The sequence below is a fragment of the Scyliorhinus torazame genome, chromosome 1 (genome assembly GCF_047496885.1).
Source record: "Scyliorhinus torazame isolate Kashiwa2021f chromosome 1, sScyTor2.1, whole genome shotgun sequence".
Lineage (NCBI taxonomy): Eukaryota > Metazoa > Chordata > Chondrichthyes > Carcharhiniformes > Scyliorhinidae > Scyliorhinus > Scyliorhinus torazame.
In genome coordinates this window covers 331,465,158-331,753,515 of record NC_092707.1, presented here as the reverse complement: position 1 = coordinate 331,753,515, position 288,358 = coordinate 331,465,158, and positions in this window count along the sequence as shown.

Below are 288,358 nucleotides of genomic sequence, written 5' to 3'. Positions count from 1 at the left end.
AGGATCAATGCATTGGCTTGAGAAAAGGCCAAGTTAAATGTTGAGAGGAAAAAAAGAAATGAATGACAAGGTGGAAAAATGTTCCGAGTGCTTTTCCTGGGGAACTGCTGGTGGTTTCACATCTTACTGAGGAAACATTAGAGATCAATGTCATTAAAAGGAACTACGTAATGTGCTCAATTAAAATAAAAAGCCCTGCAGCTGATAACAGGGAATGTATCCAATCAGTGATTTATTTCTGGTGAGAGGGGTGACTATTCGTGTAGTCTATCCAAGTGTTTGGTGCCAGGGATTCGATGTATTGTACCACAATTGGCAGTGCGACACACAGAAATGCAAGCTCCAATACAAATATCATTCCCAGGAAGAGGGCCTGAAAATGCAAAAAATAGCAAAATTCTCAAATGTCAGGGGATGGATTTTCATTTACGAGGTGAGTAGAGGGAGTCAAGAAATTTCCCGGCTTGGCATGCCCACTCCAGTAGAAAGTACCTGCAAAGGCGGGACTTGCGTTCTGGGAAAGGTGGGTGGTAACTGAAGCAAGGCTCCCCATCCCGAGGAGCGTTCACAGGCAGCCGCAGGGACTGCCGAGTGCCAGGGCAAGCTATTTAAAAAGCCCCCCTCGGTGCTCTGAGACTTTTTACCACTTTTTCCCACTTACAATAAAAACAATAAAACAAACAACACCCTCACACCCCCTCAACCTCCGCACATTCCATCTGCCGCATTCATATCGCCTTGTGCTCCCACCTACCCACCCATAATTCCTCCATGCCAACCTATGCTCGCACCCATCCCGTATAACCCGCAAACCCCCATGCCCAACATATATCCCACACACAATGCCCACCATGGTCCCTAAAACCCTCCTTGTCAACCTATGCCCCCCCATATTCCATGGCCTCTTATTCCATATGCCAACGTATGGCATTTCCTGTGCCAATTTATGGCACTTCCATGCCCATTCACCCAGTATACACTCTGTACAGGACCTCTGGACAGTATATGTGAAAAAGCATGTGTGAAAAAGATTTTTTTAAAAGTATTTCATCCATGACAAATGTTTTTACTACTGTCCTATAAAGTGCCAATCATCCAATCCCTTTAAAGTATTAGTAGCAAAAACTTCCAGTACTTGAAACCCCTTTACCTTGAGTAAATTAACATTGTGCAATTGACAGAATTGATCAGACAGCAAGACCTGATAATCAAACAGTACTTCCCCTGTTGCTCAGCTTTTTCAACTGTGTAATGGATGTCTGGACTCTCTGCCAAGTCTCATTATGCTTTCTTGGCTTATTCATAATAAAGTTTTGTGGAGACCACCAACAACCATTAGATTTGCGAGGTAGGTTTTTTACACAGAAGCTGGTGGGTGCCTGGAAAGCGTTGCCAGGGGAGGTTTTGGAAGCAGATACATTAACGGCGTTCACAAGGCATCATGACAATTACATGAAGAGGATGGGTGGAGAGGGATACGGCACTAGGACGTGCTGAGGGTTTTGGCCAAGGATGGTATCATGACCGGTACAGGCTTGGAGGGTCGAAGGGCCTGTTCTTGTGCTGTATGTTCTTTGTTCTTGTTGAAACACCTGTGCTCCAGAGAAAACATTGCTTGATCGACAGCACAGGCTCTCTTATCTCTACTCCTAATTTCATAACATTCATTTGCACAAGGTTAAGTAGTCTCAAGGATTTGTGGTTTTTGTTATTGGTAGTTTAATGTATCTGGATGATTGAAACTTTTATTACCTTCTAGTGAAATTACTTTTTTCACATCGCAGAAAGTTACGAATGAATGACATTTTAAAGCTTTTTTTACACATCCTACTATCACTGCAGGGTTAATTTGTTCTATCCTCTGTAGAGTGGTTCAATAGGCAAGGAAGCTCCATAATTTTGCATTGAGGGTAGGAGGGATTATATGGGGGGTGGAAGGGCAGAGCTTGGCACAGAGTGCATGAGGGGCCATAGAGGTTGTTTGGAGGCCTAACTTGGGGGGGGCATGAGGCAGACCTTTTGGAATTGTCTTTTAGAAGGCCACCTCATGCAGACTATGGTTCATCACTCCTCTCAATGGCTGGAAACCACAACCCTTTAAAAACTTGGCCCATGAAATTGATGGAGGAGTAGAATATGCCGATCTACACAATGGAACCGGCCAGATTGGGGTGCCAGATACAGGCTTTTGACAGGACTCAGCTTCCGAATATCAAGCAGCCTGGGAAGCAGCTCAGGAATCCCGAAAATGGAACCTGCTGCCATTTATACAGGGCTTCCGAGTCATCCTGACGCAGTGAAAATTAAGCCCGTAGTGTCAATCCACAAAAAGGAGAATGGTAGCAGTTTAAATGCACATCGTAACAGTTATACTGTTCACCATGCAGAGAGGAGTCTGTCTCTCTTGATTACTTAAAAGATGACTCAAAATTGACTGCCTGATGACTAAACTAGAGAATATGCATATTCTTCTTGGAGAAATTTGAACGGGATCTTGGTGAATTGTAGTTGGCACCAAGTTAACTGGTTAGATTTAAATCTTAACCACGTGGAAGAATTGGGATGGGGAGGTATTTAAAGGTTCGCCTGGTGATGTCCTGCTGGATCCCAATGGCAGCACGGTAGCATAGTCGTTAGCACAGTTGCTTCACAGTTCCAGGGTCCCAGGCTCGATTTTCGGCTTGGGTCACTGTCTGCGGAGTCTGCACGTTCTCCCCGTGTTTGCGTGGGTTTCCTCCGGGTGCTCCAGTTTCCTCCCACACTCCAAAGATGTGCAGGTTAGGTGGATTGGCTATGCTAAATTGCCCTTAGTGTCCAAAAATGTTTAGGTGGGGTTACGGGGATAGGGTGGAGGTGTGAGGATAGGGTGGAGGTGTGGGGATAGGGTGGAGGTGTGGGCTTGGGTAGGGTGCTCTTTCCAAGGGCTGGTGCAGACTCGATGGGCCGAATGGCCTCCTTCTGCACTGTAAATTCTATAAATTCTGTGAAATCTATGGAATCACACCATTTCTAATTCAAACTGGACCTCCTGGATGGGCTATTCTGCCTGTCTAAAGCTGGTGGGATCCTTCTATGAATATGCAAATTGGGATTCGATGAGGTAATTGAACCATGACCTGTAGTTTTAATTTCAGCCTCAGCTGTGAAGCTGTTCCAAGAGGCTCAGACCTAACTTGGCCACGTTCCACCTTTTTCCACCCATGAGACTATATTTTGCCACACCAACCCCATGGGCGGTAGGGATAAAGAAGCCTTTATCGCTTCCAGCCTCGTGAACAACGACTAGCTTGCTGTCCAACAGCGTAGCCATCCCCACAGGACATTGTCATCCCTCTGTGAACAGGTAAAAAGGTGGTTGAGATATCACACATCAGGGTGCTGGGGCTGGTGAGTCCTTGCCTCTCATGCAGGAGGGTGATGCTGACTCGCAGTGAGGAATAGTCTTTGATGCTCCTCAGGTGCTGCTTATGTCTGACTCCTGCCTGTGTGCTGCCACCGTGCTGACTCCCTGACTCATGACTCCCTTTGCTCTCAAGGGGGTTTGGGGCACCAGGTTTTGCACTGAGATTGACACTTGCCCATTTTTTGGAAAACTTCCGCCTATTATCTCTGTTTCTGTCTGCACAGATGCTGCTAGACCCAACAAGTATTTCTAAAACTTTGGGCAGGATCTTTTCAAAGTGTCGATTCCAGAGAGAAAACGAGGGAGAATCAACACATCCAGCCATGTAAAGTTTCACGTAAGTTAATTTTCTCCCATAATTATGTCCCTGTCATACACTAATGTCTTCTCACTTCCCTTGCAGATCAATCAGCCAACTAGCCTGGACCATCCTCGTGTGCTCTGGAGACCACAGACCTGAGCAGGAGACATCTTGGAGACAAGCATCGAATAGGCGTCACCCGCACCCTCCACCAGTGCAGGATCACTCCCTGGTGAGCATCTCACAGCGGAGGAAGGAACGTCCCAGGGATCCGGCACTCGGAGAGTTGCTGGAGGCCAAGACACGGCTGAGCCCTTGGCTGATAACGTGCCCCTGGATTCGGAGGCCACAGAGCTTCTGGAGCAACAATGGCAGAGTCCCGAGCATCAGGAAGGGATGATAGCATCCCTCCTCGGACTGGGGGTGGCCAACCCATCTGACACCCCCTTCCCTGTGAGCAACAAAGCTCCAGCTCCGCACATGGAGGACGGCAGCACTACCATACCCATGGGGCCCAAATGTGGGCTCAGACCCTCAAGGCCCAGGCCCCCAAGGGATGCCCGCCAACGTCATTATTATATTACTATTTCTGATAGTAATGTTGTATTGCTTTGTGCAATATAAGTTACTCACTTGCTTCTTCCAAAATGATCCATAACTCGATGTTGATTAACACTTGTAGTCTTTCAATTATCTTGGCTATTTGACAGGTTGCTGTCATCCAATGTATCAACTATCTGCCATTGCATCATGGTATTGGATTCATCTACCATGAGTAGAGTTGCATTGAGCATTTCAACCGTGTTGCTGATGCTATGATCAACATATCTGAAAAACTCCGCTGTGTCTGAGTAGTATTCTTTAATAAACAAATCATCTTCTTTAGTTGCAGAATTGTGAATGAGCTCTTCATTTTTGTTTAACAAATCATCTTCTTTGGTTTCGGATTTGTTATTGTGCTCTTCACTTTTAATTCACAAATCATCTTCTTTAGTTTTGGATTTGTTAATGTGCTCTTCACTTTGGGTGCTGAAGACTGCTTGTTCTAGGATGCTGCGAAAGTTGTTTTGAGCTGCTGGTTGAAATTCAGGCAAGGTTGTGCCTTTTGAGGTAAACATTTTGGGTTTTGTGCCTTTAAGAGTCTTATTTGTCATTTTCGGGCAATTTCCCTTTAAGTGGGCGTGGCCTGAGTCTTCTGACCTCATGACGCTCGTGACGTCATGCGTGCTAATCGATTGCGCATGCGCAAATTGATATTCGGACAGTGTGCGATCTTTTTTCAACTGTGCATGCGCAGCTCCTTGGGCATGCGCAAATCGATCTTCAGCCAGTGCGGATTTTCTCAACTCTGCATGCGCATCTTCTTGCGCATGCGCAAATCGGAATTTTGTAGATTTGCGTCTTTTGTTGATATGCGCATGTGCGCAGTGGTTTGAATCGGAGCTGTCGCGATGAAGATTGTCTCTTGAATGGTGTCTCTTGAATGTTGAGACACCATTTTAACTGACTCGACCTCGTGGTGGACCTTTGTGCCGTTTTCATGGTCTTAAAACTCATTATATTGTTCTTTACATTTTTCGTGAGTTAAACACTTTTGAATCGCGATTTCCAGCATTAAATCTTCCTGTTTTAATAATGATTCACTTAAATGGTTATCACATAGTCCAGCAACTAACTGATCCCTTATCATAGAGTCTCTTAAAGCAGCAAAATTGCAGATTTTTGCTCGGAACTTAAGGGCCAGGATTCCCGGCGCCGGGTCGGCGAAGCCCCGGGGTGGGGGGGGCAAGAGAATTGTGCCCCGACACCGGCTTCCCCATTCTCAGGCACCGATTCTTGGGCACCCGCGGGATTCCCGCCGCGCCGGTTGGGGGATGTTGACAGCAGCCCCCCTGGCGATCTCTGGGCACCGATGGGCCGAGAGGTCGACGGGTTTGGCCGAGTCCGGCCGCGGTGGGTTACTCAGGTCCCACACGGCGGGACGTGGAAGGTGAGTGTGTGGGGGCCACCCTGGAGGGGGGGAGGGAACTGACCCGGGGGGTGGGCCCGGGGCCCACAATAGCCTGGCCCGCGATCGGGGCCTACTGATCGGTGGGCAGGCTGGTTCCGTGGGGGCCTATTTTACTCCATGCCTGACCCCTGTAGGGCTCCGCCATACAGCCCGGGGGCCGCGCGGAGAAGGGAACCCCCGCGCATGCGCAGAAATATGCCGGCCGTAGCGCACATGCACGGATATACGCCAGCCGTTCCGCGCATGTATGGATATACGCCAGCCGTTCCGCGCATGCGTGGAATCACGCCGGCCGTTCCGCACATCTGCGAACGCGCGTGGGCCGTTCCGCGCTGGCTGGAGCTGCGGGGACCACTTCGGTACCAACCTAGCCCCCTAGGACGGGGAGCATTCCCCATTATCAGGGACCGTTGACGCCGGAGTGGTTGGCGCCGCTTTTCATGCCAGCGTGCGGACATAGCCCCATTATTACAGAATCCCGCCCAAGGTCTGTGGCAAAGCTGATGAATGATTTTCCATGTTTTTGCAAACATCTTTTGAACCTGAATCTCTCAAAGATTTCATTTTTCTGAGTTTTGCAATGGTCTTCAAATTTTTTAATTATTGCATCAAGTTTGCTTTTGTCCTCACTTTCAGAGTAAGTGAAAGAGTTGTATATTTCTATAGCCTGCTGTCCTGCCATGGATAAAGGCAGAGCTATTTTTCTAGCTTCAGAAGCAGTGTTCAAAACATGTGTTTCCATAAAGATAGAATTGCTGTATAAAAAGTTTCCAATTAGATTTAAGATTATCATTAGTTTTGAGTAGACGTGGAGCTTGAACTTGGTCCATCGTGCCGATTGATCTTCGAGGGACCGAGCTGCAAAGTCTTTCAAAGTCGAATATCCGGAACAAATTTTCTTTTTTTTTTCTCTTTCTGGTTCTAATCTAATCTATCTAGTAAGCTTTCTTGAAGCCACGTCCTGGTACCATATTATATTACTATTTCTGATAGTAATGTATCGCTTTGTGCAATATAAGTTACTCACTTGCTTCTTCCAGAATGATCCTTAACTCAACGTTGATTAACACTCGTAGTCTTGAATGAAAATGAAAATGAAAATCGCTTATTGTCACAAGTAGGCTTCAAATGAAGTTACTGTGAAAAGCCCCTAGTTGCCACATTCCGGCGCCTGTTCGGGGAGGCTGGTACGGGAATTAGAGCAAATACTTCCAATTAGAGCAAATACTTTATTGAGTAATGTTAGTAAATTAACTGTGAGTTTGTTCTCTCTCCAATGCTTCAACTAGATGTTACATGAATATTATTAAATAAGAAATACCTATGTGTTATAACCTGCCTGCTTACCATTGGCTGGGGACTAATGACAATCCCATAATCCTGTGGGAGTATGAGCTTCCCCAATGAGGAGGGCGGAGAAATCATTAGCAGACTCCCTGTATAAATAAAGCTGGCCAGTTTGGAACCAGCAGGAAGCAGTGAGCAGCAAGCGGAGTTGCTGCTGCTGTTGTATATATATGTTATTGTAAATACATATTATTTCTTTGTATCCTTAAAACTCGTGCTGGATTCTTCGTGGCCCTCACAAAACTGGCGACGAGGGTTAAAGTGAATAGCTGTCTACACTGCTGAAGCCACCTCCCTGGATTTTTGTTGTATACAGGTTGGAAGTTGTTTTCTATTACACCATGCCTCTGTACGGATGTTTGGATGTTTTTGATGCTGCGCTGGAAAGCTGGACCCAGTATGCACAACGGATGCGTTACTATTTCCGGGCAAACAATATTACCGAAAACGAGCGCCAGGTGGTCATATTGCTCACCGCCTACGGCCCGCATATGTTTGAGGTGATTAGGAGCCTTACGTACCCAGCTGCGCCGGACACCAAATCGTTTGATGAACTTGTGAACTTAGTGGGGCAACATTTTAACCCAACCCCGTCCACGATAGTCCAACGTTACCGGTTTAATACCGCTGAGAGGACCTCAGGAGAATGCCTTGCTGACTTTCTATCCAGGCTACGCAGGATTGCGGAGTACTGTGACTATGGTGAGACCTTGTCAGTAATGTTAGGCAACCGTTTGGTTTGCGGTATTAACAATGCTGCCACCCAGAGAAAGTTGTTAGCTGAGCCAACATTGACTTTTCAACTGGCCATTCAAATACTATTGTCCCGAGAGAGCGCAGAACGAGGAGTGCAGGAGCTACAGGGAATGGAGGTGCATGCCTTGGGGCGCAACCCCTTCCGTCCGAAAACGTCCCCCCGCACACCTGCGGTACCTTGGGAGAGGCGACGTCCAGATCGAACCCAGTGGCCGTCGGACATTCCTCCCCGAAGGGAGCCTTCTCCAGAACCAATGGATGAGGAGCCATGTCCGTGTCAGACTTGTAGGCGCCGACCCCGTCGCGGACGGCGGTCCTGGGGGCGTCAGAGCCGCCGTCGTTCCGACTGAAACTGGGACCAGCCCAGGGGCCGTAACTGGGACCAGCCCAGAGGCCGTACCTTCCATGTGGATGAACCTGCGGCGACTACTCCTGAGGACGTGGAGACGGAGGACGACTGCCTGCAGCTGCATTGTGTGGCAGCTCCCCGTGTGGCCCCCATTAAGGTGACTGTACAGGTCAATGGTCACCCACTTGAGATGGAGTTGGACACTGGCGCAGCGGTCTCCGTGATCGCCCAGAGGACATTCGACCGCATCAAGCAGGGTATACAGACCCTTACATTAACCGACACACAGGCCAGGTTGGCCACCTACACAGGGGAACCATTGGACATAGCAGGAACTACGATGACCCCTGTTGTTTATGGACGCCAGGAGGGGCATTTCCCACCTATCGTGTGCGCGGCCAGTTTGGAACCAGCAGGAAGGAGTGAGCAGCAAGTGGAGTTGCTTCTGCTGTTGTATATATATGTTATTATAAATAAATGTTATTTCTTCGTATCCTTGAAACTCGTGCTGGATTCTTCGTGGCCCTCACAAAACTATGATTAGCTACACCTGTGCTGAGTTGTCTCTGTCTGTGTGTGTGGTCCCTAGTCCCTGTACTTATGAAGAGGCGGATCTTTCTTGAGTCTGGCTTTTATACATTTCTAGTGCTGCCCTCTAGTGATTACTTAGTTGTAGTGTCTTTGCATTAATCCCTTGTGCGCATACAGATATGCAGATCACTAGTCATCACAGGAAACAGGGTGTGGAAGGCAGCAGAACGCCTCAACTTCAGCTGTGAATGCTGGGGATAGACATAGATGTAGCGGGAGGGTGAGGAAGAGTAAGAAACTATAGGCACCTAGTCGGCATGGGTGAACCTAGGCACTAGTAGAGATAAGTCACCAGTGTTTTATTGCTCTTGTATTAAACATCAGTTTGTTCACATTACAGATCCTCCATGCTGTCATGGCACCATGTACTGCACACTCCCGCGTACAGTCGGTGCTTCATCCATGTGGAGTGTGAGACTGGCAGTGCCATGTCTCTCATCCCTCCCACACTGACGACGCAGTAAATCCATGTCGCTGCCAGCATGGGCCCCCCCCCCCCCCCACCCGTGGAAGGCTAAATCTCCCCCCATGAAAACGCCAATGCTCAGGCCTCTCAGCCAGCCTCCCAGATACTAATCCCTGACAAGCTGACCTCCATGGACCTTGAATTTTCATACGTCTCATGTCCACTGACTTCACAGTGCTTCCTGAGTGTGGGGGTTCATTCCCACTGCAGTCATCTTCCCCACTGTTTGATGGTCTTCTGGCCTCATGAGGCTGGAAAACACTGCATCCCAGTCCCCCAATCTGCCCGTGCAGCCTGGCCTCTCATGGGACCCCACCCAAGAACCTCACAGTCGTCCCCAGTATTGACCCTCTGTAATCACCTCCTCCCTACCATTTTCCAGCTGCCACTCTGGAAGGCAATCCCTCAGCGGTGATATCACCAGAAGCCCAGCAAGGGTATCATGGGAAGCGCTGCCTGCAAACCAGCCGCCTTTAAACCTCGAGGTTTACTGACATGAAGGGCCGCTATGGCCTGTGAGTGATCTCACTTCCGGAGATGCTGATGCTAAAACACCCCTCCCCGGGGTTGAACCTATCTGGGTCCCTCGTGTCCTCTCTGGTGCCCCTTATGTGACTGGCACCCTGGAGGGTGAGGGCCACCTGAGTGCTCACCTCCAATATCCCCTTCAGCGTGAGGTCAACAGGTTCTCATTTTCATTAAGCTGTTGTAAATTGTACATGTGATGTGACAATTGTGGTGTGACATCACGCTAATGAATATTCACTGAGTGGGGATGTCCTGGAGGGGGGGCTCGGTAATGATATTATAATGTATTAAAATTAGGTTTCTTGCCTTCCACGCTGGATTTCTCATCACGTCACCAGCGAGGGGCCTGGAAAATCGGGGAATCACGTTTTCCGATTCTCGCCAAATTTTCCACCCCCTGACACCGTTCCCACTGATGGCGAACACAGGCTCAAAATCTCTCCCATTGTTTTTATTCCAGATTTTAAGTATCTGCTAGTTTGCTTTTAATAAAGGAAAATGCCCGCTGGTGTGAATTTCTTTATGTCAGCTGTGGCTCAGCAGTTAGCACTATTACACTTGGGTCGGAATGGTATGGGTTCATGTCGCACTCGAGAAACCTGAGGTCAAAATCAAGGTTGATACATGTGTGCAGCAATAAAGGATTGCCGCACACAAGTGGTGTCTGGGGGTGCTGCCTTTCAGAGGCAGAACTGAGGCCCTGTCTGGCCTCTCAAGTAGATAGTGGGCAAGGCCTTTTGGCCCTTCTACTCCGGCGGGATCACCTGGTCCCGCCAAAGGCAAGTGAACAGGGCGAGCCACGCAAAACACTGGAATATCCCGCCAGCAGCCAATAGCGAACTGCCTCTGCCCCTGGAAAACATGCCGGCGAGGGGGGGAGAATTCCAAAAATTCAAGACCCTGAGAGAAACAAATTCATCCACACCTCTGCCTTAAATGGGTGTCCTTTTATTCTGAAACAATGTCCCCTCATTTGAGGATCCCCCACAAGGAATGTTCAACATCTACCTTGTCAAGCCTCATATTTCAATATAATTACCTCTCATTCTTCTGAACTTCAGTGAGTACGGACTCAATCTACTCAACCTTTCCTCATAAGGCAATCCTCCCATCCCTGAATACAACATAGTAAATCTTCTCCTGACTGCCTCCAATGTAAATATCTCCTTCCTTAAACAAAGAGATCCAAACATGTACATGGGCGGGATTCTCCGACCCCCCCCCCGCCGGGTCGGAGAATCGCTGGGGGCTGGCGTGAATCCCGCCCCCGCCAGTTGCCGAATTCTCCGGGACCGGATATTCGGCGGGGGCGGGAATCGTGCCGCGCCGGTCGGTGCCCCCCCCCCCCCAGCAATTCTACGGCCCACGATGGGCCGAAGTCCCGCTGCTGGATTACCTGTCCCGCCGGCAAGAATCAAACCACCTCTCTTACCGGCGGGACTAGGCGGCGTTGGCGGGCTCCGGGGTCCTGGAGGGGCGCGGGGCGATCTGGCCCCGGAGGGTGCCCCCACGGTGGCCTGGCCCGCGATCGGGGCCCATCGATCCGCGGGCGGGCCTGTGCCGTGGGGGCACTCTTTTCCCTCCGCCTTGGCCACAGCCTTCACCATGGCTGACGCGTAAGAGACCCCCTTCCCCGCGCATGCGCGGGAATGACGTCAGCAGCCGCTGACACTCCCTCGCATGCGGGGACTTCTGTCAGCCGGCGAAGTCCTTTCGGCCCCGGCTGGCGTGGCACCAAAGGCCAATCCCGCCTGCCGGCAGCGCGTCAACCACTCCGGCGCGGGCCTAACCCCTCAAGGTGAGGGCTTGGCCCCTAAAGGTGCGGAGAAATTTTGGGGTGGCCCGACGCCGGAGTGGTTCATGCCACTTCATCCCGCCGGACCCCCCGCCGCGCCGGGTAGGGAAGAATCCCGGCCCATAGTACTCTAGGTGTTGTCTCACCGATGCTCTGTACAGTTGAAACAAGATATTCTGACTTTTATACACTGCAATAAATAAAGGCCATCACTCTGCGTCTTCCCAATCACTTGCTGTACCGAAATGCTAATATCTTGGATTCATGTAGAAGAGATCCAGGGGCGACATTCTCCGACCCCCCGCCGGGTTGGAGAATCGCCGGGGGCTGGCGTGAATCCCGCCCCTGCCGGTTGCCGAAGTCTCTCGACACTCCCGCGCATGCGCCGCCCGGAGATGTAATTTCCGCGCCAGCTGGCGGGGCACCAAAGGCCGTTTCCGCCAGCTGGCGGGCGTAAATTCCTCCGGCGTCGGCCTAGCCCCTCAATGTTGGGGCTCGGCCCCCAAAGATGCGGAGCATTCCGCACCTTTGGGGTAGCGCGATGCCCGTCTGATTGGCGCCGTTTTGGGCGCCAGTCGGCGGACATCGCGCCGTTTCCGGAGAATTTCGCCCCTGATTCCTCTGTATCACAATATTGGGCGGAATTCTCCGATCCCCACCGGGTCGGAGAATCGGCACGGCGCCGCGCGAATCGTGCCATGCCGCACCGATGCCGGGACGTAATTCTCCGCATAGCGGAGAATCAGCACCATCGGCGCCGGCGTGGTTGGTGCAGTGCCGGTCGGGGTATGTGCTGACTCTCCGTCCCGGGCCGGCACGGGGCGGCGCGCCAATTCTCCGGGCCGGGTCAACAAAAAGCCAAGTCTCGCCGGCGCCATTCTAATATCCTCTGAGCCGGCGGGACCTCGGCGTTGAAGGGTCCGGGTGCGGCCTGTGGGGAGAGGGAGGGGGGGGGGCCGACCCCTCTGCCCCCCCGGCCTCCTTTCCTCCGTGCCGGCTCTTGTTGGCCTGCGCCATTTGGCGTCGAGGCCGGAGCGGGGAAGAAGGCCACTGCGCATGCGCTAGTTGGTGCCGACTCAACTGCGCATACGCGGACCCCCGCGGCGCCGGGTTAAGGCCGGGATCGGGTCCTAACCTCTGTGGGCCGCAGAATGGAGTCCCGGGACGGGCGGCGATGCCGGAGGAAAACACTCCCGTTTTTACTCCGGCGTCGGCACTTTGCCGCCCATTGGGAGAATCCCGCCCATTCTCTCTCCATTTAAATAATATTCTGTTTTTTCTATACTTCCTACCAAAGGATATTAGCTCACATTATTCTCCATTATTTATTTTTTTGCTTACTCATTTAACCTTCTACATCCCTTTGTAGGATCTTTAAAAGGGCTGAATCTCCCCTACTGGGGCAGCTGGGTGTCAGCCTGTTTCTGGATGCTGACCCCTGCCTCCGGGGGAAACAGTCACTCATTGAGATTTTGGCAGAAGCATCACCTCAATGGCGGGTTTCCTGTCCAATTAAGGGTATTGGAGGATCTACTTTGAAGCTGGAGGATCAAACAGCGGCCTTCCAGCTTGAGAGAAGTCCGAGGCTGTGAGGACAGGTAACAGAGAGGGAGCTTCAACATGGAGGTGTTCTCTCAATAACTTTTCAAAAAACTTTAATTGATAAATTTTTGCTACCAGCTAGGTCATCTCTGTCAGGGGTGGTCAATTAAAGGCGTCATCCTGATCACCCGCTATTTTACCAGTGGCAGGGGAAGGCCCATGTCAAAAACATAGCCTGGCAACCTTAGCTACATGGGCGGATATTGGGTAATGGGTGGGACTTTCTCTGCTCATTCCCTGTGACCATTGGAGGCACCTGTCCCAAGATCACACTTCCCACTTCATCTTCCCCTCCTACCAGCCTCTCAAATCGAGCCGCCCCTTCCACCTCACCTCACTTGCAGTGCCTGCCAGACTGATCCCAGTGAATCCACCCTCCCACCCTCATATAGGAGTGTCCAGCTCCAGCAATGTCCAACGCAGAGCATGAGACCCGCCTGGACGCCATGGAGGAGGCTCGGATGACCCTGTACTCCGGCCCAGGAAGGAGGCTGTCTGCCACTGCCATTTACCATGCCTGGGCGTAGGTGGTAGAGGCGGTAAGTGCTGTGGGCAACACCGTCCGGAACGGCTAGCCTTGCTGAAAAAAACTGCACAACCTCCTCAGGGCGGCCAGGGTGAGTAAGCAGCACTGTGCCCCTGGCACCAACCCTGTCCCACACACCCATACCCCAACATCACCAACCCAGAGGGCATCCCAACCCCCACCGTGCACCACACCGCACCTGGAAGGAGCCCTTGGTGTAATAGTTGAGGGCGACGTCACCTTGATGGATACTGGGAACGGGTGTCCTCCCTCACACTCTCAAGGTGCCAGGTGCGCCATCATCTGGCAGATATGTCACACTGTCTCCCTGCTCAGCCAGAGTCTTCAATGGCATGCCTGGTCCAGCAGATCCTTGAAAGAGCCGCACCCGGTACACACAAGGCCTCATGCTATTTGTACGCTCGTGCCCAACCAGGTCCAATGGACTACATGGTGGCGCCGGTTGGCACTGCAGGCTCTGCTCTCGCATGTTTCCCCCATCTCCACACCCCTGACCTTGTCATTGCCTGGCACCGTGGGGTCCTCTGGCCCTGGCGTCCGTGCCCGCTGCCAGGGGTACCGTCGGCTGGTCCTGCCCTTGCCAGCGGTATGCTCCACAGCCCCTTCCTGGTACCCCCGTGGGGGCTACAGTGGGCGTTGCCCTGGGTGGGCCGCCTGATGCCCCATTGGCGGGCGATGACCAGGTTGGGGGGGTAAGACGATGGGTGGGGAACCGGCCGTGGTGGCACCCATACATCCTGTGTCACTGTGCAGAACCAGAGGCCAAGGTGGGTGGTCAGTGGGATGTGCAGCAAGATGGCTGCCTTGCAGGCCACAAGACCATAAGACATAGGAGCGGAAGTAAGGCCATTCGGCCCATTGAGTCCACTCCACCATTCAATCATGGCTGATTTCAACTCCATTTACCCGCTCTCCCTCTATAGCCCTTAATTCCTCGAGAAATCAAGAATTTATCAACTTCTGTCTTAAAGACACTCAACGTCCCGGCCTCCACCGCCCTCTGTGGCAATGAATTCCACAGACCCACCACTCTCTGGCTGAAGAAATTTCTCCTCATCTCTGTTCTAAAGTGACTCCCTTTTATTCTAAGGCTGTGCCCCCGGGTCCTAGTCTCCCCAGTTAATGGAAACAACTTCCCTACGTCCACCCTGTCTAAGCCATTCATTATCTTGTAATAAGGCCAAGGTATTGGCGGTCCATGAGTGGACACTGCCCCAGTCCCATGGGGAGTCACCCTGACCACACGGCCCTTTCCTCTGGCCCCCTTGGTCCTGGCATAGCCCCCCCTCCCCCCCCCCCACCCCAGCTAAGCCAGCCCATCCAGTGTCAAGCCCGGCAGCCCACAGCCGCTTCTCTCTGTGTCCTAAATCCTTTCTCTCTCCCTCATCAGCCACGACGGCGGTTTCACGATTTTTGAAAGCACAAATGAACCACGCCATAGGGAACTCGGCCCATCGGAGGCGGCGGATCACGGCAGGTTAGGCCTGCTAATGACATGCAAATGGTGTTTAATTTACATGCGTTCCAGACCGCATTGACACCACTGTCGAAGTGAAGGAGAATTGCGATTTGGCATCAAATTGGCACCTGCCACGTTTTTGCTGTCGGAACCAATTCTCCATCCAACCGCGTTTTCTGATTTTTCCGTCAGCCAACAAAGAATCCCACCCGAAGTGTCCAGTCAAAGGGGTGCGACTGACTCCTGGAACAAAGTATTCAGGTAACTTCCCCTCTCCCTGATGCACTCAGTGTTTGAAGCTCAGGTTTTAGCTCGTCAACTCCAGCCAAAATTTCCCAAGTTGCTGACACTCACTGCAGGGATGGTTGTTGTGAATCACACAGGTGACCATCAGCTCCCACATACTACAGCTGCAATACATCACCTGTTCTGCAATCACTGTGGTATTTTATTTAACTAATTAGGGTTTCAGCTTTTGAAATATCACCCAATTGTACATTGTAGTTTGAAATCTAGTGTCAACCATGGTTCAGTTGGTAGCACTCGTGACTCTGAGTCACAAAGTGCGGGTTCAAGTCCCTTTCCAGGGCTTGAGCACAAACATCAAGGCTAACACTTCAGTGCAGTACTGAGGGTGTACTGAACTGCCAGAGGTGCCATCTTTCACATGAGATATTACACCACAACACCATTTACTTGCTTGGGTGGATGTAAAAAATCGCATTGCATTATTTTGGAATAAAAGCAGGTAAATGTTATGACGGGGAAAGGGAGTGAGTTGGCTGCCTTTCTATTCAGCCCCCTGGGTTCACCGTAACAAAGGTTTTTACACTTACTTTCCCAGAAATGTCTTTTCCAATGAAAATGTATTTATTTGTTAATAAGGAGCCAAACAAAATCAAGTTTTCTAGAGTTAAGTTTATTAGTTACTGGACCTGAGGAAAAATAATAAAGGCACACCGATACACACAAACAGATATCAGAAATAAGAACGTTAGAGTCCAATATAAAATCTTGAAAGGATATACAATTTAGTCCATTGCTTGTCTGTGAGGCATAGATCGTTGAACATTGCGCCGTTTGACGTTAGTTGGTTTCCTGCAGGATTCTAGCAAGAAGACATCATTCAGGTCTGCACTTTGTTGAATACACTTATTTAGCTTCATATTTAGAGAGAACTCATTAGTGCTCTCTTTTAGTCATGTTTTGGATGACTACGATGTTACTTTTTCCCATCCTTCTTCTGATTAGCAGAACCATCCTGTATATTCCCAGAAAGGAATTTGATTGGCATATCTTGCAGTCATTGTTGCTGATCGAATAATCCCAAATTTTAATCTTTTCAAGGTCAAACCTTTTGACACATTTAAAGGTGGAAAACAACAGGGGAAGGGGTTATTTCATCCTCCACATGGATTTGGAATGCCTGCTGAGTATCTTGCTCATTAGAAATTCCTATTGCCTTGATAGAAGTACAGCTGATCAGAGTGCAGCACTTTGTATTTAATACCTTACTTTCAAGAGAGTACCTGATTGAAATGGACGTTGATACACCGGGGTTGTGAAATGCCATCAACAGGTCTCCAGTGCAATTGATATAGAAATTTTCCAGACAAATGGTTAACTCACAGTATCAGATATCAGGAAACTCATAGTCGCCATTTTTGATCAATGTCTTTTCTTGTTTTATTTTTAAGAAACAGATCTTCTTTAAATTGTTCGATGTGCCTGTGGTTAGCTGGTGAGGCTGTAGGTAGATCTCACTCAGTCACAATTTCATGCTGTCGTGACACAGGGGAGTTATCCCTGGCTCTTTGGTCTAAACAAATATGCTAAATTGGAAAGGAAAGTAAAAGAAAGTTGCTCTTCAGTCAATTACTTATCTGCTTTCCTGTGACATCACACAATGATTCTTTTTCAAACGCTTGGTATATCGCAGTTCGTCTGCTCCCAACAGCACTTTTTGTATTCCGCTCCAGTCTCAATTATCTCCCTACCCTCCGAGCTTCAGATTTTCTCTGTTGCCCCTCTTTATATCCTCCTCCAGGCTCACTCCATGCCTGCTCCTCTCAGTCTTGGGCCTCCGCTGCCACTGCTCTTTACAACCCCATTCAAGTCCCACACATCTACTTCTCCTGAAGCGGGAGAGCTAACACCAGTGCTCTGGCCAACATTTATCCCCAAATTATCACTGCTAAAAAGTGGTACTCTAGTCACAGAGGTGGCAGCATAGCAGCACAGTGGTTAGCACAGTTGCTTCACAGCTCCAAAGTCCCAGGTTTGTGTCCAGGCTTGGGTCACTGTCTGCACGTTCTCCACGTGTCTGCCTGGGTTTGCTCCCACAGTCCAAAGATGTGGAGGTAAGGTGAATTGGCAATCCTAAATTGCCCTCAGTGCCTGAAAAGATTGAGTGGGGTTACTGGGTTACAGGGATAGGGTAGGGTAGAGGTGTGGCTCTTTCCAAGGGCCAGTACGGACTTGATGGGCCAAATGGCCTCCTTCTGTACTGCAAATTCTATGATCTATGATCTAGGTGCTTGTGGGAGCTTGCTATGTAACAATTAGCTGCTGCATTTCCTACCTAACGATAGTGTAATGGAATGAAACATCACCACAGACCCAGAGGATCAGAGCTGCTCTCTTCTTTGAGAGTTAGATCCGACTGGTGGTGATTTAACTCGAAGGTCATCGTTCCTCAGCAAGGAACAAGGTTGAGAAGGCATGAATAATGTCAGTTGGTACAGGAATTGAACCCATTCTGTTGGCATTGATCCGCATCGTGAACCAGCCATGCAGCCAACTGAGCAAACCGACCATGTCTCTAACAATAGTGATGAAACCTCAGACCTGTTTCTTTGGCTGGCAAGTGCTTTGGGATACCTTGAGGTTATGAAAGCTGATATATAAATGCAAGTCTTACATCTTTTCCTTTGGTTTGAAGAAATGGATGAGTTTTTGCATCTGTCAGATGCGCAGCAGTCTAGAAAGTAAATTGCTGTTTGATATGATTTCATGAGGCACTGGCATCAGTATTGGAACAGGAAGGATCTGTACCATTGAAACCGCCTTCACCTGAACCGATCTGGGACTAGCGGAAAGGATAAATAGGGTGGCCACAAGAACTTCAACCTCGCAAGTGGGGGGGAAGGGAATGGTAAAACTACGGGAAGTATAATGATTAATGGGAAGCAAAGCAGCAGGTTAGTACGTGAGGTGGTGGGTTCAACTACATGGAAAATTATGAAAAAAGTTAAAAGGAAGAAGAACTCAGGAGATGATGGAGGTGTTAGGATTCAAAAAGAAGCTTTAAAAACTAAGGGCATTTTGCCTGAATGCTCGTAGCATTCAAAACAAGGTAAACGAGTTAACGGCTCAAATCATTGCGAATGATTATGACTTAGTGGCCATTACAGAGACATGGTTGCAGGATGGTCACGACTGTGAGTTAAATATCCAGGGATATCAGACTATTCGGAAGGACAGACAAGAAGGTAAGGGAGGTGGTGCAGCTCTGATATTTAAGGATGACATCAGGGCGGTTGTGAGAGATGATATAGGTTCTATAGAGAAAAAAGTTGAATCCGTTTGGAATAATAACATCACAATGGGGCGGACAATAAACAAAGAAATAATTGATGCATGTAAAAATGGTACGGCAATTATCATGGGGGATTTTAATCGACATGTTGATTGGTCAAACCAGGTCAGTCAAGGCAGTCTTGAGGAGCAGTTCATAGAATGTATCCGCGATAGTTTCCTCGAAGAGTATGTAATGGAACTCATGAGGGAGCAACCTATCCTAGATCTGGTCCTGTGTAATGAGACAGGAATAATTAACAATCTCATAGTTAGGGATCCTCTCAGAAGCAACGATCACAGTATGGTTGAATTTAAAATACAAATTGAGTGTGAGAAGGTAAAATCCAGTACCAGTGACTTGTGCTTAAACAAAGGAGACTACAATGGGATGAGGGTGGATATCCATGGACATAATGGAGGGTATCAAATTGAAAGCAAATGGATACAAAGTGGCAAAGATTAGTGGGGAAACTAGAGAATTGGGAAATCTTTAAAAGTTAGCAGAAAGCTACAAAAAAAAGCTTTAAAAAAAGTACGATAGATTATGAGACTAAATGAAATGAAATGAAAATCGCTTATTGTCACAAGTAGGCTTCAAATGAAGTTACTGTGAAAAGCCCCTAGTCACCACATTCCAGCGCCTGTTCAGGGAGGCTGGTAGGGGAATTGAACCCACGCTGCTGGCCTTGGTCTGCTTTACAAGCCAGCAATTTAGCCCACTGTGCTAAACCAGCCCCATAAAACTAGCTCAGAATATAAATTGGATAGCAAACGTTTCTCCAAATATATAAGACGAAAAAGAGTGGCTAAGGTCAACATTAGTCCTTTCGAGGATGAGAAGGGGGATTTAATATTGAGAAATGAGGAAATGGGCGAGGCATTGAACAGGTATGTTGTGTCAGTTTTCACAGTGGAAGACACAAATAACATGCCCACGCAGATTGTTGGCAAGGAGGCTGTGGCAGGTGAGGACCTAGAAATAATCATTATCACTAAGGAGGTAGATAATGGGGCTAATGGTAGCCAAGTCTCCTCGCCCTGATGGAATGAATCCCAGGGTACGAAAAGAGGTGGCAGGGGAAATAGCAAATGCGCTCATCGTAATTTACCAAAATTCGCTGGAGTCTGGGATGGTTCAGGCAGATTGGAAAACAGCAAATATGACACCATTGTTTAAAAAAGGAGGTAGACAAAAGGTGCATAACTATAGGCCAGTTAGGTAAATTCTATAGTGGGGACAGTGCTTGTACCTATTATCATAGATACATAAGGGGCAGCATGTGGTGCAATGGTTAACACTGGGGCTGCGGTGCTGAGGGCCCAGGTTCGAATCCCAGCCTTGTGTCTCTGTCCGTGTGGAGTTTGCGCATTCTCCCCGTGTCTGCATGGGTTTCACTACCACAACCCAAAGATGTGCAGGTTAGGTGGATTGGCTAAATTGCCCCTTAAAAAAAAAAATTATAGATACATAGAAAATAGGAGCAGGAGGAGGCCCTTCGGTCCTTCGAGCCTGCTTGGCCATTCATCACGATCATGGCTGATCATCCAACTCAATAGCCTAATCCTGCTTTCTCCCCGTAGCCTTTCATCCTATTTTCCCCAAATGCTATATCTAGCCGCCTCTTGAATATATTCAATGTTTTAGCATCAACTACTTCCTGTGGTAATGAATTCCACAGGCTCATCACCCTGGGTGAAGAAATGTCTCCTCATCTCTGTCCGAAATGGTTTACCCTGAAACCTCAGACTGTGACCCCTGGTTCTGGACACACCCATCATTGGGATCATCTTCCCTGCGTCTAGTCCTGTTAGAATGTTATAGTCTCTATGAGATCCCCCCTCATTCTTCTAAACTCCAGGAAGAACAATCCTAACGTAGTCAATGTCTCCTCATATGATGGTCCCACCACGCCTGGAATGAGTCTGATAAACCTTTGCTGCACTCCCTCGAGAGCAAAAACATCCTTCCTCAGAAAAGGAGACCAAAACTGCACACAATATTCTAGATTTGGCCTCACCAAGGCCCTGCATAATTGCAGCAACACATCCCTGCTTCTGTACTCGAAACCTCTCACAATGAAGGCCAACATACCATTAGCCTTCTTTACCACCTACTGCACCTGCATGCTTACCTTAAGCGACTGGTGCACAACCCAGATCCCGTGGCACACTTCCCTCCCCCAATTTACAACCATTCAGGTAGTAATCTGCCTTCCTGGTTTTGCTTTCAAAGTGGGTAATCTCATACTTATCCACATTTTACTGATTTACCCACTCGCCCAACCTGTCCAGATCATGCTGTCGGATCCCTGCACCTCATCACAGTTCACCCTCCCACTCAACTTGGTATCATCTACAAACTTTGAGGTGTTACATTTTGTTCCCACATCCAAATCATTAATATATATTGTGAATAGCTGGGGTTCCAGCCCTGATCCCTATGACACCCCACTAGTTACTGCCTGCCAATTTGAAAAGGACCCATTATTTCCTACTCTTTGTTTCCTCTCTACCAACCAGTTTTCTATCCACCTCAATATACTTCCCCCAATCCCAAGCGCTTTAATTTTGCATAATAATCCCTTATGCAGGACTTCAAACGCCTTCTGAAAGTCCCAAGGGTGGGTTCTCTAAAAATGGCGCTATGTCCCTACGCCGGCGGGAAACCGGAGCCAACGACTCCGGCATCAACGGCCCCCGAAAGTAAGGTATTCTCACCTTTCTAGGGGGCTAGGCTGCTGCCGGAGTTGTTCCCGGAGCTCCAGCCGGCATCGAAGGGTCGGCATGAGTTCGCGCATGCGCGGACCGGCCAGCGTATTTCCGCGCATGCGCGGAGGTTTCCTTCTCTGCGCAGGTCCCCGGGCAATATGACGGAGCACTACAGGGGCCTGGCGCAGAGGAAAGAAGGCCCCCCACGGAACCAGCCCGCCCGCAGGTCGGTAGGCTCCGATGGCGGACCAGGACACCGTGGGCCGCCCCCGGGTCGGATCCCCCCCCGTCCCCCATCCCCCCAGGACCGCGTCCACACACTTACCTGCCAGGTCCTGCCGTGTGGAAGGTGAGTAATTCACGCCGGCGGGACTGGGCAAAACATTACGGCCACACGGCCCACCGGGGCCCGGAGAATCGCCGGGGGGCCGCTGTCAACGGTCCCCGACTGGCGTGGCGGGAATCCCACTGGCACCCGAACAACGGCACCGGAGAATAGGGCAGCCAGCGTCGTGTCGGCGGGGCGGGATTCGCGCCCCCCCCCCCCCCCCCCCCCCCCCAGGGATTCTCCGACCCGGCGCAGGGTCGGAGAATCCCGGGCCAAATATACCGCATCGACTGGCTCCTCCTTGTCAACTGTACTGGTTACATCGTTAAAGAATTCCAACAGATTTATAAAGCAAGATTTCCCCTTCATAAATCCATGCTGACTCTGACGGATCCTGCCACTGCTTTTTAAATGTTCCGCTATAATGGATTCAAGCATTTTCCCCACTACCGATGTTTTGTTTACTTGTCTATAATTCCCTGCTTTCTCTCTACCTTCTTTTTTGAATATCGGAGTGACGTGAGCTACCCTCCAAACTGCGGGGACAGTTCCAGAATCTATAGAATCCCAGAAGATGACCAACGATGCATCCACGATTTCCAGAGCCATCTCCTTAGGCACTCTGGGTGCAGATTATCAGGCCCTGGGGATTTATCTGCCTTCAATCCCATCAATTTTCCCAGCACCATTTCTCTACTAATGTAGATCTCCCAAAGTTCTTCCCTCTCACTAAACCTTTCGTTCTCTAACATTTCTGGTATCTGATTTGAGTCCACTTTTGTGAAGACAGTACCAAAGTATGTATTCAATTGAATACATAGCTTTGACAAAGGGTCATCTGGACTCGAAACATTAGCTCTTTTGTCTCCCTACAGATGCTGCCAGAGCTGCTGAGATTTTCCAGCATTTTCACTTTTGATTTCATATTCCAGCATCTGCAGTAATTTGGTTTTATAAAAGCAGGGAGATTGTTTGCACTGGCGGGTGAAACTAGAACGAGGGAGCATAGCCTCAAAATAAAGGGAAGCAGATTTAGGACTGAGGTGAGGAGGAACTTCTTCACCCAAAGGGTTGTGAATCTGTAGAATACCCTGCCCAGTGAAGCAGTTGAGGCTACCTCACTGAATGTTTTTAAGGCAAAGATAGAGCGATTTTTGAACAGTAAAGGAATTAAGGGTCATGGTGAGTGGGTGGGTAAGTGGAACAGAATCCATAAAACGATCAGCCATGATCTTATTTAATGGTGGAGCAGGCTCGAGGGGCCAGATGGCCTACTCATGCTCCTAGTTCTTACGTTCTTATGTAAACCACTGAACTTCATTCATCCAACCATTTTGCATGAGTTCACTACTTGGTTAAATTAGAAAGTGAAAATATTTATATAAGTACGTGAAACATTAACACATTGATAATGATCAATACAATTTCAGCCTGTTAGTATCCGAATCTCTTCCTCATTTATTGAAATAGGATATGAGTGAAAGAGGAATTGGCACTTTGTGTACAAGCTCAGATTGTGCCTAGTCCACCTCATTCTCTGTACTGAGAATCTAGTAGTTATAGGACAGTGAAAGTGCATTTTGTCACAATTAAAAGGATGCCAACCACACAAAGAAAGCTGGGGCTTCTGGGAGGTGATGCTATATTACTGATACCGGGATAATTCAGTTTAGCCTCATCAATGTTTTAATGTCGGAACGAACAAAAATGTCACAGGGCACTCCTTGCTGGTGTGCCTTTGAGATGAAGTAATTACAGCACTTGCTGGAGAAGCAGTGGGGAAATCCATCATATGGTAGAGGAATTGAGACAGTAAGGACGCCTTTCTGATTAATTATGCACCATACACCTGGGTAAAATAAACACAATAGACTCAGAAGACACATTGAGGTCCATTACGATGGGTTTAATATTGCCTGTATTTTAGAGCGAGCACATTTGCTGATTGTACATTAAGGAGTAATAAATCTGTGAGCTGTTCTTAGTAAAGCAGATGATAAAGCGCCCCTAAAATTGTTCCTCGCCGTAAAAATTGCAACAGACAAAAACTTACAAGTCCAATATTAACAATGTTTTTTTTCATATTAAATAATAATTAATATGAAATTTGCAGATTAACTCAGAATTGTCTTCACTTCCACATTAATTTATTCCATCTAAGACAGGGATTGAAGCACTAGGGAGACTTGGGAATTCCAATGATGTGTGCGGAACAGGGCAAGTCATCTTTCAAGGAATGAAGCAGCATGAATGTAACATCCAGTTTTGCAGTACTCCTTATTTAGCAGTACAACGAGAAGCAACTGCAGAGGCCATAGATTGGAAAGGTCAGTGTAGTGATCTGCATATCTATATGTATACAAGGGGTTAATGTATAGACATAACAGCTAAGTGATCACTAGATGGCAGCACTAGAAAGGGGTGTAAAAGACAGACTAAAGCCGAGTTCCCGCCTCTTCGTGCGTATACTGACTAGCGACCAGAGGTAGAGAGAGATAGCTCAGAGTGCAGGTGTAATTAATCATAGTTAATTCTTATTCAATCTAAGGAGTATTGTGCACAGTTTTGGTCCCCTTATTTGAGGAAAGATGTAATGGCATTGGAGGCAGTTCAGAGGAGGTTCATTAGATTGATTCTAGAGATGAGGGGTTTGTCATATGAGGAGAAATTGAACAGTTTAGGCCTATACGCTCTAGAGTTTAGAAGAATGAGGAGTGATCTATTTGAGGAATACCAAAGGCATGGATTAAGTAGACGTGGACCTGATGCTTCCTCTTATGGGGCATTCTAAAACAAGAGGTCATAATCATAGAATAAGAGGTAGCAAATTTGAAACAGATTTGAGGATAAACTACTTCTCCCAAAGGGTTGTGAATCTGTGGAATTCATTACCGCAGGGTACGGTGGATGCAGGGACAGTGAGTAAATTTAAGGAGTAGTTAGACAGATTTTTAATGATAATGGGGTGCAAGGTTATGGAGAACGGGCAGGACAGTGGAGTTGTGGCCAGGATGGGATCAGCCATGATCACATTGAAGGTGTTTAGGCTCGGGATGCTAAATTGCGACTCCCGCTCCTAGGTCATGTGTTCTCGGGTGGAGATGCTCTGGCTGATTTTGCAATCCAGCTCTTAGTCTGTAGCATTATAGGTAACAGATGAGGAACATATCAGCCATGATAGAATGGCAGAGCAGACTCGATGGGCCGAATGGCCTAATTCTGCTCCTATATCGTATCCTGCACCACCTGATCACCAGAGTCAACCAGAGCTTCTTTAAACTACTCACCATCCAAAGGGACCCAAACTTACTCATTAGTGGTGAATTTTAATGGTCCAGACACTATCCCTAAAAGCAGGAACATCTCGAACAGGGCATGCAGCCAAATGGGGGAGGAACTATGGTGAAAATGGGCCTCAAAGGCCTGCTTTCTTGGTATCTGATCTAGCAGTTGTTTCTTGTTACTCATTTCAGCTTCTATTGATCTTGACCCAATTAAAATAGCATTTGGAATTGGATTGTTTTTCCCAAACTCATCTCTCTTAGACTCTTCATCCACAACAGTTTCCATAGTAACTGGAAGATATCCATGATGCGTCATAAGTGCTTCTGTTTTCTCAAGACTACCATCACATTGAAACTACGCAGTGGACAATCACTTACATTTTCTATTCCTGCTTTCAAAATCAACTTCTGTAAAAATGCTCAAACAATTAATTACAATCCCTAATGGATGTTGGTTAGGCATGCTTTGATTTTCTTGGTTCTCTCAATAATTTTGAATCAAGTTGTAAATCATCACCAAATTTTACAAGTGGCACCATGATTGGTGGTTGGTCAATGTGGGCAGCAGGCCTGATTCCATTGACCTGTGACCCAATAGCCTTGAAATTATTTGATTAGTCATCACTATGTGTATATTTGTCTCACGGGTGACTAGATCATTAAAGGTGCATCGGGTGCATCCACTGCACCAACAGTCTTCTCATGCCGGTCCCAATGCACAACCAAGTTGTTGGAGAAAGCTGGTTACCGCAGGTTTCGTGGTTTCTCTGCTTTCGTTTTAACTCATGCTTGAATTATGGTGATAAAGCAACCACCGATGTCCGAGAAGCTTTTTCATTATGGTATTAAAATCTGCTTCCTTGCCCACAGTGTGTCAAACTGAAAGCATAAATGAGTGGCCAGCCTCAAGGGGCCTGGAATGAACATGACGTGGCAGCAGGCTAAGGTTTCATACTGCATCAGTTTTTTTTTTAATAAACATTTTATTGAGGTATTTTCGGTATAGTAACAACAACAAAATAAACAATATACATGAAACCATAAACATAGTGCAAAAACCATTTACCTCTCGTACAGGTCCCACCCTTATTGACCCCCTACTCTAATCTAAACTACTCCACCGCCCCCCCCCCCCCCATCTACTGATGATTACTTTCCCGCAAAGAAGTCGACAAACGGTTGCCACCTCCAGGTGAACCCTAACGGTGACCCTCTCAAGGCGAGTTCTCCAAACAGAGAAAGCTAGCCATGTCCGATAGCCAGGTCTCTGACTTCAGGGGCTTTGAGTCCCTCCATGCTAATAGTATCCGTCTCCGGACTACCAGGGAAGCAAAGGCCAGAACGTCTGCCTCTTTCTTCTCCTGGATTCCCGGTTCTTCTGACACCCCGAAAATCGCCACCTCTGGACTCAGCGCCACCCTTGTTTTTAACACCGTGGATATGACGTCCGCAAACCCCTGCCAAAATCCCCTAAGCTTCGGGCATGCCCAGAACATGTGAACATGGTTTGCTGGTCCTCCCGCACATTTTGCGCACCTGTCCTCCACCCCAAAGAATCTGCTCATCCGGGCCACTGTCATGTGAACCCGGTGAACAACCTTAAATTGTATCAGGCTGAGCCTGCCACATGTTGCAGACGTGTTGACTCTACTCAACGCGTCTGCCCATAGACCATCCTCTACCTCACGTCCCAGCTCCTCCTCCCACTTACGCTTCAGCTCCTCGGTCTGCGTATCCTCCGACCCCATAAACTCCTTATAAATGTCCGATACGCTCTCCTTCCCTCCCCACCCTCTGGAAATTACCCTGTCCTGAATCCCCCTTAGCGGCAGGAGCGGGAAGGTTGACACCTGTTTACGAAGGAAGTCCCGCGCCTGCAGATACTTGAATTTGTTTCCCCTCGCCAACCCAAACTTTTCCTCCAATGCCCTCATACTCGGAAAGCTCCGCTCTATGAACACATCCCCATCCTCTCAATCCCCGCTCTCCGCCATAACCGGGACCCCCCGTCCATACTCCCCGGGGCAAACCGGTGATTATCACAGATTGTGGCCCGGACCGATGCTCCCACATGCCGCCTCCACTGGCCCCAAACTCTCAGGGCCGCGACCACCACTGGACTGGTGGAGTACCGTGCCGGCGGGAACGGCAGAGGCGCAGTTACCAACGCCCCCAAACTGGTGCCCTTGCATGAAGCCGCCTCCATGCGCACCCATGCCAACCCCTCCCCCACCACCCACTTCCTGATCATGGCTACATTAGCCGCCCAGTAATAGTTGCTAAAATTTGGCAGCACCAGCCTCTCCCCGACTCCGCTCAAGCATTACCTTCCTTACTCGCGGGGTCTTGCCCGCCCAGACGAAGCCCGTGATCACTCTGTTGACCCACTTAAAAAAGCACCGCGGAGTAAAGATGGGAAAACACTGAAATACGAATAGGAATCTCGGGAGGACCGTCTTCTTCACCGTTTGCACCCTCCCAGCCAGAGACAACGGAAGCGCGTCCCTTCTCCGAAAATCGTCCTTCGTTTGGTCCACCAGCCGGGCCAGATTCAATTTATGCAGCCGGTCCCATTCCCGCGCCACTTGGATGCCGAGGTACCTAAAGCTTCCCTTTACTAATCTAAACGGCAGCTCTCCCAGTCGCCTCTCCTGTCCCCTCGCCTGGACCACAAACATCCCACTCTTTCCCATATAAGCTTATACCCCAAAAACCTGCCAAATTCCCCTAGAGCCCTCATGATTTCTTCCATCCCCTCTATTGGGTACGAAACGTGCAGAAGCAGGTCATCCGCATACAGCGAAATCCTGTGCTCCATCCCCCCGGACCAGTCCTCTCCAGCCCCTCGAGTCTCTCAGAGCAATTGCCAACGGCTCTATAGCCAGTGCAAACAGTGGGGAGAGGGGGCATCCCTGTCTCATCCCCCAGTGCAGTCTAAAATAGTCCGATGTTGTCCTATTCGTCCGTACACTTGCCACAGGAGCCTGACACAGTAACCTGACCCAATCAATAAAGCCCTGCCCGAATCCGAACCATCCCAGTATCTCCCACAGATAGTCCCATTCTACCCTATCAAAAGCCTTTTCTGCATCCATTGCGATCACTACCTCCACCTCCCTACCTTCCGAGAGCATCATGATCACATTTAACACCCTTCTTACATTGGCCACCAACTGCCTGTCCTTAACAAACCCCGTCTGGTCCTCCCCAATAACGGCCGGAACACAATCCTCAATCCTGGAGGACAAGATTTTGGCCAGCGACTTGGCATCCACATTTAACAGGGAGATCGGCCTGTAGGACCCATACAGCTCCGGGTTCTTGTCCCACTTAAGAATCAGCGAAATCATTGCCTGTGACATCGTCAGGGACAACACCCCTCTTTCCCTTGCCTCATTGAACATCCTCATCAACAACGGCCCCAATACCCCAGAGAACTTTTTATAGAACTTCACTAGGTACCGGGGCCTTACCCGGCTTCATGGTCTTCAGACCCTCCACTATCTCTTCCAACCCGATCGGGGCCCCCAGCCCTTCTACCCGCTCCCCGTCCACCTTTGGGAAATTCAGCCCCTCCAAGAAGTGCCTCATTCCCTCCGGCCCCGCAGGGGTTTCCGACCTGTACAGCCTGCTGTAGAAATCCCTAAACGCCTTATTCACCCCTACTGAATCACCAACCAGGTTCCCATCTCCGTCCTTTACTTTCCCTATCTCCCCAGCTGCCTCCCTCTTCCTAAGCTGCTGTACAAGCATTCTGCTGGCCTTCTCTCCATGTTCATAGATCGCCCCCCTCGCCTTTTTCAGCTGCCATACTGCATCAGTTAACCCACTTTACGATTATAGGACAGATTTTCATGCACTCACCCATCTTAATGCTGGACAGGAGCAGCAGGATTCCTGTACAGGGCCATTTACATGAGCTGCTGGGATCTGGGTTGGGTCCGGTTACACATAATTAATCTCCTCCCCTTTTCCCACCCTTTAGAATAGGTGGTTGAACTATAATGACATGGACTATGTTTCCCTAGATTTGCAACACTGTGCAAGGGATGCCTGTGTGGCCCGGGTATTTAATAATGCAAAGATTCTTCAGTGTAAGTTAACATTTTGATGGCTGATCTCCTGATTGCAGTATTTTGCTAACAGTTTGCAAATCTTCAGGTGAACTTTACTTGTGTCATGCAAGGCACTGCACTGAGTTTCCTCCCTGCCACCCACGGCAGGTGCCTCAATTGGGCGGCAAGGTGGCACAATGGTTAGCCCTGCTGCCTCACGGCGTCAGTTCCCGGGTTCAATTCTGGTCTTGGAGTTTGCACTTTCTCCCCGTGACTGCGTGGGTTTCCTCCGGGTGCTCCGGTTTCCTCCCACAGCCCAAAGATGTGCATGTTACGTGGATTGGCCATGTAAATTGTCCCTTGGTGTCCAAAGATGTGCAGGTTTGGTGGGGTTACAGGGATAGGTCAGGGGAGGGGCTTAGATAGACGGTGCTCCTTCAGAAGGTCAGTGCAGGCTCAATGGGCCAAATGGCCTCCTTCTGCACTGCAGGGATTCTATGCGTCTATGCACTGCTTCTTCATAATGTGGACGCATGTTTGAGATATTTAAATGCCTCAGAACAGGAAAGAAGTTAGGAGCATAGGTAGTGAGCATTTTGTTAGTCACAGCCTTCCATATGTCCAGCAGTAGCAGATAAAGGATTTTTGGGAGTCAGCAAGTGTGGGAAATGTGGAGTTAGATGGGATGTGAAATTTTAATTGAGGTGCCGAGATTACGTTTGCAGTATGTGAGGCCTTATATTCCTTTGTGGTGAGTTCCTACTTTTGATATATTTGCAGGTCATGAATACCCATTCGTGTAAAACTTTTTAAAATAAAGTCCTATGTTGAAGGTAAAGTCAGTGGTGCATGAGAATCACATGGCAGCTGGTTCAGGTTTGTTTAAAATTGGTGTCTGCCAATTGGTTTTGTTTTCCTTATTGAACTCTATGGCACTCGAGAGAAGAGCAGGAGAACGGCAGTTTGCATGAAGGCTTGGAACTGGCAAGGGTGAGTCAGTCTTGATGGGGTTGTACGCATCAATGAGTGGAAGAGGGAAGGGCCTGGCATCGTGAGTATGGTGGGGAATAGGGGAACAATCAATGAAGGTAAGAAAATGAGGAATCTAAAGGGTAGGGTCAGTACGGTCCAAATGTGGGTCCATCTCAGCGTGTTGACTGGCAGAACGCTTTGAGTTCACCTACAACTTTTGAATTATCCCCGTCGAGATCTCAGACAATCTTCTTTACAATGCATAGAAAAGAAAGCCAGCTGAGCCTGCAAATTCAGCCATGTCCCATAGAATAGCAAGTACAATACTGGCAGTGATACATACATTCAATACAGAGTGAACAAAAAAGCACAGCATTGTTTCTTCCGCTATAAAGAAATGCCCCTAACTCCCCTGTAACCATCATCACATGCCAACCATGAGGCATACCAAAACATTTAGCCCTCTGACTGAGCTAGTCCCAATGAATAACAACGATACCATCACAAATAAAATTAAACCAATATAATGTGAAATATTTACAAGTGAAGTTTAAACTTGAAAAATACCAGGGCCACCTTTGTGCTCCCAATACGTCTGACATTAATGGCAACGGAGTTGAGCAGGAAAGTACTGGCCGTGATGAAGAGCTTGCATGATTGGCCAGGAGGCTCTTTTATAGTCCACCTGTAGCTGCAGCATTGTCAACTGACAGCAGGTTCCACCCCTAAAAAACATCCGCACTGCGGGAGCACGTTTCCTAGCCACTCCGCCGGCGCTCCAAATTTTAATTGTGGTCGTGTGGAAACGGGAAAAGACAAGCCAACAGAAGTGGCACACACTTCTGGTTCTGTTGTCAGGAACAGTATGCCATGACAAAACTCCGCTCTTCCTGTCTATGAAAACAAATAGTTGTGTAGACTTTAACTTGAGCTGCAGGCTCAATATCCCTTCACTGGTGTTAGCCGGGGGGAAACAAACATAAAAGGCTGAAAAAAGAAATGCCAGCTTTAAAGATTGGTCGTGGATTTCCTATGGCTCAGCACAGATGATTCCCAAGCATCTTTTTTAAAAACTGCAGATCAAATTGTTGATTCATTCTCAACAACTCAGAGTGCACAGAAGCCAAAAGGACAGATGGATGACTTGTGAGAGATCAGGATTACTCTTTGTGAGGCCATCAAGAACCCCTTACAGAAGCAACATGCTTTTGTTACGAGGCCAAGTCATCGCCAGCGTTACGGTGCAGCACACCTTAGGCATACTTAATGTTTCCATTGTCTGGGCCACTCTGAAGAGATGGTGCGAGACATATGGAGAGCAGCCCTTCCTGCTGAGGCAAAAAAAAAGAGACACACAGAGAGGGAGTTGATGTACAGACCGAAGTGTGGAGTGAAACTGAATAACGATCTTTTCTAGATTGTGTAGTGAAAACCAACATGGTGACCATGAATATGACACACATTCTCAGCACATAGCGGCATTGCGCTCTTTCTGTCTTGTACTAGCACTTATAATGTTACCACGGCTGATGCCAATAACCCGAACAGCCAGACAAATATGAAATAAAAATATGTCATTAAATTTGTGCTGTGTACATTGTGTTAAGTGTTCTACTCTGTTTTGAATCTACGTGGTTGCTTGCCTTATTTGCAGCTTCCCATTGTGTTGAAGCACTCCCGAATGAGAATGGGGGCGATATAACTCTTTTGTGATGATCGTGGTCTAGATCTCTAGTTGTGGGAGGATGTAATGTCTCTGCAACAGCCAGAGCCACATCCAACAACACTGTGGCTGGAAATGCTACTCTGAGATCCTGGTGGGAATGGGAATACAGACCAACTCATTAAGAGGAGGTTGCTTACTCAGACTTTCCTGCTGCATGGCGAACCTCACAGCTATATATCCCCTGTTCTGCAGGAGAGCTGTGTCTCTGATGTGGATGAAGCATTCTTTCACTGCATTTTCCAAATAATTACATAATTTGAAGTCCAGCAGAGTCAGTCTCCTATAATTGCGAACTTGATGACATTAGCCACTTTGTTTCTGCTTTCTCCTAGGGGCTTCGGAGCTTTCCTGTAGAATGCCACAAAGCTGCCACTTGCTACATTGTATTCTGCATGTCAATAACTCCCTGTTGCAGCACTGCACGGAAGGCAGAGGTGCATTACTGCATATTCTCTGACAACTGCTGCGTTGCTCAAGGGAGACTCAAAGTCCATGCTTGTCCCCACATTCATTCACTAACAAAGGAAAACTCAGTAGGGTACCAACTGTTTCAACTTGCCTGGTCACCTTCAGAGAATTATGCACTTGAACCCCAAAGTCCCTCTGCACCTGTGTTCCCCTCAAAGTCGTATCATTGAACCTACATTGTCTCCCCATGTTTCTTCTCCCAAAATGCATTACGTCACATTTCTCTGCATTGAAGTTCATCTGCGAGGTGTTTGCCCATTTGTCCAACTTGTTAATGCCCTTCTGCCTTTGTTCAGCATCATCCTCACAATTCACTATTCTTCTTCGCTTAGTATCATCTGCAAATTTAACGATTTTGCCCTCAGCACCCATCTCTAAATTGTTTACATAAATCAGAAAAAGCAAGGGTCCCAACACTGAACCCTGGGGAACTACACTTTCAATTCGTCTCCAGTCTGAGACATGCCCGTCTATGTCTACCCTCTGTATCCTATCTCTTAGCCAACTTCAAATCCATGCTGTCAAGGACCCATCAATACCAAACATTTCTAATTTGCTAACCAACCTGCCATGTGGCACCATATCAAATGCTTTCTGAAAGTCCAAATATACAACATCCACATTGCTACCCTCATTTACTGCCTGTGTCACCTCATTAAAGAACGCCATTAAATTTGACAGACATGACCTGCCCTTGACAAAGCTATGTTGACTGTCTAGTATTAACTTATTTTTCTCGAAGTGCATATTTATCTCATCCTGTATTATGGCCTCCATCAGTTTTCCATTATTGATGTCAAGCTGACAGGTCTGTAGTTTCCTGCGTTATCCTTTATCCCTTTCTTAAACAATGGTGTCATATTTGCAATCCTCCAGTCTCCCGTGACTAATCCTGTGTTCAGAGAGGCCTGGAAACTTTCTATCAACGGCCCCGCAATTTGCTCCCTTACCTCTCTCAGTAATCTAGGATGCATCCCATCCGGGCCTGGCGACTTCTCTACCTGGAGTGCTGCCAGCCTTTTTAGTACCTCTTCTTTATCTATCACTATACTGCCCCACTCTGAATGTCACCATCTGGCCTGCCACATTTCCTAAGACCAGATCCAGCACAGCTTCCTCCCTGGTAGGACTGGTAGAAATGTATTGCTCCAGAAAGTTCTCCTGCACACTACAGGAATTTCTCCCCTTCAATGCTCAACACTTTACCCTTCTCCCAGTCCATCTTAGGATAATTGAAATCCTCAACTATCACAACCCTGCTTTTTCTGAAGGTTCCTCAATTTTTGTTCACTGTCAACACTCAAGCCTCTTCCTCCACTTCCCTTTCCCTATTTCCCGTCTTCTCTTTTTCCCTCACTGGTACTTCGAAAGTAGGCCCATTAGTCACCCACCTCCTGCCTTACAAGTTTGAATCCACTCCCACTACACTCTCTCAGCCAGGAGATTAGTACATTTTGGCTCTCATGAAGCCCACGTCTTCGAAACAGCTTTCTCCTTTCCCAAAAGTGATCCCAATGCACCAAAAATCTAAACCCCTCCCTTCGACACCATCCCTCAAGCCACACATTTACCTCCCTGATCTGCCTTTGCCTAAATGGTGAAGCTCATCGCACAGCGAGTATTTCTGAGATTACTACCCTGGAGGTCCTGTGCTTCAACCTACTCCCTAACTCCTGAAACTGCTGCTGCAAGATCTCCAAACTGTCCCTGCTTACGTTGTTGGTTCCCACATGAAACACGACCTCTGGTTGTTCACCCTCTCTTTCCAGATAGTTGTCCAGCCGATCCGTTATGTCCTGAACCTTTGCACCCGAGAGGCAACAGACCATACGGGATTCACGATCTCGGCTGCGAACTCGACTGTCCATCCCTTGAACTGTTGAGTCACCCACTACTACCACCTTTTCAATCTGCAGATGGTAGCATAGAGGGTAGCACAGTTGCTTCATAGCTCCAGGGTCCCAGGTTCAATTCCCGACTTGGGTCACTGTCTGTGTGGAGTCTGCACGTTCTCCCCGTGTGTGCGTGGGTTTCCTCCAGGTGCTCCGGTTTCCTCCCACAGTCCAAAGATGTGCAGGTTCGGTGGATTGGCCATGCTAAATTGCCCTTCGTGTCCAAAAGGTTAGGTGGGATTACTGGGTTACGGGGATAAAGGGGATAGGGTGGAGGCGTGGGGCCTAAGTAGAGTGTTCTTTTCAAGGGCCGGTGCAGACTCGATGGGCTGAATGGCCTCCTTCTGCACTGTAAATTCTATGAAATTCTATCCATCTATCTGTCTACCAGCTTCCCTCTCTTTTCCCAGAGTGGCCTCGGCACCATGGTATTGTGGTTTTACCTCGAGTCATCTACCTCTGATTCAGTCATGATGCTCATGTTATAGGCATCTAAAGTTTCATACCTGTTAGACAACTCCAAGGAGTCTTGGGTTTCCAGGACCTGCTGTCTCTTTTCCTTTTGACAAATGATCACCCACTCTCCTGCTATCCCTACACGCCCCCTTGCCTGCCAATCAGAACACAGAGTGACCACCCTCTGGTGCAACTGTTCCAGAAAACTCGCGCCCTCTTGTATGGTGTGCAGTGAAGAGAGTCGCTGCTCCAAACCAGCCACATGTTGTTCAAGAACTGCTGCCCTCTGAAAAGGGGATCGCTTGAGGACCCAGTGTCAAAGAATGGTAAAGCCCTAAACATTACATTGCAGTAGTGTTTCCCACCCACCCTCCTCCTCAAACAAAAAAAAAGAGAGCGAGAGAGAAAGAGGGGCTGTTAGATAACTGTTTGTAGCTTAGAAACAGCAGAGCTGTGTCACACTTATTCTGTATCCCAGTTAGTTCAAATGTACCATGCAGCTTCTGTGAAATTAAGGTATACTGCAAAAGGAGAACAATGCAAGTAATCCCCCTGATGATGCAATTAATGGACAGTTATAGTGTCTCATGCCGTGTCTGAATGTATGAAAAGCTGCCTACAATTAACTTGGCACTTCCTTTGATGGCATTGGACTTCTCCCTTCTTTGCTCTCTTGTGCCTCAGTTGGAAGAAGTAATCCAAAATATGACCACCTCCTTTACTGCATCATGTGCAAGAGAACCTCAAAGACATCGATAGCGAAAGTGGGATTTTCCTCATGTTTGCACTTGCACAAATTGAAATCTTCATCAAGCTGCAGACGCTTCCATTTCCTGAGAAGGAGGGTCGGCAGCCCTTTACGAGCAGCTGGCTCAACCAAATTTCTAATGCAGCCAATCAGCCTCAGGCGTCACCTCCTGTTTACCTTTTCCATCTCCATTAATTACTGAAAGGAAACTAAATCAGATCCTTGGACCCGGCTAGCCTCTCCCTCCCATGCAGCTGACACAGATGTACACAGGGCTGGCTTGCATTTTTCCAGAAATATCTACAAGAGAAAATCTTCACAAACCCATTTACAGCTTTGACACATATTGCGTGCAGAGAATTTCCCACATCGATTCCACTTTACTGATCAAATCTGGACAGCAAATAAGGGAGGGATAACCATTGTGCAGACCAGTGTTGTGAAGAAAATATTCAAATCACTGTCCAGTTGATAATGGATAGGAATTTATTCATTTTTTAACGTGCCACGTTTTATGTAACACCTGCCATATTTCTTACTTCCACCTGCCATATGCTTCTGCCAAGAGATGGAGAAGGTCGTCGCAGCAATTCTCCTTCACCAAGCAAAAAGTGAAATTCTCCTTGAACAATAACATTTATAATAATGTTAAAGTTTCACACTGTAATACATTAGGGAGCATATACCCAGTGGGTTAATGTTCTGGGAAAACTGCTTGGCACTTTGTTGTACATATTATATATACTCCAGTTCAGATCTTTCCGGTGATGTGACTTGATTTCAGCTGCGATATGTAACCCTAAATATGGTCATTGAATCGTATGATGGGAAATCTACTAATGCAGGGTGTGGGGTTCAGCTTCCCTTTTATTAAGGCGAATGTGAAAATACATTTTGGAGAACTTTGAGTTTTACAAACCCCAAGAGGAACAATGACATGCTAATCCATTGAAGTTACTTGCAATGTTCAATGTAATGAATCTGAATTACTGTTAATGCATGTAATAATACTACCACTATAGTTTAGTTATTCTCAGAGGGTACAAGGTAGGTATTTCCTAGAGGGTATTTCTACTTGGCTACACGGATTACAAAGGCTCTTTTCGGATCAGTAATTTTCTGTTTGGTTTGTGGTTTGGATGTTTGTGAGTGTATGATCTTGAGTGTGAGACAATGAATAGGACACAGTAGAGGGAGTTTCACTCTGTATCTCTTTGACCAAGTTTTTATGTAGCTCGCTGTCGGACTTTGTGTGATATTGCGCCTATGGGGTGGTATTTAATCTCAGTTGCAGGTTCTTGCACTCCTTTAATTGGTGAAGGCCTGTCATATTAAGCGCCAACCTGGCATCAAAGTGACCACTGATGAGCTTCCCTCTGGATTAAAGATCCAGTGGGTGAAAACCCTGCCCCCACCAACAGCTGTCGGCCAATCAGAAGCTGGCACCTGTCCATTGCAGCAACACGAGCAGGAGCGGTGGCAGGTGCTGGCAAGGCATCCATCAGAGGCCCAGGATGAATGAGGGACATTAGGCCACAGTTGAGTGAGGCAGTATGGGGGATGTAGGGTGAGGGTTGTGAGGAGTGTGATGATTGGAGGATTTTAGGAATATTCGCTTCTACATTTTGGGACAAGTTAAGAGTTAAAAGCCTGGGGTGCTAGCGTGTGACTGCAGTGATCTACTAAATAGAAGGTGAAATTGATAAGGAATGTGTTTTCAGCCTAGGTTTCTGGGGAGTTAATGTGATTTGCAGCCTGCAGAGATCATTTATTTTTTATCTTGGGGAAATGAGTTCATTGCTGGATGGAGCCCATAAAGGCAGAGAGGCAGTGAGTTTGGAAAAGGTTTGAAGGGAAAAGGAGTTGAGTTCTGATCTGCTTGACTCTGAGTCCATAATTCTTTCCAAGTAGGATAGTTAAAGTAAAGAGTAATAATATTTTAAAGCGGTGCAGTCTTATCTGAAGACAAGGAAGAGGCAGAAACAACCCAGTTGAAGCAGCTATTTGAAGATATTCAGCCAGAGTCTGAAGGGGTTCGGACATGAGCCAAATCTGTTTTATAAAACAAATATTATTCTATGCCCTGCTAATTTTAAGATGGATTAAGAGCTGTATGTTTCTTTTTTTTGTTGTTTAATGGGAAATTGTTTTGTTGTGTTAGGGGGAAATTGTAAGCTGTTCTTTTCGGGTGTGAAGTTAAAAGTTTAATATTATGTTCATAATAAAGTTTAGCTTTAGAAATACTAAAGCCCTATTTTTTCATGCAATCAATCCTAAAGTGAACCATTCTTTCCACGCGGTCTTTTAAATTAAACTAAAATATTGGGGTTTCAGTCCAGTATCCTAGCCATGGTTGGGGCCTGGTTTGGGATCCTAATAAGAGGGAGGGAGTCATGAAGGGGGAGGGATTCGACAGCAATGGCAAGGGTGGGCTTCCAGCAAGGCCCTCTTCCCGATGCTGGGTGTTTTAATCTGATTGCCTTTGAATGAGGTACACCCCTGACAATTAATTGCCCACTTAAGGGTCTCAAATGATGGTGGGGTGGAAAGGTCACTCATGAGCCTCCCTACCCTGGACTTATTGGGGGCAAAGGCAGGGAATGGTGAGATTCCCACCTGGCACCCCCGTGCCCGATTAAATGTCCAAACTTGCCTTGGGGCAAGAGCATTAAACTCGACCCATGGATGCCTTGGAATATTTTACTACTTTTAAGGCACTATATAAATGCAAATTCCCATACAACCAAAGGATATATCAGTTCACAGACCCCCAAGATGCAGCCACTATTGCAGCCTTGTGGAGTCCGTGGACCATGTCTATGCATGTTGAAATAGATTTCACCCTCTTTATTTGACAAAAAAGTCTGTTAAAGTTTTGTTTTCACTTCAGTCACTCACTCCTGAGCTTCGGGCACGGTGTGGAGAGGGGTGGGAATGAGGAGGACCTCCTCGTGAAGCTGCTTCTGGGTCTGGCCAAAGTTTCCATCAGTAGGCCCAGGCAGTGGGCAATCAAGGGGGTCATCCGGCCCAGCTGTCTTCCCCTCTACTGTGGCTATGACCACTGCTAGGTGCCCTGTGGAGGGAGCATGCAATGTCTGCTGGCACAGCTGAGGCCTTCCGTGCCCAGTGAGCGCCGCAGGGAATTTTTTTTTATCAACCTCAATGATCACATTTTGGTTTATGTTTAAATTTTCCTTTCTGATTTGTTTTTGTTTGATGCAGTGCCCCCTTAAGGAGTTGATCTCTTGATTTGCCCCTTAGTTTGTTAAATTTAGTTTAATTGGCTAGACTAAAATAATATAAATGCGAGTTGTTGCGGTGCCTCTCTGTGGTATAATAAAACACATTCTGAATGTCACCACCTTTCTCCTGTTCCATGAATGTGGCCATTTGACATTCCAAATCTGTTGCATATTTGTAGAATGTTATCAATGTGAGCAGTGGGATAAGCTGAAAAGAACAACAAAAGGAGCAACAATCTATTTAAGGCAGATTGACATTTTCATTAGTCAGTGCAGTCTAAAGAAACGAATCTCTGAACCACGTAAAAATAAGTTTCCTTCCATGGACCCAAGACGTCTCCAAATGATATTAGTAACTTAAAAAAATGCACAGAAAATAGTTTTTAGAAAATGACTCAATGAAATGCTATTGAAGAATAGCGTTTTTCCGTGAGGTCTGGCACTACACAGCCTATAATCCTTTTTTTTACCGTGCTCACACAGCTCTTGCTTAACTAATCCAGGAGTGAGAACTCCATATTTTGTCTCTGGAAGATTTTTGGATAATGTTGGAGTCAAAATGCTGAGAAAAATTCGGAAAGTTGTTGACAAAAAAGAGCAGTCAGAAGTGACTGGAGTGGAGCTGATTCCTCGACATGGTGACTTAGTGAGCGAACAGGCTCTCTATCCAATACTCTCAAAGGCATTACAACAGACTAATATTATTGAGGTCATTAACACAAAATATCACTGCTCAGACTATCCAGCTGCAGAATATGGGTAAAAGGTTTGACGTAGTGGAGGAAAGAATTAGTACTGTCAAAAACACAACTTCCTCCATGACGAGGCTCGCCTACAATCCTTGGAAAAGCATACATATGGTATGTCAGAGTTCCTTGATGACCTGGAGTACCGAGTCCAGAGGAAGAATGTCCAGATTGTCAATTTTCCAGAAGGAACTGAAGGTAAACTCTCAGTTAAATTCTTTGAGAGCTAGCTACTACATTTTTTAAATTTAGAAACGAAAGGTGGGCACATTAAATTAGAAAGGGCACGTTGTATCCTGTCTCTGAGGCCTAGGGACAGCCAATGATCCTGACCCGTAATTATCCATTTTCATAACTGGAAGGATCGCCAAAGAGTATTGGAGGCAGCTGGACGTAATGGGGCTTTGCTCTATGAGGCAGCGAAGCTCTCTTTTCTTTCAAGATTTCCCTGCAGTGGTACATCCGAGACGTGTGGGGTTTGGTGAATTAGAAGATGCCTGAAGGCCATTGGGATGCAATATGCCCGATTGTATCCTGCTACACTGCGATGACATCCGACAACTCTATAAAGATGTTCGACAATCCGGCTACAGCCTTGGCTTTTGTGAACTCCATGGAAGGTAATAATTTGGAGTAACAGATTGCAGTTCACTGTATAATCCAGACTCATTCCCTTGTCATTATAATTCCTTTCTGATTCTGTGTGGATATTTTTCATTCTGACAGGGATGATTTGGCAATTGAATACTACAGTGAGTTTTTATCCTTAAGAATGGCAGGGATCGCCATCTGCCTTCAATGAAAATTACTCCTCGGCGCGCTCCTTCTAGTTAAGGAATATGCTGTGCTGGTTGTATGACTCTAGAGCTGTGTGAAGAATATCCCTCTCCCTTTCTTTTCATCCGTACATGTATAATGGAGGTAATGTTTTATTGTCTCCTTTGTTCTGATCATGAATATGAGTAGTGACATTGTTGGGAGGTGTGTGTGCGAATTAAATCTCAACAGGAAGGGTTAGAATGCAGAAAGGGCATTCTGTGCTCTTCCTTTTTGTCTCGCCATATTTTGTCTCCTCTCTTTTGAGGAGGAAGACTCCTTGGTGTACTTGTGGGAGGTTTGTAGCTACAGCCCTACAGGGCCTTACTTTTGGTGAGGATAACCCTTTTCGATCGATTAACTTTGTCTGTTTTGTTTTTTATATTTTGGAGTTGAAGAATCGTTAATTGGTTCCTGTAGAACGTAGAACATACAGTACAGAAGGAGGCCATTCGACCCATCGAGTCTGCACCGACCAACTTAAGCCCTCACTTCCACCCCATCCCCGTAACCCAATAACCCCTCCTAACCTTTTTGGACACTAAGGGCAATTTAGCATGGCCAATCCACCTAACCTGCATATCTTTGGACTGTGGGAGGAAACCGGAGCACCTGGAGGAAACCCACACAGACACGGGGAGAACGTGCAGATTCCGCACAGACAGTGACCCAGCGGGGAATCGAGCCTGGGACCTTGGTGCTGTAAAGCCACTGTGCTAGCCACTTGTGCTACCGTGCTGCCCGTGTAGGGGTACAGACAAGTTTCATGTCACAGAAAAAGACTAGAAAGTACCACTGATGCTTCCGCTATGGTTGGAGATGGGGGAAGTATGTTTTTTTATATTTTGATGCCCCCCCAAGGGGGGGGGGGGGGTCTTAAATCCTTGGCTTTCTTTGTGACAATATCCTATACTCTCTTTGGTTGAATAAGCAATGGAAGTAATTACTTTGAAACTCTGCTCCTGGAATGTACGGGGGTACATCATCCTATTAAAAGAAAAAAGATTTTGGCTTTCTTTAAAAAGGAGAAAGGTGACATAGCTTTGTTGCAGGAAATACATTTAGGTGACAAGAAGCACCAGAAACTGAAATGGGGCTGGGTGGGGCAGGTGATTTTTTTTGCCTCATTCTCGACTAGTAGCCGGAGTGTTGTGATTTTAGTTAATAAGAATGTGTCTTTTAGACTGGAGAACTGTGTGAAGGACAAGGGAGGGAAGGCATGTAATCGTTAAGGGAATGCCGCATAATGACGTATTTTGATATTAAATGTCTACAGCCCTCCAAACTACTCTCTGGATTTTGTTACCAACGTCTTTAAGGATTTTGATGAATTAGCTTCTACAAATTCCTTCATCGGTGGGCACTTCAACTGTCATCTTAATCCTCTGGTGGACAAACATCCCATAACTAGGGATCCTCCTACCCAACAGTCAAAGGCATTCACATCGGTACGCAAGGATATGGAAACATGAATGTTTGGAGAACATTGCATCCCAGAGATAAAGAGTTCACCTTCTTCTCCACTCCCCACCAATATAATACTAGAATTGATTATTTGTTCATGCCTGGAATAATATTACATTCAGTGGCCTGTCACTCTAACGGTAATATTGTGGTCTCCAATCAAGCCCCTGGCTTCTTGGAATTTTTATTCAAGGAGATTTATCCTCAGTCTAGATTTGGGCGATTTAATGCATCTCTACTAAAGGATCATAACTTTATCTCATACTTTAAGGTTGAATTTGATCTCTTCTATTCAGTCAATTCTCTCTCTGAAATAAGCCCTTCAATCCTGTGGGAAACCAGTAAGGCATTTGCAAGGGGCTTAATCATTTCGTATATGGCCATCAAATAGTGTAAAATGCTGGAGTGACACCACCAGATTGAAGTAAATTTGCCAAAACAGAAGGAGTGTGGTACAAATCCTGGCCATTCAATGCTGAAAATAATGAATGCAATCCTAACGGCACTGGTCTTCTTGCTGACTCAACGTGCTGAGAGGAGTAGAAAGTTTGCCAAACAAAACCGATATGAGTTTTGAAATAAACTGAATAGGTATTTAGCTTTCCTTACGAAGAAGGTAGCCACCAGGGCTATTTACTCTGTGCTAACTTCCGATGGTAATAGGATGATTCAGACGAATGATATTAGTTGGGCACTTAAACACTTCTATGTCGATTTATATAAAACAAGTCAGTCAGGAGATGCACTAGTACAAATGGAGCGAATTTTCTCTTACTTTAAACTCCCAACAATTTCTGAGGACCAAAGGACCTAAATGTTCCTACTTCTAAGGGCGAAGTGGTATTTGCCTTGAGGAATCTTCAGTCTGGTAAGGCCTGATGGTTTTGAGAGTGAATTGTATAGGGAATTTAAAGACTTGCTAAACAGTCCTGTGACTGTATGTGTAATCATTGATTCAAAGCAGGTCAGCCTCAATCGCTTCAAATATCGAATATCTCCTTAACTAGGTTGAGTGCTCTTTCCAAGGGTCAATGCAGACTCGATTCTATGGCTGAGAGACACTTGAGGGCCGGCAACAGTTGTGGGATATCGTGGAACACTGCCTTCAGAAAAATAAGAAGTGAAGAAAGAAGACTGAGGACAGGAGCCATATGTGGATCTTGTAAATAAAACAGCCATAAATCTGAAGATAGTGATATTAAAATCTTGATATATCATTGCCTCACAGTTCAATGACATGATGCAAGTTTATTCAACTTCAAAGTACACTATTAGAAACAAGTTCATCAATATTGGTGAATGCTGACAAGACTTAAACTGACCCACAGGCAACTGACAAACTAACTGTTCTAGGTTGTCATTAATTAGACAGAATGAACGTTGAACAAAGTTTTCTCAGATATTAATTATCCTCTCAACATCTTACTATTTTGTATCATTGGGTATACTTCCAAATGTTCCGTCTGAAGGGTTTCTGAATTGCCCACTTCCTTCTCCTCTCCATACCACCTAATATTTGAAAGAGAGCTTGTACGCATGTGCAGCTGTGATATAAATGTTCTATCTCATCACTCTGGCTACATCAGTGTGGGAGTGCAGTCTGGCCTTCCGGTGATATACCGTTCAGTTCAATGGACTCTTGTGGCCATCGAGAATCAATTAATTGGTAATCCTATGGTTTTAAAATCTCCCTGATTGCTTTTACTAGCCACTGAGAAATTGAGGGCAATTCTGCTAGTCCCCCAGCCATTCAGGAAGGATTGGCAACCATAGTTCAAACTTTACATTGCGTTGCCAACAACTTGCTGATATTTTCTGCTTTACTTATTATGGCTAGATCAGCAAACGTGTGAAAAGCACAGTTCATGAGAATTTTTAAACTTTCTCCTTTTTAATGAATGAAAATAGGCTGTGAATACAAAGTCCCTTCCTGCACTCCCTTTAGGCCCATTTTCCAAGTCTCTTCTCCTTCTCTCAAAGGTGCTAATTCCTGCTGTAGTTCCAAAGATACTGATTGGCCTCCACTGTATCTCCAAGATAGCCACTTTTCATGCAAGATCATTGAGAACAAATATGGGTGGGGAATTCAATGGCAGGCGGCATCCTAGCCAAGACAGGCTCTACCTACAACAGATGTCCGCACAGGTGAGAGCTAAGAACATATCCTCACCAAATAAGCAATGAAAATAGCAAAGGGAATATTCACAGGGCAATGGACGTTGAAAACACACAAATGGAGGAATAGTACAAAAGCATGTGACAGGTGGGAATCTTAAAAAGACATTGAGGAAATGGCAAAGCAATGGAGCAAAGAGGTGGAATTCTTTGAAGCATGAAGGGAACTAAAAACCACTGAGTTGAGGAGATTTAGTTGTGGCAGTGATTAGCTGGGTTGTACAGACTCGGAAGGCTCTAGGTATGATCCTAGGTGTAGGGAATGACCCAATGAGCTCAGTTAACTCCTGTGGTGTTGTGGGATATGTTGACGTGTAGAAACTGTAAGAAAATGTGTTGGCCTTACCATTTCTAAATCTACTATTATGTTGTTTTCTCGTGTATTAATCATTTAAACCCCCAAACTTCTGGAAAACAATGCTTTTTAAGTGAAAAACATTACTGCCAGTAAGCATTTTATTTTGAGCCGTGTGGTATTTGAAACATTTGTTTTTAGCAGAGCTAGAAATTCATTATGCAATATTTTAATTATTTAATTCAATCCTGTTAAAAACATGATTGCAGAATTCTTTAATTAATTCAGACTGAGCAGTGGTATAGGCACAATTTTAAAAACTGAAGATGATGCAAAATATTAAAGCATTGTGAACTGTGAGGAGATTAGTGATAGACTTCAAGAGGATATATACAGGTTGGTGGAGTGGGTTGACACGCGGCGGATGTAGAGACGTGTGAAGTGATATATTTTGGTCAGAAGAACAAGGAGGTGACATAAAATAAAAGGTGCAATTCTAAAGGAAATGCAGGAGCAGAGGCACCTCAGTACTTATGAGCATAAATCATTGAAGATGGCGTGACAGGTTGAGAGCACAGTTAATAAATTATACTGTAGGGCAGCACGGTGGTGCAGTGGTTAGCACTGCGATCTCACGGCACTGAGGTCCCTGGTTCAATCCCGGCTCTGGATCACTGGCCGTGTGGAGTTTGCACATTCTCTCCGTGTTTGCATGGGTTTCGCCCCCACAACCCAAAAGATGTGCAGGGTAGGTGGATTGGCCACACTAAATTGCCCCCTAATTGGAAAAAATGAATTGGGTACTCTAAATTTATAAAAGAAAAATTATACTGTATCCTGTATTTTATACATGGAGCACCAAGTACAAAAGAAAGTAAGTAGTGGACTTTCATTAAACACTGGTTCAGGCTCAATGGGAAGGATGTGAGGTTTTAGAAAGGGCACAGAAAAAATTTACAAGAATGATTCTGAGGATGAGAGACATCTGCTATAGATTGGTGAAGCTGGGCTGTTCTCCTTGGAGAAGAGGAGGTTGGGAGATTTGTTAGATGCGTTAAAAATCCTGAGGGTCTGGAGAGTGTCAATAGGGAGAAAATGTTCCCATCGGCAGAAGGTCGGGAACTCTAAGGTGATTAACAAACAAACCAGAGGCAACATGAGTAAAACCTCTTTATGCAAAGTATGGTTTGGATCTGGAATGCACTGCCTAACCATGTGAGGGAATTGTGGTTTTCAAAAGGGAATTGGATAATTATCTGGAGAGAAAATATTTTTTGCTGGATTACAGGGAAAAGTTGGAGGAGTGATTCTATCTGAGTGGCTGTTGCAGAGAACGGGCACAGGGACAATGGGCTGAATTGCCTCCTGCTGTGTTGTACCCATTCTATGATTCTAGTATACATTGGAAACACGTAAAGAAGAAAGAAGGTGAAGGTACCCTGATGATAGTCAAGAACGGTGGGAGGAGGTTTGTGTGGAACATTAAACACAAGCATGGATGTGATGGGCCAAAAGGCCTGTTTCTGTGCTGTATAAACCATGTAAACCATATACAAACTGTATACCGCTTCTCACATCCTCACCCCATCTCAGCCAAGGAATTGATATGACTCACTCTCTCTCCCCACCCTCCCTCCCCATTACACTCACTGTACTCCACCCACAATCTCCCTCCACCCTACACATGCTTTCCTTCCACAATCTCCTCTAACCGCTCCCCCGCCACAGTCTCTCTCCCTCCCACAGTCTCTCCTCCACAAATTGTTTCTCCCCAGGGCACGTTCTCTCCAAACTCTCCCTCCCCTCCCTCAACCTTTCTCTCCTGCTCACGCACACTGTCTCCCCCACACTGTCTCTCCCCACAAAACACACTCTCTCCTCACACTCTGTCTCCCCCCCACACACTCGCTACTCCCCGCATACTTTCCCCTGCCAGACACTCTCTCTCCCCACCACATTCTCTCTCTCCCCCACACTCTCTCTCTCCCCCAGCCATACTCTTTCTCCCCGCACATTCTCTCTATCCAACATTCTTTCTGCCCCCAAACTCTCTCCCCCATGCGGTGATATGCCTGTGAATAGTTTTCTACATAGTTAGTAATGCAACCTCCAACCAGCAGATGGCGTCAGACATCGGTCGCATGACATGAGACACTCGCCAGTTGGTAGTAAGGCGTACTACAAGACAGTCACACATAGGGTAGTTCCAGGAGAGTTCACGGAACTCACATAGTAATTTTGTCTATTTAGTATTCGGTTTGTTATCTTTCCACGTGTTCATCAATAAATTATCATCCTAGTTACGTCACCAGATGTTCTGTGTGCATCATTGCAACGGCAAGACCACAGAATAGGACACCCCATACCCTCTCTCCTCATCCACGCTCTCACTCTCATCCACGCCCTCTCTCCCGCCCACACTCTCTCTCCCCCATCCCTTCACACTCTCTCTCCCCCACCCCTCTCATACATTCTCTCTCAGCACCTTACAAACTCTCCCCGGCCCCTCACAGTCTCTCTTTCCCCCACCCCTCCCACTCTCTCTCGCCTCACCTCTCACACTCTCTCTTCCCACCATCATACTCTCTCCCCCCCACCCCTCATACTCTCTTCCCCATCCCCTCAAACTGTCCTTCACCCCAGTACCTCACATTCTCTCTCCCCCATCCCTCATACTCTCTCTCCCCCACCTCTCATACTCTCTCCCCCATTCCCTCACATTGTCTTTCCCCCCAGTCCCTCACACTCTCTCACCCCGTCCCCTCACACCCCCTCTCCCCACCCCCTCACACTCTCTCCTCATTCCCTCACACTCTCTCTCCTCATTCCCTCACACTCCCTCTCCCCCATCCCTCACTCTCCTCCCCTATCCACCATCCACTTAGACTCTCTCTCTCTCACAAAGTCTCCAGTCATTCACTTGCTCAGACACCAGAGGGCTCCACTGTTCCAGCTGCCTTTCATGGGCTCCACTCTGGCGATCTCCCCTTGGCCCCACACCACTGCTCCAGTGCCATGCCTGAGCCCTGCAGCTCCAGCTGCCTTGCCTGGCCCCTGCATCCACTTCTCCAGCTGCCTCGCCTAGGCCTCCTACCAGTGCTCTGGGCCCAGAAACCTACCTTCACTGCCTACTTCACTCTTTGCTACTATTTCAATTACAGGTCGGTTTGCCTGTGATTTGCTGCTGATAGACAGTGCACTGGATTCTCCGCTCCCCGACACCGAAATCGCATCCGGCGACAGGACGGAGAATCTGTTTTGGTGCCAAAATCGGGACCGGCGGCGGTTTTTGAATTCTCCACCCCCTGAAAAGCAGCGTACTCTAGGAGTACGTGCGGCAATTATCCACCGCCTCAGGCCCGCCCCACAATGCTCCATCTCCGACCAGCCGAGTTCCTGACGGTGTGGGTTACATATGCTCACACCGTTCGTGAACTCGGCGTGATGGCTGCGGACTCAGTCCGGGGCCGCCAAAGTTGGGGGAGGGCCGATCAACGGGTAGGGGGGCTTCATTCGGGGTTGGGAGCACTGTGGGCAGGCGGTCCGGGCCGCGCGAGTGGCCGATGGGGGTCACTATCTTGGCGGTCCAGGTCAGCGGGTTGAATGCACCATGCAGCACAGCGCAGCCAGTGCAGGGCGCTGCCCTGTGCATGCGCGGTCTCTGAACCGGAAGTGCTAGGGGCCGTAACGGCAGCTAGAGCTGCGAGCTCTATGCCGGCTCCCTGCTAGCTCGCAGCAAAACGGGGAATCGGTGGCCGTTTTACACCGTCCTGGCGTAAAAGACCACCGTTTTCGTACCGTCGTGGGGACTTAGTCTCCCAAACGGAGAATCCAGCCCAGTGAATCTATCAGCAGTGCATTCAGGGAGGAATCAGCCTTTGATTGGATCTGAGCACCTTTACATCATTTTTCAAATATCAGTCACTTGAATGTCCAGGTTTCAAAAGCAGCGTCATTTATAATAATAATAATCTTTATTAGTGTCACAAGTCGGCTTACATTAACACTGCAATGAAGTTACTGTGAAAAGCCCCTAGTCACCACATTCCAGCGCCTGTTCGGGTACACAGAGGGAGAATTCAGAATGACCAAATTACTTAACAGCACTTCTTTCTGGACTTGTGGGAGGAAACCGGAGCACCCGGTGGAAACCCACGCAGACACAGGGAGCACGTGCAGACTCCGCACAGACAGTGACCCAAGCCAGAGTCGAACCTGAGACCCTGGCGCTGTGAAGCAACAGTGCTACATTGCTGCCCATTATAACACATTGTTGGGTAGATGCCAACATATTAGCTGTACTGGAACTGCTTGGCTAGGTGCGTGATTCGCCCTGTGTTAAGTGGCTGACCAACACTCACTGCAAGGCCGATATGTGAATGCTGACCACCTCCATTCGAGTCTGGGCGGCAACCATGGATCATTTACCCAATAAGCAGTTCACTTCCCTGGGATAAGTGGTCAGCAGCGACATAAATGGCAGAGGTAGAAAATATTAAATGGTCTATGAAAGAAAAATAATAAGCCATGACACGATTAGTCAGTGTAATATCTGGACTGAGGTATCGACCGCTTACATTTCGGAAGGTCTAATGATTGTGGCACCAAGCTGACCTCATGATTTCAGACACAACTCACTCACCAAGTGCCTTTGCTCACCAAATGCTGGTTTTGTCACATAAAACACCACGAACAAGCTGATTTCTGTAGTTGTGTTATCCATCAACCAATGAGTTATAAGTCGAGCAGATTGAATGGGCAAAAGGAATCAATTTGTTTATTAGTAAATTTGACAGAAACATTGGACTAGATTTTGCGCTTGCTCTTCATTATACTTACATTGGCCGACAGACATTCTGTGGACTTATCCACTGCAACTCGCAACAATTAGAAATCCAAAACAGATCTCCTCTAGAGGGTGTGAACACTAGGATAGCAATGGTATGAATCCTAACCAATCAATTGAAGATTCCTCACGGAGACATGTCATGTGAGAGTACCTTCAAGAAATGGGTGTTTATAAATGGGTGCATATATAAATATCTGTAGTGAGAATACCTTTAAGAAATGGGTGTTTATTACTGCAGTGATGTCAGAGAGTGGATGGAGCTGGGCTGTCTGTCAGCTTTTTACTTTCATTTTAGGCTGTTTGCTGCAGGGTGTGTTTTAGTTTCGTTTTCAGAGCTGGATAGCTGCAGTCACAGCCAGAAGGTGTATTAGAGTCTCTCTCTGTAATCTAAAGAATGTAAATCGATCCTTTGGTGATATAAAACTAATAACTGCTCGCAGTAGTGACTTTAACCTGATGTGCTTCTGTTTAAAGGTTTTTTTTAAGCCTTCTGGATGTTAAAAGGACTGCTTAGGAATTACTTAGTGTTGTATTCTTTGGGGGTTGTATTTGAATTAATGGTTGCTAAGATGTTCACAGTATATTTTAAAAAGGTTAACATGAGTTCATAGAATAAACAATGGTTTGCTTTAAAAAATACTTTTCCATTTCTGCTGCACCACACCTGTAGAGTGGGCCGTGTGCTCCCCATACCACAATCTATTCAAAGTTGTGGGTCAGGTGAACTCCATGATACACTTTGGGGATCTCTAAACCCTGGCCCATAACAAATTGGGGGCTCGAGGGGGATAAAAGTCTATCTATTGGATTGGCTAAGTGAGCTTAAAGACAGTGAGGGGTGAGCATATTGTGGTTGCTTTTCAGGTGTGGTATTTCAGTTTAAGTAGGATCTCCTACTTAAAGACAATGGCTCTTTCAGAGGCTCTGAAGTTTTTGGGGGTGGAGACAATCGTACGCAGTACCTTACGGACAGAGACTAAAAGCAGACTGTTAGATTAGGCAAAAACATTGCAGTTAACATTACCTGACAAAATGCTAAAAGATGAGGTAATTATGGGTGGTGGCTAAGCATTTAAAGTTGCCTGAGATACAGTTTGACTCATTGGAAATGGCAAAAATTCAGTTACAAATTAAACAAACGGAACATGAGAAACAATTAAAGCAGCTTGAATACGCGAGAGAGAGAGGAAACTGAAAAAGAAAGAGAGAGAGGAAAAAGAGAGTGAAGAAACGAAAATAGAAAGAACAGCCCTAGCAGAACAAAAAGAAAGAGAAAGGGAGATACAGATCAGGGAAAAAGATAAAGAGAGAGAGTTTGAACTTCGGAAACTGGCCATGAAACATGACAGTCAGTTAAAATTGGCAGGCGTAAAGGGAAACGTACAGTTGGATGATAGTGATGAGATAGTGAGAAAGAGCGTCATAGTCGAATGCTTGGTGGGAATCTATTTAAATATGTCCAAGCATTGCCAAGGTTTGACGAGAAGGAGGTAGAAGCCTTTTTCATTTCATTTGAGAAGGTGGCTAAACAAATGAAATGGCCACAGGACATGTGGGTATTACTGATTCAAACATAGCCGGTAGGTAGGGCTAGTGAAGTGTTTGCATCACTACCGGAGGAGGTATCTGGGATTTATGAGGAAGTGAAAAAATCCATCTTAGGTGCATATGAACTAGTGCTGAAGCCTACAGACAAAGGTTTAGAAATTTAGGGAAATAATTTGGTCAAACTTACATGGAGTTTGAAAGGCTCAAACAGAGTAATTTCTCGGCGGATAAGGGCTTTGAAAATAGATCAAACATATGAAGCTCTCAGAGAAATTATACTTTTGGAGGAGTTTAAAAATTCAGTTCCTGATGTAGTGAGAACTCATGTGGAAGAGCAGAGGGCTAAAATTGCGAGATTAGCAGCAGAAATGGCAGATGATTATGAATTAGTTCATAAATCAAAGCTTGGTTTCTGACATCAGTTTCAGCCGGTGAGGGGTAGAAACTGGGGACATGAGAAATACTCAAGTGGTAAAGGTAAAGATGATCTGATGGGAGATAATAAGGAGAGTGTACCTCAGATTTAAAAAAGAAATCCAGGAGGGTGGAAAAGAAATGAAAAATTTCAAATGTTTTCACTGTAATAAACTCGGCCATGTAAAGTCACAGTGTTGGTGGTTGAAGAAAAGCACTGGGAAGGCTGATTTGGTAAAACAGGGTAAGACAGTGGGGTTTGTTAAAGTGGTAAAGGAAAGCCCAAGTGAAGTGAAGGAGGTGCAAAAGATCAAGAGGTGATTGATAAGAAGGTGCCAGATCTCTTTAAAGAATTTACTTGTGTGGGTAAAGTTTACTCTTTTGTATCAGGAGGAATAGGTAAAGAAATCACAATGTTAAGAGATATGGGAGCTAGTCAATCTTTAATGGTAAGAGATGAGGAGTTATGTAGTCTGGGAAGAATATTGGCAGAACAGGTGGTAATATGTGGAATTCAGGGTGAGAGGAGTAGTGTTCCATTATATAAGGTAAGGTTGGAAAGTCTAGTGAAGAGTGGTGAAGTGGTAGTAGGAGTAATAGAAAAACTATCTTGCCCAGGAATACAATTTATCTTGGGTATTGATATAGCTGGATCGCAGGTGGGAGTGATGCCTACTATGGTGGATAAGCCAGTGGAAAACCAGACAACTGAAGTGTTGAAGGACGAATATCCTGCGATTTTTCCGGATTGTGTAGTAACAAGGTCGCAAAGTCACAGGTTAAGACAAGAGGAGAAATCAAAGAGTGAAGATGAAGTTGAAGTGCAATTATCAGAAACGATATTTGATCAGATGGTTGAAAAACACCAAGTACAGGTGGAGGATGAGGCGGATATTTTTAGTTCAGGAAAATTGGCTGAGTTACAACAAAAAGATGTAGAAATAAAACGGTTGTATCAGAAAGCATACACGGAAGAGGAATCTGCGTGTATACCAGCGTGTTATTACCATAAAAGTAATGGCTTGATGAGAAAATGGAGACCTTTACATATGCAGGTGGATGAAAAGTGGGCAGAAGTTCATCAAGTAGTATTGCCGGTAGGGTATAGAAAGGAGGTGTTGCGAGTTGCACAGAGGTACCAATGGGAGGTCATTTGGGAATAAGAAAAACTCAAGCTAAAATCCAAAAACATTTTTATTGGCCTGGTCTACATAAAGATGTAGTTAAATGTTGTCAATCATGTCACACATGTCAAGTGATAGGGAAACCTCAAGCAGTGATAAAACCAGCGCCCTTAATACCCATTCCAGCATTTGAGGAACCTTTTACATGGGTCCTAACTGATTGCGTAGGACTGCTTCCGAAAACAAAAAGTGGGAATCAATATCTTTTGACGATAATGGATGTGTCTACTAGGTTTCCAGAGGCCATTCCAGTACGTAATATTGCAGCTAAAAAGATTGTGGAGGAGTTACTTAAATTCTTTACTAGATATGGACTACCCACAGAAATACAATTGGATCAAGGATCAAATTTTATCTCAAGGTTATTTAAAGAAGTTATGGATAGCTTATGAATAAAACAATTTAAATCAACTGCGTACCATCCAGAATCGCAGGGAGCGTTAGAAAGGGGGCATCAGACATTAAAGACAATGTTGAGGGCTTATTATCAAGATTATCCAGAGGATTGGGATAAAAGAATTCCCTTTGTACTGTTTGCAATTAGGGATGCACCAAATGAGTCACCCAAATTCAGTCCTTTTGAACAAATTTTTTTTAAAAATTTTATAATATATTTTATTCAACTTTTTCGGCCAAACTAAACAGTACAAAGGTTTTTTCCCCTTTTTACAACAGCAAAACAATATAAATAACCGTGACCGTATTTTAACAAATAAATAAATAATATATAAACTAAATGCAATTGCCATAACAAAAATAATAACTCTCCCAAATAATAAAATCAGCAATTCAATATACATAACCAAGTACCAATATCTTTATAAAAACACCCCTGAGGACCCACCTGGGCCCTCCCCCCACCCCCCACCCCCTCCCCCCTGGGTTGCTGCTGTTACCTTCCCATTTCCTTTATCGTTCTGCGAGGTAGTTAATGAACGGTTGCCACCGCCTGGTGAACCCCTGAGCCGAACCCCTTAGTGCAAACTTTATCCGTTCCAGTTTTATAAACCCTGCCATGTCGTTTATCCAGGTCTCCACGCCCGGAGGCTTGGCTTCCTTCCACATAAGCAGTATCCTTCGCCGGGCTACTAGGGACGCAAAGGCCAAAACATCAGCCTCTCTCGCCTCCTGCACTCCCGGCTCTTCTGCAACCCCGAATATAGCCAGCCCCCAGCCTGGCTCGACCCGGACCCCCACCACCTTTGAAAGCACCTTCGCCACCCCCACCCAGAACCCCTGCAGTGCCAGGCATAACCAAAACATGTGGGTGTGGTTTGCTGGGCTTCTCGAGCACCTCCCACACCTATCCTCTACCCCGAAAAATTTACTGAGCCTTGCTCCGGTCATATTTCCCCTGTGCAAAACCTTAAATTGTATCAGGCTAAGCCTGGCGCACGAGGACAAAGAGTTTACCCTACGTAGGGCATCTGCCCACAGCCCCTCTTCATTCTCTTCCCCCAGCTCTTCCTCCCATTTTCCCTTCAGCTCATCCACCATGTTCTCCCCCTCATCTCTCATTTCCCTGTATATATCTGACACCCTACCATCCCCCACCCATGTCCCTGAGATCACTCTATCCTGAATCTCCTGCGTCGGGAGCTGCGGGAATTCCCTCACCTGTTGCCTCGCAAAAGCCCTCAGTTGCATGTATCGAAATTCATTCCCTTGGGGCAACCCATATTTTTCCGTCAGCGCTCCCAGACTCGCAAACGTCCCGTCGAGGAACAGATCCCTCAGTTGCACAATCCCAGCTCTCTGCCATGCTCTAAATCCCCCATCTATTCTCCCCGGGACAAACCTATGATTATTTCTTATCGGGGACCGCACCGAGGCTCCCGTCATTCCCCTATGCCGTCTCCATTGCCCCCAAATTTTCAGTGTTGCCACCACCACTGGACTTGTGGTGTATTTCTTCGAGGAGAACGGCAGCGGTGCCGTCACCATTGCTTGTAGGCTGGTTCCTTTGCAGGACGCCATCTCCAATCTCTTCCACGCCGCTCCCTCCCCTTCTCCCATCCACTTACACACCATTGAAATATTGGCGGCCCAATAGTACTCACTTAAGCTCGGTAGTGCCAGTCCCCCCCTCTCCCTGCTACGCTGCAAGAACCCCCTCCTCACTCTCGGGGTCTTCCCAGCCCACACAAAACTCATGACGCTTTTCTCGATCTTCTTGAAAAAAGCCTTTGTGACCATCACCGGGAGGCACTGAAACACAGAAAGGAATCTCGGGAGGACTACCATTTTGACCGCCTGCACCCTCCCCACCAGTGACAGGGGCACCATGTCCCATCTCTTAAAATCCTCCTCCATCTGTTCCACCAATCGTGTTAAATTAAGCCTATGTAATGTTCCCCAACTCCTGGCTATCTGGATCCCCAAGTACCGGAAATCCCTTATTACCCTCCTCAGCGGTAAATCCTCTATTCCCCTGCTCTGCTCCCCCGGATGTACCACAAACAACTCACTCTTCCCCATGTTCAATTTGTACCCCGAGAATTCCCCAAACTCCCCGAGCGTCTGCATTATTTCAGGCATCCCCTCCACCGGGTCCGCAACATACAACAGTAAATCATCTGCATACAATGATACCCGGTGTTCTTCTCCTCCCCTGAGTACTCCCCTCCACTTCCTGGAGCCCCTCAGTGCTATGGCCAGGGGCTCTATTACCAATGCAAACAGTAACGGAGACAGGGGACACCCCTGCCTCGTCCCTCTATAAAGGCGGAAGTAGTCAGACCTCTGCCTGTTCGTGACCACACTTGCCACCGGGGCCCTATATAGCAGCTGTACCCATCCAATGAACCCTTCACCAAAACCAAATCTCCTCAACACTTCCCACAGGTAGTCCCACTCCACCCTGTCAAATGCTTTCTCGGCAACCATCGCCACCACTATCTCCGCCTCCCCCTCTGGTGGTGGCATCATCATCACCCCTAGCAGCCTCCGTATGTTCGTGTTCAGCTGTCTCCCCTTAACGAAACCAGTTTGATCCTCATGGACCACCCCCGGGACACAATCCTCTATCCTCGTCGCCATTACCTTGGCCAGGAGCTTAGCATCTACATTCAAAAGGGAAATGGGCCTGTAGGACCCACACTGCAGCGGGTCTTTATCCTTCTTCAAAAGTAACGATATTGTCGCCTCCGACATAGTCGGGGGCAACTTCCCCCTTTCCTTGGCCTCATTAAAGGTTCTCGTCAAGAGCGGAGCCAGTAGGTCTATATATTTCCTATAAAATTCCACCGGGAACCCATCCAGTCCCGGGGCCTTCCCCGCCTGCATGCTCCCAATCCCCTTTGCCACCTCCTCCACATCCATCTGTGCTCCCAGTCCCGCCCTCTCCTGTTCCTCCACCTTCGGAAATTCCAGCTGACCCAGGAAATGTATCATTCCCTCCTTCCCTTCCGGGGGCTGAGCCTTATACAATCTCTCATAGAATATCTTAAACACCCCATTCACTCTCTCCGCTCCCCGTTCCATCTCTCCCTCCTCATCCCTCACCCCACCTATCTCCCTCGCCGCTCCCCTCTTCCTCAATTGTTGGGCCAGTAACCGACTCGCCTTCTCTCCATACTCATACTGCACTCCCTGTGCCCTCCTCCACTGTGCCTCTGCCTTACTCGTGGTCAGCAGGTCAAATTCCACATGTAACCTTTGTCTTTCCCTGTACAGTCCCTCCTCCGGTGCCTCTGCATATTGCCTGTCCACCCTCAGATGTTCTCTCAGCAATCGCTCCCTTTCTTTACTCTCTTGCTTCCCTTTATGTGCCCTTATGGATATCAGTTCCCCTCTGACCACCGCCTTCAACGCCTCCCAGACCACTCCCACCTGAACCTCTCCATTGTCATTAAGCTCCAAGTACCTTTTGATACACCCCCTCACCCTTAGACATATCCCCTCATCCGCCAACAGGCCCATATCCATTCTCCAGAGTAGGTGCTGTTCCTTTTCCTCTCCTACCTCCAGATCTACCCAGTGTGGAGCATGGTCCGAGATGGCTATGGCCGTGTACTACGTCCCTGTCACCTTTGGAATCAGTGCCCTTCCCAGGACAAAAAAGTCTATCCGTGAATATACCTTGTGAACATGGGAGAAGAATGAGAACTCCTTACTCCTAGGTCTGATAAATCTCCAAGGATCTACTCCTCCCACCTGCTCCATGAAGTCCTTAAGCACCTTGGCCGCTGCCGGCCTCCTCCCGGTCCTGGACCTCGACTAGTCCAGCCCTGGATCAAGCACTGTATTGAAATCTCCCCCCATTACCAACTTTCCCGCCTCCAGGTCTGGGATACGCCCAACATACGCCTCATGAAGTTTGCATCATTCCAGTTCGGGGCGTATACGTTCACCAGAACCACCGCCTCCCCTTGCAGTCTGCCACTCACCATCACGTATCTACCACCACTGTCCGCCGCTATGGTCTTTGCCTCAAACAGTACCCGTTTCCCCACTAAAATAGCCACCCCCCTATTCTTCGCATCCAAACCCGAATGAAACACCTATCCCACCCATCCTTTACGTAGTCTGACCTGATCTGTCAATTTCAGGTGCGTCTCCTGCAACATAACCACATCTGCCTTTAATTTCTTTAGGTGTGCGAGTACCCGCGCCCTTTTAATCGGCCCATTCAGCCCTCTCATGTTCCACGTGATCAACCGGGTTGGGGGGGCTCTTTACCCCCCCCCCCTTGTCGACTAGCCATCCCCTTTTTTACCCCAGCTCCTCACCCGGTTCCCACGTACCCGTATATCCCACCGACGGTGCCCTCCCGCCTCGACCACCCCGTCCCATAACAGCTCCCCCTTCCCCTTAGCAGCAGCAACCCAATTAGCTCCCTCCCCCCCCTCCGCTAGATCCCCCTCTAGCGTAATTACACCCCCCATGTTGCTCCCAGAAGTCAGCGAACTCTGGCTGCCCTCGGCTTCCCCGTTTGCCCTCGGCCTCTCACTGTGCGAGGCCCCCACCTTCCTGCGTCCCTGTTCCCGCCTTAATTACCATAGCGCGGGAACGAGGCCCGCGTTTCCCACTCAGCCCCGCTTTCCTACCCACCGGCGCCCACAGTTCCTCATACTCCCCCCCCCCCCCTCCCCCCCCCCCCCCCCAAACGAGGGGAAGAGAGAAAATTTACAGGATTAAAGAGTTAACAATTGAAAAATCATTACTCCCCCCCCTTCCTCGTCCCACATAGTCACCCCACCACTTTGCCCCAGAAGCTCTTTCTCTCGCCAGGCCTTTCACCTTTCAGGTGTCTTCACCACCAGGCCCTGAATTTCATCTTCATTTTCAGCAGCCTTTGCCTTCACGACCCGAAGCTCCAGCTCCTGGGCCCTCTGCGCCTCCTTTAGCCCTTCAATCGCCTGTAGCATCGGGGCCAACACCTCCTTCTTCAGCTCTTCCACACAGCGCCGCAGGAACTCTTGTTGCTCCGGGCCCCATATCGAACTGCCACCCTCCGACGCCATCTTGCTTCGAGCTTCCCTTCCTTGCCGCTGCTCCGAAGGATCCACTGCAATCCTGCCGCTATCCTCTCCTTTGTCCATCAACGTCCGGGGGGATTCCCTTCTATTTCACCGCACAGTGATTTTGGCCGTTTAAAATTGCCGTTGGGGCTCTTATCAAGAGCCCAAAAGTCCGTTCCAACGGGAGCTGCCGAAATGTGCGGCTTAGCTGGTCATCACCGCACCCGGAAGTCCTAATTTTTGTTAATGAGGTAAGAGGACCACTTAAATTGATTAAGGAAAAATTGGTGAGTGAGAAATCGGAAATTACATTATTGGATTATGTGTCAAATTTTAGGGAACGATTAAATAGAGCAGGTGAATTGGCTAGACAACATTTAAAAGTTGCACAAAATGTGATGAAACGGGTAGCGGACAAGAAATCCAAAGTTCATAATTTTGCCAGTGGAGATAAAGTTTTAGTGTTGTTACCAGTGGTAGGTGAGGCTTTAAAAGCTAGGTTTTGTGGACCTTATCAGATTGAAAGGAAATTAAGTGAGGTGAATTATGTGGTAAAAACACCAGATGGAAGGAAGACTCGCCGAGTATGTCATGTGAATATGCTTAAAAGGTACTTTGAAAGGGAAGGAGAGAAAAAGGAGGAGGTTTTAATGATTCTAACTCAAAGTGACGAACCAAATCCAGATGACTGTGAATTTGACATACCTCAAATTAAATTGGAAAACGAGGATGTTCTTAAAAATTGGGATAAATTGTTGAGTTACCTTCCAGAGGGAAAGCAAACTGACCTGAAAGAGTTATTGATATCACGTGGGCATGTTTGTGAGATAAATTGGGAAGTACTAAAATGACTATACATGATGCAGATGTGGGAAATGCTGTTTCAATCAAACAACATCCAGACAGACTTAACCCTTTAAAATTGGCACAGGTTAACAAAGAGATTGAGAATATGCTTTAAAATGGCATAATTGAAGTGGGTTGCAGCCAATGGAGCTCACCCATAGTGATGGTACCTAAACCAGACAGTACCCAACGGTTGTGTGTAGACTATAGAAAGGTTAATGCAGTTACAAGAACGGACTCTTATCCTATCCCACATTTGGAGGATTGCATTGAGAGAGTGGGACAATCAGTTTTTATTTCCAAACTGGATTTACTTAAAGGTTACTGGCAGGTACCTTTATCCGAAAGGGCGAAGGAGATTTCAGCTTTTGTGTCTCCAGATGGTGTATACCAATTCAAAGTTATGCCATTTGGCATGAAAAACGCCCCAGCCACATTTCAACGGTTAACTAACAAAATCGTTTCAGGATTACCCAATTGTGAGGTTTACATTGACGATCTGGTAAATTTCAGCCAGACATGGACAGAACATTTAAAACATCTGATGGAGCTATTCAATCGACTTCAGGAGGCGGGTTTGGTGATAAACCTAGCCAAAAGTAAATTTGGAAAAGCCTAAGTAACTTTCCTTGGCCATACAATCGGACAGGGTCGAATGGTCACACGGGATGTGAAACCAACAGTTATTGAGGAGTTTCCGATACCCTCAAGACGAAGGGAAATAATGCGATTTCTTGGCATGAGTGGATTTGATTGAACATTTGTGCAAAGGTTTTGTAGCGTGGTTGCTCCATTGATGGACTTGCTGAAGAAAGGTTGAAAATTTCAGTGGACAGCAGAGTTTTAACAGGCATTTGACTGCCTGAAAGCTGTGATAACCAATGCTCCTGTGTTGGAGAATTACAAGGGACTCTGTGATCAGGTTGAACTAAAGTATCTGACTTTAAAGAAAAGTGCCGAGACGTAGAGAAATGGACGGATCGGGCAAGGACCTTCTTGTTCAAAGAGACTGTCAATCAAGAAGGATTTCAGTTGGAGGAAGAAGAACGAAAAAAAATGGACTATATTATTATACCTGTTTGCGTGTGTTGTTTTTTTTTTTGAAACGATAAAGTATCTTTACTGTGTGCATTTCTTGAAGGATGGTGAAAAGGTGAAGAATGAAACCATCTTGAAGTTGATGGTTTATTTTTTGTTCTTGGGCGGAGGTGTCATGTGAGAGTACCTTTAAGAAATGGGTGTTTATAAATGGGTGCATATATAAATATCTGTAGTGAGAATACCTTTAAGAAATGGGTGTTTATTACTGCAGTGATGTCAGAGAGTGGGTGGAGCTGGGCTGTCTGTCAGCTTTTTATTTTTGTTTTAGGCTGTTTGCTGCAGGGTGTGTTTTAGTTTCGTTTTCAGAGCTGGATAGCTGCAGTCACAGCCAGAAGGTGTATTAGAGTCTCTCTCTGTAATCTAAAGAATGTAAATCGATCCTTTGGTGATTTAAAACTAATAACTGCTCGCAGTAGTGACTTTAACCTGACGTGCTTCTGTTTAAAGGTTTTATTTAAAGTCCTCTGGATGTTAAAAGGACAGTTTAAGAATTACTTAGTGTTGTATTCTTTGGGGGTTGTATTTGAATTAATGGTTGCTAAGATGTTCACTGCATGTTTTAAAAAAGTTAACTTTAGTTCATAGAATAAACATTGTTTTGCTTTAAAAAATACTTTCCATTTCTGCTGTACCACACCTGTAGAGTGGGCCATGTGCTCCCCATACTACAATCTATTAAAAGTTGTGGGTCAGGTGAACTCCATGATACACTTTGGGGTTCTCTAAACCCTGGCCCATAACAGACATGAAAGAAAAAAGATTGGACACTGCAGAACCTATTTTCTTGGAAATGCCCTGGCCACCATGCTTGTAAAGTGGTTTATTAATGACCGCAGTTTATCTCATGAGAGGTTCATTTATGCCCCAGATTTTCCCTATTGAAGTCCCACGTTCAGACTTTTGTCTTCTTTTAACCTTGCACAACTGAACGTGCATTGAATGGTCTGAAGGACCCCCAAACCAGCACTACATAAACGGGACAAAGGTGGTTGCTACTAATACAGTAATGGAAGTGGTGCGATCAGCCGACAAACACAGCATCATTGTTGGTTCCACAGGTGTGTTGCTGGAGGTAACCATCTATTCCATGCCAGAAGGCATGGTTCCAGGTTCTGTGTATGTCCCTGTGCCAAGTTAATGAAAGACTCCGATATGCTCCTTGAAATGGAAGGCAGGCTTTCTGGTGAGCTTTGCAGTGCACCCAGCATTTCAGTGTGTGCACCCATCAACCTTCTTCTGTAGCTTGGTCCACCAAAGTCCTCATTTAAGTCCTCTACAGCAGAAGTAGTGTGCGAACTCACTCTCTACCAAGCTGGCACCTGCGCTGTACTTTCCCACTGCCATGGATGCACCGCACGTGCCTTGTCCTTCACCATGCTCAGACCCCAGCTCCACCTTATCCTCCAAATTATGCGCTGTATCAGTATCTGAGCTGGTGGCTGTGACTATGAAGTTGTGTGATGATTTGACTCCATCTTCGCTGTTTTTCATGCTTTTCCTCCACTTTCTGGGCTGGTTGTAGTTCTTGGATGTATGAAGTGAAAAAGGAAAATGGAGCGACCCTTGGCTCAGGTTACAGCTGGAGAAGCCCACGCTGTGCCACATGCTGGGACGGGCACGGCTGCAGCAATGTTGTGTGCGCACTGGAAGACTCAGGAGTGGCACTCCAACTGTGGGACAGATTACAAACAGATCTAGCAACTCAAAACTGGACAACCAGGAGGCACAGTGGGCCATCAGAAGTGGAGAATTGAATTCAACCACAAACTGTAATCTTGTAACCCAGCATGTCCCACACTCTACTACTGTTATCAAGCTGGGATCAACCCTGGTTCAATGAATACAGGCGCCAGGTATACCTAAAGATGAGGTGCCAAACTGGTGAAACTACAACACAGGACTACAAGCATGTTAAACAGTAGAAACACCATGCAATAGTATTACGATCCCAGTTGATGTTATAACTGAAGAGGAAGATACCAGAATTGAACCCTGACTCAAAAGACTGTAGGTCGGATTCTCTGCCCCTGCACCCGTTTGCTGGTGAGGCAGGGATTCTCCATTCCGGCAGCAGACTAATGGAGTTTCCCATTTTGGGAACTCCTACGCCATCGAGAAATCCGTGGGCATGAGTGCGTTGCCAGCAAAACAGAGGATCTGGCCGAAGGAGAATCCAGCCCCGTAACTTTAACTTTTGTTTACAAAATGTGGAGGAACTGAGTCACAGGACCGCTAATTTGTTTTAACAACTCAAAAGAAATATTTATTAAACATGAAAAGTTGGATTATTATACAAAACCCTTTAACTCCCCCCTCAGCTGAACAAATACACACAGGTTTGAAGGTTAACATGGATTACAAAGTGCATCTTAAGCTACAATGGTTTAATTAACATAGAGTCCTTTTTAAGTACACAAGATGATTCAGGGCAAATACACTCTCCACTCTGGACCCCAAATGAATGTTTGCAGATGGCTCCGCAGGGTCCCCCCAGATGATTATCATGTGAGGGTTTCCAATCTCCATTCCCAGCAACATACTTTAAAATCTCTCACCATAATGCTTTCCCTTAATGGTTTGCATTCCAAAATGCAGTCCAGGTTTACAAATGACCCTTTTAAACAGAGTTTCCGCTGCACTTTTAGCAGTGAATCCAGTCCAGGATTTTACGCCAACATCTTTAGGCTTTATTTGTCTTGACTGCTGCACAACCGTCTCACAATTGCTTTAACTTTCAATTCTTAGACTGTATGAAAATGGCATCAAACATTTCATCTATCTCTAAGGTCTGCTATCCCACTTTAAATCTAGTTATTGCAACTCACACTTTAACTCAGAGAACTTTGTTTATTCTTCTTTGAATTCTTCTGGAAAATACCTTGGTCTCTGTTCTCTTAACTTCAGGTGTCTTAAATGTTCTTTATATCTCAATTCCCTGGTTACCTGGACTGTAACTTGTACTTTAGGAAGCCTGCATCTTTGCAACTCCCATCCTGTCCATTACTTTGAGTGGTAGGATTAAAAGATGTTCACTCCCCAAGGTCCTGTCTCCAACTACCCTGGCTTCCTGTTAAAACTAAGAACAAAGGAAAGCACTTCTTTCTGAAAACAGGGGCGAAATTCTCCGGTATCGGCGCGATGTCCGCCGACTGGCGCCCAAAAGGGCGCAAATCAGTCGGGCATCGCGCCGCCCCAAAGGTGCGGAATGCTCCGCATCTTGGTGGTCCGAGCCCCAACCTTAAGGGGCCAGGTCCGCGCCGGACGAATTTCCGCCCCGCCAGCTGGCGGAAAAGGCCTTTGGTGTCCCGCCAGCTGGTGCAGAAATGACATCTCCGGGCAGCGCATGCGTGGGAGCGTTAGCGGCTGCTGACGGCATTCCCGCGCATGCGCAGTGGAGAGAGTCTCTTCCGCCTCCACCATGGTGGAGACCGTGGCGAAGGCGGAAGGAAAAGAGTGCCCCCACGGCACAGGCCCGCCCGCGGATCGGTGGGCCCCGATCATGGGCCAGGCCACCGTGGGGGGCACCCCCCGGGGCCAGATCGCCCCGTGCCCCCCCCAGGACCCCGGAGCCCGCCCGCGCCACCTTGTCCCGCCGGTAAGGTAGGTGGTTTAATCTACGCCGGCGGGACAGGCATTTTAGCAGCGGGACTTCGGCCCATCCAGGCCGGAGAATCGCGGGGGGGGGGGGCCGCCAACCGGCACGGCGCGATTCCCGCTCCTGCCGAATATTCGGTGCCGGAGACTTCAGCAACCGGCGGGGGCGGGATTCACGCCAACCCCCGGCGAGTCTCCGACCCGGCGGGGGGTCGGAGAATCTCGTCCTAGGTCTCCTGTTGCTAAGGAATGACTTCTACTATTTATTCTCCATATCGTAGCCCTCTCTAAGCTCAATTGAGACACATTTGGAACTCTACCAACCCCCACAAATGCAAATACCTTTGTCCAGCATTAATCTAACTATAGGTTTTAACCTTCCAGGCACAAAAACAATAAATTAACCACACTTAAAACCATACCGACTTTCTAATGTCTACCAAATAAATATAAATCCATTAAAAATGCCTTTGGTTTCCTAACAATAGACAGAGCTAAGCAATTCCACAGTCAACAGATCAGATCAAGGTTCTGTAGTTCTAGCACATCCAGATGTGAATGGTGAGTGGTAGACAGTTAAAAAACTAACCCGAAAAGGATGTTCCACAACTAGTCCCATCCATAATACTGGGGGAGCCCAGCACATCAGGGCAAAAAGCAAGGTTGAACCATTTGCAACTATCTTCAATCAGAAGTGCCAAGTAGATGATCCATATTAGTCTCCTTCTAACATCTCCTCCATGATCGATACAAGCATTCAGTCAATTCAATTCACTCCATGTGAGCTTTGGGCCCCAGTAATATCCAAATACAGAGGATGTGTTCCAGAGATAGTCACGCACCTAACCAAGCAGTTCCAATACAGCTAATATGTTGGCATCTACCCAACAGTGTGTTATTTCCTGTCCATAAACAGCAGGACAAATTCAACCTGGCCAATTACTGCCCCATCAGCCTATCTCATTCATGAGCAAAATAATGGAATGTGATCCTGGTAAAGTACTGTAATGTTTCATCAATAGTGCTAGCCAGCAGAATTTAGTCAGCAATGACTCAAGTAACAATGCAAAGTTTATGCTCCCCCAGGGCCACATGGCTCCAGATCGTACTTACGTCACCTCCGAGTCTGTGTCCATAGAGACGGTCAACATTCAGACTTGGGCTGCTCAGTGGTAAGTAACATTTGTGTCACACAAGTGCCAGGCAATGATTATCTCCAACAAGAGAGAGTCTAAACATCTCCCCTTGACATTCAGCAGCATTGTTATTGCTGACTCACATGCCACCAATATCCTTGGGGTTACCACTGACCAGAAACTTATGTAGACCTGCTACGTAAATACTGTGGCGACAAGAGCAGGTTGAAGGCTGTGAATTCTGCTGCAAGTAATTCACTTCTTGACTCCCCAAAGTCTGTCCACCATCTAAAAGGCACAAGCCAGGATTTTAATGGAATACCCTCCATGTCCCTAGATAAATGCAGCTCCAACAACACTCAAGAAGCTTCAAACCATCCATGTCAAGGAGCACTCTTGATCAGCACCCCATCCACCATCTTAAACATTCAGTGCCTCTGCCATGGATACACAGTGCGTGCCACCTACAAGATTCACAACAGCAATTCACCAAGCTTCCTTCAACAGCCTCTATCAAACCCACAACCTCTAACACCTAGAAGTACAAGTATGGAAACACCACCACCTGCAGATTCTCCTCAAAGCCACTCGCCATCCGGACTTGGAAATATATCGCCGTCCCTTCACTGTCGCTAGGTATAAATCCTGGAACTCTCCCCCTAACGGCACTGTGGGTGTACCTACACCATATGGACTGCTGCGATTCAAGAAGGTAGCTCAACATCACCTTCTCAAGGGTAATTAGAGATGGGTAACAGATGCCGCCTTGCCTGGTGATGCCCACATCCCATGAAGAATAAAAAAGAAAAATCAAACGCCTTATAACAGGCAAGTTGCCATCAGCTCACTTCAAAGTGATAAAAGCAAAACCTTCCTTTGTCAAGAATGACAATTGAATGAATTGTCACATAGGCATCTGGTAAGCTGCACCATGAAGCAGGCAGAGTTTAGCCGTTGCTGTATCATGTATCAGGTGATGTTTTGCCAAAGCTTTCAGAGCAATGCTGGCATCACAAATTTTCAGAACGATGCTGTTAACGTTGGCTACAGGCTCCTATTTCTGGAGGATATTGTACAAAGCAAAGTTTTATTATGACAGAATCATGGACACCTTGGGTATAACTTTCAACATGTTTGTGCCACTTTGGCAATGCATTCAAGAGCATTTTTTTTTTTTAATGATGTGTTTTGATGTAATATTCAAATTCTACCCTTCAGGTGGTGAGAGTGACAGTGGTCACAAATCAACTAGCAACAGTGATGGTGAAAAAAATCTTAGCAAGAAACTTGCCTGAAGCAAATGACACTGAAGCGGCACAATTATTCAACATCCACCTTGAAAGGATGACCATTTCTCAGTGCTGTGCGATCACCTAAAACACTCTGCTGAAGAATAATGGAAAAGGATTCTCTTCTCTTCTTTGTTTGGGAAGTAGGGACAGGAGGTAGAGAGCTAAGGGGTGATTAACCTTTGTATGGTTCAGCAACATCTTTGAATTGAAGAAAGACTGCGATGCTTTCAGCTTACTCTGAGGATGATAAATGTTCTTGCAATTCTGTGGTAATTCTCTCATTTTCAACACCAAATACACCTGCACCACATGCCTGCGCCCATACCGGCTGCCATGGCCAGTGCCCTGGCCACTGAGGCCACCAACTACCCACCACAAAGGCTGTGTGCGTCGGACTATTGTCATGCGAGAGTACCTTTAAGAAATGGGTGTTTACTACTGCAGTGATATCAGAAAGTGGGTGGAGCTGGACTATCTATCAGCTTTTTACTTTTGTTTCAGGCTGTTTGCTGCAGGGTGTGTTTCAGTTTCGTTTTCAGAGCTGGATAGCTGCAGTCACAGCCAGAAGATGTATGACTCTCTCTCTCTGTAATCTAAAAACTGTAAATCGATCCTTTGGTGATTTAAAACTAATAACTGCTCTCAGTAGTGACTTTATCTTGATGTGCTTTTGGTCAAGGATATGTTTTTAAGTCTTATGGATGTTAAAAGGAAAGCTTAAAGGATTACTTAGTGTTGTAATCTTTGGGGGTTGTATCTAAATTAATGGTTGCTAAGATGTTCACTGTATGTTTTAAAAAGCTTAACTTGAGTTCATAGAATAAACATTGTTTTGCTTTAAAAAAAACTTTTCTATTTCTGCTGTACAACACCTGTAGAGTGGGCCGTGTGCTCCCCATACCACAATCTGTGGGTCAGGTGAACTCCATGATACACTTTGGGGTTCTCTAAACCCTGGGCCATAACACTATCTAACTGTCGTTTTCCATTCCCCCCCACCAAGGAGAAGGCCACCCATAACTGCCGGGATCAGGAGAAAACTGGAGGGGGACCACCTGACCTGCAGCCCCTGACCGTGGCAGAGCAGAGGGCGCTGGGATGGTTGGCGGCCCGGAGGGACTGGAAGTCGCCAGGGTGGAGTTCGGCCACAGGTGAGGAGGTAAGACCCTGCTGAGTTGCAGTTCTCCGTGCCACGTGTGTCAATACCCCCCCAACACCATGCCCACACCATCCTCACCTTCACCCCCACACCATCCTCACCCCACCCTTACCCCACACCACCCTCACCTCACCATCACCTCACACCCACCCTCACCCCCACCCTCACCATCACATCACCCACACTCCCATCATTCCCATTCCCCCCCAGAGCATGGCCTAATTATATATCTTGTCTTGTGTCTTGCAGACCTGCTGGAGATGGAGCGAGTCCATCTGGTGACTCCGTCCCAGCCTATGCCACAGCCAGAGCTACCCGTGACCCGAGCACTGACGAGGAGAGCAGCTCGGACGGCAACCCTCGATCTGATACTCAGGACATCCCGGAGCTCGAGTCTGAGGATGGCCGAGCCTAAGACAGAGTTTCCGACTCACAGGTAGCCATGTGCCAGAGCTACTTGGAAATTCCAGCAGTGCTTCTGAGCGTGGCCCAGTCACAGCAGGCCATGGCTGGGAACATCGGCGGCATTGGCCAGGCGCCAACCAACATGGCGCAGCCACAGAGGGAGGTAGCACGGTAGCACAGTGGTTAGCGCTATGGTTTCACAGCGTCAGAGTCCCAGGTTCGATTCCCGGCTAGGGTCACTGTCTGGCGCAGTCTGCACGTTCTCCTCGTGTCTGCGTGGGTTTCCTCCGGGTGCTCCGGTTTCCTCCCACAAGTCCCAAAAGATGTGCTGTTAGGTGAATTGGACATTCTGAATTCTCCCTCAGTGTACCCGAACAGGTGCCGGAATGCGGCGACGAAGGACTTTTCACAGTAACTTCATTGCAGTATTAATGTAAGCCTACTTGTGACAATAAAGATTATTATTATTATAATAAGGTGACCCAGTCCCAGAGGGAGATGGCACAGTCACTGGCCGATATGACACAGACCCAGAAGGTGGTGGCACTGTCACAGTGTGAGGTGACACAGTCCCAGACGGAGATGGTCCACTCCCTGTGCTCCATGGCTGTGGGGGTTGTGGTGGTGGGATGCGGTGTCCGTGCCTCTGGCCAGTTTCCACCCCCCAGTCGGTGAACCTGGAGGCAATCAGAATGCCAGGCACCTGAACGACGTCTTCCTGACGGAGGTGGGAGGAGGGGGAAGATGGTGGGATGGGGGTGGAACACCGGAGCGATGAGCTCTGGCTGAACTTCGGTCCCTGAGCTAAGCCTACAATGCCTGCCCATTCTCTCCCCCCCCCCCGCCCCCCCCCCCCCCACCCTCCCGCCACCCTCCCTCCCACATGCACACCCTCTGCGGCCAGCCTAGATCAACCCACCCCTCACACCCTACTGGCAGAGCACCGAGGCAGGTTGTAACACTGTGCACAGGTGTTCAACATGAAAACATATATACAGGTATGTGCCCTAGCCCCTATCACTAAACTGTGCCCTGCACCCATGCAAACTTTACTGGTGTCTACTTTTCTGGCCTTATGGGCCCTAATGCTATGTCTAGGTGCATCCCCAGATGGGACATCAGGGGTGGAGGTGGCCTGCTGTGATTCCCGTCCTGTGACCTGGGTCCCCTTTGGCGGGCATGTTCTAGGGTGACCAGGCCTGGATGGACCAGGGACAGCAGGGGTGGAGTACGAGGTGCTGTGGTGTTCCGGCACCTCCCCTGTGGGAGTCACCGGCATGGGCCCATCACCTCCTTCTCCCTCGGGTGCCCGATGGCCCCCGGGCTACTCCATGGGACAGGGGTGCGAGCAGAGCTATCACCTGAAGCTCCCTGGCCACCTGGCACTGCCAGTTCTGGAGGCCCACACTCGTCTCAGCCAGGGTCTGCATGCTCATGGCCATGTTTGCGTGGATTTCCTCCAGGTGCTCCGGTTTCCTCCCACTTGTCCCACTAGTCCCGAAAGACATGCTGTTAGGTAAATTGGACACCTATTGGCCATGGAGCACAGGGAGTGGACCACTTCCATCTGGGACTGCGCCACATCACGCTGCGACTGTGCAACCAACATCTGGGTCTGTGCCACATGAGCCAGTGACTGGGCCATCTTCCTTTGGGACCGGGCCACCTCCCTCTGCGTCTGTGCCACGTTGGCCAGCACCTGGGTGATGCCGCCAATGTTCTCAGACATGGCCCACAGTGAATGAACCACGTTCAGGAGGTGCGCTGCGACATCCAGGTGGCTCTGGCACATGGCTCCCTGTAAGAGGGCAACCCTGTCCTGGGCCTCGGCCTCCGCTTGCACAGATTGCCCCAGGCCATGGACATGCTGATCCATAGCCAAAACCCTCCCCCAAGTCCTCCACCGCGGATGCCACTCATGTGGTGTTGGCCTGGGTGGCACGCATGGGCAGCACCACCTCCTGGTCCTGCATGCAGTTGGACTCCTCCACCTGTGCCTGCAGGTACTGGATACTCGCCAACAACCCCTCATGCAGCCCCTGGCTCTGCGGCTGCATCTCCACAATCGATGGGACTGTCCATTCCAGAAATCCGAAACCTGTCTGGACAGCAGCTAATTCCTGAGGCCAGCCCCCTTCTGACTATCCACCCCCTTGGGAGTTCCGACCTCCACCTGCTGTACTGGAGCATGTGTGTGGTGCGCACCAGAGAGTGCCCCAGGAGCCTCTTCACTAAAGTGCCGAACCGAGGTGAGTGTCTCTGGGATGGTGGAGGGTATTGGAGACAGCTGTGACGGGAAGTCAGTGTCATCCTCGGACTCGAGCTCCGGGGTGGCCTGTGTCTTGGGTTGATGGCTCTCGTCCAAGTCGCTGTTTGGCACCAAGGGCTCTGGCACTGGCTGTGGCTGGGGGCGGGGACACCAGAATGAGGGTGGTGTGAGGGTGGTGTGGGAATGAGGGTGGTGTGAGGATGGTGTGAGGGTGGTGTGGGAGTGGGGATGGTGTGAGGATGGTGTGAGTGTGGTGTGGGGGTGAGGGTGGTGTGAGGGTGGTGTGGGGGTGAGGGTGGTGTGAGGGTGGTGTGGGCGTGGGGTTGGTGTGAGGGTGGTGTGGGAGTGGGGTTGGTGTGAGGATGGTATGACGCTGGTGTGGGAGTGAGGGTGGTGTGAGGGTGGTGTGAGGGTGGTGTGAGGGTGGTGAGGGCATGGAGGTTGTGTGACGCTGGTGTGGGAATGAGGGTGGTGTGCAGGTGATGTGGGAATGAGGGTTGTGTGAGGGTGGTGTGGGAGTGAGGGTGGTGTGAGGGTGGTGTGGGGGTGAGGGTGGTGTGAGGGTGGTGTGGGCATGGGGGTGGTGTGAGGATTGTGTGACGCTGGTGTGGGGGTGAGGGTGGTGTGGGCGTGGGGGTTGTGTGACGCTGGTGTGGGAATGAGGGGGGGTGCGGGTGGTGTGGGAATGAGGGTGGTGTGAGGGTGGTGTGGGGGTGAGGGTGGTGTGGGAGTGAGGGTGGTGTGGGGGTGAGGGTGGTGTGAGGGTGGTGTGGGAATGATGTTGATGCGAGGGTGGTGTTGGGGGGCAGTGCCACAGGGAACCTCAACTCAGCGGGGTCTTACTTCCTTGCCCAACGCCAATCTCCAACCTGGCAACTGCCCTTTCCTTGGGCCCGCCGACCACATCCAGGGCCCGCTGCTCTGTTGCGGTGAGGGGCCGCAGGTCCGGCGGTCCCCCGCCAGTCTCCTCCCACCCCCAGCGGTTATGGGCGTAGGGTGGGGAGGAAGAGAAAGCACACAATGTTAGACAGTCTGATGAATGCACCCCAGGGGATGGGTAGCTGATGGCATCAGTGGCCAGGGCACCCAGCCATGGTGGGCAATATGGGTGCTGGCATGTGGTGCAGGGTGGGGAGCGTGCACAGTACTAGCAGGAGGGGTCACCCTCCGGGAGGGGGTGTTTGGAGTTTTGGGTGTGTGGGACAGGGGTTGGTGCAAGGGGCACGGTGCTGGTTACTCACCCTGGCCGCCCCGAGGAGGTTGTGCAACTTCTTCATACACTGCTGCCCGGTCCTGGCAGTGGGGCCCACAGTGCTCACGGCCTCTTCCACCTGCGCCCAGGCTCAGTGTACGGCAGCGGGTGGCAGCCTCCTCCCCACCCCCTTCTCCACAGCGTCCAACAGGGTCTCAAGCTCGGTGTATTTGAACTGGGGTGCCACTTTTCGTGCTGCCATCTAGTTGGCTGGGATGAGTGTGTGGGGGGAGTGGAGTGCTAATATACGGCTGCAGCTTGCCAGATTCTCGAGTGGCAATCCCGACCCTGGCGAACCGGACACCATTTTTCATTGGAATTGACCGAATTCCACGTGGCGCCGGTGCTAGCCCATTAACGGATCATGAATTGTTCCGGAATCGGTGCCAGTTTAATTGTCGTGGAAGTCCACTGATTCAGTACTGGCGTCAACACTTAGTTTCTCAAAGGGAGAATCACGCCCCTGTTGTTTACCCCACATGTTGGTGCATCTCCCCCACCATCGCTGGTTTAACTGCAGGACTTACATCTAAGTGTATGTTTTTCATTGCATAAGCTTCTGATTTGGATTTTAGCTTCTGCTTTCAATCTATAGCCCCCTATTTCGGATCCCAAACTAGGTTATAACTTCAAATCAAATTTTGCTCCCAAAATTTAGAAGTTTTTGGAAGAGGAGGATTTAAAGAAGCATGAGAGGTAGGTGCATTTATATCTGAAGCAATCTTCCTGCATCTACTCTTACACAGACATCCACATCAACTTAGGAGGAACTTCTTCACCCAAAGGCTTGTGAATCTATGGAATTCCTTGCCCAGTGAAGCAGTTGAGGCTCCTTCATTAAATGTTTTTAAGATAAAGATAGATAGTTTTTTGAAGAATAAAGGGATTAAGGGTTATGGTGTTCGGGCCGGAAAGTGGAGCTGAGTCCACAAAAGATCAGCCATGATCTCATTGAATGGCGGAGCAGGCTCGAGGGGCCAGATGGCCTACTCCTGCTCCTAGTTCTTATGTTCTTATGTAACTGATCAATGCACAGCGAGCGCTAAAATGTTTGAATCAAATCTGCATTCATTATTTACAGAAACGTTCTGGTCTCCTAAATTGGACATGAAGTGGAGACGCCCACGCTGGACTGGGGTGGGCACTATAAGAAGTCTCACAACACCAAGTTAAAGTTCAACAGGTTTATTTGAAACCACAAACTTTCGGAGCGCTGCTCCTTCATCAGGTAAAGTGGAGGCAGGTTCACAATCACAGCATATATAGGAGAGACACAATTGCAAGATAATTACAGATGGGAATGTGAAGAATGGTTGGAATGTGAGTCTTTACAGGTAAACAAGTCTTTACAGGAACAAACAATGTGAGTGGAGTGAGTGATAATCACAGGTAATCGAGGTGTGAATTGTCTCAAACTAGGACATGCCGGCAGGTTCCACAATAAAAGCAGGTGGCTATCAATTTTTTTTTATTGGGTTTTTGAACAAAGTATATTTACCGTTATGTGCACAGAATAAGGGTCGAAATTCTCCGGAAACAGTGCGATGTCCGCCGACTGGCGCCCAAAGCGGCGCAAATCAGTCAGGCATCGCGCCACCCGGAATGCCCTGCATCTTTGGGGGCCGGGCCCCAGCCTTAATGGGCTAGGCCGGCGCCGGACGAATTTCCGCACCGCCAGCTGGCGGAAAAGGCCTTTGCTGCCCGCCAGCTGGCGCGGAAATGACACCTCTGGGCAGCGCATGCGCGGGAGCATCAGCGGCCGCTGACGGCATTCCCGCGCATGCGCAGTGGAGAGAGTCTCTTCCGCCTCCGCCATGGTGGAGACCGTGGCGAAGGCGGAAGGGAAAGGGTGCCCCCATGGCACAGGCCCGCCCGCGGATCGGTGGGCCCCGATCGCGGGCCAGGCCACCGTGGGGGCACCCCCCGGGGCCAGATCGCCCCGCGCCCCCCCCCCCCCAGGACCCCGAAGCCCGCCTGCGCTGCCTTGTCCCGCCGATAAGGTAGGTGGTTTAATCTACGCCAGCGGGACAGGCATTTTAGCAGCGGGACTGCGGCCCATCCGGGCCGGAGAATCGCGGGGGGTGGCCCGCCAATCGGCGCGCCGCGATTCCTGCCCCCGCCGAATATCCGGTGGTGGAGAATTCGTCAACCGGCGGGGGCGGGATTCACGCCAGCCCCCGGCGATTCTCCGACCCGGCGGGTGGTCGGAGAATCTCGCCCCTGATATGTAGAAGAGAAGGACACATATAAACAGACCAAAAAAAAAGTAATAATGAAAAAGAAATAAAAAATAAAATAAAGTAACTGGTAAGGAATTATGCACCAGCTCAACAGCAGCAACTCTGTACAATTGGCAATATTATTTACAACACGTTAAGTCGGCATCTTTTGTGTATGGTGGGGGGGGGGGGGGGGGAGAGAGAGAGAGAGAGAGAGAGAGAGAGAGAGACTGGGGAGGTAGATATACATTTGGGTGCCAGAGAAACAATTATAGGGGGCAATACTCGAATGGGTCTGGTGTTGGTGTTGTCACTTGCTTCTCCCGGACGGGTTTCGCTGCCGTTGTCATCTCGCGCTCAGCTCCGCTTCAGCCGTTCCTCCCGTCTTTCGCCTGGATTCTCCTTGCTCTCTGTTCCTGTAGATGCCAAGTTTGTTATCGTATCCCGTGCCCTCCTTCTGGCTGTCATTTCCCTGCCTCTCCCCCCACCTCTCCTCTATTGTTCCCTGTCTCTTCACTCTCCCCCCCCCCCCCCCAACTCCCCCTTCTGCCCCCTCCCCCCTCTCGTGGTTCACTTTCCTCTTAGGTTTAGCTGCCCCGCCCCCTCCCGGTCTATCTCTCCCTCTCACGCCTTGGCTACTTTCCCATGATTCTTGGCTACCTGGCTATTCTTCGGCTTGTTTGTTGGTCACAAACAGGTCCCGGAATAATTGGGTGAATGGCTCCCACGTTCTGTGGAAGCCGCCGTCCGATCCTTGGATGGCGAATTTGATTTTCTCCATTTGGAGAGATTCCGAGAGGTCGGACAGCCAGTCTGCAGCTTTGGGTGGTGCTGCTGACCGCCAGCCGAACAGGATTCTACAGCGGGCAATCAGGGAGGCAAAGGCAAGGGCCTCCGCCCTCCTCCCCAGGAATAGATCTGGCTGGTCTGAAACCCCGAAGACCGCCACTTTCGGGCAGGGCTCCACCCTCATCCCCACCACTTTGGACATTGCCTCGAAGAAGGCTGTCCAGTACCCTGCAAGTCTGGGGCAAGACCAGAACATGTGGGCATGGTTGGCTGGGCCTCCTTGGCACCATTCACATCTATCCTCCACCTCCGGGAAGAACCAACTCATACGGGTTCTTGTTCAGTGGGCTCTATGTACCACTTTTAGCTGCGAGAGGCTGAGCCTTGTGCACGTGGAGGTGGTGTTGACCCTATGCAGTGCTTTGCTCCAGAGTCCCCACCCTATTTCAATCCCCAGGTCCTCCTCCCATTTCTTTCTTGTTGCATCCAGTACGGTGTCGGCCCTTTCTACCAGTCGGTCATACATGTCGCTACAGTTTTCTTTATCTAGTATGCTTGCGTCCAGTAACTCTTCCAGTAATGTTTGTCGTGGCAGTTGTGGGTACGTCCTTGTCTCCTTTCGGAGGAAGATTTTGAGTTGCAGGTACCTTAGCTCGTTCCCCCTGGCTAGCTAGAATTTCTCTGTCAGTTCGTCCAGTGTTGCGATCCTGCCGTCCGTGTATAGGTCCCTGACTGTCAGTGTCCCACCGTCCTGTCCCCACCTTTTGACGGTGGCGTCAGTCAGCGCTGGTGCGAACCTATGGTTGTTGCAGATGGGAGCTTTGTCCGACATTTTGGTCAGGCCAAATTGCTGCCATAGTTGGTTCCAGGACTGGAGGGTGGCTATCACCACCGGGCTGCTGGAGTGTTTTCTGGGTGGGAATCGGAAAGCCGCCGTGGCGAGGGCCCGCAGGGAGGTCCCCATGCAGAAGGCCTCTTCCGCGCACACCCACTCGGCTTCTGGCTCCTTGATCCATCCCCTTATTGGCTCGGCCATCGCCGCCCAGTGGTAGAATTGTAGGTTTGGGAGGGCTAGCCCCTCACCCTGGATTTTGTTTTTTGTACGACCTTCTTTGGGATCCTAGTATTCCCCTCCCCCCCACCCCCCACATACGAACTCCATGATTAGTTTGTCCAGCGCTTTGAAAAAGGCCTTGGGGATGTAGATCGGAATGGATCTAAGTAGGAAGAGGTACCTTGGCAGTACGTTCATTTTGATCGTCTGGACTCTCCCCGCGAGTGTGTTCCATCTTTGCAGGTCCTTTTTTACTTCCTCCGTCAGACTGGTGAGGTTCAATTTGTGGATCCCTTTCCACTCATGGGCTATTTGGATCCCCAGGTAGAAGAATTTGTGTCGGGCTTGTTTAAGAGGCAGCCCCGTTAGTGCTGCCCCCCCTACTTGTGGGTGTACCGGGAAGATCTCGCTTTTGCTCATGTTGAGTTTGTAGCCCGAGAAGGCGACAAACTCTTTCAGGAGGGCGATGATTCCGTCCATGCTACTTTGTGGGTCCGAGATGTAGAGGAGCAGGTCATCTGCATAGAGTGAGACTCTGTGCTCTCTGCCTCCCCTTCGGATCCCCCTCCAGCTTTTTGCTGCTCTGAGCGCGATTGCTAGTGGTTCGATCGCAAGAGCGAACAGCAGCGGGGACAGTGGGCATCCTTGTCTGGTGCCCCTGTGCAGCTGGAAGTATCGGGAGTTGGTGATGTTGGTCCGTACGCTCACCATGGGAGCGTTGGATAGGAGTTTTACCCAGGAGGTGAACCCTGTTCCAAGCCCGAACCACTCCAGTACCTCTATGAGGTATTTCCATTTGACTCTGTCGAAGTCTTTTCTGCATCTAGGGAGACGATCACCTTTGGTATTCATTCCCCGGAGGGGGTCATTATCACGTTGTGCAGGTGCCTGATGTTCGAGGTAAGCTGATTACCTTTGACAAAGCCCATCTGGTCCTCTGCGACCACCTCTGGTACGCAGTCTTCTAGCCTTTTGGCTAGGATTTGGGCCAGTGGGTGGCTGTCAATTTGACCTCAGCCTTAAACTTTTATGTCACTGAATTCTGTCAGTGTGATGAACGGTTACTGCCTTATCATCATGTAAGGTGATGTCCCCTTTAAGACCGGGCTTGGAACCCTGGGGACTCCGCCTCTGGCTCCGCCCATCTGTGAGCCATATATAAAGGGCTGCCTCATGGGCTGTGTAGCAGTCAGCACTTGTCTCAGCTCTAACATAGTTCTTAGTCTAATAAAGCCTTCTTTACAGTTTAATCTCTAAGCTTCGTTATTGAGGGTACCTCAGTCAGACAGCTCAACAAGCAAGTCAGAGATGCCTAAAGCAAGTGATAGATGCCTTGTTGGTCAGGGCACCACCTTTATCCCTTTTTAATAGAAGCAACGAGCAACACAGAACAACCCAGTACCTTAATAATAATAATCTTTATTATTGTCACAAGTAGGCTTATATTAACACTGCAATGAAGTTACTGTAAAAATGTAGAGTTATTATCCGCCTGAATGCCTCATACTTTTTCAATGGTCATATCACCCTCAAACTGTCACATTGCTATCTGTTACACAACTGCCTCGCACAATGTGCGCATTAAAATGGGGAAGGTAATGAGGAAACCCAGCCACAATCATTGGCAGAGAAGGTAACTGGGATTACATCTAAAGTCATGCCTGCTGACCCTGAGTTGTGGACTGGAAAAATCTTAAACCTCGAACTTTCACTTGAATTCCAATTCCACACAAGGAACAAACAGTTCGGACCACATGTGCACAATAAAGTGAATTCTTATATTATTCACAGCATTATCCTGTGCCCCCATTTCAACTGCCATTGATAACAATCCATTCCTCGACAGCTTTCTTATTCCAACCCATCCTAGCACACCCTATTAACATGGCTCAAATAAAATCCAGCCATTTCTCATGAGCATCTTTATCTACAAAATAACATGTCAGAAAGCAGGCAGCAGAATATCCCAACAATATTGAGGAACCTGAGCAAAACTGGAGACAATGGGAATCAGGAGGGAACCTTTCCACTGATTTGAGTCATCCCTAGTACAAAGGAAGATGGTTGCAGTGGTTGGAGGTCAATCAGTTAGGGACATCACTGCAAGAGGTCCTCTTGGTAGAGTCCTAGACCCAACCATCTTCTATCCCATCAAAAATAACCTTCCCTCTATAGTAAGGTCAAAAGTAGGGGTGTTGGAGGTATTTGCGGATGATTATACAATGTTCAGCACCATTCACGACTCCTCAGATACTGAAGCAGTCCATGTCTGTACTCAATAGTCCAATTCATGGACAATATTCAAGCTTGGACTCATCAGCAACAAGTAGCTATTATGCCACATAAATGCCAGGCACTGACCATCTCCTACAAGAGAGAAATTCAGTAAAGCGTTTGATAAGGTTCCCCACGGTAGGTTATTGCAGAAAATATGGAGGCTGGGGATTGAGGGTGATTTAGAGATGTGGATCAGAAATTGGCTAGCTGAAAGAAGACAGAGGGTGGTGGTTGATGGCAAATGTTCAGAATGGAGTTCAGTTACAAGTGGCGTACCACAAGGATCTGTTCTGGGGCCGTTGCTGTTTGTCATTTTTATCAATGACCTAGAGGAAGGCGCAGAAGGGTGGGTGAGTAAATTTGCAGACGACACTAAAGTCGGTGGTGTTGTCGACAGTGTGGAAGGATGTAGCAGGTTACAGAGGGACATAGATAAGCTGCAGAGCTGGGCTGAGAGGTGGCAAATGGAGTTTAATGTAGAGAAGTGTGAGGTGATTCACTTTGGAAGGAATAACAGGAATGCGGAATATTTGGCTAATGGTAAAGTTCCTGGAAGTGTGGATGAGCAGAGGGATCTAGGTGTCCATGTACATAGATCCCTGAAAGTTGCCACCCAGGTTGATAGGGTTGTGAAGAAGGCCTATGGAGTGTTGGCCTTTATTGGTAGAGGGATTGAGTTCCGGAGTTAGGAGGTCATGTTGCAGTTATACAAAACTCTGGTACGGCCGCATTTGGAGTATTGCGTACAGTTCTGGTCACCGCATTATAGGAAGGACGGGGAGGCTTTGGAGCGGGTGCAGAGGAGATTTACCAGGATGTTGCCTGGTATGGAGGGAAAATCTTATGAGGAAAGGCTGATGGACTTGAGGTTGTTTTCGTTGGAGAGAAGAAGGTTAAGAGGAGACTTAATAGAGGCATACAAAATGATCAGGGGGTTAGATAGGGTGGACAGTGAGAGCCTTCTCCTGCGGATGGAAATGGCTGGCACGAGGGGACATAGCTTTAAACTGAGGGGTAATGGATATAGGACAGAGGTCAGAGGTAGGTTCTTTACGCAAAGAGTGGTGAGGCCGTGGAATGCCCTACCTGCAACAGTAGTGAACTCGCCAACATTGAGGGCATTTAAAAGTTTATTGGATAAGCATATGGATGATAATGGCATAGTGTAGGTTAGATGGCTTTTGTTTTGGTGCAACATCGTGGGCCGAAGGGCCTGTACTGCGCTGTATCATTCTATGTTCTATGTTTTAAATTCCCCCCTTCGTATTCAAATGCAGTACCATTCCTGAATCCACGACTATCAACACCCTGGGATTACCTTTGACTAGAAACTGAATAAACCAGCCATATAAATACTGTGGCTTCAGAAGATCAGAAGATCTGGGAATTCTGCATAGAGTAACTCACTTCTTCCATCACCAATATATAATGGTAGCAGTGTGTATAATCTACAAGATGTACTTAAGCAACTCACCAAGACTCCTTCAACAGGACCTTCCAAACATCGTGACTTCTACCACCTAGAAGGAAAAGGGCAGCAGTTTGATGGGAACACTGCTCTTTTGTTACCTTATTGTAGTGTGTTTGGTAGCACTACCATATGTAACATGCGTTACGCAATCCAGTTGCGACAGAGGTTTCTGCACCTTGATGAAGAAGGCTCGAAGTCATCCAGAGGTATTGAAAGGTTTATTGAGTTACAGAATTTAACAACTGTGTGAGTTCTTACTTTAAGATCAATACCAGTAGAAAGATTACAACGTTTATATACAGTAGCTATGTCTGACCACACTAGTAGCCCTGAGCTAGATCTATGTTCCTGCTCTCATTGTCATAATATACACCAGTATATCATAGTGCAGATACACACACATTGATGGACACACAGCAAGACCAATCAACACACACAACACCGCAGCCAATCACCAGTTAGAGCACACTCACTATAAAGACAGGGGGCATCAGAGTTCCCGCTCATTCGGGATGCAGCCTCCTACAAGGACAGAGCTTACAGCTTACAGCACAGATCCTCACCATGTGCTGAGTGCATAGACTGGTTCGGACAGGCATACGTCTTTAGTTTAATCTAACATCGTGTTAACCCACAGTGAAAATATGTTCAACAGTTTCTAACTTAATAAAATCGTGTTGCACTATTTTAAGTGTTGGTGGCCTGTATGTTTTCCACGGATCCAGAGCACCCAACACATCATGATACCAGGAGTTGAGGGATATTAGAACTTCTTAGACCTTCCTGCAAGTGATCTGCCTTACACCAGCATACAGTCATCCTGCAAAATGGACAGCATCCGCCCGCCGCCGCCACTCCGCATCACCGGTAACCTGGGGGGCAACTGGAAGATATTCAAACAATGCTTCCAGCTCTACCGGGAAGCCACAGACCGGGAAGATGCCTCGAACACCAGGAAGATTGGTCTCTTCCTATCCACGGCCGGAGAACATGCCATCCACATTTTCAATTCCCTCACCTTTGCTGATGATGAAGATAAATCAAAATTCAAGATGGTCCTCCTCAAGTTTGACACTCACTGCAACATCGAGGTGAATGAAAATTTCGAGCGCTATGTATTCCAACAGCGTTTGCGGGGTAAGGATGAACCTTTCCAGTCCTTTCTCACCCACCTCCGCATCCTTGTGCAGTCCTGTAATTATGGGCCCACCTCCGATTCCATGGTACGCGACCAGATCGTTTTCGGTGTTCAGTCGGACCCCCTCAAGCAGCTCCTCAAGGTAAAGCAGCTCACCCTAGCGACCGCCATCGAGACCCGTGTGCTACACGAACACGCCACTAGTCGGTATTCCCACATCCAAGCGGCTGAAATGGCACGGCAAGGTCCCCACGAGGCAGAACGGGTCCAAGCAATCGAGCAACTCCAGGGCCTCAGCCTGGATGAGGGCGGCTATTTTGCGTGCTTTTCGCGGACTCCACCGAACGAGGGGACAGCGACGTCGACGAGCGTACTGCGCAGGGGCGCACCATGTACGGCCGCACCGTGCATGCGCGGTGGTGCAGCGAACGTACTGACGCTACAACGTGCGGCAACTGTGGCTCCGCCCACTTAAAGCGGCAATGCCCTGCCAAATCCCGACAATGCCTGAGATGTGGCAAACTTGGCCACTATGCTGCTTTATGCAGATCAGCTCGGCCTGCCAATTCGTATCGCTCCAGCCAGCCTCGCAGGAATGTCCGGGCCATTCAACCCACGGTCACCGAGTCCGATGAGGACCTACTACCCGATATTGACACCGAGGACCCGAAGGCACCTTTTCGAGTCGGTATCGTTACAAAAAACAGGGTGTACCCGAAGCAAAGAATCCAGCCTCTATCGGTTTACAGCATCGATCCAGACGATGAGTCGTGTGCCACCCTTACGGTCAACCGGTCCCAAATACGATTCCGCCTGGACACTGGTGCCTCCGCCAATCTCATTGTGCGGTCTGACCTCCAAAGCCTTCGTGTCAAACCAGCCATCCTCCCACCAGCCTGCCAGCTATTAGATTATAATGGCAATGCCATTGCTGCCAGCGGCTCATGTCAACTTGAAGTGACGCACAGGTCACGCAATGCCATCCTTCCCTTTGAAATCATGGGCTCCTCGAAAGCCTCCCTGCTTGGCGTGCAGGCATGCAAACTGTTGAACCTAGTTCAGAGAGTTCACTCTCTCTCTCCTGCTGGCGCGTCTGCCTTTCAGGACACTGACCTCAGGGTGCAGCTCGACGCCATTATCAACCAGTACCACAATGTCTTCGAGGGCATGGGCACGCTCCCGTGCACCTACAAGATTATATTAAAACAGAATGCCAAGCCTGTTGTGCACGCACCTCGCAGGGTCCTAGCGCCCCTTAAGGACCGCCTCAAGCAGCAGCTGGAGGACCTCCAGGACCAAGGAGTGATTTCCAAAGTCACGGAACCAACCAACTGGGTCAGTTCCATAGTATGTGTAAAAAAGCCTTCCGGCGAATTGAGAATTTGCATTGATTCCAAGGATCTAAATTGCAATATCATGAGGGAGCATTATCCAATTCCCAAGCACGAAGAGCTCACATGTGAGATAGCTCACGACAAGCTCGTCACCAAACTCGACGCATCAGAAGGATTCTGGCAAATCCAGCTCGACAAATCCAGCAGGAAACTGTGCACATTTAATATCCCCTTTGGCAGGTATTGTTACAACAGGATGCTGTTCGGGATCATATCTGCATCAGAAGTGTTCCATAGGATTATGGAACAAATGATGGAAGGCATTGAAGGTGTTCACGTCTATGTTGATGACATAATCATCTGGTCCACCACCCCGCAGGAGCATGTTAGTCGCCTCCAGCGCGTATTCAGATGCATACATGAGCATGGCCTCCGCCACAACAGGGCCAAATGCTCTTTTGGTCAGACGGAACTCAAGTTCCTCGGGGACCACATCTCCCAATTGGACGTGCAGCCGGACGCGGACAAGGTAGCTGCCATCACAGCTATGAAAACACCAGAGGACAAGAAGGCGGTCCTCCGATTTCTGGGCATGGTCAATTTTTTAGGGAAATTTATCTCTAACCTCGCCTCTCATACCACAGCTCTCAGGAACCTGTTCAGGAAGACGACAGCCTTCAAAGGCTCCCTGCCCACGAACGCGAATGGAGAGAACTCAAAGCAAAACTGACCACGGCCCCGGTCTTAGCTTTCTTTGATCCAGTAAAGGAGACCAAAATTTCGAGTGATGCCAGTCAATGCAGCATTGGGGCAGTGCTCCTCCAACGTGATGAGGCCTCATCATGGGCCCCCGTTGCATATGCGTCACGTGCGATGACCCCCACGGAGCAGCGCTACGCGCAGATAGAAACGGAGTGCCTGGACCTTCTGACTGGTGTGGTTAAGTTTCACGATTATGTCTACGGACTTCCTCAATTCACCGTCGAGACCGACCATCGCCCGCTGGTCAATATAATACAGAAAGACTTGAACGATATGATGCCTCGCCTCCAGCGTATTCTTCTCAAGCTCCGGCGATATGACTTCCAGCTGGTATACACCCCAGGCAAAGACCTCATCATTGCTGACGCTCTCTCCAGGGCAGTCAATACTCCATGTGACCCAGCGGGATTTGTCTGCCAGGTTGACGCCCATGTGGCATTCGCGGCCTCCAATCTACCTGCCACGCATGAACGCCTCGTCCAAATTCGCCGCGAGACGGCGGCTGACCCCTTGCTACAGCGTGTCATGCGCCACCTAACGGACGGGTGGCCCAAGAGCCAATGCCCTCAGTTCTATAATGTCAGAGATGATCTGGCGGTAGTCGACGGGGTTCTTCTAAAACTGGACCGCATTGTCATCCCGCATAGCATGCGCCAGCTCGTCCTGCAACAGCTACACAAGGGCCACCTTGGCGTGGAAAAGTGCCGTTGACGGGCCCGAGAGGCAGTGTACTGGCCCGGCATTAATGGGGACATAGCCAACACAGTCCTCAACTGCCCCACTTTTAAGCACTTCCAGCCGGCCCAGCCACGTGAGACCCTGCAGCCCCATGAGTTGGTCACGTCAACATGGACCAAGGTGGGCATCAACCTGTTCCATGCACTGGGTAGAGACTATGTCCTGATCGTGGACTACTTTTCGAATTACCCGGAGGTGATACGGTTGCACGACGTCACCTCGTCTGCAGTCAGTCGTGCATGTAAAGAAACCTTTGCTCGACACGGCATCCCGCTCACGGTTATGTTGGACAATGGCCCCTGCTTTGCCAGCCAGGAATGGTCCAACTTTGCCAGGCGGTACAATTTTGCCCATGTGACATCCAGTCCCCTGTACCCCCAATCCAACGGCAAAGCGGAGAAGGGAGTACATATAGTCAAACGGCTCCTATGCAAGGCTGCCGATGCTGGCTCCAATTTCTACCTTGCCTTGCTGGCCTATCGCTCTGCCCCGCCGTCCACTGGCCTGTCGCCAGCCCAGTTACTCATGGGTCCTCCCTGAGGACGACGGTGCCGTCCATCCATGTCCCAGACCTCGACCACGTTCCGGTCCTTCGCCGGATGCAGCTGTCTCGAGCACAGCACAAGGCTGTGACTGCCATGCAGCTGATTCTCTGCTCTGGCTCCAGATGACAACATCCACGTCCATCTTCCGGATGGGGGCTGGTCTGCAACCACTGTTGTCCTTCGGCAGGTGGCCCCCCGCTCGTTCCTGGTTCGTCTACTAGATGGCTCTATTCTGCGCCGCAATTGACGCGCCCTTCGTCCCGTTCCACGCTTGCCACGTGATCCTCCACTGTCGCCTCGCCCTCCTGCTGACCCTGCCATGGACTATGCAGGGCTCCCTGTCGCTCTGCCTCCCCCTGACTCTGACGCAGTCCAGCCCGCTCCTGAACCGGCGGCTCTCGACCCACCCTTGAGGCGGTCAACCAGAATTCGTCGCCCACCTCAGAGACTTAATTTATGAACTTTGCGGCCTTATAGACTCTCTGAATTGTTTCGTTGCTTTGTTTGATCATTTCCATGGTTTGTATATAGTGTTGATCTCATTATTCTTGTTGCATATTGCTTCTCTGCACCAGGCACCTTCCCACGTAAATAGCTTAGTTCTCATGTACGTAGCCCTGTAAATATGTCTTCGCACCCCACACATAGTTAGGAACATTCTCACCATACGTTATTTATTGCCACACACATACATTCTTTTATAAAAGGGGGATGTCATAATATACACCAGTATATCATGGTGCAGATACACACTCACTGATGAACACACAGCGGGACCAATCGACACACACAACACTGCAGCCAATCACCAGTTAGAGCACACTCACTATAAAGACAGGGGGCATCAGAGTTCCCGCTCATTCGGGATGCTGCCTCCTACAAGGACAGAGCTTCCAGCTTACAGCACAGATCTTCACCATGTGCTGAGTGCATAGACTGGTTCGGACAGGCATAGGTCTTTAGCTTAATCTAACATTGTGTCAACCCACAGTGAAAGTATGTTCAACAGTTTCTAACCTAATAAAATAGTGATGCACTATTTTAAGTGTTGGCGGCCTGTCTGTGTTCCACGGATCCAGAGCACCCAACACATCACTCGTCACAGTCTAATCAGCAAGAGAGGCAGAGAGCCACTTGCGTCTGGCTTTTATACCCGCCAGTGCTGCCCCCTAGTGATCTTTCAATTTCCTATTAACCCTTTGTGTCCATACCCATGTAAAGATCACTACAACCGCCTCTTGCAAGTTCCCCTCCAAGTCACTCACCATGCTGATTTGAAATATTGCCGTTCCTTCACTGCTGTTAGGTCAAATTCCTGAACTCCCTTCCTAATAGCACTGTGGGCGTTAACCTACACCTACACCTCATGGATAGCAACAGTTGAAGAAGGCAGCTCACCATGACCTTCTCAAGGGCAATTAGGACTGAGCAGTAAATGCTGACCTAGCCAGCGACGCCCACATCCCGTGAATGAATATTTTTAGAAGCGTCATTGAATGCGGCTCACATGGCGAGAAATTAGAATGCTGGAAATCCAAAACAAAAACAGAAAATACCAGAAATACTCAGCAGGCCTGGCAGCACCTGTGAAGAGGAAAACAGAACATTTTAGGTCCTACTGAGAAATTTGGATGGACTTTCACATCATTGTGTCAGTGCAGCTCAGAAATTTGGGGTGTACCCAATTTCATCTGCTTTGAATTTTCTGTCAACTGCTTAGCCACATGTTGGGGATGATCAGGGATGGGTGTTGAGAGGTGTTGACTTGGGCTGTGGGGCTGGAATGCTGGTGATATAGCGGTGGTGCTCAGTGCCGGGGGGTCTGGGAGAGTGTGGCCAGAGGAACACCGGTGGTTCCTGGCAGTTGGGAAGTGATAGCCAGGGCAACTGCACTGATGATCAGGGAGGGTGCAAGAGTAATGACTGGGGGGAGGGAAAGATTGGTGGTGATCAGAGATGGGAAGAGGAAAATGGTGGCAAGGGGGACACTGGTAATGATGGGGGAGGGAGGGACTGGTAGCCATCAGAAACCTTTGTCCTTTGATTGTGTGCTCAACAGATCCAGCTAGGAAATCCAAAATTTTCCAAATCTCAATTTAGATTCAATATATCATGCAGTGATTAATAGAACAAGGGCGGGATTCTCTCAGCCCGGGATCGGGCTGGAGAATTGCTGCGACCGGCACGAATCGCACCACGCCGCCCCGATGCTGGGATGGGCCGAGCGGCCGTACTGAAAAACCCGAGTCCTGCCGCCGCCGTTCTAATCTGGTCTTACCCGGCGGGACCTTGGCGTGGAAGGGTCCAGGGGTGGCCTGTGGGGGGGGGGAGGGAGGGTCCGGCCCCTGGGGGGGGGGCCTCCGCTGTGACCTGGCCCGCGATCGGGGCCCACCAATCGGTGGGCCGGCCTCTTGGGCTGGGGGCCTCCTTTGTTCTGCGCCAGCCACTGTAGACCTACACCGTGTTGCGTCGGGGCCGGCGCGGAGAGGGGAGCCACCGCGCATGCGCGGCAATCGCGCCGGTCCCACCGCGTATGCACGGACCGGCGGCGCCCGTCTGATGGTGGGATCGGCAGCTGGAGTGGCGTGGGTCCACTGTAGGGGCCAGAATTGCTTATCCTGAGGCCATGCTGACGCCGTCGGGAAACGCGACGGCATTTACGACGGCGTGAACACTTAGCCCCAGGATCAGAGAATACCGCCCCAAATGTTTCATTTACTGCTTGAGAAGGCAAGGGCTGGAACTGGTTGGCTATGCTTTAAGAATTGAATACATTTGTCTTATAAATTGACCCAAGAATAAAAACGTGCATTCTCATAATGCTTCAAAGTTCTTGATTATTAAACTCGCAACAAATCAAAAAGCAAAAGGCAGAAAATTCAAGAATATAAACATTAAAATGATGGTATGTTGCAAGATAATATGGGGAGTTGGTGGCACAGTGATATTGTCACTGAATTAGTCATCAAGAGACCGAGGGTAATGGTCTGGAGACCCAGGTTCGAATCCCAAATTTGAATCCAATAAAAATATTGAATTAAAAGTCGAATCATGACCATAAAGCCAGTGTTGATCAGCATTAGAAAAAACCTTGTTCACAAACGTCCTTTCGGGAAGGAAATCTATCATCCTTACCTAGTTTGGCTCATATGTGACACCAGACTGTTAAATGCCCTCTGAAATGGCCTAGCATGCCATCAGTTTAATTAAGGATGAGCAATAAATGGTGCCCCAGCCAGTGACACCCACATCCACATGATGATTCTCCTCAAGCACTTTAATGAAGCTGATGTTCAGAATTGGCCCAGACATCTTCCAGTACAATAGAAGCCTTGGTTCAGATCCTGAAACATTTCTGGAATGGTAATATATTCCTCACTTTCCGGGTGAGTTACATTATCAAATAAAGATCATCTTTCTCCTTATTACTATTCCAATTTGCATTGTGACATCTTGTGATTATTCTGTGGGAAGATTTCCACATTCAAGTGCTGAAGGAATAAAGGATACAAGGTCAGGAGATGTTAACATTCTCCTGAAACTGGAATACAGCCATTTATGTCTCCATTCCTTCTGTTTCTGTTGAGACTCAGGTTTGATTCAGGACAAAAATGATCAGGGTGAATTCGAGCTCTTCCCCATAATTGGAGAAAGAAAGATGTTAAAACATAGTTTGAAGTGGATTCCTAAGGGATAATGTTAAGTTAACAGTCTGTGCAACTATGAACAGCTGTGTTATTGAGTGCCCGTTCCATCAGCACAATGGGTAGAATTGATCTTATTTTTCGATTACAAAATTATTTTTTACATGGCTCAGCGCCAGGAAACAAAGGTCAATGGTCGATGGATGTTTTTGCGAATAGAAAGCAATTTCCAGTGGCGTTCCACCGGGCTCTGTGTTGGGACCTTTGCTGCTTGTTGTTTATATCAATGATTTGGACTTAAATGTGGGTGGAATGATTGGGAAATTTACAAATTGGCCATGTAGTTGATAGTGAAAAGGAAAGGTGTCGACTCCAGAATGATATCAGTAGTTTAGTTGAGTAGGCGGGAAAGTGGCAAATGGAATTTAATCTGGAGAAATGTGAGGTAATGCATTTGGGGAGGACAGACAAAGCAAGGGAATACACAGTAAAAAAGAGAATATTCAGAGGGGTAGAGGAAGTGAAAGAGAAAGTGAGGAGTGGTAATAATAATAATAATCTTTATTAGTGTCACAAATACATTAACACTGCAATGAAGTTGATGTGAAAATCCTCTACTCGCCACACTCCGGCGCCTGTTCGGGTACACTGAGGGAGAATTCAGAATGTCCAATTCACCAAACAAGCACGTCTTTCAGGACTTGTGGGAGGAAACTGGAGCACCCGGAGGAAACCGACGCAGGCACGAGGAGAACATGCAGACCCTGCACAGACAGTGACCCAGGCCGGGAATCGAACCAGGGTCCCTGGCGCTGTGAAGCAACAGTACTAACCACTTGTGTTTCTTCTAGCTGAGGGGTCAATGACCATGGGACATAGATTTAAGGTGATTGGTGGAAGGATTAGATGAGACATAATGACAATCTTTTCCATCCAGGGGATAGCGGGCATCTGGAATTCACTGTCCAAATTGGTGGTTGAGACAAAAATGGTCAGCTCATTTGAGAGGTACCTGGATCTGCACCTGAAGTGCTGCGACTTGCAAAGCCACAGAGCAGGTGCTGGAAATTAGGATTAAAATGAGCGGCTCGTTTCTTTTCTTCTCTCTTTTTTGGCCGGTAGATTGAATGGCCTCTTTCTGTGTCATAACGTTTCTTTAGTTCCATGGTTCCACATTTTAAGTATCGTGTTTCTATGCAAAGGTACTAATTGTAGTTGAACCAAGTTTTATGGCCTGAATCTTGCTCCCATTGGTCACTTGCACTTGCGGGCCTGGAAATGGGTACAAAATGCACTTTTGGCCACGGAACACTATTTCATACTCTCTGGTAGCCAGTGTGAAATGTGCGCTGCAAAGGCTTCAGCGTTGCCGGGGAGGCGGGGGGTGGGGGGGGGGGAGATCGTAGGCTGACACTTCTAATGAGCTCCCTCAAGGTGCATAGCCACTGCTGTGCTGAATCAGGGAGCTGCAGTGAATCTCCTGATGAGAAAACACAGCAAACAGTGTCTAGGCAGCACATTCAAACATAAACTTCAGTCCCAAAGCACTTTTACAAATTTTATTTCAGCTCTGACATTTCATGCCACCCTGGATCGAAGTTGTAGCTAAAACATAAAAGCCACCTGGCCAACCGGCCTGTCCGCCAACCATAAAAGCAGATAGACCACGTCATGCGCTCAACGTCTTCTCGCGTGATTTCACACATTTCTGGGTCGGACGCATGACAATCCTAGCAACGTAAAATTCTGGCCAATAAGATGTGAAATAGGATCATGATGCAAAGATGCATGATTTGTAATTTCAAACACTATTTCATCATGAAAATCAGGCAAGAATTTTTTTACCAACTTTTTAACAATAATAATTGAATTAAAATTGCCAGATAGTATGTTGTTTGAATTACAATAAACCAGAAATGAGTTTGTGGCATTTGTCCTGCAAAATATGTGTGTGGTGTTTTGTAATTAGTTATTGGATTTATAATAGTCACTTTTCTAGTGGTTACAGTATTTATGTATAATTACTTTCATATTCATTGAAATTGCAAAGTAGCTTACTAATTAACTATTTCAAATATATAATTATGCCACATCTTTATACAAGATTTGCTTAATTATGTAGTAATGCCACTCCTTTTGTACACATGTCTTATTAAACACTCTTACATTCACTCTTATGCTTCCTTGTAATTTATTCTTAAAATAGGAACTCAAATTAAGCAGCTTGCTCGCCTGTAAATCTAGCTGAAAAACATCAAAAAGGCTTGTTGGAAAAATATATTATGTTGCAATATTGTCTCACACAGCTTCATATTTTTAAAAAGAATGTAGACAATCAATTGTTCAAAGGTTTTGATAGGGGAGTTAAAGAGAACCTATTTATTCTGATGGCTAAATCAGGAATAAGAGAGCATAATAAGAGCGAAGATATTGAGGAGAGAAATAGGGAAGCAGGATGTAGAATTCTTTCCTTCAGCTTCTGTAGATTCATATCATGAAATCCCTCAAGTGCAGAAAGAGGCCATTCAGCCCATCGAGTCTGCACCAACACTCTGAAAGAGCACCCTGCCCATATTCACTATCCCTGTCCATCCCGCCCTATCCCCGTAACCTAACCATAACCTAACAAACAATTTTAGCATGATCAATCTACCAAACCTGCTCATCTTTGGACTGTAGGAGGAAACCCACGCGGACACAGGGAGAAAGTGCAAACTTCACTCAGACAGTCACCCAAGGTCAAAATTGAACCTGGATCCCTGGCGTTGTGAGGCAGCAGTGCTAACCACTGTGCCACCGTGCAGTCCTGGAACAATTCTGGAACAACTGGAACTTTCTCGACAGAGATCAGTCGATTTTTGTTGGCAGTGGTAGCAAATGATATGGAACCAAGGCAGGTTAATGGATTTGATGTACAGATCAGCAGCGATCTAATCGAATGGCAGAGCAGACTCGAGGGGCTGAATAGCACACCAGTGTTTCTCCATTTCTGAGAAAATATATTCTCCAACCTAAAGTCTGAGTGAAGCCCTGCAGATCAGGTTGTTCTGACACGAGGTGTTCATAGTCACATTATGTGCTATGTAGTGACTCAAAGAATTTGAGGTAAGATGTGATTCTGTACTATGTGCAGCTCCAGAGAAAAGCACTCCCCATCTTCGGAACTGCTGAACCTGCAGGAATTCAAGTTTTCAGAATGGCAGAGTCCCTGCTTAAACATTTTCCCCAAAGTAACAAATGATGGTACTGCTCCAGAAAATATGCTCCAGTGAACCATCTGGCACAGAGTGGTCACAGCTTTCATTCCTCTCCAGCAATCAAATTTCATACATTTTTACCCACACTCCAATAGCACTCATCAAAATATTGAACCGGACCAACTCATTGAACTTCATTTGACTGCTATGCATTTCCCTTTAGATACGGCATTCTCTATCGCTCATTGTTCATTTTTGAGTTGTCACTTTATTTTTTTTAATCCATCAGTCACATCACAGTTCATTTTTCTTCCCATGACAACCTATTTTATCCATTGGTTACTGGGAATCCAAGAGTAAAACTGAATTGGCTGCTTTGCTGCACATAAGAAATGAAGAGAATTATATCAACGTGTTTGTATAATCACCAGCTTATGACTTAAAGTCCTCTTGAATGGTTCATTTACTGAAGAAGTGAAATGAGAATTTGGATATCAAATTAATGTCAGATTCAGACCGTAAAATGTTATAGTTAATGTCAAAAGCTCTTAGTCAAACAGAGATACAGTTAATGTCCTGCCAATAAATTAACAGTGACCTCTTAACATAAGACTCTCTGACAGATTTCAGTTATGTTAAGTGGTGAGCGCACAGATGCGTGTTGAAAAAATAATCAACATTACCAGTGTGCATTTTTACCAGATTGTTTATCCAGGTTATTCCCTAACCCATTAATTTAATTTGTACGGATGTTTCCAGAGCTAGGATATCACTGGACATTTTATTTAGCACCCACTGCTAGTGACATTAAATCACGCAGAGGACTGGAGAAAATTGTTTTTAAAATGACAATGGCAATTTCAGATATTCAGTAACTAAAGTTAAAATTTGTTACTGCATTGGTAAGATAGTTAATGGCAGTTACTGAGCATGAGAAGTATTATTTCCTCTACCAACATTACCCGCTATGTTGTTTTATTTGAAGACCCCACACAATGTTTGCCCCCATGTGGAACAGGAGTTAAAACAATAGAAGTGCAGTAAATCTTCAGCAGTTTTCAGCATGAGCTGCTGTTTGATTGTCTTTAGCACTCAGTCACAAAAGACTGAAAGGATGTACAGAGTGGAATGTGGAGAACCCTAAACAGCCCTGGCACTCGACATCCATCCTAAGACAACTGCTACCTCAGGTTCAGTTACCTATGTTACAACAGTCAGGTAATGAATGCAGAGACAGTTACCGAGTTCTGTCTTCTTTTAATATCTGATTCGTAGGGGCAATTCTCGGTGAGCGCATTCCGACTCTAAAAAGCAATGTATTTTTTTATGCTTCTGTCTGCTTCCAAGCTGCCATGAGGGACCTGTCAGTGATTTGCTGGTTCATTCTGTTCCACAAGGTCACTGAGGCTGTGCTATGGCAGAAACCCCTTCACTGTGCACTTTGGCATCCAGTTGCTGCAGCAAAGGTCCAGGTCACCAGGATTCTGTTATTGACAGCTTCAGAAAGGTGCAGATCATTCTAAATTACACATGTATTTCGATTTGGTCTTCATCAGGCCAAACCATGTTTTATAAACATAGGGTGGAATATTGCTCTGTCAACAAATTGATAATTAAATTCAACTCCCTATCACGATGAGTGCTGTTTCACATCCAAGTTGGCATGAAGGCTTTGTGGGCACATTTCTCATGTAGGCCTCACCAGACACCAATTTTGGAGGTTGGTAGTGCCAATGTTAGGAGTGTGCAGCAAAAGTATGCGGAGTAGGTAGATTGGATGTTAGTCAGCGTGTAACGTTGATTCACTCTCAATGCTCCAGGTAACTCCCTTAAAGAACCTCACACAGCTGAACGTGTGTTCAACAGTAATAAGGACACCCTCTCCCCAGGACTATTCATAGAGCGAATCAACCCTCTTAGGGTAGTTGCTGATTGATTTCTAGAGGCTGCTGCTGAGTTAGTAGGAATGCCTGCAGGGTTATACTGTCATTTAATGTTGGTGGTAGTCTACAGGTAGTAGTGTGGCAAATGATGAGGGCCTTGGTTTTGACTACAGTATGACAGGGAGAATGTGCCGAGTCAAAAGAGAAGAAGACCAGCTGTTTGATGAAGGGGAGAGGTTCACCATGTCTGCCCAGGGTATTCCAGAAGCAATTCTTCTATCTCAACTTCAGCAAGGGACATTGGGGGTGACATCTCAGCTTCACCAAGGAGGTAAGCACCAAAATCTCTGTTGTTGGAAACATCAAAACAAGGCAAGGATGGCACTGCCAGTGGCTATGAAAGTGGCCATGGTCATGAACCCCTTCATTTCGGGCTCCATCCAAGCTTGAGCAGGGGGCATATTTCTCACCATTCGCCATTCCTTGCTATCTCAGTGATGCACTGTATAAAAAGCAAAGGGAATACGATGCATTATCTCTTTCAGAGAGAAGCAGTGAAGAGTGGAAGTGGCTTTGCCTGGATAGCAATTTTCCCCATAGTGCAGGGTGCCATTCACTACACACACATTGCTTTGTCGATGCTGCATCTAAATTCCAAGATATAACATGGTAGCAAATAGCTCCACTCCCTCAAGGTGAAGCTGGTGCAAAGCCATGATCAGCACATCTTGCTTGTCAGTACCCACTGTACTAGCAGCGGTATTGATGTCTTTATTCTGCTTCTGCCTGCTGCAGCATCAGCTTTTGAGCCACAATAACAAACCACTGGGTGGCTGCTGGGAAAAAAGGGCTACCCCACTCACTGTTCTGGTACATCCGTCCTACAAATAGGCAGCGTGCATATAACGAGAGCCATGCTGCCATGCAGAATGTTATTGAGCCGATCATTACCATGCTTAAGTCACATTTCCACAGTCTGGGCCACTCTGTAGGAGCCCTGCAGTACTCTGCAGAGTGGGTGTTAATATTTGTGGTGGTCTGCTGCATCCCGCACACCCTCGCTATCCTGGGGCCACAGCCACTGCCACTGGGCAGACCATGAACAGCTGAGGAGGAGGAAACAAGCAATGGAACTCCTTTCTGGCTGAGCTGCACATTATTGGCTCATCTGAATATGATAGCTATAAACACAATTCCAAATTCCCATTCAACATGAGGCCACACCTTCCCTTGGATAGGACCACTGCATTCACCTTGTCATAAGGTTGAAATAAAATACATCATAAAACAAACATTCCATACCAACTATGTCAAACACACATAGTCAACTAGCGCCCTTGTACATTCCCTTAGTGTCTTTCTTCTGTGTGCCTTTGTTTGTCCTAGTGTTCCTAAGCTGTGCTATCCAGCGATTGCAGCATGCTTGCTGAAAGGCTGCTGGCTTTCAATGAGGGATACTACAGATGGCCTTCCAGGATGACCTTAAGAAGCTCTGGCCCTAGATGGATGGCTTCCGGCTGCACCACCGCAGCATGGGCAGCAGCAACTGTCACTTGCCATTGCAGCTCAGGTAATGTGTCGGGATTTCCAAAAAGATATATTTTTGAAACTTCCAGCCTCTGTGGAGCCCTCTCGTGATATACTCAATATTGTTTATTTTTTCCTTTCAGTACTTTACTGAGGGTTTTCTCTGCCTCGTTTTAATTTCTGTCTGCTCCCTCCACAACTTGAAGATTAAAATATTCATCAAAAACTTTTAATATTTCATCAAAGCTGGTGGAACATTCTTCAAAGCACTGCATGAGGATTACTTCATCAGCAGCTCACGAAAGCAGTATAAAAAGATATTAATCTGGATCTTTTTATGACTTTTTACTTAGACCTGATGTTCTTTGTTAGTTTAAAAATTTATCTTCCCAAGTGCCCATAGGTGTGGCACAGACCAAACTATGCTGTAAGTTGGATTTTTGATCCAGAGTTAATTTAAAGTATTGGTTCAGTTTCAAGATATTGCTGAGATTCAAGTTGGCGCCGCTGTTTATTTGAAGACAAAGGGTCCACACGCACCTGCTGACCTTGGCAGGCTCCCACTGTAGTGGTGCTCATACTCAGCCTTGAAAAGATTTTAAACAATGGCTGGATAAAAGCAAATTACTGTGGATGCTGGAATCTGAAACCAAGAGAGAAAATGTTGGAAAATCTCTGCAGGTCTGGCAGCATCTGTAAGGAGAGCAAAGAGTCCAGATGACCCTTTGTCAAAGCTTAGTCAAAACCAGGATCTTGGTTTTTCTCTGCATTGTCTGCAAGGTTTTGGAGTTTTCCATTAGCTGCCACCATGTTCTAGTGTGTTGGATGCTGTTTGACAGATCTTGATGAAGTCTTTATAGCCTTCATAGAATCATAGAATTTACAGTGCAGAAGGAGGCCATTTGGCCCATCAAGTCTGCACCGGCCCTTGGATGAAAAGAGCTCCCTACTTAAGCCCACACCTCCACCCTATCCCCGTAACCTTTTAACCCCATCAAACCTTTTTGGACACTAAGGGCAACTTAGCATGGCCAATCCACCGAACCTGCACATCTTTGGACTGTGGGAGGAAACCGGAGCACCTGGAGGAAGCCCACGCAGACACGGGGAGAAAGTGCAAACTCCACACAGACAATGACCCGAGCCGGGAATCGAACTTGGGACCCAGGAGCTGTGAAGCAACAGTGCTAACCACTGTGCTACCATGCTGCCCTTAAGTACATTAACTGTATATTTTTAAATTACAGGTACTATGTACAGATATACAGTAAAGGGTTCAAGCTAGGAACTGTCTCCATACTTGCTTGTGCTCACGGCTCTGTCCAACACTAGACTAACCCCTAGATGCGTTCCATGAAGCCTCTTACATCACTGTGTGGCAGTAATGTGCTCGTCCCATGTTAACCCTATTTGTGCCAGATCTTTATACCCCATGGTTCCCATGGATGAATAGCTGGCAGCTTTGCAAGCTGCCAAGCTGTGAGATGTGAGTGTGTTACAGCAGAGCTAATTGTATAAAGATGAGATGAAGCTATGCATGTGAAGTGTGAATCGTTACTGATAGAGATTCTTAATAGGTGCGGGATAATGTAGTGGTGAATTGGGCAATGGCTGAGGCTGGTGGTATCATTGGTGAAATTAGGTATTTGAGGATGAATTCATGAACTTGACTACTCCTGTAAGGTCATTCCACTTCTTTTGATACTGCATCGTGGTTCCCGATGTTACGCTGCTATCATAGACTGTGACTGTTACCTGCTCGTCTTGCCTTCAGTTTGCCTGGGGGGGCCTGCTGGTCCACTGTGGATCTTCTCCTGTCCACATTTTGCACCAAGGCCTCCAGTGTTGCACAGAAGAACCTGGGAACCCACTCTCTGCCATGCTGCATCATTCCACTGTCTTTTCCAGGTCATGCTGACTTCTAGAATGACATGTGACGCCTGCTCCAGCAAAATGTACTAAGCCCTTAATGAGTGCCTTTCTAACATCTCCTTCTTATCAATTTGAAATCCCTATGGTTTCTGAATTACCTCCTCTTTCACCATAATCTGGGTAGCAAATTCTTTCTTGGTAAAGTATTCACTTCATACCTCAGATATACCCTTTACCTCCATGCATAACTCCCCCATTTGCCCCAACACTCCTTGTTCCAATCCAGTCCTCTTCCCGCACCCAGTGGTATACTAAAGCAGACTTTTGTCTGTTTCCATAGCTTGTAATTCCTGGAATAAGTCACTCGTCTGACACTAGAGGCTTAAGATTGCAACTTCACATCAAGCCTGACTGACTAGGGGTCTCTCACACCATGTTTGGAAAGATTTGCAGGTCGACACACTCGACCTGTTTGACCGAGTTATGAATGCACCTTCCTTGGCCATAAAGTCCTGCGCTGGGACCCGAACCAGGAGTTTCTGGCTCAAAAGAAGGGACGCAAGCCACTGTGCCACAAGACCTCCTATTCCTCCTCTACCACTCTTTCAGTATTTGTAAGGGTATGGAAGATTTGGGGATTCCCTTTCGTGTTGTCTGCCAGTCTCTTTTCATGCTCCCTCTTTGCTTCTCTTACTTTTACACCTCTCCTGTGAACCGTTTTCTTCGTCCTTCCATTTTGAAACTGCCTGTTGTCCTTAAATCGAGATAAGATCAGGATTCCCCTTTCTTGTGCATTTGCTCTGCCAGTAGAAATGCTGAAAGAATAGACTGCTGAGGTAGACTGATTTTTTATTTCACTTGAAAACACTCCAACATTATCTGTAACGTTGCCTGTCTCCAATTCTACCTCAGCTCATTTGCTACTGATGGCATCATCCATGATACTTTGTCACTTCCAAACTCAGCTATTTTATTCCTTTCCTGACCAACTTCCATACTTTATACTTTGCAAACTGCAGCTCAATCAAAACTCGGCAACCAATTTCCTACCCACTCACAATACCACTCACCTGTCCTTGCTATCCCAAATACCTGTGGTTTCAAATTCTCAGCTGTGTTTCAATCTATTCATGATTAAACCTTCCTTACCTCTGCTTACACAGGATTACATAGGGTATACAACACAAAAACAGCCCAACCATTTCTCCCCTTCTTCCTCATATGCTTGTCTATCTTCCCTTTAATTGAATATATATAATCTCAACACCCATCATGTCCCCCACTTTACCATTACCATCAAGTTGGAAATCAATCCTGGTTCAATGAAGAGTGCAGGAGGGCATGCTGGGAGCAGCATCAGGCACATCTAAAAATACAGTGTCCGCCTGACGAACGTACAACACAGGACTACTTGCGTGTCAAACAGTGGAAGCAGCACACAATAGACAGAGCTAAGAGATCCCTCAACAATCCATAAGACCATAAGACCATAAGACATAGGAGCGGAAGTAAGGCCATTCGGCCCATCGAGTCCACTCCACCATTCAATCACGGCTGATTTCAACTCCATTTACCCGCTCCCTCTCCATTGCCCTTAATTCCTCGAGAAATCAAGAATTTATCAACTTCTGTCTTAAAGACACTCAACGTCCCGGCCTCCACCGCCGTCTGTGGCAATGAATTCCACAGACCCACCACTCTCTGGCTGAAGAAATTTCTCCTCATCCCTGTTCTAAAGTGACTCCCTTTTATCTAAGGCTGTGCCCCCGGGTCCTAGTCTCCCCTGCTAATGGAAACAACTTCCCTACATCCACCCTATCTAAGCCATTCATTATCGTGTAAGTTTCTATTAGATCTCCCCTCAACCTCCTAAACTCCAATGAATATAATCCTAGGATCCTCAGACGTTCACCGTATGTTAGGCCTACCATTCCTGGGATCATCCGTGTGAATCTCCGCTGGACCCGCCCCAGTGCCAGTATGTCCTTCCTGAGGTGTGGGGCCCAAAATTGCTCACAGTATTCTAAATGGGGCCTAACTAATGCTTTATAAAGCTTCAGAAGTACATCCCTGCTTTTATATTCCAAGCCTCTTGAGATGAATGACAACATTGCATTTGCTTTCTTAATTACGGACTCAACCTGCAAGTTTACCTTTAGAGAATCCTGGACTAGGACTCCCAAGTCCCTTTGCACTTCAGCATTATGAATTTTGTCACCGTTTAGAAAATAGTCCATGCCTCTATTCTTTTTTCCAAAGTGCAAGACCTCGCACTTGCCCATGTTGAATTTCATCAGCCATTTCTTGGACCACTCTCCTAAACTGTCTAAATCTTTCTGCAGCCACCCCACCTCCTCCATACTATCTGCCCCTCCACCTATCTTTGTATCATCGGCAAACTTAGCCAGAATGCCCCCAGTCCCATCATCTAGATCGTTAATATATAAAGAGAACAGCTGTGGCCCCAACACTGAACCCTGCGGGACACCACTCGTCACCGGTTGCCATTCCGAAAAAGAACCTTTTATCCCAACTCTCTGCCTTCTGCCTGACAGCCAATCGTCAATCCATGTTAGTACCTTGCCTCGAATACCATGGGCCCTTATTTTACTCAGCAGTCTCCCGTGAGGCACCTTATCAAAGGCCTTTTGGAAGTCAAGATAGATAACATCCATTGGCTCTCCTTGGTCTAACCTATTTGTTATGTCTTCAAAGAACTCTAACAGGTTTGTCAGGCACGACCTCCCCTTACTAAATCCATACTGACTTGTCCTAATCCAACCCTGCACTTCCAAGAATTTAGAAATCTCATCCTTAACAATGGATTCTAGAATCTTGCCAACAACCGAGGTTAGGCTAATTGGCCTATAATTTTCCATCTTTTACCTTGTTCCCTTATTGAACAGGGGGGTTACAACAGCGATTTTCCAATCCTCTGGGACTTTCCCTGACTCCAGTGACTTTTGAAAGATCATAACTAACGCCTCCACTATTTCTTCAGCTATCTCCTTTAGAACTCTAGGATGTAGCCCATCTGGGCCTGGAGATTTATCAATTTTTAGACCTTTTAGTTTCTCTAGCACTTTCTCCTTTGTGATAGCTACCATATTCAACTCTGCCCCCTGACTCTCCGGAATTGTTGGGATATTACTCATGTCTTCTACTGTGAAGACTGACGCAAAGTACTTATTTAGTTCCTCAGCTATTTCCTTGTCTCCCATCACAGAATTACCAGCGTCATTTTGGAGCGGCCCAATGTCAACTTTTGCCTCCCGTTTGTTTTTAATGTATTTAAAGAAACTTTTACTATCATTCCTAATGTTACTGGCTAGCCTACCTTCATATTTCATCCTCTCTTTCCTTATTTCTCTCTTTGTTATTCTCTATTTGTTTTTGTAGCGTTCCCAATCTTCTGACTTCCCACTATTCTTTGCCACATTATAGGCTTTCTCTTTTGCTTTGATGCATTCCCTAACTTCCTTTGTCAGCCATGGCTGCCTAATCCCCCCTCTGATAACCTTTCTTTTCTTTGGGATGAACCTCTGTACTGTGTCCTCAATTACTCCCAGAAACTCCTGCCATTGCTGTTCTTCTGTCTTTCCCACTAGGCTCTGCTCCCAGTCGATTTTCGTCAGTTCCTCCCTCATGCCCCATGTAGTTACCTTTATTTAACTGTAACACCTTTACATCTGATTCTACCTTCTTTCTTTCAAATTGGAGATTGAATTCTACCATATTATGATCACTGCCTCCTAAGTGCTCCCTTACTTTAAGATCTTTAATCAAGTCTGGCTCATTACATAACACTAAGTCCAGAATGGCCTGTTCCCTCGTGGGCTCCATCACAAGCTGTTCCAAAAAGCCCTCCTGTAAACATTCAATGAATTCCCTTTCCTTGGGTCCACTGGCAGCATTATTTACCCAGTCCACCTGCATATTGAAGTCCCCCATGATCACTGTGACCTTGCCTTTCTGACATGCACTTTCTATTTCGTGGTGCATTTTGTGCCCCCGGTCCTGACCACTGTTCGGAGGCCTGTACATAACTCCCATTATGGTTTTTTTGCCTTTGTGGTTCCTCAACTCTACCCACACAGACTCCACATCATCTGACCCTATGTCGTTTAGTGCTATTGATTTAATTTCATTCCTAATTAACAAGGCAACCCCACCCCCTCTGCCCACCTCTCTGTCTTTTCGATAGGTTGTGAATCCCTGGATGTTTAAATGCCAGTCCTGAACCCCCTGCAACCATGTCTCTGTGATGCCTACCACATCATACCTGCCAGTCACAATCTGGGCCACAAGCTCATCTACCTTGTTCTGTACACTGCGCGCATTTAAATATAACACCATTAATTCTCTATTGACCGTCCCTTTTTGTTTTCTTAGTGTGGTGGACCTTGGTTTACTGAGTCTTTCCATACACTGTGTCATATTTTGTGGGATGGGGACTATCGTAACCTCTCCTGAGTTTTGTCTTTTCGTGCTTTTTTGTATTCTTAAGCAGCTACGCTTCCCACTGATTACTTCACCTCTTGGTTCCCTGACTTTCCCTTCCCCCCCCCAATCTTTAGTTTAAAGTCCTATTGACCACCCTATTTACTCTTTTCGCCAGAACACTGGTCCCAGCTCGGTTCAGGTGGAGACCATCCCAACGGTATAGGTCCCCCCTGTCCCAAAACTGATGCCAGTGTCCCATGAAAAGGAACCCCTCTTTCCCACACCACTCTTTCAGCCACGTGTTAACTTCCCTTATTCTTGCCTCCCTATGCCAATTTGCACGTGGCTCGGGCAGTAATCCGGAGATTATGACCCTTGAGGACCTGTTTTTTTAATTTGAATCCTAGCTCTTTATAATCTCTAAACAGGTCCTCTTTCCTAGACTTGCCTATGTTGTTGGTACCGACATGGACCACAACAACTGGATCCTCCCCCTCCCTCTCCAATCAATCAGATCTAAGCTCTGCAGCCCTGCAGCCCTGCCACATCCAGTTATGAATGGTGGTCAACAATTAAACTAACTGGAGGAGGAGGCTCTACAAATATCCCCATTCTCAATGATGGGATAGCCCAGGACATCAGTGCAAAAGGCAAGGCTGAAGCATTTGCAACAACCTTCAGCCAGAAGTGCCAAGTGGATGATCCATCTCGGCTTCCTCCTGAGGTCTCAGTATCATGGATGCCAGTTTTCAGTCAATTCAATTCACTCCACTTGATACAAGAAACGGCTGACGGTATTGGATGCTGTCATGATATCCAGATCAGCATATCATGGTGTAATCACACACACACTGATGGACAGGCAGTTGGACCAACCAGCACACACATAACATCACAGCCAATCACCAGTGAGAGCACACGCACTATAAAACAGGGAACACCACAGTTCCCGCTCATTCTACCAGGAGATAGCTCAGAGCACAGAGCTCACAGCGCGCCACTCAGACATAGACCATGTGCTGAGTGCCTCACTAAGATAGTGATAGGGCTGGGTCCACAGTTTAGCTGGTGAAGCACGTACCCAAGCCAGTAGTTAGTTGTTACCGTAGTTAAGACAATAAAACAGAGTTGTACCATCTACAGCCGTGTTGGATCATTTGTGCATCAGAACACCCAACACGACATGATACCAGTAGTGGACGTAAGACGGTGCTTCTGAAGTTCGATGAACACTTCAGCGTGGAAGTCAATGAGAGCTTCGAGAGGTACCTATTTCAACAGCGCCTGCAGGGTAAGGATGAGGCTTTCCAATCTTACTTAACACACCTCCGAATCCCTGCGGCTATGGGGCCACCTCCGACTCCATGATACGGGATCAGACAGTTTTTGGGGTCATCTCGGACACCCTACGCCAGCAGCTCCTTAAAATAAAGTGACTCACCCTAGCGACTGCCATCGAGACCTGAGTCCTCCATGAGTACGTGGCCAGCCGGTACTCCCAAATCCAGGCGGCCGAAACGGCACGGCACGGGCCCCATGAGGTGGAGCGGGTTCAGTCGATCGAGTACCTCCCGGCCCGCAGCCCGGATGAGGGCGGCCATTTCGCGCGCTTTCTGAGGCCTCGCGAGGGGACGTTGACGCAGAGGAGCGTGATGCGCAGGTGCGCTCTACGCAGGACCACACCGCGCATGCGCGGTGGTGCAACAAACGCCATGACGTCACGACGTGCGGCAACTGTGGCTCCGCCCACTTAAAGCGGCAATGTCCGGCCAAAGCGCGACAATGCCTACGATGTGGCAGGATGGGCCACTATGCTGCCTGCTGTTGAACAGCTCAACCTGCCAACTCCCAACAATTCCGCCAGCCTCGCAGGGACATGCGGGCGATTCAGCCCCCCTACGCCGAGTCATATCCTGATAGTATGCAGACCAGCGATACCAAAGACAGGGAGCCGTTCCGCGTTGCGGTAATCCACAAGAACCGGATGTCCCCAAGTCGGAACCACCAGCCGCTGCCAGTGCACAGCATTGATCCGGGCGATGAGTGGTGTGCCACCCTAACGGTCAACCGATTCCAGATCACATTTCGCCTGGACACTGGAGCCTCCGCCAATCTCCTCGCATGGTCAGCCTTCCAGACCCCCACAGAACAGCGCTATGTGCAGATTGAGAAGGAGTGCCTAGGCATGTTGACTGGCATCGACAAGTTCCACGAAGTATATGGTCTTCCGCAGTTCAATGTGGAGACCGACCATCGCCCCCTGGTCGGCATCATTCAGAAGGACCTCAACGACATGACCACTCGCCTCCAGCGCATTCTGCTCAAGCTCCGGAGGTACGACTTCCAACTTGTCTACACCCCGGTGAAGGATCTCATCTTCGCAGATGCTTTCTCCAGAGCAGTCAACACACCGCCCGACTGGGAGGGGTTCATTTTTCATAGAATTTACAGTGCAGAAGGAGGCCATTCTGCCCATCGAGTATGCACCGGCTCTTGGAAGGAGCACCCTACCCAAGGTTCACACCTCCACCCTATCCCCATAACCCAGTAACCTCACCGAACACTAAAGGCAATTTTGGACACTAAGGGCAATTTAGCATGGCCAATTCACCTAACCTGCACATCTTTGGACTGTGGGAGGAAACCGGAGCACCCGGAGGAAACCCACGCACACACGGGGAGGATGTGCAGATTCCGCACAGACAGTGGCCCAAGCCGGAAATCGAACCTGGGACCCTGGAGCTGTGAAGCAATTGTGCTAACCACAATGCTACCGTGCTGCCCACTTTTTGTCAGGTCAACGCACAGGTAGCCTTCACATCGGCCAATCTGCCGGCCACTGATGCACGTCTGGCCCACATTCGCCGTGAGACGGCAGCTGACCCCCTTCTACAACGTGTGATGCGCCACATGACGGAAGGGTGGCTCAAGGGGCAGTGCCCACAATTTTACAATGTCCGGGACGACTTGGCCGTCATTGATGTTGTCCTTTTGAAATTGGACCGGATCGTGATCCCACACAGCATGCACCGCTCGAACAACTGCACGAAGGCCATCTCGGAGTTGAAAAGTGCAAACAGAGGGCCCGAGAGGCTGTGTACTGTCCGGGCATCAGCGACGACATCACCAACATGGTGCTCAATTGCCCCACCTGCCAGAGGTTTCTGCCGGCGCTGAGACCCTTCAGCCCCATGAGTTGGTCACGTCCCTCTGGGCGAAGGTGGGCGTGGACCTCTTTCATGCGCTCGGCAGGGACTACATTATTCTTTTTTTTAAATAAATATTTTATTGAAAATTTTTGGTCAACCAACACAGTACATTGTGCATCCTTTACACAATATTATAACAACACAAATAACAATGACCTATTTTATAAACAAAAAATGAATAAATAATAAATAACAAAAATGAAAACTAACCCTAATTGGCAACTGCCTTATCTCTCCAAAAATATAATTTAACAGTCCAATATATAATTATCTGTCGCAACGACCTATACATATTATACAGTATATATTAACAACCCTGAGAGTCCTTCTGGTTCCTCCTCCCCCCCCCCTCCCCCCCCCCCCCCCCCACCCCCTCCCCCCCACCCCCGATCCTGGGCTGCTGCTGCTGCCTTCTTTTTCCCATTCCATCTATCTTTCTGCGAGGTATTCGACGAACGGTTGCCACCGCCTGGTGAACCCTTGAGCCGACCCCCTTAGAACGAACTTAATCCGCTCTAGCTTTATAAACCCTGCCATGTCATTTATCCAGGTCTCCACCCCCGGGGGCTTGGCTTCTTTCCACATTAACAATATCCTGCGCCGGGCTACTAGGGACGCAAAGGCCAAAACATCGGCCTCTCTCGCCTCCTGCACTCCCGGCTCTTGTGCAACCCCAAATATAGCCAACCCCCAGCTTGGTTCGACCCGGACCCCAACTACTTTTGAAAGCACCTTTGTCACCCCCATCCAAAACCCCTGTAGTGCTGGGCATGACCAAAACATATGGGTATGATTCGCTGGGCTTCTCGAGCACCTCGCACACCTACCCTCCACCCCCAAAAATTTACTGAGCCGTGCTCCAGTCATATGCGCCCTGTGTAATACCTTAAACTGAATCAGGCTTAGCCTGGCACACGAGGACGACGAGTTTACCCTGCTTAGGGCATCTGCCCACAGCCCCTCCTCGATCTCCTCCCCCAGCTCTTCTTCACATTTCCCTTTTAGTTCATCTACCATAGTCTCCCCTTCGTCCCTCATTTCCCTATATATATCTGATACCTTACCATCCCCCACCCATGTCTTTGAGATCACTCTGTCCTGCACCTCTTGTGTCGGGAGCTGCGGGAATTCCCTCACCTGTTGCCTCGCAAAAGCCCTCAGTTGCATATACCTGAATGCATTCCCTTGGGGCAACTCATATTTCTCGGTCAGCGCTCCCAGACTCGCGAACTTCCCATCCACAAACAGATCTTTCAGTTGCGTTATTCCTGCTCTTTGCCACATTCCATATCCCCCATCCATTCCCCCCGGGGCAAACCTATGGTTGTTTCTTATCGGGGACCCCCCCAGAGCTCCAGTCTTTCCCCTATGCCGTCTCCACTGTCCCCAAATCTTCAGTGTAGCCACCACCACCGGGCTTGTGGTGTAGTTCCTCGGTGAGAACGGCAATGGGGCTGTCACCATAGCCTGTAGGCTAGTCCCCCTACAGGACGCCCTCTCTAATCTCTTCCACGCCGCTCCCCCCTCCTCTCCCATCCACTTACTCACCATTGAAATATTAGCGGCCCAATAATACTCACTTAGGCTCGGTAGTGCCAGCCCCCCCCTATCCCTGCTACGCTGTAAGAATCCCTTCCTCACTCTCGGGGTCTTCCCGGCCCACACAAAACCCATGATGCTCTTTTCAATCCTTTTTTAAAAAGCCTTCGTGATCACCACCGGGAGGCACTGAAACACAAAGAGGAATCTCGGGAGGACCACCATCTTAACCGCCTGCACCCTCCCTGCCAGTGACAGGGATACCATATCCCATCTCTTGAAATCCTCCTCCATTTGTTCCACCAACCGCGTTAAATTTAACCTATGCAATGTGCCCCAATTCTTGGCTATCTGGATCCCCAGGTAACAAAAGTCCCTTGTTACCTTCCTCCATGGTAGGTCCTCTATTTCTCTACTCTGCTCCCCTGGATGCACCACAAACAACTCACTTTTCCCCATGTTCAATTTATACCCTGAAAAATCCCCAAACTCCCCAAGTATCCGCATTATTTCTGGCATCCCCTCCGCTGGGTCTGCCACGTATAGTAGCAAATCGTCCGCATACAAAGATACCCGGTGCTCTTCTCCTCCTCTAAGTACTCCCCTCCACTTCTTGGAACCCCTCAACGCTATCGCCAGGGGCTCAATCGCCAGTGCAAACAATAATGGGGACAGAGGGCATCCCTGCCTTGTCCCTCTATGGAGCCGAAAATATGCAGATCCCCGTCCATTCGTGACCACACTCGCCATCGGGGCCCTATACAACAGCTGCACCCATCTAACATACCCCTCTCCAAAACCAAATCTCCTCAACACCTCCCACAAATAATCCCATTCCACTCTATCAAATGCTTTCTCGGCATCCATCGCCACTACTATCTCCGTTTCCCCCTCTGGTGGGGCCATCATCATTACCCCTAACAGCCTCCTTATATTCGTGTTCAGCTGTCTCCCCTTCACAAACCCAGTTTGGTCCTCGTGGACCACCCCCGGGACACATTCCTCTATTCTCATTGCCATTACCTTGGCCAGGATCTTGGCATCTACATTTAGGAGGGAAATAGGTCGATAGGACCCGCATTGTAGCGGGTCCTTTTCCTTCTTTAAGAGAAGCGATATCGTTGCTTCAGACATAGTCGGGGGCAGTTGTCCCCTTTCCTTTGCCTCATTAAAGGTCCTCGTCAATACCGGGGCGAGCAAGTCCACATATTTTCTATAGAATTCGACTGGGAATCCATCCGGTCCCGGGGCCTTTCCCGCCTGCATGCTCCTAATTCCTTTCACCACTTCTTCTACCTCGATCTGTGCTCCCAGTCCCACCTTTTCCTGCTCTTCCAGCTTGGGAAATTCCAGCCGATCCAAGAAGCCCATCATTCTCTCCCTCCCATCCGGGGGTTGAGTTTCATATAATTTTTTATAAAATGTCTTGAACACTCCATTCACTCTCTCCGCTCCCCGCTCCATCTCTCCTTCCTCATCCCTCACTCCCCCTATTTCCCTCGCTGCTCCCCTTTTCCTCAATTGGTGTGCCAGCAACTTGCTCGCCTTCTCCCCATATTCGTACTGTACACCCTGTGCCTTCCTCCATTGTGCCTCTGCAGTGCCCGTAGTCAGCAAGTCAAATTCTACATGTAGCCTTTGCCTTTCCCTGTACAGTCCCTCCTCCAGTGCTTCCGCATATTGTCTGTCCACCCTCAAAAGTACTTGCAGCAACCACTCCCGTTCCTTACTCTCCTGCTTCCCTTTATGTGCCCTTATTGATATCAGCTCCCCTCTAACCACCGCCTTCAACGCCTCCCAGACCACTCCCACCTGGACCTCCCCATTATCATTGAGTTCCAAGTACTTTTCAATGCACCCCCTCACCCTTAGACACACCCCCTCATCTGCCATTAGTCCCATGTCTATTCTCCAGGGTGGGCGCCCTCCTGTTTCCTCCCCTATCTCCAAGTCTACCCAGTGTGGAGCGTGATCCGAAATGGCTATAGCCGTATACTCCGTTCCCCTCACCTTCGGGATCAACGCCCTTCCCAGCACAAAAAAGTCTATTCGCGAGTAGACTTTATGGACATAGGAGAAAAACGAGAACTCCTTACTCCTAGGTCTGCTAAATCTCCACGGGTCTACACCTCCCATCTGCTCCATAAAATCTTTCAGTACCTTGGCTGCTGCCGGCCTCCTTCCAGTCCTGGACTTCGACCTATCCAGCCCAGGTCCCAACACCGTATTAAAATCTCCCCCCATTATCAGCTTTCCCATCACTAGGTCCGGAATGCGTCCTAGCATCCGCCTCATAAAATTGGCATCATCCCAGTTCGGGGCATATACGTTTACCAAAACCACCGTCTCCCCCTGTAGTTTGCCACTCACCATCACGTATCTGCCCCCGTTGTCCGCCACTATAGTCTTTGCCTCGAACATTACCCGCTTCCCCACTAATATAGCCACCTCCCTGTTTTTCACATCTAGCCCCGAATGGAACACCTGCCCCACCCATCCTTTGCGTAGCCTAACCTGGTCTATCAGTTTCAGGTGCGTTTCCTGTAACATAACCACATCTGCCTTAACTTTCTTAAGGTGTGCGAGTACCCGTGCCCTCTTTATCGGCCCGTTCAGCCCTCCCCCCCCCCCCGCTAGATTCCCCCGCTAGCGTAATTACTCCCCCCATGTTGCTCCCAGAAGTCAGCAAACTCTGGCCGACCTCGGCTTCCCCCCGTGACCTCGGCTTGCACCGTGCAACGCCCCCTCCTTCCTGCTTCTCTATTCCCGCCATGATTATCATAGCGCGGGAACCAAGCCCGCGCTTCTCCCTTGGCCCCGCCCCCAATGGCCAACGCCCCATCTCCTCCACCTCCCCTCCTCCCCCATCACCACCTGTGGAAGAGAGAAAAGTTACCACATCGCAGGATTAGTACATAAAACTCCTCTTTCCCCCCTTTTTAACCCCCCTCTTCGCCCCCCACATTCGCCCCACCACTTTGTTCAAATGTTCTTTTTAATAACCCGCTCACTCCAGTTTTTCTTCCACAATAAAAGTCCACGCTTCATCCGCCGTCTCAAAGTAATGGTGCCTCCCTCGATATGTGACCCACAGTCTTGCCGGTTGCAGCATTCCAAATTTTATCTTCTTTTTATGAAGCACCGCCTTGGCCCGATTAAAGCTCGCCCTCCTTCTCGCCACCTCCGCACTCCAGTCTTGATAAACGCGGATCACCGCGTTCTCCCATTTACTGCTCCGAGTTTTCTTTGCCCATCTAAGGACCATTTCTCTATCCTTAAAACGGAGGAATCTCACCACTATGGCTCTGGGAATTTCTCCTGCTCTCGGTCCTCGCGCCATCACTCGGTATGCTCCCTCCACCTCCAACGGACCCGCCGGGGCCTCCGCTCCCATTAACGAGTGCAGCATCGTGCTCACATATGCCCCGACGTCCGCTCCCTCCGCACCTTCAGGAAGACCAAGAATCGTCAGGTTGTTCCTCCTTGCATTGTTCTCCAGTGCCTCCAACCTTTCCACACATCGTTTCTGATGTGCCTCATGCGTCTCCGTCTTCACCACCAGGCCCTGTATGTCATCCTCATTCTCGGCTGCCTTTGCCTTCACGACCCGAAGCTCCCGCTCCTGGGTCTTTTGTTCCTCCTTTAGCCCTTGATCGCCTGTAGTATCGGGGCCAACAGCTCTTTCTTCATTTCCTTTTTGAGCTCTTCCACACAGCATTTCAAGAACTCTTGTTGTTCAGGGCCCCATGTTAAACTGCCACCTTCCGACGCCATCTTGGTTTTTGCTTGCCTTCCTTGCCGCTGTTCTAAAGGATCCACTGCAATCCGGCCACTTTCGCTTCCTTTTTTCATCCGTATCCAGGGGGGATTCCCTTCTGGTTTACCGTACAGTGTTTTTAGCTGTCAAAATTGCCGTTGGGGCTCCTATCAAGAGCCCAAAAGTCCGTTTCACCGGGAGCTGCCGAAACGTGCGACTCAGCTGGTCATCGCCGCACCCGGAAGTCACTACATTATTCTTATTGATTACTTCTCAAGTTATCCGGAGGTCTTACCCCTGCACGATACGACGTCATCAGCTGTCATCCGGGCATGCAAAGAAACCTTTGCTCACCATAGAATTCCGCACACCGTCATGCCTGACAACGGGCCTTGCTTTGCGAGCCAAGAATGGTCTTCCTTTGCCACTTCATACAACTTCACACACGTGACGTCCAGTCCCTTGCACCCTCAGTCGAATGGCAAGGCGGAAAAGGGCATCCTCATTGTGAAGCGGCTCCTCTGCAAGGCTGCTGATGCCGGATCTGACTTCTGTTTAGCCCTGCTGGCCTATCTCTCGGCCCCACTGTCCACGGGCCCCTCACCAGCCCTGCTGTTGATGGGTCGCACCCTCAGGACCACTGTGCCGTCCATTCATGTTCCTGACCTCGACCATGCTCCAGTACTGCGAAGGATGCAACAACAGCGTGTTCAGCAGAAGGTGGCACATGACGCTCGGGCAACTGATCTTCCTGCCCTGGCGCCTGGAGACAACGTCCGCATACACCTACCGGAGCGTGGCTGGTCGGCAACCGCCAAGGTTCTCCGCCACGTGGCTCCCCGCTCATTCCTGGTTCGTATGCCTGATGGCTCTATTCGCTGCCGTAATCGGCGGGCCCTTCGTTTGGTTCCGTGCTCGCTATGAGATCATGCACCGGTGCCACGCCCTCCTGTTGTCCCTGATGTTGAATTTGTTGAGCTTCCTGCCACTCTGCCTCTTCCTCTCTTGCCCGTGGATCCTGACCTACCCTTGAGGCGGTCAACCCAAATTCGTCGCCGACCTGAGAGACTTGACTTATGAGCCTGGTAGCACATTGGACTCACTGAATTGTTTTCCAGTACTGTTAATGAGTTTTTTTTCTTGTCGTTCATTGTTCCAGAGTTCTCTCTCGTCGTTTGTTGATTGCATTTGTTCTGTTATTGGTACAACCTTGTTGTTCAGTTGCACCTGACACCTTCCTCTGTATATAGTTTAGCCTCATGTACATGTTGTAAATATTGCACACACATACTCAGATACACTCAGTCCACATTTCTATTTATTAGCATGTAGGCACATATCCTTTGTGAAAGGGGGGGATGTCATGATATCCACATCAACATATCATGGTGCAATCACACACACACTGATGGACAGGCAGTTGGACCAACCAGCACACACATAACATCGCAGCCAATCACCAGTGAGAGCACACGCACTATAAAACAGGGAACACCACAGTTCCCGCTTTTTCTACCAGGAGATAGCTCAGAGCACAGAGCTCACAGCATGCCACTCAGACATAGACCATGTGCTGAGTGCCTCACTAAGATAGTGATAGGGCTGAGTCCACAGTTTAGCTGGTGAAGCACGTACCCAAGCCAGTAGTTAGTTGGTACCGTTGATTAGACAATAAAACAGAGTTGTACCATCTACAGCCGTGTTGGATCATTTGTGCATCAGAACACCCAACACGACAGATACTGCAAAGGCTATGAATAGTATTGAAGACAGAGCGACACAGTGGCACAGTGGCTAGTACTGTTGCCTCCCAGCGCAAGAGACCCAGGTTCAATTCCAGCCTTGGGTGACTGTCTGTGTGGAGTTTGCACTTTCTTCCTGTGTCTGCGTGGGTTTGTCCGGGTGCTCCGGTTTCCTCCCACCGCCCAAAGATGTTCAGGTTAGGTGGACTGGCCATGCTAAACTGCCCTTAGTGTCCAAAGATTAGGTGGGGTTACGGGGATAGGGCGGGGGAGTGGGCCTAGGTAGGATGCTCTTTTAGAGGGTTGGTGAAAACTCGATGGGCCGAATGGCCTCCTTCTACACTGTAGGGATTCTATGACTTGTGCCCTGGAGCCAGCTGTGCCCTGAGTCAAGTTGTTCAAGTCCAGCTACAACACTAGCAGCTACTCAACACCGTGGAAAATTCCCAAAATGCAGGACAAATCCAACCCAGCCAATTACCACCCCATCAGTCTACTTTTGATCATCAGCAACGTGATGGAAGGGGTCATTGACAGTGCTATCTGTAGAGTAGGGTGGTGGTAACTGCACTCCACATTGAGCTAGCTAGTTTGGCAATCAGGCGCATCTTTTACTGATGTAAGTGTGATGCAAAGTCACATGACAAAGAGACTGAAATCTGGTGGGAAGCAGAAGTAAAACCTGGTGTCGAGTACTAAGATGTACATAGATCTGTAAATAAACAAGAATGTTTTTTTATGAATAACAGGCTATGGCAGCATTCTTAGAGTAACAGGCAAAGCCTAAAGAAACCGCATCTCAACCCCAAACGCAAGACCCTGACTTGGAACTATATCACAGTTCCTTCACTCTACGAGAGTAAAAATCCTGGAACCTCCTCCCTAACAGCACTGTGAGTGAACCTACAGAACATAGACTACAGCAATTCATCAAGTCAGCTCACCACCACCAAAGGCAATTGGGGATAGATGATAAATACTGACCGAGCCAGTGACATTCACATCTCATGAACAAATATAAAAAATAATATCCTTTGGTCACAGCGGGCATCAAAGCGCACAAGTCTCAGTACTGGTGGGACTTGTTATCACTGCATCATTCCAGTGCTGTGGGAATCTGTGGAGACATGTGCAACATGTGAAATTAACACCACTCAACCTCCCAGACCTCACGAGGTTGCTGAATCTCTTTAAGCACTGAATCCAGTTCCTGTTTAACACTGCAGCCAGAGACATCCAGTGTCAGCTCCTGCCATGCCGGCTTTGTCAGTGCTGTTGGCCTCCTCCTCCAGCTCTCAGGGAACAATATTTTCCCATGCACCTTCACCGCATCCAACATAATCTATAGGGTGGCATTGTTGAATCTTGGGGCCACCCTATCACGCAGTGCCTCCATTTTGTTCCTCCGTTTTGCTCCTCACAGGTAGCACAATTACTCTGCACGGCGCCAAGGTTAAGACTGATGAGTACCCTTAAAATCAGTCACCTGACTTCCAGCTGCTGCCGCCCGAACCTGGCTGCCATCGCTAATTGGTTGGTCTGTTAAATGTAAGCTCCAGCTGGCAGGCAGACTTCACATACATCGGGGGTGGGGACACAAATATGTTCCTGAACCTTGATTAAAAAGAATGTCAGTAAGGTTACACCCTGGCACTCTTTGGATCATCATCTCAAAATTCAGATTGGGAGAATCCATTACTTGGATGTTATGGGTGCTGTCTGGTGTCCAAAATATATGAGTACACGCTTAGGGCGAGTTGCACTTGATACCCTATTGGTGAGGGTACAAGTGCACAGTGAACCAAAGAACAAAGAACAAAGAAAAGTACAGCACAGGAACAGGCCCTTCGGCCCTCCAAGCCCGTGCCGACCATGCTGCCCCACTAAACTACAATCTTCCACACTTCCTGGGTCCGTATCCCTCTATTCCCATCCTATTCATGTATTTGTCAAGATGCCCCTTAAATGTCACTATCGTCCCTGCTTCCACCACCTCCTCCGGTAGCGAGTTCCAGGCACCCACTACCTTCTGTGTAAAAAACTTGCCTCGTACATCTACTCTAAACCTTGCCCCTCGCACCTTAAACCTATGCCCCCTAGTAATTGACCCCTCTACCCTGGGGAAAAGCTTCTGACTATCCCCTCTGTCTATGCCCCTCCTAATTTTGTAGACCTCTATCAGGTCACCCCTCAACCTCCGTCGTTCCAGTGAGAACAAACCGAGTTTATTCAACCGCTCCTCATAGCTAATGCCATCCATACCAGGCAACATTCTGGTAAATCTCTTCTGCACCCTCTCTAAAACCTCCACATCCTTCTGGTAGTGTGGCGACCAGAATTGAACACTATACTCCAAGTGTGGCCTAACTAAGGTTCTATACAGCTGCTACATGACTTGCCAATTCTTATACTCAATGCCCCGGCCAATGAAGGCAAGCATGCCGTATGCCTTCTTGACTACCTTCTCCACCTGTGTTGCCCCTTTCAGTGACCTGTGGACCTGTACACCTAGATCTCTCTGACTTTCAATACTCTTGAGGGTTCTACCATTCACTGTATATTTCCTACCTGCATTAGACCTTCCAAAATGCATTACCTCACATTTGTCCGGATTAAACTCCATCTGCCATCTCTCCGCCCAACTCTCCAAACAATCTAAATCCTGCTGTATCCTCTGACAGTCCTCATCGTTATCCGCAATTCCACCAACCTTTGTGTCGTCTGCAAACTTACTAATCAGACCAGTTCCATTTTCCTCCAAATCATTTATATACCACTACCAGAAGCATTCAGAGAAGGCAGATCATGAGTTCAGTTAGTCTGCAAAGCTGATTTGATGCCAGTGGTTCCAGTTTGAAGCTCAACACTCCAACTATTGCCCTCTATTTTTAAAAATTCATTCATGGGACGTGGGCTTCACTTGCTAGGCCAGCATTTAACTGTGCACAGCTGAACACACATTCAGCATCTGGAAGGACCATCCACCAGTGATATTTAAAGGGATCATCAACTACTTAAATGTTATTTGTTGGTTGATTTCTTCTGGCCGTTGCAACAATTCTACCATTGTTTGGTGCTTTCTATAGAGACTTAAAGATGCCAAACTCTACATGGAGTGGTGTGGCGGATGCTCACTGGCTTCAAGGATTCTGCACAAACTTTCAGATGAGTAGGGATTCCCCTTTGAACACAACCTGACTTGTAGTGTAAACAGTGTAGTGATATCATGGTTGTGTTGTAATTCACCGACTGACCACTAGGAGTCTCATTCGTATATAATAATAATAATAATCGCTTATTGTCACAAGTAGGCTTCAATGAAGTTACTGTGAAAAACCCTTAGTCGCCACATTCCGGCGCCTGTCCGGGTGGCCGGTACGGGAATTGAACCCGCGTTGCTGCCTTGTTCTGCATTACAAGCCAGCTATTTAGCTCACTGTGCTAAACCAGCCCCATAAGTGAATGTTAGAGTCAGGTGACCCCTCAGACTGGCTGGAGGAAGCTGGAAAGAGGTTGCTTGTGCCTGATTTTACTGTTATTCATCTGTTGTTTTGTATATAGTTTACCCACAGTAATGTTAATAAATTGTTTACACCTTTAGCTACAAGTGTTCTTGAAGGGCTCTCAGAAGAAGGTCATATCCACCTAGGATGGTCAGGGAACAATTCCTGAACCTCAATGGGGGATAGCATGTGTGACATTTGCCTTTCAGCAAGGACATCCTCACTGAAATCTAGCCCCGGGCCACAACGGTAATCTCAATGCAGAGCAAGGATTGCATTGACAGTGATTGTGAGAATGGCTGCGCTGATGAACCTTTATGCGTCTGTTTTTTTCCAGGCTGGAGCCAGAGATATTTACAGATCTCACCGTTTGTCATTCATTGCTATATGGTGGAGATCGCTGGGGCTCTCTACTTATTGAGAGCTAACTACATGTCATTCTCTCTTGCCATGGAGGAGCAGGCAGAGTGCTCAAGTGGTTTTGCTAGGATTTTGGGTTTCTCCATGGTGCAGGGCTCCATGGATTTCATGCACATCATTTTTCAGATGTCACATACAACTCTGTCCTATGCCACAACTGAAAGGAAATCCATTTCCTGAGCGTCCAGCTGGTGTGTGTCCAAAGATATAAAATCATACAGTTTACTGCCTAATGTCCTGGCAGCAGTCATGATGCCTTCAATCTGCCACAATCCACTGTGCCCACAATCCACTGGGCCAGCTGCATTTGGATCATGGTGACAAAGCAAACGGTGGTTGCTAGGTGACAAGCGGGTATCCGCTGACCACGTGTCTGATGACCCCACTGCACAGCTCACACACTTGTACGCGGCATGCTTACAATGAAACCCATGCTTCCAGACAGAATGTAACAGAATAGAATTGGTCTGCTGAAACAAAGCTTCCTCTGCAGAGATCACTCTGCAGCACTCAGCAAAGTGTGTCAGGATTCATAGTGGTCTGCTGCATGCTGCATAGCCACACCATCATGAGGGGACTGCCCTTATTTGCCAGGCACACAGCGAGAAACCCAGGAGCAGGGGGAGGAGGACAAAGAGACAAGGCAACCGCAATGGCCCCTTTAGTAGCTGGGCTGCCCTTGAAGCACTCATCCAAGTGGGAACACCAGTAAACACTATGCCAATAAAGTGTCACACCTTCCCTTCCCTCTGTCACGAACCATCACACGGCCACAAATTAAAACCACCATAAGCTAAACATTATCAACTTACAAATAAAATCATTTCTTATTGCATACAAAAATCAATAATCCCCTTTGTGCCAGTCTTCATACGCCACTGCCTGTCCTAGTGCTCCTCTGCAGTGCTGCCTCAGGCAGTATAGTTGGTGGAAGACTGCTGACTAGCATTGGACGAAACTGCAGATGGCCTTGGAAGATGACCTCAAACAGCTCTGGGCCTACAAGGTCTGGCTGTGGACTGTAGCATCTCAGCAATCTGGGTTACCTGAGAAGCGACAGTAAGGGCGAGGATGAATATTGTCTTCCTGAGAGAGGACAGCAGGTCTGCGTTCCATGGAGCTGCCACCAATCTCACAAGCAGCACCTCAGCAATCATAGAATTATAGAATTTACAGTGCAGAAGGAGGCCATTCGGCCCATCGAGTCTACACCGGCTCTTGGAAAGAGCACCCTACCCAAGCCCACACCTCCACCCTATCCCCATAACCCAGTAACCCCACTCAACACCAAGGGCAATTTTGAACACTAAGGGCAATTTAGCATGGCCAATCCACCTAACCCGCACATCTTTGGACTGTGGGAGGAAAACGGAGCACCCGGAGGAAACCCACGCACACACGGGGAGGATGTGCAGACTCCGCACAGACAGTGACCCAAGCCGGAATCGAACCTGGGACCCTGGAGCTGTGAAGCAATTGCGCTATCCACAATGCTACCGTGCTGCCCCAATCCTATATAACCTGCTGGAGGTCAGATTATTGGACTGCGGTGACACCCTGCATAAACCCCTTTGCCCATAATCTACAGCCATGATATTATCAATCTGAGCTCACATGGCAGCAAGTTGACCTTGCATGAAAACAATCTGAGCTTCGAATGCAGGACACAGGGCGGAATCTTCCGGACCCGCCATCCGTGGGAAACATGGCAGGCAGGGGAACTTCATTTGGTGTGATGCCAAAACTCAGTTTCCTGACAATGGGATGACATTTTGCAATTATGTTCTTGGGATTTTAACGGCGCGTTGGGTTTACCAACAAACAATGTCAAGAAGCCCTTTCGCATGCACCAGTAAGTCATGCATGCTCATTAAAAGACCAGCTCACTGCTCTCCAGATTGTTCTCCACCAGACAGAAAGTAGAAGGTTCACATTTACAACTGTATATAAGTGGTGCGCACCTGGCAAGGTTGACTTCTTCCACGACTTTGAAGTGAGGTTGCCATTGCTTTGTCCTTCTGGAAGACCACTCACAAACCTCAGCCTCGTAACTCATATTGAAACCTGATAGACCAAGCAGCCGGAAGGCTGGAAATCCTAATCTTTTGTCCCCTTCACCGTCAGGTGACGGACATTATACTTTGCTCGAATGTATCTTGATTCAGGATAGCTGAATTAAATTGCACCGCTCAATGTCTGCCCTGCTGGTGTTTTGAGCCATTGTTATATGTCAAACGGTGCTGATATGCAGAGCCCTGGTGATAAATGTGAGCGCTAGAACCTGCACAACACTCTATTTTCCCACAACCCCAGGAACCTGTCAGTAGAAATGGGATTTGTCCCATGCTCACACAAAATGGAATGCATGGCAACTTGAAAGCAATATCTAATTTTACGTTAGCAGGGATGCACTCATCTCACCCTCACACCTGTTCCCAAAATGGGGTGAGCTGGCGGAGAGCTCTTTCAGGCAGAAACTGATAGATGAGTCCACAAAGACTTTGGGTTGGGGGCAGCGTCAAGGGAACTGCCGATTCGGGGGAACCAGAGATTTGAGCCAGGGAGGTGGGATGGTCATTTCCGGAAATGGGAAGAGAAGGGGATTAAGACGCTAAAAGATTTGTTTCTTCGGGGTCGGTTTGCAGGATTGAGGGCGCTGGAAGCGAAGTATGGGCTAGAGCAGGGAGAAGTGTTTCGGTACATGCAGGTTCGAAATTTTGCCAGAAAGGAGATACAGAGCTTCCCGGAGGAACCGGCCTCCACATTGCTGGAGGAGGTGCTGACGACAAGGGGACTGGAGAAGGGGGTGGTGTCAGCGGTGTACGGAGCTATTTTGGAAGAGGATAAGGCATTACTGGAAGGGATCAAAGCAAAGTGGGACGAAGAGTTGGGAGAGATCATAGAGGAGGGGGTCTGGTGTGAGGTGCTCCGGAGAGCGAATGCCTCCACCTCTTGCACGAGGTTGGGGCTGATACAGCTGAAGGTGGTATACAGAGCACACCTCACGAGGGCGAGGATGAGCCGATTCTTTGAAGGAATAGAAGATGTGTGTGAGCGTTGCGGGGGGGGCCCCGCTAACCACGTTCATATGTTTTGGTCCTGCCCAAAGCTAGAGGATTACTGGAAGGAGGTTTTTCGGGTAATTTCCAAGGTGGTGCATGTGAACTGGACCCGGGTCCCCAGGAGGCCATATTCGGGGTGTCGGACCAGCCAGGGTTGGAAACAGGAGCGGAGGTAGATATCATAGTGTTCGCCTCGTTGATCGCCCGGAGGTGGATCCTGTTGGGATGGAGAGCAGCCTCTCCACCCTGTGCCCTGGCGTGGCAGGGGGACCTGTTGGAATACTTGACCCTTGAGAAGGTTAAGTTTGAACTGAGGGGAAGGACGGAGGGGTTCTACAAGTCATGGGCACTATTTATTATGCACTTTCAAGAACGGGATAACATTGAACATTAGTTGGGGGGGACGGGTGGGAGGGTTGGGGGGGGGGGGGGGGGGGGAGAGGGGTCTGTGTAAATTAAGGGTGACTATGGGTAATCCCTGATTCCTTTTTGTCATTTATTTATGTAAACATGCGGGCTGATGTTTGGGGGTTGGTGGGAGGATGGGATCGTTGTTATTGTTATGGGGGTTGACATATTTGTTGCTGATTATTGTTTATTGTTGGTGGGTGTAAATTTGGGAGAAAATGTGAAAAAGGAGAATAAAAATATATATTTTTAAAAAGGTGAGTCCTCAGAGAAGAGCAACATGTGAACACCATTTGGCTCCTTGGGATTGCTCCTACATGCAGATTGATCAGGGAAGGTCATGCGCCTGCCTCTGGATTGTTACTCACCCATAGTAAACATGATAAAAGTATCAAAGTTACTTTGGAGACCACTCACTGAGAGTTGCTGAGAAGCAACCACTCTGGACCCGCCAATTGCAGAAAGCCTACAAACCACAGACCTTAATAATAGTGTGAGACGGTGATCCGTCATTGTGGACACCCCAGCCAGAGTGAGCATCTTTCCTGCATGGACCCTGCCGAGGCCTATTAGAGCTGCTGATGCTGGACGGTCCAGCACAGAGGCCCATTCTACTCCATCTCACCTCTTGGACTCATGTGCCATTTCTTCAGTGATGTCCACCACACTTTGGTGCAAACCCTTCATGCGTGGTCTGCTCCCACCCTTGATAAAGAGATGAGCAGTCCAAAGAAATCTCCATGTGAGGTTGAACAAAGGCTTTAGTCAGCTGTGCACAGGCCTTTTAAATCATACACTTAAATCCCTCTTAAGCAAGGCTAACTAATCCATTGCCTCCTTACTTGCACCTTCACCTTATGTTCTCTCAAAATGACAAATCACTAAGGACGGCCATTAATGATTGGACGTGCCCACTCAGCTTCTTCATTCATGTATGGAAGCAAGTTTAAAACTGCATCTACAGTGTTCCTTGCCACTTACAAAGCATGTTTAACTCCCCTTGAGAACTCCTTGCATCGACCTACATCTCACATTAGCAGGAGTTGCAATTACCTCACTGAACATGCTGAGCAGACATCATTTTCAAAGGTCAAAACATGGTGATCTGCAAGTCATGGCTTGCATGTTGTGTGCCCAGGCCGCACACTCACAAACGATGGCCAGCGCATAAACATGTGTATGTGGAATTCATAGAATCGATAGAATCCCTACAGTGCAGAAGGGGCCATTCAGCCCATCAAATCTGCACCAACCCTCTGAAAGAGCACCCTACCTGGGCCCATTCCCCCGCCCTATCCCCACCTAACCTGCACATCTTTGGACTGTGGGTGGATACCAGAGCACCCAGAGGAAACCTGCAGATATGGGGAGACAGTGCAAACTCCATGTGGTAAACCACTGTTGTACTTATATTAGAGGTTGTACGGTAGAACCTGCACTACAGGTTCGCCTGTGGCCCCTGCCTGCTGGCTCCGCCCAGGAGGCGGGGTATAAAAATGCGTGTCCTCCAGCTCGCAGCCATTTCGACAGCTGCTGTGGGAGGCCACACATCTGAAAGCATTAAAGCCTCAGTTTGGATTCAACTTTCGTCTTTAAGTCAAATTGCTCGTGCCTCAATTTATTGGTATCAGTTTCAAAGGATGGACCTCCATATTAAACCAGATCGCCTGCAGTTGGATCCGCACTCAAGCAACACCAGAAAGGACTTCCAGCACTGGCTAGCTTGCTTTGAAGCGTATATCAATGCGGCGCTGACCCCTGTTCCAGAGGCTCAGAAGATCCAGATCTTATATTCCAGTCTCAGATCCAAAGTCTTCCCACTAATCCAGGATGCGCCAAACTACGCCGAAGCCATGACTCGACTCAAGGACAATTACGAGCAGAAGACAAACACGCTCTTCGCCAGGCACGCGCTCGCAACTCGTTCCCAACTACCGGGTGAGTCCAGCGAAGACTTCTGGAGGGCCCTAATCCCACTAGTCCGGGACTGTGACTGCCAGGACGTTACAGCTAAGGAACACTCAGACCTCCTTATGAGGGACATTTTTGTGACCGGAATTGGGTCAGACATCATACGTCAGCGGCTCTTAGAAGGGACCATGCGCGACCTCACAGATACTAAAACGCTCGCGCTCTCCATGACAGTCGCCCTGCGCAACGTCCAGTCCTACACATCCAGCCGCGCGGCCCACCCCTCCTACGCTTCATGGACCTCACAGGCAACCGACCCAGCGGGGTCACTGCCCACCCAATACGCCTGCGCTACACGCCAGCCAGCAAACCCCGCGGGGCCCCGATGCTACTTTTGCGGCCAGCAAAAGCACCCCCGCCAATGCCGCCCAGCCCGCGCTGCCCTTTGTAAAGCCTGCGGGAAGAAGGGCCACTTCGCCACCTTGTGCCAGGCCCACTCAGTGGCCGTGATCGCCCCCACCCCCCCCAGTCACGGACAATGGGCGCCGCCATCTTCTCCTCCCCCCCCCCAGACCATGTGCAATCAGTGGGCGCCGCCATCTTCCCCTCCGCGCAACACGTGTGTTTCATGGGCACGCAATCTTGCTCCACCCCCGCAACGTGCATTCCATGGGTGCCGCCATTTTGTAACCCCCAAGATCTCCGGGCGCCGCCATCTTGTCTACCCCTCAGCACATAGATACCACCAGCGTTCCAAGATCGGAACTCAACGGCCGCCCCATTACCCGACGACCAACCAAGGCTCGCCACCATGTCACTCGACCAGTCTCGCCCGCATAACCTGACCAACGCATCCAGCAGCGTGAAAGTCGACAGCCATGTGACCACTTGCCTGCTGGACTCCGGGAGCACCGAGAGCTTTATACACCCAGATACGGTAAGGCACTGCCCCCCCACGATACACCCCGCCAATCAAAAAATCTCCCTGGCCTCCGGATCCCATTGCATAGCGATCCGGGGGCACAGTATGGTCACGCTCACGGTCCAGGGCGTAGAATTCCACGGCTTCCGCCTCTACGTTCTCCCTAACCTCTGCGCTGCACTTGTCCTCGGCCTGGATTTCCAGTGCAACCTCCAGAGTCTAACCCTTAAATTCGGCTGACCCTTACCACCCCTTACTGTGTGCGGTCTCGCGACCCTAAAGGTCAACCCACCTTCCCTCTTTGCTCATCTAACTCCAGATTGCAAACCTGTCGCCACCAGGAGCAGACGGTATAGCACCCAGGATAAGACCTTCATCAGGTCCGAAGTCCAGCGGTTGCTTCGGGAAGGCATCATCGAGGCCAGCAACAGCCCCTGGAGAGCTCAAGTGGTAGTGGTTAAGTCTGGGGAGAAACACCGAATGGTCATGGACTACAGCCAGACCATCAACAGGTACACGCAGCTTGACACGTACCCCCTCCCACGCATATCTGACATGGTTAAACAGATTGCACAGTACCGGGTCTTCTCAACGGTGGACCTGAAATTCGCCTACCACCAGCTCCCATCCGTAAATCGGACCGGCCATACACCGCCTTCGAGGCAGACGGCCGTCTATATCACTTCCTTAGGGTCCCCTTCGGTGTCACTAACGGGGCCTCGGTCTTCCAAAGGGAGATGGACCGAATGGTCGACCGGTGCGGTTTGCGGGTCATGTTTCCTTACCTAGACAATGTCACCATCTGCGGCCATGATCAGCAGGGTCACGATGCCAACCTTGCTAAATTTCTCCGCACCACCGCTCTCCTAAACCTCACTTACAACAAGGAAAAGTGCATGTTCCTCACGAACCGCTTAGCCATCCTCGGCTATGTGGTCCAGAACGGAGTTCTGGGGCCCGATCCCGATCGCATGCACCCCCTCATGGAGCACCCCCTGCCCCACTGCCCCAAGGCCCTCAAAGGCTGCCTGGGGTACTTTTCATGTTACGCGCAGTGGGTCCCAAACTATGCGGACAAGGCCCGCCCACTCATACAGTCCACCCAGTTTCCCCTGACGGCTGAGGCCCAACAGGATCAGAGCTGATATTGCCAAGGCCACAATGCACGCTGTAGATGAAACACTGCCCTTCCAAGTAGAAAGCGACACATCAGACGTCGCCCTTGCCGCCACCCTCAATCAGGCAGGCAGGCCCGTGGCATTCTTTTCCCACACCCTTCAAGTCTCTGAAATTCGGCACTCATCCATCAAAAAAGAGGCCCAAGCTATCGTTGAAGCTGTGCAGCATTGGAGGCATTACCTGGCCAGCAGGAGATTCACTCTCCTCACTGACCAATGGTCGGTAGCCTTTATGATCAACAACACACAGCGGGGCAAGATCAAAAATGATAAAATCTTGCGGTGGAGAATCAAGCTCTCCACCTATAATTACAAGATCTTGTATCGCCCTGGCAAACTCAATGAGCCCCCAGACGCCCTATCCCGAGGTACATGTGCCTGCGCACAGGTAGACCGACTCCGGACCCTGCACGACAGCCTGTCACCCAGGGTTGTACCACTTCATTAACGTACAAAATTTGCCCTACTCCGTCGAGGAAGTAAGGACAATCACCAGGGACTGCCAAGTCTGTGCGGAGTGCAAGCCGCACTACCGTGCACGTCTGGTGAAGGCCTCCCGCCCCTTTGAACGCCTCAGCGTGGACTTCATAGGCCCCCTCCCCTCCACCGATCATCACACATATTTCCTCAGTGTGATCGATGAATACTCCCGGTTCCCCTTCGCCATCCCTTACCCCGACATGACGTCTGCCACCGTCATTAAAGCCCTCAATTCGATCTTCACTCTGTTCGGTTTCCCCGCCTACATCCAGTGACAGGGGATCCTCATTCATGAGTGATATAGGGGCTGGTTTAGCACACTGGGCTAAATAACTGGCTTTTAAAGCAGACCAAGGCAGGCCAGCAGCACAGTTCAATTCCCATACCAGCCTCCCCGAACAGGCGCCGGAATGTGGCGACTAGGGGCATTTCACAGTAACTTCATTTGAAGCCGACATGTGACAATAAGCGATTTTCAATTTGTTTTTCAATTTTTCAATGAGCTGCGTCAGTTCCTGCTCAGCAGGGGTATCGCCTCCAGCAGGACGACATTTCCCCCAGGGAAATGGACAGGTAGAAAGGGAGAATGGGATGGTATGGAGGGCCGTCCAGCTGGCCCCATGGTCCAAAATCACCCGGCCGCCCGCTGGGAAGAGGTCATCCCTGATGCACTACATTCCATTCGCTCGTTACTCTGCACTGCCACTAACAATACACTGCATGAACGTCTTTTTGCCTTCCCGAGGAAGTCCACATCCGGGGTGTCGCTCCTGACTTGGCTCATAGCTCCGGGAACCATATTCTCCGTAAACATGTGCGACTCCACAAGGCGGGCCCGTTGGTGGAGAGGGTACACTTGCTCCACGCAAACCCCCAGTACGCCTACGTGGTGTTCCCCGACAGCCACCAGGATACTGTCTCCCTCAGGGACATGGCACAAGCAGGTTCCACCCCCACACCACTCCCGTCACCCCCGGCGCCACCCTCCCCTCCCCCGTCGCTCGCAACACCACCACCCCTAGGGCCGTCCGTCCTCCCCCTGCCCACACCCGTCGATGAAGAGGATTTTGGCACGCTCCCAGAGTCACCCTCGACCAGGTCAGCACCAACATCGCCGTCACCACTTTGTCGCTCTCAAAGGACCATCAAAGCCCAGGACCAGCTGAACATCTGACCAGTCCACTGGACGCCAAGAGACATTTGTTTTGCTCTGTAAATATTAAAATCATGATTGCATATCGTTATCCACCACCCCTGCCAGACTCAATTTTAACAGGGGGTGGATGTGGTAAACCACTGTTGTACTTATATTAGAGGTTGTACGGTAGAACCTGCACTGCAGGTTCGCCTGTGGCCCCTGCTTGCTGGCTCCGCCCAGCAGGCGGGGTATAAATATGTGTGTCCTCCAGCTCGCAGCCATTTCACCGGCTGCTGTGAGAGGCCACACATCTGATACCAATAAAGCCTCAGTTTGGATTCAACTTACGTCTTTAAGTCAAATTGATCGTGCCTCACTCCACACAGAGAATCACCGAGGCCAGATTTGAACCCGGGCCCCTGGTGCTATGAGGCAGCAGTGCTAATCACTGTGCCACCCTATTATTGAATTATTGAGCAATCACTATGCTGATAATGTGAGAGAACTGAATCTATAGTTCATTGTCGGACTCTGATGGGCCAAAATTCTACACACTTAATATGTGATGATTGAAGCAAGAGGCAGAAGATAGAATCCAGGGTGCTTCCAAATTGTGCAAGCAAACATACATCAAAAGTGACAAATATACATACAATAGCTGTATATCCGTGCCACTTGTAGGATTTCAAAGGGAGCTCGAGGCGGCGCGTCCCCCTCTCACCTGGCTCTTGTGATGATATGCATAAGCAATCTTGTATAGAATAATGTACACAACCTCCAACCAGCAGCTGGCAGTGTAAAACCTACCATGTGACTCTGTGGCTCGGGGGAGTTGGGAGTAAGTCATGTTGGTGGATAGACATATTTTGCAGTAGCTCAAGAATAATTTGTTAGTGTTAGTAGTTTGTAATATGTTTATTCCAATTATCTTTACCACGCATGTGTTTTATAATAAATTATTTTAACTAGTCAAGATTTTCTGTTGTACATCATTCCTAACGGCCAGTGCACAAGAACATGACAGTTCCGGCTGCACTGCACCCACGGCTAGAGTGACAGACAGAAGATCCCAGTGCATATCCAGCAGCCACTGTATGTTCTGCTGGACCTTGGTCTCTAAGGCAGCTGGTACCCTTTCCATGAAGGCAGCCAAGTGCTCACATGCCAGGGCCACAACAGCAGAAAGAAAATGGACACACTCCCACATTGTTAGATATAGTCTGCACATAGCCCCTGGCACATCTACCTGATGTTCCTCTGCCTGACTCTACAACTCCATCAGGGAGTTTAAGGCCGAGTCCAGAGGCTCATCATCAACATGGCATTGAGCAGGAGCCTGGTCTCCAGCAGTCCTCCAAGTGTCAGAGACCTCGGCTGTCACTTCCTGCACCAGTATGGACCCGTGTCAGTGATGTGCTCACTGGACTGTGATTCTGAGCCTGCTCTAGAACGTACACCCACCAGGGGAATGTCTCTGCACTGGTGGAAGGTGCAGGTGAATGCTGTGATAGTACATCGTCTGAGAGTTCTGAGTCATCATCCTCAGACTTGGTAATGGGTCTGGTCTTGTGGCTGGCCTCCCTTGTGAACCTCCTGCTTTTCTTGTTGGTTCCTGCAATGGAGAAAATAAACATTTATTGGATGTCTAAGCAGGCTTCTTTGTTAAAGCAATGTCTCACTCAGCGGTCGCAACTGATAACTGAAGACTGGAAGGATTCTCACTGGCTTTCTGGGGGAGTCTTGTCTCGCGTTCAGTGCAGGCTCAGTCCTGCTCCTCCCCAGCTAACTTAGTGACCTCTTTCTCGATAGGTGTGATGATTCTGATGTCGGACAGGCAATCTCTGGTCTTGTACCCCTCCTATTGTGCAGGTTCCTGTCCTGCAAAAATACAGAAAGATTGTGTGCCATCCTCATGGGTGTATGACCAGTTTAGGAGCATGAATCCTAGGGCAGCTTTTGTGCCGTCCCCAGTAAATTATTAACAAGCAGGATGTCTACAACTAATAGAACGTTGAGAACATGAAGTGGCTGACACACATTCAGCACACAGTTCCCACCTTCGGGTGAGTCCTGAAATCCTAACTCCTGTCTGCACTCACACACTTACACTTTCTTTTCTTTATAAATTTAGGGTACCCAATTATTATTTTTTTCCAATTAAGAGGCAACTTAGCGTGGCCAATCCGCCTAATGTGCACATCTTTGGGTTGTGGGGGTGAAACCCACGCAGACACGGGGAGAATGTGCAAACTCCACACGGACAGTGACCCAGGGCGGGGATTTAATCCCGGGTCCTCAGCGCCGTAGTCCCAGTGCTAACCACTGCGCCACGTGCCGCCCGCACTTACATTTTCTGATGGGAAGATAAAAGGAGCATAGGAGCAGGATAAGCCAATCGTATAACCTTGTGAATGTCACTGTGCAGTGAATAGGCTATGCCACGTCCCTCGGTGGAGCACAGCAGATCGTTCATCAATCTCGACTCACACCCAATAATCCTATGCTACACCACAGCCTCATTCCTGGCAGGGCTGCAAGTCTCGAACTATATCTCACAGCTCACACACATTGTCACCTATTCAACCATGACAGGTTGCCCCAACAGGTTGCATGACACTCACTGACACACTTCCTTCACCCTTGCAGTGGCCTGCAGCTAGGGCAGGGGGCAAGGAGAACCGAAATGGCAGCTAGCTGCAGGAGAAGGTTTCGTTCAAAGCTCTGCATATTTAAAGGCTGTCCCTGCACACAGCTAGCACACTGGATTGAGTCATGCCTCAGTTGCTGCAGCTTAAAAGGACAAGGTAGAGAGAATCAAGAAAGGATGTCTGTGTCCTCCTCAGATTGTGAGACTCAATGAAGAAGTCTATCCGCATTCAGACTGAGGTGATTGTACCAACAGGCCAATGCTCAAAGCCAACCTGGTAAGGTGGCAGCCATTATAGAGACTTTAGTCCAAGATTTTTGTTCTGTGCTGAAGCAGGTGCTGCACTCAAAGGCAGAGGCACTTGTTGACATCCACCAGTCAATGCCGGAGAGGGGGGTGAGGCTACTCAAGTTTACTCTAGCTGCCCCTTCTTCTCAAGGAGGCAGCCGGGGGTCCTCGGCCACCCACACGGAGGAGGATCAGCTGGTGCACACCCCGGGGCCGTCCACCCTGGTGTGTCCTGGAATGACCTGCACACCCAAATCCCCACTTCCTGTGGCTACTTCAGCTCCAGCTTCACAAGACGAGGAGGGTGGCACTGCCACACAGCAGGACCCCGAAAGCACCCAGAACCCCCAGGTCTCGGCACCCCAGAGGATGACGCTAAGGGTGTGGTAGACAGCAGCCTGCCTCCACTTCCACCCTCGCTGAGGATGCTTGGGATTGTTGGCAAATTAACTAGATATGGCAGTTATTAATGATAATATTGCTTTTCAGAGTCGCCAGATATCAAATGATACCACCACCGGATATCGATCAAAGACCAAACAATCAGTTAGTCAGTTCAAGTTCAAAGATAGTTTATTTACGCACAAGGTTTACTTCGACATGCAACATAAAACACTACAAGTTAAACTACACCTAACAACTACAATAACCTATACTTAACTTCAGGGCAACCGGCTCTATGCAGATGGACAAGGCCTTCGTCCGGATCGTGCGGGGCTGGGTGGAAGAAGTGGCTCTGTTTCTGCTGGGCTCATCCGTCTGGTAGCGATCGTTGGTCTTGAACTTGTCTGTCTGGTCGTTATGCTGCACTTGGTTTTAGGCATAGGTCGGGGCCAAGAGAGACCGAACACATGGCTGTGTCTCTTTTTATCCCTCTGGGATTTCGCGCTCTTTGGGGCGGTCCTTAGCTTTGGACCCAATAATTCGACAGGCTTCGATCACTGCCTTCAATTTTGGCCAATAAAGGGGAGGGTGACTTGATGGCTGGGCACGTCCTGAGCAGTCATTGACCTTGGCTTTTTGGGCTTTCTTAGCAAAGGGAGTGGTGTCGGTTAGTCTGCATCTGTATTGGTTACCTGAGTACAGTCCTTTTGTTCTGGGGAAATGGGCCATTAGAATGCAAACGAGCGGGGTTTCGATCGTGTCTAGCTATCTGAGTTGCAAATACACACACAAGCTCTGAGTGTGTCTGAGTCCTGGGTTGGCCATAATTCCCATGGTCCTTTGCAGGTGGCCATCTGAGATGGCTACATCCCGTCCTCTTGATCCTGAATGCGAAGCGTGGTGGATCACACTGTTGATCCCTCACCCGTCCTTGGTGTGCCGATTACCCTTGATCAAGGACAGGTTCTATACTACTCTGTCCTATGTTTTGGAGCATTTACCTTTTATTAACACATCATACATTCATAATCTCTAAGGGGTCACTGTAAAACATTCAACTATTACACATTTAACTTATTCGCACAAGGGAATATCTAACTATTACTATCTAAGCTACTCTCATGTTGCTGGCAAATCTCAAAAGGAACTTATGTACAAAACAAAATTTTTAAACCAACGGCAGCATCACATTTCTACTTAACTTATCAACGTTACAAAGGTGTACAAACTTTATTTTTATCGGTGGTTATTGTTTGGTGGGTTGGGTGAATTCCGAAGAAGGGGGCTGGGAGTGCATATAGCGGGGAGCGGGAGGCTCTTTTTCGCCATTTGCGGAGTCAAAGTGTCTGGAAGACACTGCAGATTATCGCTATCACCAGAAGGGCCTCTACTGTATATGAAAGGGAATACCATTTGGCAATGTTTTCACACCAAGTGGGGGTATCAGTGTGTAATTCTATGTGTGGTGCGGTGTCCGGGCTAGGGGTATCATGTTGTGTGGTCATGTTCGGGGCTGGGGTGATGTAGGGTACAGAGGCTTGTAACACGCGCAGTTGTAGGAGCCCAGTGATTATCACAATGTAGGTCATCAGTCCTCTCTTCAACTTGTCTTCTGTTCTTCGTATATTCCTGGGGGCGCAAGCATAATATCTGTTATTATTGTTGGTTAACATCTCGATTTGTTTGTCTTTCTCTCCTTAACTTCAATTAGCCATTAGAATCGTCACCATATGTGACTCCCTCATTTTTAAAAAAATAACCTTTTTTAGAGACAAGACATACAAAAAAAAAAAATTTTTTTCAAAGTGCAGAGAATCTCGCAGCTTGTGGTCGATGTGGGGAGTGGGCAGACAATTTCTTCGACCAGTCTTTCTTAAATCACAACCATGGAAGGTTGAGGCTTATCTTAACCAGTCGAATTTTAGGGCGGCCGGTTTTATAAAGTGTCTTCGTCCCTGGGTCCAGAGGTAATTGGCATATAGCAGCATATATGTGGCAACCAAGTGTGTCAAACATGTAAATAGCAGGTAGGGAAGCGACCAAAGAGTCACGGAAGGTAAAGAGTTGAGTGTACAGACTGTGGCAAAGGGCATTCTTTAAACCACAATAAGAGCAGAGAATGGAAAACTAAGACCTGCCAAAGAGAGTGAAAAGTGTAAAGAACCATTCTGGAGTACTCAAAGTGACAGGAACATGAGGTGCATGTGGGCCGCGGCAGGGCAAGAATGGGTGGGATTCCCGGGTAGGGCGGTGATCAGTGCCGTTGCTCCCTACCTGGGTGACCAAAACTAGCGGAAAGAATTTGTAACACATGTGAGATCCAACAATTGTTCCTTTAATGGCCATTGGTCAGTAAATGGCGTCGGAAGAGTAGCTATGATCAGGTCAAGAAATTGGGTGTCAGGCTGACATTAATTAAAACCATGTAGCAATAAGAAAGAAAGGAGGAAATAAAAGGTGGGCAGGCTCCATCAGTAAATAGGACATCGTAAATCTCATGCGGTTCCTTTTTCTCATCATCTGGACACCTCAGGGTTCTGTATCGAAAAGCGTTGTAAAAGAGTTACCGTAACGGGAGTCAGACTCGGAATCGTCACCATCTCCCGGTTGCCAGACTCTTGTCTGCCGTTTTTGTGCCATAGCCGCATGGGCCATCATGGAATCTGAATCGCATGTCTTACCAATCTACAAGAGTTGTCACGGTGCCAAAGAGGGGTTCGTTTGTCATGATGGGCGGTGGCAGTGAAGGGCAAATTACTGTTGTCGGACGGCGGCGGTGGCTCTGGCTGTGGAAGGGGATATTGGGGGCCAAACATGTCCTGGACGTGGTTCCAGGGGCTGGAGTGACTGGGGCCGGGGAGGTTCTGCCAGTGGTCAGTGATCATGGTCAATTCGGGGAGGCTGGCGCTATCATCTGAATCAAGCTCAAGGTGGAAAGTCGTACTTGTGGGTGGAGACAAGGTCGGGTCTGTGGGCATGGACGTGCTGTTATGGCTGGGGGGGGGGGTTGGACTAGGTTGTCGATGGGTGGGGCAGAATCGTCTACTATTGCCTGGGAGATGTGGTGGGAGTGGCTCCATTGGGTTCCATAGACTTTGAGCTGGTTGATGTGGAACCAACCAGTTTTACCATTGGGGTACGTTATCTTGTACACAGAGGGGCTCATTTTGTCCAAAATGGAGTAGGGTTCAGCAAATTTAGGGGAGAGAAACGAACTGGGAAACCATCACTTGCTGACCGACTGTATACTCTACGGGGTGGACTGTTTTATCAAAGCAGGCCTTACTCTGCTTTTTCCTAGCGCCTAGTCAGACAGCTGCAGCGAGCTGTGCTGCTTTAATATTGTCTGTGACGTGTTGGACCACTTTTTCATGGGTGAGCGCGGTGACTGTGGAGCTTGCCAAATCGAGGCCTAATAAATATTCAATTCCTTTCATGGACAATCCGGTCATGAGGGTGGGGTGAAACCTGTGGAACTGGTTACTGTGTTCCTAATAAACATAAGGGTGAATGGGAGGACTGTGTCCCATGTGGTGTTATGCTGTTGCACCATTTTTCTAATGGTCGCTTTCAAGGTGTGATTCACTCGTTCAGCAATGCCGCTGGATTGCGGGTGATACGTGGTGTGAAATTGTTGCTTGGTCCCAAAAATCGTTTGGATATTTTGCATGACTCTGCCGGTGAAATGGGAACCTTGGTCTGACTCAATGTTGCAGGGAAGGCGCTGTGTTCGTCCGGGACGGAAATGCTTCTACCCATTTTGTAAAGGTGTCAATTACTACTAATACATATTTAGAACCATTTCTGCAGGGTGGGGAGGGGACCAATGTAGTCGAACTGTAAATTTGTCCATGGGCCATTTACAGGTCGGGTGTGTCTCAATTGTCCTTTCTTGGAGTACATTTCAGGATTGTTCTGTGCACAGATTAAACAATTCTCAACATAATGCGTGACGTCTGTTTTTAAATCGGGCCACCAGCACAAAGGTCTTAAATGGGCAAGGTATTGTCTATCCCTTGATGTCCGTGTCCGTCATGAAAGTGGTAAATTATCTGGTTTCTGTCCTGGGTGGGGACCACATAAATTCCATTTTTCAAAACTATACCGTCCTGTACCGTCAGTGAGTCCTTGAATTTGTCGTAGGGGCTGGGAAGTTATCGTCTAAAACTTGCTTAAGAGTGTCGTCTGCCTTTTGGGCCTGGGCTAAATCTTAGATATTGGTCTGTGAAACCTGGACTGCGTGTATCGGTTCACTTTCGGGGGGTTGCCAAAAGTGTCCGTGGCGTGACCCTGACTTGGCTAAGGCGTCTGCCTTTACGTTACCGGGTGGGAAGGAACGATGATGGCTTCTCACTTTGATTATGCCATATGTGCGGTCTTTTGCTGTCTTTAGGATATGCTTCAACAATGGGGCTGAGGGTAGGGGTTTACTATCAGCGGATATGAATCCTCTAGATTCCCACAGGGGCAGGAATTCTGTCAAACTATTGCAGACATATAAACTGTCTGAATGTATGTCCGCTGGGTTCGGAAAGGAATCTGGGTGCTGCACTATATATGCTATAGTTGCTAATTCGGCTGCTTGTGATCCTAGGTGGCCGGGCAATTTTAAAGATATTTCCTCTAATGCGCGTCCCTATGCGTCTTCCACATAAATTCCACAACTAGTTATTCTCTTTCCATTCTTAATGGTGGAGGAACCGTCTACATAAATCTTTAAAGCGTTGTCCGTGGTCTGGGGATTCTGTGTTCTGATTCCTGCTCGTGTGTGTAGTGATTTCGGAATAAAGGGTCCTGTGTGGTGTTGGGCTGCGATGATCTTGCACTCATGTGGGGTCCCTGCATACTGACGGTTGTCTGCTAAAAATGTGTGGGTCTTTGTACGTTTAACTGTAATGTCCCTTCTTTGTAACAATAGTCTCCAGCGAGCTGCTCTGATCTGGCTGACTGAACCGTCCTTTAACCTACCATCTAACAGTAGCTGCGTTGGGATGTGCTCGGTTAAAATCGTTACAGGGTTGAGGCCTGTGACATCTGCAAAATACTGCACTGCCCAAAAGACTGCGAGCAAGTGCCGTTCGCAGGCTGAAAATCCTTGTTCCACGGGATCCAAAACTCGTGAGGCATAGGCTACGGGTCCTAAATGGTCATGTCTTTCCTGTAGTAGTACTGCAGAAAGGATTCGGTCGGTGGTCGCTACTTCAATGGCGTAGGGAGAGTGTGGGTCTGGTACCTGCAAAGCAGGGGCAGTGCCTAGGGCGTGTTTTAATTCATCGATGGCGTCCATGTGCTGAGGAAGCCATTCCCATGGGGTGTTCTTTTTAAGAGCTCTGAGAGTGGGGCTGTTTTTGTGGCAAAACCATCTGTATGGTTCCTACAATACCCAACTAATACTAAGAATGACCGGAGTGCAGTGACATTGTGGGGCAGGGGCAATTTAACTATTGACTCAATTCGTTTGTGTTCATTCTCTCTCTTCCTGTGGCTGATAATGGTGCCTAAATAAAGGACCTGGGGTGAGATTCTCCGACCCCCCGCCGGGTCGGAGAATTGCCAGGGGCTGGCGTGAATCCCGCCCCCGCCGGTTGCCGAAGTCTCCGACACCGGAAATTCGGCGGGGGTGGGAATCGCGCCGGGCCCCCCCGCTCGATTCTCCGGCCCGCATGGGCCGTAGTCCCGCCGATAAATTGCCTGTCCCGCCGGCGTAAATTGAGCCACCTACCTTACCGGCGGGACAAGGTGGCGTGGGCGGGCTCCGGGGTCCTGGGGGGGGGGGGGGGCGCGGGGCGATCTGGCCCCAGGGGGTGCCCCCACGGTGGCCTGGCCCGCGATCGGGGCCCACCGATCCGCGGGCGGGCCTGTGCCGTGGGGGCACTCTTTCCCTTCCGCCTCCGCCACGGTCTCCACCATGGCGGAGGCGGAAGAGACTCCCTCCACTGCGCATGCGTGGGAAACTGTCAGCGGCTGCTGACGCTCCCGCGCATGCGCCGCCCGGAGATGTCATTTCCGCGCCAGCTGGCGGGGCAACAAAGGCATTTTCCGCCAGCTGGCGGGGCGGAAATTCCTCCGGCGTCGGCCTAGCCCCTCAATGTTGGGGCTCGGCACCCAAAGATGCGGAGCATTCCGCACCTTTGGGGCGGCGCGATGCCCGTCTGATTGGCGCCGTTTTGTGCGCCAGTCGGCGGACATCGCGCCGTTTCTGGAGAATTTCGCCCCTTTTCTTTTAGGATCTGGGCTTTTTTCGGGTTAACCTTGCATCCAATTGATTGTAAGAAACCTAGCAATTCCGAAAGAAGCTTAACATGCTCTTCCTTTGTGTCCGTCTGTAGGAGTAAGTCATCCACATACTGAATAAGGCATTCGGGGCGGGAAAATTTGGAAAGTCCGTTGGCCAATTGTCGTTGAAAAATGGAGGGGGAGTTGTGGAAACCTTGCGGGTGGCATGTCCACGTATACTGCTGCCCTTGAAATGTGAACGCAGGTTAGTCCTGACTGGGTGTATATTCGCCTCTGCCTTTTCCTGAGCTGCCTTCCTATGTAGGGATTGTTCCCAAGCTCTGGAGAGTCGCTTTAAAACCCAAACTTCATTATGTATGGCATCTGCGGAGTCGTAATTTACACAAGCCTTTTGACCTGCTACTGTGGCGTGGGAGACTAACCTGCGGGCCCATTTAGTTGTGGATTGGATTGGATTGGATTTGTTTATTGTCATGTGTACCGAGGTACAGTGAAAAGTATTTTTCTGCGAGCAGCTCAACAGATCATTAAGTACATGAGAAGAAAAGGGAATAAAACAAAATACATAATAGGGCAACACAAGGTATACAATGTAACTACATAAGCACTGGCATCGGATGAAGCATACAGGGTGTAGTGTTAATGAGGTCAGTCCATAAGAGGGTCGTTTAGGAGTCTGGTGACAGTGGGGAAGAAGCTGTTTTTGAGTCTGTTCGTGCGTGTTCTCAGACTTCTGTATCTCCTGCCCGATGGAAAAAGTTGGAAGATTGAGTAAGCCGGGTGGGAGGGATCTTTGATAATGCTGCCCGCTTTCCCCAGGCAGCGGGAGGTGTAGATGGAGTCATTGGATGGGAGGCAGGTTTGTGTGATGGACTGGGCTGTGTTCATGACTCTCTGAAGTTTCTTGCGGTCCTGGGCCGAGCAGTTGCCATACCAGGCTGTGATGCAGCCAGATAGGATGCTTTCTATGGTGCATCTGCAAAAGTTGGTAAGAGTTAATGTGGACATGCCGAATTTCCTTAGTTTCCTGAGGAAGTATAGGTGCTATTGTGCTTTCTTAGTGGTAGCATCGACGTGGGTGGACCAGGACAGATTTTTGGAGATGTGCACCCCTAGGAATTTGAAACTGCTAACCATCTCCACCTCGGCCCCGTTGATGCTGACAGGGGTGTACACAGTACTTTACTTCCTGAACTTTGTGTCGTCGTTATCTAAGTGTGCGCGGTTCAAATCCCCAAATACTGCTTCAAAATGGATCCAAAGGCGATCTGCAAATGCGGTCGGATGCTCTCCCTTCTTTTGCCTACAACGGTTCAAACCTTCTACGGGGTCTCCCTTGTTGTACCCAATCGCATCTAAAATAGCCGTTTTCATTTCTTGTATGCTTCCTCCTCCTACATTCTGGGGTTCTGGTAAAGCTGAGCTGACGGACTGGTTAAGACTCATGACAATAAGCTTAAGTTCCTCCCTTTCGTCTCGATCGTACATAACTGTTTGCTGTCGTACTCTCTCAAAGAAATTATGTGGATCCTGCGGTGGGTTCGAATGGTTCAGTTTTGGCGCAGGCATCTCTCAATTGGGTGATGGTTAGTGAGGTGGTGTAAACGAAATCAGGCTCATCCCGATCCGATGACTTGCGCTGTGTGGTGACTGGATTCATGGGGATGTGTGCTGCCTGTGCAGTTGGTGGTGCGGATGCTTTCCTTTTCGGGGCCTGGGAGCTCTATTGTGATTTTCAGTATTCTCCACATATCTATGGCCGGTTTCATTTAGTTCTTGCCAATTGGGGCCATTCTCCTCATCTAAATCTTGTCCAAAGGTATCTCTGAATCCGTTTTGCACTGACAGCAGTGACTGCAACTTCTCTATTTGTCATCTACATTTCACGTGATCTACTGTGCTCTATCTTTGTTCTGTAGTGGAGCTATGGAGAGCTCGTAAAGCTGCCTTCAAATCTGTGCATTGTCTTGTTAACTGTGCTACCTGCTGTTCTGTCTCTTCTCGTACCAAAATTGCGCGCTGTGTATCTTGGTAGGCTTTATCGTACTGGGTTTGAAAGCTGCTAAGGTGAACTAAACAAGAATGGTGTGCCCGTTTTACATCAGCCATCTCTTTACCTTTAGCTGCCAATTGTTCCCGGAGTTGCTCAATAATCTTTTCATTTTCACTATTGTTTCCCTCATTCTTCTCTTCTTTCTCAACTAGCTGTCTGCGGAGCGTCCTCACGACCTCCTCTGTGCCTCGCAACTGTGCCAAACAGGACACTATTGCAATCAGCTTACGAACTTTCGCTGCATTCTTCTTACGTTCCTCGGTTAGGTTGTCCCACCAGGTTTGTCCTATGCATCCTGGACCTGACACAACATTTGAACAAAACTCGGACCAAAGGGGCCATCCTTTCCCCTTCAAATACTTCCTCAACTCTTCTTCCCATATGGGGCACTGCCCTGATGGTCGCTACGACCTCGGGTTCCTGCGTGTTTATTAGGAATTCCATCGATTTTGTGGCCATTGCTACTATTATCTCTGTTTTCCTACCGTTAAGTTCTCTGTTTTCCTACTTCTAAGCTCTCTTTTGCTCTGCTTCTAACTTCTCTTTTCCTACCGTCAATTTGGGACAGGGGGAATAAGGCGGTGATTCGAACAGCGGGTATGGCCTAGGCTATTTTCCGGTTCACAATACTTCCAATAGATTTATGCAAAATCTAACGGGTTTACCTTATATCCCTGTTAGAATGCATGCAGGTTAATACACACTTCCGAATCTTGGTGATTTGGTCGATATGGGCCTTACACTTGTGGTATCTTTCACTTTTCCTCAATTGGATTTCTAATGCAAAGTTTTGTGGGTTCTCTCGGAGTGACAAAATCACTTCCAGGTCGAATGGCCACCAGAGTCACCAATAATGTTGCCAAATTAACTAGATATGGCAGTTATTAATGATAATATTGCTTTTCAGAGTCGCTAGGTATCAAATGATACCACCACAAGGCTTTACCAGATATCGATCAAAGGCCAAACAACCAGTTAGTCAGTTCAAGTTCAAAGATGGTTTATTTACACACAAGGATTACTTCAACATGCAACATAAAACACTACAAGTTAAACTACACCTAACAACTACAATAACCTATACTTAACTTCAGGGCAACCGGCTCTATGCAGATGGACAAGGCCTTTGATCGGATCGTGCGTGGCTGGGTAGAAGAAGTGGCTTAATTTCTGCTGGGCTCATCCGTCTGGTAGCGATTGTTAGTCTTGAACTTTTCCTCTGGTCGTAATGCTACACTTGGTTTTAGGCGTAGGCCGGGGCCAAGAGAGACCGAGCACATGGCTGTGTCTCTTTTTATCCTTCTGGGATTTCGCGCTCTTTTGGACGGTCCTTAGCTTTGGACCCAATAATTCGACAGGCTTCGATCACTGCCTTTGATTTTGGCCAATAAAGGGGCGGGTGCCTTGATGGCTGGGCGTGTCCTGAGCGGTCATTGACCTTGGCTGTTTGGGCTTTCTTAGCAAAGGGAGTGGCGCCGGTTAGTCTGCATCTGTATCGGTTACCTGAGTACAATCCTTTTGTTCTGGGGAAATTGGCCATTAGAATGCAAACGAGCGGGGGTTTCGATCGCGTCTAGCGATCTGGGTTGCAAATTCACACACAAGCTCTGAGTGTGTCTGAGTCCTGGGTTGGCCATAATTCCCATGGTCCTTTTCAGGTGGCCATCTGAGATGGCTACAGGATGCACCAAGACATTGCGGCAGGGTTAGAAAGGTGAAGCGGTTGTAGTTGAACAACTAGGGCACAGGTCTTAATCACTTCTACATAATGTTCACTTCTGCAAATAAATTCCCACTAATTTAATCCTTTCAGTGGCTCCTTGTATGATGATTTTTTTCCCTGTCAGCCTGAAGTGAATAATTGATTCCTGCAGATGATAAAGGCAGGAGTCTCAGTCCAGGGCTTCCTCCCTGTGCTTTGTTCAACCTTCCCAGCACATTGATGGCATTCCTTCACAGTGACTGAACACATCAGTCATGTCTGTATCTTGATGGGAATTATAATATCTGCCAGAATGTCCTGGGCTGGCATCACACAGTTCAGTCATGCTCCATATGTGCTCTCTGCACCTTTGAGGTGCGGCTCACCTCCCCCCACCCCATCCTGTCAGCTTCTGTCTCCAGTGACACTGTGGTCCCCAATGGTCCAGCTCATGAAGCAGGCCATAGGATCAGGAGAGCTGAAACATCCCCCACTGCATCACCATGATATGAACATGGTCATTGAGGTCAAGCGAGTTGTCATCAGCTGACAGACAAAGATGCTCTGTGAGGATCTATGCACTGTCCACTCTGCAAGTCGTCAGCAACCCCAGAAATGTAGGGACTATGAGCATCTGCTACATCTCCATGACAGGAGCCTTATCAGAGAGGGTATGTGCGCTGCCAGCAGTCAGACAGGAGAGCAGTGCTCACAGAAACCATGTGATGATAATGGGCTGTTGTCACTGGATGTCCTAATTACTCTCCACGAATCCAGCGGCAATGAGCGCGTCCTGAGCTCATCTACCTCATCTGGGCATTGGTATGGCCTCAAGGCCGCATCCTCGCCATCAATGTCCTCCTCAGTCTCATTCTCTTTGACATCTTTCTCATCAGAAGAGATGTGCCGCTCCTCCATCTCCTCCTCAGGCAGTTGCTTCCCCATTGCAGCATCAGGTTGCATAGGATGTAGCAGGCCACCATGGTGCATGATACCCTATGTGGATTGTTTTGCAGGGCTCCGTTAGACCTCTCCAGACACTGGAACCTCATCTTCTGCATTTCTCTTGTCTTATCCATCAAAGTGTGAGTTGGTTAGCAATTGTCTGTTAAGGACCAAGCTTTGTACATTTATTGTCTGAAGCTGCCTCTCAAAGCCCAGTGGTTCATGTTCTGGTCATAACATTGATGCTCAGTCCTTACATAGCCTGCTGGTTAGTCATAGAATCCCTCGAGTGCAGAAGGAGGCCATTTAGACCACTGAGTCTGCACCGACCCTCCGAAGGAGCACCTTAACCTCAGCCCACTCACCGCCCTGCCCCGAAACCCCACCTAACCTTTTGGACACTAAGGGACAATTTAACATGGCCAATCCACCTAACCTGCACATCTTTAAATCGGGGATGAGGAGGAATGTCTTCAGCCAGAGGATGGTGAATCTGTGGAACTCTTTGCCACAGAAGGCTGTGGAGGCCAAATCACTGAGTGCCTTTAAGACAGAGATAGATAGGTTCTTGATTAATAAGGGGATCAGGGCCTATGGGGAGAAAGCAGGAGAATGGGGATGAGAAACTTATCAGCCATGATTGAATGGCGGAGCAGACTCGATGGGCCGAGTGGCCTAACTCTGCTTCTATTTCTTATGGTCTTGTGGTCTTATCTTTGGACTTTGGGAGGGAACTGGAGCACCCCAAGGAAACCCTCGCAGACACAGGGAGAACATGCAAATTCCACACAGACAGTCACCGAAGGCCAAAGTTGAACCCAGGTCCCTGGTGGGGCAGCAGTGCTAACCATTGTGCTACCATGCCACAGTTGGTGGAATATGGCATTTGAAATGCATTCAGATACTTGCTTCAGCCACAGCCAATTTCCCCTTTAAGAGGTGCAAGCCAGCTTTAAGTGATGCTTGCCATTCATTACATTGCCTCCTGTTCAGGTGACCAGTTCATTCAGAGCGTGGCTGGCACTCATCAGACACTGAAATCATTCAAATCAGATCACAGGTACTATTTACAACATAATTTGAGTAACAATGTTAGAATTATGGAATGTTGCAGCATATAATCCAGTCATTCATCCCAAGAAACCTTATTAACTGGATGAGTCCGCTAGTCTAATCTGACCCTTTTTCTTATTCTCCATAGCCTCTAAAGTTTTAATATATTTTTCAAGCAATTACCTAATTCCATTTTAAGGAGGTTGTGGACTCGGTTTCAGCAACAGTTCTCGATGGACAAATCCACATTATCCTCTTTGAAACGTAAAATTGCTGTAAAATCTTGATTGTGTCTGTTACTGATCTGTGATTTAAGCAGCCTGGGACAAACTGATAATTACGTAGCATTCATATTACTATAATAATGCTCTCCCTGATGTGAGTAAATTTATTTTTCTCATCTTACCACCTACTTCAGCAGTACCAACAAATATTATCAGTACAGGGAGACTGGAATTCCTTAGGCTCCAGCTGTTGGCAGTTTAAGGGTGAATATGTAAATAATGGCTTTGGAAAGCATGCGCCTGTGGACATGAATGAGGACAGTAGCGGGCTCAGCTGTGAAGACCTGCACAGTTAAATAGCCTGCCAACATACTGTCTAAACTCATTCGTGAAGAATGGACACTTGGCTGAGGTACCACAGGGATGTCAACATGTAGCCCAGCATGATGGGGACAAAGGAAATGGCTTGAGTAACGATCTTAAAGGAAAACTGAAAATCAAACCTTCCTCAAAAAATCCCGGTTAGGAGATCTCCGTTCAATTATATAGATGCTATTTAAATAAGTGACAAGGTAGTCAGTAGATGGTGTGAAGATATAGAGAAATAGTCTCAACAGAAAGAGGGAGGAACAGCCCCTCAACAACTGGGAATTAAAGCAGGTTTGTGAGGCCAGTGTTTTCATTGGAAATTGAGGAGATGGGCTTAACTTTTTGGAGATGTTGAAGGAATATTCAAATGATAGGAATTTAATCTCAAGAAAATGCCAAGATAAACCCTGAGGATGATTTTTGTACAGATACCCCAGAAGTTCCAGGCTTCCTGGAGAGATACAGCATAAGTAACCAGCATCTCAATCCCTGACAGCCCCATCTGCTTAATCTTTCTCCCCCATCGCTGAACAGGCCCACGTTCTCACAGTGTTAGAACCTGCCTGCTTACCACTGGCTGGGGACTAATGGCAATCCCACAATCCTTAGGGAGAATGAGCTTCCCCAACAAGGGGGGCAGAGAAATCATTAGCAGATTTCCTGCATAAATATAGCTGGCCAGTGTGGAACCGGCTAGAGAGGAGTGAGAAGCAAGGGAGTTACTATCTGTTATTGTAAATAAATGTTATTTCTTTCGATTCTACAACTCGTGCTGGATTCTTTGTGGCCCTCACAAAACTGGCAACGAGAGTTAAAGTGGATAGCTGTCTACGCTGCTGAAGCCATATTTTTGTTGGATACAGGTTGGAAGTTTTTTTTCAGTTACACCATGCCTCTGTACGGACGTTTGGATGTCTTTGATGCTGCGCTGGAAAGTTGGAACCAGTACGCACAACAGATGCATTACTATTTCCGGGCAAACCACATCACCGAAAATGAGTGCCAGGTGGTCATTTTGCTCACCACCTGCGGCCCGCATACGTTTGGGGTGATTAGGAGCCTTACATACCCAGCTGCACCAGACACCAAGACGTTTGATGAACTTGTGACCTTAGTGGGGCAACATTTTAACCCAACCCCGTCCAAGATAGTCCTGCGTTACAGGTTTAATACTGCTGAGAGGACCCCAGGAGAATCCCTTGCCGAGTGTTACCGGTTTAATACCGCTGAGAGGACCCCAGGAGAATCCCTTGAAGAGTTTCTACCCAGGCTACGCAGGATTGTGGAGGACTGTGACTCTGGTGAGACCTTGTCAGAAATGTTACGCGACCGTTTGGTTTGCGGTATTAACAATGCGGCCACCCATAGAAAGTTGTTAGCTGAGCCAACATTGATTTTCAAAAGGCCATTCAAATAGAATTGTCCCGAGAGAGCACAGAACGGGGAGTGCAGGAGGTACAGGGAATGGAGGTGCACGCCTTTGGGCGCAACCCCTTCCATCCAAAAGCGTCTTCCCGCACCCCTGTGGTGCCTTGGGCGGGGCGGCGTCCAGATCAACGCCAGTGGCCACCGTACGTTCCTCCCCCAACGGAGCCTTCTCCAGAACCGTTGGATGAGGAGCCATGTCAGTGTCGGACTTGTGGGCGCCGACCCCATCACAGATGCCTGTCCTGGGGGTGCCAGAGGCGTCGTCCTTCCGACAGAAACTGGGGCCAGCCCAGGGGCCGTACTTTCCATTTGGATGAACCTGCGGCGACTACTCCCGAGGACGTGAAGACGGAGGACGACTGCCTGCAGCTGCATTGTGTGGCAGCTCCCCATATGGCCCCATTAAGGTGACAGTACGGGTCAATGGTTACCCGCTTGAGATGGAGTTGGACACTGGCGCAGCGGTCTCTGTGATCGCCCAGAGGACATTCGACCGCATCAAGCAGGGTATACAGACCCTTACATTAACCGACACACAGGCCAGGTTGGCCACCTACACGAGGGAACCATTGGACATTGCAGGAACTACGATGACCCCTGTTGTTTATGGACGCCAGGAGGGGCGTTTCCCACTTATCGTAATGCTCGGCCATGAGCTCAGCCTGCTGGGTCAGGACTGGTTGCGCCATTTACACCTGCAGTGGCAGATCATCCTCCAAACAGGTTCTGGACGGTTGGCGGAGGTACTAGGACAGTACCCAGATGTATTCCAGCCCGGTTTGGGGAAAATAAAAGCCCTTATCCAAGTCGAACCAGGAGCCACGCCGCGCTATTTCCAGGCGTGCCTGGTGCATTACGCCTTGCGCGAGAAGGTAGTAAGGGAGCTCACTCTTTTGGAGTCTTTGGGTATTATCAGGCCCGTCTGTTTCGCTGACTGGGCAGCGCCAATTGTACCTGTAATGAAGCCAGATGCCACAGTTCGCTTGTGCGGCGACTATAAACTTACAGTGAATACGGCTTCCCGGCTCAACTGATATCCAATGCCTCGCATAGAAGATCTCTACGTGAAGCTTGCAGGCGGAGTCTCTTTCACGAAATTAAATATGAGTCATGCCGATCTACAGTTGGAGCTGGACCCTGCCTCCTGGCCACATGTAACCATTAATACACACCGGGGCCTGTATGAATATACAGTTGCCCTTTGGGGTATCTTCTGCCTGCGCTATCTTTCAACACGTCATGGAGGGCGTCTTGAGAGGTTTACCGCGTGTCGCTGTCTACTTAGACGACATTTTGATTACAGGGATGTCGGAGCAGGAGCATTTGGAAAATTTGCAGGCTGTCCTTAGACTCTTTTCAGATGCTGGAGTCCGTTTACGTCGTACAAAGAGCATCTTTCAGTCGAAGGAAGTAGTCTACCGTGGTTATCGGGTGGACCGCGAAAGTGTGCACCCCATCGCAGAGAAGGTGCGCGCAAATCAACAGACCCCCGCACCGACTGACACTTCGCATCGTCGTTCTTTTCTCTGCCTCGAAAACTATTACGGGAAGTTCCTCCCCAATCTGGCAACTATGTGGCCCCGTTGCACCTTCTGCTAAAAAAGAATCACATCTGGGTTTGGGGTCAGCCGCAAGAAACCGCTTCCTGGTGGGTAAAACAACAATTGTCGTCGTCTGGGTTAGTAACCCACTATGATCCTGGAAAGCCTTTGCTCATCACGTGTGATGCATACCCGTATGGTATTGGGGCCGTCCTGTCCCACAAGATGGAGAACGGGGCCGAGCGACAGATAGCTTTCGCCTCCCGCACATTGACTGCAGCGGAAAAGAAGTACGCGCAGATCGAGAAGGAGGGCCTAGCGGTGGTCTTTGCGGTGAAACGCTTCCACCAGTATGTGTATGGCCGCCACTTCACTATCGTGACTGATCATAAGCCTCTGCTGGAACTTTTCCGAGAGGATAAGCCATTACCTCCCGTTGCTTCCGTACGGATCCAGTACTGGGCTTTGTTGCTCGCTGCCTACGAGTATTCTCTGGAGCATAAACCAAGGACCCAGATAGTGAATGCCGATGCACTGAGCCGATTGCCTTTGTCGACCGGCCCCATGTCAACCCCATGACCGGTGAGGTGGTTGCAACCCTAGATTTTATGGACTCCTTGCCTGTCACGGCATCACAGACCTGTGAGTGGACCCAGACGGAGCCAGTCCTGTCAAAAGTTCCGCACATAGTCCTGTATGGTGGACAACATAGACAGCTCCCAGGCAAGTTGCGGGCATTTTCCTCCAAGCTGTCAGAATTTAGCATGGAAGACGGTATCCTCTTGTGGGGGATGCGTGTGATTGTCCCGGAAAAAGGACAGGAGCTGATACTAAAGGACTTGCACAATGGGCATCCGGGTGTGACCAAAATGAAAATGTTGGCTCGTAATTATGTCTGGTGGCCAAGCCTTGGCACCGACATTGAGAAGGTGGCCCAAAACTGCTCCATTTGCCAGGAGCATCAGAAGCTTCCACCGGCCGTGCCCCTACATCATTGGGAATGGCCCTGGGCATACTTCCATGTGGATTTCACCGGCCCTTTTCAAGGATCCATGTTCCTTCTATTAATTGATGCCCAGTCTAAATGGTTGGAGGTGCATAAGATGCTGGGCACAACAATCGAGAAGATGCGTTTGTCTTTCAGTATGCATGGCCTCCCCGAGGAACGGCACTCTGTTCACAAGTGAGGAGTTTTTGAGGTTCATGAAGATGAACGGCATACGCCATATCCGCACCGCTCCATATCACCCGGCTTCTCATGGGTTGGCGGAGCGCGCAGTGCAGACATTCAAACGGGACCTAAAGAAACAGTCTTCCGGGTCTATGGTCACGAGACTAGCTCGTTTGTTTGTTTTCATACAGGACCACTCCACATGCGGTGACTGGGGTGGCTCCCACGGAACTCCTAATGGGCCGGAGACTTCGCACCCGCCTTAGCATGGTTTTCCCGGACATTGGCGCAAATGTACGCCGCACTCAAGAACGGCAGGGACCTGTCCTTTCTCGGCATCGGCCGATTCGGCAGTTTGCGCCCGGTGACCCAGTGTTCATTCAAAATCTTGCTGGTGGTGCCCAGTGGATCCCTGGCGTTATCTTTCGCCGAACAGGCCCTATCGCTTACCAGGTGCAAGCCCAGGGGATTCTCCAGCGCAAGCATATAGACCATGTTCGGTCCAGAAGACCATTTCTTCCAAAGATTCCCCGCGCCCGGAGCTCACTTCTACAGCCACAGAGACCAGACACATAAGAGTATTCCTCACAATCTTCCTCTGGTGCCGCGCTCAAAGCCTTGGCAGGTCATTGCAGAACCGCGTGGCGATGGGGACGCCGAGATGACGGAGGCAGTGGATTCCGACTCCGAGATGGAGACACAGGACGCCTCAGAGGGGGAGTCCTCGGGCCACGGGCCGTGGGTGTACAATCATTACGTCGTTCATCACGGAAGCGCAATTCTCCATCTCGTTACACGCCGCCCAATCCAGTGCCTCGTGTAAATGGTGTCCGGCCTGCAGCAAAACGAGTCCGATGCCCTCCTTCGCCAGGGTCAACGGTGGATTCACTGGACTTTGGGGGGAGGGATGTCATAACCTGCCTGCTTACCACTGGCTGGGGACTAATGGCAATCCCACAATCCTTAGGGAGTATGAGCTTCCCAATGAGGGGGGGGGCGGAGAAATCATTCGCAGATTCCCTGCATGAATATAGCTGGCCAGTATGGAACCAGCTAGTGAGGAGTGAGCAGCAAGGGAGTTACTGCTGCTGTGGGGTGCGTGTGTAATATATATATATATATATATATATGTGTGTGTGTGTGTGTGAGTGTGTGTGTGTGTGTGTGTGTATGTATGTGTGTATATATTCCAAAGATGTGCAGGTTAGGTGGATTGGTCTTGCCTAATTGCCCTTAGTGTCCAAAATTGCCCTTAGTGTTGTTTGAATGGGGTTACTGGGTTATGGGGATAGGGTGGTGTGGGTTTGGCTAGGGTGCTCTTTCCAAGAGATGGTGCAGACTCGATGGGCCGAATGGCCTCCTTCTGCACTGTAAATTCTATGATATATATATATATGTGTTATTGTAAATAAATGTTATTTCTTTCAATTCTACAACTCGTGCTGAATTCTTCGTGGTGCTCATAAAACACAGCCCGCTATGAAGACTTTGGCTTCAAGTTGTGTGTTCGCCATCTCTCCAAACAAAGGGTCAGAAAGGAGCATTGTGAGGCACTAATAATCATTATCACACAAGGGAAGTGTCATCAGATCAAAATCCTCCTGAAGGGTAACAATACAAGTAACTCCAACTTCATTGTTCCTACTTCAAGCCAGTTTCAAAGAATGTAATTGATTATCAGAAGTAGAGTTGAGGATTATCCATATAACAACTTTAACTACCCCCCACCAGCTAGAGGGACAGCAAGTTCATGGAACACCATCACCCAATAAACAACGCCCAGCATGGATTCAGAAAAGGATCATCCGCCCTAACCAAATATTTTGAAGTATAGGTTTTCAAGAGATTTATGATGCAGTTTATGACCAGATATGTGCTCTAAATATATGTGTGTTCTCTGTCTAGAAGATGGGCTCTATTAACAAAAGTAATTTACTTCAAATACTTCAGTGTCTTACAGAGTTAAAATTTACTTAGGAGAAAGTTGTCACATTTAGGACAGAAAATGTTAAACTTGGTAAAATTATATGTTGGGGGAGCAGTGATCTCAGTTGACTAGTGCGGCTCAATCCCTGTTCTAGCTCAGGTAGATTTGGGGCCTACCTCTTCGCTCTGCCCTGTGTTAAAGTCATAGCATAAGACACAGTTGGTAACTCCCAATAATGGAGGCTGCTGCCTGCTGAAGAAGCGAAAGCATACAAGACATGACTGGAGTTTGAACTTAAATAGATGTGTTCCACCTATTTGGATATTCGCTGATTGGTCTACGCCATTCCTTTGGAAATCGTTACGTCTGCACAGGTTACTTGTTAGGTCCAGTAAAATCATGGATATCTTGTTAAGGTTGACAAGAACTACTGTTGGCTTGTCCACAGCTAGATGTTGTTGCAATTTGTTCAATAATAACTGCACATCTCACAGCAGTGTCAACAGCTTAGGAGTACTACAACCTTCACTGGTGCTGGTTAGATCCAATGATCAAGTAGTTTGTGAGTTGCTTGTCCAAAAGTAAAATGTTGCTGGTGCCAGAGATCTGGGGCTGGATTCTCCGCCGGCGGGATGCTCCGTTTTGCTGGCAGCCCGGGGGTTTCCCGATGGCGTGGGGCAGCCCCACAGTGGGAAACCCTATTGATTAGCCGGCGTAACGGAGCATCCCGCCGGTGGGGTAAAACAGAAATGTGGCGGGGCGGGGCGGAGAATCCAGCTGCTGAAATAAAATGCTGGGAATAGACAGCAGATCAAGCAGCATCTGTGGAGAAGAGAAATAGAGTTACATTTAAAGTTGATGACCTTTCATCAGGACTTCTGAACATTACGCGTGGTCCAACAGGCTTGGCACACGACTGTTTCAACCTTGGTGGAACTGAGCCAAGATAGCCAATATATCACATGAGTCATGTAATAGTCAAGTGGAGTTCCTTTGTTGAATAGAAGTCAAATATCTCAAAAACCCTTTTGCTACTGTAGCCAGTTAAAATGGCTAACTCCCAATTTAGAATGGCCAACCCCGATTTAAAATGGCGAACGGAAAAGGCTGATGGGAAAATCAGCCAACAGGACTAAAAACAAGCAGCTGCAGGTAAAATTGTGTATTCGCCTCTGGGACAGCCAGACAGAATCGATACCTGCAGCCATCAGCATCACAACACACCAGCCATCTGAATATTAATTAGCAATCCCCGGGAACAATGTGCAACAAATTAGACACACAAAGCCAACCCAGACTTTTCGGCACCAGCAGGAGTCTACACAAAGAGAGATGAATGACCACCCCAAAACCGCCCATCGATCAAAGAATCGCTCCAGCATTGGAGAATATCGAACCAAGTGATTGGGACGAAGTTCAATCACTTGGAACCAGGTACAGGGTCCGCCCCGAAAGGCGGGAAGCCCCTGGGGACTATAAGTATAGAGTCCAAGTTCAAATCGGCCCTTCTTCTCCTCTCTCCGTCCTTCCGCACCCTTCGAGACCCTTCTGCTGACCTTCTGCAACAGCCGCTGAAATCGTAAGTCTTACTTCACCGCTCGCTACGAGATAGGCGCTCCTGGCTATCGACCTGTACCAGTTTTGAATCCCGCAGGCTCAGAACCCATACGAAAGGCCATTTGTTTCCCTGACCTGGTGGGCCATTTCCAAAGTTAAGTATTGGCCTGTTAGTTGTAGGAAGTAGCTTAGAAGTAGAATTAATGTATAAGTATTGATTACTGTATATAATAAATGTGCGTTGATTTAACTCGTACTAAGCGGTGTGTTGGATTATTGATCATTACTCGCACTTGAACCACGTGGCGGTATCAAAAAGATACCTGGCGACTCAAGAGCAAAGGTGATAGAACAAGAGCAATTAAACTAAGGCTGAAATGAGCAACATTTTGGCGACTGTGATGGGAGCCGATCTAGAAGTGGAAAACCACTCCGGGAGAACCCAAGAAATTTGAATTAGAAACCCAATTGGAAACAGAAAACCACAAGTGTTCAAGCGGTTCTGATCAATACTCATAATTCGGAAGTGTGTGTATGCATGCGTAACTAACAGGGCTATAAGGTAAAACTGATAGATTTTTGTTGCGTCAAAACTGTCGGAAGTTTGTATTTTCGGAAAGTAGTGAAAGCCGTACCCGTATCTACAACACCGCCTTAGCCCCCTGTTCCAAATTTAGAAGAAGCAGTCGGATAGGAAAGATGGCAATGCAGGCAATGCAGCACCTCATGAACCCTGAGGAATTTGCGGTCGCACCAACCAGCAGCAGTAGAGTGGGACAGTGTCCCATTTGGGAGGAGGAAATCAGGAAATATCTCAAAGGGAAAGGATGGCCACTTTGGAATGATTTCTGTAATAATGAGGAATCAGGTCCCGGGAGTATAGGACATACTTGGTGGGAGAACCTGAGCGAGATCCACAAAAAGAGCTTGGAAAAGCTCGCAAGCCGATGGCAATCGTGTCCTGTTTGGCACAATTGCGAGGCACAGAGGAGGTCGTTAAGACGCTTCGCAAAGAAGTTGAGGGCATACATCGGATGAGTAAAGTCGATGTAAGCAAAGTTGAAAGAGAGAATATGGAATTGAGGAGGAAATTGGCAGCAAAAGATGGAGAGGTGGATGACGCCAAACGGGCTCACCAGTCTTGTCTGGCGCATTTAAGCAGTTTCCAGTCGCAATATGAAAAGGCCTATCAGGACACGCAACGTGCAGTCCTGATAAGAGAAGAGACAGATAAATAGGTAGAGACATTACAGAAACAGTGTAGTGATCTCAAGGCAGCATTAAGGGCACTCCATGCTGCCACCACAGAACAAAGACAAAGCACCTTAGATCACGCAAAGTGCCAGAAGCAGATTGCAGAGCTGTAATCACTGTTTCTGTTCAGAAAGGTTTTCAGGAAACCTTTGGGGAAAAGTTAGACCAGGAAGACGGCCCTGATTGGGAAGAGGAAACAGTGCAGAGATATGTTCAGGGAACATGTGCGCAGGGAAAGCCCCAAAAGAGAAAAGCACCCCAACCCCCCACACAGCAGATAGTTCAGGCTCCAATTAACCCTGTAACCACCCACCGTACAGCCACATCGGAAGATGCGGAATTTCTATATTCTACCCCCTTAACAGTGACCCAATTACGGGACGCGTGCGAGAAGATCACACCGTTCCTCCCCGCCTCAGACCCCCACCATTTCTTTGCCACAGTTAGACATCAGGCGAACATGTATGGCCTGGACGAGAGAGAGCATGTAAAGCTCTTGGTTTTAAGTTTAGATCCGTCGGTAGCAGCAGCCCTTCCCGACCCACAGAACGTAGGAGGAGTCACCCTTGCAGAAATACATACGGCGATCCTGGATGCGATCGGGTATAACCGGGGTGACCCCGTAGATGGCCTCAACAAATGTAGGGAGAAGAAATCTGAGCACCCCACAGCGTTCGCTGGACGCCTGTGGATTCACTTCGCAGCAGTCTTCGGAGACGTAGACCGTGCCCATTTGTCCCCAGACAACATGGCCAAATGGACCTTATCTCTCATGCCACAGAAACAGGACAGATCCTGTTATGATCCCTCAGAGGAAGCCCATAACGAGAAGTGGGTAGTGAAAAGATTGTCCCGCGTTTGGGAGCAATCTGTTCAGAGCAAACCCACCGTTAAAAATAGCGAGGAAAAGCAGGCCGGCGCAGATATGCAGGCAGTAAAAACAACACACCAGAACCCCGCATGGGTGAATGAGGGAAAGAACAGCCCCCCACCCAAGTCACTAGAGTGTTACAACTGCGGACAGTTGGGACACTTTGCAAGAGAGTGCAATACCCCTAAAAAGCCACAGAGAGCCCAGCAGACGAGCACTCTGAGTAAGAAAAAGACAGAGCCCATTCATAGCGTTAGCGCCCATTCGGATCAGACGGACCTGACCGGAACGGACTGACAGTGTACGGGCTCCCCCAGTTGGGTCTGTGACACCCTTTGGGATAGGTCAGGACGACCAGTAGTTGCAGCGAAAATTCGGGGACAGCCTATCGAATTTCTCTGGGACACAGGAGGGTCCCGCACCACCATAAATTTCTCCAACCTATTTCAAAAGGACACGTGGCCCACTACAGCCACTATCACCCTCAGCGGCTTTACAGGCCACTCACAGCAGGGACACATCACAGCCCCTGTACCCATTCAATCGGTAACATCACCACCAAGCACCCCATAGTTTTAGTTGACCTGTCCCACACAGCAGAACACATTCTGGGAATTGATTTCATGAATTCCCACCACCTTTCATTTGATCCAGTCAACCAGTGTGTCTGGAAGATGGAGAAATCCGCAAGAGCCCCCGCGACGCTCAACATAGGCGAATATATGAACAAAATTAGCGCCGTAGGCGAATTTTGGTTCAACCCGACCACGCTTAGTACGGACAAGCAGGTTAGGGCAGTTCTGCAAAAGAACAGGGCAGCATTCGTGACCCACAAGCACGACTGTGGACGGATGACTGGCTGCGTACAAATAACAGGACCTGACCCTACACCCCAAAAACAGTATGGATTTCCTCTAGAGGCAGAGGGAGAAATCTTAAAAGTAATAGAGAGCTTATTAGAGCAGGGCGTACTTCGATCAGCAGTCTCCACTAATAATGCCCCGATTTGGCCAGGGAGAAAGCCCGATGGATCATGGCGACTGACCATTGATTATCGGGAACTCAACAAAGTCACCCCCACAGCAGCCCCCACCGTAGCAACAAGTCCCAAGACCATGCTCAAGCAGGGACTCAATTCCCGCTACTTCACGGTTTTGGACATCAGTAATGGATTCTGGTCCATTCCATTGGCAAAGGCGTGCCAGTACAAATTTGCCTTCACTTTCAGAGCGCAGCAGTACACGTGGACATGCCTGCCACAAGGATTCCACAACTCCCCCTCCATTTTCCACCGACAACTGGCAAATGGTTCAGCAAAATTTTCTCGCCCCGAATGTCTAGTACAGTATGTAGACGACCTACGACTGCAGACAGACACCAAGGAAGAGCACATTGAGCTTCTGTCCGAACTCCTGGAACTATTACATTCAATTGGTTGTAAAGTCAACCCCAAAAAGGCCCAGATTTTGGAAGAAAAAGTGATATATTTGGGAACAAGTATCACGCACGGTAAACGCGAGATCAAGGATAAAGGGATTGACTCGATCGCTAAATTGCCCCTTCCCCAGAACGTTACAGCCCTCCGGTCGTTTTTAGGACTGGTTGGCTACTGCCGAAACCACATTGACGGTTTCGCCAGCAAGGCAGCGCCCCTCTCAGACCTCCTAAAGAAAGGAGCCCCCTGGGAATGGCTTCCGCAGCATACGGATGCTGTGGACGCTTTAAAACAGGCACTCATAGCAGCCCCCGCACTACAAGTTCCAGACCCGCTTTCCCCTTACGCCATAGAGGTAGCGACCACAGACCGCATCCTTTCAGCCGTGCTCCTCCAGGAACGGCACGACCAGTTAAGGCCCGTAGCTTACGCCTCCAGACTCTTAGATGCAGTGGAGCAGGGATTTGCAGCCTGTGAGAGGCACCTGCTCGCAGTTTTCTGGGCAGTCCAGTACTTTTCATATATTACCGGACTGAACCCCATCACAATTCTCACCGAATACACCCCCACCCAACTTTTACGAGACGGACGACTCAAGGACGGTACAGTAAGCCAAATAAGAGCAGCCAGATGGACCCTTCTCTTGCAAGGACGGGACATCACTGTGAAAAGGACAAAGACACACACCTACTTAGCCGACAATTTACAGTACCCCGGAACCCCCCATGAATGTGAGATTATCTCTCCACACCACAACGCAGGCCCTTTTATTCTAAAACACCCCCCCAGAAAGATAGGTAATTCAACTCAGAGCCCCCCGCACACGGACACGTGTGAGCCCATAAAGATTTATGCGGATGGATCTTCCACAGTCTTGGATGGGAAGCGCATAACAGGTTGCGGTATCTATGTCGAGGACGCGCAGGGACGCGCCCTTGAGGAAATATCGCTAAAACTACCCGGACACAGAGGCGCGCAGGTAGCAGAGCTTGCGGCCATTACATATATAGTAGATCACCCAGATTCCTTCCCCAGCCCAGCAGACATATACTCGGACAGCCTCTATGTCTGTCACAGCCTCACGGAATTTCTGCCCCTGTGGAAAGCAAGAGGATTTGTTTCCGCAGACGGAAAACCCCTCCCCTCAGCCCCATTGCTCCGCCATATTTTAGAAAAAGCCCAGAACAAGACTTTTGGGATCATCAAAGTCCGCAACCACCATTGTTCCTCCCACCCCCCTCGAAATGTGAAAGCTGACGCACTGGCTAAGGCAGGTTCCAGACATGGGTATTTATGGAAACCCCCCGAAAGCGCCCCAGTGAGTGCAGTTCAGGTCACACAGACAAAGATCGAGGATCTAGTGGAGGCCCAGAAGCAGGACAGCAATCTCACGGAGATTGGTTAGAAATACACTGACCACACATGACGGTGTGGTGTTCAAGGACACCCTTTATGTGGTTCCGGAACAGGACAGGAACCAATTGATTTGTTTGTTCTATGGTGGTCACGGACATCAGGGAATCAATCCCACTACAGCCCACCTCAAACAGCTTTGTTGGTGGCTGAATTTAAAGGAAGATGTAAGCCATTACATAGAAAATTCCAACAGATATGCCAAAAAGGCCCAACTCAGCCACACCCGACCCGTTAATGGCCCCTGGACTAACCTCCAGATTGATTTTATAGGTCCATTGCCCCCTTGCAGGAATGGCTATAAATATGTACTTGTGGTCATAGACACATTTACAAAATGGGTGGAAGCATTTCCAGCCCGCACAAACACTGCAAAAACCACAGCCAAGATTCTAACCCACCACATCTTTACAAGATGGGGACTTCCCCGCATCATTGAATCCGACCAAGGTTCCCATTTTACGGGACGTGTCATGCAGAACGTCCTCACGATATTTGGCATCACCCAAACATTCCACATAGCATACCATCCACAGTCGAGTGGTATCGTGGAGCGCATGAATCAGACCCTAAAATCCACCCTCAGAAAAATGGTCCAGCAGAACAACACCACTTGGGACTCAGACCTCCCTTTTGCGCTGATGTTTTTGCGTAACACTATTTCTACATCCACAGGTTACACCCCACACACTCTCATGACTGGACGCCCCATGAAAGGCACAGAATACTTGTTAGGTTTAGACCTGACCAGCCCCGAAGTAACGGCCCTCACCCACGAGAAAGCCGTGGAGCAATTATTTGCAAATGTTAAAATGGCTCAGTTAGCAGCCGCAGTAAATTTGGGCACCAGAAAGAAACAGAGCAAGGCTTGTTTCGACAAGACAGTGCATGCGACTGAGTACGATATCGGACAGCAAGTGATGCTTTCTGTATATAATCCCAGCACATTCTTGTCACCTAAATACTCGGGTCCGTATTCCATTGCGGATAAAGTAAGCCCAATGGTAAGACTGCGTGGTTTCATACAAACCAGCTGAAGGTTTATGGAACACAGTCGAACCACGCACACCACGTCATGCTCGACGCAGCAGACCACACCCCGCCCACAGCCAACGTAACCCGACCAACCCCCAACACGTCCAGCCCAGCCACGGATTCGACCTCGACTCCACCCCCGAAATATACACTCCGCCCCGGAACGCCCACAGACTGCAGCAGCAGAGACAGCGACTGTGACTCGGACGATAGCCACAGCACGCCTCCCTACTATCCCCATGCAACCGGACCCACACCCAGTGACTCCGACTACGATCCAAGTGATCCCTTCCTGATCACTTTTCTGAACAATCCCCACCACCGACCACCGAACTACACTGACTACCCCGATTTTGTCCCCACACAACTAGACACCAATTATTGGCACCGTGACAACTCATACAGACTCGTCCGCAACGACGAGAGCGACCCCAACTCACACCACGCAGCCCTTTCAGCCCTAATCCACTCCAGAGTTTGGCACCCGGGAGATGAGGACGACCTTGGGTCTGACTCCCAAACCGCCAACCCCTTTGTGACCCTGTTCGCAACCGAGAACTGAGGTATCCAGATGATGTTTTAAAGGAACCGCTTGGGAGAAGTGTTGTCCTTTCTGATGGAACCTGCAGAATGTTTTATGTTGTTTGTAAGTTGGTTAAATGTTGTATGTCCGACAGGAGAATTTCTTTTCTCAGTACCAGACGCCACTTCACCTGAAACGTCTGAGCACTTGCCCACAGAGACCACCGTTGCCAGATGCTTGTTCAGAGGAACTAGCTTTTCGGCTGATACTTGTTCGGGTACCATTCGCCCGCTCGTAACTGCCCTTCTGGTTCGAAGGTAGAACCACTACGGCAGCCCCACCACGATTACTACATTTTTGCCCGTTCTTGTCGGTTGCTCAGGCAGTGGAGAAACGGCTTGAGACTCGCCCTGCCTGGGAACCCCCCGCTGGACAACTACGCTCAGGTAGGAGAGATACGGCATTGGTAGCCGTCCTACCCGGGGACTCCATCCAAATCTTACCCGTCGCAGCCCATACGCACCTCATTTTGGCATTTTCATTTCAAAACGTTTTGTTTGTTTAGGCAACCTTTAGGTTGCCGGCCATCTGCTATTTACATCCTGGAACATTTGGATGCTAAATCAGCACTGGTTTATTATTGGGAAGTGTGCCGTGTCCTAAAAATTGTTTTTGAAACAAAATGAAGGAGTCACACATAGTGACCAATTAGAAAGGGAATAATTGGCACCAAAGGACAGACACAATAGCATACCAGATATTAAACAAAGATAGTTACAGACACTATGCTTGTTTCTACAGAACTCCAGAAACGGCGAAAAAGCAGGAGGCGATTGTCCCTTCCCCCATCAGTGGCGGGACACGTTTCCCGCTGTTCAACATTGGAACATCATTATAATAGATTAGCATATCACTATCGTGCCCGCACGCCGGAATCATACCCCGTGGCGACCGTGGCGGCGTGATGTCAGAACCGCACGATGTATGACTGGTTTCCAAAGGCATACACCTGGCAAGCAGAACTCCGAGGGGAACTCCGAGATGAGTGCACTCAAGCTAACACAGTGCTCGCAGAGTGGCTCCACATGTTCAGGGTGGAGGGAGGAAGGAGTGAGGGTGTGGTTTGGAAATGGAGGGAGGTGGAGGGGATCACAGGCACAAGTCTGAACAGCAGCGTATTCAAAGCTGTCTTCTGCTGCGGGGCCATGGGTTTCTATGAATGGCTGCACAGAGGGAACGGAAGCCTGGGACACAAGTTTCAGTGTGGTGGCGTTTGCAGGAGGGTGGGAAGGGAGGTTTGCAGAGTGGAGAGTCAATCACAGGGGGCTGGGTGCTGATGGAGGCCAGATATAGACAAGGGCAAGACTAATGGAAAAACATGTCAATGATCAGTCCCCATTACAGCAGAGGCTGCTCAGCTAGGAGTGGGACTAATCACACAATTGTCTCCACTCAAGCAGCGCTTAAGTATGAGAGTGCAAATGATTGCTGCTCAGCATTTCGTCCTTGGCGCATGGACTTCCAAATGCAATGATGGTTATGGTATGACTGTACCATTTCCCGTCTGGGCAAGCAGCTAGGAAGGTGGCCATGGCACAGTGCCCAAGGGTAGCGCTCCGAGCCCTTGTCTCTGTGCAAAAGTGCCTATTGACAAGTTCCCCCCATAGGCCAAGCTGAGTACAAGGTCTTGGAATGAAAGTTATGACAATACCTGTGCCTGAGATAAGAGCTCAGGATGCAGTAGAGTGATCAAAGTAGTTGCCACTCGGTAACGTGGCATAGGGTGACGTGGTGTTGGGACTTGAGGGGCGGGTGCAAAGAGAGATTGGATAGACTGGAGTTGTTTTCCTCGGAGCAGAGAAAACTGAGGGGGATATGATTGAGATGTATAAAATTATGAGGGCATAGATAGAGTAGACATGAAGAAACCTTTCCCCTTGGTGGAGGGATCACTGACCAGGGAACATAGGTTTAAGGTAAGGGGCAGGAGGTTTGGAGGGGATGTAAAGGAAAACCTTTTCACCCAGAGGGTGGTGGGGGTCTGGATCTCACTGCCTGGAGGCAGAGACCCTCATAACATTTGTGAAGTATTTAGATGTGCACTTGCGATGCCATGGCATACAAGGCTATGGGCCAAGTGCTGGAAAATGGGATGAAAATACTTAGGCGGTTGTTTTTGAACGGCGCAGAAGTGATGGGCTGAAGGGCCTTTTCTGTGCTGTAGACCATCTATGACTTTATGAATATGACTCTATGGCATGGAGGCACAGTGGTTAGCACTGCTGCCTCACAACGCCAGGGATCTGGGTTCAATTCCGGCCTTGGATGACTGTGTGGGGTTTGTACATTCTCTCATTGTCTGCGTGGGTTTCCTCCGGGTGCTCGGGTTTCCTCCTAAAGCCCAAAGATGTGCACGTTAAGTGGATTGGCCATGCTAAATTGCCCCTTAGAGTCCAAAGGTTAGGTGGGGTTATGGGGATAAGGCAGGGAGTGGGCCGGGGTTAATGTGCTCTTTCGGACGTTCGGTGCAGACTCACAGAATCACAGATTACTACAGTACAGAAGAGGCCGTTTGGCCCATCGAGTCTGCACTGGCACATGAAATGCCCTGAGCTGCCTACCTAATCCCACTTGCCAGCACTTGGCCCATGGCCTTGAATGTTGTGGCGTGCCAAGCACTCATCCAGGCACTTTTTAAAGGATGTGAGGCATCCCGCCTCTACCACCCTCCCAGGCAGTGCATTCCAGACCATCACCACTCTCGGGGTAAAAATACTTTTCCTCAAATCCATCCTAAACCTCCCACTCCTCACTTTGAACAAATGTCCCCTCGTAACTGGCTCTTCAACTAAGGGAAGCAGCTGCTCCATATCCACCCTGTCCATGCCCCTCAATCTTGTACACCTTAATCAGGTCACCCCTCAGTCTTCTTGCCCCAGAGAATATAACGCAAGCCTATCCAACCTCTCTTTATAACTTAAATGTTTCATCCCCAGCAACATTCTGGTGAATCTACTCTGCCCCTGCTCCAGTGCCACCACATCCTTCCTATAATGTGACAACCAGAAATGTACTTGAAGGGCTAAAATGAAAATGAAATGAAATGAAAATCGCTTATTGTCACAAGTAGGCTTCAAATGAAGTTACTGTGAAAAGCCCCTAGTCGCAACATTCCGGCACCTGTTCGGGGAGGCTGTTACGGGAATCGAACAGTGCTGCTGGCCTGCCTTGGTCTGCTTTCAAAGCCAGCGATTTAGCCCTGTGCTAAACAGCCCCATAAACGGTCTCCTTCTGCATTGTAAGGGGTACTATGACCAACCATCATGCTCCTAAGGATTGGGCATCAATGTTATGACCAGAACATGCAACAGTGGGGTTTGAGAGGCAGCTTCAGACAGTGAATGGACAAAGTGTGGTCCTTAGCAGACAATTGCTAACGAACTCACACTTTGGTGGATAAGAAAAGAGAGCGGCACGGTAGCGCAGTGTTTAGCACTATTGCTTCACAGCTCCAGGGTCCCAGTTTCAATTCCCGGCTTGGGTCACTGTCTGTGCGGAATCTGCACGTTCTCCCCGTGTCTACATGGGTTTCCTCCGGGTCTGTGCGGAGTGTAGCCACGTAAAATGGCTGCGTTCCGATTAATCTGGCCACAACCCAGTTTGAAATGGCTAACCCGAAAGACTGCTGGGAAAAGCAGCTAACAAGACACAAGCACAAGCAGGCAGCTGCAGACAGTATTGCATATTCGGCTCTGGGGAAGTTAGCCCAGATCGATACTCAGGGCTATCAACCCAGGTATTTGCAGTTACATTCAGGACTGTTTGCAGCCCATCTATCCAGGCATCTGCAGTTAACTCGGCTATCCCCGGGAACAATTGCAACATATTAGCAATTGAATACCGGGCCAGACCTGTCGGCGCCTGCAGTGGCCGAAACAAAGACAGGTGAATGACCACCCCCCGATCGAGGAATCGCCTCACCATTGGACACATCGACCCCAGGGATTGGGAACAAATCCAATCACTTGGGACTCAGGGTCAAGGGCCGCCCCGGTAGGCGGGAAGCCCCTGGGCCCTATAAAAGTGAGGGGCCAAGTTCAGATCTCTCTCTCTCTCCTCTTCACCTGCTCGAGACCTTCGCAAGAACAGCAACCGGCAACAGTAAGTTTGAACCCAGCGATCGCTATCCGGTAGAGACACCTAGCCACCGACCTGTAGCAGCCTTTTGAATCCCGCGGGCCAGATCTCATTGGACAAGCCATTAATTTCCCTGACCTGGTGGGCTCTTCCTAAGTTAAGTATTGGCCAGTAGTGATTGGTTTATTATATAGAAAGTAGTATTAGGGTATTAATATTGCTTGTTGTATATAATAAATGACCGTTGTTTTAATCCTTACTAAGCGGTGTGCTGTATTATTAATCATAACCTGAACTTGAACCACCACGTGGCGGTATCAGAAAGATACCTGGCGACTCATGAGCAAAGGTGACGTAATCAGAGCAAATAGACTAAGGTTAAAAAGAGCAACAGGAGTCTGCACGTTCTCCCTGTGTCTGCGTGGGTTTCCTCCGGGTGCTCCGGTTTCCTCCCGCTAGTCCCGAATGACGTACAGGTTAAGTGGATTGGCCATGCTAAATTGCCCTTAATGTCCAAAAATGTTAGGTGGGGTTACTGGGTTATGGGGATAGGGTTGAGGTGTGGGCTTAAGTAGGGTGCTCTTTCCAATGGCTGGTGCAGACTTGATGGGTCGAAATGCCTCCTTCTGCCCTGTAAATTCTATGAGATGTTAAAGATGTGGTTCCAGTGTCTGTAGAGGTCTATTGGAGCCCTGCAATACAATCCACATAGTGTGTCATGCACCGTAGTGGCCTGCTACATCCTACACAACCTGGTGCTGCAACAGGGGGAGCAACTGCCTGAGGAGGAGCGGCACATCCCTTCTGATGAGGAGGACATCAAAGGAAATGAGACTGAGGAGGTCCTTGATGGCGAGGATATTCGCCCATGAGGCCATGCCAATGCCCAGATGAGGCAGACGCGCTCAAGACCCGCTCATTGCTGCTGGATTCATGGAGAGTAATTAGGACATCCAGTGACGACAACCCATTATCTTCACATGGTTTCTGTGAGCACTGCTCTCCTGTCTGACTGCTGGCAGCGCACATACCCTCTCTGATAAGGCTCCTGTCATGGAGATGTAGCGTCAGCACTCATGGGAGCATGACTGAACTGTGTGATGCCAGCCCAGGACATTCTGACAGACATTATCTTTCCCATCAAGATACAGACATGACTGATGTGTTCAGTCACTGTGATGAATGCCATCAATGTGCTGGGAAGGTTGAACAAAGCACACAGAGGAAGCCCTGGACTGAGACTCCTGCCTCTGTCTTCTGCAGAAATCTATTATTCACTTCAGGCTGACAGGAAAAAAACTCATCATAACAAGGAGCCACTGAAAGGGCGAAATTAGTGGGAGGTTATTTACAGAAGTGAATGTTATATAGAAGTGATCAAGACCTGTGCCCATACTGTTCAACTAAAACCATTCACCTTTTTAACCCTGTCACAATGTCTTGGTGCATCCCCAATATCCTCAGCAGAGATGGAGGTGGAGGTGGAGGCAGCCTGCTGTCTGCCACACCTTTTGCGGGCATCCTTTGGAGTGTCGGGACCTGGGAACCCCTGGGCTGCTTTTGGGGTCCTGCTGTGTAGAATTGCCACCCTCCTCGGCCTGTGGTGCTGAAGCTGAAGTGGTCACAGGAAGAGGGGGTTTGAATGTGTGGATCACTCCCAGAGTCACCTGGGTAGGTGGCCCTGGGGTGTGGACCAGCTGAACCTTCTCCTGTGGGTGCCCAGGGACCCCTTCCTGTTTCCTTGAGGAAGAGGGGCAGCTAGAGTGAATTTGAGAAGCCCACCCTGGCATTGACTTGTGGATGCCAGCAAGTACATCTGCCATTGAGTGCAGCTCCTGCTCCAGGGCAGGACAGAAGTCTTGGACTAATGTCTCCACAGTGGCCGCCACCCTACCAGTGTTGACCTTGATGCGTTGGCCTGTAGGTACAATCACCTCAGTCTGAGGGCGAACGGACTCCTCCATCGAGCCTTGCAATCTGAGGAAGGCAGCAGAGATTTCCTTCCTGATGTTCCCTACCTTTGTCTTTGGAGCTCCAGCAATGAGGCATGACTGAGTCCAGTGTGTTAGCTGTGTGCAGGGCAGCCTATAAATATGGTGCTGTATCATTGAAGCTCTGAGGTGATGGCGGGGCGGGCGAATAAGAGGCCACCCACCAGCGATCCGGCATGGAACCTGTGCCTGCAAATCTTTTCACCAAGTGCTGCACGCTCTGGAGGAAAAAGGCTGCTGTTGCCTTTGGTGGGCTAAACGCCACTTTCCCTGCCCGAAAGCGGACTTTGTTAATCTCTGGGACAATTCTGCCCAAGTTTCTGTTGAACACCTCATTCAAAAAATGGCACCTCTGTCACATAAAATAGATGAACATACGCCACTGGTTGGTATATTTTAAGACAGCGGTTTGTACATAAATTTACATTGCAATCGGAGACTTGTAAGCATGTTTATTTGCACTGCTTTTGTATATGCTTTGAACAAACAATGCAGTTTAAACTGGGTACTGTTGACAGAAGGAAATGCTGTTTAGTATGTCTCTTGCAGCCTCGTGAATTGACACTTATTTGGTGATGCTGGCACTTTGCATGCGTATTTCAATTAGGAAATTAATGCTCTGCATTTGGAAATTGAGAAATGTAATTGCCGCTGGATCTGACAGGGCTGGGGGAATGGATTGGTTCTCATAAAAGGGTGTGGGATTCTGTGGCATTCCTGTATGATTGGTCCATGAAACGTTCAGTCGCTAGGGCAAAGCAATGGATGCTTTTGCAATTTATTCTGGAATCTTCTTTGGGTACATGAACCAATAAGAAGATGAGACCTTGGAATTTAATTGCTATCATATGCTCGCACACATCAGTGAACCCACTAATAAATTAAAGTCACCATGGGCGAAATTCTCCCCCAACGGCGCGATGCCCGCCGACTGGCGCCAAAAACGGCGCCAATCAGACGGGCATCGCGCCGGCCCAAAGGTGCGGAATGCTCCGCATCTTTGGCGGCCTAGCCCCAACATTGAGGGGCTAGGCCGACGCCGGAGGGATTTCTGCCCCGCCAGCTGGCGGAAATGGCGTTTGTTGCCCCGGCAGCTGGCGCGGAAATGCGGCGCATGCGCGGGAGCGTCAGCGGCTGCTGACAGTTTCCCGGCGCATGTGCGGGAGCGTCAGCGGGTGCCGACAGTTTCCCGCGCATGCGGAGTGGGGAGAGTCTCTTCCGCCTCCGCCATGGTGGAGGCCGTAGCGGAGGCGGAAGGGAAAGAGTGCCCCCACGGCACAGGCCCGCCCGCGGATCGGTGGGCCCTGATCGCGGGCCAGGCCACCGTGGGGGCACCCCCCGGAGTCAGATCGCCCCGCGCCCCCCCCCCAGGACCCCGGAGCCCGCCCACGCCGCCTGGTTCCGCCGGTAAATACCAGGTTTGATTTACGCCGGCGGGACAGGCAATTTCTGGGCGGGACTTCAGCCCATCCGGGCCGGAGAATTGAGCGGGGGTCCCGCCAACCGGCGCGGCCCGATTCCCGCCCCCCGCCCAATCTCCGGTACCGGAGACTTCGGCGGGGGCGGGGGCGGGATTCACGGCGGCCAACGACCATTCTCTGACCCGGCGGGGTGTCGGAGAATGGCGCCCCATAGTTCTAGATGACCATAGGCTGCTTAACCTTTATGGGGTAATGATTTAACCTGAGATGCACCATGCCCCAAGCAAGAGGCAAAGTTGAGAAGGCAGGTCCTTCAGCTCGTAAGGGAATTGAACCCGGACTGCTGGTCTCACTCTGCATCACAAACTAGCTGTCCAGCCAACTGAACTAAACCTTGACTTGATCATGGTAAAAAGGAGGAGCTGATATTTTGGAACCAATCATGAGGTCATTGGGTATTCTTTCAATTTAATAATAATCTTTAATATTGTCACAAGTAGGCTTACATTAACACTGCATTGAAGTTACTGTGAAAAGCCCCTAGTTGCCGCATTCCGGCGCCTGCTCTGGTACACTAAGGGAGAATTTAGAATGTCTAAATTACTTAACAAGCACATCTTTTGGGACTTGTGGGAGGAAACTGGAGCACCTGGAGGAAACCCACGCAGACACGGGGAGAACGTGCAGATTCCGCACAGACAGTGACCCAAGCCGGGAATCGAACCTGGGACCCTGGTGCTGTGAAGCAACAGTGCTAACCACTGTGCTACCGTGCCACTAAGGATGTGAACAGAACAAAACATTGTTCCCCTACCCCACCAGGTCAAATGGAAGAGTTCCTCTCTCTTCACCTTCTTTGTGGTTACTGGTGGCCTGCTCTGATTTCTGGGTACTTTGTTCTCCGACCGATGAAGAAATTTACTTCTAAAGAACATTCTTAGTCGTTCCCTGCATTAAACAATGTGAGCCCTCAGGAAACCTCCCAAGTTGTTGTGAATTAATTGAACCATATCCCTGCATTAACACCAGATAGAGATGTCCTTTGTGATGCGTGATCCACATTCTTCGAGCTTGGAATCTGTGAGAAATCAGAGGAGTTGAGAAGGGATCAGTAGCTGACACTTTACCTGTCAGCCAAAAAATGAATATAAAACAGGAAATTAAGACACAATTAAAAATAATGGAGTTTTCGTCAAACTGAGGAGATGGGCGCACTTGACTTTGGTCTCATCATTTATGTCTATTTTGAATGGTAAAGAAGCAATGGGGAGAGGAGCCAATAGTTGCAGGACAATAGTGGAGACCAGCTCTGGCAACCAAATATCTGCTGGAAGTTAAATTTGTTTGCTTAAAAATAAATGGAAATCTAAGAATAGTCAGAGGAATTGGTTGATGGATGAAATGGTAATGACAAAAGCAGTTGCATAACTGTTTGGAGAGGCAGTGGCATACTGGTATTGTTGTCAGACTAGTAATCCAGTGACCCAGGCTAATACTCTGGGGACTGGGTTCAAATCCCATCATGGCAGATGGTGAAATTTGAATGAAATAAAATCTGGAATGTAAAGTCTAATGATGACCCATTGTTGATTGTAATAAAAAACTACAGCTGTGTCCTTTAGGCAAGGAAATCTGTCATCCTTATCTGGTCTGGCCTACATGTGATTCCAGATCCACAACAATGTAGTTGACTCTTAAATGCGCTCAGGATGGGCAATAAGTGCTGGCCCAGCCAGCAACGCCCACAGACATCTCATAAACAAATAATGTTTCCACTGGAAATATAACTGGTAAGGAGGCCTAACATTTCTAAGCTTCAGTTCTCCAACCATGAATATCTTTCCCCCAAACAATACCGGTTCCAAGTGCTATTTACAGTATTTTCTTTTACCTCTGCCCTGTTCTCATTCCATAACAATTCATCGTTTCCAGTGTCATAGGATTCACAGAAAAATTATGGACTCATGAATACTATCTTTGATACACCAGTAAAAAGAAAACTTGGAAAATCCCATAACTCCATGTCGTAAGTGAAATCTGATTTATTCACTGAACGTAATTATAGACGCAATCCTCAAATCACAGATTTTCAAAAATCCCCAGCCTTGCATGTAATAAAAGTGGAATTTAATTAATCAGTCATTGTAAAAACATTTCTGATCAATTCTCAACACAAATCTTTACAAGTCTGTCATTTTAAGCTCGTATTACATTATTATGCACGTATATTCACATTCGAATACTAAATACCATGGTGTAATTACATGATAATGACAATTACTCTTTGCTTGTGGATCTACAGAAAAAATGTGTTATTCTGTGATGTATTTAATCCTAATGCTGAGGTGTTAAACCTCTGTATTAAGATGAAGTGAATTTTATGCACAGATATAAATATATTAGACTTTCAAGAAAGGCATACTAGCATGTGGGAAAACTAAATGATCTCTCTTAATTTCATGTTGCTTTGTACTCATTCCAGCCGATACAAAAATCAAAGTGTCCGTATTTTCTGTACTGTCAACTCTGATGGAAAGCCATCAAAAGCATGATTAAAATTTTAGATCATAAAATGTTGCAGGAAAGCAATGATAGGGGTCCCTGTGTGGAAGTAACAAAAGCAAACATCAAACACAAGAATAAATGAACGGAACAGTTGACAAGGAGAAGAATGGGCGTTATATAAAGCCATCTGTTTTGGAGAACACCCAAAACTTGTGCTGTAGAAGCATACTTCAACTATCCCAACGCCCCTCATTCCATGACTGACCAAATGCACATATGCAAAATCAGCTTTGTATCAAATGGCTTCGGCCACTGTTTTTTGTAATTATGTAATTTATTCCTTTCTTCCTCCTCCTTACTAATGAATCCAAGCCACAAACAAGCCCCAGTTGCTTCTATTCAAGGCATCTGATTGCATCTGCCAGTAATTGCTCCAAATGATGAAGAGGGAATGGGGAGGGGAGCACATTGTTGTGGGGTAATAGGTGAAGACCTGTCTCTGTTGACCTGTAATACATTAGTGTCAGGGAACATTTGGCAGCCTTCAGATGATTAGCAGTGAAGACGAATCTACCAGAAGAGGTAGAAATCTGCCTCATCTGAATGGCCCTGGCTGCATAAATTTGCATATTAAACAGCTGTCTTTTGTCTGAAGCCTAGCTGTTGTCCTAATTATTATGACACATTCTGTCTTCATCATAGAAGATTCAACTCTGCCTTGTTCAAAAATCTATGCAAGAAAGCGGTTTATTGATTTTGTTTAGAACAGTGTTTTATCACTGCAAGATTTATCAGCATTTCTTTAATTGAATATAAATTTGAATCTTTATTATCCTTTTAGTAGCACTTCACAACTCTTTGAAATCATCTTTTTAAATTTCCGTTGATAATTGAACAGGTATGTCCAGCGTAATGGGATGTGCAAAAGCGGATTTGAGTTGTATGCATCATCGAACATTTTGTTTATTTGCTTCTTTTCACAAATTGATACGGAGGGCAGTATTTATTAATGTGCCATTCTACCGTGAGTCTTAAAAGTGGTATATTGAATTTAATTACAGAAACAGTGTTCTCACAAGTGCACAAAGCTTGAAATGATCCCATTAATTGAAAATGTGATAAGTGTTTTTGTAAGTGCAATTTGCAATCAACGCTGTGTATAAATTATCCATGATTCTCACCATGATAAATATATTTGAGTGATAAACATTATTAATTTTCTGAGTAACAGACTTCTCTGCAGCAATGGGATTAAAGGTTTGATGAAGGGACACTGTTGAGAAGCAAACAGCCCTTGTGTGTAAGAAGGGTATTGCAATTTCGCCATGATGTAGAAGTGGGTGAATTGTATGTTTGATCAGAAACAAGACGTTGTAGTAACCTGACCCCTCAGTGTTATCTTCAACAATGACCGGATTTCTTCGACCTGTCAGTCAAATTATTTTCTTTTTTTTTTGCATTCTTCACACTGCAGTTTGATCACCTTCATCAGGAATGGGAGGCATGCACAACTAGACAAACACTGCAGCATGTTTTCACCATTAGCAATCTTGTTTTATGTTAGATAAGAAGCAGCTTTCGCTCACGTTCATTCCTTGTGACAAAGCCACTGGTCTCCCCACCACAGCCAAGCATGAGGAGAGGCTAAACAACTGCAAAGGTCACAAAAAATGTCTCCCTTTTATATTTTAAAAAATGTAACTAGGTGCCATAAGCTGATACCTCCTTTCCTCTCCGCACCGCCGTCCCCCTCCGCACCTCCGAAATAAGGAGGAAGTATATGGATTAACATTTGATTAAGAGTTCAAATAAAACTGAAAAATGAGGTTCACGGTAAATGGCAGGGGCAAGATTCATTTAATCGCAAGGAAGATTCTGGAAAGGGCAGAGCATGACTAAAAAAGTTAAAACTATAGGCAGAGAGAGGTTCTTAGAAAGTATTGGTAGGCAACATTGAATTAAATCATAAAGCATTTTATAGAAACATGCAAAATGTAAGTGATTTGTTAGGGAAAGTGTTAGGCCTGTTAAGGACCTAAAGGGAAACATTCATGTCGAGGCTGGGGAAATGGCAAAAATGTTAAATGAGTACTTTCCACCTGTCTTCACAATGAAAGTAGATGATGTGAAGGTCACACTAAAAGAGGCGGAGGATGGTATGGAAAGGATAATAATTGCAGGTGTACCAAAAAAATTAGGACTACAGAAATCTGAAAATTCACCTGATCCACGGAACACATTCGAGGTTGCTGATAAAAGCAAAGGTAAAAATTGCAGAGGCATAGGTCAAAATCTTTCAATCCTCATGGGTACAGGAGCGATGGCAGAGGACTGAAAGGGTCGCTAATGTTATAACACTATTCAAGAAAGGGGACAGGGATAAAACCAAGATACCATAGGCCAGTCTGCCAAACATGGAAGAGAAGTTCTTTCAAAGCATTTTTCTTCTTCAGGTACCAACAGGCTAATTGATTGCTGGGCTCTTAGCCAAGCCTCATAGGTATTCTTGCCTGAGATCCCATTAGATCATGACAACACCTGAGCACCTGAGAAAACATTGTTGATTGACAGATCTGGCTCTCTGATCTATGCTGTCAGTTTACAAGCATAGGAAATAGAAGGCAAGTCAGCCATTTGACCCTTGAGCCTGCTCTGCCATTCAAATGATCATTGATGATCTGTTTGTATTCTGAATTCCATGGGCGGAATTTCCGCACAACCCACCTCATGTTTTGCGGCAACGGAGGTAGCCACCATTGGCCGAAGGTTGGATCTTCTCGTCCCACCGTTGTCAATGAGGTTTCCTATTGAATGCAACCCTCGCTGTGGGGAACCCAGTGGGGAAGTGTCAAAGGCGGGGCAAGAAGATCCCGCCAGCGTGCACGACCAGAAAATTCTGGCCCACATTTTTGTCTACCACCAATAACCTTTGATTCCCTTACCTAACAAGAGTATACCTACCTCGGCCTTAAAAATATTCAATGACCCCACCTCCAGCGCCTTCTGAGGCAGAGAATTCCAAAGTTGCACAACCATCTGAGGGATAAATATTCTCCTAATCTTTGCCCTGTAGGAGCGACCCCTAATTTTAAAACAGTGCCCCTTGACAAGACTGTTCAGGATCTTATATACTTCAATCAAATCACCCCTCACTCTTCCAAATGCCATAGAAACAAGCCTAGTTTTTCCAACCTTTCCTCATAAGACAACCCGCTTATTCTAGGTATCAACCTCCTCTGAAACACTTCCTATGCATTTACATCCTTCCTTAAATAAGGAGACTAAAACTGCACATAGTATTTAAGATGTGGTCTCACCAATGCCCTGTATAACTGAAGTATAGCACCCCTACTTTATATTCAATTCCACTCATAATAAAGGGTAGCATTCCATTTACCTTCTTATTTACTTGCTGTACCTGCTTACTAACCGTTTGTGACTCATTCACTAGGTCAGCTAGATCCCTCTGTACCTTGGAATTCTATAACTGTTCCCTGTTTAAGCAATACACTGCCTTTTTATTCTTCTTGCCAAAATAGACAACTTCACATTTTCCCACATTATACTCGAACCGCCATATTTTTGCCAACTGACTCAAAATATCCAGCTCCCATGTTTACTTACACAAGGTTAAGAGGTTTCAGCTTCTTGCAGTTTCAGCTATTGAAACTTTGAAGGGTCTTTTATTGCCCTGTAGAGAAAATACTTTTTTTTAACTTTGTGGAAAGTTATGAATGAATGACTGTTTTTTAAAGGTTTTTTTGCACATCTTATTGTCACTATAAGGGTTATTGGCTCTTTTCAGTGTATAGTGAGTTAAAGGGCATGGAAGTGCTAGTGCTTGTCATAGAGGGCAGAGGGGATTATTGGATTGTCTGGGTTATATGCTTTGGCATGGGTAACATGAGGGGCCATTGCGGTTGTTTGGGGGTGCATACCTTGGCATGGGGAGCATGAGGAGGACCTTTAGAACTTAACTTTTAAAAGGTCCCTTCATGCAGACTATGGCCATAATTCTCTGGTCGCTCCTGCAGGCAGAATCTCCTGGTCTCACCGAAGTGAATGGCACGCTGCATCCGCTGCAGTGGGACTCACCTGCTGGAGCCAGAAAATCCTGACCTATAGTTTATGACACCTCTGAGGTGCCATGAACCACAACTCTTTGAAAAACTGGCCCAACGCCATGAAAATTGAAAGGACTAGGACACTCCTGCCCCGCAATGGAGCCAGCCAGGTTGGGAGTGCAGGGTGTGAGCTTTTGACCCAAACCAGCCCGCACCAGTAAAAGCCACTCCTGGAAATCGGGAACCTTGGAATGGGTCCGGAATCCTGGAATCAGGTTCTGGCTGCCATTTCTAAAGGGTTCACAAGTCATTCCAACTCAATGAAACTCCAGCCTGCTGTGTCCATTTCAATGCTTTGTGGAAGGTACAGTGATGCAAATATGCAGCCATCTTTGACTGTGACCTCAAGTCACTGGAATGCAGCTTTGGTTTCTTTTTAATTCTATCAGTGATTTCCAACCAGTAAATTAAAAATTTATGTTTTTTAAATCTCAAATACAAGGTGCGATCTAACCAAATTGCTACAGAGTCCTGTGATGAGTGCATTTAGGTGGATGGTTCCCGGCACTCACAACGCCAAGAAACACCATGCTATCTATCGGTACTTTGTTGCAATCCGGGGCCTCAGCAGGGAAAGCCACACCGAGGCCGCACTTAGTCCTGTTTCCTGCACTGAGGAGCTCTTGTCGCCGGAGTCCTCAGTGCAGGAAGAGATCGGACCCCATTTTTAAATGGCGGCCCAATCTCTCGACCCCCCCCGATGCAACCCCCAGCTTACCTAAAAGAGGGTCCTCAGGCCCCCCGCACCCCACATAGGCAGGACACCCCTGGGCTCAATCCCCATCTCAGGAAAAATGCCAGCCTGGTGCCTTCGCAGTGCCCCTGCCAGCCTGGCAGTGCCTCCTGGGCAGCTTGTCAATGCCAGGGTGACACCCAGGTGGCACTGGCTGAGTTCCAGGCTGGCGGGGACACTGCCAGGGTGCCAGGCTGGCACTGTCAAGTTGCCCAGGTGGCACCATCAGTGGCATGGTGCCACCCTCCCCAGAAGGCAACTACCTGGAAGACACCCCAAGTGCCAGACCTGTGGTTTTTGAGGTTCTAAATAGTGACATGTTGTCACCAACCACCCCAATCCTCAACCCCATGGGGCCCAGTGAGTAGCCCCGGTGACCCTCTCTCCATCCCTGCCCCTTCCATTAAACAACTAAAGTTGCACTCCAGTGCAGACTTGACTGCATTTCCAGATCTTGCGAGGATCCCATGAATCATGGAGCAAATCTGTTGCTATGTGGGCTTTGGGAGGAGAACATACCTGAGCATGGTTCTCAGTAAAGTGTTCCTGTGCTGGCTAATTGTACTCAACTTTAACTCCATTCACGTAAAATACCCTCCCCTTCTCACCCACCAGCATTTCCCAGTCACCCTTCGCCCACAGAATATATCCATTCCCTTCCCCTCTGTTACCCTTGAACCACCCCACCCCTTGAGCCTTCAACCATCATCCTCCACATGCCTCCCTCCCCTCCAAGCCTATACCCATTATCGTCCGCATGCCCACCGTGACCCTGATCCCTCCCATTATCTGCACCACCTGTTTTTCTATTTCCATGATCCCCCCCTGCCACAATTCCACCACCCATTACCCAACCATGATTCTGGACCTGCCACCCTCCCACATCGCTCTGCCCCCTCTTACTGTGGCTATTCCTTCCACTGCCCAGTACGCTCCGCTCAACCGTGGGGAGGCAATCAGGAAGACAGTGGGTGCCCTGGTTCCTTCAAATCGACACAAACAATAATTTGGACAAAAGACAAAAAGCTGTGCTCCAATAGCTTAATTCATATTTCTAATACATTTCACCTGCTGAATTTGTGCAAGCCCTTAGTGCCTGCTTTCTGTGCTTGTGCCAATATTACCTTGTGAGCTGATTTGAGAATGTACCTGTCTTGGTTAAATAGTGTGAATGTTGTACAAAGTTCCTACTTTGACAACTCTGCTTAGGCTGTTGACGTTTTTACAGCACTGCAGCCTTAGCCTGGCCTCGAGCACCTCAGCAATCTCTTCCCATTGTCCCCTGAAGTGTTGTCTCGAGGGCTTTCTCCCTCCTACTGTTCAAGTCCTGAGTGCCGCTGCTTCATCGGAGAAGCTGAGCGCCCTCTCCAGAGCCGCTTGCAGACATTTCAGACCTTGCTTTTAAAATGTATTTGGATTGAATTTTTAAACTTTTACGATTATCGCATCAAAACAAAAGTAAAAGAGAAAATAGCCACAGGTTTCAATGCAAAACAGGCACAGCACACAACTGAAGTCATAACACGCATAAGAATAAATAAGACCAGATGAGTCAGAGATGTGTTCCCTCCACAAATATAAGATCTATCTGCACCAAAGCAGGTTATAGTCAACAGCACAGAGTTATATCATACCCATAACTTCAAAGAAAAGTAATAGAGGCATATAAAACCCAAGAACCACAGAGCTAAGGGGTAATTACACTGACACCCACCACGCAGTCAAACGTCCTTCCAAGCCCAGGAGAGACAAGACAACCATCATATAACTACAAAACTACAAGGGAGAACTGGGTACCACGAGCCCAAGGAAATCTCAGACCTCAAACCTAGGATCTCCCAGAGAAAATTAAGAAAAGAGCAAACAGTGAGGAGCGAAGACCCAAGCTACAAACCCCCATCCACTAGGTCCCAGGTCCAAAGGAAGAACAAGCCACCGGACCATCAAGCAACAACACATCTCCTGGGGGACACTAAAATAGCCATGAGGCCGGAGGTTAAGAAGGATATTATCAGATTCCAGCCAGAAGGAGGGAATCCTGTCCCAGAGAAGGGGAGGCCAGGAGTGAGGGTCAGCCCACCTCCCTCTAGCACCTCCCCCCAACACCAGGAAACCCACCCTGACAACCAGGACTACTCAGGAAGACCACTTAATAAATAGGCCTGCTCATTTAACCATAGCACTGAGACCACAGTAGCATCACCACAAGTTAGCTCGGGAGAAAACTAAGTAAAAGAGAGAGACACAGCGGAAGCCAGACTTCCAAGGTCTCTCAGAAGGAAGAATAAAGAGAAAGTGCAAGAACTATCAGAACTCATTGCTTGGATAACAGGACTACCCGAGCAACCGTCCGAGGCATTCCAAAATGCCAACTGAAACACGGAGGGAACTCACTCCTACCCTGGGGGAAAGAGCAAAAGAAGAATAACTCATAGGCACAATGTTCACTCCATCCCAAAGTCATTGCCCGTCCAAGGGCCAAACCCAGCCACACACGGCTCCCCCTTTTGGGCGACCTGAGAGACAGCACCCCCATTTCCTTGAATCATAACATTACAGAAGAAGGCCATTCAACACATTGAGTCTGCACCGGCCCCTGGAAAGAACATCCCACCTACATCTCTGCCTCTACCCTATCCCCGGAACCCAGTGACCCCACCTACCCTCTCAGCCAATCCACCTAACCTGCACATCTTTGGACTGTGGGAGGAAGCCGGAGCACCCGGAGGAAACCCATGCAAACAGGAGAGAATGTGCAAACTCCACACAGATATTCACCCGAGTCCGGAATTGAACCCGGGTTCCTGGAGTTGTGAGGCAGCAGTGCTAACCACTGTGCCACCGTGCCTTCCCATTTCTTGGGAACAACAGGATATCGACCACAGCGCCAGGACTGGCCTAGCCCTGCACCAGCACAAAAAGAATCTCAGGAGTACCTAATCCCAGGAACTTCCACGCAGCCCCAACCCTCAGCCCCCATCGAGGTTGCACCATCCCAGTCCTAATCAGTACAATGCTCTCCTTCCCCCCGCCCACATCCAACAAGAAAGGATATACAAATTTTCCCTAGCCAATGGGGAGCACCAGCAACGAGGAAGGAAAATCATCAAGACACCCACATCGCAGGGCCCCAACCACTCCACCAGGCCAGTCCAGCACCAGAACCAACACCACATCCACCCAGATGGGAGAGGAGAAGAAGACCCACCGGGGAGGGGACACCAGCCGAATCATGGAGACTACCGTTATACAAAGGATACTCAAGGCCAGCCTCGTCCTCAGTAAAGTTCCAAAGCACCGAAAACAGCCAGAGAAGGGAACCCATATCAGGGGAAAAGACTGACTCAACCCAAGAGAAGAGTCAATTATAACCCAGTCATCGTCAGGGTAACATACAGTCTGCCTGGGCCTAAACAGAAAAAAACATGGATGTTCTGAATCCAAATTAAAAGAAAAAGTAAGAAAAAACCCCACAACTGGTTAACTCTGACTGGGGGGACCTTCCTCGATCACAGTGAAGACAAACTAACCCTACGAACTCCAACCCTCCAACCATCTCCCCTTTCCGTCTCCACTCTAATCAATGGTAGCGGCCATCACACAGGCATTATTCACTTCCCTGTAAACAGAAACATTAACAACATCAAGCAGACATGATCAACAGGGAGCAAAGTCCAGTATAATAACTGAGGTGCGAAAGGGCAAGACAGTCCCCAGGACAAAGGCTTATTCAGTGGCGCATGAAGAAAGCCAAAATCAAGGATTAAGATCAACGGGTACTCCGCACGATCTCTCAAGGATTCCAACGATTGATGCACGAGGCACCATTAACTCTTCCATGCCATCTCCCCAGAACCCAGGTGGTCAACAATCCAGGCTCTGGCCACTGGAAATGAGCCCACCAGCCCAGCCACCCCAATCCCCCATGAACGACATCCAGAACAGCACAACACAGGGCCAGTGGCTGAAAGGCCACATCAACCCCAGGCCTCGAAGACAAGATTAGATGTGCTCCATCAAATTTAATTTGCCCAGCCTCCATATTGTGATTCCCAGAATATGGCAGCCAATTCTCAAACTCAGCTGGGAAGTTCCCCACCATTTCACCTTGGGAATCGGGCTCAGCAGCACTCCTCTGCTATCCCTCCCCTCTGTCTCCACACTCCATCAGGATGGTCGACAGGCCATGCAGCAGGAAATTGACCGTACAGAGGCGGGTTCGCTCCAGGGCCAATGCTCTCTCTATTGCAAGGACCTCCTCATACTCCTCCATTGCCTCCATAAAAACACCCAAATCTCTTGGAATTGGGCCTTGATGACCTGTACCTCGGAGCTGAGATCTCCAGCCAAAACGGCATCTTTGTTGGTAGCCATCAGTCGTCAATGCACATCACATCGACAGGGCAGGAGCCCTTTCAAAAACAACTGCGCAACTAAAGGAGGGCCCCAACCCAACTCCTTACAGCTTCCATGAACAAGCCATAAGACCAGAAGGTGTAGGAGCAGAAATTGCGCATTTGGCCCATCAATCCTGCTTCGATATTCAGTGAGATCATGGCTTATCTGATATCATCCTCAACCTTCACTTTCCCATCTTATCCCCCTAACCCTTGATTCCTTACTGATTAAAAATCTGTCTATCTCAGCCTTGAACATAACGGCCCAGCTTCTACAGCTTTCTGAATTTAGCTGGATATTTGTTTATTGTCACGGGTACCGAGGTTCAGTGAAAAGTATTTTTTCTGCGAGCAGCTCAACAGATCATTAAGTACATGAAAAGAAAATAAAATAAAAAGGAAATACAAAATATGGCAACACCAGGTACACAATGTAAATATATAGACACAGACATCTGGGGCGTCATTCTCCGACCCCCCGCCAGTTCGGAGAATGGCCGTTGGCCGCCGTGAATCCCGCCCCCGCCCCCGCCGAAGTCTCCGCTCCCGGAGATTGGGCGGGGGCTGGAATCGGGCCGCGCCGGTTGGCGGGACCCCCCGCTCAATTCTCCGGCCCGAATGGGCCGAAGTCCCGCCCAGAAATTGCCTGTCCCGCCGGCGTAAATCAAAGCTGGTATTTACCGGCGGGACCAGGCGGCGTGGGTGGGCTCCGGGGTCCTGGGGGGGGGCGCGGGGCGATCTAACCCCGGGGGCTGCCCCCACGGTGGCCTGGCCCGCGATCAGGGCCCACCGATCCGTGGGCCGGGCCTGTGCCGTGGGGGCACTCCTTCCCTTCCGCCTCCGCCACGGCCTCCACCATGGCGGAGGCGGAAGAGACTATCCCCACTGCGCATGCGCGGGAAACTGTCGGCGGCCGCTGACGCTCCCGCGCATGCGTCGCATTTCCGCGCCAGCTGGTGGGGCACCAAACGCCATTTCCGCCAGCTGGCGGGGCAACAAACGCCATTTCCACCAGCTGGCGGGGCGGAAATCCCTCCGCCGCCAGCCTAGCCCCTCAATGTTGGGGCTCGGCCCCCAAAGATGCGGAGCATTCCGCACCTTTGGGCCGGCGCGATGCCCGTCTGATTGGCGCCGTTTTTGGCGCCAGTCGGCGGACATCGCGCCGTTGGGGGAGAATTTCGCCCCAGGTGAAGCATACAGGAGTGTAGTATTAATCAGGTCAGTCCATAAGACTGCTAACAGCGGGGAAGAAGCTGTTTTTGAGGCTGTTCGTGCGTGTTCTCAGACTTTTGTATCTCCTGCCCGATGGAAGAAGGTGGAAGAGTGAGTAAGCCCAATGGGAGGGGTCTTTGATTATGCTGCCTGCTTTCCCCAGGCAGCGGGAGCTGTAGATGGAGTAAATGGATGGGAGGCAGGTTTGTGTGATGGACTGGGCTGTGTTCACGACTCTCTGAAGCTTCTTGCGGTCTTGGGCCGAGCAATTGCCATACCAGGCTGTGATGCAGCCAGATAGGATGCATTCTATAGTGCATCTGTATAAGTTGGTACGAGTTGTCGTGTTATTAACCCTGGGGTAACACAGACTGCAACACGATGCAGTGAAATGATGAAGCATACACCAAACGTAGGCGTTGGTTCAATAAGATTTATTGAACTTCAGTAACGAAGCACACAGCTGCCTGTGGGTTGACTCCCTACTACTCTAATTAAACTAACATTAACTATCTAGACCAGGCTAGCTCTGATCCACGTGTAGAAAGTATTGAATGATTTGTACACCCTGACTGTCACTACAGTTGTCACCAGTGGAAAGGGGCAGAGTGCTGATGCCTCCTGTGTTTTATAGTTGGAATGCCCCCTCTGGTGTTCTGTCTGGTGATTAGTCGTGTTCTGTTCTGTATGTTGATTGGCTCACCTGTGTGTCTGTCACTGCCTGCTTTTACCTCATGATGTGCATGGGTGCATATTATGACATGAGTTAATGTGGACATGCTGAATTTCCTTAGTTTCCTGAGGAAGTATAGGCGCTGTTGTGCTTTCTTGATGGTAGCGTCGACGTGGGTGGACCAGGCCAGATTTTTGAAGATGTGTACCCCTAGGAATTTGAAGCTGCTAACCATCTCCACCTCAGCCCCGTTGATGTAGACAGGGGTGTGTACAGTTCTTTGCTTCCTGAAGTCAACGACCAGCTCTTTAGTTTTGCTGGCATTGAGGGAGAGATTTTTGTCGCTGCACCACTCCACTAGGTTCTCTATCTCCCTCCTGTATTCTGACTCGTCGTTATTCGAGATCCGGCCCACTATGGTCGTATCGTCAGCAAACTTGTAGATGGAGTTGGAACCAAATTTTGCCACGCAGTCTTGTGTGTACAGGGAGTATAGTAGGGGGCTAAGTTCGCAGCCTTGCGGGGCCCCGGTATTGAGGATTATTGTGAAGGAGGTGTTGTTGTTTATTCTTACTATTTGTGGTCTGTGGGTCAGAAAGTCAAGGATCCAGGTGCAGAGTGAGGAGCCAAGTCCTAGGTTTTGGAGCTTTGATATGAGCTTGCCCAGGATTATGGTGTTGAAGACTGAGCTGTAGTCAATAAATAGGAGTCTGATAAAGGCATCCTTGTTGTCGAGATGCTCTAGGATTGAGTGTAGGGCCAGGGAGATGGCGTCTGCTATGGACCGATTGCAGCGGTATGCGAATTGCAGTGGATCAAGGCGTTCTGGGAGTATGGAGGTGATGCGCTTCATGGCCAACCTCTCGGAGCACTTCATTACGACTGATGTCAGTGCCACATGACAGTCGTAATTGAAGTACATTGCCTGGTTCTTCTTTGGCACCAGTATGATGGTGGTCTTCTTGAAGTAGGTGGGGACCTCGGAGCAGAGTAGGGACAAGTTAAAAATGGCCGCGAACATATCTGCCAGCTTGCCCACGCAGACTCTGGGTGCACGACCAGGGATCCCGTCCAGACCCGTCGCCTTCCGAGGGTTCACTTTCAGGAAGGCTGTTCTGACTTCGGAAGCTGTGATGGTGGGTATGGGTGTGTTATGGGCTGCTGGGGCACTCGACAGCGGATTGTTGGTTTCCTGCTCGAACCGAGCGTAGAATGCATTGAGTTCATCGGGGAGGGGTGCGCTGCTGCTGGAGATACTGCTCGGCTTCACTTTGTAGCCCGTTATGTTGTTTCGGCCTTGCCACAACCGCCGAGAGTCTGTAACGCTAGTCTGTGACTCTAGCTTGGTCTGATATCCTCTCTTGGCATCTCGGATGGATTTGCGGAGGTCGTATCTGGAAATTCTTGTACAGATCAAGGTCGTCTGACTTGAACGCCTCAGACCTGTCCTTCAGTAGGGAGTCAATTTCGCGATTGAGCCATGGTTTCCGGTTGGGGAATGTACGTACTGCTTTCTTTGGTTCGCAGTCGTCCACACATTTGCTGATGAAGTCTGTGACGGTGGTAAATAATTCCACAGGTTCACTAGCCTCTAAGAGAAGAAATTCCTCCTCATCTCTGTCTTAAATAGGTGGCCCCTTACTCTGAGATTATGCCCTCTGGTCCTAGACTCTCCCACAAGGGGAACCAACCTCTCAGCATCTACCCTGTCAAGCCCCCTGAGAATCCTCTGTTTCAATAAGGTTGCGCCTCATTCTTCTAAACACCAATGAGTACAAGGGTACAGCGAGGGGTTAAACATGCTAACCCGGCTCTATCATGCAGAAACACTGACCAACAATTCTCGGGACACAGTGTAAACTATGTAAACCACGAAAAAACAAAAACGAAATGTGCACAAGGATGCAAAAAAACAGGTTAAAAGGTGAGCAGATCGGAAGCTCGCGAAAACACAGCTTCTCCCGCACTCACATCACGTGACCCCCCATTTCAGAACTTCTAACATTTCTGGCTGACTGCAGCCTGTATGATCCTTGCCTTTAGCAGCTAATGGTTATCCTTTAAGTAACGTAAGTAGCACTCCCCCCCCCCCCCCATTTCCTGTTTGCCCAAATAGGTGTGACACCAATAAACAGCACGGCTATGTCGGCTGGACACTTTATATCTGAAAATGAGGCCCGAGTATAAATTTTACATGGTCACATGAACAGATGTGTGCAGCACGCCCTTTGTGTGCCCATTTTCACAGTTTTTATTTCTATGCCAAGAGATCTAATACGTGGTTCTGACTGTCAAAAATGTAATTGGTTAGATTTGGCTTTGGTTTAAAAATCATGGTATCTTCTGCTAAAATTGCAGAGAGAACAAGGTCCACAAATTTGTTTATGTCCAAAATCTAAGATGCAGGGGCACCACACTATTCCACTTCTGAATGGATAGGTCTCACATCTCAATATCATTGAGCCAGCAAGTTGGGCGATCTAATAGCTAGTAGAGAAGAAACCCTTAAATGGGGCTAGGAGAGAGGGCGTCAGTCTTGGTTGGTGGGGTGGGGGGGGGGGGGGGGGGGGAGGTTGAATCAGGACAGAGGCACAAGCGGGAACAGGAGTAATCGAATAGCGTAGTGACAGTGACTGGGATCTAGGGCTGACAACTACTATCAGGGTGTTGTGCTGGCTGCATTCAGGTGGGAGAGCATGACCAGCAGGAGCCTGCTGTTTCGCTGTCGCATAAGTGTGATATTATTTTACGTAATATATATATTACTCTTTGAACCAGCCAAGTTGATGAAATAAATAAGTCTTCTTTTGAAGATGAACTAATTTAATGAGTAATATAAATAATATTCTGTGAGTCCTTTGTACTTAATACTCAACTAGTAAAAGAAATAAAATACCGTAAAGATAACAAATTAACTATACAATATAACAATGAAATAACTTAGAACTTCTCTCTCTAACTAATAAAGGTCTTGGCTGTTCACTGTCCTGAAGCACACTCTCTCAGAAAGAGCGGGAAAGTCTTCCTTTGCCCATCTGAAAGTGAGACATCTAGTGTTGAATTTACTGTACCACACTTACATACATTGATCATGTATATTTATATGCAGAGATCTCTACATCCCTCTTTTTAACATTTTCTTGGAAATATTAAAAAGAAAATTTAGTTACACATGAAATGCAGTTTATGCAATGTACAGTAATCATTAGAATCATGAAAATGTTCACAAATTCAGAAAATTGGGTCTTCTTCTCCTTGTCGATCTTCTTAACATCAAAGGTGATGAAGAAGCTTTAATGTCTTTATTGATCATCAAATTTGAATGCATTTGCTGTTCAATTTCTTTTGAGATTGTCTGGTTCAAATCAAGATTAGGAAAAATCTTCGCAGTATCTGTGACTTTAAGTAGATCTCTTCTATTTCTTTTCAGACTGTTTCCTTCTGAAGTTCCTATCAGATAAGATCTTGGAGAGAATTGCCTAATTATGCGAGCAATATCAGACCAACCTCCTTCAGGAAGTCGTAATCTAACAGTACCATTCTCAGATGGAGTAGACAATTTTTTTGAATGTTGATCAAAGTATCTTTTCTGCTTGATTTTCTGTTGAATTTTCTTCACAGTGCAACATTGTTCAGGATCAGTAAAATGTTACTGAGGTAGAGTGGTCCTCAAAATTCTGTTGTATAACATTTGTGATGGGGATAATCCTGTAGATAAAGGTGATGTCCTGTAATTGAGTAAAGCTCGATAAAAATCAAATTGAGAATCTTTGGATTTAGTAAGCAGCTGTTTCATAATGTGAACACCTTTTTCTGCTTTTCCATCGGACTGTGGAAAATTAGGGCTTGAAGTTACATGTTCAAAGTTGCACTTCAATGAGAATTCATGCCAATCATGACTTGAGAAACATGGGCCATTGTCAGACATGACGATACGAGGAATACCATGCCTGACAATTATCTCCTTGCATGCTTTTATGACAGTACTGGATGTGATGTCATTCAATTTCACTAGTTCAGGAAAATTGGAAAAATAGTCAATGACTACGAGATAGTCCTTACCAAATAAGTGAAAGAGATCAGCACCAACCTTGGTCCATGGTGATGTTACAAGATCATGTGGTTGAAGTGGTTCTTTGCATATCAATGATGCTTTTGATGTGACTGGCATATTGAACACAATGATATCATGTCTGAGATATCATTATTGAGGCAGCACAGTAGCACAGTGGCTAGTGTAGCCATCTGGGATGGCTACATCCCGATTGCAAAATGGACACATGCAAAGACTGCAGGGAAAATTGGACAATGCTAAGAAACAAGCAGGTGCAAGCTCTGTCTATTGATTAGAACCTTAAACGCTCAGACAGGACAGAAACTACCAAACAATCTACATACTAATGAGCCATCTCTAGGGACAAAAGGGAAACATTTAGATACACAATGTTAGGACAGACTCCCCGGCGCCAGAAGAAGCTAAGACAAAGCAGATTGACAGTCACCAGGACACGCCCAGCAATCTGGGAACTACCCCTCTACTGGAGGAAAATCGATACCGATGATTGGGAAAGACCCAATTAGTTGAGGCCTTTGCAGTATAAGAGGTTTCACCAAGGGAGAATCTTTCTCCTTTGGCTTTGGCTCTCAGCGAAGAGAGAGATCAGCCTAGCAGCTACAGCAGACCAAGTAAGTTCCAAGTCAATGCACGCTATGAGATAGACGCTCCTAGTTGCTACCCTGTAAACAGCTCAACCCAGCAGCCTCAGAACCGAGCAACGGCCATTGTTCCTCTGACTGAGTGGGCGCCCGAAGCTAAGTATAGGCCTTAGTAATAGTGGTAGTTTAGTTTGTAGAGTTTATGCATGAGTAGATTTGACTGTGTGTAAATAAATGAGCATTGCTTCTGAACTTACTAACTGGTGTCTCGAGTCATTGATCAGTATTCGGTTCTGAACCTTGTGGCAGTGTCGAAAGATACCTGGCGACTCTTGAGCAAACGTGATTAAATAGAGCCAAATTAAGAGCCAACCAAAAGTTAGCAACACTAGCACAGTTGCTACATAGCTCCTGGGTCCCAGGTTCGATTCCCGGCTTGGGTCATTGTCTGTGCGGAGTCTGCACGTTCTCCCCATGTTCTCCCACAGTCCAAAGATGTACAGGTTAGGTGGATTGGCCATTCTAAATTGCCCTTAGTATTATAAAAGGTTAGGTGGGGTTACTGGGTTACGGGGATAAAGGGGATAGGGTGGAGGCATGGGGTTTAAGTAGGGTGCCCTTTCCAAGGGCCGGTGCAGACTCGATGGGCCGAATGGCCTCCTTCAGCACTGTAAATTCTATGATTCTATGATACCTGGCCAATCGATCGACTGTCTGGCACGACATTTACATTTTTCAATGCCCAGATGACCCTCATGAAGTCTCGAAAGCATTTCAGACCTCATGCTTTGTGGAATCACAATGCGATCTTGCCTCAGCAGTATACCATCTACAATAGTCAGTTCTGACTGAATGCTTTGGTATTGCAGACAATTAGCATTCGGCCATCCGTGTGAAATGAAATGAAATGAAATGAAAATCGCTCATTGTCACAAGTAGGCTTCAAATGAAGTTACTGTGAAAAGCCCCTAGTCGCCACATTCCGGCGCCTGTTCGGGGAGGCTGTTACGGGAATTGAACCGTGCTGCTGGCCTGCCTTGGTCTGCTTTCAAAGCCAGCCATTTGTTGAAGATGATGTATGACTTTCATCAAAGTAGCATCTTTCTCTGAATAATTGCAGTTGAGAATCAACATCATTTATCGATTCTTCTGGAATAATGTCAGTGTTGACTGATCTAGATAAGGTGTCAGCCATTACTAACTCTTTACCTGGTGTGTATCTCAGTGTGAAATCATATCTTCTTAATTTCATCATCAGATGTTGAAGTCTGGGAGTCATATCATTCAAGTTTTGTTCTATGATGTGTACAAGTGGGCGATGGTCAGTTTCTACTGTGAACTTGGGTCAACCATAAACATAGTCGTGGAATTTGGAAATCCCAGTAACTAGCCCGAGACACTCCTTTTCAATTTGGGAGTACCTACACTCAGTCTCAGTCACAGATCTTGATGCATAGGCAATAGGAACCCAATTATTGAAATAGTCTTGTTGAAGTAAAACAGCACCTATGCCGTTTTTACTCGCATCCGTTGAGATTTTAGTAGATCGTGTAGGATCAAAAAATGATAAGCACGGACCTTGTATCAATTGATGTTTTAAATCTGTCCATTCTACAGTATGTTTTTCAGTCAAGATGAAACCTGTGTTCTTTCTAATTAGTTGATGTAGTGCAGTTGTTCTGTTGGCTAGATTTGAAATAAACTTTCCAAGAAAGTTGACAAATCCGAGAAAGCGTAAGACTGTCTTCTTGTCTTTCGGAATTTACATTGCGTTGATAGCATGCACTTTATCTTGTTCTGGCTTTATTCCTTCAGCTGTGGTGTTTTCACCTCAGAATTTCAAAAGAGGAGGCGGCAAACATATAGTTTCAAACCATATTCATTAATCCTTTTGAATACTTCCCGAAGACGTTTCATACGCTCTTCAGGTGTTGTTCACCAGACGATGATGTCAACTTAAACCTGAACACCTTCTATGTTCTCGGTCATTTGCTCCATCGTTCTATGAAACATTTCCGAAGCTGAGATAATTCCAAAGGGCATCCTGTTAAAACAGTACCTTCCGAAAGGTGTATTAAAAGTACAGAGAAGTTGACTGGAGTCTTCCAGTTGCATATGCTAAAACATTGCGAGGCATCAAGTTTGGTAAAATTTCTGGTTTTGACCATCTCTGCAGTAATGTCTTCCTTCTTAGGTATTGGATAATGCTCTCTTTTTATGTTGTGATTGAGATCCTTTGGATCCATACAGATTCTTTTCTCCCTGTAGGTTTATTCACGCAGACTAGGGAGCTAACCCAGTCAGTAGGTTGAGTAATCTTTGGGCAGCACGGTAGCATAGTGGTTAGCGCAATTGCTTCACAGCTCCAGGGTCCCAGGTTCAATTCCCGGCTTGGTCACTGTCTGTCCGGCGTCTGCACGTTCTCCCCATGTGTGCGTGGGTTTCCTCCGGGTGCTCCGGTTTCCTCCCACAGTCCAAAGATGTGCAGGTTAGGTGGATTGGCCATGCTGAATTGCCCTTAGTGTCCAAAATTGCCCTTAGTGTTGGTTGAGTGGCGTTACTGGGTTATGGGGATAGGGTGGTGTGGGCTTGGGTAGGGTGCTCTTTCCAAGAGCCGGTGCAGACTCGATGGGCCGAATCGCCTCCTTCTGCACTGTAAATTCTATGAAATCTATGATACCTTGAACTTGTCATCTTGAAAGTTCAGCCTTTAGTCTGTCTTGAAGAGGCGCAGGTACACGCCGAGGTGGATGGATTACCAGTTTGGCATCCTTCTTCATTTGAATTTTGTACTGAAAAGGTAATGTACCCATACCTTGAAATACATCAGGGTATTCCTGTAAGAGTTGTGGAGTGTCATCATTGAGCATGGTCGACTGACAGGTTTTCAAAAAAAATCTTTTAATGAGTTTCAAATCTTTGCACGCTTGAGTTCCAAGTAAAGATGAACGAGTATCATTTACTATCTCGAATCTTACTTGTTTTTGAATATCGCTGTTTGTGACACTCGGGTAACATGAACCATGCGAAAAAATGGGATTACCATTGTAGTCATGCAATGAGTATTCTGGAGGTATCATTTCATAATGACCTTGTAACTTGGACAAGTCCTTGGAATTCAAAAGATTCGCTGAGGCACCTGTACCCAGTTTGAAAGTAATTGGAATTGTGTTAATGTACACAGTAGTCATCCATTCGTTGCTAACAATATTGACATTTTGATCTTACGTTGCTTGAAGATCTTGTACATTTTCATGATGAGCTGGCTTTGTCGCTTTAAAATGATTCTTGCTTTCTTGCAGATCATTCTTGATTTATGATTCAACCACACCAAAGGTGAAAGTATTTTCTAATGAGAAAATATCATCATCTTCTGTGAAATCTTCTTGTGTGTTGATTTCTTCTTGTTTGTCCACAGCTCTCTCTTTGTAATATCTTTTCTGTGGAGGAAGAATGTAACTTGCAGATGATTGACACTGAGAAGCATAATGGTTTAACTTCTGACATCTTAAACTGCGTTTACAAAGAACAGGGCAGTTTCCCTTTAAATGGGCGTTGCCACACCTGTGACACGTAATCACATTGTCACCATGACGTATTAGTGACGTACGCGCATGTGCAGACTTCGATGTCTCGCATTTCTGTGCGTAGTGCGCATGTGCAGAGCCCGAAAATGCTTGTGAAGGATAGCTTCCGTTCCTCACAGTCTTCTGTATTGCCTGCGACACCATTTTAATTTTCTCTGCCTCGTGGTAGAGATTTGCACTTTTTTCCTTGGGATAAAATGCTAAATACTGACATTTGGTCAGTTCCACGGAGATGCATTTATCAATCGCGATTTGTAATGTTAAATCATTTTCCGAATTCATGCTTCTCTGACTGTATCATCAAGTATACCATATACAATCTGGCCTCTTACAAGTGAATCATGTAAATCTGCACAGTTACACGTTTTAGCTAAGAGTTTGAGATCAGTGATGAAATTATTCACTGATTCACCAGCTTTTTGAACTCTTCTGTGAAATTTTAAACGCTGTAAAATTTCATTGGTCTGCATCTACAATTACCATTGTAGTCACGCAATGATCATTCTGGAGGTATCATTTCATAATGACCTTGTAATCTGTTGTCTCAGGTAAATGCTGTTGATTTGGAGGTTGTTCTGGCACCTGGATATATTTTTATCCTCATTTTCCATTCCTTGGTATTGAACCATTCTCTGTTGAATCGGCAATTGTGGTTTCATCCCATTTCTTGCAGGGTGGATGAACATTGTGCTCATCTCCATGTTATTTTTGCCACCTTCTTTCATCGTGTGGTTTGTCACGATGTCCTGTGTGATAGAACTTTCCTGTTATGAGGTTGTAGTTTTTAGTAAACTCACCTTTGCGTTTGGGTGCGTGGTGTGCTGTCAGCAATGGAAAGATGCTACTTGGTTCCAGCATCGTGTGTGGCACTGTCATACTGGCTGGGAGTTGCAGTAATTGCTTTGTGGTCACAGTGTTGACCCCAACGGGGCGTCATTCTCCGACCCCCCGCCGGGTCGGAGAATGGCCGTTGGCCGCCGTGAATCCCGCCCCCGCCCCCGCCGAAGTCTCCGGTACCGGAGATTGGGCGGGGGCGGGAATCGGGCCGCGCCGGTTGGCGGGACCCCCCGTTCAATTCTCCGGCCCGGATGGGCCGAAGTCCCGCCCAGAAATTGCCTGTCCCGCCGGCGTAAATCAAACCTGGTATTTACTGGCGGGACCAGGCGGCGTGGGCGGGCTCCGGGGTCCTGGGGGGGGGGGCGCGGGGCGATCTGACCCCGGGAGATGCCCCCACGGTGGCCTGGCCCGCGATCGGGGCCCACCGATCCGCGGGCGGGCCTGTGTCGTGGGGGCACTCTTTCCCTTCCGCCTCCGCTACGGCCTCCACCATGGCGGAGGCGGAAGAGACTCTCCCCACTGCGCATGCGCGGGAAACCTTCAGCGGCCGCTGACGCTCCCGCGCATGCGCCGCATTTCCGCGCCAGCTGGCGGGGCAACAAACGCCATTTCCGCCAGCTGGCGGGGCGGAAATCCCTCCGGCGTCGGCCTAGCCCCTCAATGTTGGGGCTAGGCCGCCAAAGATGCGGCTCATTCCGCACCTTTGGGCCGCCGCGATGCCCGTCTGATTGGCGCCGTCTTTGGCGCCAGTCGTCGGACATCGCGCCGTTGGGGGAGAATTTCGCCCCAGATGTCTGAGCCGCATGTTGAGGCTCCTCCCGTTGTTCATTTAACTCTTGACAATCCTCTACTGGACGCGTCACGGTAACCATCTGAGTGGTTGGCTGATCTGACCAGTGAGGGTTCTCCGGCCCCTGTTAGGAAAATGAACAACCTGCTCTGCAAAGAGAGAAGACAACTCAGAGCTGAAGTCCCAGTCAGCATACACTTTCTTGTTTGAGCTCTGTAGTTCTGTTTAGCTTACAACTGTGGTTATTTTGACATCTTCTGCTGTTTTGGCGTGGTTCAGGTCTACTCAGGCATCTCTGCTGCAAAGAGAAAGGCATCTCTGCTGCATAGAGAAAAAGTGCATGGGGCACGATAGCACAGTGGTTAGCACTGCAGCCTCACAGCGCCAGGGACCTGGGTTCAATTCCGACCTTGGGTGAGTGTCTGTGCGGAGTTTGCACAATCTCCCTGTGTCTGCGTGGGTTTCCTTCAGGTGCTCCGGTTTCCTCCCACAGTCCAAAGATGTGTGGGTTAGTTGGATTGGCCCATCTAAATTGCCCCTTCGTGTCCAACAGTTAGGTTGGGTTACAGACTGGAATAGGGCGAGGAAGTGGACCTAGGTGCAATGCTCTTTCGGAGGGTCTGTGCTAATTCGATGGGCCAAATGGACTCCTTCTGCACTGTAGGGGTGCTATGATTCTTCTATGAAAAAGGATGGTTTTGAATGATGTACGTTGCCACCAATACCTTAGTTGTTCCAGAATCATGCCAATGACCAGAAGTCGTAGTCCTCCGCCCCATAAAGTGGTGTGTCTGCTGTTCGAAGTCAGGTTCCTTAGCCACAGTTCTTTGTCCATTAGTACCGTAACACTGGCTCCCATAACCAATTTAAAATTTGTGAAATGGCCATTAACTGAAATGTCCACATTCTAATATGAAAATCCTGGGTCTTTGACCTCAACAAAGAAGCATGTTTGTACCTCCTCGTGGTGTGCAGTCTTGATCCTGTGAATCCTATCTGCGTCTTCTGTGCATTGTAGATGATTTGGCCTTGCCAAAGTGTTCAATTCTATTGAATTGAAAACATTGGCCTGAAATTGCAGGACATTGATCTCCCCTTGGGATTGCTTTGTTCCACAGCACTGGCACACCCACTCTATTTGTCAGTTAGGGTATTGCTTCCCTTGGCCTGGAGTACCCCTGTTTCTGTGGTGTTTGACAAATTGGACTGTGGGGTTTACTTTGTACCACGCTTAACTTTAGGCACTTAAAATAAATCTGTGCTGCAAACAGAGTTCAGACTTCCTAACAATCTGTATATTTTTCTCAAAGGTTAGATTATCCTTCACTTGCAGCATGTCTGAGAGTGCATTTTCACGACTCCTACAACTATTCTGTCCCTGAGAACTTCAGAATTTAGGTCGCCATATTTGCAACCTTCAGCCATCGTGTACATTAATGAATGAGTCAACAAGTTCTCCAGGGTGCTCGACACACTTGTTAAACTTAGCCCTTTCAAGAATTATTTTGCTTCTTAGGATAAAATAAACACCGAATGATTTTCGTGCTTCTTCAAGGTTAGCTGCTATTTTGTTGACTCCTTGTCTAATAATAATATCATCTGCTATCAGTCCTACCGAGTAAAGCAATGTGTTAACTTGTGGAGCATCTGTCTTTTTAACCAAATCTAAAGCAAGTATGTATCTAAGGAATCTTTTGTCCCCAAAATCCCCAACTATGTGATTGATATTGGCCTTTAATAAGTCCGTTTAGACCTGAAAGAGTGGATTTCTGATTCATGGTTAAAAATGTTAACATGTAGGTTCAGCTTTAAGAGGTGGCTAAAATTCCAAATGGTGGTGCTGTTTGAAGACGGTCGGTTTGCCGCCATTTGTCAGTGTTAGCAGGCCCGAACACCAATGGCGCTCACGCTCAGCCTTGAAAACGGTTCAAACAAAAGCTGTTTGAATCGACTCACTGCAGGTTTCTGTTTCAGCACTATGCTTTAGGATCACAAACAAAGAAAAAAGACCAAAAAATAATAATAATAATCGCTTATTGTCACAAGTAGGCTTCAAATGAAGTTACTGTGAAAAGACCGTAGTCGCCACATTCCGGCGCCTGTTCGGGGCGGCTGCTACGGGAATTGAACCCGCGCTGCTGCCTTGTTCTGCATTACAAGCCAGCTATTTAGCACAGTGTGCTAAAAGTACAGCACAGGAACAGGCCCCTGGGCCCTCCAAGTCTAGCTCATTCCCCAATACCAAAACATATTGAATCTTGACCTCTGCTAGTCTTTAAAGCTAAACCCATAGTCACCATTCTTCCCAATTAGGTAATTAAATTTACTTTTGAGTTTTCAGAACAAGCTCAGGCACTGAGTCTGGAAGCTGGTTTTTACAATGGAATTTTTGAATGGCAATTTCTGACCACCGAACTATCCAAAATTCCTCAGGATTTTCTGTATCCTTGAAATTAAAAGTTTTACTCACCCCTTCTAGGTCTGCCCTTGAATTGAAGCTGGACTTCCAAAAGATCCTCTGGAGTCTTCTGCTGCAGAAAGGAATTTTAAATTTCTGCCTTCAGCTTCCGAACTTTTCTTTGGAGAATTTACCTGGTGATTTTCCTATGTGTCTGCCTCTCAAGCTTTTGTTCAGATCAGAATGTTTCTTCTAACTTTTTTTTTGTCTTTCAGATTTTCGTCTTCCTCGCATCTCTTATTTTTTCTGCATTTTTGACAGATTTTGAATTTACCCATTCATTTACCCTTCAATAACATAATTCATAGTGAAAGGTTAGTTTTTACTCTTACAGTGGTGACATGACACCCAACGCTACCTTCACGTGTAAAAATGTTTTGCTTTCATATTGTAGTGGGAACTTATGCAAATTATATGTGACACACTGGTTGAGTTGCCCACCTTAGATCTTGTCAACATGTTTTGGATGTTAAGCCCACTGCGGTGCAGCAGCAGGACTGCTGGTACAATCTTCTGGGAAGAATCCAATTAAGAGGGCACTTTGGTGATCACTATCCAATTAGGGAATAGTGGGTGAATTGATAAGGCAGGGCAGCAATAATTCAGCACTCACAATTGCAAGGGCCATCGACAACCTTCTCTGTCGCTGTAGCGAGACTACTGCTGAGGTGAATGGTGTGAGGGAGGGTGGGGGGATAAAATGGTTCGTGGAAATGACAGTCATTTCTTCACCACTAACACAGTTATCTGAGACATCAGTCTCCAGGACACAATCCTGTAATTACAATCCTCTGTCTACAGCTGACCTTGGGGGGAGATGGTGGTGTAGTGCTAATGTCTCCGGATTAGTGGGCCAGGCTAATGCTCAAGGGACATGGGTTCAAATTCCACCATGGCAGAACTTAAATTTAATTAATTAATATTTGATATAAACTAGTCTCAGTAATAATGGATTTGATTAGTATCAGCAGTAACACAAATTTGACAAAGCACAATAGGATGCGATATGCCGGGAACAGGTAGAAATCTGCCTAGCAACAGTAGTAGCCAGTATTCAAAAGGCCGGATGAGATAAATCTCTCCCAGTAACAAGATCAGAAGGCATTTGGATGAAATACGATGAGAATAGCTTATTAGGAGAAACAGTTTACCTGGGCAATTGGCGGGGTCAATGACATGTACACATGCCAATGTCTAGAGTAAAGGGAATTTGAAAGGGGCAGACAGCTAAGTACACAGATTGCACCATCAAAGTGGAACAAAGGTATAATGGCTAGGATCCTCAGAAGCAAGGGAAGCCAGCTGATACCTAGCAGCCTCAGAAGCATGTAAGCCAGTTTCCAACTAGCCGCCTGGAGGCCATGTTTTGCAATTAACAGCCTCTAGGTTTTAGAGTCAAGGAGTCCAGAAAGCCTTCAGAAAAGAGTTTAAATATCTTTGCTGGACCAGGCCAAGACGCTCCCCAGATTTGATTATTATCCATGTATTGTGTGGTAACTCTAAGCTGCTTTTAACTTATAGATTTGCTTAATTTAGATGTCGTTTGGGAAAAAGGTTAAGTCTTAAGGAGTTCAGGGATTATATGTATATTTTGGAACAATGGATATGTTCTCCATAGACTGTGTGTGCATTTGGTAAGTCATATACTTAATTGTCGCAGAGTAGAGTAGTCCAGTTCCCGTGTATTTGTCTTTCTTTCATTTCATAAATTCTCTTCAATAATTGTTACAAGATGACTGGGCTATTTATTCTCACTGGGGTTTCACTTGTCTCCTCACACCAAAACAAAAAACATTACACCCCCACGAACTGGTGTTCCAAGTTGGGATACCCTCGCAGATAACATCAGTGTGCTTCATAGAGACATCGAAATATAGAAAGTAGGAGCAGAAGGAGGCCATTCAGACCTTCGAGTCTGCTCCACCATTCATTATGATCATGGTTGATCATCCAACACAATAGCCTAATCCCTCTTCCCCCCCATAACACTCCCTAACTACTTCTTTGTCACCTGCTATATATTCCCCCCTTTCTAACTGTCTTCACCAATCTTTTTCTCTCACATACCTATAGAAACATTTACAGTCAGTTTCTCCATCCCGTCGCACCAGTTTTGGGGTATGGCACACCCCGCCAGCAGTGGGATCCTCCGTCCCGCCAGTCGGTCAATGGGGTTTCCCAGTATGGGCACCCCCATGCCGTCAGGAAATCCGCAGACGTGAGTGCGCTGCCAGCGAAATGGAGGATCATGCCGACGGAGAATCTGGCTTACAATATTTTGGCCTCAACTACTTCCTGTGGTGATGAATTCCACAGACTGAGGACTTCCTGGGGGAAGAAATTCCTCCTCATCTCACACTGTGCCTCCTGGTTCTGGCACACCCACCATCGGGAACACTGTTCCTGCATCTACCCTGTCTAGTCCTGTTAGAATTTTATCGGTGTCTATGAGATCCCTGATCATTGTTCTGAACTCCCACGAATACAATCCTAACTGATTCAATTTCTCCTCATACGGCAGTCCTGCCATCCCAGGAATCAGTCCGGTAAACCTTCGCTGCACTCCCTCCAGAGCAAGAACATCCTTCCTCAGAGAAGGACACCAAAAGTACACACAATATTCCAGGTGTGGCCCCACTAAGGCCCTGTATAATTGCAGAAAGACATCCCTCCATCGGTACTTGAATCCTCTCACAATGGAGGTCAACGTACCATTTACCTTCTTTACCGCCTGCTGCACCTGCATGTTTACCTTCAGCGACTGATGCACGAAGACACCCAGGTCTCGGTGCACATTCCCCTCTCCTAACGTATGGCCATTCAGATAATAGACTGCCTTTCCTTTTTGCTACCAAAGTGGTTAACCTCTCATTTCTCCAAATTATACTGCAGCTGCCATTCATTTGCCCACTCACTCAACTTGTCCAAATCACACTGAAGGATCTCTGCATCCTCCTCACAGCTCACCCTCACAACTCTCCCCCCAACTTGGTGTCATCTGCAAATCTGGAGATGTTACATTTTGTTCCCTCATCTAAATCATTAATATAGAACATAGAACATAGAACAATACAGCGCAGTACAGGCCCTTCGGCCCACGATGTTGCACCGAAACAAAAGCCATCTAACCTACACTATGCCATTATCATCCATATGTTTATCCAATAAACTTTTAAATGCCCTCAAAGTTGGCAAGTTCACTACTGTAGCAGGTAGGGCATTCCACGGCCTCACTACTCTTTGCGTAAAGAACCTACCTCTGACCTCTGTCCTATATCTATTACCCCTCAGTTTAAAGTTATGTCCCCTCGTGCCAGCCATTTCCATCCGCGGGAGAAGGCTCTCACTGTCCACCCTATCCAACCCCCTGATCATTTTGTATGCCTCTATTAAGTCTCCTCTTAACCTTCTTCTCTCCAATGAAAACAACCTCAAGTCCATCAGCCTTTCCTCATAAGATTTTCCCTCCATACCAGGCAACATCCTGGTAAATCTCCTCTGCACCCGCTCCAAAGCCTCCACGTCCTTCCTATAATGCGGTGACCAGAACTGTACGCAATACTCCAAATGCGGCCGTACCAGAGTTCTGTACAGCTGCAACATGACCTCCTGACTCCGGAACTCAATCCCTCTACCAATAAAGGCCAACACTCCATAGGCCTTCTTCACAACCCTATCAACCTGGGTGGCAACTTTCAGGGATCTATGTACATGGACACCTAGATCCCTCTGCTCATCCACACTTTCAAGAACTTTACCATTAGCCAAATATTCCGCATTCCTGTTATTCCTTCCAAAGTGAATCACCTCACACTTCTCTACATTAAACTCCATTTGCCACCTCTCAGCCCAGCTCTGCAGCTTATCTATATCCCTCTGTAATCTGCTACATCCTTCCACACTATCGACAACACCACCGACTTTAGTATCGTCTGCAAATTTACTCACCCACCCTCTCCGCCTTCCTCTAGGTCATTGATAAAAATGACAAACAGCAACGGCCCCAGAACAGATCCTTGTGGTACTCCACTTGTGACTGTACTCCATTCTGAACATTTCCCATCAACCACCACCCTCTGTCTTCTTTCAGCTAGCCAATTTCTGATCCACATCTCTAAATCACCCTCAATCCCCAGCCTCCGTATTTTCTGCAATAGCCTACCGTGGGGAACCTTATCAAACGCTTTGCTGAAATCCATATACACCACATCAACTGCTCTACCCTCATCTACCTGTTCAGTCACCTTCTCAAAGAACTCAATAAGGTTTGTGAGGCATGACCTACCCTTCACAAAGCCATGCTGACTATCCCTGATCATATTATTCCTATCTAGATGATTATAAATCTTGTCTCTCATAATCCCCTCCAAGACTTTACCCACTACAGACGTGAGGCTCACCGGTCTATAGTTGCCGGGGTTGTCTCTGCTCCCCTTTTTGAACAAAGGGAGCACATTTGCTGTCCTCCAGTCCTCTGGCACTATTCCTGTAGCCAATGATGACATAAAAATCAAAGCCAAAGGTCCAGCAATCTCTTCCCTGGCCTCCCAGAGAATCCTAGGATAAATCCCATCAGGTCCCGGGGACTTATCTATTTTCAGCCTGTCCAGAATTGCCAACACCTCTTCCCTACGTATCTCAATGCCATCTGTTCTATTAGCCTGGGGCTCAGCATTCTCCTCCACAACATTATCTTTTTCCTGAGTGAATACTGACGAAAAATATTCATTTAGTATCTCGCCTATCTCTTCAGACTCCACACACAATTTCCCATCCCTGTCCTTGACTGGTCCTACTCTTTCCCTAGTCATTCGCTTATTCCTGACATACCTATAGAAAGCTTTTGGGTTTTCCTTGATCCTTCCTGCCAAATACTTCTCATGTCCCCTCCTTGCTCGTCTAGCTCTCTCTTTAGATCCTTCCTCACTACCTTGTAACTATCCATCGCCCCAACTGAAACTTCACACCTCATCTTCACATAGGCCTCCTTCTTCCTCTTAACAAGAGATTCCACTTCCTTGGAATATATATTGTGATTAGCCTAACACCGATCCCTGTGTACCCCACTAGTCACTGCCTGCCAATTTGAAAAAGTCCCGTTAATTCCTACTCTTTGTTTCCTGTCTGCCAACCAGTTTTCTATCCATCTCATACACTATTTCTAATCCCATGCACTTTAATTTTTACACATTGATTTCTTATGCGGAACTTTGTCAAAAGCCTTCCGAAAGTCCAAATATACCGCATCCACTGACTCCCCTCGACAACTCTACTCGTTACATCCTCGAAGGATTTCAGTAGATTTATCAAGCATGATTTCCCCTTCATAAATCCATTCTAACTCTGTCCGATCCTTCCACTAATTTCTAAGTGCTCTGCTATAAAATCTTTGATAATGCATTCTAGAATTTTCCCCACGACTGACATCAGGCTGACTGGTCTATAATTCCCTGATTTCTTTCCACCTCATTTTTTAAATAGTGGAGTTACATTAGTTACCCTCCAATCTGCAGAAACTGTTCCAGAGTCTGTAGAATCCTGGACGATGACCACCCAATGCATTCATTATTTCTAGAGTCACTTCCTTAAGTACTCTGGGATGCAGATTATCAGGCCCTGGAGATTTATCAGAACTCAATTCCATCAATTTACCCAACACCATTTCTCGACTAATATTGATCTCCTTGACCTCCCTCTCACTAAACCCTGCATTCTCCGACATTTCTGGTATCTGATGTGTGTCCTCATTTGTGAAGATCGAATCAAATTATGTATTTAGTTGCTCAGCTATTTCTTTGTCACCTGTTATATATTCCCCCCTTTCTAACTGTCTTCACCAATCGTTTTCTTTCACATACCTATAGAAACATTTACAGTCAGTTTTATGTTCCCTGCAAGCTTACTCTCGCATTCTATTTTGCCCTTCTTAATAAATCCCTTAGTCCTTCTTTGTTGAATTCTAAACTGCTCCCAGTCCTCAGACCTGTTGTTTTTCTTGGCCAATTTTTATGCTTCTTCCTTGGATTGAATACTCTCCCAGATTTCCCTTGTAAACTATGGATTGGCCACCGTTCCCAATTTACTTTTGTTCCAGACAGGAATAAACAATTGTTGCAGTTCCCCCATATGTTCCTTCAATGTTTTCCATTGCCTATCCACTATCATCCCTTTCTGTAATGTTTGCTAATCTATCATAGCCAACATGCCTCATGCCTTCGTAGTTTCCTTTAAGATTCAGGACCTGAGTCTCAGAATCAATTACGGCACTCTCCACTTTGATGAAAAACTCTATCATATTATGGTCGCTCGGGGCAGCAGGGTGGCACAGTGGTAGCACTGCAGTCTCACGGTGCCAAGGTCCCAGGTTCGATCCCGGCTCTGGGTTACTGTCCGTGTGGAGTTTGCACATTCTCCACGTGTTTGCATGGGTTTCGCCCCCACAACCCAAAGACGTGAAGATGTGCAAGGTAGGTGTATTGAACACGTTAAATTGCCCCTTAATTGGAAAAAAAGTGAATTGGGTACTCTAAATTTATTTTAAAATTAATTTAAAAAAATATTATGGTCGCTCATCCCCAAGGGGTCTCGTGACACAAGTATTATTGATTGTTGTGGAAACCCATCTGCTTCACTGGAAATCGACTGTGCTTATTGACCTGGCCTATATGTGACCACAGACCAACAGGATTGCCCTCTGACATGGCCTAGCATGGTTTGCTGGTGGTTCTCAGTTCAAAGGCAATTATGGATGAGCAACAAATGCTGGCCTTGCCCAGTGATGCCCACATCACATAAAAACATTTTAAAACTTGCTGATTTGGCCCTTTAATGTGTTGACTGAATATACTTTTTGCGGAACTCTGACCTTCCGCTATATACTCACCTCCTATGAGTCGATGAGCTACAGCCGCTGCAGTGGGGGTGGGGGCCACGTGTGCTACCAGCAAAATTCCATTGCACTCAGAAATGCCCACTAATTGTTCAATAACAACCTCACTGGCTGTCCCAACATTGTCAGGCAGGTTGCCATCACAGGAACCCCCTCCAGTTAAAGCAACAGGAGGCAGGAACATGACAGCATTCCTAGTCAACATCATTTTTTCTAACTACACTTGCCCACACTAACCATTCCCTACACCCCTGCACAGCCCCAATGCAGTCTCCAAATCCACAAGATTATTCTCACATATATGTTTTTCCAGCCAATATTTCTCTGTATTGTCTTGCCTATATCTTGGGCGGGATTCTCCGGTCACCGACACCGAAATCACATTTGGCGATCGGACGGAGAATCAAAGTCGGGGGCGGCGCAGCTTTCGCGACGCGCCACCCCCTCCAAAGCGGCGTATTCTCGTTCCCCATATTGATGGCCTCAGGACGTTGCCTGAGGCCCGCCCCCCAATGCTCCACCCCCGAGTTCCCGACGGCATGGGTCTCTCATGGTCTCATCCATTGGGAACTCGGCGTGGTGGCTGCGGACTCAGTCGAGCACCACCACAGTCGGGGAAGGGCCAATCCGCGGGCAGGGGGGACTTTACCATGGTCTGGGGGCACTGTGGGGGGGGGTCAGGGGCGCTCGAACCGGCCAAATGAGGGGCACTATTTTGCAGTCCGAGTCCGCGGGCGACCGGCGCCATGTTCCCGCCGCTGCCGCTGCAGGCCACCGCCATGCGCATGTGCGGCCATGGACCCGGCAATTCTCCGAGCAGTATTGGCAGCTAGAGCTGGGTGCTCTACGCTGCCTTGATGCTAGCCCCCAGTCAAACGGAGGATTGGTGGCCGTTTTACTCCATTTTCTCTGTTGTAAAACGCCACTGTTCCTACGTCGGGGTGTTGCTAACTTTTGGTTGGTTCAATTGGCTCTGTTTTATAACCTTTGCTCTAGAGTCGCCAGGTATCATTATGATACTGCCACGAGGTTCAAGTTCAAGTAATGATCAAGAACTCAACACACCAATTAGTAAGATTCAAATCAAAGCACATTTATTTACACACAGTCAAATCTACTCATGCATAAACTCTACTTTCTAAGCTATTTCTATCACTAACAGACCAATACTTAGCTTCGGACTGGCCCACCAGGTCAGGGGAACAAATGGCCTTTCATCCAGGTTCTGAGTTTGCGGGATTTGAAAGCTGGTATGGACTAGTTGCTGGGAGCGCCTATCTCGTAGCGAGTGTTGACTTGAGACTTACGTTCTTTGGCAGCAGCTGGACAGGTCACTGTCAAGGGTTGGTTCGCGTTGCTGAGTGACCCTATCAAGAAGGACAATTTTAATTTGGGGCTTTACTTTATAGCCCGCAGGGGCTTCCCTCCTTTCGGGGCAGACCCAGTACCTGGTTTCAAGTGATCGGACTTTGTTCCAATCGCTTGGTTCGATTTCTCCAATACTGGAGTGGTTCCCAGATCGATGGGCGGTCTTTAGGTGTCCGTTAACCTCTTTTGTGTTGGCTACTGCTGGCGGCGAGAAGTCTGGCTTGGCCTTGTTTATCTCAAATGTTTTGATTGTTCCTGGGGATCGCTCATTAGTATGTAGATGGCCGCTACATTATTGTGCAGATGGTTGCTGGTATCGATGCTGTCTGGGCTTTTGCAGAGTTTAACACACAGTAAACTTGCACCTGCTAGTTTCTGCCTTCATTGGCTGAATTTCCCTTCAGCCTTTGCTGTTCTCCATTTTACATCGGGAATTGGCCAACCCAGGTGGCTACAAACCCTCCTTGTGATCCTAACGCAAAGCGTGAAGGATCACATAACTGCGTTGTTCTTCATTCCCTGATCTGGCGAGCACTCTTTTATGGCCTCTACACTGACCATAACTATGCAAAGAAATTGTAACTGACCATTCTAAGTGGCGCTATGTCAAATCAGGGACATGCATTACAAAATAAGAAAAACGGTACCTCTAACTGTCCTTAATAAACTACACTCACTCAAACATTCAATCATACTAACTTCCTAAACAATACACACAAAATCATAGCAGCATTATACGCATTTTTCCTGGCTTGGCAGTCAAGCTCAGGATTGTACAATCGCTCATGAAACATTTCTTTATTCACAAAAAAAAAGGGAACGCAAACGAATGTTCTTTATTATAGATCGTGGGGGTCGGGGGTCTGGTCATATCCGAAAATAGGGGATCTTATCCTATATACCGGGGTTCGAGCGCGGTAGGCTCTCCTTCTCCATTTCCTCATGCGGATAGTTTGCACGATGCTGCAGAGTATCGCCAATACCAGTAGGGATTCTATCAAGTAGGACAGGGAGTACCTGGTTATAAACCTGTCACACCAAGATGGTGTGCTGTCGCTTGTGACTGAGCTCTGGGTACTATGGGGAAGTGAATCATTAACGACTGGGGGGGGGTGGGATCAGGGGGTTCGCGTTTGCGCGCAACCAAATGCCCATTATGGTGATGAGCAACACGGAGGATGTCCTCATGGTTCTTGTTCTTATTCTCTCTTCTCTTCTCTGGCGCTTCTGAAGTTCTGTGGGATCAAGCATAGTGTCTGTCACTACCTTGTTTTAATATCTCGTATGATAGCATGTCTGTCCATTAGTGTCAATTACTCCCTTTATAATTGGTCACTATGTGTGACTCCCTCATTTTTCTTTTCCAAAAACCAAATTTCAGGACAAGACACACTTACAAATACTGAACCAGTGCGAGCCATCGCGCACGCTGTGCGATTTACCATCCAAATGTTTGAGGATGTAAATAGCAGAGGGTTGGCAACCTAAGGGTTACCTGAAACAAAACAAAACTTTTTGAACGGAAATTGCCGAAATGAGGTGCGTATGGGCCGCGACGGGTAAGATTTGGATGGAATCCCCGGGTAGGACGGTGACCAATGCCGTGTGTGCTCTGCCCGAGCAGAGCTGACCAGAGGGGTTCCTCAGGCAGGGCGGGTCCCAATGCCGTTTCTCCACTGCCTGAGCAACCGACAAGAACGGGCAAGAAATGTAGTCATCGTGGGGGGTTGCCATAGTGGTTCTACCTTCGAACCAGAAGGGCAGTTACCAACAGGGGTCTGGCAGGCTCTCAGAGGTTTCTGCTGATGAGCGTGCTGACAAGTTCTCAGAGGTTTCGGCCGAAAAATAAGGCGTGGTGCCATGGAAAAATTTCCGATTTCACAAACAACATTTAACAATAACACTAACAGACAACATAAAACATGCTGCAGGTTCCACCAGAAAGGACACCGTTTCTCCCAAGCGGTTCCTTTTTAAAACTTCATCTGGACACCTCAGTTATCAGTTGCGAACAGGGTCGCAAAGGGGTTCTCGTTTTGGGAGTCAGACTCAAAGTCGTAATCTTCTCCCGGATGCCAAACTCTCGAGTGTATCAGGGCGGATAGGGTTGCATGGTGTGATTTGGGATCCCTCTCGTCATTCCGGACGAGTCTGTATGAGTTATCTCGTGCCAAAAGGTGGTGTCTAGTTCTGTGGGGACGGAATCGGGGTCGTCACTGTAGGTCGGTGGTCGGTGGTGGGGTTTGTTTCGGCAAGTGATCATGATGGGATCACTCGAATCATAGTCAGATTCGCTGGGTGTGGGTCCTGTTGCATGGGGATAGTAGGGAGGCGTGCTGTGGCTATTGTCCGAGTCACAGTCGCTGTCGCTGCTGCTGCAGTCTGTGGGCGTTCCGGGGTGGAGTCTAGAGTTCGGGGGTGGAGTCGGGGTTGAGTCCGTGGCTGGGCTGGACGTGTTGGCAGAGGGTAGGGTTACGTTGGCTGTGGGCGGGGCGTGGTCTGCTGCGTCGAGCATGACGTGGTGTGTGTGGTTAGACTGTGTTCCATATGCCTTCAGCTGGTTGACATGGAACCACGCAGTCTTTCCATTGGGGTACTTTATTTTGTAGACGGAAGGGCTTACTTTGTCCGCAATGGAGTACGGACCCGAATATTTAGGTGACAGGAATGTGCTGGGGTATATGGAGAGCATGACTTGCTGTCCTACACTGAACTCAGTCGCATACACTGTCTTATCGAAACAGGCCTTGGTCTGTTTCTTTCTTGTGCCCAATTTTGCTGCGGCTGCTAGCTGAGCCGTTTTAACATTCTCCACTAATTGTTCTACTGCTTTCTTGTGTGTGAGGGCCGTCACTTCGGGGCTGGTCAAATCTAATCCTAATAAAAATTCTGTGCCTTTCAAGGGGCGTCCGGTCATGAGGGTGTGTGGGGTGTAACCTGTAGATGTTGAAACAGTATTTCTCAAAAATATCAGCGCAAAAGGGAGGACTGAATCCCAAGTGGTGTTGTTTTGCTGGACCATTTTTCTGAGGGTGGATTTTAGGGTCCGATTCATTACCAATTTTTGGGTAATGCCAAATATCGTGAGGACGTTCTTCATGACACGTTCCATAAAATGGGAACCTTGGTCGGATTCAATGCTGCGGGGGAGTCCCCATCTCGTAAAGATGTGGTAGATTAAAATCTTCGCTGTGATCTTTGCCGTGTTCGTTCTGGATGGGAATGCTTCCACCCATATTGTAAACGTGTCTATCACCACAAGTACATACTTGTAACCATTCCTGCAAGGGTGCATTGGTCCAATATAATCGATCTGGAGGTTAGTCCAGGCGCCATTAACGGGTCGGGTGTGACTGAGTTGAGCTTTCTTGGCATATCTGTCAGGATTGTTCTGGGCACAGATAAGGCAATTCTCAACGCAGTGGGTTACATCTTCTTTTAAACTCGGCCACCAACAGAGCTGCCTGAGGTGGGCTGTCGTGGGATCAATTCCCTGATGTCCATGACTGTCATGGAACAAAAAAATCAGTTGATTCCTGTCCTGTTCAGGAACCACATAAAGGGTGTCTTTTAACACCACACCGTCATGTGTGGTCAGTGCATTTTTAAATCTCTCGTAGGGTGCTGGATAGTTTCCTTTTAAAATCTCCCTGAGATTGCTATCCTGCTTCTGGGCCTGCACTGAATCCTCGATATTAGTCTGCGAGACCTGAACTGCATTCACTGGTGCGCTCTCGGGGGGTGTCCAAAAATATCCGTGCCTGAAACCTGCTTTGCCAGTGCGTCGGCTTTTACATTTCCAGGGGGGGAGGAACGGTGGTGACTTCGAGCTTTAACTATTCCAACAGTCCTGTTCTGTGCTCTCTCTAAAATGTGATGGAGCAATGGGGCTGAGGGGAGGGGTTTTCCGTCTGCGGGAACAAATCCTCTTGCTTTCCACAGGGGTAGGAATTCCGTAAGGCTATTGCAGACATAGAGGCTGTCCGAATATATGTCTGCTGGGCTGGGGAAGGAATCTGGGTGTTACGCTATGTATACGATGGCCGCAAGTTCTGCTGCCTGCGCGCCTAAGTGTCCTGAAAGTTTTATTGCTATTTCTTCTAGGGCGCGTCCCTGCACGTCCTCGACGTAAATGCCGCATCCTGTTATGCGCTTCCCTTCTAATACTGTAGAAGATCCATCCACATATATCCTAATGGGTTTGCACATGTCTGTGTGCTTGGGGCTCTGGGTTGAACTACCTATCGTTCTGGGGGGTGTTTCCGCAATAAAGGGGCCTGTGTTGTGGTGTGGAGAGATGATTTCACATTCATGGGGGGTTCCGGGGTACTGGAGGTTATCGGCTAAAAAAGTGTGGGTCTTTGTCCTTTTAACAGTGATGTCCCGTCCCTGCAAAAGAAGGGTCCATCTGTCTGCTCTTATCTGACTAACTGTACCGTCCTTGAGTCGTCCGTCCAGTAAAAGTTGGGTGGGGGGGTGTTCTGTGAGGATTGTGATGGGGTTTAGTCCGGTTATGCAAGAAAAATACTGAACTGCCCAAAAAACTGCGAGCAGGGTGCCTTTCAAAGGCTGAAAATCTCTGCTCCACAGCATCTAGAACTCTGGAGGTGTAAGCTACGGGCCTTAACTGTTCGTGCCGTTCCTGGAGGAGCACGGCCAAAAGGGTGCGGTCTGTGTTTGCTACCTCGATCGCATAGAGGGAAAGCGGGTCTGGAACTTAGAGTGCGGTGGCTGCTATGAGTGCTTTTTTCAACGAGTCCACAGCATCCGTATGCTGCGGAAGCCATTCCCAGGGGACTCCTTTCTTTAGGAGGTCTGAGAGGGGTGCTGCCTTACTGGCGAAACCGTCAATGTGGTTTCGGCAGTAGCCAACCAGTTCTAAAAATGACCGGAGGGCTGAAACGTTCTGGGGAAGGGGCAATTTAGCAACTGAGTCAATCCTTTTATGCTCGGTCTCGCGTTTACCATGTGTGATAATTGTACCCAAATATATCACCTTGTTTTCCAAAATCTGGGCCTTTTTGGGGTTGACTTTACAACCAATTGCTTGTAGGAGTTCCAGGAGTTCGGACAGAAGCTCGATGTGGTCTTCCTTGGTGTCTGTCTGCAGTAGTAGGTCGTCTACGTACTGGACCAGACATTCGGGGCGAGAACATTTGGCTAAACCATTTGCCAGCTGTCGGTGGAAAATGGAGGGGGAGTTGTGGAATCCTTGTGGAAGGCATGTCCACGTGTACTGCTGATTTGTAAAGGTGAAGGCAAATTTGTACTGGCACGCCTTTGCCCATGGAATGAACCAGAATCCATTACTGATATCCAAAACCGTAAAGTATTGGGAATTGAGTCCCTGTTTGAGCATGGTCTTGGGACTTGTGGCTACCGTGGGGTGCGGGGGTGATTTTGTTGAGTTCCCGGTAATCGATGGTCAGTCGCCATGATCCATCGGGCTTTCTCACTGTCCAAATCGGGACATTATTAGTGGAGGCTACTGATCTAAGTACGCCCTGCTCTAATAAGCTGTCAATAACTTTTGCTATTTCTCCCTCTGCCTCTTGGGGAAATCTGTATTGCTTTTGGGGTCTCGGGTCAGGTTCTGTGATTTGTACTGGACCAGTCATTCGGACACAGTCGTGTTTGTGGGTTGCGAATGCTGTCCTGTTCTTTTGTAAAACTCCCCTAACCTGCTTGTCCGTGCTAATCGTGGTTGTGTCAAACCAAAATTTGCCTACTGCTTTAATTTTGTTTGCATATTCTCCTATGGGGAGCGTTGCGGGGGCTCTTGCGGATTTTGCCATTTTCCAGACACATTGGTTGACTGGATCAAAGGATAAGTTGTGGGAATTCATAAAGTCAATTCCCAAAATGTGTTCTGCTGTTGGAGGAATTGATTGTGGTGCGGGACCCTCCTGTGTCCCAGAGAAACCCGATGGGCTGTCCCTGTATCTTTGCTGCAACTGCTGGTCGGCCGGACCTATCCCAGAGGGTGTCGCAGACCCAACTGGGGGAGCCCGAATACCGTCAGTCCATTCCGGTCAGGTCCGTCTGATCTGAACGGGTGCTAACGCTATGTATAGGCTTCTGTCTTATTCTTATTCAGGGTGCCTGCCGGCTGGGCTCTCTGTGGCATTCGTGGGGCATTGCATTCTCTTGCAAGGTGTCCTAACTGTCCACAGTTGTAACACTCCTGTGACTTTTGTGGGGGGCTGTTCTTGCCTTCATTTACCCATGCGGGGTTCTGGTGTGCCTTAACTGCGTGTATGTCTGCTTCTGCCTGCTGTTCGGCTGGATTTTTAATCGTGGGTTTGTTTTGAACAGACTGCTCCCAGGTGCGGGACAATCTTTTTACAACCCATTTCTCATTATGAGCCTCCTCTGAGGGATCATAATTGGCGCAAGCATTTTGTCCTGTTTCTGTGGCATGGGAGATAAGGGTGCGGGTCCATTTGGCCATGTTGTCTGGGGACAAATGGACGCGGTCTAAGTCTCCGAAAACTGCTGCAAAATGGATCCACAGGCATCCAGCAAATGCTGTGGCGTGCTCAGTTTTCTTTTGCCTGCACTTATTGAGGCCACCTACGGGGTCACCCCTGTTATACCCAATCGCGTCCAGGATCGTGGTATGCATTTCTGCAAGGGTGCCTCCTCCTACGTTCTGTGGATCGGGAAGGGCTGCAACGACCGAAGGGTCTGGACTCAAAACTGTGAGCGTTACATGCTCTCGCTCGTCCAGGCCGTACATGGTAGCCTGCTGTTTTACTCTGGCAAAGAAGTGGTGGGGGTCTGAGGTGGGGAGGAACGGTTTGATTTTATCACATGCGTCCCGTAATTGGGTCACTGTTAAGGAGGTGGTGCACAGAAATTCCGTTTTGTGCGTTGGGTGGTGACTGAGTTCATTGGAGCCTGGACTATCTGCTCTGTGGGGGGTTGGGGCGCTTTTCTCTTCTGGGACTTTTTCTACGCACATGTTCCTTGAACATATCTCTGCGCTGTCTCACTCAATTCTTCCCAATCAGGGCCGTCTTCCTCGTCTAACTGTGATCCAAAGGTTTCCTGGAATCCTTTTTGAACTGAAAGCAGAGATTGCAGTTCTGCAATCTACTTCCGGCACTTTTCGTGGTCTAATGAGCTTTGTCTTTGCTCCGTGGTGGCAGCATGGCGTGCTCTTAACGCTGCCTTCAGGTCGCTACACTGCCTCTGCAATGCCTCCACCTGCTCCTCGGTTTCCTCTCGTACCAGGACTACACGTTGCGTGTCCTGATAGGCCTTTTCGTTCTGGGATTGGAAGCTGCTTAAGTGCGCCAGACAAGACTGGTGGGCCCACTTGGCATCATCCACCTCTCCGTCTTTTGCTGCCAACTTCCTCCTTAACTCTACGTTCTCTCTTTCTACCTCACTGACATCGACCTTGCTCATTCGATGTATGCCTTCTATCTCTTTCCGGAGAGTCCTAACGACCTCCTCTGTGCCTCACAATTGTGCCAAACAGGACACGATTGCCATCGGCTTGCGAGCTTTTCCTAAGCTCTTCTTGTGAATCTCGCTCAGGTTCTCCCACCAAGTATGTCCTATACTCCTGGGACCTGTTTCCTCGTTGTTACAGAATTCGCATCAAAGGGACCATCCTTTCCCTTAGAGATACTTTCTGATTTCCTCTTCCCAAATGGGACACTGTCCTACTCTACTGCTGCTGGTCGCTGCGACCACAAATTCTTCTGGGTTCATGAGGCGTTGCATTGCCTGCATTGCCACCTTTCCCATCTGAATGCTTGCTTAAATTTGGAACGAGGGGGACTAAGGTGGTGCTGTAATTACGGGTACGGCTTTCGCTATTTTCCGAAATACAAACTCCCGACAGTTTTGTCGCAACAAAAATCTATCAGTATTACCTTATCGCCCTGTTAGTTACGCATGCATTTAACACATTCCGAATTATGAGGATTGATCAGAACTGCTTGAACGGTTTTTCTGTTCCCAATTGGATTTCTAATTCAAATTTTTGGGTTCTCCCGGAGTGGTTAAGCCACTTCTAGATCGGGTCCCGTCAGATGTCGCCAGTAATATGTTGCTAACGTTTGGTTGGTTCAATTGGCTTTGTTTTATAACCTTTGCTCTAGAGTCGCCAGGTATCTTTATGATACCGCCACAAGGTTCAAGTTCAAGTAATGATCAATAACTCAGTATACCAATTGGTAAGATTCAAATCAAAGCACATTTATTTACACACAGTCAAATCTACTCATGCATGAACTCTACTTTCTAAGCTATTTCTATCACTAACAGGCCAATACTTAGCTTCGGACTGGCCCACCAGGTCAGGGGAACAAATGGCCTTTCGTTCAGGTCCTGAGTCTGCGGGATTCAAAGCTGGTATGGACTGGTAGCTAGGAGCGCCTATCTCGTAGCGAGCGTTGACTTGAGACTTACGTTCTTTTGGCAGCAGCTGGACAGGTCACTGTCAAGGGTTGGTTCGCGTTGCTGAATGACCCTGTCAAGAAGGACGATTTGAACTTGGGGCTTTACTTTATAGTCCCCAGGGGCTTCCCGCCTTTCGGGGCGGACCCCGTACCTGGATTCAAGCGATTGGACTTCGTTCCAATCGCTTGGTTCGATTTATCCAATAGTGGAGCGGTTCCCGGATGATGGGTGGTCTTTAGGTGTCCGTTAACCTCTTTGTGTTGGCTCCTGCTGGCGCCAAGGAGTCTGGCTTGGCCTTGTTTATCTCAAATGTTTCGATTGTTCCCGGGGATCGCTCATTAGTATGTAGATGGCCGCTACATTATTGTGCAGATGGTTGCTGGTATCGATGCTGTCTGGGCTTTTGCAGAGTTTAATACACAGTAAACTTGCACCTGCTAGTTTCTGCCTGCATTGGCTGAATTTCCCTTCAGCCTTTGCTGTTCTCCATTTTACATTGTGAATTGGCCAATCCAGGTGGCTACAGGGGTGGGGACATGGCATCAGAAACAGAGAATACAGCCCCTTATCTCTCCATACTGCTCTTAAACCTCTCCTAATGGGAACTGACAGTTTGGGTTGCCGGTATTATTTTCTGCATGTGATATTATAAGTCTCCTGGCCATTGGCTTTTCATTATTGCCTCAAACTAATCACTCAAAGCTTAAAGGTCATTGATGAAAGCATCCTCTAAGGATTCATTGTCAGTGAACTTGGCGTAGGATCCTTCTTAGAAAGGGAGGAGAAGAATCATGATTTGTTCCTAATGGGTTTTTAGTTAACACACTTGGACAGAGGGCATACATTCTAAGTAGAAATGATTATTACTCCTGGCTTCTGACAGGGGAACAGAAGCAGATGTTCTTCGTGCCATCATTCACTGCTTTGTGTTGAATCCTTCTCAGACATTAGCAGTGGATAACATTGGTCTTCTTCTTGGCACTTATCATCTGTCTCAGGTCGTCAAGACAATTCTCAATGCCTCCATGTGACTATAATGCTCATCCAGCATCCTCTGTTCTTGAGCAGGGCCCCTGAGATTCTAATCAACAGATTCAGGAGACAGCCTCTGACTACACTGGCCACCATTTCCCACTTTCATCTTCGACTCCTCTGGAACTATGAGGATAATGAATGAAAGAATATGACACATAATATGATGAATGTAGGAAATTGTTATATGTTATATTTTGTGTAGTAATGTTATTAAAAACCCTGGGTTCAAATACATTTGGTAGTATGTCTGTGAGAGCTGTGATTAAAGAGTCGTAAAGGTGTGGTATTCATTGATTTTAACCATTTACTTCTTCATAGCGAGATGGCTGATGGAATATTGTTTACTGAAAGGCGATTCCCTGGGGTGTAGGTAATTAATGTGGGATGGTGTTTAGTCCTAGCTAAGCAGGTCAGGGTACATCTTCAAGTGATATAGAGGATGTAATTAATGGGATGAGCCAGGTCTGTCTGTAATATTTTACGGTTTTGCCATTGGATTTGAGTCTGACAAGACAGAAGGACTTTCAGGTTGTTCCTGAAAGGGTCTCTCTCCAAAGGTATGCTCAGAAAACAACCAGTAACCCTGATTGCTTACTTTGGTTATGAGTGGATTTTGAACTGCATTGATTGGGTTGTTTAGTTGGACTGTATATAGTTGCAGATGTAGATAGTGAGTTCAAGTATTGCCTTTTATTTAAGAACTGTCTAAGAACTGTGAATTGTAAAGCTATTTCTTTGATGTTGGTGTGGTCAATTCTGCGTTTAAATTCAAGTTTGTTTTAACATAAAAGAAACCTATTGGTCAGAGTCATCACTCCTGGGGTGAAGTATCCTTTCCTCACAGTTTCACAAATCGACAATTGTTTGGGGTTTCTCGTCCAGTATCCTAACAAAAATTGGGGTCTGGTTCAGTATCCGAACAATAGAGGCTGCAAGGAAGGATGAGGGAGAACAGGTAGCTTACCTTCACTGTTCTGATGAGTTCGCTCACCCTTTCCCTGTGCAGCATAGGAGTACTGAAGTTTAATGAGGTGGCATTCGCTGCCACGGTCATCTCCCTCCACAACATGTACACCACATTCCTGCTAGTCCATAATCCCTGATCCAGGCGATAAATAATCCATGTTCATAAAGACAAACACAGCAACAGTGGTTTGAATAATAATATTGTATAATATGAGAAAAGACAAACAGTAATTGGTAATTGGCACAAAGGACAATTGGCAACTGAGTTGTTGAGATGAAGGCATGATATTATTGGCTAAGAATGAATGAACTGGGGGAAGGGGTGATAGTAAATGATAAAGTATGTGTTGTTTTCCCCTGAGACGTCATCAGCCAAGGATTAATGATTGTTACTGAGCCGCTCCAACATTGTTTTATTACAAGTTTCTAATATAATATTGTTGCCTTATGATTGTTTAGTTATGACTGGGTCACATCATCATTTAGTCGCACAAGTGGATATATTAATTATCTTTGCTGAAAGGAGCAAAATATTATCATCGTCAAAATGACCCAATTTTGTTTATTAACCTTCATCCTAATAAGTATTTGATGTTGCAAGTGGATAATAATGATTATGAATTTCTTATTTTTGACATAAGCTGATGTATTCAATTCTTGAAACTTGTGCTATCTCAGTGTAAAGCAGTGAATGAAAACGCATGTGTGTATTTTCTTTGCCAACTGTACCTCATATCTCTCTTTTGCAAACACGAAGCCATACTCATCACAATTGTCGTTGTTATGCTGTGTAAGAGGATCAAAAATCAAATCTACAGATACCTAAAATCAACAGTTATTAGAAAGTGGATAATAGAAGCAATGACAATCGTATCTACTGAGTAGATCAGAATGCCAAAGACTAGAGCCCTTAGTTTTGTTCTTTTGCTAATGACTTTGTTACTTTCGGAGAAGTGAAATCCAAAAACCATCAGGCTCTTTTGACGAGATTGTAGCTCTAATAATACAGTAGACACCTCTTAATGGGAACACCCTGTGGTGAGCAAAATATTCCTTTTAACTGTTAATACTTATTATGAAATCACTAATAAAAGCATGTGTCATAGACCAGACCAGCACAAACATAACCTGTGAATGCCCAGGAACTAATGCTATTCAACAATTTCTGACAACAGAGCATGTATTAACTGGCCCATTGACCTCATTATAACTAGGCCTATTGAACAGAAACAGGAGACGATTATGCAACCACAACTCAAACAAGCTGTGAACAATATTTCATGAAATAGTCGAAAATCAACTTTGTTGCTTTTGTACATAAATCATCATTGACAAATACTCAGCAAAATATTCCATAGTTTATATGCTGACTAAAAATTATACTTTTTAAACAGTTTCAACTGTTCCATTAAACTAGAAAATATTGAGAAATGCCAAAGAACATACTGTTGCCTAAAAATATGTTGCCACCAACTGTGTGGTCATCAGCTGGTCAGAGTGAAATATATTTAATATTTAAAAGGTTATAAATGGAGATAAATGTTGAGAGAAACAATTCTGATTTGGTATACTGATAGTCAGATTGGAGAATGTTTGGACCCAAATATCAGTGCTGGATTCACTTTTGTTGAAGATATAAAGGGTGTTTACATTCGTGCGTCAAGAGTGCAATATTAAGGGCAGCACAGTGGTGCAGTGGTTAGCACTGCTGCCTCACGGTGCCAAGGACCCAGGTTCATACCCGGCTCGGGTCACTATCCGTGTGGAGTTCGGGTGCTTTTCCCGTGTCACCTCCTCGGCTCCCCACAGAAGTCCTTCCGCCAGGTTCACGTTTTTCAAAAGGAGTAATAATCGGCGCCAGTGTGATCACTTGATGGGGAGGCCGATGAATCACGGGAGGTCGTTGGATATGGGGGTCACTCCCATTAATTGTGTGGAAATAGGGCTTAAATGGTGATAATTGGTTCTCACCACGATACGGCGAGATTTTGCCTACGGGAGCGGGCTTGTTGCATCACAAACTGTTTGGCGCCTGCCGCAATTCTCGTTTTCGGCCTCTTGTGCGAGCGAGAATGCAGCGGGGCTGGAGAATCACGCCCTACATCTGTGCTACTCATTATTAGCTGCACATGAATTCACTGCATGAGGAATTCCCCTGCTGGCATTACTTACACGGCCAGCCTTCCAGCTTACAGGTGAAGAGGTTTTGACTTACTTCTACGTTTGCAAAGTTTGTGGATGTAATGTAGAGTATTTTTCAAGTGTTATGGTGAGTTACTAGATTTGGCAGGGACTAGTTGTAGCTACATTGCTTACCACTGCACCACTGTGCTGCACTTAATATTGCACTCTTGACTGATGAATGTAAACACCCTTTATATCTTGAACAAAAGTGAATCTTCACATCTTCACAGTGAGAGCCAGAGAGTTATGTGCCCTGCCACAGAAAGGCTGCAATGGTTTTAGGAGCTGTAGTTGCAGTGTCTCAGGGTCTGCAACACCAAATGAAAGTGGAGCAGAGATTCCAGAGGGGGGAAGCTCTGCAAGTAGTGAGGAGGAAGAGGAGGAAGAGGCAAATCACAAAAGCCCCTATCCAGCAAAGATTATCAGGAAGCAATTCCCTTAATTCCAACCACCTCAGCCAGGATCAATTTACCAAGCAGGTGGTCACAGAACTGTGCTGCCTCCTTCAACAGGACCTACAGCCCCCCCCCCCCCTCCCCCCCACCCCCCAGCAGGGCATGGACAGTGCTGCAAGTGGTTAACAAGGTCACTATCACTCAAAGTCTACATGACTGGATCCTTCTCGCTGGAAGCAGGCGACATTGCCAATGTACCTCAGTAAATTATTCATGCCTGTATCGAAGAGTGGCAGAGGTCTTGAATGCAAGGAGAGCAGAGTTCATTAATTTCTCTTTCAGCAAAGGGAAGCAGGGTGAACTTGCACATTGAGTAGGATAATGGGATTTCCAATGATGCAGGGAGCCATTAACAGTGCCGGCAAGGCCCTTCGGCCCATCAAGTATGCACCGCTGAACGAAAGGCACCTTATCTGCCTAGCTAATCCCATTTACCAGCACTTGGCCCATAGCCTCGAATGTTAAGACGTGCCAAGTGCTCATCCAAGTACTTTTTAAAGGATGTGAGGATACCCGCTTCTACCACCTTCCCAGGCAGTGCGTTCCAGACAACCCTCTGGGTAAAATAGATTTTCCTCAAAACCCCCCTGACCCTCCCGTCCCTTACCTTGAACTGTGTCCCCTCAACTAAATGGAACAGTTGTTCCCTATCAACCCTGTCCATGTCCCTCAAAATCTTGGTTGCCCCTCAATCTTCTCTGCTCTGGCGAAAACAACCCAAGCCTATCTAACCTCTCTTCATACCTTAATGTTCTATCCCAGGCAACGGGAAATGCCTCTGTACCCGCTCCAGTGCAATCACATCCTTCCTATAATGGGGCGACCAGAACTGCACATAGTACTCCAGCTGTGGCCTCACCAATGTTCTGTAGAACTCCAACATGACTTGTTTTTGTAATCGATGCCACGATTGATAAAGGCAAGTTTACCAAATGCCTTTTTCGCCACCCTATTAATCTGCCCTTCTGCCTTCAGAGATCTATTTACAAACACGCCAAGGTCTCTTTGTTCCTCAGGACTTTCCAGTGTGGTGCCATTTATTGAATATTTCCTTGTCAAATTGCTCCTTCCAAAGAGTAACACCTCACACTTTCCAGGATTAAATTCCATCTGCCACTTTTCTGCCCATCCCATCTATATCTTCCTGTCACCCTCAGGCAGCCTATCTTTGTGACATAAACAAACTTACTGATTTAACCCCCCACATAGCCATCTAAATCGATATAAATGATGTAAAATAGGGGACCCAGCACAGATCTCTGTGGTGGGCCACAGGACACTGGCTTCCTGTCACTAAAGCAGCTGTCTGTCATCACCCTCTGTTTCCTACAGCTCAGCCAGATTGGAATCCACCTTTTCAAGTTCCCCTGTATCCCATGTGCATTTGCCATCTTTATAAATCTCCCTTATCAAATGCTTTGCTGAAATCCATGTAAACTACATCAACTGAACTACCCTAACTATACACTTTTTTTTTTAGTCACGTGCTCAAAAATTCAATCAAATTTGTTAAGCATGACCTCCCTCTGACAAAGCCATGATGACTATCCCTGCCCCTACAAGTGGAGATAGATTCTCTCCTTCAGAATTTTCTCCATTAATTTCCCCACCACTGACATGAGACTTACTGGTCAGTAGTTCCTTGGCTTATTCCTACAGCCTTTCTTAAACAGTGGGACCACATTCGCAGTTCTCCAGTCCCCTGGAACCTCTCCCGTGCCCATAGAAGAATTAAAAATTTGGATCAGGGCCCTTGCAACCTCCTCCCTCGCCTCCCACAGCAACCAGGGACAAAAGTCATCCGGACCTGGAGATTTGTCCACTTTTAAGCTGCCAACATCTCCAATACCTTTCCCCCCCCCATGACAATTTGCTCAATAACCTCACAGTCTCTCGCCCCAAGTTCCATATCTGCCTTCTCATTCTCTTGGGTGAAGACAGATGTGAAATATTCATTTAACACCCTTCCAATGTCCTCTGGCTCCACCCACAGATCCCCCACTTGGTCACGAATGGGTCCTACTTTTTCCCCGTGTTATCCTCTTCCCATTGATATACTTGTAGAATATCTTGGGATTTTTCCCTGCTTTTACCAGCCAGAGCTTTCTCATGTCCCCTCTTTGCTCTCCTAATTGTTTTCTTAAGCTCCAACCTGCATTTTCTGTATTCCACTAATGCCTTTGTTGATTTGCTCCCTTTGTACTTAATAAAAGCCTTTCTCTTCCTTCTCATTGTATCCTGACTTTCTCTGGTTAGCCATGTTTCTCTGGGCTTCTTACTCCTTTCTATTAACCTCGAGGGAATATGTTGGGTCGGTACCCTCCCCATTTCCTCTTTGAACAACCCCACTGCTCTTCTGTAGATCTCCCCACCAGTAACTCTTTCCAGTCTACCTTGGCCAGATGCTGCCTTATTTTATTAAAGTTTGCCCTCCCTCAATCCAATACCTTTTTCTGCAATTTGGCTATTTCCTTGTCCATAACAAACTTAAATTGCACCATGTTGTGGTCGCTATCACCAAACTGCTCCCCCACCATCACATCAACCACCTGTCTGGCTTCATTCCCCAGAATTAGGTCCAGCAGCACTGCACCATCCCTTGTTGGACCCTCCATATGTTGAGCTAAAAAGTTCTCTTGTATACATTTTACAAACTCCATCTAAGCCCTTCACACAATGACTATTCCAGTTAATGTTGGGACAGTTGAAATCACCCACTATAATTACCCTATTATTATTTTTACACATTTCTGCAAATTGCGCACATATTTGCTCCTCAATTTCCCACTGACCATCTGGGAGTCGATAATAAACACCTAGCAATGTGGCTGCCCCTTTTTAATTCCTAAGATCTACCCACAAAACCTCATTCAACGCCACCCCCTAGATCTCATCTCTCCTTACTGCAGTAATTGACTCCTTAACTAATAATGCAATGCCTCCCCCTCTTTTGCCCTCTCCCCTGTCCCTCCTGAAGATTCTGTATCCCGGCATCTTAAGCTGCGAATCCTGCCCCTCCCTGAACCACGTCTCCGTGATGACTACATCATAATTCCACGTGCCCTTAACTCATCCGTTTTATCTGTGGAGATTCTGGTGTATGATGTTGGCATCATTAGTGATTAGTGTCCAAGGTGCCTCACAGTTGGTGACGGCCATGGCTGTGGGTCTCGCCAGAATGTCCGACTCACTGGGGGACCTGACCCAGTACCACTCTGACCTTGATGAGTTTCTGCAGGACATGTCCCGGTCTCAGATGAGAATGGCAGAGCCAGGTAATGCAGGGGCAGCCAGAGCTCGAACCAGCTGCCCCTCTGCCCCAAGGTGAACCCCAGGGTCCTGTGGGCACTGAGCGGGAGGAGTGCTGCCGGGTGCCAACCCGGACCCATCCCATGGTGTGGCGACGGTGGCCACAAGCTCCCCCGAGCTCCTCTGATGAGGCCACGTCTCAGAGCCAGCACATGGGACAGGGCGAAATGGCTTTGCATGTGCCACCGACAAGTGAGCCGCGGCCCTTCAAGGGGCCTCTGGGCCCCAGAGGACACCCATCAGGGGTATCGAAGGCCACGGGACGTGGCAAGCAGCTGGCTGCCTCCACCTCAGATGTGCATCCTGGGGACACACCTAGACGTTGTGGTAGATGTAGGAAGGCCAAGCACATTGAGGACACCGGGGAGGTGTGGGTGAGGGAGCAGCACCATCAGGAGAGTGGGGAATTGTAAAACATAATAAATACCTTTGTGCACAACCAGTATGATGCCTCTGTCACTTCCTCTGCAACGTGCGCCGACCTCCAAACCCATCTCTCCAGGCATCTCCCCCTCCCCGTGGCACTCACCCACTCCCCGGAGCTGTGTTCCATCACCTAAGTGTTTGGATGTTGGCTGCTGCGTGTGTGGTGTTGCCTCCCAAGTGTTCAAACACAGTGTCCAGGTGTGATTATGTGATTGGGATGCTAGACAATGACTCCCACATGTTACATGGCCCGCCCACCCATGTGAAACCACTTGGGTTGTGTGAAGTGGTCACTTAACCACGATTGCCAATTCTCTATTAACAATAGGCCTCAGCCATCAGCCACATGGACAGAGGCCTCAGCAGCCTGTGAGGATAATGGGTAGTCAGTGGGGCAGACAGACAGGGGCTAGGGTTGCCCCGGAATGGACTGCGTTCCGATCACTTGGATCGATTTCTCCAATACTGGAGTTGTTCCCTGATCGCTGGGCAGTCCCTAAATGTCCGTTGGCCTTCCTTTGTCTTTGCTCCTGCTGGTGCTGAGGAATCTGGCTTGGCTTTATTCACCTTAACTGTTGCAATTGTGCCTTGGAATTGCTCATTACTATGCAGATGGCTGCTGGTTTCAGTGCTGTCTGGTTTCTTACAGGTTATAATACACATGGGGTGGGATTCTCCGCAATCGGCGCGATGTCCGCCGACCGGCGCCAAAAACGGCGCGAATCAGTCCGGCATTCTCCGCATCTTAAGGGGCCGAGCCCTCACCTTGAGGGGCTACGCCCGCGCCGTGCTGATTTCCGCCCTGCCAGCTGGCGGGAAAGGCCTTTGGTGCCCCGCCAGCTGGCGCGGGAATGACTTTGCCGTGCGGCACATGCGCGGGAGCATCAGCGGCCGCTGACGGCATCCCCGCGCATGCGCAGTGGAGGGGGTCTCTTCCGTCTCCGCCATAGTGGAGACCGTGGCGAAGGCGGAAGGAAAAGAGTGCCCCCACGGCACAGGCCCGCTCGCGGATCGGTGGGCCCCGATCGTGGGGCCAGGCCACCATGGGGGCACCCCCCGTGGCCAGATCGCCCCACGCCCAGATCGCCCCACGCCCCCCCCCCCCCAGAACCCCAGAGCCCACCCGCGCCGCCTTGTCCCGCCGGTAAGAGAGGTGGTTTTATTCTCGCCGGTGGGACAGGCATTCCAGCAGCGGGCCTTCAGCCCATCGCGGGTCAAAGAATCGCCGGGGGGGGGGGCCGCCAACCGGCGCGGCGCGATTCCCACCCCCGCCGAATATCCGGTGCCGGAGAATTCGTCAACCGGCGGGGGCGGGATTCACGCCAGCCCCCGGCGATTCTCCGACCCGGCGGGGGGGGGGGGGGTCGGAGAATCCCGCCCATGATTTCTGTATTTGCTAGTCTTTGCCTGTGTTGGCTGAATTTCCCTTCAGCCTTTGCGGTTCTCCATTTTAAGTCGGGAGGTGGCCAACCCAGGTGGCTACACACCCTCCTTGTGATCCCTAATGCGAAGCGTGAAGGATCACATAACTGCGTTGTCTTCATTCCCTGACCCGGCGAGCACTCTTTTATGACCATAACTATGCAAGAAAAATTATAACTAACAATTTCTAAGTGGCGCTATGTCAAAACAGGGACATGCATTACAAAACTTTTTTAAACGGTACCTCTAACTGTCCTCAATAAACTACACTCACTAAACATTCAGTCATATTAACTTCCTAAACAATACAAAATCATAGCAGCATTTACATTTTTCCTCTGGCTTGGCAGTCAAGCACAGGGGTGTACAATATTTCCATTTCTTTATTTACAAAAGATGCAACACAAATGTTATTTGTTGTAGATCAAGGGGTTCGGGGGCCTGGTGAAAACCGAAAATAGGGGATCTCATTCTGTATACCGGGGTGCGAGCGCGGTAGGCTCTCCTTCGCCATTTCCTCATGCGGATAGTCTGCACGATACTGCAGAGTATCGCCAACACCATTAGGGATTCGACTACGTAGGAAAGGGAGTACCATGTAATGAGCTTATCACACCATGATGGTGTGGTGTTGCCTGTTACTGGGCTCTGGGTGCTATGGGGAAGTGAATCCTTAACGGCCAGGGGGGGTTGGGGTCAGGGGGTTCGCGTTCGCGCGCAACCGGGTACAAATTGCAATAACGACGAAATACACGTATGACGTCGTCATTGTTGTCTTCTTTCCTTTTTGTCTCTTCCTTTCTGTTTCGTCTCTTTTCCTGGAGCTTCTGGGGTTCTGTGGGGTCAAGCATAGTTTCTGTCACTATCTTGGTTAATATCTCGTGCGTTAGTATGTCTGTCCTACAGTGCCAATTCTCCCTTTACAATTTGTCACCATGTGTGATTCCCTCATTTTTTCTATTTTTTAAACCGAATATTCAGGACAAGACACGCTTAAAAATACTGAAACAGTGCGAGCCGTCTCGCAGGCTGTGCGATTTACCATCCAAATGTTTGAGGATGTAAATAGCATAAGGATGGCAACCTAGGGGTTGCCCGAAAACAAAACAAAACTTTTTGAACCAAAAGTGCCGAAATGAGGTGCGTATGGGCCGCGACGGGTAAGATTTGGATGGAATCCCCGGGTAGGACGGCGACTGATGCCGTGTGTGCTCTACCCGAGCGTAGCTGACCAGAGGGGGGGGGGGTCCTCAGGCAGGGCGGAGACCAATGCCGTTTCTCCACTGCCTGAGCAACCGGCAAGAACGGGCAAAAAATGTAGTCATCGTGGGGGTTGCCGTATTGAACAAAGAACAAAGAACAAAGAAATGTACAGCACAGGAACAGGCCCTTCGGCCCTCCAAGCCCGTGCCGACCATGCTGCCCGTCTAAACTACAATCTTCTACATTTCCTGGGTCCGTATCCCTCTATTCCCATCCTATTCATGTATTTGTCAAGATGCCCCTTAAATGTCACTATCGTCCCTGCTTCCACCACCTCCTCCGGTAGCGAGTTCCAGGCACCCACTACCCACTGCGTAAAAAACTTGCCTCATACATCTACTCTAAACCTTGCCCCTCTCACCTTAAATCCTGTCTCGAAGAATTCTCTCCAGTAATTTCCCTACCACTGAAGTAAGGCCCACCGGCCTGTAGTTCCCTGGATTATCCTTGCTACCCTTCGTAAACAGAGGAACAACATTGGCTATTCTCCAGTCCTCCAGGCCATCACCTGAAGACAGTAAGGATCCAAAGATTTCTGTCAAGGCCTCAGCAATTTCCTCTCCAGCCTCCTTCAGTATTCTGGGGTAGATCCCATCAGGCCCTGGGGACTTATCTACCTTAATATTTTATAAGACACCCAACACCTCGTCTTTTTGGATCTCAATGTGACCCAGGCTATCTACACACCCTTCTCCAGACTCAACATCTACCAATTTCTTCTCTTTGGTGAATACTGATGCAAAGTATTCATTTAGTACCTCGCCCATTTCCTCTGGCTCCACACATAGATTCCCTTGCCTATCCTTCAGTGGGCCAACCCTTTCCCTGGCTACCCTCTTGCTTTTTATGTACGTGTAAAAAGCCTTGGGATTTTCCTTAACTCTATTTGCCAATGACTTTTCGTGACCCCTTCTAGCCCTCCTGACTCCTTGCTTAAGTTCCTTCCTACTTTCCTTACATTCCACACAGGCTTTGTCTGTTCCCAGCCTTTTAGCCCTGACAAATGCCTCCTTTTTCTTTTTGACGAGGCCTACAATATTTCTCGTTATCCAAGGTTCCCGAAAATTGCCGTATTTATCCTTCTTCCTCACAGGAACATGCCGGTCCTGAATTCCTTTCAACTGACACTTGAAAGCCTCCCACATGTCAGATGTTGATTTGCCCTCAAACATCTGCCCCCAATCTATGTTCTTCAGTTCTCGCCTAATATTGTTATAATTAGCCTTCCCCCAATTTAGCACATTCATCCTAGGACCACCCTTATCCTTGTCCACCAGCACTTTAAAACTTACTGAATTGTGGTCACTGTTCCCGAAATGCTCTCCTACTGAAACATCTACCACCTGGCTGGGCTCATTCCCCAATACCAGGTCCAGTACCGCCCCTTCCCTAGTTGGACTGTCTACATATTGTTTTAAGAAGCCCTCCTGGATGCTTACAAACTCTGCCCCGTCTAAGCCCCTGGCACTAAGTGAGTCCCAGTCAATATTGGGGAAGTTGAAGTCTCCCATCACCACAACCCTGTTGTTTTTACTCTTTTCCAAAATCTGTCTACCTATCTGCTCCGCTATCTCCTGCTGGCTGTTGGGAGGCCTGTAGTAAACCCCCAACATTGTGACTGCACCCTTCTTATTCCTGATCTCTACCCATATAGCCTCACGGCCCTCTGAGGTGTCCTCCCGCAATACAGCTGTGATATTCTCCCGAACCAGTAGCGCAACTCCGCCACCCCTTTTACGTCCCCCTCTATCCCGCCTGAAACATCTAAATCCTGGAACGTTTAGCTGCCAATCCTGCCTTTCCCTCAGCCAGGTCTCTGTAATGGCAACAACATCATAATTCCAAGTACTAATCCAAGCTCTAAGTTCATCTGCCTTACCCGTAATACTTCTTGCATTAAAACATATGCACTTCAGGCCACCAGACCCACTGTGTTCAGCAACTTCTCCCTGTCTGCTCTGCCTCAAAGCCCCACTGTCCCTTTTCCCTAGTTCTCCCTCAATGCTCTCACCTTCTGACCTATTGCTCCCGTGCCCACCCCCCTGCCATGGTTCTACCTTCGAACCAGAAGAGCAGTAATGAAACAGGGGCTGGCAAGCTCTCAGCGGTTTCTGCCGATGAGCGTGCTGGCAAGTTTTCATAGGTTTCGACCGACAAATATGGCGTGTGGCCGTGGAACGTCCGAGTGCACAAACAACATTTAACAATAACACTAACAAACAACATTAAACAACATGCTGCAGGTTCCATCAGAAAGGACATCGTAAATCACATTTGGACTGGGGTGTAACTAGCATATGGAGGCAGTGTAATGTGGCCGAAGAAGAGAGGAAGGAGGAGTGAAACAAAAATGAAGTGGCCTTGCTGAGGTGTCCCTGCCAGGAGAAGTGGTGACAGTTTGCATGGGGCAGCTGGGACCTTGCAGTTGCTGTGAGTAGTGTTCTCTTTCATATCTGGGGGCTAGTCTAGCTGGTGGGGGTCTCCTGCAATCTCGGGCGAAGTGTCCTGACGGCCCACAGTTGTAACATGACCCCTGGGGCACATAAGGTGGAGCAGGCTCTGGTGCATTGTTCCCTTGGGTGTGGTTCCCTGGGTGGGGGGGTCGGGGCTGTTGGTGTCTTTGCTGGTTCGGGGGGCATTTGTGGGCTGATTCCGTTGCTGTTTCAGGGGGGCTTGACATTCTCGTGCGTAATATCCTAACTGTCCACAATTGTAACATTCCTGTGGTTTCTGTGGGGGGCTGTTCCTGCCTTTGTTCACCCATGCGGGGTTCTGGTGCGTTTTCACCGCTTGGATGTCTCTTCTGCCAGCTGTTCCTCGGGTTTCCTCACTGCAGGTTTGTTTTGTACAGACTGCTCCCAGGCGCGGGACAATCTTTTTAAAACCCATTTCTCATTGTGGGCTTCCTCTGAGGGGTCATAATTCGTACAGGCTTTTTGTCCTGCCTCTGTGGCATGGGAGATAAGGGTGTGGGTCCATTTGGCCATGTTGTCTGGGGACAAATGGGCGTGGTCTAAGTTCCCGAAAACTGCTGTGAAATGAATCCACAGGCGTCCAGCAAACGCTGTGGGGTGTTCTGTCTTTTTCTACCTTCTACGGGGTCACCTCTGTTGTAGCCGATCGCGTCTAGGATCGCTGCGTGCATTTCTGCAAGGGTGCCTCCTTCTACATTCTGTGGGTCGGGAAGGGCTGCTACGACCGAACGGTCTAAACTCAAAACTGTGAGCTTCACGTGCTCACGTACATGGTCGCCTGCTGCTTTACTCTAGCAAAGAAGTGGTGGGGGTCTGAGGTGGGGAGGAACGGTGTGATTTTCTCGCACGCGTCCCGTAATTGGGTCACGGTTAAGGGGGTGGTATAAAGAAATTCTGTATCAGCGTCCGATGTGACTGTGCGGTGGGTGGTTACTGGATTCATTGGTGCCTGAACTATCTGCTCTGTGGGGGGTTGTGGTGCTTTTCTCTTTTGGGGCTTTCCTTGCACACATGTTCCCTGAACGTATCTATGCGTGGTCTCATTTAATTCTTCCCAATCCGGGCCGTCTTCTGTATCTAACTGGGATCCAAAGTGCTGTGGAATCCATTCTGAACTGAAAGCAATGACTGTAGTTCCGCAATCTGCTTCCTGCACTTCGCATGATCTAGTGAGCTTTGTCTGTGCTCCATGGTGGTAGCATGGAGTGCTCGTAATGCTGCTTTCAGGTCGCTACAATGCCTTTGCAATGCCTCTACCTGTTTCTCTGTTTCCTCTCTTACCCAGGCTGAACGTTGCGTGTCCTGATAGGCCTTTTCGTACTGTGCCTGGAAGCTGCTTAGGTGCGCCAGACAAGACTGGTGTGCCCACTTGGCATCATCCACCTCTCCGTCCTATGCTGCTAACTTCCTTCTCAACTCTGTTCTCTTTCTCAACCTCACTTACATCGACCTTGCTCATACGATGTACTCCTTCTATCTCTTTACGGAGCATCCGAACGACCTCCTCTGTGCCTCGCAATTGTGCCAAACAGGACACAATTGCCATCAGCTTGCGAGCTTTTCCCAAGCTTTTCTTATGAATCTCTGACAGGTTCTCCCACCAAGTATGTCCTATACTCCCGGATCCTGGTTCCTCATTGTCACAGGATTCACTCCAAAGGGGCCATCCCTTCCCTTTGAGATATTTCCTGATTTCCTCTTCCCAAACGGGACATTGACCTACTCTGCTGCTGGTCGCGACAACCACAAATTCTTCAGGGTTCATGAGGCGTTGCATTGCCTGCATTGCCATCTTTCTTCTCTAAATACTCTCTTAAAATTTGGAACGAGGAGTACTAAGGCGATGCTGTAATTACGGGTACAGCTTTCGCTATTTTCCAGAATACAAACTCCCGACAGTTTTTTGCAACAAAAATCTATCAGTTTTACCTTATAGCCCTGTTAGTTACGCATGCATTAACACACTTCCGATTGGACTGCGTTCCGATCACTTGGATCGATTTCTCCGATACTGGAGTTGTTCCCTGATCGCTGGGCGGTCCCTAAATGTCCGTTGACCTTCCTTTGTCTTGGCTCCTGCTGGTGCTGAGGAACCTGGCTTGGCTTTATTCACCTTAACTGTTGCAATTGTGCCTTGTTCATTACTATGCAGATGGCTGCTGGTTTCAGTGCTGTCTGGTTTCTTACAGGTTTTAATACACATGATTTCTGTATTTGCCAGTCTTTGCCTATGTTGGCTGAATTTCCCTTCAGCCTTTGCGGATCTCCATTTTAAGTCGGGAAGTGGCCAACCCAGGTGGCTACACCTTCCACCAGGTTCATGTTTTTTCAAAAGGAGTATTAATCAGTACCAGTGTGACCACTTGCTGGGTAGGCCGCTGAATTACGGGAAGCTGCGGATATGGGGTGGCTCTCGTTAATTGTATGGAAATACGGCTTAAGTGGTGATAATTGGTTTCTCGGCACGCTACGGCGAGATCCCGATTTCACCTACGGGAGCAGGCCGATTGCAGTGCAAACTATTTGGTGCCAGGCACGGTTCTCATTTTCTGCCTCTCCCGCAATTCACCAGGTCTTGTTTCACTTGAGTGAGAGCGTAACAAGGTCAGAGAATTTTAGCCAACTGTCTTTCTTTTTAATAAAGTTATGCACAAAAGTCCATTGAGCCATACTTTACAAGGTATTCTGCAATTTTTTTTTAAAGTGGAAAAAAAGTAACCAACTGAAAGTAGGTAACGATCCGTTTCAATGGCACTGGCGGGGTGGGGCATGGTTAGGGGGCTCCTCCCTGCTGCTGAACACTTGTCCCGCCGTGCAAGGTTAATAGAGGGTATTAGCTGAAAAATAGCAGTCTTAGTGCCAAGTCAGTCTTTCACACTGATATTCATCTGCATGCTCCCTGTGCGTGAACACCCTCAGCAAAATAGGTATGGTCAGTGTGGTAATCTGTGTAGAGGTATTACGGTACCTAGTAATGCAGGAACATCATTAGTAGATATTGTATGTTTCCCATTGGTCAAGCTATATGGTAGCTCTGCCCTGCAGCCTTCTTTCTGTACCTGAGCTGCTGGGGGAAACATCTAGCTTATTAAAGCCTTCAGTTGGACTACAACCTCGCTTTAGTAGTCATTGATCATGCATCAGTCAGCACCAGAAATAGACGTGTGCCCTGCAAACACCGTCTTTGAGGTCAAATAGCATCCATAGAGCTGAGGAAATAGCCATTTTGCTCTCACCGTTTTGAAGCCAGAGACTCCTTTTTTTTCAAGAACTCAGCTTTCTCGATATGAAAAATTGTCCTCTTTGACAAGGAAAATTTCAGCGACAAGTGTTTTGTTTTAAAGAACAACTTTTAAAGTACTTAAATATAAACAGAAAAGGCTGGAAATGCTCAGCAAATCTGACCGCATCTGTGGGAGTTAATGCTTCAGGTTAAGAGCATTTTTTCAGAACTGCCAGTTTGTATTCCCAGTTCTGATTAAGGGCCATGGGCCTGACTGTTTCTCCCTCCACAGATGCTGCCTGGCTTGATGAGTGCTTCCAGCAGTTTTGGATTTATTTCAGGATCCATAGTACTTTGATTTTGTTAAACTAATATTAAGCTTGAGCTTGAAAACCCATCAATTTTGCCCATTACACATTAAGCTGATAAATGGATCAACATTAGCCATTACCGATTGAGATAGACGAAGCACTTTCAGGCATTCTCTTTCAAATTATCCACAAGATTTATACGTAACTCTGTATCATTAGCCTCTTGTCACTATTATTGTATCCCACAAAAGACTAATCAACTAAAATTATAATAATGTAGATGTAACAATGCAGTGTAAAATGCAACAAGCTGAAAAATGTTGGTCTGGTCAAAGTTTCCCGTGAAGTTACAAAATGACATTTGAAGGATTCTGGAGAGTGAAAGAAAGCGGTGGCCATTTTAAATTACTGCCAAAAACATTATTAGTAAAATAAAGATACCACATAATTAGCTATGCATGGATTATTCAACTTCATTAGTGTCAGTCAACTTTAGGTACTGCAGGCCCTGACACTAATAGGGTTAAATAATTGATTAATAATCAATTAGGCCTGTTGCTACTCACAGCTTTGGCAGTTCATTAAATACCTGGCAACCATTTAGAGTACAGAATTGAAAATTTGCTTCATTAATAATAAAATCCCCCCCTCGAGAGTCGACTGGAGCTATTCACATTTTGTAGTATTCCTCTCCGAGGTATCCTATTTTCTGTTACTAAAGAGGAAAACTAAATAAATAAAAACACTATCCGTCATTTGTTTTTGTGACTCATAACTAACGACTATTTGTATATTTTAAACGTTCTCAGACTCTACTTTGAATACTAAGATATCCTGACATATTCCTTTCGCATATATTCATAAAAAACTGACTATTGTGAAATATAAAAGTCAAAACTGAGGGAAATTACATGACTTAAAAAACAGAATTGCAATGTGAGTAGTCACTGAGCCTGAAAAAGACTTAAACATTGAATAAATGTATTATTACTATAATTACCTCTTATATAAAGACTGTCATATTAAAACTATTGAAAATACAAGAGAAAAGAAGTAATTATGACTAATGGATGTGAAGTGTGTCAAAATTGGGAGTTATTAACCTGTCAGTACATACTCTAAACTGGTAAAGTGTCAGGTTGAGTTATAGAAAGGCAAATTATTCCAAAAACTCAAAGCTATTCGAGAAAAAGGGACCCACTTCTGGGGAAATTGGTGTCGTTCTGTGTCAGACGAAGAAACTTGGTGCCAAAATGAACTGGACACTCCAAGCTTTCGTTTTACTCACCATCATCATCGTATCTGTCTTTCCACTCTTCAGGTTTTTGTTTATAAAAGGGCACAAATGACTATAATGTAGCAAAAGCTTCAGGATGGATGGTGTAATAGCTGTTAATGACTAAATAGTGTCCATTACTACTACTAATAAACGAGCACTTATGGACAATCATGACTAAGGTACCAAAGAAATTCACATTACTGCCAGTTACTTCCTTTAAATGCAGTGCAACTGTATGAAAAGCAATTTTAGGAAATCTATTTCTTTATAGTTAAAGGTAAGCAAAATGTCACATTGAACAGTATAATCAATGCTTTACCCTGCGGTTAGCAAAATCAACATTCTGGGGGAAATCAAGCTTTTGTATTGAATTTCAGAGCTTTATAATGTCAGCAAAGTGCCAACGCTTTGATAATAATTCTCAAAAGTTTGCATTAAGACGACAATACTCCTGCCAGTCCACTTTTACTGTGTGACTTGTCTGTTCTCAAACAATGATATGATAGAGAAACGGTTGAAGAATTACAGCGAACTTTACTCCATTAAAATAAGAGTGCAAAATAGATCAGCAATACAGTGAATCTGATTTGATGTTACATGATCTGATCTTCCACATTATTGTTCATGGATGGGCCAAAACCTGATGTGTAGTTTCTGGTGCACACTATAACCTAAATGTAGCAGTTGTGTAATCGTTGCAATACAGTAACTTTGCTGAAGCAATACATCCCACGACTGGTTTCAGGTTTTAAAAAAAATGGTATTTACCTTACTGATATTAAAAGGCTGTTATCAATCACTTCTATAATTTCTCTGGGGGATCTCACCCTTCAAAATGAAGGTGGGATACCAGAAAAAAACAGCAAAATGCAAGGGCAATTCTGGACATATTAAAACTGTACAAAACCTGCTTAAGATGCAAGAAACTTTATTATTTGTTCTCCAAAATTTCTTATTCCCAGTTAGTTATTTCCCAGAGTGGATTCACAGTGTTTGTTTATGATTTCAGTACTTTTTGTTCATTCTTCTCTCCTTGCACCAAAAATTGGGCAGAATGTTCCCATTTTGAGACTCAGTGCAGTGGCCAGAATAGCAGATGCAATGCTAAGAGGCTCATGAATTATATACAAGTGAGTTCCCTCTGACTCTCCTGGCGGGCCTGCAGCTGATTTGTCCACCTGCCCTTGGCTGATGGGTTTCAAGGTCCCGGCGCCATATTTAAATACCGGTCCAGCACACTCGTATCCCAAGCTCATGCCCCACTTGGACCTCTACCCATCGTATCCGGCGTCTTCATGCATCCCTTTCCAGTAAGCCATGTGGTTTCCATTTGGCCCTCTTATTTGTAAGCTTTTCCAGCAGCCTTGTCGGGGTCCAGCTTCCCTCCCCTCAGTCTTCCTTCTGCCTTCCATTGTCATCTTCTTCATCCACTACCTGGCCCCTCTGCGTGCCATCGTGAACACTCTCTCTTCCCCTACCCTCCTTGCCCTGCTATCCACCCACAATGCCCCCCTCATCTTCATAAGGAGGGAAAATAATAACTCCCAAGGTGTATACCGCTATCACAGGCACATCATTTGTAAGTTACAGCTGAAAATTCGAGGCCAAGTGAAATTTTCCATCCTTGGCTCCAGACAGAACGGCAGGCAGGGCGCCTGTGAAGGGACCTTTTTGTACCCATTCCTAACATGTAACCAGTATTACAGGTAAATGTATTGACATGATTTTCAGAATTGTAAAATTGCTTATCTATCTGTTATGTTGCATGTTTTTTTCTGACTGTGAATCCTACCCTGGAAAGTGAGAAGGTGAAAAGCCAAAACACAATGAGCTTGGTTTACAGGGTGCAGCCCCCACACCCCACCTGTTACAACCCCAGCTGATGTTACTACCGGAGAATCGGTTCCCAGAAAGGACGCCTGGCTCAATAGACCGTGGGCGGTATTCTCCGCCCGCACCCCCCCCCCCCACCCCCACCCCCCCCCCCCCCCCCCCCCGCCGGGTGGGAGAATCGTCGGGGCGCCGTGCGAATCGCGCCACGCCACCTCGACGCCCGCACGCGATTCACCCAACCCCCCGAAACCAGCGCCGCGTGAATCGCGTCGGGCTGCTCGGAGAATCGCCGCAAATGGCGAGCGGCGATTCTTCGGCCCAAATGGGCCGAGCGGCCGTGCGTAAACGACCTAGTCCTACCGGCGCCGTTCACACCTGGTCGCTGCCGGCTGGTACTCATCCCGAAGGCTTGGGGGGGGCCTGTGGGGGGGGGGGGGGGGGACTCCGTTCCCGGGGGGGGACCTCCGGTGTGGCCTGGTACGCGATCGGGCCCAAACGATCGGCGGGCCAGCCTCTCTGTCGGCGGGCCTCCTTTCTTCCGCCGGTGAGCCTGGATCCATCCACCATGTTTGTGCGGGGTGGCCTGGGGGAGGACGGCCACCCCGCATGCGCTAGTTGGCGCCGGCCCAACTGCGCATGCGCGGGACCCAAGGCGCCGCATCCTTTATGCGGCGCAGGGTCTCTGACACTGTGTAAAGGCCCCACCCCCTAAATCGCGTGACGCCCCTGCTAGCCCCACGGAGGGGGGAGAATAGGGGCCTGGGAACAGGTGCCGACGCCGGAGTAAAACCGCCGGTTTTTACTCCGGCGTCGGCACTTAGACTCCCGTTGGGAGGATCCCACCCCGTAACTTTTATTTCATGTTTTAGACATGTAAATGAACAGGACTGCTGATTAACTGTTAACAAAAGAATAAAACATTTATTAAACATGAAAAGATTGACTATAATACAATATTCCTTCATCCTGCCTATATCTTCATAGGCACACACAGATTTTCAAGGATAACACATGTCATAAAATATATCTTGTACTACAATCTTCTCAGTAAGTACACAGTCCATGTAAACCAACAGGCCAACTGTAGTAAGACACATCACACACTGAAACCAAGTGGCAGATGCAAACCAAATAGAAAATCTGTGGATTTCTCACCAAATTCCCCCAAATGCTTACCACACTGTAAGCCAACTTGTCTCACTGGAACTCTGACTTTCACACAAGTGTTTTCAAAATCCACTCTCAAAAAAACCACTCCTTAGAATCATCTCCCAAACTATGCTTTCTCTAGGATGCCTTCACCAAGGATCCATTTCCAGGATTTCAATCTTTCCTTTCAGTATTCCTCTGCCTTAGATTTCCATGCACATTCAAGCTTCCACACTATCTCTCATATCCCCAGCCATGTCAGCAGAATATCACTGATCCACAGGCTGTATTAGGATGTCACCATCCTTAGGATTACTTCAAATATCTGACTTCTTGCTGGCCTACATGGCTGGGTCTGCCTTTAACTGTACCCCTCTCTCTGCTCCTTTCTTTAACTTCAGTGAACAGTATTTTGTCTAGATTACAGTGCTTTGTCCCTTTGACTTATGCCTTCCACGAACTTCTCTTTCATTCCCTGAATTCTATACTATTTGTTCTTTAGTTTCTGAGACTTGCTGGCCCCTTCCTCCATTGTCCTGCCTCTCTGCTGGCAGTTTCTGTGAAACCTGTTTTCCTCTCATGTACCTGATTCAAAATGAATCACAGATGCTTATGCTTTCCAGTGTGGACACCTGGGGCGGGATTCTCCCCTAACCGGCGGGGTGGGCCGTACCGGCGCCGAGGAGTGGGGTGAGCCACTCCGGCGTTGGGCCGCCTGGAAGGTGCGGAATCCTCCGTGCCTTCAGGGGCTAGGCAGGCGCCGGCGGGGTTGGTGCCGCGCCAGCCGGCGCCGAAGGGCTTGGCACCGAAGGGCCTCCACCGGCCGGCGCAGGCACCTGCGTGTACTGGCGTCATCCCAGCGCATGCACAGGGGGGGTCTTCTCCGCGCCGGCCATGGCGGTCCTTTACAGCGGCTGGCGTGGAGGGAAAGAGTGCCCCCACGGCACAGGCCCGCCCGCAGATCGGTGGGCCCCGACTGCAGGCCAGGCCCCCTGGCCAGATCCTCCCGCGCCCCCCCCCCCCCCCCCCCCCCCCCCCCCCCGAGGACACCGCAGGCCGCCCGCAGAGCCAGGTCTCACCGGTACGGACCTGGTTTGATTTACGCCGGCGGGACCAGCTGAAAACGGGTGGCCACTCGGCCCATCGCGGAGCAGAGAATCATCGGGGGGGGCCGCTGCCAACGGCCCCCGACCGGTGCAACGCGATTCCCACCCCCGCCGAAAAATCCGGCAGCCGGCGCGGGGCGGCGGGGCGGGATTCACGCCGTCCCCCGGTGATTCTCCGGCCCGGTGGGAGGTCGGAGAATCCCACCCCTGGTTGCTAAGCAACAGCTTAGTCTTTCTTTAAACCCTGTTTGTTTTCACATCATAAATCCTTTAATTACAATTCTGGCACAGTTTGAAGTGACCAAAGCCAAAGTGGGTAACATGAAGGTAAAGTTTTAACCATTTCTTACACAGAAACACAAAATTAAACTTATTTAAATCAATACCCTATTTCTAATACCCACAAATACAAATAGAGATTTTCTAATATACTATTTCCTGTACCTGTTTCCTGACACGCACACACTCTACCACACCTGGGCTAAAGGCCAATCTGATTCACCAGCAGTTCTCTATTCCCAAAGGTGCAAGGCAGGAACAATGACCCCTGCTGGGACGTCAGGCAGTCCAACCACACTGAGGAGCCCAGTTAAGTCCAGGATTTGGAGTCTTGGTAAGGAAGGTGAGGGAGTTGGGAGCGCTGGGTTTAAGAGGCCAAGAAGAAGGGTTAAAGTGGGGATGACTTTGTGGGGTGGGGGTTGCTTCGATGGACCTAAGGAGCCCCTAAAGTTGCTGGGCTTCCCGCACGACATGGGCCTTTCCATCGCAGGTAAAATACCAGTATTGGCAGGATGAGACCCTTAAATGGCCACTAATCAGCCACTCAAGGGTTTCATTAAGACCTAGAGCAAGTGGCTCACCTCCCCAACCGCCCCTCCCATAAACTTTCAGACTGGTCAGGAGGGGCATCAGTCGGTGGCAGGAAGGTCACCCTCTGGATTTTCTGTGCCCCACCTTCCCGGCCTTCAAACTCACACATGTGGAGTGAAAGATCCAGTCCACAAAATGTGCGGAAATTATTTAAATTATTTGATTGCATCAAATGGAGAACAGCTGGAGCTAAACTTCTAACTTAATTGATGTATTCTGCATCCTAAGGAGTCAATGATGTGTGCCCAATCTGGGTCCATTCGGCACTCGCACGCTATTAAAGGCCCAACTGTCAAGATGGTTTGGGGATTTTGCTGATGCTACTGAATGGGTAGTACAGTCACATTACCAACTATCTGATCATTACCACAACAAATGAAAATTGGTCTCATGTCTTTGAGTCCATGCATCCTTTCAGGTAGCAGATAGTTTCACATTGCATGGACTTTGGCACAAACTATAGGTCAATACCAAACCACCTTGCTCTATGCGAACCTTATATTATCATACGTTAAATTCTTAATATTTTAGGAGAAGTGATAAACCTGCCTGCATCCTCCAAACGTTAAAATTTAATTGGCCAAGATCTCTGCTGAGCTGAGTAGAACATAGTCGCCGACAGCCGGCAGTATAACTCGAGTCTGCTAGCTGCACTTTGCATTTTACCAATAGTCACATCTGTTATACAGCAGTAATGGTATACACAAAGGAATGTTTCACAACTGTCAAGTTTATGACTAATACTTACTACGTATGTTTGAAAGGATAGTTAAAAATGTAAATAGAAGAAACGTAGATAAACTGATTATGATTGATACGCAGATGCCATAGGCAGCTGAGATAAAATTGTCATGGAAAAAGCATGAACAATAAAATTATTCAGGAGTTGTTGGATGCAGCTGTATCTAGCAGATGTACAAATTTAAATAAGGAATCTGATACTGCAGCATGGGAGGTGGAAAATTTGCATCTCTAGTGTGTAAAATCATGTTTAAGCTCTGAGTGGCTGTTCACATCTATAAATTGGTTCTTTCCCTCCCTCATATGTACATATATAATATTTTAAAATGAGTATGCTGTACAATAGCACTGATTATATCCAATTTGGGAAAATGGCTAGACAAGCGACTAAGGACAAGCTGACAAGATAAGCAGTCATTTCTTATGTTTATTCAAAATGCTAAACCAGACTTCATGGTGATAGGCTGAGGGAGGAACTATGGGGTTGTAGTCCACAGCTGAACTTGTTTACACTCGAAGGGAGGAGATAATGTGGAGGCAAGTTCCCAGTCTTTAAAAGTACCGACAGCCATGAATGTTGTAAATACAAGCAGGACATTTAACTTTGATTGTTCTCAGAACGAAAGAAGCAAATTTAACTAGCTTCAATATGACTGCAGATTCAATTTTGATCCCCTTCCATGTAAGTGAATAGTTTTTGAATGAGTTAAAACCGGGCCCTTGTAATTCAGTATTTGTTATAGCCATTGAGGACTTACTTGCTGTCGATGGAGGGCACTCAGCCAATATTAAACACTACCGATGTGGTGGTGAGATTGATAGGCAGCCTTGCTTGATTATGTTTCAAGATCAAAGAGCATTTACTTCAGCCCATTAAATGGGTGGGTGGAGTCACAGAGACAAATAAATGCAATACATTTTCTGTAGGAGGAAGTAGTTTGATGAGCAGAACTTTTTTTTTGTCATTTCATTCTTTCTTTTGTTATTTGTTTTCCCTTCTCCCAGCAGGGGGAATTTAATTAGGAAATGTAAAAGCTGCCAAGGCACCTTTTTCAGCAGATAATTGCGCAGAAAAAAAGTTTGTGCACTAATGTTATGCAGATGGGCATAATCGGGACAGCAAAATAGTGAGCAATTTATGACTGTGATTAACTTCACACATGCAGAGAAATTGACTACAAAATCTCAGACTATCAACTAACCACGGGCACGATTTAAGCATTGCGTTGCGTCCGACATGGATCTGGGTGCGCCGGTTAAATAGCGGATAAGTCAAAATCAAGATTCCTGCCGGGCGCGAATCAGTTTGCCATCTAAGTGGCCCATTCCCGATGGCGAGTTCTGGATCTTGCCCTAATATGGCAAGTATATCATTAACACCAATTTGCATTAATTTCAATCTCATTAGTGAGATTGAAGAAGAATGTAACGGCCTCCCGGGAATTAGCCGGCTCCTCAGCGAGAAATCACGCAGGCGTCATTTAGTACTCCTTTTTAAAAATGGGAAGCTGGCACAATGGCTGCTGAGGGGAACGGAGGAGGTGAGTAGCCATTTCCCAGCATTCAGCTCAAGGGCACCGGGGCTGCTGTCCCAGTGCTTGGGGGTGGTGGGGGACCCCTCACAGGGGTCGGGTTTGGTCAGGGGGCTGAAGCGTTCCAGGTTGGGGGAGGGAGGAATGAGGGGCTTTCCCTCTGAGGCATTCAAGCCATTTTTAAATATTGTGGATACACATTACAGGTGCAGCTACAGCCGCTGCTTGTCTGTCCTACCAAACACTTCCAGGGCAGAGCCCTGTTCTTGGTTATAGGCTGAAGATCCTTTCAACTCCCTTTGATAGTGAGCTGCCTCTAGCTTCACTGAAGGCTATTGTTAATAAGGAACTAGCCTTGTTAGTTGTGAGAGCACTTCACAGCCGCAGGTTGTGTTTGCCGCTTGCTCCTGCTGGTGGCTGTGAATGCCTGGAGGTTGCTGTTGCTGTTTTTTTCGAAGAAACCTGGATCTTGAACACCGGGCTCAGGGGGGTATATGAGTCCAAAGATAATCCGATTTGAAGCAAGAAGATGCTGTGGGACTTGGTGCGCGACATTGATCCAAATGGGCCACCTGATGACGCCGTGAAGAAATGCTTTTGTGGATTACAGGTGTTTTTATTGTTGGTGTGGTGAGTGCTGCATGTAACTGACACTTCACAAAGGGGGATAGGCGATCTACCGCTGAGGAGGGCGGAGGGGAGCTTTCGGTACCTGGAGATCCAGATAGCCAGGAGTTGGGGGGCCCTACATAAACTGAATCTGACGAGGTTGGTGGAGCAGATGGAGGAGGACTTCAAAAGATGGGACATGTTACCGCTCTCGTTAGCGGGTAGAGTGCAGTTGGTCAAAATGGTGGTCCTTCCGAGGTTTATTTTTGTGTTTCAGTGCCTTCCCATCGTGATCGCCAAGGCCTTTTTTAAGAGAGTAGGCAGGAGTATTATGGGGTTTGTGTGGGCGAATAGGACCCTGAGGGTAAGGAGAGGGTTTCTGGAACGCAGTAGGGACCGAGGAGGGTTGGCGCTGCCGAACCTAGGGAGCTACTACTGGCCAGCAAATGTGGCGATGATCCGTAAGTGGGTGATGGAGGGAGAGGGGGTGGCACCGCTGCCGCTCTCGCCGTCAAAGTACACCACGTGTCCAGTGGTGGTGGCAACACTAAAGATCTGGGGCCAGTGGAGACGGCACAGGGGTACAATGGGAGCCTTGGTGTGGTCCCCGATCAGGGGTAACCACCGGTTTGTCCCGGGGAGGATGGACGGGGGGTTTCAGAGCTGGCATCGGGCGGGGATTAGAAGAATGGGGGACCTGTTCATTGAAGGGACGTTTGCAAACCTAGGGGCACTAGAGGAGAAGTTTGAGATACCACCGGGAAATGCTTTTAGATACATGTAGGTGAGGGCATTTGTGAGGCAGCAGGTGAGGGAATTCCCGTTGCTCCCGGCACAGGAAATTAAAGACAGGGTGATCTTGGGTGTATGGGTCGGGGAGGGCAAGGTGTCGGCAATATACCAGGAGATGAAAGAAGAGGGGGAAGCGCTGGTAGAGGAGCTGAAGGGTAAATGGGAGGAGGAGCTGGGGGAGGAGATTGAGGAGGGGTTATGGGCTGATGCCCTACGTAGGGTCAATTCCTCCTCCTTGTGTGCCAGGCTCAGCCTGATACAATTTAAGGTGGTTCACAGAGCGCACTTGACAGGGGCGAGGTTGAGTAGGTTTTTTGGGGTAGAGGACAGATGTGGGAGGTGCTCAGGAAGTCCGGCAAACCATGTCCATATGTTTTGGTCATGCCCGGCACTGGAGGGGTTCTGGAGAGGAGTGGCAGGAACAATATCTCAGGTGGTGAAAGTCTGGGTCAAGCCAAGCTGGGGGCTAGCAATATTTGGAGTAGCGGACGAGCCGGGAGTGCAGGAGGCGAAAGAGGCCGGCATTCTGGCCTTTGCGACCCTAGTAGCCCAGCGAAGGATCTTGCTAATGTGGATGGAGGCGAAGCCCCCCAGCGTGGAGGCCTGGATAAACGCCATGGCTGGGTTCATTAAGCTGGAGAGGATAAAGTTTGCCTTGAGAGAGTCTATGCAGGGGTTCTACAGGCGGTGGCAACCGTTCCTAGACTAACTCGCGGAGCTTTAGAGGAAGGTCGGTCAGCAGCAGCAGCAACCGGGGGGGGGGGGGAAACTGTGTTAAAAAACTTTAATAAAAATTTTTTTTTTAAAGTAACTGGCACTTCACCGCGGGTTAAACACGCTGGAAGTCAAGGATGTTCAATTGCACTTTGAGCTCCAGTGGAATACGTGGATGTCAGGAGGGCCCATACAGCTGCGGCTCCTGGACAGAGACTGGCACTGATATATGGAACAAGTAACGCATTGATGGACAGATCATTTCTACAACAAAGTCCTGGACATGATAACATATTTTCGGGCTTATCCTCCATTTCTGTTGAGGAACCTGCAAGGGGTGATACCGTGTTAGTTTGCTTTTTCATTAGCCCTAGCTACAGAGAGTGCAACCCCCCCCCCCCCCCGCCTTTTGTGCCCAGTGGCCTTTGGTGCCACCAACACCCCCCCCCCCCCCCCTCGCGCCTTTTGTGCCCAGTGGCCTTTGGTGCCCTTGACGGATGTCCTATGGAGGAAATGGAACCGGAGCGCTTCAGCCGACTTACCGGTGTCACTGGCTTACCCATAACACCCTGTTCTGCCCACTGCCTTTGGGATGCGCCAGTGCCAGGAGGGGGGTATTCGTCGTCTCCTTGGTGGCAGGCCCCGGGTTGGCCTCTAGCACTTCCTCCTCCCAGACATTGCCCATAGGGCCCTGGGGTTCTCCATGGCATGGAGGGAAAGCTGGTGTGAGCTCCAGAGGCCTCTGCATCATCTGGCTCTGCCAGTCCTGGTTGCTCCCCAATGCCTGCACCATGGTGTCGATGCCCTCAGCGAGGCTCCTCAGTGACTGGGACATGCTCTGCAGTGCCTCAGCAAGGTCAACCTGCATATAGGACATGTCCCTCAGCGATTGGGACATGATGATGAGGCCTTTAGCCATGGTCATCACATCCTGAGCCATGCCTTGGGCAACACCACTCAAGACGCTGATGTCATGCTCCAGGCATTCTACTGTGTTTGCCACCCTAGCAGTGTTGGCCTCAGTGCCACGCATTGTCAGCATAATCCCCTGCGCCCATAGGCTTTGGGACTCCTCCAATCGGCTATGTCGCTGACGTTCCCTCCTGAATCTCACGCTGTGTCCTAGCATCTGCAGCAACTCTGGGATAACCTTGTCCAGAGGCTCGCCATCTGACTGGGACTCCGCTGAGTTCTGGAGTCTAACAGACCTCCGACTGCTGACTTCCTTGGATGTTACTGGCTCTACCTGATGTGCATCAGCAACTGTGTGGTGCTCATCAGATTGTGCCCCAGAAGCCTGTCAACTAATGTCGCACACCGAGGTGTGTGTCTTTGCGCTGGTGGAAGGTAGGGGTGATAGCTGTGATGCCTCAATCGTGGTCTCCTCGGAGCTCTCTTCCGAGGTGGTCTCTTGGGTAGTGTGTCAGAAGACTTCGGATGGCCCGCCCCCATCAGATTGAGATCCTGTGAGAGAATGGACATGTTATCCGTGAGAGCGATCATTTGGTCTGACATGAACACATCACTTGACACAGGTCATCTTGGTGAAGGGACAGTGTATCCTCACCTCTGCAGTGCAGGCCAACCTCACTGTCAGTGAGTGATTTCTCCTCTGACAACCCCCGATTTACAGGGCCCATTCCTCATAGAGGGTGAGCACTCGAATCTCTGGTACTCCTCCTCCTGTCTTGGCCCTTTCCTACTTTTTTGGGCCACCTCCTCCTGCAGGGACAAAGAGAAGATATCGTAAGCCGCTACACTTGATGGATCAGGAGGGTCTATAGCAGGTGGCATGTGTGGGCACTGTATCTGGACTAGAATGGGTTGTGCTGGTGGGTGCCAAGGTGTTCTGAGGAACGAGCACAAAGATTGGATGTGGGGAGGTTGCAAAGTGTCATCCAGTGATGGGTGTTAGGAAGTTCTGGGGAGACAAGTAGTACTGATGGCAGCTCGGTGGAGGTCGTTGGTCTTCCAAAATTGGACCGCGATCCTCCCGACACTCTGCCACACTGATAGCCACTGTCTCCTAGAGATGGTAATGGTAGCCTGGCTGCTGGCCCTCCAACACTTTCGGGGGAGCAGGATGTCCCGTCTCTCATCCGCCTCCATGTTAGGAGCAGGTCTGCACGCTGCCATGCCTGTGTGTTGACTGGGAGTGAGTGGTGAGGGAGCGTTTAAAAGCAGCTCCCCATTGTTAGCGGTGTGAAGTACATGGGTCTCATTTTTGTCACTAAGTGCCGTTAAATACAGTTCACGATTTCGCCAACACAGCCGTCGAGAAAAACCCTACCAATCGCACCCAAAATGCCACTGAGAAATTTCTCAGTTAAATCCCGTCCCAAATCTATAAAAGTGCCCAGATTAAGTGAGCCCGAATCTGTACGGATCCAGCAAATGCTGACTTGGATGGCATCCTTCAGCCAGAGGAGGCAAGGAATAGAGGGTTATGTTGATAAAGAAGGATGATAGGTTTAAGTGAAGCAAAACCGACAGTATGAACTGGCTGGACTAAATGATTTGTTTCTGTGATATTTAATCTGTGCAATTCAATTTAAAATGTAAGAATTACATGTCAAATATTTGGAATGACACAATCTAAAAAATATAGCCAAGTCTTCTTGGAATTGTGCCAGAACCACTCCAGGAAAGTTTTCCTATTGATTAATTTAGCTGTGGAAGGTGTTTATTCTCATTCGGAATGTAAACTGCTCTGATAGATTGTTTTCCAAAATATCGAAAAGACTTATGCAATTAAAATGCATAATTGTAGCAAAGTTTCTCCATGAGTCCACAAAGAATAAAGGAAGGCCAAGGGCAATGGTGGGAATATTGCGCTAGTACACTTCAATCAGTATATATGAATATATCGACAATGAGAACCTGTCAGAACCTTTTCTGTCTGTAACATTTCTATGATTTGTTGGGCCATTAACATGCAAGTGTGGGAACACAGAGTGTGACAAGGCCTGAGTACGATGAGGTATAAGTGCTACCGTAGGAATTTGGTGCAGTTTGGACCAAACTCTGCTAAGTTTTTTCTCAGGCTATAATTGTCATCAGCAGCCAGACTCAGACTTGGATCTTTAAAACTGCTAGCTAGTTTAGGAGCCCAATTAACAGAAACTGCCTAGCAGTGGCAGTGATCAATCAACTGAAAGTGAATATGTGATAATCACTGTAGCAGGAAGCTGACCTGTGTGTGAGTCATTGCAACCTGGGCGCAAGTCACCATCTCTCTGTAAAAGTGGACACATTTTGCTATCACATAGAGTGTCTCTCCCACTATCTGTTAAATCCTGTGGCTAGGAGAATGCCCTTAATTCGCCATTAGTTGGCTACTTTAGACCACAGGCAGGTGGACCTCCTGATGCCTACACAGCCACTGGTAAAATTGCAGGCATGATTGATGGATGGCAGGAACAACACCCATGGCATGATTTGCAATTCTATATCCCCCCCCCCCCCCCCCCACCTGTCAACCTGTCCCTGGATGGCCTCACCCTGCCCATGGTTTCTTCTCAGCTGGTAGAAATTTGGAGATACAGATGTAGCTAATAATAATAATAATTGCTTATTGTCACAAGTAGGGCAACACAGTAGCATTGTGGATAGCACAATTACTTCACAGCTCCAGGGTCCCAGGTTCGATTCCGGCTTGGGGCACTGTCTGTGCGGAGTCTGCACGTCCTCCCCATGTGTGCGTGGGTTTCCTCCGGGTGCTCCGGTTTCCTCCCACAGTCCAAAGATGTGCAGGTTAGGTGGATTGGCCATGATAAGTTGCCCTTGGTGTCCAAAATTGCCCTTAGTGTTGGGTGGGGTTACTGGGTTATGGGGATAGGGTGGAGGTGTTGACCTTGGGTAGGGTGCTCTTTCCAAGAGCCGGTGCAGACTCGATGGGCCGAATGGCCTCCTTCTGCACTGTAAATTCTATGATAATCAATGAAGTTACTGTGAAAAGCCCCTAGTCGCCACATTGCGGCGCCTGTTTGGGTAGACAGGTACGGGAATTGAACCATTCTGCAGAACTTGTTCTGCATTACAAGCCAGCTATTTAGCCCACTGTGCTAAACCAGCCCCAGCTACCATGGAATAAGTATTCTTAGCTGTACTCCAAATTTCCACCAGGAGCTAGAAAACCTCAGAAAATTGTACCATCTCTCCCCCAAATCTTTCTTTTAAATGCATTTGTTTACAGGAAAAATTGTACTCTATCTCATCACTGTCGATTTCACTCAGCTTACTAACCTTTCAAACCAGTTCATTTCGGCCAGACCTTTGTCAAACCAGCACCCTTACCTTGGACTCCTCTTTTGTCTTGTGTACCTTTATATCTGACAATGTTTAATCACTGTGACTCTATCTGGTCAGGTTCGCAAATTTTCATGAGTTACTGTCCCACTCCATTTCTGACAAATGTTTCTTTCCGTATTGGACTGGAAGCACTTTGATCTGGGAAATAATACTGGATGCATTCTTAAAAGTGCTCACCACTTTGATAATGTGCATCAGCTATATGCCAGTCAATCTTGGGATAGTTAAAATCACACAATATTATTACCCTGCTGTTCTTTGATATCACTCTGAGCTTTCTTTAGATCTCCACCTCCATTATCTCTCCCTTCCTATCCCTGTCCAGATCTAAGCCATAGCTCTATTACAGCTGCTGCATTGAATTTGTACAAGACATTGGTTAGGCTACAGTTGAAACATAGCATGCAGTTCTGGGTGCCTTATTACTTGCAGGATATTAGAGCCTTAAAGTCAGAATGCAGTGTAATCTAAAAGCCACCTACCCCATGTTCCCAGCCCCCAAGTACTCACAAAGGACAATACCCCAACTCTACAAAGCCCGTCCCACATACTGCAAAACTTAGATGCACGGCTGACCCAGTCAAGCATCAGCGAGCCTCATCAATTTATCTTGATACTTAAACAGTGTATTGTTTCCCAAATGTGCACATAACAACTTGCATTTGTATAGTACTTTTCGTGTACAAAACCTCCCAATGCAATCAAATATTCCTCCAAGAGTGATTGTACAGAATATATTTATTTATAATATTTGATACATTAAAGGTGCGGTGCTATATAAATATAAGTTATTGTTAAATTGACAAAAGCAATAGGAGATAACCTTGATTTTGGGCAATCGTATAAAATTCACGATATGGGCTTGTACACCAGTTAAACACTTTTCCCGAATTTCATTCTATTGACTCTCAACCAAAATGAAAATGACCCCTTTTTAGTATACAAAGAAGTAAACACTTGTGCGCTTGATGACTGATTTTTTTTTTGCTTGCCCAAACAAATGTAAAAATATCACTATGGAAGTGAAAACTGAAGCTGTACAAAGAAATTCTTTGATACTCTCACCTTCGCCCCTCCATCTCTTATGCAAAGGAGCGGATATGCAACTGGGAGTGATTTGAAAAGGTACTAACTGCGCACGTGGAGTCTAAATTGGCACGAAGTGCATCAAATCAATGTTGAATTCTGTTTGACGTCCCTAGCCATCCACTGCACATGTTTCTGAAGTATGAAAGGCTCACCCATGCAAGCCAGGCACCCAGTGTAGGCAATGCCAGAAACAACACAGCTAACATCCTAGTGCTGTAGAGTCCAATTTCATAGCTATATTGCCTTTTACTTCACTGATTCAAGTATTGTGTGCAGTTTTGGTCTCCTTACCTAAGGGAGCATGTACTGGTGATAGAGGGAGTGCAACACAGGCTCACTAGACTAATCCCTGGGATGGCAGGATTGTCATATGAGGAGAGGTTGAGGAGACTGGGCCTGTGTTCGCTAGAGATTAGAATAATGCAAGGTGACCTTATTGATGTGTACAGAATTCTTATAGGGTTCATCAGGTAGATGCAGAAAGGGTGCTTCCTTTGGTTGAGGGATCTAGAATCAGGTGACAGTCTCAGAATAAGAGGTACATCATTTAATACTGAGATGAGGAGGGATTTCTTCAGTCAGTAGGTAAGGATTCTTTGGAATTCTCTACCCCAGAGGGTTTTGGGGGCATCGTCATCGAGTATGTTCAAAGTAGAGGTCAACAGATTTCTAGATATCAATGGCATCAAGGGTGCGGGAAGATGACATTGAGGTAGAAGATCAGTCATGATCCAGTTAAATAGTGGAACAGGTTTGTGGGACCGAATGGTCTATGCCTGCTCCTATGTTTCTGAGCCTGCTCATTGCACTGGCTTGCAGAAGAATCTTTACTGCTGCATTACCATTATTTTGTACTAAGAAGAGTTAAGTGATTATGTCTTATTAAATGCAATAATTTCCGACAAATACTTTCTGGAATGCATCCAACATTAACAAAGGGAGAGCAAAAAATATAGTTAAAAAAACGTACTGCTTTCTTTCAGTGAATTCTAATGAATGCAAGACAAATATGTAGGTATCAACTGCCAGATAACTGCTTTCAAATTAAGCATTAATTATTGTCAGGATTCACAAGAAAGTTATACCTTGTCATAAAAAGGCCAGTCTAGGTTGTGCCCAGTTCTGTATCAATTAATATTCAAGCAGTAATTACCACAAACCCTATATTTTCTATGGTAATTAAGATTTGATGTTACCTCCATTATGCAAAAAAAAATTGCAGGAATGAGCTGAAGGAAACATTTTAAGTTATAGAAACGAGTTAACTATTCCACTCTTATGTCACCAACCCGATTTGACTATTCTCACCAGCATTGAGATCAGGCTCGAGGCATTGTTTGTTTTGTTGCTTCATTATTTCCTTACAGGAAGCTAGGGATATACACAGCCTCCTCCAATCAAACTACACATCATTGTTCAACATTTGGACCTAAGAGAGTACAATGGCTAGATTGTCAAACATGCAGTTACAAATTTAAATAGAGAGATGTTTACCAATGGATTTGTTTTTAATTTAGAAGCTACTTTCCATTTGTTCTGTCTCTTCCCTCATGTCCAATCACTTTCACAGATTTCTTCCACCTGGCCTCCTCTCTAAACCAATGTTGATCCACAAGGTGAGGCTACAAGCTACACCATCTGTTTCCAGCTACATCAGTACAACTTAGTCCCAAACCAATTTCTTTACTCTCACTGGAGCCAAATGGTCCTCTTCGCATGGTCCTGCTGTAAATATTGATAGTGTGTTTCCATGGGATAAGAAGGATCTCTTATCAGCTTGTCGCCAACGCAATGCTCAAAGCTCACGCCAAAGCTCAAACTGAGCACTGACCAAATCTATCATGTATACCTTGGAACCTGATTACAAAGGGACATCAACTTGTCATCTGACTGCAACATCAAAGGATTCCTGCAAAGAGAAAAGCAAGGACAACTTAAAAATAATTGTCAAAAAGGAAACGTGTCATGGATGTAAGAAAAATAAGCAAAAAGCAGCAGCTTCAAAAATAACACAATACAAAGGCTGAGCAGTTAGCGAGCATATTAGAAGTGTGGAATAGATTGTAAATAATCTGAATTAATTAAATGTCTATAGGTAAGAGACACATTTTAAAAGGATTAACTTTTAAAATAGCAACTTACATTTGAATTGGCCAAATCATTATGCAAGTAGTTGCTAAAATATAAGTTTGAATGTGAATTGTTAATACCCAGGTACCCCCCAGCATTTCTGTCTTCTGTTTCAATAAGATGATGGTGGCAAATATATGTTATTCCCTTAGATGTCAGGATGTTTTCCATTGCATGGAATTTTTTGGTGCTTTGTTTACTGGGCCCTGTTACTTAACTGCAAGCAACTGTAGCAAAGCCAGCTTTATTAATTTTCATCGTCTGATAGTTGAAAATACATTTCCTTTCTCTACTGCAGAAGTTACAGATTTTCAACAACTTGTTGCCAGTTCCAGTAATCCTAGTTCAGGAAGTAAGGGCTCACACTGCATTTGAATAGTTGCATAAAGGGATACAGTTCCCATCAAAAATATTAACTGTGGGCAGTAGGATGCTTCATGGACAATGTAATTGGTGGGTGGGATTCTCCGGCCGCATCCGCCTGGCGACCGGAGAATCCCGCCCGAGATCAATAGAGTTCTCCATTGGACGCGGCTCGCCTGTGGTGATCTTGCGGTGGGCGGGGCGGGAGTATCCAGCCCGGTGTGTAAAGTAATAGTGTCGAAAATCAATACTGTAATTTTTCTACAGGCGCATGAGATCACTCTGACATAAATATGCAAGTCTAGCATAAATCTTTACTGTTCCAATCATATTCTTCCACAATGCTGATAACATAACCATGACTCCAATATTACATAAAAGAGACATACTCTGAATTGTAACCATATTTATTAAGTCTACCAGCCTGCATGACTTTGTAATTTACTGAGTCCAAAGCTGGAGATAACAGCCTTGTGGAACACTGAAGTTCCTGATATTGACAACTGGGACTGGACTGCCTTGAGTACTGCCAATATCTAACAATACATTTCAACTAGCTTCATTGTTTCCTTTTCCCACTACAAGCTCTGCTGAGAAATATAAATTCTGCATTGGTAAAGTTATTGTCAAAGTCCTACTAGCAGTAAAGGTGCTGCAATGAGTGAATCACTACTCATCCTTCAGATGGAGAACGAGCCACAATGTATGTTAACAGAGATTAGTAAACTGCTCTCTGTGGTGATATGCCTGTGAATAGAATTGTACAAAGTTAGCAACGTGCCACCAATCAGCTGGTGACGTCAGACAACGGTCACGTGACATGGAGCACTGGTCAGTTGGTAGTAAGGCATACAACAGGACAATCACACAGAGGGTAGTTCCAGGAGAGATCACGGAACTCAAATAATAACCTTGTCTATATAGCATTCTGTTTGTTATCATTCCACATATTCATCAATAAAATATCATTCTAGCTAAGTCACCAGATGTTCTGTGTGCATCATTGCAATGGCAAGACCACAGAACACAACATGGTACCAGGAGGTTCAACATTTAAAGGTAACAGCAGAAAAGATGAAGTAAAACCGGCCGAAGAATGAAAATCAGAAGATTCTTCCAACGACCTCGTGAACTATGGCCTTTGGTGACTCAACGCAACAAACAATGGTGAAGTTCGAGATGGCAGGTTTAAAGGCAGCCCACCAGCTTCAAGTCTCGGGTAACATCGACGAAACTGCCATGTTTTCAAACGGCAGTATAAACTCAAAGTTTCAGCCCTTGGCCTGCAGGCACAGCCTGATGAGAGGCGCATTGAGTTGCTGCTCACGGTGGCAGATCCACAAGCTATCGAAATTTACAATACCTTCACTTTTGATAGTGAAGAGGAAAGCAAGAGATACGCGAAAGGTATAAAGTACTTCAATCGGCATTGCTCTTCGTAAAAAAATGAAACATTTGAAAGATACATATTTTGTACGCGTACCAGGCGAATCTTTTGCCAGCTTTGTAACCGATGTGTGTCTGAAGGTCCAGTCCTGCAATTTCAGTAATCTAAAATCATCGCTGATCCGCGACCAAATAGTATTTGGCATATCGAATGACAAGACCCGTGAGAGATTTTTATGGAAAGAAGACTTGAAATTGGAAAATGTTATTAAGATTTGCCATGCGAGTGAGCTGGCTGCACAGAATTTCAGTACACTCAGTTTGAAACATTTTGGCGCCAACATGGAAGAGGATGCCAGTGCCATCAACACTGTGATGCAGTTCAATAAGAAACGTGGTCTCAATACGGGTGGCCATTTTAAGCGGCCGACCGGAGCCGCTATCTTATGGCGGAAATGTGGCAATGGACATGGCCCACGGCAATGTCCAGCATATGGAAATGTATGTTCCAGATGTGGTCGTACAAATCATTTTGCGAAACAATGTTTTTGCGTCCTACATTGGGCCAAACAGGGTCAATCAATGCAATTGGTGAAATGCCCCTTGAGGAATTGTTTATCGTTGATCTAATTTCAACCAAGGGCATGATGTGTCTGAATATAAAAGAGGAAGATGTCTTCACGACCAATTGGAATAACAGAAATGGTCCAGCTGATACCGTTGAGAACAGAATTCCAGTGATGCTGAATGACACACTGATAAAATGCAAGCTCGACATGGGGGCGAGAGCAAACCGCCTCAGTCTGTGCAATTTGCAAGGGCTGCAAATTCCATCAAAAGTCATACATTAACCAAGACTGGTGATAAACTACAGTGTGAATGAGATTGAGATGGGCAATGTGAACTCAAAGCATGGGTACACAACAGAAGTCACATTGTACCATTTTCCATTGTGGGCATGAAACGTGAGTCCATCCTAGTGGCGGATGCATATGAGGCACTGAACCTAGTTGAGCGGCTGTACGTGAGCAAGGCAACAGAAGATTACGGTGACGCGCAATTATATACAGTGGTGCAATTATCCAATGAAATACAGGCGATAGTGAAAGTGGAAGAAGATCAACCAGAGACAGAGATGGAGGATCCAACGGACACTGCAGAGTTCTGGTTAGCGGTCTTCGAAAATGAGGATATGCTCAGTGACATGATACAGGTGCATGATGAGCCCATCTTGCAGCATCTACAAGATGTAGCTGTAAATTTCTCAGATCCAGGACAGTCAATGAGCTTCACTCTGGAGTTCAAGTTTGAATCGAATGAGTACTTCACAAATGAGGCACTCGCAAAAACATACCAGATGGACTCGCGGCCTGATGGAGCAGGCTTCTTCATATTTGCAATCACAGGAAGAAAGGAACAAATGTCACACTGAAAACCATTAAAATGAGGCAGTCTCATAAGGGTTGGCCCACTCGTAAAGCAGTTACAAAAACTGTATTAAATGACTCTTTTTTTTCATCTTCCTACTCCTCCTGAGGTTCCGAAGCATGGAGTGTTAGATGGAAGCTCTGCAGCAAGACTCGCTGCTGATTTGAAAATAGATCAATTCCTGCATGAACACATAATTCCACGAGCAGTGTTATACTTCACCGAAGACGATGATGAGTATGAGAATATTGACTCCAATGGTGAGGTGTACGACGACATTTACGAAGACCATAAATACGATGAAGAAAGCGGTGGAGGGTGAGCCAGATGAGGACGACGATGAAGCGGTAGTGAGGCTGTTTGGCGGGAATGACAAAGTGATCACAAGGACACAAGACACTTGAGAAGTGTGAAATATCAGCGAAGGCACATGCAGAGATGGAAAGTGAGATTGAAGTAGCAGATACCTCGGAGAAAAATGACTCAGCTGCGAACAAACTCATAGTAGGATATAGGGCGGGATTCTTCAACCCCCCGCCGGGTCGGAGAATCCCCAGGGGGTGGCGTGAATACCGCCCCGCCGCCCCGACGCCGGCTGCCGTATTCTCCGGTGCCATTTATCGGGTGGGGGTGGGATTCACGCCACGCCGGTCGGGGGCCGTTGGCAGCGCCCCCACCCGGCAATTCTCCGGGCCCCGATGGGCCGAGCAGCATTCCGTTTTTGGCCAGTCCCGCCGGCGTGGGTTACCTATGGACCCACACGGCGGGACCTGGCAGGTAAGTTGGCTGGGGCAGTCCTCGGGGGGTGGGGGGGTGTGCGGGGTGATCCGACCCCGGGGGGTCCCCCACGGTGGCCTGGCCCACGATCGTGGCCCACCAATCTGCGGGCGGGTCTGTGCTGTGGGGGCACTCCTTCCTTCCGCGCCAGCCCCTATAGGGCTCTGCCATGGCCAGCGCGGAGAAAAGAACCCGCATGCGCCAAGAATGCCGGCGGTTCCGCGCATGCGCGAGATCACGCTGGCCCTTTGGCGCATGCACAAACTCGCGCAGTACCTTCACCGCCGACTGGAGCAGCGCCAACCCATCCGGCGTCCACCTAGCCCCCGAGACAGGTGAGAATTCCTCACCTTGGGGGCCAATTGACGCCGGAGTCGTTGGCGCCGGTTTTCCCGCTGGTGTTGGGACTTAGTCCCCGGAAAGGAGGATCCTGGCCATAATTCCCATTCTGGAGAAACTGGCTGCAGAGGCACACTGGGAATCATCGCAGGCCTATGCAATGGTTCCGGTAGTGGACTCCCCAATGCTCGAGGCCACTTCACCGAAAGATGTGTTAGAGGAGCAGGTAGCTGTATCTGTATGCAGCTCCATGACGACGGATGATACGTTTATAATATTACAAGACGAGGTTGAGTCATTACTTGGTTCTTTAGGAACAGATGATATATGCATTGTAATTTCGAGTGACAAGGAGCCATCACTTGAGGCTCAAACATAGGATGCAGGGGCTGCACCCAACTTTGGGGATGTGGATCCAACCCAGACACCAGACTGTGAAGTTCTGTAGCCAGCCATTGAAGGTGCAAACTTGACCACGACCGTACAGTCCCTCAGACGTATGCCAACACGAGACGTCTCAACAGACAATCCACAAACTATTGTTTCCATGGCACAGGCCAGAGGCAAGATGGGTGCTACCAAATCCAAGTGAAAAAAGAGGAGCACTCACAAAATCAGATGCAAAATCACTCTCAAAATAAAGAAGAGGAAGAGAAGGAGAGGGGGGGATACCGTGAGTCCCACTGATAACACCAAGCAAGAAGACATCGGCAATGTGGCCGATAGGTCAGAGAGCACACGGCAACGCAGCAGCAAAAAGTATCAAGTAAAGAAATGAACGAAACTGCTGACGCAGAAGCTGACAAGGATATCGGCCTTAAGGACGCATTGCGTCAAAGGGCTAGGGAACAAAAGACCGGCATGGAAAACAGTCTTCCATAAAGCTGACGAGCCCAAACGATCTGCAGGGTGATCCTGTTGGAGATGCACAATGAGCTGTGTACAAGGGACACATTCAGCGGGCATATCATGTTAATTGAAGCACAGTTAAATTTGTATATATATATATGCCACATGTGTTAAAAGATAATGTTTCTGCAGAAAAACGTTAAATTTCCAAAGGAAGGGGGATGTGGTGATATGCCTGTGAATAGTATTGTATATAGTTAGCAATGCAACCTCCAACCAGCAGGTGGCATCAGATATTCGCCATGAGATGTGGGACACTGGCCAGTTGGTTGTAAGGCATACAACAGGACAGTTGCACAGAGGGTACTTCCAGGAGAATTCACGGAACTCAAATAATAACCTATTCTGGATAGTGGAGAAACTGGGCAGCACAGTAGCATTGTGGATAGCACAATTGCTTCACAGCTCCAGGGTCCCAGGTTCGATTCCGGTTTGGGTCACTGTCTGTGCGGAGTCTGCACATCCTCCCCGTGTGTGCGTGGGTTTCCTCCGGGTGCTCCGGTTTCCTCCCACAGTCCAAAGATGTGCAAGTTAGGTGGATTGGCCATGATAAATTGCCCTTAGTGTTGGGTGGGGTTACTGGGTTATGGGGATAGGGTGGAGGTGTTGACCTTGGGTAGGGTGCTCTTTCCAAGAGCCGGTGCAGACTTGATGGGCCAAATGGCCTCCTCCTGCACTGTAACTTCTATGAGTATTCTGTTATCATGCCACGTGCTCATCAATGAATCATCATTTTAGTTAAGTCACCAGGTGTTCTGTGTGCATCATTGCAACGGCAAGACCATAGAACAGAACACTCTCCTCTGGATAATTGGGGCTCATTCTGGGGTCGGTGGGACCTGTACAAACGGAATGGTCTACACCTGGACCAGAGGGGTACCAATATCCTGGGGGGGAAATTTGCTAATGCTCTTCGGGAGGGTTTAAACTAGTTCAGCAGGAACCTGAATTGTAGCTCCAGTATACAGGAGGTTGAGAGTAATGAGGTCATGAGAAGGGTTTCAAAGTTGCAGGAGTGTACCGGCAGGTAGGAAGGTGGTTTAAAGTGTGTCTTCTTCAATGCCAGGAGTATCCGGAATAAGGTACCTGGGACTTCGATGTTGTGGCCATATCAGAGACATGGATAGAGCAGGGACTGGAATGGTTGTTGCAGGTGCCGGGGTTTAGATATTTCAGTAAGCTCAGGGAAGGTGGCAAAAGAGGGGGAGGGGTGGCATTGTTAGTCAAGGACAGTATTACGGTGGCAGACAGGACGTTTGATGAGGACTCGTCTACTGAGGTGGTATGGGCTGAGGTTAGAAACAGGAAAGGAGAGATCACCCTGTTAGGGGTTTCCTATAGGCCTCCAAAAAGTTCCAGAGATGTAGAGGAAAGGATTGCAAAGATGATTCTGGATAGGAGCGAAAGCAACAGGGTAGTTGTTATGGGGGACTTTAACTTTCCAAATATTGACTGGAAACGCTATAGTTCGAGTACTTTAGATGGGTCCGTTTTTGTCCAATCTGTGCAAGAGGGTTTCCTGACACAGTATGTAGATAGGCCAACGAGAGGCAAGGCCATATTGGATTTGATACTGGGTAATGAACCAGGACAGATGTTAGATTTGGAGGTAGGTGGGCACTTTGGTGATAGTGACCACAATTCGATTATGTTTACTTTAGTGATGGATAGGGATAGATATATACCGCAGGGCAAGAGTTATATCTGGGGGAAAGGCAATTATGATGCGATGAGGCATGACTTAGGATGCATCGGATGGAGAGGAAAACTGCAGGGGATGGGCACAATGGAAATGTGGAGCTTGTTCAAGGAACAGCTACTGCATGTCCTTGATAAGTATGTACCTGTCAGGCAGGGAGGAAGTGGTCGAGCAAGGGAAATGTGGTTTACTAAAGCAGTCGAAACACTTGTCAAGAGGAAGAAGGAGGCTTATGTAAAGATGAGACATGACGGTTCAGTTAGGGCGCTCGAGAGTTACAAGCTAGCTAGGAAGGACCTAAAGAGAGAGCTAAGAAGAGCCAAAAGGGGACATGAGAAGTATTTGGCAGGTAGGATCAAGGATACCCCGAAAGCTTTCTATAGATATGTCAGGAATAAACGAATGACTAGGGTAAGAGTAGGGCCAGTCAAGGACAGTAGTGGGAAGTTGTGCTTGGAGTCCGAGGAGATAGGAGAGGTGCGAAATGAATATTTTTCATCAGTATTCACACAGGAAAAAGACAATGTTGTCGTGAGAATACTGAGATTCAGGCTACTAGACTAGAAGGGCTTGAGGTTCATAAGGAGGAGGTGTTAGCAATTCTGGAAAGTGTGAAAATAGATAAGTCCCCTGGGCCGAATGGGATTTATCCTAGGATTCTCTGGGAAGCTAGGGAGGAGATTGCTGAGGCTTTGGCTTTGATCTTTAAGTCATCTTTATCTACAGGAATAGTGCCAGAAGACTGGAGGATAGCAAATGTTGTCCCCTTGTTCAAGAAGGGGAGTAGAGGCAAGCCCGGTAACTATAGACCAGTGAGCCTTACTTCTGTTGTGGGCAAAATCGTGGAAAGGTTTATAAGAGATAGGATGTATAATCATCTGGAAAGGAATAATTTGATTAGAGATAGTCAACACGGTTTTCTGAAGGGTAGGTCATGCCTCATAAACCTTATTGAAGGTGACCAAACAGGTGGATGAGGGTAAAGCAGTTGATGTGGTGTATATGGATTTCAGTAAAGCGTTTGATAAGGTTCCCCACGGTAGGCTACTGCAGAAAATATGGAGGCATGGGATTCAGGGTGATTTAGCAGTTTGGATCAGAAATTGGCTAGCTGGAAGAAGACAAAGGGTGGTGGTTGATGGGAAATGTTCAGACTAGAGTCCAGTTACTAGTGGTGTACCACAAGGATCTGTTTTGGGGCCACTGCTGTTTGTCATTTTTATAAATGACCTGGAGGAGGGCGTAGAAGGATGGGTGAGTAAATTTGCAGATGACACTAAAGTCGGTGGAGTTGTGGACAGTGCGGAAGGATGTTACAAGTTACAGAGGGTCATAGATAAGCTGCAGCGCTCGGCTGAGAGGTGGCCAATGGAGTTTAATGCAGAAAAGTGTGAGGTGATTCATTTTGGAAGGAATAACAGGAAGACAGAGTACTGGGCTAATGGTAAGATTCTTGGCAGTGTGGATGAGCAGAGAGATCTCGGTGTCCATGTACATAGATCCCTGAAAGTTGCCACCCAGGTTGAGAGGGTTGATAAGAAGGTGTACGGTGTGTTAGCTTTTATTGGTAGAGGGATTGAGTTTCGGAGCCATGAGGTCATGTTGCAGTTGTACAAAACTCTGGTGCGGCCGCATTTGGAGTATTGCGTGCAATTCTGGTCGCCGCATTGTAGGAAGGATGTGGAAGCATTGGAAAGGGTGCAGAGGACATTTACCAGAATGTTGCCTGGTATGGAGGGAAGATCTTATGAGGAAAGGCTGAGGGACTTGAGGCTGTTTTCGTTAGAGAGAAGAAGGTTAAGAGTTGACTTAATTGAGGCATACAAGATGATCAGAGGATTGGATAGGGTGGACAGTGAGAGCCTTTTTCCTCGGATGGTGATGTCTAGCACGAGGGGACATAGCTTTAAATTGAGGGGAGATAGATATAAGACAGATGTCAGAGGTAGGTTCTTTACTCAGAGAGTAGTAAGGGTGTGGAATGCCCTGCCTGCAACAGTAGTGGACTTGCCAACACTAAGGGCATTCAAATGGTCATTGGATAGACATATGGACGATAAGGGAATAGTGTAGATGGGCTTTCGAGTGGTTTCACAGGTCGGCGCCACATCGAGGGCCGAAGGGCCTGTACTGCGCTGTAATGTTCTATGTTCTATGTTCTGGGCAGGGTGCCCTGCAACTCTTCGCACACCCACCTCATGCAGCTGCATGTGCATTTAACCATCCTTCAGACAGTGACCGCACAATTTGTTTTGTGACTCCATAATTGCTTCCTCTCACCACTTGTGGCTGCAACTTATTTCCCCAAACTTTGCCGCCTGGTTGCCACATATCTGAACTTGATTGGCGAAGCTTGATTAAGATTACATTTTTTTAAATTTCATCTGCTGCCTTATACAGATCTTTCACTTGGACCTGCTGGCCAAATTTCCCCTTATCCCCATTAAATTGTTCCCATTAAATTGTTTCCCTATACCAGGATAGCGTTGCTTTTGGTACCCATGAAAAATTGTTCAAATGAACTGTAGCCGAACATTCAAGCTATCTGGTGACTGTTCCAGTGCCTAGCTTTGTTCCAGCAATGTGACACAAAAACCTCAGTTGTACTTGTATTAAAATTTCAATCTTTTCCTGTTTATTTTGAGGATTGCTGAACCTCACACAACTTATCCATTTGGACTGAGATTAAAGTAAAAGGATGGAATCTTCAAGTCCAGTGACTGGTGGGTAAGTCGGCGTGATTGCCACTGGGCAGCGGGCAGGTGATCTTCCACTTTTCAGCTCATTAATTATGAGCACGGTGAATCACGTGGCAGGGCAGGCACAAAGTCTTCCATCTTGCCATTACCTCATGGGGTCAAAATTCCCGGCCCAATATTTAAAAGGCAGCCGGACACACCTTCACACCTTTATTGGTCAGGCCAGGAGCTCCACACTGCTCCTATAGAATCCTTGCAGCTGCAGCCTGTGCTGGAGAAGCTGACAGATGTGAACAGCCACATCCTGGGACAAACAAGGGTGCCTTGGACATTGCCTTTCACCTTTTCTCCAGCCAAGAGCACCACCGGTGATACACCCATGGTAAGGCTGTGGTAGTCGGTATTACAGGTATTACGGTACCCTGTAATGCTGTAAGACCATTGGTGTAGGAGGTACTGTTTTCATTGGTTCAGCATACCTGCTGGTTCCACCCAGTAAGGCGGAGTATAAGAGCCCGTGTCTCCCCAGCAGCTGCCTTCTGTACCTGCGCTGCTGGGGGAAACATCTAGTGTAATAAAGCCTTCAATTGTCTCCAATCTTGCTTCTGGAGTTATTGATCGAGCATCAATTTATTACACTAGATTTTAAAGAATGGAACTCCGAATCAAGCCGGAGTGTCTGCAACTCAGCCCCCATGCGGCAAACTCAGCGGCAACCTTCAAGCACTGGCTGGCGTGTTTCAATGGATATCTCAGTACGGCCACAATTACACCCACGGAGGACCAGAAAATGCAAGTTCTGCACTCGAGGGTGAGCCCAAAGATCTACACTCTCATCGAGGACGCGGACGATTTCGAGGCCGCAATGAATCTGCTGAAAGGGCACTATATTCGCCCTGTAAACCAGGTCTACGCCCGACATCTATTAGCGACGAGGCGACAAATCCCTGGGGAATCGCTTTAGGAGTTCTACCGTGCGCTCCTGGTGTTGGGGAGGAACTGTAACTGCCCGCAAGTTTCGGCTAGTGACCACACAGAACTTTTGATCCGGGACGCATTTGTTGCAGGTATGCTGTCCTCCCAAATCCGCCAGCGATTGCTGGAGAAAGAGACACTAGGCCTCAAGGAGGCACGGGCCCTTGCTAGCTCCCTGGATGTGGCCTCCCGAAACGCCCGCGCTTACGTCCCCAACCGCGCGGCAGCCCCTTGGGCAGCGTGGAACCCCCCCGCGACCGACTCTGATGCATCCCCCATCCACCCACAAGCTTGTGCTGCGAGACTGCCAGGCAACCCCGGGGGGCCCCGCTGCTATTTTTGCGGGCAAGCCAAGCACCCCCGACATCGCTGTCCGGCCCGCTCATCTGTCTTCAAAGAATGCGGCTAAAAGGGCCACTTCGTGGCGGTATGCCAGGCCCGGGCGGTCGCTGCGGTCTCCGGAGGCGAATCGGGATCGCCACCACAACCCTCTCCACGGGCCACATGCGGCCAGCGGGTGCCGCCATCTTCCTCCTTCAGGGCCACCTGTGGCCTCCGGACGCCGCCATCTTGTCACTCGGACACCACGTGTGATGGATGGGCGCCGCCATCTGTGCACCCCCAGCCATGTGTGACCAGTGGGCACCGCCATCTTGGCTGGACTCTCAGGACCCCGACTCGGATGACCACACACCGCCCGAGGAGAACATCCAATTTCTGCCACGACTAGCCTCGGTGACCCTGGACCAGTCTCGGCCCTGAACACTCTCTCTCTCGACTGCAATGATGACCGTGCTCATCAATGGGCATGAAACATCCTGTCTGATCGACTCTGGGAGCACGGATACCTTCATACACCCCGACACAGTAAGGCGCTGTTTTCTCCCCGTTCACCCAGTTAACCAAAAAATCTCCCTGGCCTCCGGGTCTCATTCAGTGGAGATCAAGGAGTTCTGCATAGCGAACCTCACGGTCCAGGGAAGGGAGTTTAAAAATTACTGGATCTATGTCCTTTCCCACCTCTGCGCTGCCACACTCCTAGGGTTAGATTTTCAATGCAACCATCAGAGCTTAACCTTTAAATTCGGCAGCCCATACCCCCCTCACTATCTGCAGCCTCGCGACCCTCAAGGTCAATCCGCCTTCCCTGTTTGCGAACCTCACCCCGGATTGCAAACCCGTCGCCACCAGGAGCAGACGGTACAGTGCCCAGGACCGGACCTTTATTAGGTCGGATGTCCAGCGATTACTGAGGGAAGGTGTCATTGAGGCTAGCAACAGTCCCTGGAGAGCTCAAGTAGTGGTTGTAAAGACCGGGGAGAAGCATAGGATGGTCATCGATTATAGCCAGACCATCAACAGGTATACGCAGCTTGACGCATACCCTCTCCCCCGCATATGCGATCTGGTCAACAGGATTGCACAATACAAGGTCTTTTCCACGGTGGATCTAAAGTCCGCCTACCACCAGTTCCCCATCCGCCCTAGCGACCGCAAATACACTGCTTTCGAAGCAGATGGGCAGCTTTACCACCTCCTAAGGGTTCCCTTCAGTGTCACTAATGGAGTTTTGGTCTTCCAATAAGAGATGGACCGAATGGTTGGCCAGTACGGTTTGCGGGCAACGTTTCCGTACCTCGATAATGTCACCATCTGTGGCCACGACCAGCAGGACCACGACACCAACCTCCGAAAATTCCTTCATACCGCAAAATTCCTTAATCTCACATATAACAAGGATAAATGCATGTTCAGCACCGACCGTCTAGCCATCCTCGGCTACGTCGTGCATGATGGAGTTATAGGCCCAGACCCTGAACGCATGCGTCCCCTCATGACGTTCCCCCTCCCTCACTGCTCCAAGGCCCTGAAACGCTGCCTGGGATTTTTCTCTTATTATGCCCAGTGGGTCCCCAACTATGCGGACAAGGCCCGCCCGCTAACCGAATCCACGGTTTTTCCCCGGTCGACAGAGGCCCGCCAGGCCTTCAGCCGCATCAAAGCGGACATCGCAAAGACCACGATGCACGCCATCGACAAACCCCTCCCCTTCCAAGCCGAGAGCGACGCGTCCGACGTAGCTCTGGCGGCCACCCTCAACCAAGTGGGCAGACCCGTGGCCTTCTTCTCACGCACCCTCCACGCTTCAGAAATCCTCCATTCCTCAGTTGAAAAGGAGGCCCAGGCCATAATAGAAGCTGTGTGGCATTGGAGGCATTACCTGACCGGCAGGAGATTCACTTTCTCACTGACCAGCGGTCGGTGGCCTTCATGTTCGATAATGCACAGCGGGGCAAGATAAAGAACGACAAGATCTTATGGTAGAGGATCGAACTCTCCACCTACAACTATGAGATCTTATATCGTCCCGGGAAGCTAAACGAGCCTCCTGATGCCCTATCCCGCGGCACATGTGCCAATGCACAAGTGGACTGCCTCCGAGCCCTCCACAAGGACCTCTGCCACCCGGGGGTCACTCGATTCTTCCATTTCATTAAAACCCACAACCTGCCCTACTCCATCGAGGAGGTCAGGACAGCCAAGAGGAATTGCCAAATCTGCGCGGAGTGTAAGCCGCACTTCTACAGGCCAGAGAAAGCGCACCTGATAAAGGCTTCCCGTCCCTTTGAACGCCTCAGTTTGGACTTCAAAGGGCCCCTCCCCTCCACCGACCGCAACACGTACTTCCTGAACGTGATTGACGAGTACTCCCGGTTCCCATCGCCATTCCCTGCCCCGACATGACCGCAGCCACCGTCATAAAAGCCCTCCACAATATCTTTACGCTGTTCGGTTTCCCCGCCTACATACACAGCGATAGGGGGTCCTCCTTTATGAGCGACGAACTGCGTCAATTCCTGCTCAGCAAGGGCATTGCCTCGAGTAGGATGACCAGTTACAACCCCCGGGGAAACGGACAGGTAGAGAGGGAGAACGGAACGGTCTGGAAGACCGTCCTACTGGCCCTACGGCCCAGGAATCTCCCAGTCTCCCGCTGGCAGGAGGTCCTCCCGGATGCCCTCCACTCCATCCAGTCACTGCTGTGTACCACGACCAACCAAACACCTCATGAATGTCTCCTTGTCTTCCTAGGAAGTCCTCCTCCGGGACCTCGCTTCCAACCTGGCTGGCACCTCCTGGACCCATCCTGCTCCACAAACACGTGCGGGCGCACAAGTCGGACCCATTGGTCGAGAGGGTCCATCTCCTCCACGCTAACCTCAGTACGCCTACGTGGCATACCCTGACGGCCGACAGGATACGGTCTCCCTACGGGACCTGGCGCCCCCTGGATCCCCACACACACCCCCACCACCAATCCCACCCTCCCTCCCACAGGCGCACCCCACAGCCACCCCTTTCCCAGGTGTATCGGTCCTCCCACCGGTCCCGCCTAGGGGTGATGAAGCAGCCGAAGAAGCCAAAGCCACGCTCCCGGAGCCACAGATGCCCAAGCCGGCGCCTGCATCACCACCGAAGCTACGACAATCGCAGAGGACGACCAGGGCCCCCGATCGACTAACTGATTCATTCTGAACTGTAAATAAATGTTGTAAATAGTTGCGATGTAACGAGGCAAAACCACTGTACTGATGTATACCGGGTACCTCCATAACCTTAACCTCTACCACGGTGTAATGCGAGGCCTCCACCAGGGGGGTGAATGTGGTAGTCGGTATTAGAGGTATTATGGTAGCCTGTAATGCTGTAAGACCATTGGTGTAGGAGGTACTGATTTCATTGGTTAAGCCTGCCTCAAAACTCTAGAGAGAGACCATTGCCGTTGTAGCATAGAAAACTGACCACATAATCCCTTGTTAGCCATGACCAATCGGACAGGAAGATGGAGGTTTGGAGACATGAGTTGGCTGTCATCCACCAGCCTTGCCCTTTAGATGCACCCACCTCCCTCCTTCCCTCACCCCAGCCTCTGACTGCAGCCAATGGTAAACAGCACAGAATGAACAGCTGCTGGGATATCGATGTATCGAGAGCCATGTGGCCGGAACCAACCTGTTGCAATGTGGGTTCACCATAGTGGGGAGAATACGAGTGAGCACCTTTGTCGTCTCATAATTATTAGGATGTCCCTTTAGTGGGCCACATGTACTAACCTTGAACTCCGCCCACCTGAAAAGACCTTCCTCACACCTCGTGGAATCTCACTGACTGACTAACCGCATGGTCAAAGTCAGTTTGAATAAATGGTGCTCGTCGCCTATCAAACTCGCTTCACAAACTTCTGCCCTTACCCTGCCACCCACCAACCCCCACCCCCCCAACCCCACCCCACCCTCCCCTTCATCACCATAGAACCACCCAATCACGATCCGCCTCCACATGCCTTCCCTCTCCTCAGATCCAATGCCAGTTACTATCCACATTTCCACCCAGGATGAAAAGCCAGGTAACCAAACTGGCATATGTATCTGCCCACAGAGCTTCTTGGCACAATCTATCTTCCTAGTTGGAGCCTCTGCATTTACCAATTGTTAGCCGAACGTAAGCCTATTTTTGGCTGCAGCAGAGGCATACAGTTATTGAGTGGTGGGCACAGAGTAGCCCTACCTGCCTGCCATCAATTTGATGACCTCCTTTTTCCCAGTGCTTCAGATTTCCATTTGGAAGTTGTTTGATGCTAGTAAAGATAAAAGGACTGCTGCGATTCAAGGCGACTCACCTCCACTTTCTCGAGGGCAATAAAGGCTGCCTGGCCAGCGACGTCCACATCCCATTCAAGAATTAAAACAAATAAAGAGGAAACTGGTGCAGATTTTTAAAAATGTATCTTGTGATATGGATAATGTGGGAAAAGTCACGTTTATTGCATATTACAAGTAGTCCTGAGAAGGTGACGGTGAGCCTTCACTCCTAAAATACTGCAGTTCCTTTGGTGATCATGCTCCATAAAGGTGTTAATCCGATACTTGACCCAATGACAATAATGGATTAGTGATACACGTGTGCTTTTGGATCGTGTGTAACGTGGAGGTGATGATGTCCCCACAACATTGCTGCGACTTGATGGTAGAGAATATCAGGTCTTCTACTGCAATGCAGTCACAGACAAGAGAGTGCACTGTCTGGCAATTATAGCAATCGTGTTTTTGGCACATGTCCCTATCCTTCTTTTCCTATTGGAGGAAGTTTGCTCGTACCACAACCCTTAATAGTTTTAATGTGACTATTTCCAGCTCTTAGCCAGCACATCATTCTGGAATATCTACGGATTAAATATAATTTGTTTACCTTGCTTGTTCTTGATTGACGATTGTGCATTTCTTTCATATATTCATCCAGCGCGCAAACAATAAAATCAACAGTTTCAGCCCAAGGGGTGCTAGCAGAAGGCATCACACTCTTGTTCTTCAGAACACATTCTACTCACTTCCAATGTCCTAAGGCTTAACACAAGATATTTACTTCCATGCGTTTGAGTAAAGGCACGAATGCCAGCTCTATGTTCATCTGCTTATTCCCTGCACATTATTTGCTTTGGCTACCTTTCACATTTCTGTTATATGCTGCTTGTTATATGCTCTTGCCTCTACTCTGGTTTTTATACCCCAAACTGTAACTTTGAGCATCAAAGACCCAGCCTGCCTCTTACCATTCTAACTAAGAAAGAGATTTGCCACTCCCTGATCAAAAAATAATAATGATGCACGGATCCGCAGGGACAAAAGCACTCTATCGCTACAGTGCCATAGAGAATCCCTACAGTACTGAAGGAGCCCATTAGGCCCATCGAGTCTGCATCGACTCTCCGAAAGAGCACCCTACCTAGGCCCACACCCCTGCCCTATCCCCGTAACCCCACCTAACCTTCACATAAGGGCTTGTCACAGTGGCTTCATTGCAATGTTGATGTATGCGTACTTGTGACAATAAAAGATTATTATTATTATCTTTGGACACTAAAGGACAATTTTAGCATGGCCAATCCACCTAACCTTCACATAGAATCATAGAATGTTGAGGCCATTCTTTGGACATGGGAGGAAACTGGAGCACGCAAAAAATGTGCAAACTCCACACAGACAGTCACGCAAGGCCAGGTTTGAACCCGGGCCCCTGGCGCTATGAGGCAGAGTGCGAACCACTGTGCCACCGTGTCGCCCCCAGCTATCATTGGCTGCCAGCTATTATTCACTGCTCTGCACAAGTTGTACTGTCTCCCTTATCATTCATTACCAGATGTTTTTTTTTAAAGTTTCCAACGTTATTTTTTAAAAGTTTGTTCATGATATTTCAGCTTCTACCTTAACTCCATGTGGAGGGGCAGCACGGTGGTGCAGTGGTTAGCACTGCTGCCTCACGGGACTGAAGACCCGGTTCAATCCCGGCCCTGGGTCACTGTCCATGTGGTGTTTGCACGTTCTCCTCATGTCTGTGTGGGTCTGACCCCCACAACCCAAAGATGTGCAAGGTAGATAGACTGCTAAATTGGGAAAAAAAGGAATTGGGTACCCTAGATTTAAAACAAAAACTCCATGTGTGCGCCCGAATCTTCATTATGCTCTCGGTAAAATATTTAAAGAGTGATTTGATCATCAGCTTTTCTTCTAATTGGTTTTCCATGGGAACTCTTTAATGTGATTGGCTGTTCGGATAGTTTGCTGACATCTCTGCAGTTCAGCGCTGGGAATTCACATTAGACGATTCTGCAATCGCTTTCACGTTGAGACAGTTAAAGTTCTCAACACAGAGGTCACTTCGAGGTCAGCAGCGAGCACTCTAGTTTCACTGCAGACCACAAAATCCAGGCCAAAGTTCCCACTCCTCGGAGATGATACGAGATCCTCGCTGTGAGAGAGAGCGGAATCAAGAGAGGGAAACAGAAGGAAAGAGGTTGCTATTATATGTCAGTTCCAACTCTCAGATCAGTACAATTTTCTTTTACAAGCAGCACTGCCTTAATTGCACTGCTTGGCTGCAATTCTGAATATCAGATCCAGAGTGGAGTTCTGCACATGCGCCTTTATTCTTATGTGCTGAGCTCTACTCCCAACCGTTTAAAAAATTTAAATGTATTGACACTGTTGGCAGGAGCCCCTGTACTGAATACATTTAAGTCAGCACTATGTAAGATTATAAAAGGATAAATTTTCAAAATCTGCTCTCCTGGCACAAGCCTGAACTCCTGATATGTACTCCTGTTGGGCAAAGCTCGATGCCAGTTCATCAAGTTGCCCCTAAAGTATCATTCTAATGCTCTGAATGTTTTGTAAACCTGATTTGATACAGCACTGGAGTTGTACAATATACTGGGAATGGACAGGCCGGTGTGGATTCAGGAGAAGCCGAGATATTTCACATTGATTTGATCGGAGAAAGAAAGAAAACAAGAATTAACTTGCCTTACTTTTCCATCAAGTGACCAGCACATCATCTAAATGGACCATCACGCGCGGCAACCCCCTCAGGATGTTCTCCATTACTCGTTGAAATATAGCACAGGCAGCAGACACTCTGAAAGGCAACTGGGTGTAATCGCAAAGTCTTCTGTGCGTATTTACCGTAACATATTTTCACTCAGGTTGTAAATATGTGTGACTCATATCGAGTTTAGTGAACAAGTATCCATCCGCCAACTTCATGACCAATCCTCAATGCAAGCCATGGGTTAGCGATCCAACCTTGATGCTGTCTTCACGGTGAGCTTATAGTCCCCACATAACCGGTCTGTCTTGTCTGGTTTTAATACCGGCACCACCAGTGCTGCCCAATCCGCAAAACGTACAGGACTGATGATATCCAGATTTTCTGGTCAACTGTTCAGTTTCTACTTTTTCCAACAACGCATAGGGGACTGAGCGTGCCCAGAAATACTGAAGTTGGGCTCCCGAGTCGACATGAATGTGAGCTACTTTGATCTTCCCCAATCCAGCTTGAAATACTTTGTCTATTTGCCCAACACATCGCTTAAGCCTCCAGACCGTATCTCGAGGATGTGTTGCCAATTTAGTTGTAAATGGTTCAACCAATCACGGCCCAAAATGCTGGGGCCTTGTCCTCTGACCACAACAAGTGGGAGTCGCAACAACCTGTGACCATAAACCATCTGAGTCACGGTGGTACGTGCAATATCCAATGGCTCACCAGTGTAGGTGGCCAACCTAGTCTTGGTATTGGTCAAGTCAAGGAAGAAGGAGGCATAGGACATGCATAGGCAGCTGGGATCAAGTGGATCCCTTGAAGAGTATCGGGCTTGTCGGAGTAGAGATAAGAGAGAAATCAGGAGGACAAAAAGGGGACATGAGATTGTCTTGGCAGCTAAGGCAAAGGAAAATCCAAAGAGCTTTTACAGATACATAAAGGGCAAAAGAGTGACTAGGGAGAGGGTAGGGCCACTTAAGGATAAGCAGGGTCATCTATGTGCAGATCTAACGGGATGGTAGAGGTCCTAAATGAACATTTCTCATCAGTATTTACTGTTGAGAAAGGTATGAATGTTAGGGAAATTGGGGAAATAAAAAGTGATGTCTTGAGGAGTGTACGTATTACAGAGATTGAGGTGCTGGAGGTAGTAAAACATATCAAGATAGATAAATCCCCGGGACCTGATGAAATGTATCCAGGATGTTATGGGAGGCTCGGGACAAAATTGCCGGTCCCCTAGCTGAGATATTTGAATCATCGACATCCACGGGAGAGGTGCCTGAAGAGTGGAGGGTAGCAAATGTTGTGCCCTTGTTTAAGAAGGGCTGTAGGGATAAGCCTGGGAACTACAGACCAGTTAGCCTTACTTCTGTTGTGAGTAAATTGTTAGAAGGTATTCTGAGGGACAGGATCTACAGGCATTTAGACAGGCAAGGGCTAACTAGGGAAAGTCAGCATGGCTTTGTAAGGGGAAAGTCATGTCTCCCCAATTTGATTGACTTTTTTGAAGGGGTAACCAAGAAAGTATATGAGGGCAGTGCAATCGACGTTGTCTACATGGACTTTAGCAAGGCCTTTGACAAGGTACCGCATGGTAGGCTGTTGCAAAAGGTTAAATCTCATGGAATCCAGGATGAGGTAGCCAATTGGATACAAAATTGGCTTGACGACAGAAGCCAAGTGGTTTTGGAGGGTGGTTTTTCAAACTGGAGGCCTATGACCAGCGTGTGCCTCAAGGATCGGTGCAGGGTCCACTGTTATTTGTTGTATATATTAATGATTTGGAAGAGAATATAGGAGGCATGGTTAGTAAGTTTGCAGATGACACCAAGATTGATGGCAAGTGGATCGTGAAGAAGGTTATATAAGATTGCAACAGGATCTTGACCAATTGGACCAGTGAGCCGATGAATGGCAGATGGAGTTTAATTTGGATGAATGTGAAGTGATGCACTTTGGTAGATCAAATCAGGGCAGGACCTACTCAGTTAATGGTAGGGAGTTGGGGAGAATTACAGAACAAAGAGATCTAGGAGTACAGGTTCATAGCTCCTTGAAGGTGGAATCGCAGGTGGACAAGGTGGTGAAGAAGGCAATCAGCATGATAGGTTTTATTGGTCAGAATATTGAATACAGGAGTTGGGACGTCTTGTTGAAGTTGTACAAGACATTAGTAAGAACACACATGGAATACTGTGTTCAGTTTTGGTCACCCTATTATAGGAAGGATATTGTTAAACTAGAAAGAGTGCAGAAGAGATTTACGAGGATGCTACCAGGACTTGATGGTCTGAGCTATAAGGAGAGGCTGGATAGGCTGGGACTTTTTCCCCTGGAGTGTAGGAGGCTTAGGGGTGATCTTATAGAGGTCTATAAAATATGACGGCATAGATAAGGTAGATAGTCAAATCTTTTCCCAAAGGTAGAGGTGTCTAGAACTAGAGGGCGTAGGTTTAAGGTGAGAGGGGAGAGATACAAAAGAGACCAGAGGGGAAATTTCTTCACACAGAGGGTGGTGAGCATCTGGAATGAGCTGCCAGAGGCAATGATAGAGGCGGGTACAATTCTTTCCTTTAAAAAACAGTTAGACAGTTACATGGGCAGGGTGGGTATAGAGGGATATGGGCCAAATGTGGGCAAGTGGGACAGCTTAGTGATAGAAACTGGGTGGCCTGGACAAGCTGGGCTGAAGGGCCTGTTTCCATGCAGTAAACATCGATGACTCTATGACTCTAAGTCCAAGTCCTGTATGCCCTGTCTAATGCTGTTGACACTGCATACTAAACAGTCTCGCAACATTTACTGCAGGGCACTGTCGTATTCTCAAAACTCTGCAACCTTTCACAACCGTGGCAAATACCCGGTGATGGACTCACCCAGTGTCCGCTCTGCGGTATTAAAACAATACCATTGCACGATAATGGATGGAGTTGAGTTAAAGTGCTGCCCGACTAAAGTTACTAGTTGGTCGAGGGTTTGCGTGTCGAATACCACTGGGTAGGTAAGATTTTGTATAATGTGTGTGCAACAAGATGACTGTCTGGCGGTCATTCTCTGTGATATTGTTGGCCCTGATAAAGTAACGCATTAGCTAGGGCAGCACGGTGGTGCAGTGGTTAGCACTGTTGCCTCATGGCACCGAGGATCCGGGTTCGATCCTGGCCCCGGGTCACTGTCCATGTGGAGTTTGCACATTCTCCCCGTGTCTGCGTGGATCTCACCCCCATAACCCAAAAAAGATGTGCAGGGTAGGTGGATTTGTCATGCTCAATTTCCCCTCAGTTGGAAAAAAAATAATTGGGTCCTCTTTAAAAAAAAAGTAGCACATTCGCTCTGCATGCTTATTCGAGTCTTCCAAGCTGGTGTCAAAGACATGTAACCATCCGAACAGAGACATAATGAAAAGAGAAATACAACCTTTATCCAACAGGGGCTGGGAGGTGACTTATTCGGTGGTGTAGCAGCATTGATAGTTATCCAGTTTGACCCTCATCGCCAGTTTTATAAGGCCAGGAAGGAATCCACACCGAGTAGTTCAAAGAAACTTAGGTCTGGATTCTCCCAAAATGGGACTATGTCCCCACTCCAGCGTACAAACGCTGGAGTTTTACTCTGGAGATTCCTGCAAAAAAGATCAGCTGATTCAATGCCTGGGACCCAGAGTAATTCACGCAGCTTTAGCTGCGGATACGGGCCCCTGCACCTCCGGTTTGGAGTCCGCGCCATGGTGGACTCGGACCGTGGAGGCAGATTAAAAACTTAGACCTCCTCACCGATCGGCCGCGCGCCCGAGGATCTGATAGCGCGGATATTAACCCCAGCCGCCTATAAGGCCCCCCACCCCCCCAGTGTCCGATCCTCCTGCTCCCCACCAGGGCGGCTGTGGACTGAGTCCGCAGCCGCCACGTGAGCATCCCGACCGGCAATAGGTGGTTAGTTCCACGCCGTCGGGAACTCGGCCGGTCGGGAGAGGAGGATCACTGGGCGGGCCTCTGGCAATGGGCCCCCAGCCACGCGATGTTCTCCGCGATCATGGCGATTTCTGGCTCCTGGACAATCGCCACACCGGCGCCGGGCCCGATTTCGTCGTGAAGTTGGATTCTCCACCCCCGTGTCGAACGCGATTTCGGCACGGGGCTGCGGAAAATCCAGGCCTTAGTTTATTTACAATAACTATTATATACATCACCAGGTCGATCCCAACTTGGTCTGCCTTGCCGCTGCCGAACTGTCCAGCTTCATACACCGTACAACTATACATTGTTTGGAGGTCCCCCTCTCGCTTTACAGGAGAGCTCATATTCCGCAAGGTTCACAGGGAAGTTAATTGTTCCCACCCCATAAGATACAAGCGGGTTATAACAGTGCGCTTCATTTTATATTATCTCTTCATGTTCTTCCTACCAAAATGAATCACTTCACACTTCGAACTTCAAACATGTTGCATGAGAAAATGCCTCACAAAGCCCTGGAGAGATAGGACACTGCAGGAAGCAGAGTAACATGAAACACCTCATCCCCTACTTGGAGCAGGCCTGGATCTGATGGGGTGGCACTCTGCTCTTGGTGTGGGAGATGGTAAGGTCAGGAGCATAGCGTCTGCACCACTCGTAACTGAACACTGTGATCATGGCATCCTTCTGAAGAGGCAACTAGCCACAAGCTGCCACCCCTTATCTCTCTCCCTGAACCCAAGGGGGCAACACTCCCCAATTGTAGTTTGTATCCTCCTATGAAGCAATGTTCAGGACTACGAGGAGAAAGTAAGGTGGTGACATTAGGTGAATTACTCCTTCCCAGAGCCTGCACAGACCGAATGGGCTGAATGGCTTCCTTCTGGGCTATAACCATTCCATTATTCTGTGAAGTTTGAGTAAGTGTAAAGGCAATCAACTGAGGAGTGTTTGCAAATGGTCTGGGAAAGCTGAAGTAAGAAATATGGTGGTATTCGCCTGTTAAAATGGAGAGGTAAACAACAGCGTTGTGCACACAAATAAGATGGCAAGGAAGTATATGTAGCTAGATTATAAGAGATTAATTATACAGTAATCACATTTATAGCATGTTTGTGAGGGAAATGAGAGGGTTAGTGTGTTATTTTGCCTGCCTAGGTCAAGACATTTAACTTTTTCCATTACTGGTCGGCAGTACTCTTCTGTTGTTAACTTTTCAGCTATTTAAAGATTCTGTCCCAAAATTAATCCCATCAATCTTAACTGCAAGTCTATAATCAGCAAGCAGTTAATACTGAATTATTGTGACATGCAAGACTCCCTTTGTAACTTCTGTTGTTTATGCCATTAATTAACACTATCTACTAATTATTTACATAGTCAATGTTTAAATTTAAGTGCTGCTTACTATTATTCTGGGGCTAATAATATATTGTTAATTTGCGACTTTGTTGTCTGACCTCTTTGATAATTGGTTAAAAGAAGGTTAATGAATTCATTCAGTGCATGCGTGGATCCTGATGGGAGATTGGTATTGTAAATGCTAATATAATCTGACCCTGTTTCATGTCAGACAGTTTAGTGAGCCAATTTTAGATACCATCCAGACAGAAACTGGATAGTAAACCCTGGGCAGTTCATTGACAAGGAGTCAAGATGAAGGGGTAATCGATTTGTATGGTGACCTGGATCAATATTCACGTCAGGGTATTAATCCCAGTGTTCTTATATTCACTTCTCTCCACCTGGCGAGAGTGCACTTTATTTGGCAGATTTCTGACCACCAACACCCAGCTCTTGATCTCTTCTGTGTTCTGTTTCACCATGCAGGTCAGAGTCAGTAAAATTGTGGCACCTTCTTTTTGCCACTGTGTCATTGCCTTGTTGCCTTCATTGCCTGCCTCTGTCATTCTCCTGTGTTACACATTCTTGTAGATACAAAAACACAATCTTGGGGCATCTAGTCCATCTGGCTGACAGTCAAGTGAGTGAGCCAAAAGCTGTTCCTCACTTACCTGCTGCACCCCTAGGCCAGAACTGGCATTTTAAAAGTCCACGCTCGAATTATCACGAACCCCAGTAGATTATTTCCGGTTTTACAGAAGCAAGCTTGCCTCACAGAATTCTGAGCCATCTCCCTCTCCACGCCATTGGTGCATCTCAATTTCAGTTGTCGCAAAAGCAGTACAACTCACCACAAGGAACTTATAGGTCAATATGTTGTTACTCATTTCCTGTAATTGTTCTCACTTGCATTAAGGAATGTTCACAGATATCTGGATTGAGTAGAAAGCCTTCACGGACTCTCTAGGTTCTTCTCAATAGGCAAGTAACCTATTTCTAGAGAAAAATAACAGGTGGGGTCCTCCATCCCTCCCCCATCATCTGGCCGTTCATTCCATATGAGAAGGAAGACATTGAATTCTTGGACAGGGATACTGAAGAGGCAGTGGGAAACACGGAACATGGCTTAGGAGATTTCTCTTAAAATCATTGTTTCACATCTCTTCTGGGTTTATGGTGTAAATATATCTGTCATCATACCACACTGTGGATGTTTGAATTTATACCTTATACTGAAAGTGATGTGGCTGTTTCGCTGCTTATCTACCCCAGCTTACTTCTTCTTCATCTACCCTCCCAAGTGTGCTTCAGCAATAATAAGAAGAACAATGGAGGAACCTGGCCCATTTGATATGAGCAGTTGAGCTCACTTCATAGCATCTCATCCACCAATTCGCCCTCTCTTATCGAGAACCAGTTCAGAGACATTCTCCTGTGGAGTCAAGTGTATGAACAGAATAAATGTGCAACATGCAACATAGGAGAACACGTAGTACATTTGGCTTGGAAGATGTAGGCAGTCCTTGTTGAACTGATGGAGCCAGGGGAAAGATGTCTACCCTTAGCTCAGGAGCTTGAAGACCTAATTCTTGGGAGTCTTACAGTTAAAAGAACAACCAGACCAAAGACCATAAATGGCAGATGAATTCAAAGGGCTGTCTTTTCCGACTTCAAAGTGATTAGGACAGGAATACAGTCAAGGCATAAGCCAAGAGTGTGATGGAATACTCTCCACCGCCTGGATAAGTACAGCTCCAACAACATTCAAGAAGCTTGACACAGTTCAAGGAAATCAGCCTGCTTTACTGGCACCCTATCCGCCATTTTAAATATTCATTCCCTCCACCACCAATGATATGTGGAAACAGTGTTTACCATATACAAATGCCCTGCAGCAACTTGTCACGCCTCCTTTGGTAGCACCTTCCAAACCTGTGACCTCTACTACTTACAAGGACAGCGGATACATGGGAACACCATCACCTAAAATTTCCTCCCCAAATCACACATCATCCCGACTTGGAAATATATCACCATCCTTTCACTGTCACCGTCAAAGTCCTGGAATTCTCTCCCTAACAGCACTGTGGGGGTGCATGCACCACATGGACTGCAGCGGTTCAGGAAAGTAGCTCACCACCAGCTTCTCAAGGGAAATTTGGGGTGGGCAATAAATACTAGTCATGAAAGAATTTTTAAAAAAAGAATCTCATAGAGTCATCGAGGTCTACAGCACCGAAAAAGCCCTCCGGCCTATCGCGTAAGCGCCGGTCAGAAACAACCACCTAACTGTTCTTACTTCATTTTCCAACACTTGGCCCATAACTTCCCAGAGCTTCAGCAGTGGTACTATTTTGATAGCTTCCTGGCTGCTCAGTAAGCCACTATGGCCAAAGCTTGAGGCCTAGCAAGTGTGCACTTGCACTTTCATGTCCAATTACTCTATCTTGTGCCATTTAAACTCTTTGCTTTTTGCTGGACCTTATCGAGGACATGTTTTCTGTGCGCTTTCCTGCAGTACAACATATGAAACTCTTTAGGAGGCCTTGAGGTCATTAAAGAAGTTATAGAAATGAAAGTTCTTTCTTGCGTCAGTTGCGTGCAGTCTTATTGTAACAGAAATAACATAATGCCATGTAATTTAGTGCATCCTCTTTGATTCATGTTCCTTCCCACTTTTTCATGAAAACAGTATCTTTAACACAATAAAAGGAAGTGGAAGTACACTATGAACAAAAGATAAAGGTGCAGTCTGAATCAAAATGTGGAACTTACTTATCGCTCACAATAAAACTTGTTTAAACCAAGAGAAGTCTGGAAGACACAAAACTCACTTGCTGTTTCTTCTATACACTGCCAAAGCATAATTTATTTCCTTTAAATATATTAAGGATACATTATAATGTTTACCCAAACTGTGATTTCTTAAATAGATCCAATGTCCAGTAAATGGTTAAAGATGTGTTTTGCAATTTTTCATGTGAGATATCACATGGTAAATAGTGACAAGTAATGAGATGTTCCTTGTTGCCTAATTAACATGCACATAGAAAAGACAGACAAGAAGGGAGATATTTATTAATAGTTTTCCTAAGGGCACAATGAAGCAGAGTTCTGAATATTCAAGACTTGTTATTGAAGGACAGTGAAGTCTCAAGGCTTTAGCCATATTTTCAATGAAAATGGCAGTCAGTTGGAGAAATAAGTTTAGGGTTTGCAGGAATAAAAATGGATTTCAATGAGAAACTTTCACGTGGATTTTCAAAGACGTAATTCCATCGTTTAGTTTTAGCATATCATGATTAACTTTTTTTGGAGAATACAATATGCAGCACAGAGTCATTTTTGTTCATTATGACAATATCTGATTTTTTTTTCAACATTCCTCCGAATATAGTTCCTCCTAATGCAGTGTTTTGAGAATCTAACCCAACAGGAAAGGTGCTGAGTTTGTCATTTTTGTGAGGTGGGTATACTATCAGAGCGAAAACAAATATAACACTGTACCCTCTCCAAACATATCAATTGCACAGTTGGTGGTGGTCTGTTTATTGTTTTAGAGTTCCCTGTTACAGGGCACTGATGCATTGAATCTAGTAATGTCTATGTCCTGTAATGTTGAGGTCTACTGGACAGCTGGGAATGTAATATTACACTGTCCGCCCAGCATTCTGACTGGAATCTGTAACACCACGCAGTCACTGGCAATCAGGCTAGAGGCTGCAGTGCCTAACAACAGAGGAATAAGGGGTAATTTTCACTGTTTGCAATTGTGTAAAGCGGACATTATCAGCTGCCCATTGTGCATCTCTCCTGATTTACATTTCCATTGAAATCAATGTTTTGTGCCCCTGCCAAGTTTGAGTTTCACCCCCCTTAGGAATTAGAAGGGAATCTTCAGATACAAAATAGACTTGTAGACTAAATTATCAGGAGAGGCTATTGAAGAGAATGATAAACCAAGCTCAAGAGGCAATAGGTTGCACTCTTGGAGGCAATGGTTTCAGAAATGGTGAGTAAGTAGGCAAGTAAGGCTTAGATCAGTCAAGAAGAAACTAGTTTGGTGGAAGCGGGTGTTTTTTGTGCTTTATTTTGTATAAACTATCTTAACACAACCAGAGTATATATATTAACTTGTGTCTTATCAGAAATGAGAAAACGGCTATTAAAGATCACAACTTATTCAGAGATAAATAAGACCGTGGGCAGCACGGTAGCATTGTGGATAGCACAATTGCTTCACAGCTCCAGGGTCCCAGGTTCGATTCCGGCTTGGGTAACTGTCTGTGCGGAGTCTGCACATCCTCCCCGTGTGTGCGTGGGTTTCCTCCGGGTGCTCCGGTTTCCTCCCACAGTCCAAAGATATGCAGGTTAGGTGGAGTGGCCATGATAAATTGCCCTTAGTGTCCAAAATTGCCCTTAGTGTTGGGTGGGGTTACTGGGTTATGGGGATAGAATGGAGGTGTTGACCTTGGGTAGGATGCTCTTTCCAAGAGCCGGTGCAGACTCGGTGGGCCGAATGGCCTCCTTCTGCCTGTAAATTCTATGATAAATGCCATGATCTGTCAACCTGAACATTTCCTGCCCTCTAAACATTATCGTTGATGCTACAGAGTAAGTTTTACCCATTTAACTTTTGAGTCTTGCCACATCAATCCACAAGCTATCTCTTTAATAAACTCTTGTCCAAATGGGGCTACGGATGTGGAGAATCAATATCACAGATCCAATGCAGCTTCTGAAATGTGAGTTTGTCTTTGGAGAAAAGCCATAACAGCTGTTCACAAAACACTAACCCACCCACTAACAAGAAGAAGATCTATGAATAGGAGTACTCATAAAGAGAGAAAAAGTGGGAATGTTAAATGAAATAATTAAGGATCATTTTGAAAAATTGAATTGAGGTATTCCCCACAAATTGCATGGTGGCTTATCCCAGGAAAAGAAAACATGGGTTAAAATTTGCAGTATTGCTGCAAAGCGCAAGGACAAATATTTTGTAATCTTTAGCCTTGTTGTTAGCTTGCAAATATTTTAGAGGTGGTGTGTGAAATTCTTCTGTCAAGAGCCTTGGATCACCACCTTAAGGGCGCTATGTAAATATGCTGTTGTCGAGATTAGGGTAGGTGACCACAACAAGATCTAAACCATAATATTTGCTCATTATTGCAAAAAGTTTATTCCATCAAGAAATAGGCATCCTACATGTGCAATTTATGGAGTTAACATTCGCGTTACCCCAGAACACGGGGGCAATTTAATGGAAAAGTTTCTCTGTATGGTGACGACTGGGAACTACCATGAGCTTCCCAACACTCGACCTGGCGAGGCCGTCACCGGTATCAAATCGTTAATTGGTCCACTTAACGAGGCCCCATGGGCTTCACGCCGCAAATGATGGCCCCACTGGCTGATCCATCGGGAATGCACCCCCCAGCTCCCCTCGAACAAGGGGGAGCAGCACTTAAACAGATCCCGCAGAGCAAACTCCACACAGCTCGCAGCCTTGCCACCGAGGAGACCAGTCCCACAATTCGGCGATGCAGACCTGGCCAGATTGTTGGAGGCGGTCGAGACCAGATGGGATGCCCTGTTCCCCCGGAGCACCCGGAGGAAACCCACGCAGACACGGGAGAACGTGCAGACTCCGCACAGACAGTGACCCAAGCTGGGAATTGAACCTGAGACCCTGGCTCTGTGAAGCAACAGTGCTACCCACTGTGCTACTGTGCTGCCTGTAAATGTGCTCACTTTTGTGTTATAAATTTAGAGTACCCAATTCATTTTTTCCAATTAAGGGGCAATTTAGCGTGGCCAATCCACCTACCCTGCACATCTTTGGGTTGTGGGGGCGAAACCCACGCAAACACGGGGAGAATGTGCAGACTCCACACAGACAGTGACTCAGAGCCGGGGTCGAACCTGGGACCTCGGCGCCATGAGGCAGCAGTGCTAACCACTGTGCCACCGTGCTCCCCCTATCTGTGCTTACTTAACTCCGATTGCCAATTCCCTATTAGCAATAGCCTTCAGCTGCGCAGTGAGAGGCCTCCACGGCCAGTTGAAGCTATTTGTGGTCGGTGGGGCAGACGGTGGGGTTGCCCCTGTAATGGGTACACATGACCCAGGGGTGGCATGGTGGTCCCATTGGTGTTAAGACACCCATCCCCCCCCAACCCAGGGCGACCCCCCCCCGCCACCAATGGCGGCCCATTCCGACCGAGGCTGCCCCCACCACCCCGCTCCCAAGCAATGGGGCAGCAACCCCAGTGCCCTTGGGTGCATTGCCTGGAAACAAAGATGGCTCCTCACCTCCTCGGATCCCTGCAGCAGCCATTCCACCAGCGTCACAATTTTAAAAAGGCCTTGCTGGAGATGCAGTTAGATCACTGGAGGCCGTTAGATAGGGGGTCGTTCCCGTTAATAGTATTAATTGATTGGCCTTAAGTTGTGATCATTGGTTTCTCGCCATGCCACGGCAGGATCCTGATGTCACCAATGGGAGTGGGCCGGGTAGATCACAAACTGATCGGCACCTGGCGCGGTTCTCGATTTTGGCCTCTCCCAGGATCTAACAGCCTCGGCGCGCTCTCGCTCAAGTGCAACGCAGCCATTAATTCGTGCCCCACATCATTCTGCTTGGGATAAAAAGTATAAATTTAAAAAATTAAGTTGGTGCAGGTTAAGATCACAACTTTTTAGCATTGACCCCCCCCCGCCCACGGTTGGTAACAAGAGTCAGCAGTGTGACGATACCACAGCTACAATATACTCACTACAGTGTAATCAGAGTGACAAAACTGAATAGTGCAGAGACCGTCATGGAAATGAATACTTTGCATAGCGGCATGACTCACATCGGCTTTGTCCACACATTTGCATCTGTGCTGAACAAAGGAAAAATAGCACCCATTACTTTATAAAGAGACACACTTTTTGGCGAGCTAACATTAATTGTGGTATTAATGTCAGTTGTGCCTTTTAATACCGTCCAAAAGTTTTATTTACATGATTGAGTGAGTGATTTAATTTGGACAAATATTAAGCAGATTGTTGTTTGCCGTTCAAATGGGTTCCATTGCTTTTGCATGAAATATTCCTTTTAAAAGATTTCTCACTCTTCACTGAATTGAGTCTGTAAGCCACATCTGTCTTACCACTGGCAACAAAGTCAAGAGGCATGAGGCTTTTTGTAAGTTCTCCAATCCCAAAAGACTTTTTATTACTTTGCATACTGTGAAATGTCACCTTTTGAGCAAGCTGTTGCAATGTTTTCTCTGCGCCAAAATGTGAAACCTCAGAGGACATGAATTAATCCACTGTTCTCAGTGACAGCTTTTTAAAGGCATTAGAAGCCTCAGGCATATCTGACACACACAGTGCAATGCAGAACAGAAACTGCTAGTTACAAAGAACTTTTCTGAATAGCAAAGTGAACAAAATAACACCTTCTTTTAGATGATTGCTGTGAACATTTCAACGTAATGTAGATCACATTTTATAGGAAGCCATTGATGTTCATCTAAAGAATACAGGGCCATGAGGAGTAATCGGCAAAGATTTCACAGAATCAGAGAACGTCAGTGTCGTGTTGGGTGTCCTGATACACAAATGAGCCAACACGGCTGTAGATGGTACAACTTGATTTTATTATGTTAACTAACAGATGCTACTAACTATAGACTTGGGTACGTTCGCTACCAGCTAACCTATGGACCTAGCCCTATCACTAATGTTGGTGAGGCACTCAGCACATGGTCTATGTCTGAGTGTCACCCTGCAAGCTCTGTGTCCTGAGCTGTCTCCTACCAGAATGAGCGGGAACTCTCGTGTTCCCCCTTTTATAGTGCGTGTGCTCTCACTAGTGATTGGCTGCGATGTTGTGTGTGTGCTGGTTGGTCCAAATGCCTGTCCATCAGTGTGTGTGTGATTGCACCATGATATGCTGATCTGGATATCATGACATCACCCCTTTTCACAAGAAATATGCGCCTGCATGATAATAAATAAGATTGTGTACTGGGTGAAACTAAATATGTGTGTGTGAGATTAACTACAAAATGTACAGGAGGCTAACTATATACATAGGAAGATGTCAGGTGCAATATAAGAACAAAAGTGTACCAAGAATGGAACAAATGCAAACTCTCAAACACAGAACAATAATAGAAACATGTCAACAGTACTGTAAACCAGTTCAGTAAGTCCAATGGAACAAAAGAAACCAAAACAGGCTCATAAGTTCAGTCTCTCAGGTGGGCGACGAATTCGGGTTGACCGCCTCAAGGGTGGGTCAGGAGCCACCGGCTGAGGAATGGGCCTATCGACGGGCGAGAGAGGAAAATGCATCGTGGCAGGAAGCTCAACAAAGTCGACATCAGGGGCAACAGGAGGGGATGGCACCGGTGCAGAGTGTCTAGCGAGAGCGGAGTCAAACGAAGGGCCCGCCGATTGCGGCGGCGAACAAAGCCATCAGGCATGCGAACAACGAATGATCGGGGAGCTACCTGGCGGAGAACCTCAGCCGTTGCTGACCAGCCACCGTCCGGAAGGTGTATGCGGACATTGTCTCCAGGCTCCAGGGCAGGAAGATCAGTCGCCCGAGCATCATGTGCCACTTTCTGCTGATCGCGCTGTTGCTGCATCTTCCGCAACACCGGGGCATGATCGAGGTCAGGAACATGAATGGACGGAGCAGTTGTCCTGATGGTGTGACCCATCAACAGCTGAGCCGGCAACAGGCCCGTGGACAGTGGGGCCGAGCGATAAGCCAGCAAGGCTAGACAGAAGTCAGACCCGGCATCAGCAGCCTTGCAGAGAAGCCTCTTAACAATATGGACGCCCTTCACCGCCTTGCCATTCGAATGAGGATACAACGGACTGGACGTCACATGCGTGAAGTTATAGGCAGTGGCAAAGGAAGACCATTCCTGACTCGCAAAGCAAGGTCCGTTGTCAGACATGACGGTGAGTGGAATGCCATGGCGAGCGAAGGTCTCCTTGTATGCCCGGATGACAGCAGATGATGAAGTGTCGTGCAGGCGTATGACCTCCGGGTAACTCGAGAAATAGTCAATGATAATAACGTAGTCCCTGCCGAGCGCGTGAAAGAGGTCGACACCGACCTTCGACCAGGGGGAAGCGACCAACTCGTGGGGCTGAAGGGTCTCACGGGGTTGCGCCGGCTGAAACCTCTGGCAGGTGGGGCAGTTGAGCACTATGTTGGCGATGTCGTCGCTGATACCCGGCCAGTACACAGCCTCTCGGGCCCTCCGTCTGCACTTCTTGACTCCGAGGTGGCCTTCGTGCAGTTGCTCGAGGACAAGCTGGTGCATACTGTGTGGGATCACAATCCGATCCAATTTTAAGAGGATGCCATCAACGACGGCCAGGTCGTCCCGGACATTGTAAAATTGTGGGCACTGCCCCTTTAGCCACCCTTCTGTCATGTGGGCATCACATGTTGTAGCAGGAGGTCAGCCGCAGCCTCACGTCGAATGTGGGCCAGACGTGCATCAGTGGCCGGCAGTTTGGCCGATGTGAAGGCTACCTGTGCCTTGACCTGGCACACAAACCCCTCGGGGTCGGACGGTGTGTTGACCGCCCTTGACAGAGCATCTGCGATGATAAGTTCCTTCCCCGGGGTGTAGACAAGCTGAAAGTCGTACCTCCGGAGCGTGAGCAGAATGCGCTGGAGGCGAGGGGTCATGTCGTTTAGATCCTCCTGGATAATGCCGACCAGGGGGCGATGGTCGGTCTCTACAGTGAACTGCGGAAGACCAAAGACATAGTCATAAAACTTGTCAATGCCCGTCAACAATCCTAGGCATTCCTTCTCGATCTGCGCATAGCGCTGTTCTGTGGGGGTCGTGGCCCGCGAGGCATAGGCGACCGGAGCCCATGATGAGGTGTTGTCCCGTTGCAGGAGGACCGCACCAATACCCGATTGACCTTTGTCTCCCGTGTGGTGTCGAAAGACGCCAATACCGGGGCGGTGGTGAGCTTGACCTTGAGCTCCTCCCATTCACTCTGGTGTGCGGGCAGCCACTGGAACTCCATGGTCTTCTTGACCAGGTGGCGAAGAGCCGTTGTGTGTGAGGCAAGGTTGGGAATGAACTTCCCCAGGAAGTTGACCATCCCGAGAAAGCGTAGCACTGCCTTCTTGTCTGATGGCCGCTGCATGACCGTAATGGCTGCCACCTTGTCGGCATTCGGCCGGACACCCGACCGGGAGATGTGGTCCCCCAAAAACTTCAGTTCAGTCTGGCCAAAAGAGCATTTAGCTCGGTTAAGGCGCAGGCCCTGATCTCGGATACATGCAAAGACACGCTGGAGACGACGGATGTGCTCCTGTGGTGTTGTTGACCAGATGATAATATCGTCTACGTAGACGCGTACCCCTTCGATGCCCTCCATCCTCTGTTCCATGATGCGATGGAACACTTCGGAAGCAGAAATGATACTGAATGGCATTCTGTTATAGCAGAACCTGACAAATGGAGTGTTGAAAGTGCAGAGCTTCCGGCTGGACGGATCCAGTTGAATCTGCCAAAAGCCCTTTGAGGCATCAAGCTTGGTAAATATTTTTGCCCGAGCCATTTCACTCGTGATCTCTTCCCGCTTAGGTATAGGGTAGTGCTCCCTCATGATGTTGGAATTCAAGTCTTTCGGGTCAATGCAGATCCGGAGCTCGCCGGATGGCTTCTTCACACACACCATGGAGCTAACCCATGGCGTTGGTTCCGTGACCCGGGAAAGCACTCCTTGGTCCTGCAAGTCCTGCAGCTGTTGCTTGAGGCGGTCCTTGAGGGGTGCTGGGACCCTACGAGGGGCGTGAATGACTGGGGTGGCATCTGGTTTGAGCCGTATTTTGAAACTCTATTTCAAAAATATCTTGCGCCACATGATAGTCTCTCCTTTAACTCTTTTCCTGATTATCTTAAATCCATGGGTGGGATTCTTCGTCAGCCGACGCCGGAATTGCAAAACGCAATTGGGCAGAGAATCCATTTTGACGCTAAAATCATGGCAGCCGCCGGTTTCGCGCCAAATCGCAACTTTCCGGCGCTTCAACAACAGCGTCAATGCGTTCCACTCCGCACATACAGTAAACGCCATTGGCATATCGTTAGCGGGCCTGACTCGGTACTCTTCCGGGGTCTCCGTGGTGCTCCACCTCCACTGGGGGGAAATCCCGACGGCGAGGTTCACTTGTGCTTTTACAAACCATGTAACAGGCGCCGTGGCTGCTGAGGGAGAGAGAGAGGGCACGGAAGGTGTCCACGATCGCCATAGTTTGCTGTCAGTTGTGCCGCTGGCTGGGGGGAGTGGTGGGGGGTGGCCAGGAGGTGGGCTGGGTTCGGGGTGGACTGACACAGAACACCATTGCCGCAGCCAGCAAGGCAGCCGTGCAGCTGCGCATGCCGCTGACTGCCCACTGTGAGCTTAGTGCCATGGGTCATATAGGTGTCCCCCCAGGCTAACCCTCCCAGGTGCCCTCTGGCCCCAGTCGACCCATTAACAAGATGGGCGTGCTGCAGCGCAACCAATGCCATCTTCTTGGCTGAGATGGTGTGTGTGGGGAGTGAAGTGTGTATATTCGACTGCAGCTTGACAGCCTCCTGAGTGTCGATTGCATATCCAGCATTCCGGCACCATTTCCCATTGGAATCGATTGTGTTCCACGTGGCGCTGGTCCAGCCCCTTAACAGTCGCTGAATCGGTCCAGATGCGGCACCAGTTTTGCTGTCGTAGAACTCCACTGCCCCGGCGTCAACACTTAAGGCGGGATTCTCCTGAATCGGCGCAATGGCCCGACTCCGGCGTAGAAAACTGCGCAAACCACTCCGGCGTCGGGACGACCAGAAGTAGCGGAATTCTCTGCCCTTCCGGGGGCTAGGCCAGCACCGGAGGGGTTGGCGCTGCACCAGCCGGCGCCTAAGGGACTGAGTGAGCTAGCGCATGCGCAGAACCTCCGGCATATTCTGCTGCATGCGCAGGGGGGTTCTCTTCTCCGCGCCAGCCATGGCGGAGCCCTACAGGGGCCGGTACGGAAGGAAGAACTACCCCCACAGCACAGGCCCGCCCGCAGATCGGTGGGCCCCGATCAGGGGCCAGGCCGCCGTGGGGCCCCCCCCTGGATCCTCCTATGCCCCCCCCCGAGGACCGCACCAGCCAACGTACCTGCTAGGTCCCGCCGTGTGGGACCATATCCAATCCACGTCAGTGGGGCTGGCCAAAAACGGGCGGCCGCTCGGCCCATCGGGGCCCGGAGAATTGCCGGGGGGGCCGATGCCAACGGCCCCCGACCGGCATGGCATGATCCCCGCCCCCGCCCAAAAACCAGCGCAGGAGAATACGGCAGCTGGCGTCAGGGCGGCGGGGCGGGATTCACGGTGCCCCCCCGGGGATCCTCCGACCCAGCTGATGGGGCGGGGAATCCCGCCCAAAGTTTCAGCTTGCCTTCTTTTCTGAATGGTTTATAAATATTTATTTTATCAAAACCCTCCATTATCTTGAAGACCTTTATCAAATCCTCTTCAGTTCTGGTACAGTAAATGAGAAACAATAACAACTTCTATTTGTATGGCACCTCTCCTGTTGGCCAAACATCAAGAAAACAAAATGGATCTTGAGATAACAGAGATAGTAGGAAGGTGCAAACCTGGTACAAAGAGGTGAATTTTCAAAGATAGGCATAAAGGTGGAGAGACATGGAGGTGGACAGTCTTGGGAAGAGCACGGTAGTTATTTAGCTGAAACACGAGTGCCAACTGTGGAAAGAAGGGAAAGAGGATTAACAAGAGATCAGAGTCAAAGGAACAGAGAGTTCAGGCAGATGGAGTTGTCACAACAGGAGAGGTGATATAGATAGGGAAGGGCAAACCATGGAGGGATTCAAATATGCGATGATGAGGATGAAAATTTTACATTTGAGGCATTGAGGAACTCCAAACCAATATAGGTCAGTTATGGTTCGGGGTGAAAGATGTGTAGGACTTCTTGTGGGATAGGTTATGGGCAGCAGGATTTTGGGTGACCTGAGGTTTATGGTGGGTGAAGGAAGAGCTTTGGAATAATTGAATCGCGGGGTGATGAGCACATGATGAGAGTGTCAGTGGAGGATGGTCTGAAAGTTGGTAATCTTTGGGGCAGGGGAGATAATGTTAGCTGACCTAGGGCAAGTCTGGATTGGGGGCCTGATACAGTGGCTGTGAGGAGGAGAGGAGTCAGTGAAATAGAGTGTGTGCCCAAGGATTTGGTCATCTCAGCGGTTAGGTGGGAAAAATTGTGAATCATCGAAGACCAGGGACAAAATTCCGCAAAGGTGAGCAATAGGACTAGGGTCTGCATTTGCCAACAGAATCCAATACAATGGGTAATGAATGCCAAGGCTGCTAGAATTAGTAAGGCCAATGGTCCCATCCGACATCCGTTACCAACCCTGGCCCCCCAACATCCCCCCCACCCTAGCCCCTCAAGAGATGCTTGCCCAATCAGAGAGCTGACAGCACCTGGAGGATGAGGGTGACTGTGTGCCCTCGAAGTCAGGTGAGTGAGGGCACCACTCAGAGAGATCCAGCACAGTAGATGCTGAAGACAGGTGGCACTGATGCCATGGGTGCGCAGGTCAGAAGCTACGAATCCTGCGGCGAGTAATTCCCCTCCTGACTCCCCCAAAACTGTCCACCATCCATACGGCACAAATCAGGAGTTTGATACTCTCCATTTACCTGGATGAGTGCAGCTCCGACAATACTCAGGAAACTCGACAACATTCAAGACTACAAGATTCACTCCCTCCACCACCAACAATAGCAGCAGTGTGTACCATCTACAAGATGCACTGCAGGAACTCAACTCGGCTCCTTAGAAAGCACCTTCCAAACCCACAACCACTACCATCTGGAAGGATAAGAGTTATGGGAACACCACCAGCTGGAAGATCCCCTCCAAGCCACTCACCATCCCGACTTGGAAATATAATCGTCATTTCTTCACTCTTGCTCACTCAATCAAAATCTTGGAACTTGTTATGGGCGAGGCGTTTTCAGAACCCCAAAATGTATTATGTAGTTCAACCAACCTCCCCCTTTAATGTATTTGTTGCTTTTCCTAGCACACGGCTTGTTCCCTATGTGTGGGATTACAATTATGGACACGTGGGTTTTTAAACACAAAACAATGTTTATTCCATAAACTCAACTTAACATCTTAAATAAACATTGGATCTCTTAACACCAATTACTTCAAAGATAACTCAGAAAATATTGCAACAGTAAATAATTCCTCAAAATGTTCCTTCAAACTTCCAAGAGACTTAACACCTTTAAACAGAATCACATCAGGTTAAAGGCTTTACTATTATGAGTTTAAATCACCCAAATGATCCAGAGATAGTCTTTCATGGCAGAGGTCCAACTCACTGCAAACACAGACACATCCCAAGCTCTTTTTCTCCAAACTGCAGCTCTCTGGAAATACACAGACACACACAAGCTCTTTTTCAAACTGCAAAACTAAACTGTAAAATGGCAGATCTAAAACCCAGCTCCACCCAATCTCTGACATCACTGTTTTCTTAAAGGTACATTGCTCAAACATCCATGTCTTAAAGGTACTCTCACATGACAAACTGAAGAGCAGTCCAGGCAGTAGAGTGAAAAATCATTGTGTTTTCACTCATTCTTTCCTAACATCTGCTGCCTCAGTCAAAAATGTTTGAAGCAGCAGCTGTTACAAGTGTCAGAGACTTCTTGGAAAGCCAAGTACACTTCAAATGGCTTCAAATTCCTTGATAGCCTTTAAAATGCATATCTTCCACCCAATTTCACACAGCAGTGCATTTCACTAGCAAGTGAATGAGGGTTTTATTGGTGCAGACACAGCCGCTTAGGGGGGTTGTTTATTTCTTTTTCCCTTCACGCTTGAATACATCTCAAACACTCTGCTTTGATGCTAACCACAATGTTAAAAGACACTCTTGCTATGATTGACAGGACCTCACCACGTCAATAGGAGCTAAGTGCTTTCTGCTGAGAAAAAGAAGGGTCTCTGATGCGGGTCTCTGATGGGGCTCTCTGTTGGGGCTCTTTGATGGGGGAGTCTCTGATGGGGGTCTCTGACAGGGGGTCTCTGTTCGGAGGGTTTCTGTTGGGAGTGTTTCTGATGGAGGTCCCTGATGAGGGTTCTGATGGGGGGGAAATCGGTGAGCTGGGGTCGGTGGGGGGGGGGTGTTGGCCCATTATGCGTGCCTTCTGTGGGGAGTGACCCATTATTTCCGTGATGGAGGGAGGATGCCCCTACATGTCATCGTTGGGTGGGGGGCAGGATTTGCATTGTGGGGGAGAGGTGCCTTCAAATGAACTTTAGTGGGGCACCTGAGTTATGCACTGACCCCATTGACCCACCTCGGGGTCCACCACGGCAAAGCCATGTTGGGAAAACGTACATCAATGTCCACCTGGAGGATTTCCTGCTCTGGAGGGTGAGTGTATAATGTTAGGGGATTGGTTTCCAGCCCGTTAATCAAATGGAAATGGTTGCAAATCTGATGAGCAAGCCGCCAAACCTGTTTTTCTCTTAAAGCTCTATTCTCCGCCCGATCGAGCAGCGTGAATGGAGAATCCCAGCCAGGAAGGGAGATCTAAGGCGGGATTGTCCGGTCTCCATTCGGCGATCAGCCGGAGAATCCCCATTTGCGACAAAATTGGGGGCGGTGCCGCATTCGCGTTGCTCCGCCCGCTCCAAAGCAGCGTACTCGAGGAGTACGCCGCATGCCGTATCGACCGCCTCAGGATGTTACCTGAGGCCCAACCCCTGATGCTCCGGCCCCGACCAGCCGAGCTCCCAACGGCATCGGTCGCGTGTGCTATTTTTGTTGGGAACTCGGCGTGGCGGCTGCGGACTCAGCCCAGCGCCACCACAGTCAGGGGAGAGCTGATCCGTGGGCAGTGTGGACTTTGGCAGCGGCTGAGGACACTGTTGGGGGGCGGTCCGGGGGTCGCAAGCCTGGCCAAAGCGGGGCACTATTTGGCAGGCCGGGTCCACACGCGGCCGGCGCCATGTTGCACGACACGGTCTCTGCAGGCCGCCGCCGTGCGCATGCGTGGCCACGGACCTGCCAATTCTCCGGCCGTATCGGCAGCTAGAGCTGGATGCTCTACACTGCCTGTCTGTTAGCCCCCCACCAAATCGGGGATCGGTGGCAATTCCCACGCCAGCGTCAGGACATAGCCTGAAAGTCAGGGAAACCAGCCCCCCCCCGAGCTGTAATGGAGCTGCTGAGAAGAAAGTAGTGCCGAGCGCCTCAAAGAATGTCAAGAGAGGTGCAGAAAGTAGCTGTGGATTAATTCAAAGGAGATTCAAGCCAGGGCTGGCAGAGGAAGAGTAGGAATGCAAAACAGTTATGTAGGTTGGAGGGAAAAGTGCCTGAAATGTAAGAAATTAAGGTTTCTGGGTTATTGGATGGGACTAAGAGGTCCATCACTAATGGCGCCATGTGATGCAGTGGTTAGCACTGGGACTGCGGCGCTGAGGACCCCGGTTCGCATCCCGGCCTGGGTCACTGTCCGTGTGGAGTTTGCACATTCTCCCCATGTCTGCGTGGGTTTCACCCCCACAACCCAAAGATGTGCAGTTTAGGTGGATTGGCCACACTAAATTGCCCCTTAATTGGATTAAAATATTGGGTAAAATTTATATTAAAAAAGAGGTCCATCACAAGTTCCTCCTCGCCAGTGCAGGAAGAGAACAGTGAGCCATTTTTAACGGTGCCCTGACCTCTGAACCCCCCACCGCGGCCTCTGCTCACCCCCAATGCCCTAACCTGAGGGGGTCCTCGAGCCCCCCCGCATTTCACCTCATAAGGGCAGGACACCCCCAGGCCCAACCCCCAGCATGGGTAAAATGCCACCCAGACACCTTGGTACCCTGGCAGATTGGCAGTACCACCTAGGCTCCCTTGCAGTGCCATTATGCCCAGTGGCATCAAGGGTAGCAGGGCACTACCCTGACCAGACCCCAACCACCCAGGGCCCTCCATCACCTGGGAGAACCGCCCCCAAGTGCCATTACACCTGGTCCATGTTGGTGGAGACCAGTTATTTTATTTTTTTCCCAAAAAATATACTTCATTCATAAAATCTATCATAAACATTACAGAACATTTCGAATTGTCTTGACTGTGCATTTCCATCAGAGTTACACATTCCCTTGACTTTCTTCAATTCAGTTCAATTTTGATAATATTACACACTTATCACTCTTTACGTTACAATTCCTTCTTAAATATTTACATTGTTTCTTTTATACATTGGTACTGGTGGAGACCAGTACTAAATGGCGCTCGCTCCGGGTCTCCCAGGCGCAGGGGTTAGATCCCGCACCTTGGGTAACTCTGGCGAGAGCACATTCAAGTGAGCCTGACTGCACACTTTGTGGCCGAGATCCAGATTGTGGCGCCTTACAAGCTCTCGTTAGATCTCGCAAGGTAGACGAGGGCAGGTAGACACGGAAGTCAGGAGTGAAGAGGCCGTAGATCGCAGCCTTAGATCTTTTTTGGGCCTTGGGGAGTTTCTCCCCGGTCTAGCCCACACTTCAAAATAATGGGAAGCTGAACTCGCTGGTGAGATCGGCTCCTCAGAGAGCGGGCTGCGATTTTGAAAGGGTGCCCCGATCTCTAAGTGAGCATGAGGGTCCCCCACACCCCCCACCCACAAACATTGTCAACCCCACACATATGGGCATTACCCCCCCTCCCCAAGTGAGGACAACCTGCTATGGGGTCACTAAGGGCCCACCCCCTTTCTGGACCTCCACTCTCCATCCCCCCCAAACTTTATACCCTCCTTCATCTCCCCTTTCATGGGTATGGCCCCTTCAGGCTGTGACCATGGTAGTGCCAGGATGGCACTGCCAAGGTGGGGGGGGGGGGGTTAGTGCCAGATTGTCACCCTGCCCTGTCCCTGACCCAGCCAGTGGTCTCCAATGGCCTGGTCCACCTTTCTGTGGAATAGTACTAAACGGCGCCCTGGTGACGCCTCCCAGGTGAGGCCATTAGGTCCCGGGCATCGGGAGAATCTGGCGAATGCATATTTAAATGAGCCAAGTAGCTAATTTAAATGTACATATCTAGATCTTGCCCGGTGAGACTGAGATCCAGGTGCGACATCCCGGGAGATACGGTTGAATCTTATGAGGCATTTCAAGCATTGCGAGTCTTGTGAGAGGTCCTTCGTGAGATTCAACAGCCTCGTTCTGACACCAAGTCGGGCGCGACGAAGCCGTTAAATCACGTTCACATATCAATGTTTGAGGGCCTGTATAGCATGGTTGACCCATTTTAGAGCATCTATAAACCAACATCTCAGTTTATTTATTTAACTAGGACTCTTTGAGGGGCAGAATATCAGCTGAGGAACTGAAATACCAGCCAATAAAATCGGTGGGATGCAGGAGAAGGTGAACAATTAGACAGAGGACATTGATTCTGGAGCTCAGCAGAAGTCAGTGGCTTCAGGTATTACCAGTGTACGTGGGCAGAGAGAGAGGAGAGGTATTGTCTTGCAAGCAGAGGAGTTCGACAAAGTCAAGTGTGAGCAGAAAGCCAGCAATAGTAAAGAACTCAGATAAAAACACAGAACAAACTGGGTGAAGGGGATGTGCAGCATACTTTGTACAGCTAAGTTCAACTTGTAGATTGAGCTCAAATATATCCAATGTTCATTGAAAGCATGGAGAGGGGAAGTCGAGTTGTCGGAGGGAGTGCACCGACCTCCATATCTGCCCGGACCTTGAAGCACCACCTGCCCCATGTGTGGCAGAGTCTGCAGACAACACATTGGAGCTTGTCAACATCTCGGAAACCATTGGACCTGAATGGAAACAAGTCATCCTCAATCCCGAGGGTCTGCCGAAGGGAGGGGCCCCAATATTGGAAGTAGGGAATCTTAAGAACTAGAGGAGAGGACGGTAAGAAGTCTTACAACACCAGGTTAAAGCCCAACTCCTGAAACAGTCACTCACTTGTTGAATGAGCTGCGCTCCGAAAGCTAGTGATTCCAAATAAACCTGTTGGGCTTGAACCTTGTGTTGTAAGACACTTACTGTGCCCATGCCAGTCCAACGTCGGCATCTCCACATCATAGAGGAGAAGAGACTGTGAGGGAGGAAGAATAGTAATGGATAGATTTGCAAGGAGGTAACACAGTAGGGAGTTGCCAACCCAGTAGCCATCTTGAGATAGCAGCTTCCTCCTGGAGGTCAGTAACTTACTTCCGGACCTTTTTTGCTCACACTATTCAAAAGCATATAGAAGAAGGCGACTTATAAAATGTTATACTAACTGAAATTTACATGGCCAAGTGGCTGATACAGAGGAAACCAAAGGGATCAGGACAAGGACTAAGGAATAGCAAGTAGGTATTGTGTGATTAAATACAGTGTAATGCATAGTGAAACAGAAAGCACAAAGGGCAGTAATTATTGTGGCTAGTGGGATTTTGCCCGACAGCTGGAAAACCAGGTTACCTCTTTTCGGGAAGGTCTCCCGCTGTCAATCGGGCACTTAACTGGACAGTGGTGGGCTTTCCTTGGGATTAAGGACCCCAGGGGCGTAAGTCCAGCCAATCAGAGGCTGACAGTTCTTCACTGATTGGCTGCACCACTGAGGAGTTGGTGACGGCTGCCGCTACTGCACCCACTCAAGGTCTAGAATCGGTGAGGACCCAGGCTCAGGTGAGCGATGGCAGGATGGGGTGGTCACAGGATGGGGGTCCTGGGGGAGGTGGTCCTCAGCAGGATTAGGGGGTGGTTCCCCACACCTGCCGGATTGTCGGGCTCCCGTGTCAGCGGGCTGCCTGACAATGAGGCCATTAAGTGGGTGTTAAATGCCCAATTAAGAGCCTCATTGGCAACAGGATGAGAGAAGGCCATCGTTGGGGCTTCCTGCCTTGGACATATCAAGATAGTGGTGGAATGCCAGCAGGGTACCCCCGCCACCTCCGACCCCCTCCCCGATTAAATGGTCCCCCGCGACCAAACCTGCCATGGGGACGGCATTAAATTCCACCCAAACTCTTTGCAGAATGACTGGATGTCCATTGGTAAAGGTGGAAGAGATATCAGGCTGATTTTTTTCTCCGCCATTGGGATTCTCCATTTTGCCGGCAGCCCGGGGGTTTCCCGACGGCGTTGGGCTGCCCCACAATGGGAAACCCCATTGACCATCCGACGAAACGGAGAATCCCGACAGCGTGCTGAACCAGAAATGTGGTGCAGCGGGACGGAGAAACCCGCCCATCATGTTTGATGTGTGATTACTGGCTGTTCACTGAATAGATGCAAATCAATGGTAATTATTTTAATCCAATATAACTCATTGGTAAAATTTGGATTCTGGATCATTGTGGGTAACTATGTGCACCTTAGTTTCATAAGGCACTAGTACATTTCAAAGAGGAGTTTATAAGTCACAGAATAGAAGGCATGAATGATGTGAGTAATTTATTTACACTATGATGATTACAGAAGTAGAGGATACAGACACAGTGCTAACAAATCCCAAGCGAGGCCATCATCAAGAAATCTCCTTTCCACAGTGTATAGCTGTTTGGAATATGTTTCTATAAAAAGCGATTACTATGGCAATCGGGTCTTTTAAAGGACAGCTGGACAAAGTGTGGCTAGGGATAGGATGAGGGTAAGTGTAGAAAAGATGATCAAATACTCTAAGGAATAAGTTTGCTCTGAGACCAGACCATGAAAATGCCATCTGTGTAATGCAAGTGGTTATGAGTAAATAGTGTAGACGACAGTGTTGGCTGATATACTCCTCAGAAAAAAAGGAGGACATCTAATTGAGCATTACATTTGTGGAAGTTCTACAATATGCTGAACAACAATCCTCAGTGTTTTAAATAAATGAGGCAGAAACCAGGGTAACTACTCCAACATTCTAATTACAGGCCTCCCACACTCGACACTCAAATCAACTTCAATTTCTGCCACATTCACCAACCGCTGATCTACACTAGCCTCTAACCTGTTCCAAAAGATCTTTTTAAAAGTCTCATCCTTGTTTTTAAATAACTTTCTTTACTACCTCCATATGTACCTCAACCAGAATATGTTGTCCCTCAGACTCTAGCTTCTCATCAACACTCATCTCTTGACCTAGAGCAAGTGGTTGAGCATTCTGCCAGCCAAGTTCTGCCCTGGAATTCCCTTGCTAAACCCACCTCTCTTTCCCCTTCTTTGAAATTTTCAAAGCATTTCTCCTCCATCAAACTTTTGATCATGCCTTCTAATCTTCTCTTTCCTGGTTCAGCACCTGCATTTTGTACTCCCACATGGAAAGAATTTTGTGGCATTTTAATATTAAACGTCCTGGACGGGATTCTCCAGTAATGGGGCTGTGTCCCCGCGCCGGCGTGAAAAGTGGCGCCAATCACTCCGGCGTCAACAGTCCCCGATAATGGGGAATGCCCCCCTTCCTAGGGGGCTAGTTTGGCGCTGGAGTGGTCCCCGCAGCTCCAGCCAGCGCGGAACGGCCGGCGCGAGTTTGCGCATCCGCGGAACGGCCGTCGTGATTCTGCGCATGCGCAGGGGTTCCCTTCTCCGTGCCGGCCCTGGGCAATATGGCGGAGGCCTACAGGCCCACCGCGGAGGAACATAGGCCCCCACGGAACCAGCCCGCACGCCGATCGGTAGGCCCCGATCATGAGCCAGGCCACCGTGGGACCCTCCCCGTGGGGTCGGATACCCTCGTTCCCTCCCCCCCCCAGGACGGCCCCCGCAGACACACCTTCCAGATCCTGCCGTGTGGGACCTGATTAACCCACGCCGGCAGGACGCGGTCGAACTCGGTGACTGGCGCGGCGGGAATCCCACGGGCGCCCGAGAATTGGCGGGGGAGAATTGGGAAGCCGGCGTCGGGACGGCGGGGCACGATTCTCGGGTCCCCCCAGGGATTCTCCGACCAGGCGCGGGGTTGGAGAATCTCAGCCCCTATAGAAATCCTCGACCTGAATTTTGCACTCGTCGAGGCTCATGATCGGCAGACCCAGAAGTGACTGTGTTGTCCTCTTCCACCCAAGAACATGGTCATTTAAAAACAAAACAAATCCAATTACCATGGCCAATTTAGCTGAGTCCGAGGCAGATGATGAGCCTCCGGAGGAGACGACCAGGTGGCAGATGCTGGATGCCCAGTGGAATGCGTGGGAACATCTGGCGGAGATCCTGGAGGGTCTGCGTGCCATACTCTTTGTCATGGGTGAGTCCATGCGAATTTTAGCTCTTCACTTACTCTGGGCACCAAAAGCACAGCCTCCTCCACTGAGAGAGTGGTGACTCTCCTGGAGTCAGACCTGCAAGCCCTCATAGAGGCACGAACCACAGGAGGTCACTGTCAGTGTGAGAGCTGGATGAGGTACCAGGCTTCTTTTTGATGCTTTTGCATCATTGGCGAACATGTTGGGGGTGCAGATGTGCCATTGACTGTGGCATTTTCTGAGTCTGCGACAACTGAAGAGTGCCCAGCCATGTCACTGGGGACACCCTTCCAGATGGGAGCCAGGTCATGTCCCACTGACCAAAGTATGAATGCCAAGCTCTTCAGGGCCAACAGGACAGCAGAGACAGCAACCTGCCTCCAATACAACTGGTGGGTGGGGGGCAAGGGGGTGCCAAAACGTAGCACTCACAAGCGTAGGTTTAAGGTACTGTAAGCACCAAATGGGTTTTAAATGTGTGAATCTCATTAATTTCATCAAAGTAATACTTTGTACCTGTGTTATTGTGCCAACCATTCATATTCTGTTCCTTGTTTGAAATTCTGCTAAAGATATAAATAAGTATAGTATTGCAATGACCTGAGTGTCCTGTCATGATATGCAGACATGCACATAATGAGATACAGACAGGCAGCTAATGAACACAGAGAACAGGACATAACCAATCAGCAGGCAGAACACTTGGGGGTGGTTTCCCACTATAAAAGGCACGAGGCACTCACACTCCGCCTCTTTCCACTGGGGACATCTACAGAGTGAGTCAGGTGTAGATATCACATAACACCTTCACATGGCTAAGAGCTAGTCTGGTTCAGTCAGACAGAGTAATCACACTTAGGTTAACAGAGAGTCGAACTCACAGAGAACTGAGCTAACTGTGTGACAGGTTCAATAAATCAAATTGAACTAACTTCAAGGTCTGGAGTCTATTTCAGATATAGCTGCATCCAGTTGCAGCCCGTGTTATCTCAGTGTGCTTAACACGACATGGTACCAGAAGACTGCTATCCCTAGGTGTTAACCTCAACCTGTTCCGTGACGACCAGCAAATGTATCCCAGCACCATGGAGAAGATCCAGGCTCCTCAACAGCTGCAGACTTCCGGCAATCTCAGTGCCAACTGGCGGACTTTCAAGCAAAGGTTTCTGCTGTACATCGAAGCCTCAGATCTCAAGGGTGCGTCTGATGCAAGAAAGATCGCGCTTCTCCTCTCAACTGCGGGGGATCAAGCCATCTAACTCTTCAACTCGTTTAACTTCACCGAAGGCCAGGAAAAGACAAAGTTTCAGACTATCCTGGACAAGTTTGATAGTCATTGTGGAGTGGACACCGATGAAATCTTTGAGCGATATATATTCAAACAACACCTACAAGGTAAAGATGAATCTTTCAACTCCTTCTTAACTAATCTCCGTCTACTAGCACTGTCCTGCAACTTTGGTGATATTGCTGACTCCATGATCAGAGATCAAATTGTTTTTGGAGTTCACTCTGATCCTCTGAGAGAGCAGCTACTGAAAATCAAGCATATGACCCTGCCAGTTGCGATTGAAACATGGACAGTGCATGAGCACGCAAAGAAATCGGTATTCCCAATACAAATCGGCTGAAAATGAGAAACTTGCCTCCCACGAGACAGAGAGTGTGCCGGCCACCGCCCGGATGCAGCGCCGCAGCATTGATGCAAGCGGCCATTTCGCGCGGTCTTCCCTGAGCCCCACGCATGCGTGATGCGAATGGGATAACAAAGCGGCCGATCACCACACAGCGCAGGTGCGAACGTCTGCCAACTGCATTGTGCATGCGCGACGACGCACGGAGCATAATGACATCATGACGTGCCCGAACTGTGGCACTGCCCACTTAAAGAAACACTGCCCTGTAAGAGGCAGGCGCTGTTTACATTGCGGGAAGCCTGGACACCATGCAGCCTTGTGCAGGTCTGCACCACCAGTCAAGGGCCAGCGCTCCCAATTCCAACACAGGCGCATTCGGAGTGTCCAACAAGGTTTACAGGATTCTGATCCTGGCAGTAAAACGGATCCAGAGGACGATTGCCTGGAGTCCCCCTACCATGTGGGCATCATTACCACATGTGCACATGCCTCACCGACATCATCACGGAGCCTGCCCATCCTCACTGTGGATCCTGCGGATGAATGGTGTGCGGTGATGTAAGTAAATCAATGCTCTATCCAGTTCAAGCTGGACACAGGTGCTTCTGCCAATCTCCTTTCACAGACAGATTTCAACCACATCAAGAAGCCACCCAAGCTCCTTCCAGCAGCCTGCCAGCTCCTGGACTATAACGGCAATGCCATCACAGCACTGGGATCCTGCCATCTGCTCGTCTCCAACAGGAGCATTCACGCAACGCTAAGGTTTGAAATCGTCAAGCCAGACAGGGCCTCCCTGCCCGGCTCACAGGCATGCAAGCAGCTACACCTTGTGCAGCGGATCTACACAATGACCTCCCCCAATGTGGATCTTCAAGCCGGCATTGACGACATCCTCGCTCAGTATCCGGATGTATTTGACGGTATGGGCACTCTGCCATATCGGTACAAGATCCTGTTGCGGCCTGATGCCATGCCTGTGGTCCACGCACCACACCGGGTCCCGGCTCCACTGAAGGAGCGCCTGAAGGCGCAGTTAAAGGATCTTCAGGACCAGGGCATCATCTCCAAAGTTACAGAACCGACTGACTGGGTCAGCTCGATGGTATGTGTAAAAAAGCCTTCAGGGGAGCTGCGCATCTGCATTGATCCCAAGGATCTCAACCAGAATATAATGCGGGAACACTACCCCTTCCGAAGCGGGAAGAACTAACAAGTGAGATGGCACACGCCCGGTTTTTCACAAAGTTAGATGCGTCACACGGGTTCTGGCAAATCCAGCTGGATGAGTCCAGCAGAAGGCTCTGAACCTTCAACACACCGTTTGGCAGATACTGCTATAATCGTATGCCGTTCGGCATTGTCTCAGCATCAGAGATCTTCCATCGCATCATGGAGCAGATGATGGAGGGCATTAAAGGGGTTCATGTGTATGTGGACGACGTTATCATATGGTCCGCAACCCCCGAAGAGCACATCTCTCGTCTCCAGCAGGTATTCCGCCGTGTCCATGCCAATGGCATCAAGATGAATAGGGCCAAGTGTTGCTTTGGCATGTCGACACTTAAGTTCTTAGGTGACCAGATATCTCAGCAGGGCGTGCGCCCGGACACAGACAAGGTCAAGGCCATTGAAGCCATGAAGACCCCTGAAGACAAGAAGGCGGTGCTGCGCTTCTTAGGCATGGTAAACTTTTTGGGCAAGTTTATCCCAAACCTGGCCTCACACATCATGGCCCCCAGACACCTGGTGAAAATGTCTACTGCCTTTGAGTGGCAGGCAGCTCATCAAGCAGAGTGGTTGGAGCTGAAAGCCAAGCTCCCCACTGCACCTGTATTGGCATTTCTTGACCCTGACAGGAAACAAAAATCTCGACAGATGCGAGCCAGGACGGCATTGGCGCGGTGTTGCTCCAGCGCGATGACACCTCATCCTGGGCACCGGTTGCCTACGCATCACGAGCGATGAGACCCACCGAGCAGCAGTTCACCCAAATGGCAAAGGAATGCCTGGGCCTTCTCACTGGAATTCTCAAGTTCCACGACTATGTCTACGGCCGGCCGACGTTCACCATCGAGACGGACCACAGGCCTCTGGTCCACATTATCCACAAGGACCTGAACAACATGACGCCTCGGCTGCAGCGCATCCTCCTCAGACTCAGAAGGTATGACTTTGAGCTCGTGTACACGCCTGGCAAGGAGCTCATTATTGCGGATGCCTTGTCCCGCTCCATAACCTTGCCTGCTGACCCGCTGGCATTCATCCAGCAGATCGAATCACAGGTGCAGCTGTGGGCCAGCAACCTCCCGGCGTCGGATGAAAAGGTGATCCGCATTCACAACGAGACAGCCAAAGACCCTCTTCTGCAGCGTGTCATGCGCCACCTCGCCAATAGCTTGCAAAAAGGGCAGTGCCCTCAATTCTGCAATGTGTAGGACGATCTGACGGTGGTTGATGGTATCCTCCTCAAGCTGGACCGCATTGTCATTCCACTCAGTCTCCAGAGCTTGGTGCTCCGGCAAATCCACGAGGGACATCTGGGTGTCGAGAAGTGCAGGCGCAGAGCCAGGCAAGCTGTCTACTGGCCTGGGATTGGTCAGGACATCTCACACATGGTCCTGGTCCTCAACTGTCCCATCGGTCAACGCTTCCAGCCAGCACAGAGCAAGGAGACGTTTAAGCAGCACAAAATCATGACCTCCCCGTGGTCCAAGGTGGGCATCGACCTCTTTCACGCCAATGGTCGTGATTATGTGCTAATCATTGATTATTTTTCCAACCACCCAGAAGTTGCCAAGCTCTCAGACCTCACATCCAAGACCATCATCAAGACCTGTAAGGAGATGTTCTCCAGGCATGGTATTCCACTCATTGTCATGAGTGACAATGGTCCTTGCTTCAGCAGCCAAGAGTGGTCAAGATTTGCCCAGCTA